The sequence below is a fragment of the Strongylocentrotus purpuratus genome, unplaced genomic scaffold, assembly GCF_000002235.5.
Source record: "Strongylocentrotus purpuratus isolate Spur 01 unplaced genomic scaffold, Spur_5.0 spur5_scaffold_10, whole genome shotgun sequence".
Taxonomy (NCBI): Eukaryota; Metazoa; Echinodermata; class Echinoidea; order Camarodonta; family Strongylocentrotidae; genus Strongylocentrotus; species Strongylocentrotus purpuratus.
The window spans coordinates 11,016,172-11,222,336 of NW_022145595.1; the positions used below are offsets into that span (position 1 = coordinate 11,016,172).

Consider the following 206,165-nt stretch of genomic DNA (forward strand, 5'->3'; position numbering starts at 1 on the left):
AATGTTCATACAAATGTACATTTGAATAGTTCGGAAAAAGCGGAAGCTGAACATTCAGAAATTCATTTACATTGAGATGCAAATGCCCATCGCACTTTTTTTTCCGGCTGGGTAATTTCGTGTCTTCTGCCGTGGTGGGATCGGCAAAGCTATTTATTCATGCAGTGCAACATGGAATATTGGACAAAAGTAAATATTAATTGTGTGAACTCGTGCACGGTCTGTCCTATTGTGTTTTTATGGAACGGCAGGGTGAGCATTATTGGGTTAAAGTTTTAAAGAGACATGTTATGCTTCAAGGAGACAAAACGGAATGTTCAGTCGCACCATAAGTTACCTAGGCCTATAACGAATTATGATGCCTACTTGCTTGATCTGGAAAATACTTCACAATCTAAGATGCATTAGTATGACGATGGTGAGCGGGTGATAAGCCTAAGGCTACGAAATAAACAAATATAAGGAGTGCGTGTGTATGAGAGAGAGAGAGAGAGAGAGAGAGAGAGAGAGGGGGGGGGGTGGAGAAGGGGGACACTCACTACCTCCACACCTCTCTATAAACGAGCGATATTGCTAGAGAATTAATGATATACCAAATATAACATTGATGATACTTTTTTTCGGGGTAAATTTAATGATTTAAGAGTTCCGTGCCAGGTTTGGAATTGCTGATAGAAAAAAGGTTGACCTTTAAAAAAAGTTCCGGGGTAAAGATCAGTCGTCGTTTATTTGACTATACCTCAAGTCTTTTCTATACATGCTATTCATTTTATTTTTTTCCTTTGTAACAATCCTGTATGCGTTTATATTTGAAGCATAATGACATCATCTGTGAACAATTTGATTGACGAAAAATTGTAAGCCCTCAAAGGTTTATTTTCAGAAGTATATTTCGTTAAAACGTCAATCGTATAATCAGCAAAATAAATCGTAACAATTCAAAATTTGGAGAGTCGTTATAGGGTTGACTTGGTTTAGGGGTACAAAACCACTCTCAAAAGAGAAACTCAGTCTTTACTACTTCGGAGTAAATCAAGCTACATGAGAAGAGGATTCAACTCCAAACAAAGTTATTCTGCCTAAAAGAGCGGATTAATCTATAGCAGTTCTGAATTGTTTTTTTTTTCTTCTAAATTAATCATTTTTCTCTCCTCAAATTGGCAGTAATTAATCTCATTTTACATTCCTTCATATAGTTTGAAGAATAAATAAGTTTATTGAATGAATCAATGTGAAAGAGATTGCAAAATTTTATCCAAAAGAGTTCCAATTTGTACATGAAAATAGTGATTTATTTTACACCGCGTTGCCAATTTAGGAGCTTTAAAAATTTCTTGCTATTAAATATTATTGTACAACAGTACAACATAGTTACGGCTGAAGAAGTAGAAAAAAAAAATGTGTTGCTTTTTTTTAAACTCATGTATAATGTGTCATTCCTAGTATTCTGAATGGAAAGATAATAAAACAAAAACGTCACTAATAGATTTTGTTTTCCTTCTTGAAACTTGTTGACATAATTTGCGACTTACCCGTTCTCGTCTCTGCTTTCAACGTTGGACGCGGTCGTGTCTGCCAGGTCTGAGAGAAAATCATTTTCAACCACCTTCTCACTCTCGTAGTCGTTGACCTCGTTGCCCGTACAAACATGTATATCCAAGTCGAAGAGGCATTTTAGGAAATCGTCAATTACCATTTCGTAATCGTTGTTCCAAGGGAAATGCATCGTGGTGTAAACAAAAAGTAAACTAAGATGTGGTCTCGATAAACCTAAGTTTGATTCCAAAACTTTCAAATGTTTAAAAGTATAAGGATTAGCCAACATTTGTCCTTCCATGCAATTCAAAAGAATTGAAACTTGAAAATGTTACCTTTCTTAACATTGTTGTTATGTGTGTTTGTTATTTTCAGAAAATTAAAATGGAAAAATTAAGTGATATCATTTTTAAATTATTTCATCTCGATCTATAATAGAAGAAATAAGTCTATCACAATTTGACGTCACGAAAACACAACAACTTTGTTCACGGAGCAGACGATGCCAATGTGAATTCGTTGCGATATCAATTTTATATTGTGTATATGCCCGATACTGGTTTTCTCTATTTATCAAGGAGATTAATTCCCAACCTTTGCTACGAATGTGACGTCATGACATAATATCTATAACAGTTTCTATTTGGACGTTCTGTTCTAAAAGCTGTTCACGTGCCGTGTGATGTCATATCAAAATATCTCGTCATATGCATTGTCAAGTCATATAAATAGCACGTGGTTTAAAGCAACCAATCAAGATCAAGATCGAATAGAAAGCTGCCTTTGCTTAAAAAGGTTCGATAAAAGGTTGTAAAGGCGAGCACGATTGGTGGATGGTGCTTTGTTGCGAGAAAAATAACAACCAATCTATTGTATTTTAATTCTCGTTGCAATCCAGATTGAAATTATTACCATCTTATCTTGCATTTCATCTATTTGTAATATAAAAGTATTCTTAAATTCCTATGTAAAGTTAGGATTGATTAAAGAACATACGATAAGTCGTAACGTTTTTATGGTACATGGGCCAAAAAGAAGAGAAAGAGAGGGAGAGAGAGAGAGAGAGAGAGAAGCGGGAGAGTTGATAAACCATTCCCAGCTCATTTTTTTTAGGTCAAATTATTATATCATTTTCACATGTTATAATATTTACAAACAACAACAACAACAAAAGTGATTCAAAATTTAAGTAAAAAGTGTTTTAAAAAACTCCTCTAGAAAGGAAAGTTAGGCTTTCCTTCCTGTCATCATATAAAAATAACTTTCTATAATTGTTCTCTTTTGGTATCAATAGAAGACGAACTTTGTACCAGAAGAGGAGGGACTGCCTTCCTCCGATCGGAAGCCTATACGTCATTGTGATCACAAATTAATGTGAATTCCCGGGCTTTGCGTTTTTCCTTTCATGAACTTACCATTTTTCTTCAATACTGGTATAGTTATGATGAAGTCGCTGCAAATAGTACCAAATCATTGAAGAAGACAAAATAATGATATGAATAGAAATTTCTTCATGAATGGATCACAGTTTTATTATTGGTGAATCCATAAAGTTAAGACATTTTAACAACTTTTTGGACAAAAAAATTATTCACAAGCGTATCAGGACAATTACTCGTTTGAAAATCACCAGTCGGAAAATTGATTGTCCTCGGGGTTGGTTGTCCTTGGGGGTAATTTTCCGGGGGGTTATTGTCCCGCTGGTTATTAGCCGGGGGCGGGGGGTGATTGTCCAGGGGGTAATCGTCCTAAAACTGTTCACAAGATAGAGCGGAATTTATGTTGGCTGTCGCTGTAATTTGGTCAGCTCCACGTACCCCTGGTCACCCTTTATTTGCTCCCGGTGGCCTTAAAAGACAATTGAGAATCTGAACGTTCCCTCTTTCCTTTTGCTCTTCATTGCTTGCGTGCTTGCTTGCTTGTCATATAAGTCAGACTTTTGTCACGATGTGCAAAACTTTCCCCGCAAACTTCTTTGCAAATTTTGGTTCAGTCATTAAGCCCCCACCACATTCAAAATCGTGCGATGTTGCCTCCAATGAACTGCTTTTGATTAGCTTCTTTGGCAAATTCTGTCATCTTTCTTTCCTTTGTCTTTCTTTATATTACTTCTTTCTTTCCTTATTTTCTTCTCCTTCTTCTCATCCTCCTCCTTCTTCTTCTTCTTCTTCTGCTGCTTCTTCTTCTGCTTCTTCTGCTTCTTCTTCATTTGTCTTCTTTCGCACCCGGGAAACTTTTGGTAGGTAAACTTCTCGGCAAATTATTGGCCTCACCCACTGGAATCTGTGTGTAGTGTTTTTTTATTATTTACTTCTATGCGATTATTATATTTTATTATTGAGTTAAGCACCTGTAAATGAAAAATAAAAGCACATCTTTTCATTTAAATTGATGTCCTGGATTTTAAGCATGTCAGGAGCTCTTTCAGAGCTGCAGAATATATTTGCACATTCGCGCTTCATAAAATTATCAACAGTAGAAAAGTGTTTTGTTATTATCTTATGACTATTAAAAATCAATATTATTACTTTTAAAAAACATTTCCGTGTGATGTGTCCCTGACTTAGAGTGAACTTGTTTTAGTCGTGACTGGTACTAGAATAAACAATAACTTGATCGAATGGAAATGAAATCGAAACTTGCTCATGTGAGATGAGGTGAAGTGAGGTTCATGATGTAATCATGGACTTACTAGACATGGACCTAGTAAGTCCATGATGTAATCAAGGTTTATTTTGTATGTGTGTGTGGAAGGAGGGTGGGTTGGGTGTGTGTTTTCGTGCGTATGCGTGTGTGGGCGTGTGTGTGTGCGTGTGTGGTGCGTGTGTGCGTGTGTGTGTATGTGCGTGAGTATGTGATGGTGTGTGCGGGTGTGGGTGTGTGTATTTGCCTGTATGTAAGTGAGGCAGTATGCGCGCGCGTATGTCGTGTGTGCGCGTGGGTTTGTATACAAGAACCAAGACGTGTGAAACGGGGATAATCATATGCATACATAACTTCCAAGTGGGGATACACTGGCAACTGTGGATATCCCCAGTTGATAACTTTCTTATTTTTTGCTAAGTTTGGTAAAAGTGACCCGAGAGTAGTCTACTACCCATTGCCTGCAAGAGTTCCAAGACGTCCACATTTTCATAATAAGACGCCACATTTTCGAACGCTACTTTGTGTATCATCAGTTCTGAGATGTTAATTCTGATAAATGAACAGCGCCTAGTAAGCTCTTACATAAAAACAGGAGGCTTAATTCTTGTTATTCTTTGACAAAATGTAATTTTATTCATTTATCTGGCCGCCAGATAAATGAATGGAATTTGTCAAAGAAAAAAAATCTTTATAAAACACCTTAAATTCCAATATCCCCAATATCATAGTTAAAGATAGTTAAAGATAAATATTCCCAGTTGGCATGTTTTACCTGTACGCGTGTGCGTGTGTGTGTTTGATTGATTATTTTCTTTGGGTTTGTTTGTCTTTGTTTTTTTCTTTTGTTAATTTGTTTGTTTACAACTTTTCAATTCATCATCTAAAACGGGTAGGCAGTGATAACCGAGTGCAATTTATCGAGAAATTTAATAAACCGTGTCAAGGCAGCGAATCCGTTTATAAGACAATGAATTACGCTACGGACAATAATATTGACCCCGGGTAAATATCTCCCCGCCTATATAGGACAGGTACCGCCATCGAGCGCCGGTGTTCTAATTAATCTTCCTTGTTATGCACTGTAGACACAGAATTATCTCTTGCAGAATATAATGTTGATTAGTTAATGTCTGACAGTACTGTTGTCGCAGATGTTCAAGATAATCTCACTCTGATTTTGCTTGTTATTTCTCAAACTCAAGCTCCGACAAAGGAGGAGTGGAGGGGGCTAACAATGACAATAGTTCTTGGGCTTCACGAACATAATTTTCAAATAAAAAAATATCATTATTGCAGTTTGTTTCGAAAATTCGTCTTCTTACCGGAATTTTCTCAAACTTGCTCTGACCGCTTTCATTCGTTTGTCTGCATTTGCTAAATTCAAATTGAACTCCGGGCGGACTCCTCTTACAAGGATAGAATATGAGGCGATTTTGTCAGGTGCTTCATTTATTTCCTGTTCTCGAAAGTCATGTGTGTATAGTCTGTTCATTAGTCACATGATCGACGGAACACTACCCCGGATGATGACGCCCCTTTAGGGCTCACACACCTAATTCGGGCTCCAATTCACCCGCGTAATATTTTATATCTTTAAATCATAATATTTGGAGAACCTTTCGGTGGAATACGTTTTGATAATAACAATAATAATATTCGGTTCTTGTATAGCGCATATCACATTATATAACGTCCCTATGCGCTTCCAAAAAGCTTTGGAAATTATTACCATAGCTTTAGCTCCGGCAGCCGTTATCAGCGCACAGTGCATTTCAAAGAATAATCCTACCAGGTACCCATTTAATTACCTGGGTCGAGTGTGGCAAATGTAGATTAGTGGCAAAATATAAAAAATCTCCTGAATAAGGTTCCTTATTTGGGCATTTACCCAGCTCAAACAAAATTGATGAGACCTATAATTCGGCTAAAGAAACCGATTTACATACTCAAACTGTGGAAATACACTGACATGAAAGACCCTTTCCAATTACACCGACAAGCTTAATTCACCCTCGCGGTACAATCGAGAAGCCTATGACATAATTTACATTCTTAGAATTTACGGAGGAGAGTTGGTAGATTTAATATGAATTTCTTTAATCAACCAATATCATATCAACTTTGTTCCGCCAATCCAGCGTGCATTGGGAGCGGATGAATTATTCGTGAGCGCCCCTGACGCTTGGAGCTCCCATGAATGGCTGATCCGTGAAGCGTTATGTTTTCGGCGGCACAGATTGGGGTTAGGTGCGTGTTGAGCCTATGGGAAAGTTTAGGGTTAGGGTTAGGGTTAGGGTTAGGGTTAAATCAAGACCTCTTTTTTTTTAAAGCCCCAATCTGTGCCGCAGAAAAAATGACGCATCACGCATCCGGGCAGCGGCGAACGCAAATCTCGTATTAAAAGTCGATATAGTCAAATCAAATTAAAATACTTATCATACTGTTCACAGTTTAATTACTATCATCAAAAATTAATTGAAAATGAAGAAATACAAAAGTAAAACAGATAATGGTATGAAAAAAGAATATATTAAAGTGTGCAATGTGTATGGCCATGTGTATGGCATGAGAGCGAGGGTAGGGATTTGGGCAAAGTGCATATTATGATGAAATGTTCACAAAATGGCGTAATTGTATGGGACGGGCGGGGAATCCCCTCCACATTTAATTTTCTCTCTCTCTCTCTTTCTCTCGTCCGTCTCATGACAATGAGGATTTAGGGCAAAGTGCATATTTTCATGAAACTTTCACCTCTGATGGCGCGATGGCGTATTGTCATTTCGCATTCCCCAGATATGACGGAATGGCGGGAAATCCCCTCCACATTCTCTCTCTCTCTCTCTCTCTCTCTCTTTCATCTCATCAGATTGAGAGCTTGGGGACAAAGTGCATATTTTCATGAAACTTTCACCACTGATGGCGAAATAATGTATTGTCATTTTGCATTCCCCAAATTTGACGGATTGGTGGGAAATCTACATTTATTCTCTCCTCCCTCCCTCCCCCTTTTACACTCCCTTGTTGATGTTGATGGTGACGATGATAATAATGATGGTGACGATGATAATAATGATGATGATGAAGATGATGATGATAATGACACTACTACTAATGTTGCTGATACTACTACTATTACTACTACTACTACCACCTACTACTATTTATAATAATACATTTTTGCCAATAAATTTTGATGAATCTTTATGTCTCTTCAGATTGACCAAAAGAATTCTAAGAAGAGATAAACTGTATCTATGACGAAGAAATCACAATTGTCAAAATTATTTCATGACTAAGGTACAAAATAATTTTCAACTTTAAATGGACAACAGGACGTTTTTGAAAACATTTTAAGTGCGCTATATCAATTTTGATTATTGATTTTACTTAATTTAATGCAAAAGAAAAGTATAAAAGAAATAATGATAGTTTGGAGTTTCCATGGGGAGTAGAGTTAATTCACCAAACTTCAAACAATTTCTGAGTATCAGGTGAAGTTATAAGTACTTATTTTCCCCATTATGATGTCACACGAAAATGATGCATTGTCAGATTTACATCTAGCTGGTTTGAATGTCGGGGAAACGCTGTCGATTCTCTTACAATAACAGAATCTCTCTCTCTCTCTCTCTCTCTCTCTGTATCCCCTATTGATCTACCTTCCCCCTTACCTCTTTTACATCTCTCTTTCCCTCTCTAATGTTCTCTGTAAATATTTCATCATAATTTATTTATTATATATTTTTTTCTACCCCTCAACGTGATTCAAGAACACCTACCCCCAGGACATCCGTCCCCAGATAATCACCCCATTCAAACACCCCCTAGAACAACTAGCCCATAGGGCAACCACCCTCTAGGACTACTATCCCCTGGAACAACTATCCCCGGACAACTACCCCCAGTCAACTACCACCTAGGACAACTACCGCCTAGGACAAGTACCCCCCGGACAACTACCCCCGGACAACTACTCCCGGACAACTTCCCCTAGGACAGCAACCCCTGGACAACTACCACCCGGACAACTACCCCTACAACAACCATCCTCTAGGACAACTACCCCCGGACAACTATCCTAGGGGGTAGTTGTCTGGGGGTAGTTTTCCGGGGGTAGTTGTCCCGTGGGTAGTCGTCCTAGAGGGTGGTTGCCCTAGGGGGTAGTTGTCCTAGGGGGTAGTTGATTGGGGGTGGTTATCCGGGGGGTGGATGTCCAGGGGGTAGGTGTCCGGATACGCTCAACGTCTCCCTTTCTTTCTCCCTCCCCCCTTTGATCTAAATTCCCCTTACCTCTTTTCTCTCTCCCTCTCTCTCTCTCTCTCTCTCTCTCTCTCTCTTTTCTCTTAATTTCTGTTTTTATATATCATTACTATTTAAAGAGAGAAAAAAAATAAACAAGAAAAGTAATATATGCGGATAATGACTGTGTATGTAGCCTTGGGCTTACTCTTTTTATAGGAGTTTTAGTAGGGATCAATAAATTCGTTCGTGAGTGGAAATCCACGCTATAAATAGAATCCACTCCCGAGGAATAAGTAAAACTTCTATGGAATGGATTCCACTGTAATATTGAGTGGATTTAACTCCAAAATGATATAACTCCTAACAAGTGGATTTCTTTCCTCTGCATCAAGAGAGAAGCTGGTTATAGAAATCTGGAAGCTCCTCACGTGCAGTTTTCGACAACCAAACTGTCTATAATAATGATCTGTCCATCGATAATGGTATAATGAAGATAATTATTAGTGATAATTTTACCAAACTATCTCTCTCTCTCTCTCTCTCTCTCTTTCTTTCTTTTAAGTTTGGCTAACACCAATTCTCACAGCCATGAGAAACGGATTACTTAAAAATCCTCGTTCTCGTGCATCTTATCGATATTATGACCCCCTCTCTTGTGATTTTGTATAAATATTAAAATTTGTATCATGATATCCTTGTATACTAATGTTGGTGATAAGACTTTGTACAATCTTATATTCGATCCTCCTTAATAACTAAAAACAATACCACTTTTACAGTATAATAATCCTAGTCCAAACATGTACAGGTTTACAAACTACAGTATATAGGTTATGAAATCATGAAAAAGAAGAAAAGGGTTCCAATGTCTCCTTATTAAGGCAAAAAGTTATGAGTTGATAATAATACAGCTTTTTGAATAGCGATATGTTGTAGCTAAAGATCATTCGAAGATTACAACGAAGTCGTCTCACTTTCTAGACATGTATTCAGAGCTAGCAGCTGCAAAAACAATCCAAGTGAAATCAAATTAATCAACAAATCTTTCTCCAATAATATTGTCATTTGTCAAGGGCAATATAGTCAAATTTAATAACTTTTACGAGCACTGTGCTAATTTCTAGTTTCACATTAATAGGCCTAATCTGTTTTACTTTTGCAGTTCATTTGAGTTTACTTTATTAATTCATGATTAATTTCATTTCATTTGTTTATGATATCATTAAAAAATCATCAAAAGAAATGCAATAAAATCAAGAGGGGTAATAAATGTTTGTTTATAGGAAATTATGTTATCCAAATTGTTCTTATTTTAGTTAATGGAACACTTATTTCTGTTCTAACTCCTAACTTACATGATAGTTCTTTTACTTTCGTTACAGCAGCTGTGTAATGTGTAATAATGAATGATAATGATTGTGGAGCATTCATAACGTGCCATTTCAATGGCGCTAATTGCTCATGGCACTGACAAAAATACATGGAAATGTTATAAAATAATGCAGCCATAATTGTGTTGATTCTATTGACTCTCTTTATAGACACACATTAACTAAAGTCTTTTGTTCATCTGTATTAATAGTAATATCGGTAATAGAGCCTTGTATATAGCGCTCATATCTGGCAATTTTAAATTATATTCTGTTAACATTTGTTATATTATATTTGAATCGGCGGTTCTTCATCTAATAAGAAACCGTTTCTTAAAAATGTGGTGTCATTTCTTTACAAGCCACGGGAATACGAAGGATTGAAGCCAAAAAAGTTTCAGAACAAAAATAGAAATAATGACAATCATGGTTTCTTGTATATAACACAAATTTATGCTCTCTGCATCCCAATGTTAGTGTACCCCTCTTATTAACGAGATATAGCGACATTCATGTCAGGAACCCATTGACACTTGGGTGAAGAGCGGCAAGTGTAGATTAATGTCTTGCCAAACTGAGGCGTTCACGGAACAAGTCGTGTATAATCTATATGCGCGGCCAGTATGAAGCGCCGTGTGAAGTCTATCAGATATTCCACCACTCCCCCCCCCCCCCCTGGGTTGAGAGTGGCAAATGTAAATAAAATGCCTTGCCAAACTCGAAAGGACATTTTTAACGAAATAAGTATTGTACATAATAATAACCTGCTTGAGATTAAACAGATAGTCATTCACGTGGACATGATGTGAAATGTTCGACTAAACCTTTGGCACGACAATTATTATTCAAAACTATTAATCAAGAGATGATAGCTCACACAAAAGATAATACAAGACTTGAGCAAACATTATAATGTACGTCATATTTTATGATGGTTGTTAAGTGTATTTCAAGAGCTATTTCATGATAAGATGGTTAGCGAATCCAGTAATCTCTTGCAAGGGGCAAGCACGTAGCCAGAGTTTGATGTTTGGGGGGGGGGGGCACATACATGTAATCGATCGAGGTAAAAAAAAAGGGGTCTAAAAAATTTCAACCGATCTTGGAAATTTTAGGGGGGCATGTGGTGCCCCCCCCCCCCCGTGGCATCGTGCCTGGCAAGGGGGGAGGCACACGTCTGAAAATTTCGTGACAAATAAGAGAAAATCATTTTCTGTTTTTCCTTTTCTCTTTCTTCAATTTCTCCTTTTTTAAACTCTTTTTCCCCCTTTTCCTTTTCTTTCCTTTTCCTTCCTCCCATCCCCTTTTTTGTGTCAGTGGCAGGGGCTCCCTGTGCGCCTTTGATCTGCTATCTAATAGTGTCATGTGATGTTATCTGCAGATCAATCACGTTTAGTCAATTGTAGATCTATAGATATAGCTAAGATTAGATCGATAAATTGATCAATAAAATTTTTCACGTGTGAAGTGTCAAATGAAAGAGCGATGTGACGTAAAAAGGAGTTATGACAATGGTAGTCTAGATCCGAACTGTGTAAATAATTGGATGGTTGGAAGATCAGTAAAACTGGGATAACGAAACGAAAATACTGGTTATTAAAGTTCCAATGATCCCTTTTCATCTTGAGCTCTGGTATGGGAATCGTATGTCGAGAGTACATGGCTCTAATTCATTCTGGATTGGTTACCCTTCAGTAGATTGATTATAAGAACCAGTAAACTTTAACAAAACTCACAAAAACTTGCTGGAAATCATCTTCAATAAAAAAAACTAAAAAAAACTCTCATTTGCACATACATAGTGTCGGGCCTATACTTACTTTGATTTCCTTATCTTTCTATGCTCGTTACTCAGCTCCTATAATTATGTTCTACCGAAAATCTTTTGGGCACGTGTCATTTATTTGTAATCCTGAACACTCAGTGTAAGTTTTGTTTGATTCTGTGAGAATTTATTTTCTATCATTACCAGAAGTGAACTCAATCTTATCTTTAATATGATTCCGCAGGTGACCGCTATGGACAGGTGGCCTTCATAAAGAGGCGGACACTAAGACAAGTGTGACTGTACTTCAAACACACCACGTATAAGTCTGACCGGTGATCACACATTTTCAAGTAGCTTTATTTAAAGAGATGATCAATTATCTTTTTAATGACGGGTGTAAACATGATCGAAGTGTATCCGGAAGCTGATCAGATAAGGATAAAATGGACACCGGAATTAAAACTGTGAAGAACTTTTTGAAGAACTCGTTCCATCAAATTATACATTCATAGCAAAAAGAAGTCTTTGGTCGTCTAGGATATTTTCTCTCTCTGCTAGCTCTTAATTTTCTTATTATTTTTCATTTTTCATTTTGAAAAAAAGGAATTTTGTATCATTTAAATCATTGGTTATCCATTGAAAAATGTCGGTCACAGAGCGAAAAGAAGAATTTGTAAAGATGAAAATTGAAAATATTGGCGTAGTTGGCAGGCGATTATTTGGGGCTAGTGATGATGATGATTGTGGTGGTGATGGTAGTAGTCGTTGTTCATGTGATTATAGGGGTGGTGGTGACGGGGTGGTGGTGGTGATGGTGGTTGTGATGGTGGTGATGATGATGGTGGTAATGGTGATGGTGATGGTGATAGTGATGTTGGTAATGATAATGATAATGTTGATTGTGGTGGTGGTGGTGGTGATGGTGGTGGTGGTGGTGGTAGTGGTGGTGGTGGTGGTGATGATGATGATGGTAATGGTGATGATGGCTATGATGATGATGATGATGACGATGATGATGATGATAATGACGGTGGTGGTCAGGGTGGTTGTGATAGCGGTGGTGACTGAAATGATGATGGTGGTGTGGTGTGGTGGTAGTGGTAGTGGCAGTGGTGGTGGTGATGACCGTGGTAGTGATTGTAATGACGGTGATAACCATGTTAACGATGGTGGTGGTGGTGATAATGATTATGATGATGACAGTATTGTAATGATGATGATGGTAATGAATGTAATGATGATGGTGGTTATAATGGTGGTATCGGTAGTAGTGGGGGCGATAAGTCGTGTTAAATTAAATTGTGATAAAGATAATGAAGATGGTGGTGACAGTGGTAGTGCATGGTAGTCGAATGGCCACAGTGGTGGGAAAGTTGATGGTAGTGTTGATAGGGTTGATAAATAGATGGTTATAGCTAACACTAGTGCATTGTGGTGTTAATAATGTGCATTCTGTGACAATGGGGATAGTGCAAATGTTGGAAATAAAATCGTGCAATCCCACAAATCTATCACTGTGTGCTAACAGTAATGACACTGACACCTCAAGTACCCACCACATTAAACAAACGACCTTGGCGCTCAACTCATAATTCTTAAGGAAAGGCAATGGAACAGTGAGAAATCATTACCACAAACCAATCAAAAATGAGACATTCCGTGTTTGCGATAAATTGCTGCCCTATTGTGTCTTTAATGTCAACCATTTCTTTGTATACCCTCGCCACGTTTGAAATGCTAATATTTGAATACATGGTTTGTATAGCCGGGTTTTTTCAAATGCAAGCGAGCAATGCAAACAGTGAACGGGATCGAAGTCCATCCGGAAGCTACAAGAGAAGAGAAAGACAAATCGAGATCTGCAGCAGACCTCACAGGTAGGGAGGAGATAGAGAGAGAGAGAGAGAGAGAGAGAATGATGTATATAATACTTGCAGAAAGAACTTGTATGATTACTACATACATGTTTTTATATTTTGCAAGTTGAATATTTTCTCTCCTTTTGATTTAAGATTCGTTGTTTTCAATCTATACAATCTTTCCTTATTTCTGATAGGATGTAGGTAGCACTGGATGGTTACATTCAAATGCCAGATATCTTATCTTAATGACTGGTTTTGTCCATGACGGAAATCCTCATTCTTTTATTTTTGTATATGCTACTTAAACAATTGTATAGTACATGCTATTCGAGTCAACGTTCCAAGTGCCCATACTGATGCAGTGATTCCATATTACATGGTCGTTGTATTCTTTGCCACCGTATGTTTATCCAGCTTTTATTTGTAAATGTATAAGTATGTGTATTATTTTCCGCACTGTACTGTCCTGTCTATTCAAGCTTGACTATTTCTTTTTACACGCCTTTTGCTGTTTTGCTATTCAATAAATAAAACATGTGACAATAACAAAAAAGATAGATAGAAAGAGAGAGAGAGAGAGAGAGAGAGAGGGGAGAGAGAGATGGAGAGAGAGAGAGAAAGAGAGGATAAGAGAGAGAGAGAGAGAGAGAGAGTGGGAGAGATAGAGAGATAAATAAATAAAGGGGAGGAGTGACAGAGACAGAGATTGAGAGGAGAGTCCAAACTTCAATATTCCATTCATAATTTTCATTCACTTTTTTCTTCAACGCAGTCGTTATGGTGGGAAAAGGACCATTGATAATGTTATCAAACATTTAATCTATCACCACACAATGACTGAGACCGTTCAAATATATCATTTCCTGTCATATCTTTTGCATAGTCCACAAATTAAACAAATAAAACCCGTGCCTGCATCGGCAAAATAATAGTCCACCGCCTGGACTAAACTAGCCATACATTTATGTACAACAGAACAGAATTACGCGCGAGTACAGAGGACGGTGTAGGTGATTACTGTCAAATACCCTTTTACCTCACCTGGGTCGAGTCCCCCCCCCCCCCCCCCCCCCCCCACTCCGAGAACGGACGGACCCATGCGTGTTACCAAAATGTCCGGTAAAGGGGTACTTTTCGTGCGACAAAGTCCGGCCCGAGAATTGTAAAAAAAAAAAAGGGGTGTATTAACTTTTCACGCGGAGATTTCTTTAAAAAGGGGGTGTTTTTTCTTTTTTTTCTCTCATCTCTTTGGACTCCTGAGGAATTATTCCGAATTTAGGGGGGTACATTGAGCATTTTTCATGATTTAGGGGGGTCTCCAAGGCAGGAAAAGCCCGCGAAAAGCCCGCCAAAGGGGGATGCGGAAATGTTGGCAGTCCTCAGATAGGGGGTGCTTTCAAAAAGAGGGAACAAGCATATGCGTACCCTAAATAACACTGAGTGGGGGGGGGGGGGCGGGGGTGGGGGTCGGGGGTCGAGTCTAGCAATTGTAGATTAATGACTCGAACCGCGAACCATGTGATCCACAGTCCGGTGATGGTGACGTAACGCATCAACTAGAGCACGATACTTCCACAATTATAATTCCAAATTACTCTAGTAATTCTGATATGTTACTGGGAAGGATAAACAAGAAGTAAGAAGATAAAACATACTCATTTTTTTCTTACCAACATTTACATGGCCTCTGTCATGACTGTGTTATATGGAAAAGAGGTCATTGACCCCGTCATTGACACGCTTAATAAGAAACTCAGTTAACTTTTGTTTTCATTTGTGGTCAAATTGTGGATGTGGACGTCCACTTAGTGGGAATTAATAATGGCTTAATTAATGATATATATCACATTTGAAACATACCATTGTGTCCTTCCTTCGTGAAAGCACTGTGGTATCATAGTGAAGGCGCTTGACTCTCACGCAAGAGGTCATGGGGTCGATCCTTGCTCGGTGCTTTCACCCTTGGCAAGGTATCATGTTTACCAATATTTTTTCCTCTATAATAAAATTAATAATAATAATACTCAGCTTTTATATACCACGAATTAGTCTCTAAGCGCTTTCAAACTTGGAGATTATTACACCGGCTATAGCTGTGCCGCCATTACAGGAATTAATTCCTGCCAGGTACCCATTTACATCACCTGATCCAGGCATTGACACTTTGAAATGCTATAGCGTAATGATAATTGCAGGGCCTTCAGGAAATCACAATTAATACTGGTGATTCTGCCCTGGCTAATTAAGTCTATTGTTATGATTGTCGTTATTATTACTTTTCCTTGCATTTTCCATTTGCTCCGATTCTCAAATCTGAACTCTGCTGTCCTCATTATCTTCTTCATTATCATTATCATCATCATCACTTTCCTTATCACCATCACTTTCATTATCATCATTATCATCATCATCATCATCATCATCACCATCACTATCATTATCATCATCATCATCATAATTATCATCATCATCACCATCATTGTAAAGAAGAGCATGCATCATCTTCATTATTACATTTTTGCGTCAACTTCATTACAAACAAAAACAGTAATCTTATATCATTATTCACTCTTGTTTCTTCTAAACGTCGATGCCTTCTTCCTCTTCTTATTGCTGTTGTTTTTCTTCTTGTTGTTGTTGTTCGTCTTGTTCTTCTTGTTCGTATCTACTTCATCTTTTTATTCTTCATCTTCTTAATAATAATAATAATAATAATAATAATAATAGCTAGTTCATATACAGCGCTTTTGAGGACCGATGACCCTCTCAAAGCGCTTTACAGATATAGATATTATTACCCCGGTCATCGGATTCAGGCTTACCCGCACACAATCATCACAATGTATGTACATTCTCCACTCCCTGGGGAGCATTCCAGCCAGGCGTCATTTTTACAAGTGCACACTTGCTAATCTAAGCACATTAGATTTTGCATCCTACCGGGTATACCCATTTAACACCTGGGTGGAGAGTGGCAAATGTAGATCAATGTCTTGCCAAAGGACATTAGTGCTGCGGTGGGACTTAAACTGCGGACCTTGTTATCCACAGTCCGGTGACAATTTTATCCACTCGTCTACGACACCTCTACCTTTTCATCTTCATCATCATCATCTTCTTCTTCTTCTTCTTCTTCTTCTTGTGCCTCTTTTTGTATTCTGATCTTCTTTTTGTATGGTTTCCTCTCATTCTTTGATTAATAATGAGAAGGAACCATCTTTTAATACCAATAGTTATATGTTCGTCTTCATCGCAAAACGCAAAGCCGTTTTATCTAGTACGTTTTACATCCGCGGACGTAGGGTACATGTATAAGGGGGGTGTCAAGATTTATACATGTAGTTGGAAATTTTACCCAGATCATTAACACTATCGCATTCCTTCACCAGACTTGATGAGATTACAATTCCGTAGACTTTGGCCTTTCGACATTAAAACATCACGTGCAAGAATAGGCTTATCACCAAGAGATTGTGGTGTAAAGAGAATAAGAAAATGTTTAATCTGTCAACATTTCTGAGAATCAATGATAATCAGCAGCTCAATTTACCTTGCTAATGTACATTATTACTAAAGTATAATATTATATATTTTAAAAAATCTTATCAGTTTTCAGGAACAAGGGGATGACCCAAATCCGTAGAAAACATTGTCTCTTTTTCAAATAAGACGATTATGTCTTGCCATAACAAAATATGTTTGCTAATACCGTTGTTGAAAAAAGATGTAACTTGCTAGATAAAAATCCGTCTGCTTGGACTTATTTTGTCTTTTGGCACTCTCCTCCGTAAAGCCAAACGTAGTCTCCCCGAACGAAATAGACTGATTTGTCATAATGTGAAGCTACAGCTCCAGAGATTGACAGACCACGACACAAACAGTCCTCTATATATATTCCGCCATTTTCTATCTTTCCTTATGACCTTGTCTTTCTTTGCCTTGTCGGTCTCATGGGCTGTCGGTTTTGTGGTCTGTCGGTTTAGTGGTCATTCGGTCTAGTAAACTGTCGGTCTCGTGGGCTGTCGTTTTCTTGTTCAGTCGGTCTCGTAAACTATAGGTGTTGTGGTATGTCGGTTTCGTGAACATTCGGTCTCGTAAATTGTTGGTCTCGCGGTCTGTCGGTCTCACTTTATCTTCTTTAGGAAAATATGACACGAAATTTGGCGTAAATGTATATATTCCTCTTGTTCAAAAAGGCATTAAATTGTTCTGAACAGTTTCGGAAATGTTGCAGAATATGATTTTTCTGTAACGTAGAATGTGAAAATTTCCAACATTAATTTGATCGAAAAAAGAGTACTTGAGTTAGCAAATTGAACGCAATTGGAAACTTGTTATTTAGGGGCGGGGAAAAACATTTAGTCGGTTTCTTGTTCTTCTTACTGATTGATATATTGTGCCCTTTTCAGGATAAAATCACTTCAAAAGGTAAAACAGAAATAGTCTGTAAAGTCAATACTTGAAACTCTGATACACCTAACTCTACTCGTTTAAGAATATATATGATAAATCTGCAAACATGAATGAGAAACAATGTGAAAATGTGTGTGACGTCAAGAATATGCAAAGCAAAAGTGAACTTAATATCATCGTCATTGATCATGGTATTCGTGAGAATTCACACAAACCATACGGATCCAGTTATCGGTATAGTTTCCGCAAAGGGAAATCAAATGATGACGACAATCCGACCAAAAGAAATGATTTGAAACTTACCATGGCCTGATTACACCGAATTGTTGTTAAAAAAAAAGAGATAGGATTTTAAAATAAATGAAATGAAATATGAAAAGTGGTTTATACCAGGGTCGCTTTAGTGGTTATATGAAAAATACCCGGACTAGGGGCACTTTGTACAATTATTATCTTCTTCTTCTTTTATTAATTATTAGTATAATTAGAAAGTGCAAAACTCTTAACCTTTTCAAAATGAAATAAAACAATTAATGTTAAACAAGTATAATAATAAATAAAATAGCATTGGCAACTATACACTTTTGTAAAGTAAATTTATTACACTCACTTGTTATTGGTTTTTTACTCTGATTGTCCATGATAGTATGTTATTATTTTCTTCGTTTCTTGTCTTTTCCCCTGTATGTGTGTGTTGAGGCTTTGGCTTTTATATAAGGAATCCCTCCTTTCTGCCTATCCCGAATGCTTTCATAAATTGCCATTGTAGTTGTTATCACTGTCTTGTTTTTTAATTTTGTTATCATTCCATTCTGTATTGGTGTGTTTTTAATTTTTTTTATGAAGAGTGTTGAATATAGGCTACTTAAAATTTGAATTGAATTGAATAATTATGTATACGTATAATTTTCATTACCTTCTCTCTCGCACGAACGCATTCATTTTCCATTCACCTCTCTCCCTTACTCTCTCTGTCTCTCTGTCTCTCTCTCTGTCTCTCTCTCTCTCTATCTACCTCTCTATAATAACTCTCTTTCTCTTCTCCCCTTCTTAACTCTCTCTCCCTGTGTCTCCCTCTCTGTCTCTGTGCCTGTCTATCTGCATGTCCCTCTCTCTCTCTCTCTCTCTCTCTCTCTCTCTCTCTCTCTCTCTAACTCTAACTCTCTTTCTCTTCTCCCCACCTTCTCTCTCTCTCTCTCTCTCTCTCTCTGTCTCTATGTCTGTCTCTTTGTCAATCTGTCTCTCTCTCTGACTCTCCCTCTCTGTCTCTCTCTCTCTCTCTAACTCTCCTTTTTTCTCACCTCCTTCTCACTCAATATTGCTCTTTCTCTCCCCTTCCCACCCCCACTACATCCTTCCTTGTTTTATCTTTCTATCCCCTTCTTCTTCAGTTATTGATGTCTGATTTCCTTAATTCTTCCTTTTTTCCCATTTATTGTCATTATCCAAACCGAAACTAATCCCAAATAACCCAAATTGTGCATTTCCAAGTTTTTATCCTGGAAAGGTGGAATTCCCAGACGACAGAAAAACTTATTGACCTCGAATCGAACAATAGGTTCGGCTACTTCCGGAAACCAAGCTGCTGTTCGGGTTCGACACGTAGTATAATACTGTAACGTTTTGTTTTTGTTTTATGCGGCGAGGGGGTTCCCCTTTACAGCATAGGCTCATTACAGCCGTCGCTTTTAAACAGAAAAATATTTTATGCGCTGATCTTTGTCAGAACGGTATTTTATACAGTTGAAGAGGTCCGTCGGGATAATAAAATGTTAAAATCATGTTCAGGCAACCGTACTTTTAACATGAGAGCGCAAAGAGGAATAAAAATCTCTTCTTTGGAGAAATAGAAGAATAAGCAAAGCCACGATCAAGACTAGTGGTGAAATCCCCTTCCATTTTCAGACGAATCGGAAGACGTGAGAATGTGTGAACCATGGAATATGTTTTGCATTTAGTAATGAAAAGAGATTAAGTCTCTAAATAGGTATTCGATGTCAATTTGCTGACCCTATGAACAATAAATATCCTTGCTTATTCCTCATTTGTTACTGTTGACAAGTGTTTCACAAAGATCGTAAGTTGAACTTAACACTAAGTTGGACTTAAAAATCATGGAAAGCCGTTAGCATCTTTGAAAAAAATTTGTTAAAGTTATTTTAAAAGGCATAAAATGCTGATTCAAATCATTCTTATATTCTAATATCAAGGAGATTTCATGTTCTTGTTGTGGAATTTATGAAAAGTCTAAAATACTTCAATTTTCGTTTTTGAATATATTCTATTTTAAGGCTACAAATGGCTCTCCATAATGTTTTAGTCCAACTTAGTGTTAAGTTCAACTTACAGTCAATCTTGAGAGCCTATGGCAGGCTGTTCATGCCACTGTTTGCTCTCACCATTTACTGGCATTCGTCTCTCAAGGGACGTACACAAATTAATCATGGTCACAAAAGAAACAAAATTTACAATTTTGATAATTCATTATAGAAGGAAAAAATGTTATCTAAGATCGTAATGGTGAGAGCAAACAGTGACATGAACGGCCTGCCATAGTTAAGTCCAACTTAAAGTCAATCTTAGTCTTTGTGAAACACCCCCCCCCCCCCACCCTGGTCTCGCACTGTGGGCCGGAGAGGTTCATGGGCTGTAAGGGAGGTAGTTAGACCAGTGACTTTCTTTTCTACAGCAAGTAATAATCATTTCCTCATCACTGATTAGTCGAGAGAACATTATATCATCTACAATTTGTTTACATTTCAAGAATTTTCTTTATATGTGTGTATAGAATGTCTGTGTATTCATTGACCCACAGTTCCGCCGCAATTACGTATTTTTTTCTCAGTATGTCCTACCTCTTTACTCTCAGTTCCTTCTCTCACTCTCCGACTCCATATCATTCTGTGTCCAACACAAATAAATTGCCTTCTTCCCCGAATCATACTGCCGTGGTTTGAATAATAATAATTTTCCTGTACTCTGTATATTATTGTTGTTTTGTAAAAAGTTGAATTATATTAGAACTATGGAATGAAGTGAATATCAGATTACTCCTAAAATTACATTGTACGCGTAGATCTGTTCGAATATTATTTACTCAAAAAAAATCATTTCTCAGAAAACAACACGGGGGAAAGATTAAAAATATTTTGGCAGGCCAGTTCAACACGAGATTTTCAGAAATACTAGGGATCCGAACAAAAACAGAAATTGGCACCAAAGCATTACTGGAAATTTCATTGAAGTTCCGCTGTGAGCACAACTCAACAGTTCGGTGACCCCATTTGGGTAAATTCTAAATTCTTTTCTAGTCTATTCATGTCATTGTGTTTTTCATGATCATCCATCGGTGAGTTTGAAAATAGAGAAAGGCTAAGGGGAAATTCCCCTCGGATGTGATCCATCATAAAGGGTCCGCAGCTCGTTCACGTACACCTGGCACATGTTTAAAATACAATAAAATTAAATCAGCACTTTGCCTATTTTGTAGAATTTCCCAGTGATTTATTACCACCTATAGGAAGTAATAACTGCTACTGCAAAGTCCGTTATGATGGAAAGTTTTTTTTTTTTTTTTTTTTTTTAATGCTTAGATAATAGGAAGACAGTATAGTCCACCAATTGAGGGGGGGGCATGGGCACTTGGGGTGTTGCACCTGTCTCACTATATAAATGAATTACGAATTCACGAGGCTACTGCTATAGCGAAAGAGTGCCGGAAAATGGTCAAGGCGTCTTCTGTTCTCGTTCCTTAAATATCTCTCGTTTTCTGGTTTCTGTTGCTTTTTATTTGTTCACCACTCAATGGGGGGGGGGGCACGTGCCCCCGTGTCCATGTATCTGCTCCATTATAAGAGAAGGATAACAAAAATAGGCGTACCGTAATGAAATTTAACTTTCACCTTAGTCATTCTGAGCATGACTCGGTCAAAATAAAATTATTTGATTAAAGATAAAAGGAAACGACGATTAATCATTAAATATGTTATGCATACAGGGATATTGGAACTCTAGAACCTTTAGAATTTGGAAAACGGTTGGGGCTACCCCCCAAAAAAGACTATTAATTTAATGATTGCAATCAATAAACTAATTGTCGTTATTTTCCAACTTAAAGACATTTTCTAAATTAGTATTATCTTTCAAATGCCGTTGGAATTTAACCTTTTCATTTTTGGGAGCCTGCAAATGGGACACAGTACCTTCTAGCATTTTCGTTTTATGAGGCCGCATTGCAGCTGAGCAGAAAATAATTCATGATTTTTAAGAGAAATTTGGTGATTGCTTTACCTTCCAATAATTTCTGGCTGAACTGAAAAGTCAGATAATATTTTTCTTTCTTGGTCGGAAAGTTGTCAGGAGAGGTGCAAACTGCCCCCTTGTCCCTTTTAAATATACGCTAGATACTACAACATCAACTTTTCAGGCCTGCGATTATCGTTGAGTATTGGCTGAAGGAGACAATTCACCTCTCAGGGAGGGAGCCGAACTTATCTGCAAATATTTTTTGAAAAAACAAATTCACCCGTTTTTGTAATTTTCATGTTTAATCTTTTTGATTGATTGTCAATGACATAGCTTAAAAAACATATTAATGATGATGATGATGATAGTGGGTTCATGTATAGCGCTCATGTCAGTCAGATTTGACCCTCCTGGCGCTCCCGATTATTACCCTGGCTTTAGCACGGCTGCCATACGGCGCTCTAGCATTTCAAGGAATAAATTCCTACCAGGTACCCATGTACGTGGAAGATCTTTCTATTACTAGACCCGTCAGAGATTTTTCTAATAAATAATATGGTGAACAGTTTGCTAATAATTAATTATTATCAACATTAATTATTAATCATTTCGCACATAGTAATCGAGTTTCTGGTTTTCATCCTTTCACTAATTTTTTCACTATAAGAAAGATTATTGAGGTATATTGATTTTTACCGTAGAGGGCATTGATTTTCACTGAAGTGTTTATTCTCGTCTCCTTCAATAATTTTGATGTCAGGTAAACTTGGGCAGTACAGAAACGGATGGAAGCAAACGATAGTGCTTTTAACATAATATCCTGTGTGATAAGAAGTGTTTATGTTGTCACACAATAATGTTCGTTTAATAAAGAAAATCCCCCTATTGGTACTTTCCAATTGAAAATGATCCCAAATCTACTTTTTAAAATCCCCTTTATCATGTTATCGTAGGAAAAAACCAAAGTGCTCAGATTTCTTGGAAGTGATTGTAAATTTCACGTCCAAGCCAGAAAAAAAAATGTTAAAGACATTCTTATTAGGGGTATTCCCCTCCGATGTTAATCTTAAAAGCCCTAGATTAAGAGAAAGCAGAGTTTAAACAATTAGAAGAAGAATGAGTTAAGGGCAAATGGGTGAAATTCTGTATTGTCATTAAAATGAGGAGATTCTCCAGGTTTTAAATCAAGCAGCTTTTTAACAGGTTTGATTTTTTTTTTAGCCGTGTTACTATTCTTCGAAAAAAGTTAATGAAATACATGTCATGCTACAAAATCTCTGTTACTGAATTCGGGGAAGGGATAGTAAATAGAGAGAGAGAGAGAGATAGAGAGAGAGAGAGAGAGAGAGAGAGAGAGAGAGGGGGAGTAGTATGAGAATAATGGAACAGCTGGAACTGGGAAGACATGGAGAAGAGGAATGATGATGAAAGTAAGACGACAAAGTGAAAGCGATTATAAATTACAGAGTAAACTTTAAATATGACTTGTAAAGAGATAGAATGTACATGTGAACATGTAAATAAGAGAGAGATTCACTAGTTAGTCAATTAAAACACAGTTTTATCCATTCATTAAAATGTGGATTACTTGCACTAATCTTTATAACTTGATTAGTATGTAAGAACAGTACCACGAAAGCAAGAGAATATATAGATAGATAGCGAGAATCAACGGGGAATTCCACTACATTCTAACACCTGGATGAAATTAAACTGACAATGCACTGTTATTATGTGACATCATATTTAGGGAAAGTATATACAAAATTTCGAGAAAAAAATTACCCTACATTATTTTAAGGAGGATCTTCATTTTTGTTAGGAAAAGTTCGTACCTTTTATATGAAATAATATTTCTGTTGTAATACAAAGATAATCAAGTCCCCAAAATACATTATCAAGAGGATTAAAGTATATAATATAGATAGAGCAACGTCGATCTGGCGCTGCTCAGTGGCTGCCGGGCTCACGATATTGGGCAAAAAGAATTTCCGTTTCGGTTTAATAAAATTTGGAGTGGACTATTAGGCTATTATTATTATTATTATTATTATTATTATAATAATATTTGTATTCATTTCTCAAAACATATGTGAAGTAGTATTGAGGATGTATTTTACATTAAAAAAACTACTTCAGCTTCAATATTCAGATACTTTTAGATGGGAGATGTGAGTTTTCTCCCTGCTTGAAGAATGGACCCTATGTTGTCAAGTACTTCTATAATCATTTTCCTGCTATTGGCCAATTTTCCTTATAATTTTTGTTCCAAATTGAATTTATTAAAGAAGATGCGTAATGTCACCGCAGGTCTGACATGTTTAACGTCATTTGAAGAGATACATATCATTGCTATATTTGGCATGGATAAATTATTTATATATTTAAATCACTGGCCGAGATCATGAGATGGCGCTCTTTCGGATGCGAGCGAACTGGATTCAATTACAACAGCCCGTGACGAGAATGAATCCCATCATTCCCATGTATGCATGAAATACATCGTCCACCTTCCCAAATAAAATTACTTCTCACCCAATCACCATATACACAGGCGAAGGGTTGGGGGGGGGGGGGGGGGGAGGGAGGGGGAGGGGGGAGGGAGGGGAGGGGGGATTGCGTCTTTGAGATAGAAATTTGAGATTCCCTATGTTCGGGGAGCTGCCACTTAAAGGGATAGTTGAGTTCTGTTTTAAGACCGCAAATGCCTTCAAAGTGCATGGTTATTGCCCTTTTTCTTATCTATGACATTTATAGTGCCCTTTTAGAACCTAAAATTGCTATGAAGGTAGTTTTAGACCCCAAAATGTGTGAAATTTAGCCAATCATGACGATCATACCAATTCAGCTCCACTTTAAAAAAAACACGGTGACCGTTAATTAATTATTTAATTAAAAATAACAATACATAAGCCGGCTAACTGTGGGTAATATAAGCAACACGAAAATGCTAACAAAAAGCCAACACAGGCATTGGCTGAAATACGACGTAAAAGGCGTTATTTCGTGTTTTTTTTCAACGTTTTTTTTCAATTTTTTTCAAAATATCTAATTTGTGGTGGTACACAAGTATTAGAAATCGTTATATTTCAGCCGTCTATGACCCGATTTTGATCAAACAAAGATGATTTTGTCATTTAAATGTTATGTTCTTTCAAATTTGACACTCAGTTTTCATTATCTCACAAAAAAATTATTTTGTGTAGCGCCCTCTGCAGCAGAACTCAACTATCCCTTTAATAGTTTGCAGTGATGTGGTCATTCTGTATTATCATAATCTTCATCCTATATCTTTTCTTTTCAACTTTCATAATTATCTTGATAATGAAATCATATTTCACAGTAATCCTGCTGTAATATATTGATTATATAAAACGGAGAGCTAATATGAGACCCTCCCCTCCCCCTCCCCCACAACGGAAAAAACTATTCTGCTTAGATATACAAACTTCTTTTCATCGTTTCATTTTTCATTCAGAAAATTGTGCTTTTAGTTCAATTAAATGTAAATTACGGACAGGGGCGGCCGAGCGACTTCCAAAATGGGGGGGGGGGGGGGCACCAACAAAAAAGGGCACTTTCTGGAAAAAAAAAGGGCACCTACAGTGGGAAATCTCAAAGCGAAAATATACAATTTTTTAGACATTGGTATATACCCCTACATTGTGATTACATTATCAGGGATGATTTCAATATTTGTTTCTCTTCATACATCATACAAGATATCGTTTAAGCATCATACTTTACAGTTGGATGTGATGTCTGAATATGCATTTACGAGCGAGCGAAGCGAGCGAGAAAAATTTTAAAGATCTGTGAGGTCGCAGTGTGAAAAATTACATCTTATAGAGAGGAAAAAAGCCAATCGTGATGGGATTATAAGCACATTCTCATAACGGAAGACTGAAAAGACCTTTGATAAGTAACATAATTATATCATCTTTAAATGCGAGCGAGCGCAGCGAGCGAACTTTGGGGGAAATTGCTCTTAGTCGCTTTAAATAAGGGGCACGTTTAATGATTACATGAAAAGGGGACAATTATCGAAAGGGATAAGACACTTATTAGAAAAGAAAAGGAGCACGTGTCAAAGTACAAAGGATAATTATAAGGGTGAAAATGAGGCATTTTTTTCACCTGAAAAGAGGCACTCACCAATGATGAAAAAGAGGCGTTTACGAAAATGGGAAATAGGCATTTGTTGACGGAAAAGGGACACCCATCAGATTTTGATAGGGGCATTTATAAGAGGTGAAAAGGGGATAGGTCCCTTATTAGAAAGGAAAAGGGGCACGTATCATTATTAAAAGGGGAATTATCAGAGTTGAAAGGGGCACTGACCAGATATGAAAAGGGACACTTATGAAAATGTAAAAGGGGCACTTATAATAAAGGAAAATGTGCATTTGGTGAATGAAAAGGGGGCACTGTTCAGATTTTTAAAAGGGGCAGTTATGAGAAGGGGAAGGAGCTCTTTCTTTTTAATGGGGGCACTTATCATAAGGAAAAGGGACACTTATTAGAAAGGGAAAGGGGTAGTTGTGAGAAGGGGAAGGAGTTCTCTCTTTTTAATGGGGGCACTTATCATAAGGAAAAGGGGCACTTATTCGAAAATAAGAGGGGCACATGTTAAAATGAAAGGTGCGCTCATCCGAGTTTAAAAAAGGGGTAGTTATTAAAAGGAGAAGGGGCACTTCTTACAAAGGAAAAAAGGGGAAGTTGTCAAAGTAAAAGGAGCACCTCTCAGTTTTGAATAAGGCAATAATCAGAGGTGAAGGGGGCACTTATTAAAAGTGAAAAGGGGCACTTCTCGTACCTGAAAAGAGGCACTTACTAGAGATTAAAAAGGGCACTTATTCAAGATAATTTCAAGATTGATGAGAATGGAAAATGGACACTTATTGCAAAGGAAAATGGGAACATGTCGAAGGAAAAAGGGCACGTGTCAAAAATAAAAAGGGCACTCGTCAGAGGTGAAAAGGGGGAAGGGGCACTTTTACTAAGTAATAGGGGCACTTGTCAAAGTAAAAGGGGCACCTTTCCTATGTAAAAGGGGCACTTCTTACAAAATAAAAGGGGCACTTTTCCTATCTAAAAAGGGGCACTTTTGGAGTATCTGAAAAAGTGGGGGGCACTGTGCCCCCCCCGGGAGGGCCACCTCTGATTACGGACATATCACACTTGTAATTGATCAACAAATTAAAACAGAAATCGGACAGATAGAGAAACTGTACAGGATAATCGATTCGACAGTGCATGGAGTAAAGTCTTCTGTTTATAAATGTGTAAAAGGACTCTACATTGAAAAACACATGAGCGCCATCTATTGACAATCATCATCTTGCACTGACACTGTTTATCTTTATAGTTGCAATTTCCGGTATCAAAACATTCTAATAAGATATTCTGCATTGGATTTAATTCATCAAAATATACATTGATCACTTAAGAGTACTGGAAGAAACAATATTTTATCTTGATAATACAGGGATACAGGATTACCACTAGAAAATGGGCTAGACAACCGACAACGGTAGCCTAATAAGGAACTTTGTAGAGAACTTGAACAAAACAAAACTCATAGACTTGACAGTTTGGTATGTAGGCCTATAAAATGCTTGATTTTATTTTAGTCATTTTTTCCAGGTCGATTATGTGCTTCATATATTTGACCAAGTTTTCACCCTCTACTCAATCCTCAGGTGATCCATGGAAATGTTCAAGCTCCGGTCGTCCCCCTAAATGAGGATTGATTTGATGCTGCCTTACCACGTTAAACAACAAACCAAAAATCAGAAGGTTTTATGTCTAATCAATGTGCTCACAGATATATATTTCCAAACTGCAAAGTTCACTAGCGGTATTATTTTCGATACAAAGTTCATATTTAATGCAGAGTTTTACACTTACAGTACAAATAAAAAAAACAAAAATCATATTCGAGGAGGGGGGAGTAGGGCTACCTTTACAAATAATTTATAGCTTGGTCACTAAGCTTTCTTGAATGCCCCCCCCCCCCCCCCTTCACCCCGCTGCATGTGGTTCATGACAAGAAATCGCCGCTCACCGAAACCAAACAGTGGTCAAAGATCAATCAGAATTGTCCACTGAATTTATTGGTAACATGGTTTCATAAATTGCTTTTCAGAATTCAACCAATACCACAAAGCAATAGGGCATATTCATCTATGGTGTGTACGAGATTGGTGCTTTTCTTTATTTACAAAGCTTCAGCGCATTTAGGGGAAATCCCGTTTTAGACCGCCGATTGAATGGCGCTACTGGTATACTACAGCTACAAAAGCTAGTTGCATACCATCTTTATAAATTAATGAGAGACCTGTTGACTCTAAACCAACTCCTTCTTACTTCTGAGTGTATCATTACAAGTTTCTTAGGGACACTTGTTGGAAGGCGGTGGTCTTTAAAAAGGTTAACAATGACTCAAATCTTTGCATAAATTATGTTTTTCCGTGCCGATTTGACCCCAATATTTGACCCCGAACTGAACCAGGAAGCAAGTAGTCAAAATTTGAGCTGTGACTCAAAACACGATTCGTGCACTCCTGTATTGTACGCAACCCGTATACTGTGCATGTGTGTACAATAAATGCAGCCGGAGTTCCGCCGAGTTTTAGGAAGTTAAAAACTAGTTATCTCTCTCGGAAATGCGAAGGATTTCATCGCCATTTTGCGTGTTTTCAAACTGGATAAAATGATATAATGTGACGAACTGTTGCTTTCGATTGTAGATCTGTGCAAGAAAATGGAGGATAGCTCCCATAATGGAATTTTAATCGTAAAGTTGCAGAAATTAAAACACCGGAATATCATGGACCCTGCTCAGACTTCTTCATAAAGTTTAGTATCCGGTAAACTACTGTGTGTCGTGCACAACAAACACACGTTCAAGTGAGTTCGGTTTGCATCATTTTGACAATTTTTACCGTGTTTTTTGTTTAGTTGTTGTTTAGCATGATGTTAACTTTGAGACTTAATAAGAACTGTTAGTGTTAGAGCTGAAAATGTAATTTTGATTGAAATGCCAACATCTGGTTGAAGTGAATTTTATTCTACAATGATTCATGATTCACTTCATTCAATTCAAAGTTGCTGACCGATGCCAAGAATGTTAATTGAAGGCCAAGACAAGTGGCAGCATAACTTGAATTGTTTTGATTGTTGAGTATGCAGTTGGTCAAATGTGTATAAGTTGGAATTTAGTTAATTTAATAGTGTTTGAAGCTTTGAATAAGAAATGACATGTTAAAAACCATCAGTCAAAGAAATATACTTCTTTAATAATTAAAGAGACCTATCGTCCCCTTATAACCGCCCCCCCTTATAACCCCCACCCCTGCCAATAATTTGGGGTCTATTGATATAATGGGGTAGCATATGGTTCAATGCATTGAGGGATCACTGGCATCATGGGCCGGGGAGGGGGAAGGGTTGCAGGCGCGTAGCCAGGGGGGGGGGGGCGGTGGAGGCAGTCGCCCCCCAAAAAAAATGCCGGCCAAAAAAAGAAAGAGAGAAAAAGAGAAGGAAAAAAGGAAGAGGGCGTAGGAAGAAAGGGGGAAATTGAGTTCAAATTAAGGATTAAGAGTCGAGAACGGAACAACGAATCGTCTTCTTTCTCTAATAATTTAATGAAACGTCAAAGCTTCCGCGCTTCGAAAGAGGGGGACTGAATACAGATAAGGATTGAGGGTCGGGAAATGTACAACGAATCATCTTCTTTGTCTAATAATACGTCAAAGCTTCCGCGCTTCGCGCAGGAGGAGGGGGTGGGGGGGCTGAATTCAGACAAAGATTAAGAGTCGAGAATGGTACTTCGAGTCGTCTTCTTTCTCTAATAATTTAATGAAACTCCAAAGTTTCCGCGCTTTGCGCGGGAGGGGAGGAAACTGAATTCAGATAAGGATTAAGAGTCGAGAACGGTACATCAAATCGTTTTCTTTCTCTAATAAATTGATGAAATGTCAAAACTTCCACGCTTTACGCGGGGGGGGGGGGGGGGGGACTGAATACAGATAAGGATTAAGGGTCGAGAAAGGTACAACGAGTCGTCTTCTTTGTCAAATAATACGTCAAGGCTTCCGTGCTATGCGCAGGAGGGGCGGACTGATTACATGCAGATAAGGATTAAGGGTCAGGAAAGATACAACGAATCGTCTTCTTTGTCTAATAATACGTCAAGGCTTTCGTGCTATGCGCAGGAAGGGTGGACTGAATTCAGACAAGGATTATGAGTCGAGAAAGGTACAACGAATCGTCTTCTTTCAATGCTTCTGCGCTTCGCGCGGGAGGGGGGAGACTCCCCCTCCCTGCACCCACCCCCCTAGGGAGCGTGCTATGCGCGCTCTTTAAGTGATTCGCATGCTTTGCGTACTCACTTCCGCCCCCCTAAAATGAAATCCTGGCTACGCGCTTGGTTTTTGTTTTAGTTTTAGGCCAGATTCATTCAATTATGAATAATGTTGTTTTATTTTTATTTGTGTGTATCATTCATTTATGAAGTAACGTTACGTTTTTTTATTTTTTATTGGTGTGTATCATTCATTTATGAATATTAGGGCTGCAGCAACAGTCTTACTCAAGTCTCAACAAATATGAATTAATCATAAATAAGAGAAGGGGTGTATACATGTACGTACATGTAGGAATGGTTTTTTTTCACATGACCCACCCCCCCCCCCCTCTCTCTCTCTATTTCCCTCTCTTTGTATTTTAGGAATAATGAACCCAGCTTGTACTTTTTTCCTCAAATTTATTGGATTAATTCAAAATTTAAGAACATTTTGATTGACAAATTTCAGAATAGACCTGTTTACTCATTTTGTGCATTCTTTTTGAGGAAAAAAGTTTTTCATTTCTCTTTTCTATATTTAAATAGCTTGCCATTGGCTTGCCAACATAGTGATAACTAGTTTATGAAAAATGGATTCTATCCATAGACAATAGAGATGCTATTATTCATAACTCGGTGAATCGCTGATAAAACTAAAAAATAACCAAGGATGTTTTTAGGAGGAGAATAATTCGTAATATGAAATATATTATTAGTACACAAAACAGGTTTATTCAGACCCTTTCTAAAAGGAGCTGTAACCAAACTGATGATCATATAAAACAACATTATGTGGCATTAACTACTGAGCTTGGATTAGACAGCCCTGTATATGTAATGTATACATATAAATTACAGCGGATAAATCTGCCAAAGGAAACGTTTTGTTACAAATATGACATTGATGTACATGTATTGTTGGCTAGCCACAGTGTCATGGAGCTAAACCACAAGAGCATGATAACTTGATTTGACTATGAATGTTTATATCGATCATGTTGTGAAACTGAATAAAACAAGACAAAGCAATTTGATAAATGGGCTGGCAGATTATCATATTGCAAAGGCAGGAGTGGGTAACCCAAAGTGAAAAGAAAATGATGCAACCGAATCCCTCCCCCTCAACCCCCCTCCATACTCTCCTCCTACCAGATTGTCTTGTTCTCTTTAATACTTGTTATCATTTTCATACGACAGGTGCATCCTAATAACAACATCCCTCCCTCTCCCCCCTTCCCCTCCCCTCCTCTTCCCCCTTCCCCCTCCTCTTCCCCCTTCCCCCTCCCTTACAAAAAAATGTTCAATGGTATACCAATGGTATACCAATGGTATACCATTCGGAAGTACCACTGAAAAAACCATACAGATACCATTCACAAACACCATTTAAATACCATTCGGATACCATTGAGATTACGCTCGCTACGCTTGAATGGGCACCTTTCATCTACATGTACCAGTGAAATACCATTCAACCTAATAACAATTTTCCCCCTTCCCCTCCCCTTCCCCCTTCCCCTCCCCTTCCCCCTTCCCCTCCCCTTCCCCCTTCCCCTTTCCCCTTCCCCTCCCCTTCCCCTTTCCCCTCTCCCTACCCCTTTCCCCTCTCCCTACCCCTCTCCCTTCCCCTTCCCCTCCCCCTCCCCCATTCCCTTCCCCCTCCCCCTCCCCCTTCCCCCTTCCCCCTTCCCCTTAGTGACTGTACGCGCACTATGCCACTGATAATGGTATAATGTTCATAACTAATTGACTAGTTATCCTAACCTTTTACCATTTCTCTGTTTGATTTTTCAGCTGTAGCCATAGAGACAACAGAACCTCAAGATGGCTGTACCAGGCGCAGGTAAGGCTAAGAAGTTTACTGACGGAATCCTGTTACTTAGAAAAGTGGAAATTTGGTGGGCCTAGATTGGTACTGGCCTTCTACAAAACAAAGTTAAATTTATCGAAATAAATCCACAAGTTTGCATTATCATCAATATTCGATGCACATAAAAGAAGTATAAATACAATTTTCAGTTTAAATTCATCAAGTATACAAGTAGGCCTACTGGTATTACAAAAGGAGAATTAAATCCATGATTTGGGGAGTATCATCAATGTACATGTACTTGGATTTGATTTGTAACCTAAAGCCCACTTATAACCCTACAGTACCTCAACCTTACATGTGTCAAAGGTTGCGTTTATCGACCAGATTTTTGGCTAGAATTAGGTTTCTCAAACCTTTTTCAAACGTCTTTAGATATGGGCATATCTAAAGACGCAAAAAGGTGTGTTTTGAATGTGACATACAGCCAGAATCACGTTTCTGAGAGATCGATAAACGCAAAGCTGTTTTGAACCTCACATACAAATAGGACCACCCAGGTGTTGTGTACAAGCATGTATGTGAAGTTGACCTCCGAGAAACCGTCTGCTTCCCGGGTCAAAACAGCTGGGCAGACACAAGGCCTTTACTTTGAATCGTGAAGGGACGATAAACGCGACATCCCGCAAATCACGATCATACACTGTATAGTGGGGTTCGATAGTGGGGTTTGATAGTGGGGTACGATATGTACATATCTAGTGGCAAGCCCTGATAAACGCGCCCTTTGACAAACTAAAGCCTGTTCACCACCTGAGCAAAAAGAAAACAGTGCTGTAAACGTGCCAATCCTGGGGTATCACAATATTTTAAGTTCTGGTCATGCGATTGCATTGTGAAAGAAACGTTGTGGAATCGATCAGAAAAGGTTGATCATCTAGCATATAATAAGTATTGGTGTGTACTGCAAGGTTCTGGAATCATCAAAATGATAAGAAATTTGGCCCAGTCTTGGTAAAGTTACTAGCACTGTACACAGAAAGATGTATACATGGGACTACCCTATATCTATACAGTCCAGATAGATAAAATAATTTACCAAATATATCAATTAGTAGGCGGTTTCCCGGCAAATTTATATCATCACGTATTAGTCAAAACATATTCTTTCACATGATTGGTAATAAGAGCTTTCATTTCATTTTTTGAGAGGGGGGCGTTTCCAAAACTGATCTTTACCTTTAAGCCTGTCTCCCCTCTGCATGATTACCTCTTTACGCTCAGATAATTATATTCATGTTAAAGGGAAAGACCAGTATTGGAAATGCCCCAATTTCAAAAAATGAAATGGAAGCTCTTATTATCAATTATGTGAAAGAATATGTTTTTACTAATACATGATGATAAAAATTTTGCCGGGAAACCACCTACTAATTGATATATTTGGTAAATTAGTTTAGCTACATGGTCTGTGAGAGATAAATGCACATGTCGCGCACGTGTGCGTAGTCCCATATACATCTTTCTGTGTACAGTGCTTGTAACTTTACGAAGACCGGGCCAAATTTCTTATCATTTTGATGATTCCAGAACCTTGCAGTTCACCCCAATACTTATATGCTAGATGATCAACCTTTTCTGATCGATTCCACAACGTTTCTTTCACAATGCAATCGTATGACCATTACTGGTCTCTACCTTTAAATATGTTAAAATCAAAATGTGAAACATTGTCTAGAACATTGTTGGTAGAGTAGGCAGTGGAAATTTCCCCTTTCACCTACATTTGTGTAAAATATACCTCCAAATGTACTTGGAGGATAGGGGAAGTGCCATGTTATAATTACAAGTGAATTTTTTGGCATCATCTTTTCCTCCAATGCAATTTTAAAAGTAAATAAATAAAGTAAGGCCCTTGAACTTTCAGGTTGATTGCCATCCAATTTGGGTTTATTCCCAAATCTGAGTTTAATACAAACATCCTGAAATGATGAAAAAAATAAGAATTTAGAGCTCTATAGATGAATTCAATAGAGTACCGAAGCTGTAACATCATAAAAAGCTATTTTTAGAATTTCTCAATTTTTTCTTCATTTTCCGAAAGATCATAAAAAATAATGTCCAAATGTCGAAAACCAATTAAATATGTTAAGTATTGGCTGAGATATGATGCACCACGCGTTACCCCGGGGTACCGCGTTGTGTAGCGCCATCTCGCGTCCACTGTAGTACAATGTATGGAGTGCGTGTACATAGTTCCGTGGTATCTCTATGGTGTATACTATGCATGGTGTGCATGCATGCACTGCTCGCGCTATAGCGCTCGCTCACGATCACAAGCGCACTACGGTGGCTATCGCACACTATAGTGCTAGCTAGCTCCGGCGTCCGGTCCCGACCAGGGTAACCCAGGGTACAGCCTTAAAAAAAAAATAATAATTCAACAAAATGGCCAATTTTTTTTTGGTACCCCAGGGTACCATTTATGTCATCATATGGCCATCTGAATAAAAAGATTTCCTATAGGATCTCACTGTTATTTTGCTCTGGTTCGTAAAGTTATGAACCAGAGCAAAATAACACTGAGTTCCTATAGGAAAAAAAGAAAGCATTTTGAGGCCTGTGGAATTAAAAATGTTGAAATTAGACATTTCTTAATAGTTGTTTTTTAAAAAAAATGAATACATGTATGTGTCGCTATAATAAAGATGTACACTTTGTGTTGGTTGCATGTTTTGCTTTTATCAGAATCGTGCAGACATCGAGTAGCCTATAGCTATGACAAGGTGAGTTAATATGACAGCCGGCCGATCATAAGTGCTCGGTCTTTCTTAGACCTACCCAGTTGTACAATATTTTTGTATGACGCGATTTTCAGACTAGAACCGAATGCTGATTCTTTATCGAGTTTAGGTTTGAAAAGACGTTGCGTTATGCAACGTTTCTTTACACAATGTTCAGAGTACTTCAGACTCTAAAAATATTTTAATTACTTGTCGTATAGCTAAAGATACAATTCTTGTATTGCTATACGATGTAGTCCGAACGCAGTTTTGATGTAGTGTAGCAGCAGTACATGACCATGGGTACATTGACTACATGTAGGCTAGTTTTGATCAGGTCCTAGTTCTAGGGTTCCTCTAGCAACAGCATTAGAGGAAGTGAGTGTCTGCCTCTCATGTATAGTCTTAATTGAGACCCCCAAATCCATCTATGCCGGTTAGTGCAGCACAGGGAAAATAATATTCCAAAAATTGGGGGGGGGGGGGGGGGAGGGGCTACTTTTCATGCTCGCTTGCATGAAAATAACACTTTTTAATTTGTTTTGCATTGAACTCTATGCAAATTTTTTTTTGGGGGGGAGGCTCTTTTTGGCATTTTGGGGGCGAATTTGCCCTGAGCCCCCATATATATTTTCCCCTGGTGCAGCAATACGTAGCCAGTGTGTGTGATGGGTTCTCATCAGGACATCAAAGGCCTGTCGTCATTGGACCAGGGATGTCTCTGAAGTGTTTGAAATATGTTGCCTGTTTGGTTCTGATTCAGAGAAATTAACCTGACCACAACTACATGCCAGAGGGCTACATTGCGCACAAGAAAATGGGATCTTCGCTTGAGCTACAGACATGTATTATCCCAAGAAAACTACGGCTTCAGAAATAGCCAGCTCTTTGGCAAAATCATGGACAAATTAGCTGCTGAAGATGCTCAGTACGGACATGGACCATACTTGTTGTGTAGCTAGAGCTATCCCATTTATAGGATCTCTATGATGAATCCAAATGAGCAACTTAAAAACCGTCCTTCACCAGGCGTAAAAATTTGAGACTTCTCACCATCTTCTGCAAAGACTAGTGAAGAAGCACCTCCTTGTATTTTTAATGCCTCTAACTCTGGAGACGTTCCAAAATCGCTTGTCATTTGGTGAAATTAAATGACACATTTGTGTGATCACTTCCATATCCACACAGCTAGAGGAGGGTATTACTTTTGCTTTGTTTAAAGGAATTCCCCTGATTTTTAGGCCAAGAAAAGTTGAAGCGTAGTTACTAGTTTCTCGTCAGGATTTTTCGCAAATGACAAGGGGGGGGGGGGGGGTTCAGTGTACATTTGATATTTGATATTTTTCTCTTGATAGAAATTCTATTGGGTCAATTTCAACCCAAATTTGGATAACTCGAATTTAATTTTTACCATAGAGGGATAAAAACAAGGTGAAATTGCATGATATTAATAATTTTTGCTATTTGCTAAACCCATTGTCAAGATTCCCTCAGATTGTTCATTATTTAATTTCAGATAATTATCAAATAACAAAGCATTGAGGCAGGCCCCCAAAAAGGAAGGAGGAAGAGATGAAAAATTATTATTATTACTGGTACATCTTTTTCTCTTATACATGAAGTTATAAAATCATAACTGACTTAAACTGAGGTGTAGTTAACGATTCTGTTGGAATAGTGGAATACCAACATTTATTGAACTATCGATCTACATTTACTTAATATATTGTTGGGAAATTGGGAAATTGAGGTCTGCAAACGATACCAAATGCAAAAGAAAGATATGTTATACTTTTCGCAGTGCAAATGTTAATCTGAATTTTGGAAATCTTCATTTTACAAACTCTCTCAAGCCAAGGCCTGTTGTATAGACTATCTAAGGATTTATCATTGCCTAATAAACACTTGCACACATACATGTACATGTACATAACTTGCGATCATAGACTTAAAGGGCAATCCAATCCTTGTAATAAGTAGATTTGTATGAAAGCAGAAAAATAACAGACACAGAATGGCAAAAGTTTGAAATGAATCGGACAAATACATGTAGTATTAAAGGTGAAATTCAAAGAAAGTCACAAATATGTCAACTAATGTACACGTACATGTATCACTAGAAACTGGTAAGCTAACAGATGGCCATCATACAAGTTTTATGTCAACTACATATTGGGTGATTTATAAAAAATAAAAATACAATCACCTCCATAGCAGCTGGGATATACGAGAGATTCGCCAGAAAAATAACGATGTTTTAATGACGTCACTATATGGACCAATACTGCCCGAGCAGACGACATCCCATAAAGAATGAACATAATTGCAAAGCTATTATTTGTCAAATTATAATGGGTTTAGTGTATATAAATGTAATGGCATGTCAAACCATTCAAAAGGGGATATGACCCGATTCTGATGACTGAAATCGTTTGCTTGTAAATACACAGGATAGGCCAATAGGGGTTAATTAACAATCAAAGAAACCAGACTTTCAAATTGAAAAGCCCCCAGAATGATATTAAGGACGGCATTTGTTCCCTCTTGAAATGCCGAACATACCGCGGTGTGTGCAGCTGAATATACAATGGCGTCTTATTTTGTTTACAAGCGACAGATTCCTTTATTTTTGTATCGCTGCATTTGTCATCAAAATAAAACCTTGCGCGGGGTTTAGAGTGAGGCAATGGATTATACATTTAGCCTGACGGAAGTGAAGTAAGAGAAAGAACTCAAGAGAAGATGAAAACACAGGCACTGAAAATGTGTGAGATGTCATGGGACATCGTCTGCTTGTGCAAATTATGTCCATACTGTGATCTCACACATCTCAGCAGCGTTCGGAGAGCTCTTCAGGTGCTATGCCGGGGCTGTATTTAAGCATTTTGTAATGTATAATAATCATTACTTCGAACATTTCCAAGCATTGAATTTTGATAACCTTGTCGAATCAAAGTTTCAACTTCTGTTTTTCTCGAAAGTTCCTTCTCCTTAGGGGCACTACTCAAAATATATTATACCGGTAGATAGCATTTTATTATATGTCCTCTAAAAAGAATAGACCCTCCTGAGCCATGAATTTTTGAAAAATTCACATTTTAGTCATTCTACATGTACATGTACATGTATATGTTGGAACAGATGGGAAAGTAGTCCGGCAATACCGTTTCAGCCAATTTTAAGTGCCCATAGGTATAGTGATTAAAACTTTCAAAAATTCATAACTTTGGTAAATTTAGGGCGTGTTTATGCTCAACTTTTTCTGGCCAGAAACAGGCGTCTGTTACGCGTTTAGTTTAAAACACGGTTGCGTCCTTTCTCACTTTTGTAGAATCACCGAAAAACGGCGATCATGATCGCCGATCGTAAACTCACAAAAAGATGCGTTTACAATTTGTAAACGCATTTAAATGGGGTCGACGCACTGACCTCTAGTGGGTCTACGTAGCATGCACAGTGCAGACCTGTTTGCGAATCCAGCTGCAAGACCAATTAGGGCCACACAGCAAGAATTGCCTGGAGGAGCCAGAGAAGTAAGCATAAACAGTACACCGTGGAACTGCGATTACGATGAGCGTTTCATATCGCTCATTCTGCCTTCAAAATTGAGCTTAAACGCAGCCTTAGTCAGATTTAATTGAAACTTTCCTCTGAGTTTTTTGCTTTTGTTTTAGGGTAGTTGTCTATTTGGGTTGGATTTCCCTTTAAAGAGAAGGTTGAGTTCTGGGAAGAGTAGAAAAATAATTTGTGAGCTTTATCATTGTTATCACGCAACTGTGGAAGAACACCAGATAACAAATGTTCCCTGAAAAGCATGGCTCTTCAAATGCCTTAATATTATAAAGATGGCATGTAACAGCATAAAAATTGGGACAGATTTTTATGCCACATGTTCGTGTAGTCCCATATTCATCTTTCTGTGTATAGTGCCTGTAACTTTACCAAAACTGGGTCAAATTTCTTATCATTTTGATGATTCTGGAACCTTGCAGTACACACCAATACTTATGCTACATGATCAACCTGTCTGATCGATTCCACAACGTTTTCTTCACAATGCAATCGCATGACCAGAACTGGTCTTTACCTTTAAGGATTGAAACTTTGCCTATTTCAAAAACAAGCAAGTTCTTGTCACGGTGCAAAGGGAAGTCTTATGAGTAGAAGCGAAGAAACCTATGACTAGAAGCGAAGAAACCTATGACTGATGTGTGAGTCACCCTAGTGTTATAAACTTCCACTGGCTGTCAGAAGCCATCAAACATTAAGCGTGTCTGTCAAGTAGTAGTTTGGCTTCCAGCCTAATATAGGCATTTTCTTTTCAATCTCTCACAAGAATGCTGGATTATATTAATGTTTTGAAGATAAGTGAATACTGCCATATTGAAAGAAATAGAATAATCAATATTGCTGTTGTTAAGTGATACTGCTTTTGAACATTATTTGCATTATAAATGAGTGGGTTTTAATGAAGGAAATAAACCGTTAGGCCAATTAAAATAATTCCTAGTTTCTTGTCCTTTCCTTCCTTTTTTCGGCCCACGTCCATTTTGTTGTTATTCAACTTTCTTGCACTGAAATGAAATAAATAAATATCCAAGGGCATGTAGCTAGCCAATGAGATGACACGAATCATTAAAGGGGAAGTCCACCCTGATTTTAAGTTTGTTTTAATAGAAGCAGAAAATAGGAGAAACTATTCAGTGAAGGTTTGAGCAAAATCAAATTAAAAATTAGAAAGTTATTAATTTTTAAAGTTGTCATCAGTGAATTAAGACAAATTGGCAACAACATGACGTATCTTGCGAGGTCCTCTTCCATTTGCTCTGTAGTCCAATGCCTGGGCTGTTTCCATATATGTCCAAACCGCTGAGCAAATAACACACCCTCAACACTGAAACAGAGATACAGTGTATATATATCCTTCATTCATTATTCGATGGGTGTATTTTATGGGGATCACAATTTGGAGACATTTCATTCTGTCTGGGATGCATGTTAGGGAGGGGGAAAAATGATGATTGAAGATTATTTTTTTGATTATTAAAAACGGACAGAATCTTGACTAGTATGTCTGTTAGATGGATTCATTTGAATGCGCCTTTGAATTAGGCCAAATAACAAAAAAGATGTGTTTCTCGTCCCCGCCCGGCTCCTTTTTGGCAGCCGCCTCCTTTTTATTACTATTTACTATTCAGAAGAAAAAAAGCCCCCCCCCCAAAAAAAAAAAAAGAAAAAAGTCTGTGATATATACATTTTGTTTAAATAGCTTCTAAAGTGATACAAATCATAGGTCATACATTGCATCTCATTGTATACTCCTATAGCACAATATCTGTGAATAAATAGGCTGGGCCAGCTATAATTAGCATGGAAGCCATCTTGAAAAATAGTTGCAAAAAATTGCAAAATAGTATTAAAAAGTAATGCCCTGCCACCTCCTTTTTTTTTTAAAGTCCAGATGATAAACATGTTATTTTCCTTATTGTTGAATTGTTCTATGTATTAGATTAGAAACCATGAGGAAGTAGTTCTCCAAGGTGTTTGGGACATCAAGATTATTAATAAAAACAAACACCGGTTGGAAATATATGATTATTCAGATAAAGTTGGCAGTTTTTGCCAAGTACTGTTTTGACAGAACCTTTCAGATAACAAAGAATTCAACAACAAATAATGCAGCGTACATCAATATTAATTTGTATACTTTATCCTGAACGTTCCCGATGGAGTCGTGGGTGGGTATTCTGTATTGACAAATTTTGCTTGAAAACAAGAAATGAGGAAAGCAGCAGACCTTCTTTTTAAATGTTATTTATAGGACCTTTATTCATTGCCCTAGATGACCAATATAGTGCTGGTCAAGGGTGTTTTTTTAAAGAAAAATGTCCTACTAAGCACTGCATCTAATAATAATATTAATAATAATGCAATATCTATAGAGCGCATTAAAAAGTTTCTCTATGTGCTGTACCAGCATTTGGATTATGCTCAACTTTTTAAAAGAAATATTCCTTGTTTGATGAAAAAAATGATCCCATGGAAAGAAAAGCATGAATTGTGTTCATATATGAGTACATGATAACTTTTACAAATTTACAAAGACTCAATGATTAAATAATTGTGGTTATGTTCTGATGTTCCCACATACATGTAGAGATAGAATATCTTTACGTTCAGACATTGCTAAAAAAAGGGAACCTTTTCGTTCAACTTTCCACACCATTTAAGGAATTTACTTATTAATACAGCATTTGCATGACAGTGTAAACATTTTTTTTAAAAACTTTCCTTTGTCTTGAAGCAACATGGTGGGAAATAGTCTAAAGGTATTATAGCCATATAATATAAAATGAGGTAATAAATCGGACAAGGATATAAAATTGATGATCTGTTATTGTAAAGATGGCATAAGTATCCTGTTACAAGATATGATTATGATGAGCTTGTTTTAACAATAGCCAAAGGGGAAGGAAAAGCCGTTGTTAGTATTGGAACCTCTCATAGTTGATACCTAATGCTCTGGACTTCATTGCGCTTGCTTGTGTGTATGGTACAGTCTCATGGTGCAGTCGTCGAGGATTGTATGATCGAAGCAACATGAGTTGCCATTTTGCTGCTCCGAAAGGGCTAAGGAGGAAGATGTCGCGAATAGAATCGGGAGAAGAATTCCAGAATTTTGTAGGAAAACCAAAGGGTAAATTTTGTAAACATTTATTGTGAAGTTAGAATGAAATTTGTATAAGATATTTAATTAAAATGTACATGTACATGTATACCGGTACTAATCGTAAATGACAAGTGTTGGTGTAGATTGCATACTATACATTGGTATGCAGTTTGAAAGTGAGTTCATTATTCACAGGCCGTGAGATCGGCAGGTCACACGGCCGATAGTGTTGGTCTTCTAAAAGTTAGAATGAAATTTGTATAAGATATTTAATTAAAATGTACATGTACATGTACATGTATACCAGTACTAAATGACAAGTGTTGGTGTAGATTGCATACTATACATTGGTATGCAGTTTGAAAGTGAGTTCATTATTCACAGGCCGTGAGACCGGCAGGTCACACGACCGATAGTGTTGGTCTTCTAAAAGTTAGAATGAAATTTGTATAAGATATTTAATTAAAATGTACATATATACCGTAACTAATTGTAAGTAACAGGTGTTGGTGTAGATTGCATACTATACATTGGTATGCAGTTTGAAAGTGAGTTCATTATTCACAGGCCGTGAGATCGGCAGGTCACACGACCGATAGTGTTGGTCTTCTAAAAGTTACCAGAGCATTCATGAAACTGTTGGCCATGAGACGATAGCCCACAAGACATGTCAGTCTCTTTTGCATTTTTATGGGATAGGGTCTTTAAACCTAAATCTCACTTACAACCCTTAGCTAGCTAGCTAGCACATCAACTTGGTTTCAAACCCAGGACCTCCTTTTCACACTGGTTTTGCTTAACCCCGTACTTTGCTTAGCCCCGTACTATCCTTAACCCCGGACTATTTTTTTTGCCTTTTCACACACGCTGTTTTTAGTCCCGTACTAGCGCCTATTCCGGAATAAGAAAAGTCACGCTGTTCTCACTGCAATTCGTTAACCCCGGATATAGTGAATGTTATGATTGGACATACTTCGCATCTGGCCAGCTGCGATACGCTCCATTGCGTAGTACCGGACTATTTTTCGTTTATGTTCTCATTCATTTGCTTGGCACCGCAATTGCGGGGTTAGCAGAAGTTAGCACCACAATTGCGGAGTTAGCCCTGCTATTTTGCAGGGTTAGTTAACCCCGTACTATAGGTGGGGTTAGCCAACTTTAGCCCACTTTGGTAAAAGCCAGTCTGAACAGAAAGTGGAATAGGCTTAACCCCGTACTATAGGTGGGGCTAAGACCCCCCCCCCTTAACCCCACCTATAGTACGGGGTTAAGCAAAATATTGCCAGTGTGAAAACAGTACTAGTTATGAAACCACTGCTAGAGGGCCTGTCCTCATCAGCTCGAGTTTGCCAGTAACCCGCTATTTTCATTCTCATTATCCAGTAGCTCATTATTGCATCTTCACCATAGTTAAAAAAAGCAGGTATTTTGGCAAACTCAAGCTGATGAAAACAGGCCTCATGAACTTCCAGGTTATGCCAAATTGTAGTTTAATAAAGTGACTGCTTGCCCGGCTTGTTTAAAGCTTTGAATACTTGTTTTTTTAGTCCCGTGTGAATTCTCCTCATTGTTAGTGGATTGTTGTTTAAAACAAGGTTTTGCAAGACCCGTGTGAACAGAGCTAATGTTTTTTAAATGTGAATGGGGCAGTGTGCCTGCAAGGCCTATAGTTCAATTTGATACTGGTGTTGCATATTAGACAGTCTTGATCCTAATATCGTGCTGCAGCATGAGTTGGAACATGAAACTGATTGAGTCACTGTTATGTATACCCTAGACACAGGATGGATACTGTACATGTAAATGCTGTTATTTTCACGTGATTAATTTTTTGCTCTGAGCGACCCCGAAACATATTCGCGGGTTCTTAATTCGCGCTGCACGCAATTCAGCCCGTTCAAAACAAGCATAAGAAGCCATGCTTATAATATTCGCGGACACCGACTTTAGCGCGAAATCCACGAAAATTAAAACACAGCGAATATTACCATGTTTACAGTAGCTGGAGCTGAAAAATCACTTTCGCCTCTTCCTCAGATCGAGATTGATCTGCAGGCCGAATTAAGCTCAGGTTTGGCGCACGCGCATATTTCAACCAGATGGATGGAGTGCGTGGTTTCAATTGCTTGCCTGCGCTCTATCATAGTAAAATCTTTGGAAAGACGTACATGACAAGCCATGCTCCAGTCACACGGGGAGGACCGAAAGCTCCACACAAGGAAGAATGCGTAATGCGCTCATGCAGCTGATCGAGAATGTTTCAAAAAAGCAGATATTCACCTATTTTATGCCTTCGCTCATCCCGAACCATGAGAAATTGAATATTTACTGCATGGTTATCTGGGAGTTTTTCACATACAGTGCCAGTAGGCCTGTCCTCATCAGCTCGAGTTTGCCAAATAACCTGCTATTTTCAGACTCAGGGTATTTTCCTGAAGCTCAAAATTGCGTTTTCACCAGAACGATATACTCATCACAAAGTTGCTCGGACGGGCGCAAATTAGCCCCCTATTTCCCAAATAGCAGGATATTTTGGAAACATGATCAAGATTTCTCGGAATATTTTCTTGACCAAATATCCCGCTTATTGTAACTGCGGACTGATGAAGATGCAAATTATCCGGCTAATTTGCGATCAGGATAGTTAAAATAGCGGGTTATGTGGCAAACTTGAGCTGATAAAGACAGGCCTCATTAAATATTGAAAATTTACTGCACATTCATCTTGATACTTTTTCCTCAAAGCACAAGATATGCTGATTTTTCTCCTGTTGGCTCACAACCCGGCCTTTATACGAATCGTAACATATACATGTACATGTAGTGAGTAGGAACTTACAACTGATCAAACAAAAATGTTCAGTCGGTATGAATAGGGTAGAGTGTGACTAGTTCCGTGGAGTTGTTATTGCCAACTTGCCAAGTGCATTTAATCTCTGGCGCTTTAATGATTTGTCATGAAAAGTGGATGTCAATCTGGCTCAGAGTCATCTGCACAGGTGCAATTGCCGAAAACCTAACAAACCTGTGATCCCTGCATTACAGGGCAATTAAATGTATAATTTTTCCTATATTTCCCTGCCTTTTGATACAATATATACCAGTACTGTATATACATTTAGGTACATTTCATATAAAGTCCTGTCAGGAGAAACACGCTAGTAATGATAACTCAACATGTTAGTTTGCCATAAATGTTTCCACGGCTTGAATTGGATCTTAATATGTTTCTGTGACTTAGAAATATTAGGACTGAAATATATGTTTCATACTTATTATTGAGTTCTGTGGAACTATTCACAACAGTAAGTTTGATCTTTTGTGATACCACAACCTTCTTAGGTTTTGAAGTTTGAACTAAAGGTCATATGGCCTTGGAACAAGGACATAATTATGAAACTTGATTTCAGGGGACATGTTACAGTTGAAAGTCGCATTAAAAGGCCAGGTATTGATTAACGCTTCACTATCTTTGTGCAAATGTCACTACTATTAACTGACTGTATTCTGATACTTCCTCCTCTAATTCCCGAACCTTGTTTGTCGTTTCAGATACCGTGTATGATCTGACCATCTTGTACATGTCAGACGTCACCAACTGGTGCGAGTACCTCTTCGATATCTTCAACCCCTTTGAGGTCTACCAGCAGTCGGAGGAGATCACCACGTTCCCCACTCACGAAAGCACCATCCACCACATCAAGAGCTCCCGCGTTCAAGTCCTCATCATCTCCCCCAAGTTCATCGAGACCGCGACCGCCCAGATCAGGGAGATCACCGGAAAGAACTCCGTGGTGGGACTCCTGTGCGGCGTGGAGAAGGAGGAGCTGGTCAAGCTCCAGGACAGGATACCAGACTATGTGAGCTGGCACCTCGTGGATGCTAAGGATGGACCGCGGTGCATCACGGGCACGACATTGGACATTGTGGATGAAATGATCAAACTTGCAGATCAGCAAGCCCCTCCGGACATGAACGTAACGGATGAGGTTTATTTAACAATGACGGGGAATACATGTAGAGAGCAAGAACCGCAGAGCAATTACATGCAAATGGGAAGAGGATTACATCATGGTACCGGTAAGTGTTTGTTCGTTGCCAAGCTGAGGATCAAGGATCAAACGTGTTCAGTCAACTATGTTATGGAAAACTTCCCCTATTTATAAGTCCATGATCGTTCCAGAAGAAATACTTTAGGAATACCACCCCATATCCCTCATTTTTTTAATTGCTCTTTGTCAAAATGCTGCAAATTTTTTCGTTTAGTATTGGGCGACCAGCACAAAGCAGATTCAGAGTATCGCACCATATTCCAACTGACGATTCAGTTTGTAACAGTAGAAAATTGCTTTTTAAATACGATATACTTTTTAATAGAGCTGAAGACAAAGTGAAGTTAGCATGTAGGCAGTTCGCTAGCTCGGTTACTATGGCTCTGGCCCGGCCGAGACCGGACGGCTCGAACACGTACACAGATGCGTGAAATGGACCTGAAGTGTCAAAGGCACCAAGCTATCTCAGAGTGCATTTGAAATCGGGACATTAAATTTACATTGAGACATTTTGGGTATTGGTGATAGCGAGTATCACATGTTTATTTGTTTTTTTCCACCTTGTACGATAATTTGGTCGCCAATGATCCTCTTTTTCTTATGTTAATTGAGAGCTGCTTTGATGAGAAAACCACCAGTCAGTGACCCTGCAGGTAGGTCTGACCAAACTAGTGCAGATGGGCTTTAAGACTCCTTTAAAATAAATGGCAGAGAAGTGTGAGACTCTTTTTAAACTGGCTTTGCAATCATCTCCTCTTTTCTGCAGGTCCTGCAGACAAGCAAGATGATCTGTACCAATTAATGAGTGGTAAGAACAAACATTTTCATGAATTTCATTTACATCGTAACAGTTAATTTGCTTGTTTTTATTCAAATTTTTAAAGGAAAAAAGGGTGATTGGTTGTTTTTCCTAGGAGCTGTACAGTATTTGGCTACAAGTATTTGGCTACAACCATCAAAACTGACAGCCCATAAGACATACACCTGTAGTCCCAATATCTTTGGGTCCCATGAGTGCACAAACCGACATTGTCTGTAGACCGTGAGACGATCATTTTCAGTTTTGTGTGCTGACCTTCTTGCAACTGTTCATAGGGTTAGCTAGAGTGACAATCCATGAGATCAACACTTTCTTATCTTTTTTTGTTGTTGCATATTTGTTTTGCAGTCTGGTGGACTGTCCTTGTGAGCATTTTGGAACTTTCTTATTCTAGAACTATTATCTTATAAATGTATTAATAAAGATTGATTATGTACTAGGTCTGATTTTTGTTTTGTTTTTGTTCCCCCCCCCCCCCCCCTCTATTTATGTTTTTAAAATATTTTTTAAATCACTTTCTCAAACAACAATATAATACTGTATTATACTTTATTACTGTTTTGGTGGCAGCACCAATAAAGCCGTAATTTGGCTTTCCTAGCTGTCTCCACATTCATATATATTTTTGTTGTTGTATTGTATTGTACATGTTTCTCTTTAACTTGTACGCTATGTTTTGTATTTTATATGTTTGTTATGATGTTTTTATGGTGATAAAGTTCAATTCAATATTATATTTGTTTTGTTGGTCCCATGGGCTTTCAGTCTAGCGTGCACCTTTTGGAATGGTCACCTGTCGGTCTACTTCGATGACCTCTATGAAGTCACACTGGGCTTGTCCTCATCAGCTCCAGTTTGCCACATAACCCGCTATTTTAACAATCCGATATTAAGCCAGTTAATTTGCATCTTCATGAGCACACAGAACATTTAGGGGGATATCAGGTCAAAAAATATCCAGAGAAATATTGGTCTTGTTTCCAAAATATCCCGCTAATTGGGATATAGCAGGCTTATTTGCGCCTGTCCGAGCTAGTTTGTGATGAGCGTATCGGTCTAGTGAAGACGCAATTTCGAGCTTTGGGATCATATCCCAAGTCTGAAAATGGCAAGCTATTTGGCAATTTCGAGCTGATGAAGACATACCTATAATTAATACACCTCTTTGAGTTGAAGTTTAATGACCTCTAATGATAATTTGTTCTTGCTTCTCTTTTAACACCCATCATCACCCCCTCCATGCCCCCCTCATGCACCTTACTGCATGCACCTACCCCCTCTATTGCACGCAGAAGGAAAGGCAGTCCAGGAAGAGGAGTCACATTACTTAGAAATGAATGGTACAGTTTCTATTCTTCTCTTTCTAGCCCTTTTACTTACATACAATATTTTCTATTTCCAACTTTAAATATCTCTATATATGTCTTTTCTTTGAATGTCAGTGTCGTTTGTTTCCATTTTATTATTCAATTTTCTTGAGATTCCTATCAGAGGACAATTTTTTAATTTTTATATTTGTGTACATGTGTGTTAAGATATAGCAAGAGTTTAAAAAATTTATGTTAATTAGTCTGCAGGTGTAACGTCAAATGATTCTTTATTTTAGAGAGACAGAGACAGAGAGACAGACAGAGAGAGGGAAGAGAGAGAGAGATGTTTGTGATTTTTATTTTCTAATCTCAAATTTCTCAACAGAGTATATTACGTGCACACGTCATTGTCATTTTAAGTTTATGTCAGCAAAGCCTCACAATTTTAAATGATGGCCCACCGACAACAACCCAGGTTCTTAATAACTTAATATTTGACAGACTACACATGCACTTTGTAAATATATTTATACTAATTTAAATGAATTTGAATTGATTGGAATTGAATTATTTCAGTTCAAGAGGAGGATCTTTATTTGGATCTGGAGTTACCTCCAGGTGAGAATTTGTCCGTTTGGATAATTTGAAGCCGAAAAGGACGCTGCATGACTTGTATTATTTTTTTCATCTTATAATCATTTTTTCCATCTTATATAATCATTTTTTTCATCTCATATCTTCTTTTTTTTTACAGCTTACATGTATGGCTCAAAGCAGACAATTTATTCAAAGTTGAATCGAAAAGATTTTGAAAAAAAATTCTCTAGATATGTTTATGCTGTCATGTTATGTTTCTTTACTTGTTTCAGAATGTTCAATTCATGATATTGAATATTATCACATATAATATATATTGTGGTAAATAAACTATCTGTTTAAAGGAATAGCAAAAATCCTTGTCAGTAACTCACTAAAGCAGATTAAAACCTAATTTTCCCCACACCTTCAAATTACGGGTCAACAGGGGTCAGATTTGCTGCAGTTACAGTGACGACGTAACCAAGGACCAGATCAGCTCGCCTATACAGCTGAGGGGTTGAACTGTGCTCCCAAAGTGCAAAGTTATTGTGAATATATGCATACTCCACATCAGATGATATCATGAAGTTGATAGTTAGTTTTTAGTTTGACAACTTCCAATTTTCAAACTTTTAGATTTTGAGTTTTCACAGAGCTGTTAAACCTCTGACAGACACTAAAATAGCATGTAATTGATAAAATTGATAAAATTGACTGTAATCTATGGCTCATAAGCTTTTTGTTGATATAAAATTCATCTTTTTCATTTCTCACTTATGGCAGGATCGTTAATGTTAGGTGTAGGGTTGAAGTTCAGCATTTATTTTGGTAGTGTAGGAAAGTGGTGCAGAGAAATTGTTACCAGAGCATATGCTCATTTGTATACAACTTTTCTTTTATTTGTCTGTTTTGTTTTTGTTTTATATATATATATATATATATATATATATATACCAGTATATATCTTTTTGTTTTGCTCTGGAGATCGCCTCCTAACAAGCCCTGAGGCTTTTTTCGGGACACCCTTTTCTTTCATTTCTTTGTTTTTATTTGTATTACTACATATAGCTCATATGTATATATTTATGGTTATGGTTATGGTTATTTTACCTGACTGCTAAGAAAGCATACATGCTTGTAAGTAAGCAACCAGATGGCCGACGGCTTTAGGTCTTCTCCGAGGGACCTGGTAATGAGGATTTAATACTCTGTTATCAAATATATTGATGTTAACATGAAATTATGCATGACATACTGTTAAATTGTTTGTTTTTTAATTGTAAATATTGGAAGAAATAAATGAGAGCTATATATGCTCTTTCAAGCAAGCAATCATAGAACCTTAAAGGTAAAGACCAGTTTTGGAAATGCACCAATTTCAAAAAATGAAATGGAAGCTCTTTATTACCAATCATGTGAAAGAATATGTTTTGACTAATACATGGTGATAACAAATTTGCCGGGAAACTGCCTACTAATTGATATATTTGGGAAATTAGTTTATCTATTGGACTGTGAGAGATAAATGCATGTGTCGCACACGTGTGCGTAGTCCCATATACATCTTTCTGTGTACAGTGCTTAAACTGTACGAAGACTGGGCCAAATTTCTTATCATTTTGATGATTCCAGAACCTTGCAGTACACACCAATACTGATGATCAGATACTAGATGATCAACCTTTTCTGATTGATTCCACAATGTTTCTTTCACAATGCAATCGCATGACCAGAACTGGTCTTTACCTTTAATTTGAATTAAAAATTAAATAAAATATTAATTGGGCTTTGGCTTCTTTTAGCTCCACCAGCGGATGATGAGCTCTACTTGGATATGGGTTCGCCCCCAGGTAAGAATAAGGAAGAGGGGGAGGAGAATTAACAAATTTGTGAACAAGCTGTAGATAAATTTAGTTTAATTGGTTTCTAGGACTTACACATGTAGAAGAAGAATTTAAAAAAAATTGTGTGTACAAGCCATAGATAAATTTAGTTTGCTTGGTATCTAGAACTTTAGACACATGTAGTGTAAATTTTGTTTAATTGGTATAATAGTTTTCATAAATTTAATTAAATTGGTTTCTAGGACTTACACATGTAGGAGAAGAATTAAAAAAATTGTGTGTACAAGAAGTAGATAAATTTAGTTGGATTGGTATCTAGAACTTTAGACACATGTAGTGTAAATTTTGTTTAATTGGTATAAAATTTTTAATCAATTTAGTTTAATTGGTATCTAGGGCTTACACATGTAGCATGTAGAACTTGTCCAGGGATTCTGGTATATGACCGTGTTCAAACCTGAAGGAAATAGAAGATTAAAAATCTCATTTTCTTATTTCTGATAATGTTATTTAGTGGCTTGTAAAGAAAATGCTTTATGCAAGTTATAGCTATTATTGGCAGTTTTTCAGCCATTATTGCAGGAGAAAAAAGGGGATCAAGCAATTCTTTGTCCTTTTACAATCATAATGAAATGAGATTGCAATTGTTATCATCACTGATTGTACAGCAGTCTCTGCATAACAGGGTAAATGTGACAGGGCTACTTCTGTTAATGGGTTGGATTAGAAAAAATCTTTTATTTGTTTCATAAAAACTTTCCCCAATTAATGGGGGTACTGCACTTAGGTGAAAAGTGCTTTATCCATCCTTATCAATTGAATAGGGCGTAGAATTTGTTACAAAAATGATTCAACCAGTTTGAATAACCGTATGTGTCTGTTTAAAGTTTTAATCTAAAACCGAAGATAAAAAAGTATAGGTCCAACTGATGATACTTGTGGAACAATATTAAATTGCCTACAAAGCCTACACGTTTCCAGATAGGCCCTTGATGGTGAAATTACCTAATTGAAAGGTCATTTATGAGTATGAATTTCATACCTAAAAGAAATGTTGCAAAATAACTGATTTAATTGTATCATTTACAATAATTTACAACTCCTGTATGCATAGCACAACAGCAGAAAGACGAGGAAATTTATTTGGAAATGGATGGTAAGATGCAATTTAGTGACAGATTAGTACTCTAACATGTCATTCACAATATTTAAAAAAAATGCTGCTCCTGCTGTGTATGCAAAAACTTAAACTATATTTATCCATAAAAGCATGCAAACATATTGGTACTTAAAAATAAGCTTCATCAGAAGAAACTACTGCATTATTTTGTTTGTATGGTATGAGCAATGCAGAAATGTAGTACAAAAATGGTGGTATAAAGGAAAAACTGCATGTGATTTATTTATTGAATTCAATTTTAATCGAAGTTTCAACAATCAATTAACTGCAGGATAAACCATCCAGAATGAATTATAGCCATGTCCTTTCAACATACGATTCCCATATCAGAGCTCGAGATTAGCTTTAAAGCCTATCTGCACTAGTTTGGCCAGGAGCGATTAGACCTGCCTGCATGGTCACTGACAGGTGATATTCTCATCATATCACCTCTCAATTAACATAAGTAAAAGGGGACCATGGGAGACCAATGGTCACCCCTTAGGCATTGTTTGTTATATAGAGGGCGCAAGTAGCTATAAATAATGCAGTTGGGCTTTAAGGTGATTGGTTCAAGGTTTAAGGTGATTGGTTCAAGGTTCAAGGTGATTGGTTCAAGGTTTAAGGTGATTGGTTCAAGGTTCATTCGTTGTACAAGACTCACACAGGAATCACAAAGACATGTAGGGGAAAAATATAATATAGAATGCATCCAAATGTCTTTTATTATTGATATCCATTTTTATCTCCAAACTCTAGAAAAAAGAGAACAAATTGGCAGTGTTGTAGGAGTGATAATGTCATGCTATTAGTCAACTAAGAATAAGACCTAAAGATTTTAATATTCACAAAGGCATGCAAGGCTTCATGGGCTTAAACAAGGAATGGTCTATTTGTCATGTTAGTAGCCAATTTCTTATAATTAATTCATTTTTGTTTAGTTATGTTCATTTTTGTTTTGCGTACCTTCTTAAAATCGAACATACTAACTGTACTATATAACTTTGAAAATACTTTTTAAAAAGCCTGCAATATTATTGAAAAAGTGACAATGATATGAAATGATATGCTATGAATCATCGTCATCATTAAAATCATAATATATACATCATCAGGAAAATAATAATAACAGTTTAATACAAACCAATGTAGGCCCTATTTCATTAACATAATTATCTCTCAAAAGTTTCCATAAGTAGAATACATGTAAATGCATGTGTGAACTGATGTTGGGTCGTGAGCCCAATGCTCAACCCTCGTCAACCCTAAGTTGATGTGAACAAGTTTTTTATTAAGATAAGTTTTTTTTTTTTTACCCGACTATAAGAAAGCAGTTTGATTCAAGGATGTGCGATTTTGTTGTTGTTGTCCATCAACGTATTTTTACCAAAGTGGGATCCTTGCTTTCATAGACATTATATTATTACATCTAGCTGTCTCCTTTAGTTAACTAGGGTGTAAAAATAGAACATGTGATATGTTTAACATAAATAATGTAAAGTTAGAACTTGTATATCACTGTAAAGTCGAGGGATGTCAAATTTAGTTGGAGTAAGTTTTATGAAATCTCTTCAATACTCTTATTATAATACGATACATTGAATTTGTACTAAGATTTCTAATGAAATGAGGCTATAAAAATGTACCATGATTGTCATTTTCAATTACAATTTTGGTACTCGTGATTAATAATTACTGACTTAATATTATAGCATTGATTTGTCCAAAACTTCTTCAAAAATTAAAATAACTTTCTTAACAAAAATAAGCCTATTTGAGAGATAGAATAAACTTACACCAAATATATTGATCTCCTTATTAAACTTAACATGGCAAATTTTATTCTGACACATCTTTCAATTCTTTTCACAATAATGAAAGAGGAGTAATAAGGCAATATGAATATTTATATTTTATCATATTTTTCCATCAATTGGGCATGCCATCTTGTAATATCAAGTATTTAGGTTGCTGTATTAGAGGTGAAATTGATTTCCATTATGTCGTATAGAACGAAATTATCATTTGTCTGCATGGGGATTTTTTTTACTATTTTTTAAAAATTACAGCCAGCCTTTCCATTTCTTTATGGGCAACTCAATATATCTTTCATTCCAAAAATGTTTCTCTTCATTATAGGTATATTTTAACAGCAAAGAAAGTTGAATGATACGATGTCATGTAAGCTTTATTGTAGATGGTATTATAACGTGGTATTGTATTTGTTTTAGATATAAATTGGTTATATCGCTTAAAATAGGGTTTTGTTGTTAACTTTGTATATAGATACATGAAAGCTTATGCATGGAAAGGTATACTACTTTTACAAAAAATAACCAGCTAATTTTTAAAAAGCAACTGCTTTCGCAGCTAGAACTACATGTAATAATAATGGTTGTATTTTCATGTGCATAATATTACTTCACATTCAATCTGTGGTACAAATGGAAAATGATCTTTTGGTTAATAGTATATTTGCTTTATTACTTTTGTCCTTTTTTCAGGGTACATGGCTTTCAGTCTATGTGTTATCATATCATAAAATCATTATATATATATATATATATATATCATATATCATATATATATATATATATATATATATATATATATATATATATATAATAAAAGAAGTCAAATATTGCTTATGATGCTATTGGTATTATTATCATGTCATTATTATTTTGTTTCATTTTTTTTGAGGGGAGGGGTCTGAATCTGAATCTGTTCTGTTCCTAGTCCTCGAAGTGGGATATCATTGACCAATAAGAGCGTTAGAGAGAGAGAGAGAGAGTGTGTAGTGTATTTAGTACGTTCTGGAGTTGAGTCCCATCACTTTTCAATTGCAGAGAGGGGCTATTGCCCCTTCGGATTGCATCTCAGAATCTGGTATTTGTTTCTTTTTTTCTTATTGTGATGTTATGCATTTGAAGAGAGCCTTATAAAAAAAATCAATATCTTTTGTTTGCTAACAAGCTTCTTTACGCCTTTTGAAATATAATATATTGTTATTGTTATTATTATTGCAACTGTTGATATCAAATACTCTGTGCATGACAAGCTGGTTCCCAAATAATACCTCTTGCTTGAGGTGTGAATACCATACTTATGATTACCAGTATTTACTTAAACCAACATCGTAATTTTTTTTTTTTCAATACTTCTTTATTGTTTTTCAGCTCAAGGATCTAGCATGTATAAAACATTTATATGATGTACTAATCGATTGAAACATTTTTTCTCTTTATTTTATTTATTCTATGTTTAACTATAGGCGGTGTCACACACAGGCCAAAATTCTGGATTTTAGTTATCCAGATTTTAGTTATCCTCTTAATTGCTGTCTGTTACCAATTATCCCATTGAAAATCCTCTAACGAAGCAAGAAAATTCTTCCTTGAAAGGATTTTCAAGGGATTTTTTAAGGGATTTTTCTGTGTGACACCACCTTATATATACTGTCCTTTGAATATTTTTAAACACATATGGCGCCATACAAATGCTGTGAATCATCATCATCATCATCATCCTGTGTGTGAGATGTGAATGTATTGTTTCTAATGGTTTAATTATGTGTTATCTGCATTAATGGAGACCTAGACAATATTTGTTATTCTCTTTCTCAAAATGAAATGTGAGAAATGTGGGAAAGAAGTATGAACGGGAACTCGATTTGTGTGTGGGTGTGTTTGTGGGAGAAAGAGGGGGCGGGGGATAACGGTGGATTGTGCCCCCACCGGCAAGCTGCGACGGGACAATTTATCAGCTTGGTATCTTTTAGATAATGATAATAATAATTCTGCATTTATATAGCGTCATTGGATTCAATACTTGCCCGCACACATTGTGTGCACAATCTCCACTCCCTGGGGAGCATTCCAGTCAGGCGTTACTTATAGCTCAAAAACTGTTTGACCAACAACGATGGTCGCATCCTACAGCGCAACAAAAGAGAAGGACAAGGAGGAGAAAGAAGAAGAAGAAGAATAGCAGAAGAAGGAGGAGGAGAAGGAGGAGGAGGAGGAGGAGGAGGAGGAGGAGGAGGAGGAGGAGGAGGAGAAGGAGAAGTTGAAGTTGAAGTTGAAGTTGAAGTTGAAGTTGAAGTTGAAGTTGAAGGAGAAGGAGAAGGAGAAGGAGAAGGAGAAGGAGAAGGAGAAGAAGAAGAAGAAGAAGAAGAAAAAGAAGGAGAAGAAGAAGAAGAAGAAGAAGAAGAAGAAGAAGAAAGGAAGGAGGAGCATAAGTAGAGTGCTTACAAAGAAGAGAAAGGAAATGGAAGGGAAGAAGTGGAATGGAGAGAAAAGCAAACAGCAGGAGAAAGACGGGTAGATGCTAACATTTATTTTGTGCAGAATTCATTGCTTCGGTGGTAGACTCCAAATAAGAAACATAAACATACATTTTGCATGTATTTTTTTTGACAATTTATGATTTTTGCATGTTATTTCTTTGAAATAGATTCCCAATTGCACAATGATGATACCTATGACTGCCCAGGTGAGCATGACTAAATTTCTTTTCAGAGATGAAATATATTATTTATATCTATTTTTATGAAATTCATAATTAATTCTCAATTACTTTAAAATTTCATTCTAAAATGACATTGTCACATAAAGCACCACATTTAAAATGCAAGTTGTGTACATACCTAGTTTGTATGTATGGGCTCTATTTTGACACGTAACGTAATTTCAAAAAGTCTTAAAGAGGAAGTCCACCCTGATATTTAGCTGATATTAATGAAAGCAGAAAAATAAGCAAAACACATGGGTGAAAGTTTGAGCGGTTTCCGATTACAAATAGGAAAGCTATGAAATTTTGAAGTTGTCCTCAGGAAAACACAAGTTGGCAAGACTTTGACATATCTTGGGAGGTCCTCTCCAACTTGCGAGAGAAAGAGAGAGAGAGAGGGCAGGGCAGGGGGGAAGAGAAAGGCAGAGATGGAAAGGGGAAAAAGAATGTGTGAAAAAGTTGGCAAAACTCCTTTTCTAGACCCATCATCAGCATAAGTTTCGCCCCTCTCCCACACTTCCACCCACACTTCTTCCACCTACATTTAGTAAAACCATTTTAATCATCATTTTCATATGAATATGTATTTTTTCAACTTTTGCTTCTAAATAATTTCTATGTCTGTGTTCACTTCACTTTATTTTATTTTGATTCATGTTTTACTTCCTTGTTTTGTTAACCCGCATGTTTATGATTTTGTTTTGTTCTGTATTTTCTTAAACTTAAATGCAGTTTCAGATTTTGGTTCACAGGACACGTATGATTTCACAGATATTGGTAAGCTTATATTGAGTGCTCGGACTCTCAAATGTATGACATTTATCCTATAACCATACACTGTATATAAATATACATATTATTGTATTCTTGTAATTTATTGTTGTTTCCATTAAAGATAGACAATATATACCATATCAAATCCATATTTCCTTTCTCCACGGCCTGTTGTCTTTCATGTAGTAAAATTGTATCAATATATTTATTGTTGTGCCCCACCCTACCAGTGACTGTCATCTCTACACTGTACCTGTGCGACCATTACCCTTTGTACAGTCAAACCTTTCTTTAATAGTGGCCGCCTCTCTAAAAAGCCCATCTCTCTATAGTGACCGTGCTGGCATTTTGTCTCCCTGGAGAAAGAAATGTGTGTTGTAGAACCTGCCTACAAAGGCTACCTGTCTACACCGGTCACGCATATTATATCCCTTAAGAAAGAAAGGTATGTTGTAAAACCTGTCTAGAAAGGCCACCTGTCTACAGTGGCCGTCGTCTATTTCCCTTGGGTGGCCTTGGAAGATAGGTTTGACTGTACTAGTTCAGAATCTGGCCTATTTAATTTCAACAATCTCCACCAAAGCAACATGATCTTGCTCAAGTTTGCTTCATTTTGTGTTCCTTTTTTGTTAACCCGCACGTTTATGATTTTGTTTTGTTTTGTATTTAAACAAAATTAAATGCAATTCTCGATTTAGGTCGACAGGATACGTACGAGTGCACAGAAATCGGTGAGCTTTAAATATCGAGTGCCCGGACTCTCAAATGTGCAACATTTCTCTTATAGCCTGTCTAAGAAACCTGTCTAAAAAAGGCTACCTGTCTTTAGTGGCCATGTATGTATTTTGTCTCCCTTTAGAAAAAAATGTGTGTTGCAGAACCTGTCTAGAAAGGCCCCCTGTCTATAGTGGCCATGCAGTTGATATCCCTCAAGAAAGTAATGTGTGTTACAGAACCTGTCTAGAAAGGCCCTCTGTCTATAGTGGCCATGCAGTTGATATCCCTCAAGAAAGTAATGTGTGTTGCAGAACCTGTCTAGAAAGGCCCTCTGTCTATAGTGGCCATGCAGTTGATATCCCTCAAGAAAGTAATGTGTGTTGCAGAACCTGTCTAGAAAGGCCCTCTGTCTATAGTGGCCATGCAGTTGATATCCCTCAAGAAAGTAATGTGTGTTGCAGAACCTGTCTAGAAAGGCCCCCTGTCTATAGTGGCCATGCAGTTGATATCCCTCAAGAAAGTAATGTGTGTTGCAGAACCTGTCTAGAAAGGCCCCCTGTCTATAGTGGCCATGCAGTTGATATCCCTCAAGAAAGTAATGTGTGTTGCAGAACCTGTCTAGAAAGGCCCCCTGTCTATAGTGGCCATGCAGTTGATATCCCTCAAGAAAGTAATGTGTGTTGCAGAACCTGTCTAGAAAGGCCCCCTGTCTATAGTGGCCATGCAGTTGATATCCCTCAAGAAAGAAATGTGTGTTGCAGAACCTGTCTAGAAAGGCCCCCTGTCTATAGTGGCTGCTGTCTTTTTCCCTTAGGTTTGACTGCACTAGTTTAGAATCTGGCCAATTTAATTTTAACAATCTCCACCAATGCAACCCAAACTCCCCCTACTTGCTCTAGCCCGGGCATTTTTTCCAGAGTAAACAATTCTAGTTTAATATTCTTCCTAACTGACATACAGAGAATTGAAAGCTCATAAATTTCTTTTCATCTTTACAAGAACACAACTTTCTCTTTAAAGGGAAAGTCCACCCTGATATTAAGTTGGATTTAGTGGAAGCAGAAAAATGAGAGAAACTTGTTGGTGAAAGTTTGAGCAAAATCTGATGAAAAACAGGAAAGTAATGAATTGTTGAAGTTGTGATAAATTAAACACAAATGGGCAACTCTGTGATGTATCTAGCAAGCTCCTCTCGAATTCACCATGTGCAGAAAATTTCATAAACTTTCATTTTTTTAGGTTTTGATGAAGGAATAGAGTTGCTTCTGACAGAGATTGTATAAAAACATATTTGCAACAATTATATTTAGGGTGAATGTACATGTGCCATGTACAGAAAATTTCATAAACTTTAATTTTCTTAGGTATTGATGAAGGAACAGAGTTGCTTTTGACAGGGGTTGTATAAAAACATATTTGCAACAATTATATTTAGGGTGAATGTATGATTGAAAATTTTCTTCAGGGAAAGTATGATTTTGTAAAGATTTTTTTTTTAGTACAGTGCAAATAGGAGGGGAGCTCAGAAGATACGTCACATAGTTGCCAATTTGTGTTTGATTGATGGCACCTTCAAAAATTTGTAACTTTCTTTTTTATAATCTGTTTTTGCTCAAACTTTCACCGACCTGTTAAAGCCCCACTGCACTACTTATAGCTACTTGCACCCTCTATATAGCAAACAATGCCTAAGAAGTGACCGTTGGTCCCCCATGGTCCTCTTTTTCTTATGTTAATTGAGAGCTGATTTGATGAGATAACCACCTGTCAGTGACCATGCAGGGAGGTCTAATCCCTCCTGGCCAAACTAGTGCAGATGGGCTTTAATCTCATTTTTTCTGCTTCCATTGAAAACCAACTGGATATCAGGGTGGATCTCCCCTTTAAACAACAACATCCAAAGTGCTCTTAACTAGCACTTCTAACATCTTTGCATCTTGAAAAATGGCATATCCGGTTTATTGTTGACACTCATGCAGGTCCGCCATTGATCAAAATGCTCATTCCAAAACGAAACTAAAACAAACCTTAAGAATTCATCGTTTCTTAAGCTATAAAGCATTGTGTGAAAGCTCATAGCATTCATTCATGAATACAACTGGACAACGAACAGGTGCACCTACTATCTTCTGTGATCGACATCGTACTTTTGAAAACATAATTTGTGCTGCTGCTGTGTTCATGTGTAATTGTTGAACTATGGCTTTGGAAAAAATCTTGGAATGTATTTCTAACTGTGAACGTGAGGAAAAGGGTAAGAAATCTTAGCAGTTGAAAAAGGCAGCTAATTAGATGAGTCGAAATTTTCTTTTCCAAGGCATGTATTTTGTTAGTATTACATCCTCTGCCTCTGTCTGTAATCTTCAACAAAAAAAAGTATTTTATTATGGCTACTCCTTTCTCGCTATATCTACTATTTCTTGCATAATTATTATTATTACATGTATATCCTTGTGGTTGTACTCTTTTGTTTCTGATTATAAATTATTTATATTCATTTTCTTTTTTAAATTTTTATAGAACCATATTGTTAGGATATGGCATTGGTAAAAGCATATACCACTTTGATGAGTGTCAATGTTAAATAAACTTTCAGTCTGATATGTAAAAAAAAGAAGTTTTTAATTAACAAATATCACTAACTATTATGCATTTTGCACTCTGGAATCGTCTTTTCAGTTGTGCCATTATATATTCTCTCAGTTTCATTAACCCAAATTCCAAAAACTTTAATTACTGAAAGTTGCTATAACTACTAATTATTTCTTTTCAGAATGTTAGCAAGAAGCAGTCGACGTGAAATCAAGTGTCAGTTTTTGTTCCCCTCCCCCTCCCCCCACAGAAATATGTGTTTAAAGCTTGTCAGATCATACAGTGTTTGGTGGGCGTACCGTAAGCCTTTTTTCTTCTTCTTCCATGCTTGCTCTCTCTCTCTCTCGCTCTCTCTCTATCTCTATCCCTCTCCCTCTCCCTCTCCCTCTCTCCCCCTTGTCTCTCTCCCTCCCCCTTGTCTCTCTCCCTCCCTCCCTCCTTCCCACCCTCTCTCTCTCTCTCTCTCTCTTGCTATGCATACCCATGCTGTTCAGACTTGTGTAATGCTTCTTTACTTGGGATGACTGCATCACTACATTCATTATAATTTATTTTTTCTTCAATTTTTGAGCCCTCCACAGGCTATTTATTAATAATCTTCACACAAATAAACAAAACAAATATATGTGCATGTTTAAACACATTCAAAATAATCTTTCTATGCAAACAACAATTGAAGCAACTGCCACTTTACAGCAAAATGTGTTTCCATTCCATACAGACATATAACATATTTCTCATCTGTATGATAATGTAAATCATTATAATAATGGTTTCCATCCTTTCTCTTCTTTTTAAAAATTTGTTTCAGGAACATTACCTACGAGAGGTTCACAAGTTACTGTTGTACCAGATAAAGTGAGAGCAGGGGTAAGAGTCGTTTCCATTCCTACTCTGTATTTAATATTGTGGAGTTGTTGTGGTAAAGAGTGGTAAAGTGTGATGTCATCAAAAATCTATTTTTAGAATTTCTCAATTTTTTCTTCATTTTCCGAAAGAGCATCAAAAATAATGTCCAAATGTCGAAAACCAATTTAATATGTTAAGTATTGGCTGAGATATAACCATCTGAATAAATTTACCGGTATGTCCTATGGGAACTCAGTGTTATATGCTCTGGCTCCTAATGGTTAGGACATTTGGACATTATTTTTGATGCTCTTTCGAAAAATGAAGAAAAAATTGAGAAATTCTAAAAATAGATTTTTATGACGTCGCAGCTTCGGTACTCTATAGTGGTTCATTCACTTGACTCTCGATCCAAGGGTTGAGGGTTCAAATCCCAACGAGAGAGAGGTTCACAAGCTACTATTGTACCAGATAAAGTGAGAGCCAGGGTAAGAGTCGTTTCCTACTTTGTAATATTGTGGAGGTGTCGTGGTACAGTGGTTCATTCACTTGACTCTAAATCCAAGGGTTGAGGGTTCAAATCCCAGCCTGGCACTCGCGTCACTCTCAATCCACATTTGCCACTCTCCACCCAGGTGTTAAATGGGCACCTGGCTGAATCTATTCCTTGAATGCCCTGTGGGCTGATGATTACGTCTGCCAGAGCTAAAGCCTGGGTGATAATATCCAAACTTCTTTGGAAAAGAATTGAAACGTTTTATCTTTAATGTGATATGAGCTATACAAGAATTGTTATTGCTTATGAATATAAATTTTGTCATTCATGTGTGGCTGGTATTGGAATTTTTGTATTTTGCCTTTACTCGCTTGTGTTACAAAGGCGAGATAATGAATAATTTTACTTTATCTTTGCCAGTACAGTCCTATATATTTGTTTATGTTAATTACAGTTATTTCATGAATAGTAAGATGCAGGCCTATGACTACGTATGACTGAAGATAAAATGTACAGTCTTAGATTCCAAGTTATATTCATTTATTATAAAGCTCTATATGCAGTGTACTTGTGCCCTGTACATATATTGTCCTGGGGGGAGGGTTCACAAAGATCCTTTTATACAAATAAGAACTGTTTTATAGTTTAGAAAATTAATTCCTTTTTGTTTCTTCCACAGGTATCTGAAAAAGTGGTAGTAATATTCACATCCAGCAACATGGTACAGAACTTTGATGGGTCGTATAAAATCCACATCGCGTTCGATCAAAAGAAAGCTGAAGTGGTTGCTAGGGTTCTCAATCCGCATACACTGAGATTTGATTCACCTGCAGGTCAGTATAATTATTATTCAAATCTTTCCTTTCAATCCTCTTTTTTCATTTGCACATCTATGAAGTAATCTTAAAGATAAAGACCAGTTCTGGTCATGTGATTGCATTGTGAAAGAAATGTTGTGGAACCGATCAGAAAAGGTTGATCATCTAGCATATAAGTATTGGTGTTTACTGCAAGGTTCTGGAAACATCAAAATGATAAGAAATTTGGCCCAGTCTTCGTAAAGTTACAAGAACTGTACACAGAAAGATGTATATGGGACTACGCACACATGCGCGACACATGCGTTTATCTCTCACACACCAATAGATAAACTAATTTACCAAATATATCAATTAGTAGGCGGTTTTCCGGCAAATTTGTTATCATCATGTATTAGTCAAAACATATTCTTTCACATGATTGGTAATAAGAGCTTCCATTTCATTTTTTGAAATTGGGGCGTTTCCAATACTGGTCTTTACCTTTAATACCGTAGACCAGTTCACTGTTAGCAAATGTCCCAAATGACCCGGAATATCCACAGATCTACAAAACATGAAGAGGTCCCACTCACTCTTACAGCAATGGAGGTGCTACGTAAAATAGCCTTTGTTTCCTCATTTCAAAGAATACTTCCACCTGTGTATCATGGAGTGCATTGCTTGTACATAAATGAATAATTATAATTTTCATGAGCACGTATCCAGTATTTTGTCTCCGTGTATTTCACACTTTGGTCTGCAATGACCTTTATTTATCCGCACATGCTCGAACTGCAACTAGGAACTGGATTATTATCTATATGTACACATTTATCCAGCCAACTGTTCGATGTTCTATCCATCCTTCCTTCTATGAATCTATTGAAAGTCAGTATAGTACTGTGGTTATGCATGTTTATATTCCACATACTAAGAATCTTGCTCTACGATTGGTCAAAAGTAAATCATGTGATGAAAGATAGTTCGCCCATCATTGATGGGAGAAGAAAAGTTCGTTGCACTGTGTAGATAGTAGTTCTATCTACACAGTGCAACACACTTTCTTGTAATACGCTGTGTATTGCTCTCCTCTTTAAGCGCTTTTAGTGTTAGTACGCGAACTTTGGTGGCGCGCGAACTATGGTCACACCTCCATACTGCATGCACTGTACGTATCGTACACCGTTTGCTAGCTGTTAATTGATGACTTGTTGCTCTAAAATGACGGAAGAAGTTAAATGTTTCCGATGTGGAATATAAAGCAAATAATCACCTTTAGGTTTCAGGTGATGGCCAACTATCACTTCCTCGGCGATCTGAATGAATACGCTAACTTTCCTCAGCTTCGCTTCGGAAAGATAGCTTCATCCAGAACGCCTCGGAAGTGATAGTTTGCCCCATCACCTTCACCAACGGTAGTTATTTGCTTACTATCCTTTCAATCCTCCTTCTTCCGACTATCCATCTTTTGAAAGTCAGTATAGTACTGTGGTTATGCATGTCTATCCTTTCAATCCTCTTCTTTCATTTTTACTTTCAATTTCTGTCATCCTTTGTAACTTCACTGTACATGTATCTCTCCTCTCTTCCATCTACGATGTATCTATCCAGCTTCCTCTCCCTCTATTTATTTATTCTTCAAATATTCTTTTCTTGCAATTCTTTCAATGTCAAAATGGTACTCTAATATCTGGGCATAGGAAAGGGCAAAATATCATGGCAATTCATGGAAAGTCATGGAATTTGGTTCTCAAATTAAGGAGTATTATATTTTGAACAACACTCTTTTTCTCCGTCTTTCTCGTAACACACAGATTTGCCTGGAGGCATGTACAAATGCACCCTGACCCACAACGGTAGCCGCAAGGCCACCTTCAAGTTGGGTATCCTGAGTCCATCGGCCATCCTATCGGATATTCTCAGCAAGAGCGTCAACCCACTCAATTACCTCTGCGAGGTCCTGGACGTATCGCCGGCCAACAGCAACCAACTCGACAACGAGCTCCACGAACAGTGCAAGAAATACATGCCTCAAGGAGGGTTTAGGGACCTTTTGCCGGTGAAACAGCCAAGCAGTAAGTTGCAAAGAATCTTTTTTAAGACCTTGCTTTATATTGAACAGTAGGAGGCACGATAGCTCAGTGGTAGAGCAGTGGTCTAGTAACAGGGAGGTCCCAGGTTCGAAACCAAAACGATGCGCTAGTGCCCTTTGGTTAGGCATTAATTCTCATTACCAAGATCTCAGAGAGGACTTACAGCCGCCGGTCCCCTGGTTGTTTACTTACAAGCATAAACTTGCTTTCTTTGCATTTGGGTAAAACAAACAAACAAAAAATACAAACAATACAGTATAAGGAGGGTTTTTTGTGAGTGAGTTAAGACATCAAGCAGTAAATGTATATTTCCTTATGATCACACTGACAAACTGACTTCCCTTCAGATTCCCTTCAGGTGCAGCCAAGCAATGAAAATTACAGAAAGTCTGTTAATCGATCTCTACTTGTAGATATAAAATGTGAAAAGATTATTATGAATCTAAATAATCACTGCTGACAACCCTTTTGATTTATGGCGCTATGCCTGGCAATGTCTCCCAGCTCAGTAATCAGTTTGTTGACTCACCACTTGGAAACTAGAATAACACTCAAATTTGTCTGTCATCTTGGTTTGAAAATAATTTTTCTAATAGATCTCAATATGTACACTGTAGCTTATAATAATAATTCCTCCAGTTTTGCTTTGGCGTACCACAAGGTTTTATCCTAGCTACTCTACTGCTTTTAATTTACATTAATGATCTTACACATTCTTCTAAAAACGACATTGTTACTTTTATTTGTGACAAGTTCACAAGCACAAATCGGCACCCTCAACTGCACCTCGATGTTTAATGAAAGCCCTTCCCCGCGCATGTTTTCGTTTCGGCAACAAAAACAAAAAACAAAACTTTTTTTTTTGTCTTCAAAATAGGGGTGTGCCTTATACACAGAGATTTACGGTATTTGTTCTGTTTTTTTTGCTATGAAAACGGCACTATGTTTTTTAATTTTATCATTTTTTAAATTTTATTTGCGTTTTTCTTAATTTCCGATCATGGGCTTTGTGTTGTAAGTGTATTATGCACCTACCGGTATGTCTTCAAACGATGCACGCAGGCGGTGATACGGGCCCAAACAGCGCACATTGCAAACAACTCACGCGTACTGTATACACGTCATGTTCCGATCTGGGTTTGTATACATGTACGTGGCACTGCTGTTTTTTGTAAGCTGCTTGATTGGGCGATATGTTAGGGTGAGAGATTTTTTCAAAAATAATGTTTTTTGCTCTTAATTAAGAATACTTTTGTTGTTGATGAAGGTTGGCATCTCTGGACATCCGTCTGAATAATTTTTATGTCTTTGACAGGTGGCATGCAGAGCACGCTGTTCCCCACGGCGCTGCACTTTGCCGCCAAGTTCGGGCTTCCCTGCGTATGCGCCATGCTCTGTGAGTGGCCAGGAGCTGACCAAGCGCTCAGGATGAAGAACATTGACGGGAAGACACCCGATCAGATGACGATGGATGAAGGAGTGAAGAGCTTTCTCCTTGGAAATAAGGTAAGGATCAGGATCATGTTATCTCTGTGTGGGTATGTGTGGGTTGGTGTGTGTGTGTATGTCAGAGTGTGTGTATAGGTGCGTGGGTAGGTGGGTGCGTGGGTGGGTGCGTGGGTGTATATTTGGGTGCGTGGGTAGAGGTGTGAGTGTGGGTGCATGGGATTGGTACTTGGGACACTCATTAGAACCGTACCTTTACTTCGCCGACCACTCGCAAAAGAGGCCCTCCTCAGTTCGAGAACCCTGTATTAAACATTGAAATTTAATGTTCTATGGTTGCCAATTAGTGACTGGCACAGCAGCCCCTGTATTGCCGATTGGCTACTTTGACAGCTTAGATTTACATGGAGTTGAAGATGCACATGTACGTTTATTGAATTATCCTGTTTTATATGTCATTTTTCCATCTAGATAAGTCTTTGATTCATAACCTATTACCCTATAATAATTGAGAGACCTTGTGCAAAGATTTAGCAAATGTTGCTTTTTGCTATTGAATTAAAATAGATGGCCTCTAGCCAATAATATTCTCTCTCAGCAATCTTCATGAAAAACAAGAGATAATACATTCAGGAAATTTTGCGAGAAACTTAAGAAAAATCAGCCACCCACCTCAATAATAAATGTTTATTCATGCACAATCAGCTAGTCTGTCGATATTGTGAAATGGGAATCGTCAATAGATAATGAATGTTTGCACGCAACATTTCTTTCTGATGATTTCTAGTCTGCATGAGTATTCTATTTTTGAGAAACGCAGTCATGTTCACTTGCACATGTTCTTGTGAGCTTGAGCAGGAAACACTTAATCGTGTCGGCTTACAGGAAAAGGAAGGAGTGGGACCATTATCAAGGATAAACGAAGAGGGTTTAAAAAAAAAAATGTGTGTTAAGGTTTTCATTACGATACATTTAATATTAATGAGTAATGAGTACTCCTAATCAGATAACATGTCTCATAATATGACAGATCTAGAAGGAAACTTTAAGTATGTTTGGCGAATCATTTTGAAATGTTTATGGATGTATCATTAGTATCAAAAGTAGTCAGCATTGTAGACCTAAGTTTTCTAGCAAATATGTTACAAAGAGCTACGACAAGGATATGTAATCATTACTCAGAAGAAAAAGAGAGAGAGAGAGAGAGAGAGAGAGAGAGGGGAGGGAGAGAGAGAAAGAGAAAGAGAGAAAGGGGACTGATAGAGGGTGGGGGATAGAAATATTTTGGAGCACATCGGCAATACGGCAAACATACAATAATATTGCACATTCATTTCATCTCATTGAATGCATGCATTCATGACCATGTCCGTGGTAATTCAATTAGCCACGATTGCTAAGTCCCTAGCTGGCAAGTCATTCTTTGATTGTACATGATTCACATGTATTAAAGGAGAACTAACCCCAAAGAATAATGATTTATTTTCATGTTGTTTTCATATGTACTGATTTTCATCTGACTATTGAACTATAACTGAAAGAAAATCTAAACAGATCAGATCAAATACTGTATATATTATTTCATAAAGGATCAGCTACAATTTGTTAGGATATGCTCTTTTACTTGACATTTCCTCAAATAAACTTAACCTTTGAAAATTCTCTCACATTTCTAGCAAATAGTATGAAGGCTTTGTATCAGAAATAGGCCAGCAATTCAGGACTTTATAGGTTTTTACACTGAATGAGGAAGTTTACAGAGGATTGTATTGTTCATTTAAAAGTTAGCTAGAGTTCATCCACACACACATGAAAGTGATGCGGCTGTTTGATTGTGTTGTTTGGCAATGTCAACCAAGTAAATATATAGATGCGGATATTGACATGTGAAGTCCTGTTTTTAACTTTTGATCCAGGTGGTTGCGTGTATTAAAAAAAAAAATGTGTTAGTAATGAGCCTGATAAACTTTGAAATATATATACTGCCATCATTTCATTCTTCACATTCTACTTGGAGTGAGGAAAGGCTTGCATGTGATCTCACTGAAATTGTAAAATTCCCTTATGTCAACGAAACTGTTACAAGCTGGTCATCGTCCCATTGAAACGCTTGTCTCAAAGTTTACGTGCGTTTTAGTCACATATCAGCAAACGTTTACTATGTAGGGCAATTCATGCCACTGTTTGCTCTCACCGTTGGTCTTTGTGAAAACACCCCATGTACTTATAACGTTCCTTATTAAGCGATGCTCAGGCTATCAGTAGATGATTCACTTTTAGCTCATATTCCACATGCAGACTGTTTGTAAAGTCAATCAAAATAGCATCAGTGGTAGTACATGATATCATGCTGAATTTGCAGCTTTGAACCCACAAAATGTTGACCAGGGAGGTGTTTCACAAAGATTCTAAGTTGAACTTATCTCTAAGTTGGACTGAAATATCATGGAGAGCCATTTGTAGACTTAAAATGAAATATATTCAAAAACAAAAATTCAAGTATTTTAGACTTTTCATAAATTCTACATCAAGATCATGAAATCTCCCATGATAATAGAAAATATGAATGATTTAAATCAACATTTTATGCCTTTTTTCATATGATATTTCAATATTTTCAATGATGCTAATTGCTTTCCATAATTTTTAAGTCCAACTTAGAGATAAGTTCAAATTAAAATCTTTTTGAAACACCCCCCAGTATGTTAAAAGTTTGCAGAGAAATGTGACAGGAGACAAGGGTCTAGGTCCTTGTTCAGAGAGATTTTGAGTGTTTATCATTGACAACATGAATTATGTGTATAAATCACACTTTTTAGCCTAGGGGTGTGGTGAGAAATCTGTTAGTGAATTATAAAATTGTTGTAATGACATCTTGAAAATAGTTGTGAAAATGGTCTGTCAATTTGTGTTTTTAATTTCCTCATTTGATGTTAGACATTCCCCTTTCGATGAGTAAGAGGATTTTGTCACGCATACAAGTATTTCCATGTATCCTGACATTTTCCTTGAAAAGGAAGTCGCATAACAGGGAAGTAAATTTCAGAAATTCTTTGTGAAATTCCCCTTTTGTGTCAGTATGACATACAGTGTAGATATCCATAACTGTCTTCACAAATCCTATATATCAGAGTCACAGTACATAGAGGTGCCTGGGGACAACTACCCCTTAGACAATTATCCTCTAGACAACTAGCCCAAGAACAACTACCTCCAGGAAAACTGCCTCCTAGGACAACTACCACTCAGACAATTATCCTCTAGAACAACTGCCCCCAGGACAACTATCCCTAGGACAACTACCACCTGGGACAACTTCCACCTGGGACAACTGCCCCTAGGAGAACTACCCCTTGGAAAATTACCCCTTGGGCAACCATCCCTCAGACAACAACCCCCAAGACAACTACCCCCTGGGACAATGACCACCTGGTACAACTACCCCTTAGAGGCTTTATAGACAGCTACCCCTGGACAACAGCCCCTAGGACAACTATCCCCCAGGACAAATACTCCCAAGATAACTACCCACTAGGAGACTACACCTTGGACAACTACCCCTTAGAGGCTTTATAGACAACTACCCCCAGGACAACCGCCCCTAGGAGTACTACCCCTTAGAAAACTACCCCCTGGACAACCGCCCCCAGGACAATTACTCCCTAGGACAGCTATTACCTGGGACAAGTACCTTGAGGACAAATACTCACAAGATAATTCCCCTCCTAGGAAAACTCCCCCTCGGACAACTACCCCTCAGACAACTACCCCCTGGATAACGAACCCCTGGACAACTACCCCTTAGACAACTACCCCCTGGACACCTAACCCTAAGCCAACTACCCCATGGGACAACTAGCCCTTAGCCAACTACCCCATGGGACAACTAACCCTTAGCCAACTACCCTTACATGGGGACATTAACCCCTGGGTGACTACCCACTTAGTGTAATAACCCACATGCACCTGTTGTCTGAGGGTAATTTTTGTTATCTTTCAACAGTAAGCTGTCCAATGGCAGTATGTCTCAGGGGTGATAGTACCGGTACTTGAAGATCTATCATCCTAGTTACCTCTTAACCCCCGTAACAAATTATGATTTAACATGGATGATTTAACTTTTTTCTTCTTCTTCTCTCACTCATTGCAGGAACGATCGGTTGCACAACAGCAAGGACATGGTGATATCGGCTATGTGACAATGACTCAAAAAGAGCAGCAGCAGCGGAAAGCTATGATTGGTGGTGAGTCATCGGTAGCAGAACCAAGGGTGGGGGGGGGGGGGGGGGGGGGGGGGAGGGGAGGGGGAGGGGAGGGAGGGAGGGAGGGGGAGGGGGAAGGTGCCCAAATACTCGAGTATTTTCTTCCTACTGGGTAGAAATTCACCCGGATGGATTCTTCTTTTTTATGTGCCATGTCCTGAGACGTTGGGAACCATGGAATGCCACAACTCTCTGTCCCATATTCTATGAAGTAATTCATTCTCCCCAAGATCAATTCCACTTTCAGAAATCCCACTCCTTAAGCTACTCATCCACAGAATCCTCCTCCTACCCCTTCTCGTCCTCCCCTCTATTCTTCCAGTCAGTGCAAGATTTTCCAAACCATTCTTTCGAATAACATGACCCAAGAAGCTCAGCTGTCGACCTCTTATATTATTCAGAAGCTTTCGTCTTGTTCCTGCCATGGCATATACCTCATTATCAGAAACTCTTTCTGTCCATGAAATTCTAAGCATCCTTCTGAGGAACCAAACTTCACAACTTTCCAGTCGCTTTCTTAGGTCTGATGTCAGGGTCCAATTCACTCGGATGGATAGTGGCAAATTTAAATGAATGCAGCTGCAATGTAGTAACTCTGCTTCCATTTCATTGTTATGATTATTGTATTAACTTTATTGAACCATATACATGATGTAAAAGCAAAACATACAAACATTACCAAACTGAATAGTCCCCTCCTGCTTCTGAATTATTAAATTCTCTTCCTACCAGGTATTATTTACTTCACCTGGGTGGAGAGTTGCAAATGTTGATGATTGCAGCTCATAAAACTATATTCATTCCATTGTTATGATTATTGAATTAACTTTATCGAACCATATACATGATGTAAAAGCAAAACATACAATCAGTACCAAGCTGAATAGCCCCCTCTGTCATTTACTTCACCTGGGTGGAGAGTGGCAAATATTATTAATTGCAGTTCTTAACACTGTATTCATTCCATTGTTTCCATTACATTCTCTTCTTACCAGTACCATTTACTTCACCTGGATGGAGAGTGGCAAATGTTGATGAATGCAGCTCATACATATATAAACTCTATTATCATTCCATTGTTTTGCTTGCAGGACCTCTTGGCCCCCCTGACCAAGATAACCCCCAGAACAGACCTGCGTACGACTTTCCTTTCCCAGTGGCGATCCCCGTCAGCAAAGAAGCTGACATCCATAGATTAATAAGTGGTGAGTCTGCACACTGGGGGTGGTTGTACAACAATAAGCGAGTTCCTGATTAGGATTTGCGCATGGGCAGATAAAGGTCATATGTTCCCAAATAGCAAAACTAGCGAGAGGAATGTTGGTATCGTGCTCATGAAAGTTATGTTATCAGTACTCTCTTATGCACCGACAGTACATTTATCTGATACACAGGTGGAAGTATTCTTCTCAAGAGATAAACAAAAGGTATTCATGAAGCACCTCCATTACTTTGGCAGTGATTATTCTAAAATGCACAAGTGGGACGTTTGCAGATGTAAAAGATCTGTGGGTATTTGGGGGTCATGCGTTCCTAAGCTATTTACGAACTGGCTTATTGTGTACTGCTGTTTGGTCTTCAACCAGTTCTTCTACTATGCAATTGGTCTATTCCCATATGCTCTACTCAGAGCCCATCCACTATCCATTGAATCATAATAATAATAATCATCAAATGATTATTAGACCTTATGGATATATACGAAATGGGCATTAGACAAACTTGAAATTAGCGTCAATGGTCATTAAACCAAATGATAAGTAGTAGACAAAATGATTATTAGGCCATGTGGATAGTAGACGAGTTGGGTTAAGACCATATGGGAAAGACTAATTGGGTGGTAGAAAAACTGGTTGTAGTAAAATAAGCTTTTAAACCCTTAAAATGGCAACACGTTGGGAGGTTCAAATTCATTGTATTTCAATAAAAAATATTGGCAATAGTTTGAAACTTTTCCTCTAAGTTCCTAATCATGTACTAAAGGTACTAAGGGTTAACCAAAGACCTCGGAATATGTTAGAGACCTCAAGAACACCTTACTCTTCAAAAGCACATCAAAACATGTCTGCAAATCTGCATCTTGGGGCATCTACAAAATTGAAAAGATCAGGCGACTGCTTGACAAAGCCTCCATTGAAAGACTTGTCCACGCCTTCGTCTCCTCCCATCTGGACTATGGCAACCCCCTCCTTCCGGCCTCCCAATTTCTCATAAATCTCCTCTCCAGCGCATCCAAAATTCAGCAGCTAGATTGATCACATTAAGTAGGAAATATGACCATATATCACCTGTTCTTCGCTCACTATATTGGCTACCGGTCCATTCTCGCATTACTTTCAAAATCCTACTTCTTTCATACAAAATAACACATAACCTTGCCCCTAAATATCTTCTTGACCTAGTCTCCCTTTGATCCTCCTCTTCTGCCAGATCCCTCTGTTTATCTTCCTCCATGGAATTAATTCAAGGCCCACAAACAAAAACCTGTTATGGTGACCGTACCTTTTCACCGATTGCCCCCGCCCTCTAGAAAAAACTCCCACCCCATATTAATAAATGCCCTATCCATTGAATCATTCAAAACCAACCTTTTAAATCAGTTATAGTATACTGGAGGCGCACACAAGTAGTTAATTCCATTCAACTGAATTGTATTGTATTAGGAATATATTTTATTTTATTTTGCTGCTTTTAAAGGGAGTGAGTCATGACTAGACTATGTGTCTTTCCCGTGGGCCTACTCGGGGCCAATCGGGTATAGTACGACTATGAACGATGCGCTGCAGCATTCACTTGCGTGCAACATACGCGAAACCGAAGCATGAGGAGAACTTCGGTCTGTTTCGCTAGCATGCGCTAACCCATTTAATCAAGTCCATGCGTTTATGTGCAGTTGACCAAAAGAAAACGTAGATGGCGTAAACCAGTATTTACCATGATACACTCCCTTTAAACTATTGAACATGTTGAATGACTATACTCAGTTAGACAGTACCACCTGTGCGCTTAGAAACGCCTGTATGAAGCACCCTATAAATGTATAAATATATTATTATTATGTATTTATTTTCAGAGACTTTACACTTTATTACAATACTGTAGCAATAAAAGACAAATAGTTTTGTTGCCAATTTGAAGAAGAACATGTGATGAATTTAGCCCTATAAATGTTTCCAGTTCTGAAAGGACCAAGGATGCGTTAAAGCGATTTTCGAAGCTAGAATCACAAATATGAATCAGAATCAAAACGCCGTTAAAAAACATGGTTACTGCGGAAGAGCGCTCTCGCTCATTTCGTGCACAGCCACTGCTCATCACACTGTGCAGTTTGACCCAGGAAGTATAGATCAACTTCGCCGCGTGCTTTCTGTCTGTGTTTACTGTCGTCTCTCGGTCAAACAAGAAGCAGGCCACGATAATCTCGTCATAGAATCATGATTGAGATCTCCGTTCGTTCAAGCGAATTTTAGTGACTGTGAATCTTGATAGAAAACGCATCTTTTTCCGCGTATTGTGTTTTTAAACACGTTTATATTTTATGACTGACAAAAAATCTCTTCGTCAACGCAACTGTGTTTGAAACTAAATGTCTTGAAAACCGTCATTCTAGGGTGAAAAAGTGTTGATTGAACGCACCCTATTTCATCTCCTCTGTATTCCTTTCTAGGTGATCCTGATGATATTTATAACTACTACGACAGCTGGGAGAGATCTGATACAGGCACTATGGAGAGAGATGGAGATGATGATGACGACGATGATACACAGGTAGGTGTTTGGTAATGCATCTAGATCATGCGTAAGCAGATATTGCCTCCCCCCCCCCCCCCCCCCCCAACAAAAAAAAAGAAAAATGAGGAAAACAATGAACAATGAAGAAAAAAATGAAGAAAAAAAATAGAGAAAACAAGTTAAAAATTGAACTTTAGAAAGGTTTGAAAAATATAAAAATGAGAAAAGAAGAAGAAGAAGAAGATATGTGTGGAGGTGTTGGTGTTGCAGATTAATCCACCTTTTTCTTCCACTTTTCCAAAAAATGTAAAAAAAACTGAAAACACACAAATTGTAAATATACTGTACATACATGTTCACTACATCAGAAGCCAGCAAAAGCCCTGTTAACTCCTGTTTTAAACACTTTGAAATCATTAGAAAAAGAACAGTTGTTAAATTTTGTCCCATTCATTGTAATGTAAAAAATGCTTGATAGATAGAACACAATATACATGTATATTCCCATTACACTAACTCTTTAACAGAGTAGGTCCTCTGCTCCTATTTAACATGCATGTGTTCAACAGACAATAACATTCACTCTTAAAAACTTGCAGCACACACAATTTTAGTCATTAGATGTGCTTTTCTGTTTTGCTGATCTAACAAATTTTGCCTACCGGTAATTGGGGGATGGAGCTTAATGATTATGTGAAATATTCCTCATAGCTTTTCTAAATCTGTGCTTTTTCAAATGCTATAGGATAGAGATGTACATGTATATATTTAGAATTAGTGTCTTCTAACCCCCTTTTTTAACCAATATTGATATATGGTTTATAGATTAACTCATACACTACGCACGTATCTTTAGTTATACTTTGTGGATTGAAACTAAGAATTGAAGATTTCTAACTAAGAACTGACATTTCTAACTAAGAAATGAAGATTCCTGACTAAGAAATGAAGATTCCTGACTAAGAAATGAAGTTTCCTGACTAAGAAATGAAGATTCCTGACTAAGAATAAAAGATTCCTGACTAAGAATTGAAGATTCCTGACTAAGAAATGAAGATTCCTGACTAAGAAATGAAGATTCCTGACTAAGAATAAAAGATTCCTGACTAAGAATTGAAGATTCCTGACTAAGAAATGAAGATTCCTGACTAAGAAATGAAGATTCCTGACTATTAATTGACATTTCTAACTTAAAGCTGTAGATTTATAACTAAGAATTAAAGATTCCTGACTAAGAATAAAAGATTCCTGACTAAGAATTGAAGATTCCTGACTAAGAAATGAAGATTCCTGACTAAGAATAAAAGATTCCTGACTAAGAATTGAAGATTCCTGACTAAGAAATGAAGATTCCTGACTAAGAAATGAAGATTCCTGGCTAAGAATTGAAGATTCCTGACTAAGAAATGAAGATTCCTGACTAAGAATTGACATTTCTAACTACGAACTGTAGATTTATAACTAAGAATTAAAGATTTCTGACTTAGAATTGAATATTCCTGACTAAGAATAGAAGATTCCTGACTAAGAATTGAAGATTCCTGACTAAGAAATGAAGATTCCTGAATAAGAAATGAAGTTTCATGACTAAGAATTGAACATTGATAAAAGATAAAATCTGCTTCACTGGGCTACACCTTTGTCTTACATAAACATTTAGTTTTCAATCTGTATTCATGTAATACTAGCATGTAAAGTTGTGATAATGGTTGTTCAGTAGCCTTAAAGTGTACCAAACACCATAACATGTTTTACACTTAATGTAAGGGGTTCCAAGTGGCTGTACTGTATTTTTGTTAAATAGCTTCAAATAGTAGTCCTGCAAAAAATTTATTGCAATTTAAATAATTCTCAGTGCATGGTTAAATGTCTTGTCTATTAGACTAGTTAATGCATGCGTACACACTTGCAAAGAATAGGGCTCACACAGAACCTGGGTAAGTACAGTCAAACCTGCTTTAGCGACCACTTGTATAGAAAGACCCCATTTTTTGTTTCCCTCGAAAATTGTTTCTCGTTGAAACATGTACTAAAGGAACCTGTACCTAAAGATCGCCTGCCTATAAAGACCACTTTTCTTGTCTCCCTTGTGTGGTCTTTGTAGACAGGTTTCACTGTATTTAATTTGAATCAAAAGAAATAAATGTTTACTGTAAGTTGTAGTCATACATGTACATGTACATGTACATGTAGATAATACATGTAGATGTAGATTATACATTTCCATCTACGCTTGTATATGTATGTCACCAAAATATACAATATAAATAAACAAACCCAGACAATGCACTCTCCCCCCCCCCCCCCCCAAATTCAAAACATCACTGTAGAATATAGATCTTTCTGTAAAAGACAGCTCTTTTAATCTGTTGAATGCAGTATACCTCTGTATAGCACATTTTTTTGTCATAGGCCTGTTCGCCTACAAGACATAGTGTGCAGTGTACATGTACAACCCTCGCAAAAAAAAGTTCTGCAATCGAAGTTTGAGCATTGATATCTCTCTTGTCACTATGTTATCATACTTGACATTGATATCATTGAAAAGCCTGTTTATTGCTCTATACAATGATGCCACATTTATACTGATTATGTAAAGATGGACTGTGCAGTACATCTGAATATGGGTCTAGGTCAAAAGTGAAATGTTGCAAAATGCATTGTTTTTCCTTCAAAACACAACCCATCCTTCAAACAAATGAAGAATTCACCATTGCATTACATTACACCATTGCACTTTTGACTTTGCCCAACTTTAAGGTGTACTGCAAGGCTCATGAGTATGAAATCAAGATAAATGATAATCGTTACAAATTGGGTATTGTTGTAAAGGGGAATTAACAGGCTTTCCCATGATACCCACATCAGATAATAATAATCATTTAAAGTCCACTCCAAATTTTATTAAACTGAAAATGGAAATTCTTTTTGCTTAATTGATCATGAGCCCGGCAGCCACTGAGCAGCGCCAGATCGACGTTGCTCTATTCCCTTATTGTTGAATGCCAAACGAGGTAGCAGCAACTCCCGTCTTTTAACGTCTTTTGGTATGACACGGCCGGGGTTCGAACCCACGACCTCCCGGTTGTGAGGCGGACGCTCTACTGACTGAGCCAACACATAATATACTAAGAAGAGAGATATCAAACTTAAATTGCAGAAATTCTTTTGAGGAGATCATTTTTAAGCACAATGCAGGTTTAGGTTATCATGAGGAGATATTCTGCAAAAATGAGTACCTGACTGAGGAACTAATGCAGGTTTCTGGGCAATGTTGTTTGTAGAATGAGGAGCTCGATCTCCTCAAAAATTTATGATAAATGTGATTTATTTTTCAGGATTTACCTCCACCTCCGCCAATACCACGGCCGATAGCACGGCCGATTCCACGAGATACATACTCTGGGCCTACTTCGGTAACAATGACTCAATTTGTGGAAAATAGTGCTTTGTTTAATACTACTTATACAAAGCATATTATATCTTCCTGCAAAATAAAAAAGCAAAAAGCATTTACTACTGAGTAGTACTTAATAAGTGCCATTCATGCAACAAATCTGTGAATTTTTTGCTGTGAAATAACAAAACTGTTTTTGTGATGTGTAAAATGGTATTAGATTCATCATGTTCTGTTCCATTGTGTGCAAATTATTTCCAATACTAACACTCCTCTGACTGATTTGTTGTTAATTTAGACCAAACATGTAGTTGTAAGTTTCAAATTTTCCCTAACTGATGTTTGCTACTTTTTTTTAAAGGGGGGTTCGCAAAGAACTTGGGTGGAATTTTTATTTCTGTTCCTGCGTGTTCATGTTTGTTTTATTTTTTAAAAATTGTTTAATAAAGAATCTTGTGTGTCATTCTTCGTTCTCTTTTCTTCTGACACCCTCTCTCCGGTACTTTGTTACCTTTCTTCAGTATGTAATATTAATACATATTATAGAGTAAAAAATTTCATGCGTCCGGTAATTTTTGTTTTGTTTTGTTTTTTGTTTTTAAATTATAGTCCATTCTATAAAACAGACGATACGCAGTTTGATTTTGTGGGTCGGTTGAATTGTGTGCCCGCATTAACTTAAGGCAGGTCTAAAACACACTCGACTACGCCTTGTGTGTTTAAACCATGCCCAAAGTTACCTTGTGCACACAATTCCTACCGACCCGCTCATAGTGTGCATCATTTGTAAGCAAGTTAGAAATGCATCCTACCATACATATTACTTACCAATGTACAATCTTTTTTCCATCTATTATCATCCTACTGTAGGGTATTATTTATGACTTTGCCATTTATGACTAGTAGTAGTACATGTAGAAGTAGTAGATGAAATAAAGTTGCTGTAAAATTCTAAATACCCACATATTTCATATTACAGACCTGCCAACCAGTACGATTTAGTCGTAATTTGTACGATTTTAAGAAGCAAATACGACAGTACGATTTTCCTCAATAAGATACAATTTTTTTTTTCTTTCTTTTTTTCTTTTTTTAATAATTTTTATATTTTATTGTTGTTTTTTGTTCAGTATAAGAAATCAATACTTTTAGCAATCATTATATTGATTAATGATTAATTAACTATATCAAATAATCGTAAAATAACACATATTAGCGAAAATATTTAATTAGTTAAATATGTTCTCACCATTTTTCTAATTTTCATATTCATACACTTTCAAATAATAGCTTATCATTTTTTAACCTAATTAACATTTATTTTTAGAATCATATTTCTATATGATTGTCCTAGTGATAAACAATCATATATCCACATGTATGTAGCCCATTAACCCCGCGTCCACACACAACAAATTCATTGTATATACAGTGTACATGTAGTTATACAACGAAATTGTGTGTGTGTACGCTTAGTGACGATACGTCGTATAACCAAACGTTGTATAACGAAACGTGGGTCTGGGCATCGTTTCGAACTAGAACTCGATAACGAATCACGGAATGTGTTGTGTGTGGACGTAACTAGAACGGTATAACTGGGCGGGGCTTAACGTGACCACGCGGGAAAGGAGACCTGACCTCTCATTTCCGCTTCCGTTTCGTGACCACAGTAGCAAACTGCACACCTATACGATGTTTCGCTGTAGAGTTTCGGGGTTACATTCTTGTGTGTGTGGACACCCTGGCATTTATACGATGAGTCTTTATACAACGTTTCTTGTGTGTGGACGCCTTGGAATTTATATGATGATTCCTTAGACACGGTTTTTTTATACAGTTTCGGGAATAAAAATTTGTGTGTGGACACGCTGTAACATAGTGAACTATAGTGGTGTGGGTGTACATATTATCTTTTGTATCTGCATATATACGTTATATTCTGTTTGATATTGATATGTACGTGTACATATACACTTTATTCAAAATCTTCCTTTGTCTTTTGCTATTACTTCTTTTATCATGATATAATCACGGCCCTCTAGGCTGTATCTTGCATGGCAGTGTATTTAAACACACTGCATCTGTATACTTCATATTCCGTTTAACATTATGTGACTCTACCCTATGTTTTTTTTTACGTTAACATGCAAATTAATTTTCATATTTTTAATATCCCAATGGATAATCTTCTTTTTCATCATGCTATTTGCAAAGTCTTTTCATTCTTTGGCAGTTAAATAGGAGGTCTTGATTTGTTTTGTTGTCGCAAAAGCTTTAACCTCTTTCAAGAAATTTGGATTTTTATCACTTATTTTTTTTCATTATTAAAAAGTTATACCGTATATCTCTGTGTATAAGATGCACTTTTTCCCTCCAAATTTTTTTTTGAAAGTCGGGGGTGCATCTTATACACGGGTACCAAAAAAAAAAAAAAAAAAATAAAAGATTTTTTAAAGTTTCGATTCATGCCCTCCACCTGGCACTGTGCCTGACAATGTCCTCCAGCTCAGTCATACCACTCGGAAACTAGAACAACACTACCTGAATGTCTGGATTTCTGTTTGGACTTAGAGAAAAATTTGCCTGTCATCTTTAGTTTTAAAAACTAATTATCGGAATAATGAACATTGAAATGTTCATTATTGTGATAACTTCATTATTACTAAATGTTCATTATTGTGATAATTTCTCTTTTACTAAATGTTCATTATTGTGATAACTTCATTTTTACTAAATGTTCATTATTGTGATACATGTAACTTCATTGTTACTATTATTTGTTACAAGTTCATTATTCTGATATTTAACTTCATTGTTACTATTATTTGTGACAAGTTCACAAGCAAAATTTGGCGCCTCCAAATGCACCTCGCAGTAAAATGAAGGTCCTTTCCCGCATAGGTTTTTGAACACGGACCTGGCTTGCTGCATGGCTACGGAGTTGGGGAAAAAAATAAAAATACATAAAAAATAGGGTTGCGTCTTATACACAGAGATTTACGGTATTTCAATATTGTCCTTGTCATTCTGTGTTTGTCAGAGTCTCACCCGGTAATCATTTGTATTGTCCATAAATGAGAAAAAATGCTTTCAAATTGATGTGTTGATAGCTTTTGTGCAATGCGATTGCAGAATAGACGGGTTTACTAATAAACAAAGGTTGTTCTTGACAGCGTGAAAGCTTGCCTGACATAGCAACAATTAACATAAGGGGATTCGGTACACAGAGTACCAAAGTGCTAACATCATTTTCGCTCGTCATCCAGCTTTGAATAGTGGATCCAAACAACCCAGCCTGTGCATGAGGTTCACTTTGAAATCATTCAAGCAACGGGCGGGAGCAGGGCAAATTCAGTGTTTGGGGCTGGTGTGATTACCATGGCATTGTTCAGCATAAAATGTTTGAAACCAGCAACCTTGACTTTGCCAGTATGCATCACACTTAGGTGCTCTATTGGATGTCATTATGTATCTCAGATGAGTTAAGTACATGTAGATGGTACATGAAACTAGGCCTTCTGCCAGTGGAGAGAAACATGCACAGATGGAAATACATTTGTAAATATGGTAGGGTTTCACGAAAACCATTATCAGTACGAGTTCGCTAACAACCCATTGAAACTTGTGTATTAGATTTAGAACTCAATTCAATAGGATCTCAGTGAACTTATACTTATGATGGTTTTGTGAAAGGATGCATTGCGGATGCATGGCAGGGCCATAATCAGGAAGAGCAATTAACACTGATTAAGCTTTTCATCTGTATTTATAAGACCTCGTATTAATTGCAATTTTTCTCCTTCTAATTGTAGGATTATGAGACACTGGACAGCGAAGCCCCCTCTGTACCACACCATGACATGCCCCCATCCCTCCCCGTCAGTGCGCCCGATGAACGACCCGAACCGCCAGCAGCAAGCAGAAAACCAGTCCCACCGATCCAACCACAAAGCGACAGTAAGATTTTTTTTTATTTTTTGTTTACAGCATCCAAATCAAATTAATACATCTGTAGACAAAAAAGTAGTTAAAAAGTAGACCTAAAGAAGGATTTAATTCCATCTAAAGCTGAGTTTAAGATAGTAGTCAGGTACTTTCTATCTAATAGCCACTGACTTATTGTTAGCTTTCGTATCAGAACGCTTACCCCCTGGACAATGACCCTAAACAGGTCCCCCAAATCTAGGTCCGGGGATCGAAAAATTAAAAGAAAAAAATTGCATAGGGCTCTTAATGTACATACCCCTCCCTAAAATGTGAGTGTGAAGCCCTGCATACTGGATGTTGTAAATGTTTGCTTTTTCTTGAAATAAATGTCTCATATTTTTTCTCACAATGTCAATGCTTCCAGACAAAGATGGTCAAAGAGATCCAGATGCGAAACTCCAGAGCCTGATCGACATCCAGAATCGTGTCAAGGATAATGAGATCAGTATGGACGAGGCTGTCAATCTTTTCAGGGAGTGGGAAGAGAGCCACAATCATACACAGTCTATGAGTGCAGTGAGTAAAGCTTGTTCACATTGAAGGATATTCTTGATCTGAAATTTGATTAACGCAGTTTTAGGAAGTGGGAACAGAATCACAATCATACACAGTCTATGAGTGCAGTGAGTAAAGCTTGTTCACATTGAAGGATATTCTTGATCTGAAATTTGATTAACGCAATTTTAGGAAGTGGGAACAGAATCACAATCTTACACAGTCTATGAGTGCAGTGAGTAAAGCTTGTTCACATTGAAGGATATTCTTGATCTGAAATTTGATTAACGCAATTTAGGGAGTGGGAACAGAATCACAGTTTTACACAGTCAATGAGTGCAGTGAGTACATACCTTGTTCACATTGGAGCATATTCTTGATCTGAAGTTTGATTAATGTAATTTTAGGGAGTGGGAATAGAATCACAATCATACCATACACAAAGATCCCCCCCCCCCTAAAAAAAAATTTAAAAATAAAAAAGTGTTTGAAGACAAATATTGACACAAAAATATATAATTTGGTTTTTCTGTTGTATGCAAAACACCTCAATTTTGTATTCTTTCATCAATCTTCGACTTCAAACACATTTGTTTGAAAATCCTTGCAGAAATGTGTCTTAATAAATGACATCCTCTTTCACATTATGATACAATTTTAGTGAAATTTAGCCATGAAATTTTTGGGGCTCCCAACATTACAGGGGCTTTAAAGGTACTATGTCCCATTTAAAGGCCCAAAAAATGAAAGGGTTATATTCCAATGGCATTTGAAAGATAATACTAATTTAGAACTCCCCTAAAAAAAAAGGGGGCTTGAAAATGTCTTTAAGTGGGAAAATAACGACTATTAGTTGTCAAATCGACTTAGGAGCTATAGAGCCAATAAGTAATAGTCTTGATTTTCAGACCATTTTGTACCGCATGATCGTACGTTTTATGCTGCGCAAAGATTCAATCAGTTTAATTTTGGCCATTAGAAGAAGTGGGTTATTGATGTAGACAAATGCTCATGTACCCTTTACAGCTCATTTTATGTATGTTATTACCAAAGAAGAAAAAAAGCCAGTCAGTCACTCAATAGTGTCCGACAGTGAAGTCTAGCAAGTAAACAGGTTTCCTTGCATCATTTGAATATTAGGACACTGCTAACGTTTAAATTTCACAGATAGGATATACATGACATATTTATGATTCCTGCAAAATTCTACAGAATTTGAGGTTGGCTGCAAAAGGGACATAGTATCTTTAATGCCTGAGTGGCTCCAAACAAATGGGGAAAAAGATGATGTTATTGAGGGGTTCGTTATGGAATGTGTCCAGCGACAAAAAGAAATTCCATCTTTCTTTTCTTTTTACAGAGACGAGGTACAGAAAGGGAGAGTCAGAGCAGCCTACAGAAATTATTCAAAAGGAAACAAGGGCGTCCCTCTACTGGTATGTATCATACAGACTCCCCCAACGACTCCAGGGGGGTGTTTCACAGAGATCCTAAGTTGAACTTATCTCTTAGTTGGACTTAACAATTATGGAAAGCCGTTAGCATCATTGAAAATATTTTGTAAAAGTTATTTTAAAGGGCATAAAATGTTGATTCAAATCATTCATATTGTCTATTATCAAGGTGATTTCATGTTCTTGATGTGAAATTTATGAAAAGTCTAAAATATTTGAATTTTTGCTTTTGAATATATTTTATTTTGAGGCTACAGATGGCTCTCCATAATATTTAAGTCCAACTTAGAGTTAAGTTCGACTTGGGATCTTTGTGAAGCACCCCCCTGGCCTAATATCTAGAACATGATTTCTCTGTCAGAACTTTAAGTGTACCAATCACCGCAACAAGTTATGCTCTTGATGTATAAAGAGGTTCCATGTTACTGTTCTTTAGTCAAATTATGAGCTTCAAATATTAACTAAACAAATTATTTGTTGAGGTGGTTGGTACACTTTAAAACCCCTTAAGTGTTGGGAGCCCAAATAATTTGATGGCAAAATTTCAATTAGATTGTATTATAATGTAAAAAAGGATGTCATTTAAGACACATTTCTGCAAGGATTTTCAAAACATATGTGTTTGAAGACGAATCTTGATGAAAGAATACAAAATTAAGGTTCTCTGTGTACAACAGAATTTGGGGCTCCCAACACTTAAGAAGGGCTTTAAGATTATTGTTGATATTATGACTGAAAGCATGCCCTCTAGTGGTCCCCTATTGCAGCCCATGTCCAGATTGTATAATGTCCCAAATGACTCGCGAAGCCATCATTCTTGCGTTTTACTCCCTGGTGTATGATGTGCATCGTTGGCTGTCCGCAAAAAGGTCATAAGAGTAATGTCATGGCAGTAAGGGCCTTCTTGCAGGCAGTCGATGACATTTATGTTTTTGTGTGCATTCTATAACGTGCTAAAAAGTACCCCTTCCCCCAACTCTAATATGCCCCTGTGAAATGCCCCTCTCACTAAAAGCTCTCTTCAAACTTCACCTATATTCGCTGAAAGCGTTTTGTACTTTTCAAGATTCTTCTAAAAGGGTTCTGAGTTATTCTTCTGATTTTGTCTATATATCTATTTTCATATTCTCTAAATTTGGCCTCTAAAATTGATACATTGGACATTTCAGCAATCTTGTTCACATATTTATCTCAGCGCTAACAATATTTAAAGTTAGTGTTAATACTCCTACCATGGGTAAATTAAAGCAAATTTATTTTTATTTTTATTTTTTAGAAACAACGTGCAGATTAACCATTCATAGAGGCACCTCTATTACCTCCCCCTCCTCCCTCCCCAAAACAATAGGATACACCCACATTTGGAGGCACCTATTTGATAAATCCGTTGCCCCCTTTTTAATATAGTAGTGAGTTTGGAGGGCCTTTCTAAAAGGTCATTTACAGAAATTTTGATTTAGGAGGGTTGCTGTAATGGCAATGAAAACTTGTATAGGCTTGGGTCGAATGGATCGCTTTTATTGTTCTGTTTGAGATTTTTTATACTCAAACATTACAATTCTTTATCCTAGCTGGAATTATAAATAACTTAGATCATGCCTTAAGTTCGTAATAGTCTGTATGGCCCCATCCAAGATTGAACACTTGACAGTTGTCCTAACCTTAGAATCTTTAAACTTCACTTGATTAAGATGATGAGAGTGATGCCGGTCAGAGAGGTAGGCAAAGGGAGCCCCCACCTCCCCCCGTATTTGTTTCGTCCGAGAATAAAATGGGTAAGTTCCCGTCAATAACTGGGTCGTCAGGGGTATTTCATCATCACTTCCATGTAACACCATGATCTTATACATACTGTATTTGTTTATAACAGCCCATGACATATGTTGACTATTTTCTGTTTGGTGTATTAACCTTCCATCTGGGTACGACATCTTGGTACTCCATGGGTATCATTCAATTATCAACACTCACCACGGACATGGATGGTTGTACCTCTTCACTCAATGGTGCCCACACATTAATACTTGCATTCAATCTCTGTAGTTTCATAATGGTCGAGAGATCAGCGAACTCAACAAGACTCTACATCTACTATGCATCAATTAATTGTACCTCAGTGTAGTTTTAAAATTGTTCAGGTATCAGCAAAAATTCAATAATTGTACATCTATCTTGCAATAACTCATTGTAGTTTCAGAATACATTTGGGATCAGCGAAATCAGTATACTGTACATGTACCCTTGCATTGACTCATTGTAGTTTCAGAATCTGTCAGGGACCAGCGAAGTCAATCTACATTCTATAGACCCACCCTAGGCAATTCGCGTTCTGTTCCTCATGCTTCCTCCTCCACGGCTAATAGCAATTTTAAGGGGGCTTTTGGTATAACCACCTTCCTTTTTGCATCTCTTCCTGCACTCTGAATGGATTGTTGGTCGATTGCATGCCATGTTCTGTGTTCTGCATTGGTATTTATGTTTCATTGGTTTCTAAAGGATATTTTTATCTTGATTCTTGCCTGTCCCGTCGTCTGAGCAATAAACTTCCAAGAAAGAATAATTTAGTTTTTTTAGAGTCCAACAAACTTGTTTTAAGTTCTTTATCTCATTCTGTGTGTATTTTTATTGATTGAAATCATCTTCATTAGGAAACAAACTTTTCAGATTATTGTCCCTTGTCTGCTTTGTGAATCAAATATAGTTTTTTGCATGAAGGTAGATTTTATCAAGAATTTCATCTCGTAGGCCATTTTCGTAATGTAATCAAATTGAATGCACAAATCTGTTACAAATAAGTGTGTTTTCAATAGTCAAAATGCAAATGGTATACATTTCGTTAAGTTTTGTTAAGTAGGACAAGGTCATATTGTTTGACCTACCTAGCAACAATAAATGAATGCATTTTGCATTCTGACTTTGGAAATACAGTCAAACCTGCTTTAGTGACCACCTGTCTACAAAGACCACCTGTCAACAAGGACCATATTTTATGTTTTCCTTGAAAATGGTTTCTCATTGAAACATGTACTTAAGGAACCTGTCTACAAAGACCACCTGTCTACAAAGGCCACTTTCTGTGTTTCCCTTGGGCGGTCGCTATAGACAGGTTTGACTGTACAATTATTTGTAACAAGTGAATGAAATAATATGTAACGAGGCACTTAAAAAAAGATTTATGCATTCAATTTGATTACATAACGAAAAAGGTCTATTAGAAGCATGAGAAACACCTGTATCATCATGGTTCTTGCACCCCTTTCATTTTTTCTTGCCTGGATGCCTTTCTCACCTGCAACCCTTAACACTGCATCCATGTAACCCCATGTCAGTCAGGGGTGGATCCAGGATTCTATTAAAGGGGTGGTCAGGGACAGGGGGGGGGGGGTTCAATAAGCCCCCCTCCCAATTCATATGGGGATAGGGGGTGGGGGTCAGACTCCCATTACCTCCTGGATCCACCCCTGTTTATTCATTACTTTGGTTTATCTGGAATCTCTTATTTCTGATAAATATCCTTTTTTTTTAATGATAATGTCACGTTTCATCTTTATTCAATTACTTAGGATTGTTTTGTCTTGCTCTGTCTAAAATCAAGGTTTATTGTAAATGTTTATTATAAATCAGTTAAATGCCTCATGATTGTGTACGGAATGAAATTGGAATCAGCATGATCTGATTAACTTTGTTAGTTTAGTATAAAGTCAGCATTGAACAGAATACTCAGCTGAAAGAGAAGACTATTTATGTAAACCTGTACATACAGGCATGTATTGCAAATATCTCTGAAAGCTTATCTACTATTTTGGTAACAAACGGTTGTGACATTTATAGAAAGGTGATATTTCATTGACTCTAAGTTGATGCCTTAATACCAAAATTCCTAAAGCCTTGAACAGAGTCATAAGTTGACACTTTACCAAAATTCCTAAAGCCTTGAACAGAGTCATAAGTTGACACTTTACCATAATTTCTAAACCCTTGAGCAGAGCCTAGATCTGCCAGTTTCTGGCTGTGTCAGTAGAGAGCCTATTGTAGTCTCACGGTGCAGACACTGTTACGTACAAAGACTGACAAGGGATGTGCCTGCCCACTAGGAAACCATGATATTGGCCTTTACAGACAGGTGGTCTTTTCATACAGGTGTTTGCTTCTGCAGATTTGAATGTACATGTAGCATATGTGTGGACATGAGTTGCATGCCTGCATATACAGGGATTGTTTCAATAGTAATTTGGAGGTTTGATTAAATGATTGATTGATTGATTGATTGATTGATTGATTGATTGATTGATTGATTGATTCACCAATAACAGTAACAAAATGTGTACAAAATATGTCTTTACGATAGTAAAGAAATGTTACAGAATCAAAATATATGCTAAAGGATGGTATTGAATGGGACCACAAAGTAGCACATGCGTGAGCCAGCCTGGCTTCTCTACATTTAAATTCACAAAATACAAGACGTTCAATTTGAAATCACAAAACACATAATAAAACAATCACTACTCAGTTACACAGAGTTATAAACAGAGCAATATACCATCAGTTATTGAAATTATTGACACAATGTATGATTTTTAAGTGAGTTGAAACTGCTTCTAGATGTTTTTAATTTAACATCACTTGGTATTCTATTATAAAATCAAATCCTAAAGCAGTTCTCGTTCTTTTACCCCATAAATCATTAAAAACAGCATCACAGCAGGGTGGGCGTCGTCTTCGAGCTCGATCAGAACCGGTGGCAACGGGTTTCACGTCGCTAAGTAAATCTCTTCGTGAGAATCGCACGTTCCTATTGTATCATGAATATCACTGTGTGTTGTGCATCTTGAATTTTATGGCCATTTAACAACTATACCCAGGAATGTTTGATAGTTACCTCTCCCTCATACCCCCTAACGCCTCGATGTGTGTTTTCCATTATCTCTCTCTTCTCTTTTCTTCTCTCTATTCCTCAGAGATGTCACAAAATTTGCTACACCGTAAATTATTTCTATATTTCAATGTTTCTTTGGTGAGATCAAAGTTTAATTTACCCTCTTTCTGTGAGAATACTTTGTTTTTTCTTCATATCTTTGCCCAAATGGGCAATTTTTATTGTAATAACAAACAAAAATCATGTTTACATTTTATAAAAACAATATGAAAACATTATTTGTATTCATCATTTATCTTCTGCAAGAATATTGCCTCTTTTTGTTCTTTCCTCTTTTTGTTCTTTCCTCTTTTTATTCTTTCCTCTTTTTATTCTTCCCTGTCCTAAAAACTAAAAAATTAATATTTTGTCCCCTTCAGAACAAAATAAGATTTCCCCCTTTTCTTTGGACATAACAATTTCTTTTTTTAATCATCCCCCATCTCCCCATCGATGAAGTTACATCCTTCTAATATCTTCTTTTTTTAAAAATTGGATTTGCCAATGTTTTTTCCTGACTTGCTCGTGACTTTGTGAATCCTCGTCATATTGTTGTATCCACCTTGTGTTGAAGATGATTTTGTGTTCATTTTTACCCTTGTCCTTTCAACTATAATTCCTCCCTCCCTCTCTTGTATTCACTACCTGTATGTTATTCCTCCCATCCCCCCCCCCCCTGCATTTTTAACCTCATTGTACCTTTGTTTGAATTTGAATATACCTTTCATGGATTTTTCAATGTGTGATTGTCACTGTAATCTTGAATGTGCATGAGAATGACATTTGCGGTATATAACAAGTCTAACATTGACAAATATGTGAGTCAGGATTGTGAATTCCACTCTCAATTACGCATCTTTATTAGTGTATAATAGTATTCAGATGGTGTCTACATGTAAGTCCCCAAAAGAGCCTAAGATAAGAGCTTGAGAGTTCAAATCCTTACCCAATCTAGAGCTGCCTCTCTCAACCAAGGTGTAGAAAACAGGAATTGTTAGCATTATTCAAATCCTTACGCAATCTACAGCTGCGTCTCTCCACCCAGGTGTACAAAATGGGAGCCGTTACTATTTATTCCATGTACTGTACTACATGTATGCGGCCATAATCGCAACAGGAGCTAAAGCTAGAGTTACACTTTCTAAAGATCATAACAATGTTGTTTCATCTTAGGTGTTATACTTAAATAAATTGTTATTTTTTTATATTATTATTGATAGTATGAATGATATTTAATACTCCATGACATTGTAACTATTGATTTTCTTGTTATTATTGTTATTATGAATAATAATAATAGCAGTAGTAGTAGTATTTTTTCAATTTTTTTTAATTATTATTATTATTATTATCATCATCATCATCATTATTATTATTGATAGTGTTGTTATCATCATTAACATCCTCATTGGTGTCTTTTATCACTATTATTGTTGTTTTTAATTATTTTTAATGATATTCAAAATTTGATATGTGCATATTTTCTAGCATCGAATCTCACCCAGGGCTCGACTTCCAAAGTGCCCATCACACAGTACCCCAACCCTGGGTACATGCGCGGATGTGATATACACGGTCTAGGTATACCTCAAACTCTGCTGGAATTCCGCATATATCACACCCCCACTCAAAGGCTTGTACACTTAAACTTGCTCCAATTTAGTAATGCAGCCACGAAAGCTAACTTTGAACTGCATAAAGAAATATAAACAATATATTATGATCAAACCTGTGTGCACTATTTACATTTGTGTTCTAATCTGTGCTTAATAGACCTATTTACTTATTCCATGCAAAATACTTTTTGAACAAGTCTTTCTCTTGACAACTGTATGCTAGCCAGAAGCTTGCCCGACATTGTTTGGTGTCTGTCATTATATTATCGTATCTCCTTTGTCTATGTTGCATTCATTATCAATGCTGTGTATTAAACATAATGTAGGGGCTACGTGTTTGCCAGATGGACCCAAAGAAGTTACTTATTTACCCACAGAATTGTATTCAATGAAATGGACCGGGTATGGCAATTCTCAAATTTATTTCATTTTCGATGTGTTTCGCTTGATTTCATATAATTTGAAATGGAATAAGGAGCAGCCTATCAAGGTCTTCATTTCCACCTGGCAAGAAATTGCACTTCTCTGGTTCTCAAAAGACATGTTGTCGGAAGTAACGCAAAAAATTTCCCCCGATTTTGCAGTGGTTTTGTTTGCCCAGTTATTGCACAATGCTAAATTACCAGATGCAAACAATTACATGTAGTAGCTATTTTTAATGTTCATTGAAATCCCGCACATTAGGCATTCTGCACATTTTGATTTTCATATTTTGCATCAAATGAGCTACGTACTCCACATCACTGTAGACGTTTTCCACAAAAATTTAAGTGCTTAAAAAACAGATATAGCAATCACAAAAAATATGTCACATATTTATATCAGTGTTATACTCTATGCACTCATATGTACCATTTTCAATGAATCTATTCCATGAGACAGATGATGACCTCACTATTTCAGATATACAGTAGTTTAATTTTGTATATGGTTTTGTAGATACATAAGTTATGAAGTATAACAAAACATACATTTAGTTAGATTACTTTGCATGAAATTAAGATTTAAGGAATGAGGCTCTTCTTTTCGTAAAGTTTGTTTTAAATATCAGGATTAAGAAAGTTAGAGAGAAACTTACAGATATCCTGCAGATAATATACCTTTTTTCTATTGAGTTGATAGTTTTGTGTACAGCCCTTATTTGTTTTCTTTTTTTGTTTATAACTTTATATTGTGCAACTGTGAACAAAAGACAGTTGAAGTATAAACAGGTAATTGTTGCCGGCTGGTTAATACACAAGTAGTCCCTGTATTAAAGGCACACTGTCCTACTTGTAGATACTTGCTCCCTCTATATAGAAAACTTCCCCAATCGGTGCCTGTTTGTCCCCCATGATCCTCTTTTTCTTATGTTAAATGAGAGCTGAGTTAATGAGATAGCCACCTGTCACAGTGACGTCGCTGGCTCGCTTTATGGTCTAATCCCTTCTGGCTGAAGTAGTAATGCCTGCCTTTAAAGGAGAGCCCCAAATAGACCAATCAAATTGTTTCACAGCTGCTTTATGATGTTGTGTAATCTCTAATCTATTAAAAACAAAAGAAACTGAACATCTCTAACACATGTAACTTGAAAAAATTTTGGAACACACAAAGTTAAGTAATAGTATGGAAGTTTTAATACACTTATATCAGAGATAGCTGACATTGCATGACACAAAGCAACTTGATCTAAAAGCAAGCCTGACCCCAGCAGAATAACAAATTTAAGAATAAGTCAATTTACAAAAAGTTACTGTAATTGGTTTTAAGGTATACCATTTAGTTTCAATTCTTTATGTCATTAATTAAGCCTGTCATTAACTAACTGAACAAAACATTGTATTCCCTTTGAGTTAGACACCACTTTATGAGTATATTCCTTCTCATAATTAGTCCAAATGATTCAATATCACTTTCAAACTCTCAGGGAAATGCACTATATCGTTAGTATGTGAAGGAGTTGATAATGATATTAACAGGGTAATTAATTTTCCTTTTATTCTGAGTGTCATAATTAGGCCTGTCATTTATTATCATAACCCCTTTGAGCTCATAGACAGTCCACTTCAAATTCTGAATTAGACATCACTTTATGAAAACAATATTTATTGCACAGAGTTAAACCTCGAAAGGCCAATGGCCTATGCAACACCCCATTCCACATGTCATTTTCTTCTCTATCCCTTTTGAGGGGAGAATATAATGTACGGTAGTATAATGATATGATACTTACGGTAATTGCATCTTTATGCCAGTTTTTGTAATGTCTTGCTGATATTTGTCATATTTAACGGAATGTGGAGAAGTAAAGTTTAAGTTCAAGTTCAAGATTGATTTACCGGTAATCGACCTTTCTAACTGTCTAGATCATGCCTTGCCTGGTATGTGAACAAGCAAATACATGCACATTAACAGGTTTTTTATTTTTATTGTGTTAAAGTCTCTACCTAACAATGGCATGGATTCTATGATGTGAGTTTTGATGTCTTGCAAAAATGTCAACAGTTTAGATTATTGCAACAGATTGCATGCAGTTCAAATGTTGTGATTGGAAGTGATGAACATTTATTTTATTTATTGTATTTATTTTTCTGCATGAAGTGCATGTTTGTTTGTTTCTCTGTTTGTTTGATTGAAACATTACCTTGCTTTTCAAGTACAGATATGTATGTGTACATGTATTTCTATCTTTCTTTTACACATCGATATGCATGTGAGCAAAACAAACATTAATTTTCTCATTATCATTAGTGTGTACAGGGGCGGGATACAAAAACGTTCTGAGTAAAAATTGACAATGTGTAATTATATATATACTGGTAAAATGACACATTGTTTTAGTAAAATTTTCTTTTTATAGGTTCTTTATTGAATGTGTTTATATCTGTCTGATAAACCAAGAAACAAGAAACCAAGAATCTACATGTACATTACAGTTATTAAAATTCTTTGAATCGTTTTAGCCAAAGTTTGTTTGACTGTATGACTCCTTTTCAAATTGAGTTTAGTTTATCGTTCAGGAATATTTCAAACATCAAACATACTATTCCACTTTGCACTCAAGATTAATTAACTTAATGAATATCAACAAATTTCAGTTGGAGTACGTCTTTTTTGTTTACTCTTATTGATAACAGTTTAAAGATAAACTTGAGTTCTGGTAAAAAAAGAAAATGAATTCTCACAGAATCTAACGAAACTTACACTGAATGTTCAAGATTACAAATAAATGTCATGTGCCAAACAATTTTGGAAGAAAATGTATACTGGCTGAGTAATGAGCATAGAAAGATAAGGAAATCAGGGTAGTACTAGCCCCGACACCATGTGTGTTGTCCCATATACATCTATCTGTGTAAGTGATTGTTACTTTACCAAGACTCTGCCAAATTGATGATGATTTTGATGACTCTAGAACCTTGCATTACACAACATTACTTACATGCTATATGATCAACTTTTCTGATCTATTCCACACCTTTTCTTTCACAATGCAATCGCATTACCAGTACTCAAGTTTATCTTTAAAGATGCTTAGTGTTTTTTCATATTCATGCAAATGTTCATCTGTCCCTTTTTCGTACTTTAATTAGGCGGTATCATCTGTCAAGCATTCAAACTTTGCTTCATAATTTACCTTGTATTTATATCCATGTATCCGCTTATAATCATTTTAGCATCCAAACATCACAAGGAAGCGGCCTTGCGGTCGGTGTCGGCCAATTCTTATGGTATTTCATCCTTTCTCAGCTTGAATATTAGTTTGCCATGTGTTTTTGTGTTTTCCCGCTTGCCTCCTAGATGTTCTTTAACGTGTACATTACAGTGCTTTGATGTTTGTTGTAGACATTTTGCTGATTGACCTATTCCATTTGACTCTTTATGTCTGTTCCTGTCTCCATATCTCTTTCTCTCTCTTTCCCTCTCTCCCTTTCTCTCTCTTTCCCTCTCTCCCTCTCTCTCTTTCCCTCTCTCCATTTCTCTCACTTGTTCTCTTGCTGTTTCTTTGTCTTTCTTAGTGTCTCTCATTTTGTCTCTTTCTCTGCCTCCTGTCTCTTCCTCTGTTTGTTTTTCTGCCTATTTCTCAGTTTTTCTCTCTGTCTGCCTACCTTTCTTTTTTATTCTGGCTGTCTGTCTGTTTGTTGCTCTTAGTTTGTCTCTCTGTTTCACCCCCCCCCCCTCTCTCTCTCTCTCACTCTCTCTCTCTCTCTTTGCCTCTCTCTTTGCCTCCTCCTTTTCTCTATCTACATGTATGCATCATTTGAGTTATATTAACTTGTGTTTTGTTCAGAATTTAGATCAGCACTTTACACCCCCCCCCCTCCTCCCCTAACATATATGCTCATATCTGCATCATACTCACCCCTAATACGGAGTTACTGTTACAGTACTTCCTCTAATATTTTCTATTCTTTTTTTTTCCTTCTAGATGTTGCTTTATGATTTGTTTGTGATTTTATTTCCTGGTTTGATCACTGTTGCCCGCACATGTAGCAGACGTTATCCTGTACTGTAATTATCATTGAAAAAAATTACCTGAATAAATTTGTTGTGAAAAGATTTGAGTTGACTTTATTAGATGTTAGGGGAATTCTTAAAGCACGACATGTACATTCACATGTATGTTGTTTACATTATATCCTATTACTCGTGCTGCTCTAGTTTGTTTTGCACTTACGAAAAGATGAACATGTTGTAATTAATCTCATACTCCTGCACTTAAAGCCATCCTGTACAAGAAGCATTGCCTCAATATCCCCTCTAGCGCCCTCTCAGGTCAGCTGTAGCAGTATGGTCCCGTAACTCGCTGCTGCCCTAGCTGCCGTGTTGGGTCTCGCGTTGAGTTATGCACCGTTGGCAAGTTGACCATGAGATGGAGCTGTGCAATAAACAGCACTTAAGTGCAGAAATTTTATCCGTGCAGTATCGCTTTAAGCTGCTTAGTGTGCTCTTTCTGTGTAGTGACAATAAATTAATTGGTAAAATTTCTTGTCAGCTGAGTACTGAGTTATCCTGTGTACACCAAGTGCCCATATTGTTCTCAGTCATAATCATCTCAAAGCTTTGATAAAGTCGGAAAATGAAAACTAAAGATGTCTTTCTTTGAGTTAGAATGTAATACTGTAAAAGTAGAAATATTTGGGGTACATTCATTTTCGCGGATTTTGCGCTAAGATTGCCAATCGCAAATTTTAGAACTCACGAAAATATAAGCATGATTTCTTATGCGTGTTTTGAGCTGGCTGAATTGCACTTTCCGTGCACCGAAAACAATGGAGCAAATTTAAGAACCCGCGAATATGTTTTAGGGTCCCAACACAACAAATCACACAAATCACGACAGCAACAAATCACAGCTTTGAAACACTTTCTCCTCACAGCATTTGTGTTTGTTTCCTTTTTCAAGGTAGAATTATTTTGAGCGAATAGAAGGTTTAACTATCATATTCAAATGTATGGATGTCTCTTTCCTGTGAACCTATAGTGACGAGTTATTCCATTAACCTGTCATTTTTTATTTATTTGACTTCAATACTTAGAATCCAGTCTACATACATTACTTGGACAACTCTCAGGTTGTCAAGAACTAGCTTTGTTAGTAAATTATGCACAGAATTGTGTCAATTGTGTTTGGTTAAAAAAAGTTTTGTTTATGTGTACAGCTGCCTTGTGATGTGTTTGTGAATGTCTCTTTTTTTATACCTATTTATTAATTTTATGTATACTTCATAAACAACAGTTTCTAGTAACAACTCAAAACCTTGCATGGGCTTTGCCAGACATAGCAACAACCATACCATTACACACAGTACTGTAAATTGAATAGTCAGAATTAAACCAGGGATTCTGAGAAACATGCATATATTGAAATACATTACACAGATTGATTGTCATATATCATTCATTATGTTGTAAACCTTGCAAGGGCTTGCCAGACAGCAACAACCATACCATTACACACAGCACTGAATTGAATAGTCAGAATTAAACCAGGGGTTCTGAGAAACATACATAATATGAAATACATTACACAGGTTGATTCTCATGTATCATTCCTTATGTTGTAAACCTTGTAAGGGGCTTGCCAGACATAGCAACAACCATACCATTATACACAGCACTGTGAATTTCATAGTCAAAACTAAACCAGGGGTTCTGAGAACCATCCATAAATTGAAATACATTAAAACAGGTTGATTCTCATGTATCATTCATCATGTAATGTTGTATGTCGCTATGTCATGTCATAGAACACTACCGTTATTAAAAATTATTCACTATACTAAAAAATTGACATTACTTGTTCTTATTATATATAGTTTCTCATATATATATTACATAATTTTACAATGTGTGACCAAAACAAATTTCCATGTATTCTTGTGAACTCGGATGAATAAAAGAATTGAATAGATTGACTGATACTGTGATGATAATATCTTTCCCTTTTTTTCCTCAGGAATAGCACCCAGCACAGCTAGAGGGGGCAGAGGGGCTGATATATCTGTAAGTTGACCCTTTTTTATCAAAAAAACTTTCTTCTTCTTTTTCTTGCCATTTGCATCTAATTCTACATCTCGTTTTTAACAAGGGTTGCAGAGTGCAATTGAATATTCAGTTGTTTCCAGACTGGTTTTCCTTTTTTATTTCGCTTTACTTCCTCATAAATCAAGATCATTCTTTTATTATTTCATTCTACTTTTGTTTTTGTTCTATACCAGGAGAGGCCAGAGAGGTCCCCAACAAGTCTAGGTAAGTTGACGATTATAGAAGTAGTAGAAGTAGTAATGTAGCAGGAGTGTTGAATTTAAGATGGGAAAAATTCTGTCATAGTAGTTGAAGTACAGTAGCAGGGAGCATTTTAGTATTGGTAAGAGTAGAATTTGTGTGTTTTTAATGCTGAGAACTAGAGGAGAGTTCAACAAAAGATAGGAGGAAACTCGAAACTGTCCAGAAACAAGCTACTAGGTTAACCTTTGCCCTCTGATAGCTGTATCGTACTACTCCCTGGTTAGCTCTACAACGCATGTCTTCAAAATTCTAAATCATATGACACCTGAATTTTTATATTTAGTCAGATTTAATTGAAACTTTCATCAGTTTGCTTCTCTGATTATTCTGCTTTCTTTTAGAGTAGTTTTCTATTTGGGTTGGATTAAGCTCATCATATATTTCTGTATCACCTAACCAGGTTCTTCCAGACTAAATGCAATGAACGGCTCCTCAGAGAATTCAAATGGGCCTTCCAGTGATACGAATAGGGTAAGTGATTGACATGCATACATATGTACATACAAAGTAGTGGTGCTGTGGTCTAGTGGTTATGCGACAACACTCTGGATAGCCTGATTTGAGGTTCAAGTCATAGTCCCGGCACTAACAACTGTTGGCAAGGCGTACAAAAGAATTCCTGAAATGCTTGCAACGCCATAGAGGCTTAGAGCAACTTGCTAAAAGCTAGGGTAATTTGTAGGCGCCTAGAGTACCTCTTGAGTTGGATTTGTGTGATGTAAATGTACATTATCTCTTGCAATTATTGTATGACTGTCTACAGTTTGGTTTTCATCAATGGTTTGGAACGGTCTGATATTCTAGGAAACACATTTAGAACAATGATGGTCCAGCAACTCACTGCTCTTAGTCGGACACTGCTTGTACCTTTAGCTGCTTTCAGAATTGTTTCATTGTCTTTATTTTTATTTATTATCTGGGACAGAATGAGAATGGATCCAAAGCAAGTCCAATGGAACCACCCCCTCCCAGGTCTCCCAGACCACATAAAGCAAGAGATCCGGTAGGTTTCTATCGTTGTCATTATTATCAATAAAATCTTCATGATCATGGTCATTAACATCATTATCATCTTCTTCATCAGTAGTAGTAGCATTATCATTATCATCAACACTCATCATCATTTATCATCATCAATATCATCATCATCATCGACTCTTATCATTCTCATTCTCCTTCTTCTCCACCTCCTCCTCCTTCCCCTCCTTTTCCTCCTGCTTCTTCTTCACCTTTTCTTTTTTCTCCACATTCTCCTTCTCCTTTTCCTACTTCTCCACCTTTTCTTCCACCTTATCCTTCTCCTCCTCCTTCTCCTCCTCCTTCTCTTCCTCATCTGCCTCCTCTCCCTGCTCTCCCTCTTCCTCTTCGTCTTCGTCTTCTTCCCCCTCATCATCATCATCATTCTCATCCTCTCACTTGTACAATCTCAAAATGATTTTTTTTCTTTTCATCGTAACTTTTTTTCTGTTTTTGAACATCTGTGAAAATTGCTAAAATTTTGACCGTAGATGAAGTTGTCATACATATGTAATGCCATTATTTAATTTCCCCTACCCACATCCTCAGGCAAAGCGTGTCTCGTACACCGGGCGAAACCAGGGCAACTTCAGCCAGGATTACATTGACCGCCCCATCCCCCCGATCCCGCCCCGGAACACCTCGGCAGCCCCCAGCAACTACTCTCGCCTGCCCGGAGCCCGCCCCGTCTTCGCCCCCGACCAGAAGGGTAGGACCCCCTTGCCTGGCATGGTAACGGGCGTCGGTGGTGGAGTAGGAGCAGGTGTTGGGGGAGGAGGAGGAGGAGGAGCAAGGGGCGTAGATCTGGTGGAGAGCGATGCCATACCGGAGCATTCGGAGCACACGGCGCCCCCGACCCATGAGGGAATACCTGAGAGGATGGCCCCCCTTCCACCGCGGAGGAGGTAAGATGAGGGCTACTGACAAGGGCAGGCTGGGGGAGGGGGGGGGTGAAGTGAAATTACAACGGGGGCCCTCATGGGGGCACTCATGTGGGGGGGGGGGGGGGTGTTTAAATCAATCGTTTTCAATAGTGAGGGGAATTTTAGTATTCTACAGGAGTACTAATTGGGAGCTGTGGGTCCTTCATAGGAACTACTGAGAGTGACAGCTAGTGTGTATGAGATAGTTGTGGATTAATGCTGGGGATCAAAATGGGTTCTTAAAAGGGAAACTGAAGAGGGCAATTTATTGTTTGTTTGGGTTTAATGAAGGGGATGGAGATGGCAGGGTAAAGTGGGCCATCACAAAGAAATCATGAAGAGCATACAAAATTGAAATTGAATTATTTATTTATTTATTTATTTTTTAACATTTTTTTAACATTTTTTTAAAAAACATTAAAAAAAAAAAAATAAATAAAATAAAATAAAATTGTTATTATTATTATTTTTTTTTTTTTTTTTTTTATTTATTTATTTATTTATTTATTTTTTTTTTTTTGGGGGGGGGGGAGGGGAGGGGGGGGGAAGCACGGGAAGGCTATCAATCGAAGCACTGAAAAGGCATTCAAGATGTAGAGGTGGGCTGAAAAGGGGAGGGGGGTGGTTGATAGAGGGAGGGGGAGGGATGCTCGTGCTATCATGGAGGTATATGAGAAAGATACAAAGTGATGGAGAAATGAGTGTTAACAGAAACAGTAAAACCACTGCCCTCATCCAACAAAGACGGAATTTCATGTTCATTATCCCTGAAATCCATAACTATTCTAATACTTTAATTTCAACAAATTATGGCTGAAACCCTACCCCATCTAACATTAAAGATTAAAACCATTGCTTCTTACCCGTCACCTCGCCATAACCTCAACTTCTTTCTTAAAGTCAAATGCTAAAAATTGATTGGATCAGAAAAAGTGTTGTATTTTTAACTCTGAAGTGTGCATGAAATTTGCATTTCCTTTCCTTTTTTGGATTGACTTGGCCTTTCCTTGAACTGAAAGAAATACCAACTAACAAATTAACAATCTTTTACTAATTTTGAGGTTTCTTTCCCTTCTAGAACCCCAAATTGAAAAAAGACTTGTGCAAGCTAGACCTCATTGTGTTCTTATATTATTACTAACTTGAAAGGTTCTAAATCTATCCCCATTTACATATATGTAAAACTACATAAGAAAAATTTATATCAATTATTATCGGGGTGGTTGAGAATTTTTTTCATAAGACATTCATTTTAAACTAGTTCTTTGCATTATCATGTCATTTTATATAACATTTTAAAGTTTGCCAAATATCTATGGTTGAAATGTGCATTTAACTTTTCTAAAATGTGGAAACAGAATATAACTGGCAGTTTGCAATCATAACATTCATTATGCCTTATTTCAAAGGAAAAAAGGAAAACATATTTTTAGGGTTTTTCTGTCATTATTTTGTTGGTACAATTGTATTTATTTCATGATCGACTCTTTTCTATATATATATATATATATAAAAGTACATTTGCAACCTTTTACTTGATAATTTACCATCAGAGAATTCCTTGCTCATGTCATGACAGATAAAAATGTATATGTTTATGATTGGATATCCATGGAATGTTATTTATATCATCTTTCTATGTCCCAAAATATATTTCCAAAGATTATAATTTGGTATTACATGCATTTGCCAATGTTCAGTTGACCAGAGAAATGATTTTCTCCCAAATTCTTGCTGTTTATCACATACAATTTTTAGAGACAGTATTTCTATTATTTTTTCCAAGCCGGGTTTAAATGGTTCATTAGAGCCAAAATTAAAGAGGTTATGAAAACATCCCAATAGTAAAATGTTTGCCATTTTTTTTGTGGGTGTGTGGCACAGACATACTAAACTTTAAAAAATATCTATAGACAAACACAAAAAAAAGTTTTTTTTCCTTTCTTTTCTTTTCTTTTAGCTTGTTGAATACTTGAAAGTACATGTATGATAACTTAAGATGGGAGAATTTAGAATTGAATCATAAACATAAACATTAAATAAATCTATTACCTTTTTTAGAGTTGGAACAACTGAATTTCAAACACTATCATGAAGACGGACCCTGTACATTCACATTTTCAATTCTACTGCACTTTTAGTTATTTTTAGTTACAAGAGTAAAACGGCTAGATCGGACAAACATTTTTTTTAAGGAACTATTCATTTTTAGAGTTGCTCTTTATAAAAGTATCAAAAATTTTATTTTCCCTCTCCTAGTTGTACATGTTTAGGTCTTAATATGTGAAATTGTTTGGTTAATTAAGAAAAAAAAATATTTGAAATTGCACAAAGCATAACTGTTGTAAGGATATGAATCATTGTCTATTACTCCTTCGCAATCTCTCTCTTTATTTAGGGTCAAAATTGACGGCCGGCATTAAAGAGATTTTACAGTGTCCCCCAAAGTTGCCAATTTGCAAACCCAGGTAAACCACTTGAAAGAAATACATGCATCCTGGCCTAGTATCAAATTGGCAATGCAAAGATGAATGGAGCACAGGTTGTTGTTATGTATTTATAGTGCACTATCTTCAGCTTTCTTGTGTTTTACTTTGTTGAGCTCATTTAGATCTCTGCAGATTAAAATTCCACCAAGTTATATGAACATACATGTACAAAAAGTAGATGCTTAAATTGTTTTTCTTTTTTCTTGTTGCATTCTGTAAATTTGTGTGTTCTTTGTATTTTTTAGATGATTATGCCACATTACACTGTTTTAGCCAGCTTTGATATAATAATTAAATACCCATAGCAAATATATTCTTGACTAGATACATATATTATTTAGGATTTATCTAGATAAGGTATTGCATTACTGCTATGCACCTGAATACAGACCCCTCCCAATTTCTTAAAATTGTCTTTGGGTCAATAAATAATCCAAAAACTCTTAATTTTATACAGTCTTTCTGAAAATATGGTCCACAAGGTATAACAGCAACTTAAAGCCCATCTGCAATAGTTTGGCCAGGAGGTATTAGACCTCCCTGCAAGGTCACTGACAGGTGGTTATCTCATCAAATTAGCTCTCAATTAACATAAGAAAAAGGGAATCATGGGGGATCAATGGTCACCGATTAGACAAAATTTGATATATAGAGGATGCATTTAGCTTTAAGTAGTGCAGTGGGGCGTTAAAGATTGTGAAAATATAGTTTTTCCTGGTAAATTACAAATTTCCTTTTATTTTATTTTTCTTGATTTTTTTCTTCAGGGAGGGAGGAGGGGGGGGGGGTCGAACTTTCAATACATTTAACACATTCTTACTGAAATATATGCAGAGCTAACCGTACATATTACTAACGTGCATTCTCGTAACGTGCAGCTTGCCTTATCATCTGATCTTGCTTCTGTTCATGCATGTAAAATGCTTATAATGTTTCATTTATATTTTTACCATGCATTAACTGGTATTCATAACTCTTGTTATACTACATATAACAGTGAAAATGGCTCAAGTGACCACCTGTATAGATACATCACCTATCTATAAAGACCTTGTTTCTCTTAAAAAATATTTTGTCATTGAAACCTATGGTATGCTAAAACAACCTGTTCATAAAGACCACCTGCCTATATTTTATTTTTAAAATTCTTGTCTTTGTGTACAGGTTTCACTTTAAATTGTTCATGGAAGCGAGTTAGATTGATAAGTTTTCTCTCAAGTTCGACAGGAACATGTTTCTTTGAAATAGTTTTATTTCATTTATCTAGATCACTTTAATACATGTATAGATTTGACAGTGAAAATATTCAGTAGCGTGCAGTAGAAATATCTTAGGTAATGTGTGGATGAACCGTAATCGTCTCTCAGTTTTAAACACTGAAGGTGTAAAAATAGATTGAATCAAATGATATTTGTCATGAGGTATCAAACAGAATTACAGTAACATGGACTCCATTTTTAAAGAAAATAAGAATATAAATGCAAACTTTGATGAAAGAAATGTGTGTCTACTCAAAAATATCAAATATGGTAAAGCATTTTTTTAAAAAATTACTTAAAAATGCCATGGCAAATAAACTTCTTGAAAAATGTATGCTATCATTATTGATGATATATTATTTTTTTCAGCAAAGAAATTACTATAAGAAATGTGACAAAATCATCAAACTACAGAAAGTATAAATCAAGCTTGTGGCTCATTTTAAATTCTTTTAATGTCCATTTTTCTTGCTTTTTGAAGAGTAGTGTGGATTTTATGGAAGTTGCATTTTGAGCATGAATTTACTTTGCATTTTAATCGTTTGTCTGCTGAAAACCATGATTGTGAAATCCTTTGATAGCGTTTGTATCATGTGAAGTTTGTCGTAGGTTTAAAAAAAAAACATTTTGTTGTCTGTTTTAATATCAAATATGTTATTAAGAAGAAATATTCATGTAAATCAACTAAAACATTTCTTCAATATAATGTTTAGTAACTTAAAACTGTAGATAAAGAGTTAAAGACCCTATGACTATTAAACTAGTTTACATATAACAGTATCTATAATCCTTTTGGTTTTATTAGTCAATATATGTTTAAGATTATTTTGTGTCATGTGTGATAAGTCACAAAATAAGCTTTATATTATTTTTAGTAAAAAGAAATGCTGCTTCACATTTTATTTAAAACAAATATTGCATTCTTGTTTATCACCCAACCTACATTCTGTCTGCTTTAATAGAGCATGAAGGATGTTAATTCATGTCGTTAATTACAAAGTTAGCGCCCTTCTGTCTCTTAACCTATACATAACAAGTGTAATGTACAGCTTCATCCCATTTGATGGGTCACCCGTTGCCATAGCAACTGTGTAAATTCATTAAGGTGAAAGAATAAAAGCACACAATGTTTTTTATGAGATCATGAAAGAATTTTTTAAATGTTGATTGAGAGAGAAAAGTGAAACCGCTCAGGCACGCAAGTTTGGACATTTTTTTTGCCACTGAGAAATAAGCTGAGCTGAGAAAGAAAAACATTTTTTTAATGTTGATTGAGAAACAAAAGGAAAACTGCTCAGGCAGTCAAGTTTGGAAAGTTTTGCCACTGGGAAATAAGATGTTTTATTTGTTGGTCTTTTACTGTCAAGGAGCGACCAATCCTTATTTTGTTGACACCCTCTATGGCAAGACCACTTGCTATTAAAAGAGGGCAACCAAATATTATGTTGTGAAAAACATTGATAGGAAGACCAGCTACACTAAGATAAATAATAAGTTTGCCATTAAGTGGTCGTGCACTTACTGAAAAACTTGGGTGAGTGGTTTTTAGAATGTACATGTGCATGTTTATCTACATGTCTTCCGGTAAAGAGAAATACCCTCGCCAAAGAAAATAAAGAATATTACATGTAGAGAAAGAGAGGAATTTAAAACAGACAATAGTGATATGTGGTATATATTTAGATTAAACTTAATTTTCAAATAATGAAAAATGTAAAAATTGTTTTTGCTTTGGAAATTATGACACATTATGTATTTATTATTACCAATAGCTTGCAACCAGCCACTTTATTTTTGTTTCTATGGCAACATGTAACACACTGCAAATTCTTGCTCTATTAAAGCTACATGTATGATTTTGACAAAACCATGGTATAACCATTAATTAACCTTCCCCTAATCATGTTCATTGCTTCAAGCATCTCCCGTTCACAATCACCCCTACGCCACAGCCTGCGACCAATTTTGCTGGGACACAAGTTTGTAACCTCCATGCGTGCCGGCCGATCATCCACATTCTCCTCCTCCACTGACAGGTTAGGATATTTTGCACCCCTCCCTTTCCTCATCCCCATCTTCCGTTTGCCCCGCCCTTTCCTCATCCCTATCTTCTGTTTGCCCAACCATTTCCTCATCCCCATCTCCCGTTTGCCCCGCCCTTTCCTCATCCTCCTCTCCTGTTTGCCCCGCCCTTTCCTCATCCCCATCTTCCGTTTGCCCCGCCCTTTCCTCATCCCTATCTCCTGTTTGCCCCGCCCTTTCCTCATCCCCATCTTCCGTTTGCCCCGCCCTTTCCTCATCCCTATCTCCTGTTTGCCCCGCCCTTTCCTCATCCCTATCTCCTGTTTGCCCCGCCCTTTCCTCATCCCCATCTCCCGTTTGCCCCTCCCTTTCCTCATCCTCCTCTCCTGTTTGCCCGACCCTTTCCTCATTCCCATCTCCCATTTCCCCGCCCATCTTCTGTTTGCTGCGGAAGGATGCATCGCCATAGACGATTCCTTTGCATGGATGGTTTGTTTTTATTTCCAGTTGTGATACCACTGTGAAAACCAATCACAGGTCAAGATATGTTGCACCCCTCCCTTACCTCATCCTCGTCTCCTGTTATTGTTTCCGCCACCCCCCTTCCCGGCCCTTCCCTCGGCAGGGTTGGTCTACTTTCATGAACAATCCTTTTGCATGAATTATTTGTTTTCAGTTGAAGTTCTGATACCGATTAGGATATTTCATACCCCTACCCCCTATCCTCTTACCCTTTACTCCACCCCCTTCCTACTTTATCAGGATTCTTCTGGATAACCAACACCAACAATCTTGCATGAGCTGATTCCCCTATGCTTTTGACATCAGTTCTTTTATGTCTCCTGTCACCTACCACCTGTAGATTAAGATATTTTGCACCCCTACCCCTGTCATGTAACCCTTTACTCCCCCTCTGACATCACCAGGATCCCTCTGGATACCTTGTACCAATCCTCTTGCATGAGTTGATACCCCTTTGCTTTTGGCTTCAGTTATTCATGTCTTCTACCACCCTACATTGTTAGTTTAAAACATTTTGTACCCCCTTTCTCTCCCCGTCTCTTGTTATCTTTTGCCCTGCCTCCTGTCATGGGTCCATCTTGATGCCCGGTCTCAGTTCTCCTGCATGAGCTGCTTACTCTTATTAAGTTTGCTTTTGGCTCCAGGCGTATTATGTTCTGACTTGTACCCAATCCAATTCCTCTCTCTCAAATAATTTGTATCCCAAAGTTCTCCAGAACCCGTTTGGATGCTCATGCCTTGCATGAATGGACTTTTGTTGCATCCCATTGAAGTCCAATTCGAGTACTACTCGCACTCTAAAAACTACAATGTTAATTCACCATTTAAAGGGCTAAGGATCGAGTAATCAATTTTTTTCAATTGACTAAGTAAGCATGCTAGATTCAACCTATATTGTGTTAGATCCAGCATGTTAAAAGTGAAAGTGTTTATCTACCATTTTGAAAAAGTGTTCACTCTTTTAAAATGGTGATTTTTAAATTTCAGAGTGTAGCTTCAGCTGTTATGATCCTTCATGTACATGTGTGTTGTCATGGTCTAATCTATGATGTATCCTGCTTTTTTTCCTTCCAACTAGCAGACTAATCCGACCTCTTTTCAATTATAATCAGCAATTTGTATTCATGATGCAAAATGAAATGTCGTGCCAAATATATATTATTTCTCCAGCTAATGCTTATGCCAGTTTAATCATTTGCTTAAAGCATTTCAAGAGCATTTTTTAATTACCTAACTCATACTTAATCATACTGCAATTGTACAATGAATAACTTTGGGGGAAAAATAACTATTTATTAATAGAAATATGTGGAAATTAACCACTAACTTGACTTTCAGCCTATGTATTTTTGATATTTTTCAAGACTTTGAGTTGCGTTTTTAATTGCATTTTTTTAAAAATATACCAGTATACTGGAGGTCTGAGGTCTTTATCTACTGAGTGTTTCATGATCACTGATGTACTTGACTTTTGTATGTTTTGTATGTTTTGTATATTTTTATGATTTACATAAGGAGTTCTAAGGATGTCAGGCTTATCACATGCGGCAAAGTACAATATACATGTACAATGAACATGCACATTAAGGATGACTTGATACAGTACATAAGGAAGGGGCAACAGAGACCCCTTATGCATACCGGTATGCCATTCAGGCAAACTTCTGTATCATCATATAGAACCACTGTCTCTGTGTCCTTCAGATGACAAAGAAATTTTGCCTGTTTTTGGCCTTGGCATACATGTAGATGAGCAGAGAGTAGATATTCAAAAATGACTGCTCCTAGCCTCTCTCACTTTTTTTGTTGGCACCTGAATAATTTCATCATTCCCCCAGCTTTTTAGGGCTCCTTTTAGCAGGAGATGGACACCTAGAAACGCCCTGCTTTATTAAAAGCAGAAACTGCTTCACCCTTTTAATAGTCCGGCAGCCAAACCTGGATTTGGGGCTTAACCTTGTTTTGGTGAAATAAGTTTTTTTTTTAATGGATTCTGATTGTCTAGGTATCCACTATGAACAAGCAAAAAACTGGAGCTCCGTCAGCCTTGAGCAATTTGAGATATAAGCAAAAACAAAATGGCCGCCAAAATGGCGTTTTCTGCTCTAAAAATATGTGAAAATGTATACTTTGTCATGTTTTATTTCTGCATTTAGAACCCTTTTCTGAATTTTTTACCAGATATGATATATGTGATACATATTTTGATAATTCTAAATATTATTTTAGATGGCAGAGCCCAATTTATACATTATTTATACAGGGTGATTCATAAAAAAAAGTGTACAAGAGATTGGCTGTTTGCAATTTCTACTTCGATAACAAGCAATCAATGTATACACACTCTGGCAACATATTTTGTGATATATATAAGCTGCATTTTAATTGAAGCTAATTGATGTCGCCTTTAGCAATTTGTGATTATAAGCAAAAACAAAATGGCCGCCAAAATGACGTTTTCTGCTTTAAGAATATGTGAAAATGTATACTTTGTCATGTTTTATTGCTGCATTAAGAACGCTTTTCTGATTTTATTTAACCAGATATGATATATATATGATATATATTTTGATAATTCTAAACGTGGTTTTAGATGGCAGAGCAATTTATATATTTATACAGGGCGATTCATAAAAAAGTGTACAAGAGATTGGCTGTTTGCGATTTCTACTTCGATAACAAGCAATCAATGTATACACATATACGCTGCATTTTAATTAAAGCTAATTGATTTAGCCTATCATCTCAAAGCAAATGTATTTGTAGAGATACCCTGTTGAACATACACACATCTATGATGAACTGCTACGATTCAAGAAGTGTGCAGCTGTAGAGGCAGGGAAAAACACTGAACTGACAGCATTATCAAGTGCTGAAGATGGTCTTGTTCAGATCATAGTTGACAACTTCCCTTGCAGTTCTCATGACCCAGCCAGATACAAGCATGCACCATGATGATCAGCAAGAGATTTCACAACTGAAGAAGGCTGAGATGTCTAGAGATATTGACTACAAGCTTGACATCATGAGATACAATAGTCCAAGAAAACCAGATATGCCACCTGTCAAGAACCAAGTTCCACCACTTAGTGTTCTCGCTCATATAGTTTCTCGACAGAGACGTAATGAATGTGACCTCAGGTTCTTGGCAGATGTTGTGCAGCGTGATAACTGTCCTGAATTCAATGGATAATATACGCATTTGTGTCGCAATCAAGGAGAAGCCACACAACCAAAAACTAAAGCAGTGTATCTATCGTTGATTGATATGCCACCAGCACATCCAGACACAATAATGACAGCCATGAGCAAATCACAGCAGTTAAACAGAGAAAACTGGTCAATGTTTCACTGTCTTCACTGCAGATCATTAACTGTTCAGGGTTGCAGTAGAGGTACAACCTGATCAAACCAGTACTGATAATGATGCTCTATGTACGGGCTGAACAAGAATTAAAGTGATTGGCTTCTACACCTGGATGCAGTGAGGCTTATGATGCCCTGCTTCTTTGTGTCGGGACATGTAAACTACGCGCGATATCGGTTATTCTACCTTCGACGCATGGAAGCCCTACCAGGAGATGCACTCCAGTATTCCATGAAAGGGTCTCATGTGATGAGACACACTCAAGGCTTATGGAATGGCATATGGAGCGACATGGGCATGGTAAAGCTGGTGTGATTGGCATCACTCTAAAGCCAGAAACTCTCAAGACCTGCATGGGCCCTTAGCTTGCACATAATTATGTATCAGATTTGTGGAAGACGTTCCAACTATGAGAGACAAGTCGGCTAGTTCTAAAACAGTGCACAAAGAAGAGGCTCCAGCAAGGATATCTGCAGACCAAGGTGATAGAGACTGGTTGCACAGAAAACTGGATGTGAGCATCGATCCAATGGACCCAAAGAAGCACCCAGCGAACATTGTCAATGTGGTCAATGGACAGATCGCTCCTGAATCAGTAAATGTTGACAGAGTAGTTGAAACTGGTGCTCAGCAAATGGGTGAATTTGAACGGAAATTGCCTGGAGGTTTCTACGACACAATTTCGAAGAAAGTTCAAACCATGGCTGTCATGAAGAAATCGATTTTCAGAATTGACGTAGGCGATTCCAAGGTATACGATACCAAGTTGATATACTCTCGCGTGATAGGTCTACAAGCAAGTTCCAGAGATGTCGAATTTCATGATGTAATCTCATGCGAGCTGTCGCCAATTCCTACAGCTCTGTTTGATGAGTATGGAGATATGGACATCTCGAAGTCCAAGGCCGCTTTGAAGAACCAGAGACAAAGGTTGAAGTATCAGCTAGACACACGACACTTGAAGAAACGTGTAGAGTGATCGATGGATGTGCTCTCCTTTGGATTCCTAATTGACCTTCATCATCACCAACACGACAACCAACAGTGATGGACTTTGTATCGAAATTCAAAGGCAAGATTGAAGAGAGACTTGGTCTTTGAAAGGTCAATGATTACAGTACCAAGTGTACAACCATGATATCGAGAGGCAATGATGGTTGCAGAGTTTTCCAACTGAGTCCAACTTCACCCCTTCCGTCTCAGAAACTGACTCTGACAGTCACAGAGAACAAGAAACAGTTGATTAACATCATTTGTCAACATCTGCAAGGTGATGCAGGTTTCATCATAAAACACAAGCTTGTGATCACCAGCCAAGATGGCACTCCTGTTCAACTAGGTCCAGGTGGTGTTCCAATCCAACGGCACGATATGGCCACATCTCATGAGGAGGCTGATGTGATTATTGTGCAGCAGGCTATTATCCTTGCAGATGAAGGACGATCCATCAGGGTGCTTGCAGACGACACAGATGTCTATGTTCTTCTGCTTCATATTTCTACCAAAAGCAAGGCCTTCAGTCACCCTTGATAATGGAGTCGCCCATCAGAGACAGATCTGTAATCGATATACATGCCACAGTGGACAGACACAGAGACATCATCCCTTTTATGTTAGCAGGTCACCCATTGACAGGTTGTGATACTGTTGGTGCACATTTTGGAGTTGGCAAAGGAACTTTGCTAAAGGTGCTGCGGCAGAAAAATGGGTTCCCATCCCCATCGATTGGAGACATACATGCAGATATGGCCGACGTGATGAAAGATGCAACAGCGCTCATAACATCATGATATGGACAACCCAATGCTACGACACTGTCAGATGCCCGACTGAATGTGTGGACTACACGGGTCGGGAAAGCAGGAGCTACCACACTCCAAATCTTGCTGCAATGCCACCAACAGCTGTAGCTTTCAAAGATAATGTTGAGCGTGCCCATCTTCAAACATGGATTTGGAAGAGTGCTTCGGAATTGAATCCATGGACATTGGATCCCACTGCATTTGGTTACATGAAAGACGAAGCAACAAAGTCACTCATCCCGGTAACCATTCCACCAAAATGTAAAACTTGCACCTGCAAACATACTGAGACTTTTACGTTGCAATTGTGCAAGTGACAACCAATGCAAATCTTCAGGATGTGGATGCAACAAAGCCAAATTAGCTTGCACAATGTTCTGTGCGTGCCATGCATCCGTGCGATGTCTAAATGATCAGACTCTGGCAGCAAAAAAATGTAAATAAAAATGACAGTGATGCATGAGCTCAGTTCAGCAAAGGAAGAAAAGGCGTATCCTTAAAAGAATTGCGTACAAGATAAATTGTGAAGGTAAAATTCCTCATATCGCTATAAAATGGTAACACATTCATGAAAGAAGAGTGATCAAATTAGCATTTTTCACGAAATGGTATTTTCGGAATTCAAACCTATTGTTAAAACAAATGTTTATTATTATAGACTATTGATAGAAATTGTGTGATAAACTAACATTACCGCCATTTTAAATATGTAAATGAGCAAACATACAACAGCCTAAAGTCAAATATCCAAATCAATTCATCTCTGATTCATGAAGTACCAGTATACTACTCTGCCAATTTCCGTAATGTATAATACTTATGGAAAATTTTGCTTAAAATTTATCATTTTGGTGGCCATTTTGTTTTTTCCCATTATCTAAATTAGTAATTATTGACAAATGAGTATGACATAAGTATTTGGTACACTTGGGTATTCTAAGAATTAAAAACATAAGATAGAAAGAAATGAGTATAATACTATTTTATTGTGATTCTAAACTTAACAGTTGGCATTTATCCGCCATTTTGAATATGCAAATTAGCAACAATTACAATGGAAAATATGCTAATTAGGTCATATATGGTCATCTATGTTCATGTATGGTCACCAGGAATGTGTTGACAATGGTCTTCATGAATTATAAGCACACCATTCTGCCAATATTTTGTAATGTATTATGAAATAATTCAAAATTTACTGAAAATAGGCTATTTTGGCGGCCATTTTGTTTTTGGCCATATCTTAAATTGCTCAACACTGACAAAGCTCCAGTTTTCTGTTTGGTCATCTGCAATGTCTAAGGAAACAGAATCCATCAAGAAAAAAACTTATTTCAACAAAACAAGGTGTAGCTCAGTGGCTGCCGGACTATAAATCTCACTTTCGCATACAATCTAATGCTCTTCTGGCTCCAAACAGACGATAGGCTGTACAATCCATAATCCTTCAATTCATTCCTTGTGTCTTTCACCCTGCAGTAGCAACGACCCCGCCCGTAGCACCCTCGTCGAGCCCCTCCGCCGACAAAGCGAGCCTTCGGTCCCCTCCGGCAACGACGGAGGGGGTGAACCCACCTCCCCATCCAGCGAGCGAGACGCCTCCGGAAAACCCAAGAGACCCGTGCCCAGACCTCGGGCCCCTCGACCAAGATAGTCAAGAAACCCTGCCTGCTCTTTCCATCATCTCCCTTTCAATGTCGTGCCACTTGATGAATGGTTACTGGAGTTTGCTGCACCTAATGCAATATGACATAAGTCTTCCAATCTCCCAGAGTTATCTTTTTATATTTTCCCAAATATGCTACAGTATATACATATACATGTATCTTGTTGAATATATATCTTACTAAAAACTGATCATTACTGGAGCTTTGCTGTCCCATATGCCCAGTATATTGTCTTCCAATCCTAATATGCTATTTTTATACTTGGCCAATATAATACATGTTTGTATATTGTAAACTTATAGATACTGGAATCTTCTTATGCCAAATGCCATGTGATACAACCAGTGTAAAGTCTTCCAATCGCACAGAGTAATAGTCCATTTGAAAATATTTTGCAAAATACATGTACGGTCAAGCCTGTCTATTAAGGTCACCCAAGGGAAACAGGAAGACTGGCCACTGTAGACAGGTGGCCTTAATAGAGAAGTGACCACTTAGACATGCTCGACTGTATACATGTACATGGATCAATTGTTGATAAAGATTTTTGTTTAAAGATCATTCATAAAATGAACAAATTATGCTACTCTGCATTAAAAAACATGGTTACTGTTGTGATTGGGTCAAGAAATCATATATGGCACATTGATTTAGTTTGTTAATGTTTTTTCTTTTTCTTTAAGTAATTCTTGCCCTTTATGTGCCATACAATGATTGGATATAATGAATGTTGCTTTGTTAAATGCTGTTTGTGTATGGTCTAAAAAAACAGTTCATGTATTAAAATTTCATGCCCTAAACAGGAATCATATATCTGATTGTAGTAGCATATTCTGGTGATGAATTCATTTTTTGTTGTTGTAAACATGGGGATGCAACTTTAATAGCCTCTTACCAATTTACAATGGTAAACTTTCTATTGTATGAAACATTATATTATGCTCCTTGTGAAAAACAAAATAGCTTTTTCTTTCTTTTGGTTGAAGATATCATGAAAGGATAAAATAATTTGTTCAATTGCTCATCTTCATTTGTTTTTAAAAGAGAAAAAAATTAATTACATTTATAAGCTTACACTTGTAATTTATATCCTTGTATTTGATGAAGTTGACGATTTGAGACAGCTCTTACCAGAAAGTGTAGTAGACCATATATGTTGTTGCCTTGATTTGAATTTGTGTAATAGGATTCTAGTCATTTGAATGTAAATAATGATTTTACTTTATTATTACTAATGTTGAGAAAATGGTATTTAAGAAGAACATGGACTCATGTTTCTATCATTTTTCATGTTCAGATCTAAAGAAGTATATTAGGCAATCTGTTTCATTGTATCATAGGCAAAAGACAGTCATACAAATGACAGAGGGGTGAGAGAGAGATTTTGCTGCAAACACATTTTCATTTAAGTCTATATTTTTCTCAAACTCATATTCCTTTTTGTTAGTTTTGTGTATTGTGTTTCAATAAATTTGAAATATGTTATGGGCACAAATATTCTAATCAGTTCATATACGTATTGATGTTTTTGTAAATTTATATTTATCCCCTAATTTTCGTTTTGCCAAAGAGTACAAATCTCTGGTAACTCCTTAGTTTAGCTGTCAAGTAAGAAGTACATAAAGAATAAAGAAGTATATTTTCTCATTGAGTGTTTGAATAGTAAGTTGGAAGTAATAACAATAATTTTGAACAGTGACAATTACATGTATGTGAAATCTTGAAGATGAATAGATTTATTCTGTTTTTATTCAAACTCATAGACCTTCCATGACAAAGCCTCAATTTTTATATTGAAAATATCAAATTGTTTTTTAACACAATGAAAGGTAACATCAGCAGCTATAGTGTACATACATGTGATATTTAAACAATATTCATGAATTGGCATGATTTTGTCGCATTTTGACAATTTTCAAATTTGATTACATTTAAGGGTATCTTCAAAACTATTAAAGAGAGAAGAAAAAAAATCTCTTACCTTTTTTTTTAAATATACGTGTAGAACTATTCATGTAGAGTGCAATGAAAAATTGTGAAAAGAAATTCTTTCAAAAAAGATACCTCAGGATATTTTGTTTTAAATTTCCTTACATAGAAATCTCGTAATAAAATAAGATGTTTTGTACTTAATAGTGTAGCCTTTCATTTCTGAATTGTTATTGATTGCACAAATTTTGTGTTGAAATTCTTAGTTTAGAAGAATTAAGAAAAAAAAATTTGTTCTTTGATCTATTAAGATTGTATAAAAACATAAAACTGGACTGTCTGTAAAGAATTTGTTTCAACTGAGCTGGTAAAAAAATGTTCATGACCATCTACTTAAAAATGGAGGTACCAAAGTTTTCACTGTGTATAAAATTATTGTGAAGTTAGTATTTCCAGTTCACAGTCATTCTTAACTTGCATGACATTCCTTCATTGTTTGCGAATATGTTATAGCTCGCTAAATTTCAAATGGATTCCTTCAGAGTGGAAGATTGTATCATTCGTCCTGTATAGGCATTGAGCACAAAGATTGAAGTATTTCTACCTTAAAATTGTATTTTTTTTTTAATTCCTTGTCGTGAATGACAAATTATTGTGTTTGAGATGAAGATTCCAAAATCATTAGAATTAAATATAGAAAATATAAATTTGAATCTACATGTAAAACGTATTAATTACACTTTTTAAAAAGAAGAAATTGTAAATATTATGGAGAAAGCAACACTATTTCCTTTCAAAAACCCCGATTGTTTGAGAACAGCGCAGGTTTTGATTTTGATAAGAAACGAGAATATTATAATAATGTAATGCTTTGACTTGTAAAATATGTAATTTTACAAAGAATTTCATTATTTGTTGTTATTTTATTCCTCCCCCCCCCCCCTACTCAGAATAATGCCTTGCCCGAATGACTGTGTAATGAAAGTATAAATAATTGTTTTAATAATTGTACATTTTATTTTTCGGAAAGACAAATTTGTTTGACGGTATTAAAGATTCTGATGATATTCAGCCATTGATGTACATTTCCAATAGATATTCTATGAATAGTTTATATTGCACATAGTTTACATGTAGATGCAGCATTTAAAGGCAGTGATTTCAAGGGAGAATTCAAACCATGATTTGTTTGATAATGTATAATACATTTATATTCTTTACTTAAAGGACTTGCAGCTTTAGAAGAGAAGGGGGAAAAAAACCTTCCACTTTTTATGGGCTTATATAACAACAAAGATATATATTTATTGTCATGTCTTGAATTTTAAGTAGATAGGTACAATGTACAGCAACTTATTGTTTTAATATGTGCTATAAGTAATTTACTTTTTACAGTTGTAAAGTCAAACATTCTTTAACAAATGTTCAAACAATTCAAATACTTTTCATAACCAGCTCAAATTGTAAAATAGTGTTGTTAAGAGTTGCTAATGTGACAAACAAGTCCAATGAATTGTTTGAGTCGCTGATATGAGATGAAGAAATCTTGTTGACCAAATATTTTGATGTTATAGGTTACGTGCATTTTGTTTTTTGCAATTCAACAATTATGATATGGTTTGGTGTATAGTGTATGATTTGAGAGTAAATCTACTTTTTTACATGGAGTTAGTGTCGAGACTTAAAAAATAAAAAATCATGTTTTGAAATGTGGCGTTTTATTTCACTACTTCATTTAAATCATTTTATAATTATAGTCATCTGTACCATAGTTTTTATTTTTCTAAATTTATACCCTTCTTGTTAACAACTAGTCTTTGACTTTTAAATATAATAATTTGTATGGCAGATACACTTACGTTACAATAAAAATACATGTGTTGAAAACCTGAAATGTTTTGTGCTGTAAGAACTACTATTGGCCAAAATTTGTGACCAAGTAAGCATATTGATGTAGTAGTTTTTCAGGTATCATTTAAAACATAGACTTTAGATCGAGATGTGTATAAAAGCTGATGCATAAAAGCTAAATATTGAATTATGATTTTTTTATCTGTCCCATTACGCATTTTTTATGTGTGTATGCTGTTTTGTTTTACCATGTACAAGTATGTGTTTAACTGTTCAATAGTTGTAACAAGACACACAATAGTCTTTCAATTAAATGTCAAAATGTTGTTAGCAGTAAGAAGAAATCATGAACAGAATAATAATTGTCAAATAGTCAAGAGTTATGTACAGTAGTTATTTACATGGAAACATCATGGAAATTGTGTACTTTGCCTGTAAATATATTGTGCAGGGTTGGAAAAATATCTCTATTGTTGATGACTTTCAGAACACAGAAATAAATAAATATGAAATGCTTGATATGAAAACGGTGTTTGTGTTGGACTCTTCCTCCCTCTCAATCCTTCTCTCCTCTCCTCTCATATTCACCATCTACTACATTTGTAGCTACCTACCATTCTCCCTCCCTTTTCTCCTCTCTCCTCTCTCCCATTTCTCATCTCACACACTCCTGCTTCCCTTTTCTTCTCTCCCTCTCTTTCTCCTCCTCTGCTCTCTCTCCTCCTCCTATCTCTCTCTCCTCCTATCTCTCTTTCCTCCTCTCTCTCTTTCTCTCATCCTCTCTCTCTCTCTCCTCCTCTCTCTCTCTCTTTCCTCCTCTCTCTCTCTCTCTCCTCCTTTCTTCCTCTCTCTCTCTCTCTCTCTCTCTCTCTCTCCTTTCTCTCTCTCTCTCTCTCCTCTCTCTCCTCTCCTATCTCTCTCTCTCCTCCTCTCTCTCCTCTCTCTCTCCTCTCCTATCTCTCTCCTATCTCTCTCTCCTCTCTCTCTCTCCTCCTCTCTCTCTCTCTCCTATCTCTCTCTCCTCTCTCTCTCTCTCTCCTCCTCTCTCTCTCTCCTCCTCTCTCTCCTCTCTCTCTCCTCTCCTATCTCTCTCCTATCTCTCTCTCCTCCTCTTTCCTATCTCTCTCTCTCTCTCCTATTTCTTTCCTCTCTCTCCTCTCTCTCCTCCTCTCTCTCTCTCTCTCTCCACCCCCTCCCTTTCCTCCATCCTCAGCCTTCGTTGAACTTGATTCCATTGGCATCTATGAAAACCCCTAGATCAGAGATGAAGTCGGTTCAGTCAGTCATTGTCTCGTGTGTTCATCTAAACAGTTCATATTTGCTCTTTTTAATATCCAGATTTACACTATTCAATATAATTTTGTACATACATCTGATATACACATTTCATGACCTCTACCCTAAACATCACATAAAAACAAAAAATCAGATAAGGGGGTGAAATAGCAATACCTACAAGGGCTAATTAGCCCTGAAATCAAGTCAAAGAGGGGGCAAAGAGGCCCTACTACTGGCAGATAATATCTGGCAGATAATATATATATGTATAAAAGGAATAGATAGGGTGTGAGGTTTTCATTAAGCATGACCCTGTAAAAATAAGAGTAAAATAAATTCAAAGTTGTTTCATACGAATGGCAGATGCACCAACTTCCTTATCCTTCATGGCAAAATGGGTGCAATATTTCCACTGGAGCACAGGATTGGGTACAGGTTAAAAACGTGGCCCCATAACAATCTTGCTAGTGAGAACCAATATCTGTCTTGACAAACATATCATAGTATATATATTATAATATGGCAATCTCCTTAACAGACTTGAAAGATAAAATGCCCACAGTACATTGTGCAATGTTGAGCATTTTGATGCAATTTAAACTCTGGACAATATTTTTTCTACAGGATCAAAGTTGTTCTCCAGGTATAAAGATATATGTGTTCATACAGTGGTAGTTCACTAACGTACATGTTTGGTAAAATGATACCAATTTTTCAAGGGTTTCATACTATTAAACATGGAAAAATATCTTAAAGTCATCTAAATCAATCATTGATTAACAATAGCATGCAATAGAGTCGTACAGTTTCTGTACTCCCTGTGCAAAATCATAGTCACACACACATTTATATAAAACACAATTTTCTTACTATAAAACAATTCTTTCAAGTTGGTTTAAGGTTTTAAAAATAGCTATATATATGCGCTACTTGTACCAACAAGTTATAGGGTCATATTCGGTAGATGTACAGGCAGCTATATTTTTTTAAACCTTTTTTCTAGTACATGTTGCAAAGGATAATATAAATCATTGTATGTTAATATATTTTGTAAATGGCATCCCCTCCAATTCATAAAACAAATTCTGCTTTGGAACATGTTATTAGTAATCTAAAAACAGTCAAATATTTAAATACTTTTATCTTATCCTACAATCCACATGCCTTTAGAATGCCTGAATTGTAAAACAAATTGATGCTATCCATGGGGGCAGTGTATGAACCAATATAAATACATGTGCATGTATAATGCACACAACAATAAACAAAAATATTTTTATCATAAAACCCTACAAACATGTTTCTGGATGTATGCATGGTCCATCTTTCATTGAAAGTTACCTATATAAAATTCTTCTCTACAAGTAGTACTTAAGGTATATGTAAGTTTATTCTTTATTACATACATGTATTTAAATTCAGTTCCTCTAAATATTAATATCATACTTTTTAAATCGCATCAAACTAGATTTTCATACAGTACTTGTAAAAACACCCCAGCTATGCAATTTCGGACCCATATGGTCGGCTTTACTAGTAATTTTGTTTTTCCCCCATTTTTTGTATGCATGGCAAGTTCAGGTATCCATATTTTACAAAGAGTGGTTTTTAAATTTTCAATATATTGTATTTAATGAATATTTAATATGTGGCATATAGGTTATGCATGTATTCAAATACCCAGTATTCCATGTACGGTACTTTTCTGAAATAACACTATGAAAATGGAAAATATGAAAGCTAATATATGTTAAGGAAAAATACTTAAAGTACATACTCAAGAAAACAATAAAATAATTTCTTTATCTTTATATCTTAATCTTGCAATCTTGTCATAAATATTCCTCTAAAGTAGTGCAATGCCACATTGCTATTTTTTGTACAATAAATATTACTTTTTAACAAGCGTTTCTGAAGAAATGACAAGTGGTTACTCAAGGAGAAAAGTAAGCGTGTTATCTATCTACAAATTTGGCTCAATATATCTAAAATGGGAGATTTTATCACAACTCTTTTCTTCAAGCAGTTTTTTTAATCTTAACTGTCCATTTAGCAAGCAAGCGTTAGCACACGCAGTCCTAACTTACACAAATTCCTTGCATTCAATCATTTATACATTGTCATTCAATAAGTGCCTTCTTTTAAAAGTGCTGCTAAACAAAATTTGTCAAATGTTTACTTTCCACAAATTGCACAAAATAAATAACTAACATTAAATGCTAAAGTAAGACGAGCATAACATTTTCATTTACATGTACATATTCATTAATTTATTCTAAAAGACATGAATGATGTATTCTGAATGTAGCGAGATCGTTAATTTTTCAATTGAATCACAACATGACGTAGAGTATTGCATTGTCATAATGATCTAGGGTGGATGAAATAAATTAAAATAACTGTTTGTCAGTCAAGGAATTCATGTTATGAAAATCGATGCAACTACATTCGATTGACGAGCAAGGTCTAACGTCTTATACTAGCCCGTAAGTATCATTTTCAAATATCAATTTAGAAATTATAAAGCTAAAAAGCACTACTTAACTTATTTTGCAAGTGTGTTGCAAACTTCATTAAATGTCTCTAATATAATTGGCATGCACCATTAACTTAAAAATACACTACATGTAAATAAATTCATAGGTGATCAGAATTTTGAGACAATACTACAGAAAAAAGAAGAAGATAATTTCAATTTAAGCAGTACTTTATATTGCTAAATAGCTTTAAGATAAAATCTTTGGGGTTTAGACAAGTGCATTTCATCCACATCAAAATCAGATATCACCTGCAACATATCACAGTGGCATTGCAATATATGATACAGTAGACATTTACAATGGTATTCTATGCACAGTTTACTCAACTATTCAAAAATATCTTTCATCTGTCATGTACATTATTTAATCTCTCTACATTACACTCGCATAACCCTAGTTTGTACAATATACATGTATCTAGAATATAGATTTCCAACTGTTCATGAAAGATTTACATTTACTCCGAAAGAGTTAATGTGCGATTAGAAAAGCAATGTTCCAGGAAAATCTCATCAGTTGATCATATTAATTGAGCACTTATATATCAGTGTGTTAAAATGCACAAACCTTCAAGTTGGAAGGAGATAGGAGGTATAGTATGAGGCCCAAACTGAATCCCATGTATCCTACATGAGGCTGAATTGACCTCCACATGCGGTCCAATGTTAGGCATGTCACAAGCACAACAATATTTGACTTTCTACAAAATTTCCTAATCTGGTATCAGTCACACCTGACAGAAGTAGTAGTTTCAAGTTCTAGGGATATATGAGATTGAGAAAATCATTTTTGTTTGTGGTACCAAGCACTCTCTCAACGTATAACATACAGAGCTTGCCGTTAACAGGTGCCCAGGATACATTTAGGTCCTGACTCCCAAAGAATTTCAAAACTTTGATATGGACATACCCTAAAAAATTTGATCCAGATTGGTATGGAAAAAATTAGTAGGGAGCCCACGTAACATGCACCTCCATCTTGTTACATGCTGCTTCATTAAACGCTTGTATCTTTAGGAGCTCCCTGTTGTTGCGGTCTGGGACTGTGACACTGCTATGAACGGCACCGGTGACCCCTGAAGCACGCTGGGGTCCAGCAATATGGGGATGGTCCCTCCGATCTCTTTACCCGTCCCTGGGGGCATGAGGTGGGGGAGGGGTGGCTGAAGGATTATGTTGGATTGCACGGTGTCTGGGGTAGCGGGCGTGGTCTGTGGTGGTGGTGGTGGTGGTGGAGAGGGGCTGGAGGCCAGTGGTGGAGGCGTGGCATCGGTAGACTGGGTGGCTGGGGAGGGGGAGGGGGTCCCAGAGCGGGGAGATGGTTGCTGGGCAGTGGCTGGCATATCTGGATCTGAAATGTGAAGAGCAAAGACAAGGAATATCAAATCAGGACACATGTGTGTATGGTGTGTATTGGGGTTTACACACGTGTTTCAATCAGATATGATTATTTACGCCTGGGGATAGACCTTTAAACGTCACCATCCGAAAGACGTAACTCAGTTTTGAACCTGTGTCCTCGGCTGAATCAGTTTGTAACTTCCATTGTTAGCTGGATTACGGGCGCACGCCACAACGCCCGATACCTACATGTACATGTAGTCTGCATTAAGACTATGGGGTACCAGAAATTCAGATGCAATACTTAAAATGGCATGCAATGGCCAATGACAGCACATACAGAATAATAGTAGATACAATCCAACCCTGCCATGGGAGATTAAACCTCCCTGCAAGGTCACTGACAGGTGGTTATCTCATCAAGTCGTCTCTCAATTAACATAAGAAAAGGGGGATCATGAGGGACCAACATACACCAATTAGGCATTGTTTGCTATATACAGTGTGTCTCTAAAAAAAGTAAACCCAACTTCAACGGCAAATTTTCAGAAAACTATAAAATATTTACACATTATTTTTTATGGTTAGATAGTCCAATAAGTCCTCTGTCCAATGATACCACGTAGGTTATGTAACTCTCATGCATGACTGAGCATGATTCAACTTAGTGAATGGGTGTGAAATCATCACTGTGGCAAGTTAGAATTGCACTGGAAGTTCATCAATCAAATGACATAGGAAATGTCTGATTTCTTACAAGCATAGCTTAGGGATGTGTACCCTCGACATGACCGCCATTCCTTTCCATGCAAAGCTCGCAACGCCTCCTCATGTCCCTGACAGCACGCCTGATCATTCCCTGATCTTGTCGTAATCGGTTCACTTCACCTGTTATCTGTTGCCTCAGCTCCTGAATTGTGGCCGGTGGGGTTTGGAACACTTTTCCTTTAAGATACCCCCAAAGAAAGAAATCGCATGGTGTCAGATCTGGTGAACGTGCAGGCCACTCAACTGGGAAATGAAGAGCAATGATGCGATTGCCAAAGAGTTCAGTCAAACGATTCCTCACAGCAATAAGTCTGTGGGCTGGGGCCCCATCCTGAGCCCACCAGGCCCTGCGGAATGCTCCACGTCGTTGTCGGGGGAAGATCTGTTCCATCTCAGGCACAATAAAATTGTTCAGCATGTCAAGGTACGCCCTGCCATTGATGTTGCCTTCAAAAAAGTAAGGTCCCACCAATGAACCATTGCCACAAAGACCAATCCAGACACTCACTTTCTCCCTGCTCATGTTCTTATTAAAAGCATATCCCGGTGGATGATGGAGTTCAGCATACTCGTGCTCATTGTGGGTGTTTACCATTCCATCCATGGAAAACGTTGCTTCATCCCCGATGGTAAAAAACTGGAGGAACTGTCGATCTCGGTTGCACCGGTTCACAAACCATTGTGAAAATTGAAGTCGTCTGGGAAAATCAGCTGGTAGAAGTTGGTGCTGAACATGAACATGATATGGATGGAGATGCAAATCCAGTCTTGCTATTCTGTTAAAAGTTGCGCGTGGTATTCCAGTATCATTTCTCCTGGTGCTTATGCGTGGGTTGGCTTGGATAGCCTCTCTTACCACTTGGATGTTTTCAGCAGACCTCCCAGTTCGTCTGTGGCCAGAGTGTCCTTTATTCCTGTTCAAACTGGTTCCGTGATCAGCATACTTTCTCACATTGTACCAGATGGCTCTTTTTGTTGGAGGCTGCCTCTCGGGGAACTGCACCCGAAAAGCATCTTGAACTTCCACGAAACTTCTTGTTTCCTGGTATCGAGTTACCAGGAATACTCTCTGCTCAATTGTCAACTGTACCATGTTTGGAAAGCATGTGAAGTGTGCCTGTGTTAGGAACAACCTTTGCTGAAGTTGTTATGTAATCATAGGCCTAACATGTGACAAAGATTTAACTTCAAATAGGCCCTGAATGCATGACAATAGCAAGAAATAACTTGCCACAGTGATGATTTGACACCAGTTCACTAAGTTGAATCATGCTCAGTCATGCATGAGCGTCAGATAACCTAAGTGATATAATTGGACAGAGGACTGTAGAGGGCACAAGTAGCTGTAAGTAGTTCAGTGGGGCTTTAATAATGCAGCATTTAAAAATTCCCTCACATATATATTGTATGTGAGAGGGAACTATTTGTGGCTCCATGAATTGACCTTTGAATGCATACAGGTGTGTGTGTCCCAACTATCTCTGTAATTATGCTATGGTTATGTCTGGAGATTCTTACTGTCGGGGGCTGCTTGAGAAGGTCCATTCTGAATGGGACTCACGGCTCCATCTCTGGGGATGACATCTGGCTTCGGAACGTTGGCTTCAGACTTGGGCTTGGAAACGGGAGCTGAGCCAAGAAAAACAAAGTAAACAGAACGGTCTGAAATTTATAGATGGAACGAAATATGTGTTTGATAGTACAGTATACAAATGATGCACAGGTTTGAGTGCGTCGGTAGGAATTGTGTGCACAAGGTACTTTTTAATAATTTTAGACCAAATTTGAAGGTACCGCATGCACACAATTCCACCGACCCACTAATTAAACCTGTGCATCATCTGTTTTATAGAATGGGGCCCAAAAAATCATCAAAAATCTTTTTATTTTACAGATTTACTGGGTGCATGGCAAAATCATGCTTTCCGGTAATTACCGGACGCATGATTTTGCCATAGCCATGTATGCATTTATTACCGGAAAGCATGATTTCATGCATCTTGTCATGAAACCCCTACCCCTAGCCCATACTCTTACATGTGTTCGTCTATCAGACCAATTACAGGCCTTTCAGATCAGGTTCAACAATCAATAAATACCAGTACATTCTTGATGGGTGAAGACCTGATTCCTGAGGCCCGGAAAGAAGCAGTTGATCCTCATTCAAGTGTTCATCCATATTTGAAGGGAAGTGAAAGCCCAACTTACGATACTTGGACTCGAAACTAAGGTTATACAGTAGGCTTACGGTTGCACCATGTGAGAGAGGGGGGAGAATTGGGGAGTCCTGAAAAGGACTGTCTGTAATCTTTCTTTCTTGAGTGTGTGTGTGTATAGTCCTGAAAAGGACCGTTGGTAATCTTTCCTGAGCCTATAGTTCTAAAGAGAACTATAGTGCCGGTTGGAGAGGTGCAACATGGTGCAACCGTAAGCCTACTGTATATCTACATCGCCATGCAAACCGATACTTCTAAGCAGCATCTAAAACTAAGGTTACTGTCCATAAGGCTTAATCTTCTATCTACATGTATAACTATCAAGGGCCATTCTGGACAGGTTTAGCTAATGGTACTGACCAGTTTCTTGAGGGGTGAAGACCTGATTCCTGAGGCCCGGGAGGAAGCAATCGATCCTCTCCCAGGTGTTGATCCAGAGCTGATGGCTTTGGGAACCCGGCTCTGGATACCCAAACACTCCGGCAGTGTCCATGACAAGCAACATGTTCTTCAGAGATTCAGGGATAGCTTCAAACTGCAGGGAACAAAACAAATTCGGATAAACTGCATGAAGAACAGATTCCATGACCAGATGCCAACATGTATATCAAAGATTGCTTTACATCTCATAAACCATCTCGGCCTAATCTTTGCTCTTCTCGAGACCCATTTCTGCTTACTGTTCCCCAAGACAAGTAACAAACCTGGTTATTGCAAATTTACCGTTATCCAAAGAATGGAATAATATCCCCTCTTTTCTTTAAAACATACTTTTTCTTTTCCCTATTCATTATAAACATTGTGTTTGTACCTATTTTGATGAAATTCAGTTGTATATTATGTATGATTATTTTGTGTAAACTCTGTGAAATAGTTTACTATGGAGAGCATACTAAATACTAGATATTACTATCATTAAGACCAAATATACTCACAAAATTCTGCAGTCAAGGTCTACAAAATACCAACTCTACCAAATAGATTGACAATTACATTTCTATGTCACAAGAATCTACCTTGAGCATATAAGACTTTGTTTGTAATGTCTCTTATAGAGAATTAATTTAAAACAGACTCAGACTAAATGTAACACTTGACATAAATCCTGTCCTGAAAGGAGATTTTATGAAAGAATGCAGTAATTGACTTACCAAGAGGTCACTCTTGTCCGAGTGCATGTACTTGTCCATAAAGTCCAGTATAGTCAGCCAGAGAGCAGTGAAGGTGGACAGGGAGAGCAGTGGTGTCAGGTGCTGAAGAAACACCTATATTGAATCAAGCAAAGGAATGAATAATCCTAGCTAAATACTCCTAATTGTCTTGAAATATGTCATTAAAATACAAATAAAAGCAATAAATCTGTGTAATATTTCATTACAGACTGAGACCCTAAGATTGCCAAATTGCATTAAGTATACAGTGTACATTCCTACACATTGTATGTGTGAATGCAATCCATTGTTGTGTGTTCAACAAGTCAAAGTAAGCACACAAAGAGTTAAAATAATGAAAAATGAGAATCAACCACAATACAGAAATGAGAATCAACCACGATACAGAAATGAGATAATTTTTTTTGTTTTGTGTTGTTGTTGGAAATACCAATGAATATTCTTCTGATGTTATAGGGGGTGTAGCATGACGAGACTCTGTGTTTTTCGGGTGGCCAATCGAGTATAATAAGACTACAGATGACGTGACCGCAGTATTCACGCGCGTGCAACATACGCGAAACTGAAGCGCGAGGAGAACTTCGATCTGTTTCGCGAACGCTAGTGCACTGACCTTTATAATCAAGTCCTTTCGTTTATGTGCAGTTGTCCAAAAGAAGTCGTAGATGACGTTAACCAGTATTTGCCATGCTACACCCCCTTTAAAAAAATTTGTTAACTTACCTTGCACAGCAGAGTAGCAGCTCTCATCCTCGTCTCCTCCATCCCGACGGGATCGTGCGTATCCTCCAGCAGAAGAGTGAGGAGAGGGAACAGAACCTTGTTGAAGCACGACTCCCACTCCACCGCCGACAGGGTCTGGAGGTCATGGACCAACAGCGCCCTCTGGAGGTACGTCAGGGCCTGCATGCGCACCTGGCGTCTGGTGTCGCAGCACAGCCTGGCAATGCCTGCAAGAGAGTGGAATAAGGAAATTTAGGGATTGAATCATTTTTTCCCTTTTTGTTAATTGAAAGATAAGATTATCTTAAGTAACTTTTTTTAATCTTGTGGTACCACACAGCATAGCAATGATTCAAAAATAAACATAAGTATGTACAAGCAAATATCAGAGATATATCAGGACATCTTTAACTAAGGATAGATTAGAGCACATCTCATATTTTTACAATTTGTGATATTTTTATATCATAAAAAGGGGTTAAATAGAAACAACAGTTTTGTGTCCTTCTGTTCAACATGGATAAAGAGAGTGGGGAAATATTTGGCATTAAATTCTAACATCATTATTATCAATAAATGGCTAGCACAAGAAACAACAGGGGACAAAAAAAGACTAAAAGTAGTCACCTGAAGAAAATTCACAACTGATAATCATGGTCAAATTATATATGGACGGAAAGATATTCTCTTGAAAAATACCAACAATTTGCTGAAAAATCATATAGATATCATGGTAAGGCTTAAAATGCAATTTTGTGGCTAGCTGTGTCTCGCATGTGACGTCACAAATCTTGACGCTCTACGGAGGACCGGTGAAGGCAGAAAATTTGGATCTCAAAATTAACATTTTTGAGAGACGATTACTGCGGGCCCCAAACATATTTTAAAGAGGGAAGTTGTTATATTTGATCAGTAAGGCTTCCCCTTCGCAATGATATGGATTTTGCAATTCAAAACACTTTTGATTCCTCGGGTGACTCCTTTAACAGAATATCAACAAGATAGAAGAAAGTAGAGAAATACCTTGTAAGAGTGGACACCAGCACTTAACCCACAATGCACTAGCTCCAGCATCGATGGTGACCTGCTGGCCCTCTCGCTCCTCCTCTTCAGCCCACGAACTGAAGATGGATGCTGCTCTCGTGTGCAGGGTATGCATCAGATCAAGGAGCTGCGAAGAAAGAGTAAAGGAAACAAAACAATCAATTAATGCACACCATCTCCATTTCCCCCAAAATTGTACAGGTTATAACTTGTGTTCTCTCTCTCTCTCTCTCTCTCTCTCTCTCTCTCTCTCTCTCTCTAAGTGCCATATCAATTGACTTTGGCGATCATGCTGTTGCACAACCCTCGGCTCCTAGCCTTCTCTAATAGAACCACTTCCAGTTCTTTCACTCCTCTCTCTTCTAACAATTTCAGCAGACTGTCCATCCAAAGTATCCTCCCTCTTCCCCTACTCCTACTTGTGTTACATGTAAGATTGGAAGGGATTATTCACTACTTGACAGACTTCTGTGAGGAGGTAAGAGGACCTTGATTCGAAGAAAAGGTGATAGGGAAAGGGAGGTTTTCCTTTCTTTTATTCGTCTGTAGCAATGGTGAATAAGGGGGCACAAATGAGCGGGGAAAAGGGAATCAAGAAATGGAGAAGATGTTGGAGGGGGCAGGGGCATATTGGCATGTTGCCTTCATCTCCCCTTTCCACCTCTTTCCTCATTTCTTACTCTATTGGGTATCCAATAAGGGGGGGGGGGAGAGGGAGTACATGTAGGTGCAAAAGAACAAGGCAATCACGTGAGAGGAAGATGTGGGAGGGGGTCACATAAACTTGTTGCATCCCCTCTCCCTTTCTATTCTTTTTTGCCATCCCATGGGAAGAAATAGGGGCATGTGCCCATTTTGCTACACCACTATTTTTTTTCAAACTCGCTACTAACCTGCCTAGACAGAGCTTGAATAAGGTTGACGGTAGGGATTCAGTCAGTGCAACAGATATGAGTAGTGGTGGTTGTTTTACCTGACTGCTAAGAAAGCATAAATGCTTGCTAGTAAGCTACCAGAGGACCAACGGCTTAAGGTCCTCTTAGAGAGACCTGGCAATGAGGATAAATGCCTTACCAAAGGGCACTAGCACATCGCGCATGTTTCATAAAACACTTTCTTCCATTCGATGGGAAGAGGGGGACATGTTCCCCCTCCTTCGCTGCGCCACTGCACCTGCACCATTGTTACTCACCTGTATGGACAGTGCTTGGTAGCCGCCTGGTGGACCATCATCCTCACCCTCATCTCCTTCACCACCCATCATCTGAGACATCTTGTCCGGCACCGACCTCGTCTTGGACATGTCGCGACCTTTGACCCTGGCACTGCCCTTGTGGCTCTTGCCGGACTTCCGCTCTTTAGGGTGCTTTCGATGCTCATGCCTCAGTTTTCCTGTGAGATGAAATTAGAGACAATCATTTCTTGTTTATTCTGGTTAAAAAATTGCTCTTTCTAATAAAAATGAACAGTTCATGCAATATATAAAATCACAATATCACTACTAAATTCTCCCTTTTCACATTGACATACCAGTCCGTTTGGCAATTTATCAAATATTTGCTTCACTTCGATCTTGAATGACAGCATTTAAGGTTTTAAACCATAATAGCCCACACTGCTTTACAGTGGTGCTCCTACATGCCTCATACTGGTATATCCGATGAACCAATGTTATCACGGCATTAGCCTGTATACCATTACCATATCTTGCCCTTTGGTAAAAACATTGATCAGGGGGGTGTTTCACAAAGATCCTAAGTCCAACTTAACTCTAAGTTGGACTTAAGAATTATGGAGAGCCATTTGTAGCCTTAAAATACATCATATTCAAAAGCGAAGATTCAAGTATTTCAGACTTTTAATAAATTCCACATCAAGAACATGAAATCTCCTTGATGATAGAAAATATGAATGATTTGAATCAACATTTTATGCCTTTTGAATTAAATTTTACAAAATATTTTCATAGATGATAACGGCTTTCCATAATTGTTAAGTCCAACTTAGGATCTTTGTGAAACACCCCCCTGTAATTACACTGTCCCTCTGATAGAACTTACAAACAACACACAGGGTTCTTACAGAAAATTGAGAACCAATTTCCATGACTCTTAATGACTTTCCATAACCCACTTTTGCCTTTTTCCATGAATATATTGCTCTCGCTAAGACAATATCAGACTCGTCTTTGCCTCGTCCAATATTGTCATAGCTCGAGCAATATATTCTTGTATCACAATCAAAGCCAATCAATATTATGTAGATATCAACAAAACATCAGCAAAAATTCAGCAACGTTACAATCATTTTCAGAATGTTATTATGTTTGTGACGATGTACATTTGCTATTATTGTATTATGTATTTCTACTTGTATTATGTACATGTACAATGACTGTAAAACCAGCGAAAAAAGAATTTCCTGAAAGGGCCAATGAATGGCAATTCAATTCAATTCTATTTAATTCAACGCTCAGCTGTAACCTCACCCCCGTTCACTGTGGCCTCCACAAACATCCTGATGGCATGGACGCAGGACTCAAAGTTGGCCGGAGTGACGTGGGCGGCGTCCCTGACCAGGAACGCAAGGGATTCGCAGCACTTGGTCAGGGACTTGGTGTCGTGATGGCAGATGTCCATCTCCAGGGCAATCTGGAACTGGTTGACCAGTGGCCTGCTTGACTCCTCACTAGAATTCTTTACCTAGACAAAGTAAGAAGACATTGAATTTTCTTTAGAATTTTCAAGCCTGTCTATAGTGACCACCCAAGGGAAACACAAAGAGTGGTCTCTGTAGACAGGTGGTCTTTGTAGACAGGTTACTTTAGTACATGTTTCAATGAGAAACTATTTTCAAGGGAAACAAAAAATGTGGTCTTTGTAGACAGGTGGTCACTAAAGCAGGTTTGACTGTATACCTTTAAGTTTTATTAATTAATTGATAAAATAGCAGAATGTTGCTGAAGTGGAGCGTCATGTTTTAATGCGTTTACCTTGGAGCAAAAATGACCAACTTATACCAATTATCACTGTACAGTGTAAATTTGATGACATTCACTTGTTTTGTGAGATAAGGGACTCTTAGCCTTTATTTCACTCTACTTTGTACCCAGGTGTAAATGGAAAACTGATAATTAATTGCAGGGCAATCAGTAAGGACAGCATTCTTGCTGATGAAGCTTCCCTGGGTAAACAAAATTCTTATATCATTATTATCACAACATACCTGCCTGCCAACTCCAATAAAAGCAGTCTACAAGACTTGATAAGAAACCTTGCCCTGATAACAGAATCAGTTTGAGCCGAGCTTAAGCCTGTCTGCACTCGTTTGGCCAGGAGGGATTAGACCTCCCTGCGTGGTCACTGGCAGGAGGTTATCTCATCAAAAAAGCTCTCAATTAACATAAGAAAAAGGGGACCATGGGGGATCAATGGGTACCGCTTAGGCATTGTTTGCCAAATAGAGGACGCAAGTAGCTTCAAGTAGTGCAGTCCCGCTCTAAGGTACTACAGCAGAATATGACATGCACTGCAAAAGTCAACTAAGCAGCTGTCACAAGAAAAAGAAAAAATAGTCAACTTACAACGAGCCAGCTGCTGGTGGTGCTTCCCTCGGACTCACTGCCACTCCGTCTAGACTTCCGATAGAGCTCACTGTCCGAGGTGTACCCATGGTCAGAGGCAAGGGTCTCCCGGCTGGCCGATAGCTCACTGTCGGACTGGGCATCTACACAGGAAGATTCAGGAACATATTAATATAGTCAGTATTATACATATTCTTAATAATAATAATAATAAAGAGCTCCTGATATGCTTAGATTTACAGTTAATTGAAAAGATATGCTTTCAGTTTTGATTTAAAGATATTCACAGATGTTGATTTCCTGACTTCCAATGGTAAGTTATTCCAGAGTTTTGGGGCTGCACAAGCAAAATTAATGCTCGATCACCTAGCATTATTTTTGTTCTTGATAGATGGGATCTGCGGCAACAAAGTATCTTGGGAACTGCGCAAGTTGCGATTGTGTTGATTAAGCTTGAAATTCAACAGTTCTTTGATATAAGTGGGAGCTTGACCAAGAAGTGCTAAGATAAATTTGAGTTCTGAGAAAGGGTGAAAATATGTTTTGTGGACCTTTCATTCTTTTTATGTTTATGTATTTGCCATGATACAGATCAGCTTGACCTGACTGTATCATAGAAAAGAAATTTTCCTTGAAAAGGACGGCTCTACAGTAGTGCTTAGAACATCGACCCTACCTGGTTCGCCTAGTGACCTCTGATCAATCTCTCCTGACCCGCTATCCTCCATGGGATTGGTCTGCTGCACCAAGGGGCGCAGCGCTGCACCCGCACCAACACACTCCAGCAGAGAGAACAGGGTGAACCAGTCCTGAGAGGAGTGGATGTTTGCAGCGTTGGTCCTCAGCAGGTCAAAGAGACCGAACGCAATCTGACGACAGTTAGCAAAGATGACGGTTTGCTTCATCATGAGCAGCATGCGTAGGGAGGTCAGTACCTGATTTTTAAAAAAGAGAGGAAGTTGTCACTGAAAAGGTTTTGCATTATGTTGTCACAATTATTCTCCTGTCACACTTCTAAACTAAGTCCAAAATAACTGATAACCAACAAATCTGTGCCATTTATATCTACTTTACTCACCTATCCAAAGAACTCAACTAAACTCAACTAAATGAGCTACATGTCCATTGTATACTCAACTCTACTGAACTCAACTTAATTCAACTTGACTCAACTGAACTCAATTTGACTCAACTCAATTCTTTAAAACTGGAGTCAACTTGATTCAAATCAATTCGACTGAGGTCATTTTGACTCAAATCAATTCTAATGAACTCAACTTGACTCAAATGAACACAAATGAACTCAACTCAAGTCAACTCCATTCCGTTCAACTCACCTGCCCTGAGAACTCCTCCCTCCTAAGGAGTCGTATTGCTAGTCGCAGCAGACCAACGATGGCGCGCTCCACCAGGTAGCTGGGGGTGGAGATGGTCACCACCAGGGTGTAGAAATGATCCCTTACAGCGGTCCAGAAAGCACTCACTCGATCTCTGTTCAAGGAAACAAAAAAAGAGCCAAGGGAGAAAATGAACATTGGATTCAATAATAACACCTGAAGTTACTTAGTATACAGAATTGAAAATTTAGTGCCCTTCCTACAGTACCTAGAATTGGAAAGGTGTAACTGATCACATAATTTTCATACTTCCTAGAAATCCATATGACGAGTGCAAGAAATATTTCAGGAGTTAATATGTAATAAGAAATATATTTTGCAATGATACCATGCACAATATTCATTTTTTATATCAGTACTTGAAATTCACTACATTAAATTTGAAAGGAATAGAAACAAATAAGATATTTAGATCCTGGTCCATTTTCACTGCATTTTGACTTAACATTCCACTTAATTTTTATTCTGAATATTAGTTCCAAGTCTTACAAGCTTTAATGTGAATATATTGTACCTGTCGACATGGTTTCTATAAAAATCTGTCCAGAGCCAGAGAGGCATTTAACACATAATATTATACAGAGGTAAATATTTGTTGCCTCCAAAAAGAAGGCATGTAAAAACAGGCTTATTCATAAATGCCAGTTGGGTTTTATGTTTTACCCCATTAGCCAGAAGAGAGTCTACAGCAAGATAGAGCACCGAATACTCTGAACAATGTAAAGTTTTTGTTTTTTCAGGCAAAAAAACAAACAAACAGACGATGAGGTGCCAGGGTCTGAAAGCTGGCAACACTGTTGGTCCTCACCTGTTTTCTAGGATGACCCTTAGGAGCAGCTCCAGATTGAAGATGGCCGCCTCCTCGTCAAAGACCAGGCCTAGGGCGTCGACGGCCTCTGGACCCTGAGAAGCACAGACCAGGGCCTTGACCAGCTCCTGGAGCGATTCCAGACGAAGGAACTTGCTCTCCGTTATCAGGTGCTCCGGGTGGCAATCCTAAAAAAAATCATAAAAATACAGTGATTAATAGGCGATCCTTTAAATGCTATGGCAAAATTTGCATCAGGCTCTGTTGCATTAAAGATAAAGGGTTAGGATGAAGGAATTTGCTCTTGTTCATCAGGTAATCCGGACGGCAATCCTATGAGAATACACAATATTCAGTAATAAGAAGCAAAGAAGCCTCATTAAATATGAATGCATGAGAAATAATCATTGGACCAATTCTATTCAATGAGTGCTCTAAATATAGATCCTTTTTGCAAAAGAATAAAAGGACTCATGACATAAAAACTACATCAGTAAATTCAGTCATATGTGCAGTGGGAGGTATTTTAGAAACTCTCTCATCCTACAAAGGGCCCAGGCCCTGTCTTACAAAGAGTTACGATCAATCCAAATCAATGGTAAGTTTGCAGTCTCCTATCTCTTATGTACATAGTTACGATTTATATCAATCACAAATAAGTTGCGATTGACATCAACTCCTTGTTAGACGAGGCCCAGTGGTCTTAAAAATTATCTGAGAAAAATGAAACACCATAGTGTTTTGAATATAAAACACCGGCATGGAACCCCAAACAAACAAGACAAAAACAATTGCTAATGAGTCTTCTTACATACCGTAGTAGATTGATTGATCGGTGCCTTACCTCAACACAGTTACTGGCTTCTTCTATTGCTTCTTGGTCTTCAGGGGTGGGACCCTTGGGGGCGGACGAATCAGGAGAGAAGTAGGAGTAGAAGGAACCCAAGAGAGACATATCAGACCTAAACAAAACAAATGAAACTAGATGGAATTCGACTGCGCGCAGTCGAAAATGATGCCTCCGTCATAGAGCAATTTTACAAACCAAAACAGAAGAAATTTTTCAAATTCAAGTTCAATTGTAATCCATTAACAGGTTCTCAGAATATCGTGATTACAAACAATTTCTCATATACATATATGACCCTTTGAACTTTGACCTCATGATCCTAATATCTACTCAGCTCATTGGCTCTGCAAGATATCCAGAGTTAAATAGTAATCCATCTGTCAGTTCTAATGAGAATGCGTTCACAAGCTATTTTTGCATACATAATGAGCCCATGACCTTGGACCTTATGAACCAAGAATCTACACAGTTCATTGGCTCTGCAAGATACATAAATGATCTAAGTTTGGCAGGAATCCATCAATCTGTTCTAATGATAACGCGATCACAAGCTGTTTTTGCATACATAATGGGCGCTGTGACCTTTGACCTCGTTACCCAAAATCTAATAAGTTCATCGGCTCTGCAAGTAACATACATGACCTAAGTTTGGCAGGAATCCATCAATCGGTTCTTGAGATAACGCAATCACAAGCTGTTTTTGCATACATAATGAGCCCTGTGACCTTTGACCTTTGACCTCGTGACCCCAAAATCTAATCAGTTCATTGGCTCTGCAAGATACATACATGACCAAAGTTTGGCAGGAATCCATCTATCGGTTCTTCAGATAACGCGATCACGAGCCGTTTTGCATACATAATGAGCCCTGTGACCTTTGACCTTTGACCTCGTGACCCCAAAATCTAATCAGTTCATCGACTCTACAAGATACATACATGACCAAAGTTTGGCAGGAATCCATCTATCGGTTCTTCAGATAACGCGATCACGAGCTGTTTTTGCATACATAATGAGCCCTGTGACCTTTGACCTTTGACCTCGTGACCCCAAAATCTAATCAGTTCATCGACTTTGCTAGATACATATATGACCAAAGTTTGGTAGGAATCCATTGATCCGTTCTTCAGATAACGTGATCACGAGAACGGGACGTACGTACAGACGTACGTACAGACGTACGGACGGACGGACGGACGGACGGACGGACGGACAACCCGAAAACATAATGCCTCCGGCTACTTCGTAACGGAGGCATAAAAAGAGCAACACTGTTAAGATTACTGTACTTCAATGCCGCACAAGCCAGAACCAACAATGATAAACTTGCTCGGAGGATCTAGATCGATTGATATCAGGGCTTTGGGTATAGTATTTTTTATCAACAGTTGTTAGTGAGCGCCTCTAAACAGAGACCGAAGAGCATCATAAGTCGTAGTACGAGGGAGGCTACGCAATGCAGTCTGTGTGAGATTGCCGATATCATCGCATGCAGTAGCTTCATGAAACTGGACAGATAAGCTAAAGTTAAGTCCTTACAAATGCATTGTTAAGATTATAATTACAGGAAGAATAGATCTACCCTATTCAGATCTTAGATCTCTACATCAGTTTTGTCAATTTGACAATGGTAAATAAAGAAAAACTGGAGACAAAGTTTGGCTAGGTTGTGGCCGAAATGGCCAATCTTGTTTTGGCAGCTTGTCACACTATCTGGTTTGGGGAGGTTGACAAATGTCAGTTTTCCTAAAGAATTTCCCATACCAGATGGTTATTTCTATCGAGGGCAACAGTAACTTACTTGACAGTAGGCATCTCTTCCCTGATGAGCGATATCCTTCCAGAGGGATCCACAAAATCCATCACCTCCACCATCTCGCTCGGCAGGAGTTTGGCACGGAACAGCTGGAGCATGCAGTCTAGGAGGTTCTTCCAGCCCTCAGCCAGGATGTCCCCATGACGATGCGCAAGGCTGAACACGGTCTTGGCCGCGACCTGGGCTTTCATGTTAGACCCAAATGCAATGGCTGTCGCCTCGGGTGTCTACGAAGTAGGAAAACAAAACATAGATCAACATCACATGTATATGGCACTACACATTTCTTGAGCACTAAGCAACGATTTAGCCATGACAATGGGCTATAGATGCAATGGCTGTGGACTCCAGTGTCTATGAAATAGGAAAACAAAACATAGATCAATATTATATGGAACACATTTCTTGAGCACTAAGCAACGAGTTAGCAATGACGATGGGCTATAGATGCAATGGCTGTGGACTCCGGTGTCTATGAAGTAGGAAAACAAAACATAGATCAACATTATATGGGACAACACATTTCTTGAGCACTAAGCAACGATTTAGCCATGACGATGGGTATAGTATAGATGATGTCTTGGCTGCAACGACTTTTCCTACCTCTCCGCCAAAGATGTTGCCAGGATAATGCGCTAGATTGAACCTGGGCTTTTCTGTCAGTCGCGAAAGGCACTGGCTATCAACATGTCTATGGACCGGGTTCATGCAATAGGAATTTTTACCTTAATTTTGTTTAATTAGCCTTAACACATTTGTTAATGTAATACCCACTCTTCCTTTTCTCTTTACTAAGTATAATTATCTGCGGCCATTGGAGCCCAGCCTTTGAAAGGCCAATGGCCTCTGCTGGCTCCTCCATATTCTTTGTATTGTTTATAGATTTTCTTATATGTATTATATATTGTTGAATGTATTTTTTACGAGAATTAGAAACAAAACGAATGAATGAATGAATGAATAGGTCAGGCAGGCTTTTCCTATCTATTTTCATATCCTCATAATGAATATGAGGTTAAAAAAATGAATGTGCCAGACTGAGAGAAAAGACCATTTCTTACCTCTAGTGAGTTCAGAAGTGTAGTAAACTTGCAGAGGGATATGACTAAGTTATCAAAGACATCGGTTAGGCCGTAGTGGGCGGAAATCATTGCACATTTTCTGCAGAGGAGAATACAAAAGCAAAATGGATTAGCAGAAACACATTACTATGCTCAGTTAGAAAAAATAAAGAATAACGAAAAAATAATTTACCAATCTTCTATAGATATATTGTTAGCTGGTTCGTTTCTGAAAACTGGATACATTGATTAATGCTTAGTATATCTGTAAAGCACTTAGAGACGTCCGAGATGTATTAAGTGCTATATAAAAGCTGAATATTATTATTATTATTAGACATTCTGGCTTTTCATATAGTAAAAATAAAATCCATGTGTCCAATTAAAGTGATTTGGTGATTCTTTTACAAAGGTGAATTTCTTTAAAAATTTGAATTTTACCTGAATCCAGCAAGAGCCTTCTGTGTAATGGAGTCATCCATGCTCTTATCAAAGACAAAGGAGAGCGCTGCAACGGTCGGACCCCAGGCAAGGAGGAACAGGTCCTTGTCCAGATGACCGTCGTCTATGTGGAGGAACTCACTGCCCGGCTTCTGACCACGCTTGAGGAGGACCTTCCAGAGATAGTTCTCTTTGACCTGACCGCTCTGTTCGGCAGGCATGACAATCTCTTCATTTCTAAGTACGGACAAAGAGAAAGAGAGGCAGGATTTGTAAAGGGAGTTTAGGAAGTTTTCATTGTGCAATCTAACATTTTGTATGACATGATGCAAAATCACTTCAATAATTAAATCGTGGTATGCATTACATGAGGTAGAGATGTCGTGGTCGAGTGGATATATCATCAGACTGTGGATCACTAGGTGCGCGGTTCGAGTCCCGCCGCGGCACTAATGTCCTCTGGCAAGACATTAATCTACATTTGCCACACACGACCCAGGTGAGGTAAATGGGTACCTGGCAGCTAGGTTAAAGCCGGGGTAATAATTTCTAAATTTGGAAGCACATAGAATTGTTTAAATGTGATATGCGCTATACAAGAACCGAATATTATTATTATTATTATGACTGAACTTTCCAACGTCTTTCCAAACATATCACACATAAAAATGGTAGAACTGTTAAAGGGATTTCAGAAAAATGGAATGAAGAAGTTGTTTCAGGGACTTATGAAATTACATGATGCAAAATCACTTTAATAAAATGGGGTCATGGGCTGCATGACTGAATTTTCTAATGTTTTTCCAAACATATCACAGGTAGAACAGATTGAAGCATATTATTCTAGACATTCACACCTAAGTATTTTTACCTTCAAATGCAAAAATGTAAATCAATGTACCATGAAAAATAAACTTGTGTCATTACTCACAAAATTAAGCTCAGTATTGCAACATGAAATGTAAATAACATTAAAAGTTATAAGAATGTATCTTGACTGTGAGAAACAACTTTTTTTTGTTTTTTATTTCACACAGCTACTAATATTTTGAAGCACCTATGGCCTCTAACTTACTTGATTGCATTATATATCTCGCCTAACATATCTTGATCAAAATCATTCCCTCCGTTCACTTTGGATACATTCTTCTTGAAATTCTGAAAAGAGAAAAAGAAAACATAAGTTTGACACCACTTGAAGTATTGAGGCATGTATGACATGATAATACCAAAGGAGATGATGATACTGTAATGCTGTATTGACAAGAGTATAAAGTTTTGAAATAAAGGAAAACTTGTAAATCAAATGGTACATCTATATTTTCCAACAACCGTCTTCCAGGAGAACTGTGAAGACCAGGATTGAGCTAGTTTCCATCAAACTTTGAAACATTGTTTTAAGAATACAAACACTCTTTAATTACAATAATGATAATAGGCATTTATATAGCGCCGTCTATTTAGACGACTCTATTCCGAGGCGTAAAGGTATTGTTAAAAAAGATGAGATTCCAGCTTGGATTTAAAGGTCTCTTTGCTATTATTATCCTGGTGTACATGTAACTAGGCAAGCTCTTGATTTCAAAGAGATACATTATATCTTGTAGTTGTTAAATGTAACTGATCAGGCATTTGCAGGTTCCAGCATGGACTACAAGGAGAACATGATGTGAGGTAGCATTGTTTGAACATGGAGACTTTAACTCTTAAGCTGCCCCCATGCAATGCATCCCGTGCTACAGTGCTAATCCCTCTTGTGCCAGCCACAAATCCCCCCTGTGCCAAGTTTATTTTAGGGTTGGTTCAAGTGCGTGCATTCTAAATCTTTACTGACATATTTGATGATAAAATATCACAATTTTCTCTGGAAAATCCAATGTAACTGTATAAGTGAAGCACGCAAAATCGAAACGATAATTAATGCTTTACACAAATACAATAAGCTGCCATGTGTGCACACAATGTGCATCGCACAATAGGCATAAACAATTAGCATGTGTACTTTTGTACGAAAATGTGTACCTGGCACGCGAGCAAAAGAGAGATTTTGTGTGCATGGTAAGCGACCGGAAACCCAATTATGTGAGCGTGGCATGTCAGTGCGTTCACAGAATGGTGTTTTTGGCACGATATGAGTTAAGAGAGAACCAGAGAGAGAGAGAGAGAGAGAGAGAAAGAGAGCTTTATTAAATATATGTACGTAAACTTAAGAGAGCTCTACTTACAGCTAACGTCATGGGAATGTTCTGTTTCTTGGCGTTGTCGTTGTGCTGATCCACGTTGAGCATGATGATAGCATAGGCAAGTGTGAACGCAGCGTCATGGTTGGCAAACGGGTGGCCATTGCAAGTCTGAAATGGAATAGTTGGGAAATAATAAGGTGAGAAATGCACTTCAAAAGTAACTACATTCAAACCTGCTCTAGTGACCACCTGTCTACAAAGGCCACATTTGTGGTTTCCCTTCAAAATGATTTCTCATTGAATCATGTACTAAAGGAACCTGTCTACAAAGGCCACTTTTTGTGTTTCCCTTGGGTGGTCGCTATAGACAGGTTTGACTGTATCATATTCATATTTGAGGATGTTTGGATATGAAAAATGTTAGAAAAAAGAATATATGTATTCATTTCCTAAACATTCAGTGAGTAAATATTGCAAAGGCCTGGGACCGTTTCATAAAACTTTATATCAATAACGAATGCTAAATATCTATGACAAATCTGCTCTCAGCCAACCAAATGCCAGGATTTCAGTAGCTTATAACAGTTATTGTAACTTGTTATTGATAACAAGTTTTATGAAACAGGGCCTTGGTTGCCAAATCAGACAAGAATGAAACAATGTTTTTTTTTCATGCAGTCATAATCTGTCACATTCTATCATGTGGTGCTAGTACTGGAATATAAATACTTCATACTCATTTCCACTAAATGAGTGTACTGCCCTTCAAAAAACTTGAAGTTAAAAATGATGCATGATACATCCATGGAAACATCAACATTTTACTTCATCATGGCTTACGCTCAACGTAGCTATTACTTATATTAAAGAAGAAAAAAATGTACATATAATAATTATCAGTCTTTTTTTTGTATACAACGAATACATCAATAATGCAGTATTTTCAACACACAAGGTATATTCATACTCGTACTCAGAAAGGGGCCATTGAAATTGCCATTAGACATGATGGTCACACTTACATGCCACTTATCAGCAAAGCATTCCAGAAGATGTTGAATGACCGGTGCTTCTCCCGGTAACCTGAACGCCTCCAAGAGCATCCTCAAGGCTTCATCGACCCTGGTGTTTGCAAAGCCAAACAAGCTGAAAGAAAGGAATGGTAAAAGGGATTAGAATAGCTGGTACAAACAGGAGGAATAATAATATACCGTACTTATATAGCGCTGGGGAATAATCCCGAAGGGGAAATGTGGCACTAAATATAAACCACTTGGAGAAAGTTCCCTGATCATACTATCACAATCTTCATTATCTTCTTCCTCATTACCACTATTATCATTATTATTGTAATCATCATCATCATCAATATCATTATCAACTCCACCAATATCATTACTATCATCATTAATATCTCCACCAATGTCATCATCACCACCAGCATCATCATCATCGCCATCAAAACCATCATCCTCAACACCAGCATTACCAGAGCTGCTAACCTTGTGCGACCAAAAAAAGGAATCATGATGGCCAAAAAACAGGAATTTCAAGCAAAAAAAAGGAATTCATAGAAAATGAAACTTACAACCACACTCAACACACTTCCGATACAGAAATGTTCATTCCTCATCCTGTTTTTTCCATACAAGCAGGTATTTTTTCTTTGGTTATTTTGGTATTATCGGCATTTCATTCTTTTTGAGAATATGTTTCTCTTCAAGTATGTTTTCAAGTATTTTTAAAAATTAGTTTTTTATTGAATTTGTGATCAAATCGCCATTATAAGGCAGTTGTTTGATGTGTGGTATGTAAACAAAATTAAAAATAAATAAATAAATATAAAAAAAACTAGATGGAATTTTGACTGCGCGCAGTCGAAAATGATGCCTCCGCCATAGAGCAATTTAAACAAGTTTGGAGTTTAAATCTCCAGTGGTTCTTGAGATATCATGATAACAATCTCAATGTATGGAATTTCATAAGTTGACCTCTGTGACCCTTGACCTTTGACCTACGTGCTCCAAAATCTAATCAGATTGTCTTCCTATGGTGATACACACTATCATTAAGTTTGAAGTTTAAATCTCCAGTGGTTCTTGAGATATTATGATATGGTGATACATACTATCATTAAGTTTGAAGTTTAAATCTCCAGTGGTTCTTGAGATATTATGATAACAATCTCAATGTATGGAATTTCATAAGTTGACCTCTGTGACCCTTGACCTTTGACCTACGTGCTCCAAAATCTAATCAGATCGTCTTCCTATGGTGATACATACTATCCTTAAGTTTGAAGTTTTTACATCTCCAGTGGTTCTTGAGATATCATAACAATCTCAATGTATGGAATTTCATAAGTTGACCTCTATGACCAGAGCTGCCAACCTCTGAAACCAAAATCAGTAATCTGAAAGCTAAAAATCAGTAATTTTGGATGGAAATCAGTAATTTCAAGCGCGGCGCTTTCAACATCAAGAAGACTGCATTTGCACGTACATTGTAGAGCTGCACACAACACCACAACACAAACTACTAGTACCATGGTAATAGCATCACTCTGAATGACAGGACTTGAAGTAAAAACAAGAACATTCTGTTTATAACATCATTTTAAGTGCTATAAAAAAAACAATGGTTATTAGAGGATTGATGTATCATTACCCTGTTTCACTTACGTGTGTATATTCACTTCAGGTTTTTACAATTAACATAGAGGCATTTTTGACAAGTTGTGAAAGGTGGTCTGCTGCTGAAAACGCGATGTTGTGCTCTATCAAAAATTGAGTAAACTTCACTTCGGCGTTCGTGACAGAATTGTCCTTTGCGACGAAAAACTGGGCGATGTCATGACTGCGGGAATTGGAACTTGCCTCCGCCGCTGCAGTCCGGTGCTTCACCGACTTCAGATGTACCTGGATATCGTTCGAACCGCCATGACCAATTCCAAAATCGGATGAGCAATGTGTACAACAGGCACTGTTTGTATTCCTTTTCGACGGAACAATGCATGACCATTTCTTGGTGTAATCACCTGAGAAGGTTTGCAGTTTTTTAGAACGCTTCTTCGATGAAGTTGAAGTCATTTTTCTCCGTCGGTTACTCGAAGTTTGACGCGACCACGGCCGACCTGCTGCACATGCGGTAGTGTAACACTCGGCCAATGCATATTTCGCCCAGATAAATATCGTGCCACTTGTTTCAGCACATCCACCATGCATGCGCTTTCGTATCGGTCAAAACTTTGTGTGTCAGCTCATTCAAAATTTATTCGTGTATCATATTTTGTTATCAACAATGAAATGGGGTATATGAATAAAATGAAATGAATAAACATGATCCAACAAATAATGTGAAATAAAACACAATGACAATAATTGTTGAATATAAATTCAAGTTTAATCAAGGAAGTACATTCATTTTCCTCATGACAATTATCATCATCATCATCATCATCATCATCATCATCATCTTCATCATTAGTCGAGTCGTACTTTTATTATCATAACAATGAGAACCCATCACTAAGGGGAAAAAAATTGTAGACCTGCTATAAACTACACATGGACATGGTACCGTACGGGTTGGTTTGCAAGGTGGCTAAATGGACTTGGGACGAGTTTGCCGTCTCCCCGATATATATTGCATGCTGAAAGCTAGCACACGCAGCCCATATAGGCAGGGCGGTGTGCATATCTTTCGATGGTACATGTAGCTACATGTGTGTGCAGTGGTCGTGGCTGAGGCGCGGATGATATTTCCGTGCGCTCAAAAGTTAACCACCGGGCCGAGGCCCGGGAAGTATCGCGATCATTACCGCTAAAACACTCGCATATGCATAATGCATGTGTTAATACATAGGCATGTCCAGAAATCGGGGAATCCGTAATTTTTGAAGGGGTTTCCGTGCTTCCGTAATTGCCGTTGATTTCCGTACCAATTACGGAAAATCCGTACTAGTTGGCAGCTCTGTATGACCCTTGACCTTTGACCTACGTGCTCCAAAATGTAATCAGATTGTTTTCCTATAGAGATACACACTATCACTAAGTTTGAAGTTTAAATCTCCAGTGGTTCTTGAGATATCATGATAACAATCTCAATGTATGGAATTTCATAAGTTGACCTCTGTGACCCTTGACCTTTGACATACGTGCTCCAAAATCTAATCAGATCGTCTTCCTATGGTGATACATACTATCCTTAAGTTTGAAGTTTAAATCTCAAATGGTTCTTGAGATATCGCGCTAACAAACTCAATACAAGGAATTTCATAAGTTGACCTCTGTGACCTGTGACCTTTGACCTACATACTCCAAAATCTAATCAGATCGTCTTCCTATGGTGATAAATACTATTCCCGAGTCTTAAGTTTAAATCTTAAATGGTTCTTGAGATATTGTGATAACGGTCAAACGGGACGGACGGACAACCCGAAAACATGATGCCTCCGGCACCACCTTCGGTGGCGGAGGCATAAAAATTAAAAATCAAAAATTAAAAAAACATATTTTATGAAGAAAAAACGTAATACCGTAATTTGGAGGAAAAAACGGAGTAATTTCGGCAAAAAATGGAATGGTTGGCAGCTCTGCATTACCATCATCGTTATCTCCGATATCATCATGATCATCATCACTACCACCACCGCTACCACCACCACCACCAGAACCATCTACACCACCAACATCACCATCAATATCGTTCCTTGGCATATTTTCTTTCAACTTACTCTAGGTAAGGGTCCAGGATCTTGGCATTCTTCTTGGCGCTGATGTATTCACCAATTTGCTTCTTATCCACGTGGGGGTTGTCCTTGATGAACGCTGCAATGGCCTGAGGGTCCGAGGGGTTCGGAAGGAGGCCATTCTCCTGCAGGAATGCTATCCCCTTCGAGGGTTTTTGGTTGAACAGCTCTGTACCACCATTCAAGAGCTAATATATCAAACAAAAAGATTCATGACATTTAATACATAACCCTTCATAACACTTCATAATAATAATAATAATAATAGGCATTTCTATAGCGCCGTCTATCTAGAAATTCTATTCCGAGGCGCATTTATTATTACCCCGGCTTTAGCGTAACTGCCATTACAGCGCTGCAGCATTTCAAGGAATTAATTCACCAAAGGACATTAGTGCCGTGTCGGGGATCGAACCACGACCTCTCAGTTTCAAGTCAAGTGCTAAAACCACTCCACTACGACACTTTATAGTAGACTGGTGCAAATAGACTCTTGTCCACACGGGGGTTGTCCATGATGAATGTTGCAATGGCCTGAAGCTGTTCTCCTGTAGGAATGAAATTCCTTTTGATGGTTTCCGATTGAACAGCTTGGGAAGAGCATTCAAATGTTAACATGGACAACAGAGAAGATATGGAAGATTAAGTGCACTAAGAACATATCCAGTGTTCCAGACGCAACTAATTGCTACTTGAATCCAAATTATTACCCCTCCTTCTCCCCCTCCCCCACAAGTACCCCAGCAAGACAATTAGATGTAGACATACCCTGACCCTTGACTGCCTACATGTACAATCCCCGGTGAAAACTAGCATCCTTGGAAAATAGTGTCCCCTTTAACTATTCCTGCTCATAGCATTTTCCTCCTTGTTGGGACTCGAGTCCAATTCTTAAGCTTCGCACACTCAGCATCGAGTCCTAGCGCGTAACAGGTGGCAAGCTGTTTATACTACAGTGAAACCTGTATGTAGAGACCACTCAAGGGAAACACGACAAGTGGTCTTTATAGACAGGTGGTTTGGAGCAAGCATTTTTTAAAGTATTGTGGACTCGGCCTGGAGCAGAAAACTGATACAGTCAAACCTTTCTACAACGACCACCCAAGGGAAACACAAAAAGTGGTCTTTGTAGACGGGTTTCTTTAGTACAATGTTCAATGAGAAACCATTTTCAAGGGAAAACAAAAACGTGGTCTTTGTAGACAGGTTGTCACTAGAGCAGGTTTGACTGTAGTATACATACCTTCTTCCTGTGTTTGAGCTGAGCCAGCTCCTCCTGAGTAGGTAGGTTAGGTGAAGACGAAAACCGGCTCTGTTTTCTGCTTGGGGTCGTCTTGGGTTTGTCCGCTGCATGTTCTTTACCTTGATTCATAGGATAAAAAGAAATGGAAAATATGATGTGACATTTGTAAACTACCAGATTTAACCATTTTGATTTTTTGATCGTTTGTTTGTTTTCTTAAAATGAAGTTAGATGTTTGTTCATGAACAAGTGTTGTTCCAAGTGCAGTCTTCAAAGACAAGGGTATCTACCACTTAGACTACCTGAGACTCTTTTTCAAAGGAGGTTTACCAACAATCCATTTCTACAATACTTTGTTTTCCAGTGCAGTCTTCAACGACCAGGAGGAGTGTTATACAAAGATCCTAGGTTGAACTTATCTCTAAGTTGGACTTGGACTTCAATTATGGAAAGCCCTTAGCATCTATGAAAATATTTTGTAAAAGTTATTTTAAAAGACATCAAATATTGATTCAAATCATTCATATTTTCTATTATCAAGGAAATTTCATGTTCTTGATGAGGAATTTATGAAAAGTCTAAAATATTTTAATTTTAGCTTTTGAACATATTTTATTTTAAGGCTACAAATGGCTCTCCATAATATTTAGGTCCAACTTAAAGGTAGATTTGATTTAGGATCTTTGTGAAACACCCCCCTGAAAAGCCACGTACCTGGTGACCCTTCCAGTTCCTTCTCCTTGAGTGCATGTGCCATGATCTGTCCCATAGCGTAACCAGTGGTTGGAGGACCCACGTTGGCATAGTGGTCACTGCGGGTCGACTCCGAATCCGATGTTTCGTGATGCGATGGGCTCTCAGATCCGTTCTCTTCATTAGGCTGTATGTACAAGAAGGATGTAATAACATAGTCAACAGGGTTATAAAAAGTGAATCGCAAAAGCGAAACACTAACTTAAAACTTTCCATTCTGTCTACTAAAAGAAGAACGATCACTTTTTGAGAAGAATGTAATAACATAGTCAACAGGGATATAGAAGGTTAATCAAACCTGTCTATAAAGGCCACCTGTCTACAGTCGCCACTATTTGTGTTTCCCTTGAAGCATGTTCTGCAAGTGAACAAGTTACATCCATCAGGGACTGCATTAGACAGTTTAGACAACAATCAAACCTGTCTGTAAAGGCCACCTGCGTACAGAAATGGACAGGTATAACTGTACGTCAAAGTTGATGCATTATGCTTACCTCCTGGACCTGTATCATGACACCCGAATCAGGGACGGTGGTGGCAAACCTCTCGGTAGCGTCCGATGTCACCGAGGACATTGTTGAGAGTATCCTCTGCTGGCAGCTAGCCTCGATGCTGTCCACGACGGCCAGTAGGGCATCCAAAGAGAGCAGATGGGTGGTGTACAACGATCCTGATACTGGAAACGCATTCTGGATAGACGATTCAAAATATGGAGTAATGTTACAGCAACCACATGTATTAAAGAGAAGGTTGAGTTCTGGGAAGAGGTGAAAAATAATTTGTGAGCATTACTCATTCTTATTATGCAAGTGTGGAAGAACATCAATTAAGACATGTTCCCTGAAAAGCATGGCTCTTCAAATGCCTTCATATTCTAAATATGCATGTAACATCGTAAAAATCGGGGGGGGGGGGGGGCCGGCTTTTTACGCCACGTGTTCGTGTAGTCCCATATACATCTTTCTGTGTACAGTGTCTGTAACTTTACCAAGACTTGTCCAAATTTCTTATCATTTTGATGATTCCAGAACCTTGCAATACACACAAATTATATGCTAGATGATCAACCTTTTCTGGTCGGTTCCACACCGTTTCTTTCACAATGCAATCGCATGACCAGAACTCAACTTCATCTTTAAACCCTGCTGCACTACTTGTAGCTACTTGCACCCTCTATATAGCAAACAATGCCTAAGCGGGGACCATTGGTCCCCCATGGTCCCCTTTTTCTTATGTTAATTGAGAGCTGATTTGATGAGATAACCACCAGTCAGTGACCATGCAGGAAGTTCTTATCCCTCCTGGTCAAACTAGTGCAGATAGGCTTAGTTTAAATAAACCATCAATCAATCAATCTATCAATCTATCAATCAAACATAACACATCATACCTTTGAAAGGAGATTGGTAAGGTTGTCAAACAGGTTACTGCAGTAGAGATCGCAGTCATAGTTGAGGTACAGTTCTGATACGAGGGACGGTATCTTCCACAACTGTTAAAAAACAAGGAAAAAAAAAATCAGTGATTAAAAACAAACAATAACTATTGTACACAAAATACTCAGCACCATGTAAAATTGTACTAAATTATAATTTCATGCCTAAAAGACAATATCCAAAAGACCAAACACTAACTTTTGTCAAGTCTGGATTTTGCACCCTCTCACAATGTCAATTTATAATGTTACAAATTTACTTGAAGAGTGCCCAGTGCCATTTCCTTGAGACGATGATGTCCATGAACTTATAGTTTTTAACCCACAATCCCCAAGTTTCCACATCAAATGAAACTCCCCAAACTTCAAAACTCCCAAACGTTTTGTGTCACTCTTATAGTGTTGCCAATTTACCTGAACAAGGGTGTCCAGTGCCATTTCCTTCTGTTCGTAAGGGATGCGTTGAGACTCCGAGACGATGATACCTGTAAGTTTCTGGATAAACATCTCCAGCTGTAGCTTGAGATGGGTCCTCATCGACTCGAAGAGGAAGAAACAAACTCGGAGGGATGCGGCAAAGATGGACAACCTTTCCGTCTGGAGAAGCTAAGAGTTAAAGCGATAAATCAATTATTTTAGGATTTACAAGTTTACACACAAAAAAGGAAACAAACTCAAGAAAGATTGTCTTTCAAAGCTCACTTCTTCTACATGTAATACGAACTCAAGAATGTGATACCATCAAAAAAAACTTGTCTAAAGTTAGATAAATGTTCTGCATATTGTCAAATATCATGAAAGACACAAACTGTCTGCATCATAACTTTGCTAAAACATAAAACAGGAAAGGAAGTCTTAAAAAATTCTCACAAATAATCCCTGATATAACTCAGACATACATATAGTTTTAAAAAAACATTCATTTGGAAATCTCTACCAAGTGCTCTTTGTTCTCAAAATAACCCTGAGCTCTTCAAGAAACATCTCAAAACATATCTTTTCAATGATGCATTTAATTAATTCATGTTTCGTAGATTTATTTCAGATCATTATTTTTCTTGTTTAATATTGTTTTTTATCTTAAGTGTAGAATAAGATATTGATATCGTTTTGTATTTTTAAGTGTAGAATAAGGTATTACCTTGGATGTAAAGCGCATTGAGAGTTCTGTCAGTTCTGAAATGCGCTATATAAAAATGTATTATCATTATCATCTCTGGAAAAAGGAAATACTCTATCTGTACTTACTGCAAAGAGGTTTTTGCACATCTCATCTTTGATAAGAGCGATGAGGGTGGAGAAGGAGGGAATGTGATCGCATCCCGTTTCTACGGCGATGGTAAGGAGGCTTAGACCCATATGCATCATCAGATCAGTGTTGTGCCTAGGATACAAAAAAGATATCAATTCATTAATCAGAGATGTTCATACGTCGGTATATAATCGTCATGAAGTAGGGAACTTGGCGATCACCCCTGATCACTACATAACACTGAGCCAATGGGTATTACACTCCCGTGTATATGTCCGTGTGCTGCCTTCTATATACCCATGCTTAAGCGACTTTAAAGTCCATCATCTGTTCCTAGGGTGGTATTCTGAAATGGTTTTACCTTTTATGTTAGTCAAACAATGTTAAAGCCAGTGGGTCAGCAGTTTTGATGTCCTGAAGGTCAAAGTTTACTGAGGCCAGACTTGATGGAAACACCATTAATGGGTGTACACGTCAGCTCACAGCAGACCCGTAGGCAAATCAAGAAATACCCCCTCGTCTCTCAGAGAGTCTTTAGGTGATGCAAATGTTAGATAAGGACTTAACCATTTGAGGAACAGACAGAGCATTACATAAAGCTTGTTGGTCATAAAACAATAGGCTAATCCTGGTGATTGACAACACCTGTTATTGGGTAAACACACAAACAGTGTCAAATTTCCCATGAGAGCCCACTTTTAATTGTCAGAATAAATCAAAATTAGGACAGGACATCGATTAATGTCTGCACAAAGCTCGTTGCCTTTGGGTAATGTTAAAAGACAAATCTGTGCAAGCACCAATGGTAAGTGTTTGTTCCATGCAATTTCAGTTTGATGTGACAATTAAAATAATACATAAATATACTCTACTAAAAGCGAGGTATCCCTTTGCATAGATCAAAATGGTCAGGACTGCAATCAATAGTTTGACTTTGCAAAATTCAACTTAGGAAGTGTAAATAAGACATGTTTTGCATACTTTGGTCATAAAAAACTATTTGACTTTTGCATACTAATTATCTTATCTTAGGGACGTTGCGCTTCCAACATTTTTGTTTATTAAATGCACTGTTCCTACTACATGTATGTATTATATCACAACGTAACCCACTGAATTTTATTATCTGTAAACAATTATTTTGGTGCATAAATAAAACAAACAAACAAATAATAATTATCAGCTATGTTATCTTAGGGACGTTGCGCTTCAATCATTTTTTGTTTATGCACTGTTCCTACTTTGTATCATATCTCGATGCAACCCACTGAATTTTGTTATCTATAAACATTTATTTTACATGGTGAATAATAAAACAAACAATCAAACAAAAATAACAATAACAAAAAAAAATTAACAAACATCTAGTTATGCAGAATTGAGTGTACTTACCTGTCATGGGGGTTGATAAGGGAGATGAGAAACCTGAGAAGCTCCCTTACACACGGCAGGCCATACGGGATCGGTGGTCCTGCTCCTAGTTGGGAAAGAATATAATAAAATTAATAATGATCTGGATCTATATAGCTCTTAATACGGAATACCATCTTTAAGTGCTTTACAGATATTATTACCCCAGTCATCGGATTCATTCACGCACAATGTGCACCATCTCCACTGTCTTGGGAGTATTTCTACCATAAGGTCACCGTGAGGGCATGGGCAATTACTAAGGCGCCACGGATTTATTCAACTGGCATTCGGAATGCATTCGGAATGTCCTTGTTAATCTTTCTGGAATGTATCTGGAATGACCCCATTCTAGCCACATTCTCAAAAAATCGATGCGACCTGCGCCTATTGTCTAGAGAACAAAGGGGCATTCCAGAATGCGCACATTCTGGAATGCATTCTGGAATGCGCCTTTGTTCTCTAGACAAAAGGCGCAATTCGCATCGACTTTTTGAGAATTGGGCGATTAAAAAGCATGCCCGAGACGCTGGCGATTAATCAGAATTGCGTGATTTCAAATGCCTGCCAAAGTGACTACAGCGCGGCGCACAACAGGCTATAACATTCGTTCTCTCAACTTCTGATTTTCTGAAGTTGATAACAGCGGAAATACGTTGTCTCCTATTTGAAGGGAAAAAATATCTTGGAATTACGTTTCCATTTTCCAATAAAAAAAAAGTTGCGGCCGCTTTATTTCTTAACCGTTAAAATGAATTTTGACGCTACGAGCTTGTTTTAATACAAGTATTTTCCTGCTCGAAAAAAGATTGCATTTATATAAAATAAATTGTTTGTGTTTTCAAATTTCTGCCGAAATAGTGTTGGAATATGAATAAGTATCATAATAGACAGCGCGGAGCACTTTTAGAAGGAGTAAGAGCTATTTTTATTTATCTTTTTAAACAAGGTATAACATTCGTTCTCTCAACTTCTGATTTTCTGAAATTGATAACAACGGAAACACGTTGTCTCCTAATTGAAGGAAAAAATTATCTTGTTATTACGTTTCCATTTTCCCATAAAAAAGTTGCGGCCGCTTTATTTCTTCCCCGGTAAAATGAATTTTGACGCTACGAACGAGTTCTAATACAAGTATTTTCCCGCTCGAAAAAGATTACATTTATATAAAATAACTTGTTTGTCTGTTCAAATTTCTGCCGACATAGTGTTGGAATATAGACAGCGCGGAGCACTTTTAGAAGGAGTAAGAGCTATTTTTATTTATCTTTTTAAACAAGGTATAACATTCGTTCTCTCAACTTCTGATTTTCTGAAGTTGATAACAGCGGAAACACGATGTCTCCTAATTGAAGGAAAAAATTATCTTGGTATTACGTTTCCATTTTCCCATAAAAAAGTTGCGGCCGCTTTATTTCTTCCCCGGTAAAATGAATTTTGACGCTACGAACAAGTTCTAATACAAGTATTTTCCCGCTCGAAAAAGATTACATTTATATAAAATAACATGTTTGTCTTTTCAAATTTCTGCCGACATAGTGTTGGAATGTGAATAAGTATCAGTTTATATAGACAGCGCGGAGCACTTTTAAAAGGAGTAAGAGCTATTTTTATTTATCTTTTTAAACAAGGTATAACATTCGTTCTCTCAACTTCTGATTTTCTGAAGTTGATAACAACGGAAACACGTTGTCTCCTAATTGAAGGAAAAAATTATCTTGGTATTACGTTTCCATTTTCCCATAAAAAAGTTGCGGCCCCTTTATTTCTTCCCCGGTAAAATGAATTTTGACGCTACGAACGAGTTCTAATACAAGTATTTTCCCGCTCGAAAAAGATTACATTTATATAAAATAAATTGTTTGTATTTTCAAATTTCTGCCGACATAGTGTTGGAATATAGACAGCGCGGAGCACTTTTAGAAGGAGTAAGAGCTATTTTTATTTATCTTTTTAAACAAGGTATAACATTCGTTCTCTCAACTTCTGATTTTCTGAAGTTGATAACAGCGGAAACACGATGTCTCCTAATTGAAGGAAAAAATTATCTTGGTATTACGTTTCCATTTTCCCATAAAAAAGTTGCGGCCGCTTTATTTCATCCCCGGTAAAATGAATTTTGACGCTACGAACGAGTTCTAATACAAGTATTTTCCCGCTCGAAAAAGATTACATTTATATAAAATAACTTGTTTGTCTTTTCAAATTTCTGCCGACATAGTGTTGGAATATATATAAGTATCAGTTTATATAGACAGCGCGGAGCACTTTTAGAAGGAGTAAGAGCTATTTTTATTTATCTTTTTGAACAAGGTATAACATTCGTTCTCTCAACTTCTGATTTTCTGAAGTTGATAACAGCGGAAACACGTTGTCTCCTAATTGAAGCAAAAAATTATCTTGGTATTACGTTTCCATTTTCCCATAAAAAAGTTGCGGCCGCTTTATTTCTTCCCCGGTAAAATGAATTTTGACGCTACGAACGAGTTCTAATACAAGTATTTTCCCGCTCGAAAAAGATTACATTTATATAAAATAACATGTTTGTCTTTTCAAATTTCTGCCGACATAGTGTTGGAATGTGAATAAGTATCAGTTTATATAGACAGCGTGGAGCACTTTTAAAAGGAGTAAGAGCTATTTTTATTTATCTTTTTGAACAAGGTATAACATTCGTTCTCTCAACTTCTGATTTTCTGAAGTTGATAACAGCGGAAACACGTTGTCTCCTAATTGAAGCAAAAAATTATCTTGGTATTACGTTTCCATTTTCCCATAAAAAAGTTGCGGCCGCTTTATTTCTTCCCCGGTAAAATGAATTTTGACGCTACGAACGAGTTCTAATACAAGTATTTTCCCGCTCGAAAAAGATTACATTTATATAAAATAACATGTTTGTCTTTTCAAATTTCTGCCGACATAGTGTTGGAATGTGAATAAGTATCAGTTTATATAGACAGCGCGGAGCACTTTTAAAAGGAGTAAGAGCTATTTTTATTTATCTTTTTAAACAAGGTATAACATTCGTTCTCTCAACTTCTGATTTTCTGAAGTTGATAACAACGGAAACACGTTGTCTCCTAATTGAAGGAAAAAATTATCTTGGTATTACGTTTCCATTTTCCCATAAAAAAGTTGCGGCCCCTTTATTTCTTCCCCGGTAAAATGAATTTTGACGCTACGAACGAGTTCTAATACAAGTATTTTCCCGCTCGAAAAAGATTACATTTATATAAAATAACATGTTTGTCTTTTCAAATTTCTGCCGACATAGTGTTGGAATGTGAATAAGTATCAGTTTATATAGACAGCGCGGAGCACTTTTAAAAGGAGTAAGAGCTATTTTTATTTATCTTTTTGAACAAGGTATAACATTCGTTCTCTCAACTTCTGATTTTCTGAAGTTGATAACAGCGGAAACACGTTGTCTCCTAATTGAAGCAAAAAATTATCTTGGTATTACGTTTCCATTTTCCCATAAAAAAGTTGCGGCCGCTTTATTTCTTCCCCGGTAAAATGAATTTTGACGCTACGAACGAGTTCTAATACAAGTATTTTCCCGCTCGAAAAAGATTACATTTATATAAAATAACATGTTTGTCTTTTCAAATTTCTGCCGACATAGTGTTGGAATGTGAATAAGTATCAGTTTATATAGACAGCGCGGAGCACTTTTAAAAGGAGTAAGAGCTATTTTTATTTATCTTTTTAAACAAGGTATAACATTCGTTCTCTCAACTTCTGATTTTCTGAAGTTGATAACAACGGAAACACGTTGTCTCCTAATTGAAGGAAAAAATTATCTTGGTATTACGTTTCCATTTTCCCATAAAAAAGTTGCGGCCCCTTTATTTCTTCCCCGGTAAAATGAATTTTGACGCTACGAACGAGTTCTAATACAAGTATTTTCCCGCTCGAAAAAGATTACATTTATATAAAATAAATTGTTTGTATTTTCAAATTCTTTAAACTCGGTCAAACTATCATCAATCTCTTTCTCTCTCTTTTGTTGTTGTTGCCATTTTGCTTTCGTTCAAATCAACTGCGTGTCAAGTAAATTACACTACCCGTTCAATAAATGCAAGGGAAAAGATTTAACGGTGGAGGCAAAGGACGTATTTTACTCAGTGGGAACATCATAATTATTCTGTATTAACATCGACTTCCATTACGACTGGTTCCTAGGAAACCAAAAAATATCGATGGACGATGCTCCACCCCCCCCCCCCTTCCCCGAAAGATTGAATGGAATATGAAACATCTGAGACTTGGCATTTATAAATTGTACTTAATTAAAATAAATGGGCAATCCAACCCTGTGGTGGAAATTTGCTTTAAAGGAAAGCAAAACAAATCAGGGGAAAACATTCATAAAAGTTTGAAAAACGATCCGATAAACAAGATCAGATAACAAAACAAAGGCCTTTGCGGGTTGTGAAAACAGCCATTAAATAACCGACCCCTGACTTGGTAATTCTTCTCCCCTGTAATTACCAGTGTCGGAACTCTGACAATACAGTTTTCATGTTATCAACTTGATCAGTTTAGCGAATCATTCATGTATGGACCTCCTCTATTATGAAACGCTTATCTCAGCTGCCTGGACCGGATCCCACAATAAGAGGAACAAACGAATGTAAAGGTGTAACTACTCTGGAAGATTACCGTGTTGAAAGAAGAGGATGTAGGCCCAAACGTAGGTCAAGCTACATGACAATACAAACAACCACTCTTTATGTACCTTTACGAGGGCATGTAACCATTTTAGAGCAGGTTTGAGTTATAGGTATAGCCACGAATATGAGAATTTTCCTGGGCAAATATGCTACCATTGTTAAAGGGGGAAAAAAAGCAAGGCAACATAAAAAAAAAAACAAGTTTTCTGGCAATAAAGAAAAGCGAGTGCAAGATGAAGAAATTAATGTCTATTATCATTACTATTCTATTACAATATTGTAAGCATCATCATCGCCATCATCATCATCATTTCATGTATACATGCCATCTACAGAACTGATCATGAAACGAAGATTAACAAAGTTTTATTGACAGGATAGGTTGAACGAGAACACAGATGGAGACGAAGACAAATAAATTGAATTCTCACGAGGGATAACCAAAACAAGTCTAGCTGTTCAATGGTTATCCTGATAAATGGGGTTTGTGTGTCATTTTATTCCATAAAATATATCTAGGCAATAGTGGTAAGATTGTAATATGGTAAGGCACACGACAAATGAATATTTCTAATTATGAGAAACAAAGTCGAAAGTATTCAAAGTAAATATTATTTTTGTTTTCGAGAATAAAACAATGTTCATTTCAAAATGCATAAGTTCCCCAAATAGTCCTTTATTTGATTTGCACATTTAAAAGAAAGGGCATTTAGTGTAGATCATGGCATAATGTTGGTCAGAATATAGTTACAAAATGTGTCGAAAACCCGTGTAAAACGAAGGCTTAGGCCTATTATTTATGGCTCGGTTGATAATCGGCCGAGCTTTAGCACACGACAATCATAGACAATGGGGGAATGAATGGAGGTATCGACCGATCTTACGCAATTTGTATCGTGAGTGTATTGAAAAGGAAAGACGTGAAGCTTCAGCAAAATAAGACGGCAATTTCCCTCAAAAAATAACGGACCTTATTTTTCGTATTGATGAACATTACTTATATCTTTAGAAATAAAAAAAAGTCTGAACTTTCATTTTTATATTTACAAAAAGAATCACGAAATTGACTGAATGAGGCGCAATGAAAGTAGAAAGCACCGCCAAATTTTCCATTACTTGCGATCTAACCGAAATCGCTCGAGAACCCCGTATTTCTTTATAGGGGCACATTACGGTGCGGGATCAGTCTAAAGGCCGATATTTTGTTATGCTATTAATATTATGTGCCATTTTTAGATACATGTATTCTTATTACCGGACGTCTCGTAGTTTCACGGTTCAGACCTAGTGTTATCCATTACGACTGTCAATTTAAGTTCACGAGATAGGAACCAAACAAATATCAATGGATGATGCTCTTACCCCCCCCCCCCCACCTCCCCACCTCCCACCTCCCCACCTCCCCACCTCCTTCCCCCGACCACGAAAGATTGGTGGGGATTTGAAAGTTGGATTGATGACTGTATCTTAGAAATGTTGTAATCAACACCCAAGTTCGAACACCGTCTCCTTCTTATCTAATATGAGGCGTCATGTCAATCAACACCAAAGTTTAAAACGCGCGTATATTTGACATTGTTAAGCGCCTTTGTTCTGAGAGCGCCGACATGCTTATGGCGGGAATGTCAAAATCTGTCATTATTGGTATGTGGTTGTTGCGCACGTGTCATGTTGTTGTCCACATGCCATGTTGGCGTGAGATAACATTGTTAAATTATTAGAGCATACGGACTATTTAGATTGGAAATAAGAAATAAGAAATCTTTTTACTTCCCATATATATAAAAAAAAAAGACTAAAATCAGATTTCACCACCTCATATGTCAACATTCACCATCTCTTGCATCCTCTTTCTTTCCCTCGTTCTCTCCAATTCCCCTCTCACTCAGTTATCATCTCTCCCCCACTCTCTACTGATCTATATATGACCTTCTCTTTTTTTTTTTTTTGGAATGAATAAGCACACCCTCTACAATTTTTATGAAATTCCGTAAAGAAATATGATATAAGTCATATTTTATTTATTATTGAAGAAGAAAAAAAAGAGATAGAATTAAAAAATTAGAGAGGGAAGATGAGGGAGGTGATGAAAAAAAAGGGGGGGGGGGGTAGGATAGTGTGCGCTAAACAAACAAATGATACGCAACATATAAGCACAGACCACAAACAAAATTATGTCCGTCTCGGTTTGGGAATAAGATTATTCGAAACAACATACTTCATAGGTTTACATTAAAGCATGTGCTTTCCTTCATGCGCAGACTCGTGGAGGGGGGGGGGGGGGAGCAACGGGGCCAGGCCGCTTCCTCCCTGGCCACCAAAAAAAGACGGACCGCCCCATCCCTGCCCCCCAAAAAGTTTAAAAATAAGATGGTAACCACAAATATCCACTCTCGCTTTTTATCTATAACAAGGATAACATGATAACGGAATAGGGGCAGTGATGAGAGAGAGAGAGAGAAGCGAAAGCAATTAAATATCGAGATTCTGATATGTCTATTGATCTTTTTGTGGGTACGATGAAAAGGCACGAATGAAGTAGAAAGTTGGATTGATGACTGTATCTTGGAAATGTTGTAATCAACACACAAGTTCCAACAGACCGCGATATTTACGATTGTTACGCCTCTGTTCTGAAAGCGCCGACATGTGGAGGGAATGTCATAATAAATCTGTCATTATTTGAATGTCGTTGTTGCAACCGTGGTCAATGGTGAGGAGCACTTATTTCCGATGACAAAAACATTTGTGTATTACAACATAATCCAACATTTTAGAATTGTTATAGGCACACAGCCAATTTACACCTGTAATCTCTCTCTCTCTCGATAATAATAATAAATCCAGATCTCGAATGAACACTGTCTCCTTCTTATCTAAAATGAGGGGTCATGTCAATCAACACCAAAGTTTAAAACACGCGTACATTGTTACGCGTCTATATTCTGAGAGCGCCGACATAGTAGTGGCGGGAATGTCATAATAAATCTGTCATTATTTTATTTATAAATAAGCACACCCTCTACAATTTTATGAAATTCCGTAAGTCGTATTTTATTTATAATTGAAGAAAAAAAAAACACACACACACAAAAATCATTATTTATAAGAGAAGGAATTTAAAAAATAGAGAGGGTAGATGAGGTAAGTGATGTAACAAATTAAAAAAAATGATACGCAACATAAGTACAGACCACAAAGAAAATTATGTCTGTCTCGGTTTAGGAATAAGATTATATGAAACAGCATACTTCATAGGTTTTCATTAAAGAATGTGCTTTCCTTCATGCGCAGACTCATGGAGGGGGGGGGGGGGCAACGGGGCCAGGCTGCTTCCTCCCTGGCCAAAAAAAAAAAAAGACGGACCCCCCCCCCCCCCCCATCCCTGCCCCCAAAAAAGTTTTAAAATAAGATGGTAATCACCACAAATATCCACTCTCGCTTTTTATCTAAATGTATCATTTCATTAGTCCTCCGATCTTTCAACACCCACCATCTCTTGCATCCTCTTTCTTCCTCTCATTTTGATCATTAAGATTCATCCGCATTTTCATGCAAAATATTTTCTTCATTTTTTTCTCAATCTTTCTTCTACTCTTTTTACCATCTTTAATGAGGCATCGTGTCAATCAACACCAACGTTTCAAAACACCGCGTATATTTGACACTGTTACGCGCCTTTGTTCTGAGAGCGCCGACTCAGGACATATTTGTGGCGGCCTGGCGGGAATGTCATAATAAATCTGTCTTCATTCTTTCTCAATCTTTCTTCTACTCTTTTCACCATCTTTAATAAGCTGAAGAAAAGAAAGAAAATCAATTACAATATCACCGACGCTTGAGAAATAAATAGTGAGAGAAAGACAGCTAGAAGCGAAAACAATTAAATATCGCTGATGTTACCGGAGTTTATGACAAAAATTAAGCCGTCGGAAAGAAATCAAAGTAAGTCCATTATCACCTGCGCTCGAGAAATGCAAAGAGCGACCGATCGCGGGAGAGACAGAAGCGAAACCAATTAAATATCTGTTGATTTCTATCAATTCTTATGGTGCATTCTATATCGAAACTCTTCCGGCACGCAATATCAAGAAGGTAGTTGCTGCCGATCGATCTCGCCTTTGTTTGGATGGCCTATTCATGGAGCATTCCAGAATGCACCCACAATGCGCCAATTAAGTCGTTAAGTACCGCATTCTAGGTACATTCTAGGTACATTCTGGAATGCGGATTAACAGAACAATAGATTCTGAATAGGGCATTCTACATGCATTCCGAATGCCAGTTGAATAAATCCGTGGCGCCTAACACAAATGTTTTCGTCATCCTACCCGGTCTCCATTTCTCTCTTGGGGATTGATTGGCAAATGTAGAGTAATGCCGTGCCAAAGGACATTAGTGCCGTGTCGGGGATCGAACCACAACCTTTGACTTTCAATATACATTCAAGCCATCTTGAATCATAAATCTACAAACAAATGGTAATCATTACAACATGTTTCATTCTCGATGTATGGGGTTCAATGTGTATTTTCAAATTACTGATGAACCTTGTTTTTTTATGTCATATATATATATATGAGATTGAAAATATGTTTAAAATAAATTTGACCCAGGTAAGTTAAATGGGAATCTTGCTGGAATTAATTCCTTAAAATGCGAGAGTTCCATAATGACAGTCATGAGAACTATACAAGAACCCACTATGATTATTATACATTAAATATTAAATTCATTGAGAAATAACATGCATTGTATGCTATTTAAATGGTTTTTGAAATTTCGAATTTCAATCATAAATATCTTGATAAACAGGTTTATAATCATGATTGCAGCATGAGTTAAATCCAAGATTTTGTTTAGAATCTAAGACAAAGACACCCAATCTCTTTAATTCACATGGCAGAGCTGAAAAAGATGGAAACAAATAAATTGAATTGAAATGCATGGTGGTAACCCTTACCGTGTTTTTGTTTCTGTTGCGGCGTGAAGCGGATGCCCTGCGGATTGACGTACTCTGATTCGTGTAAAGAAGCAGAGTCCGTGTTGGACTCGGTGTCTTCTGCACCATCCACACCGGAATCCGCCATCTCTTGGTCCGCTGAAGAAAGTTTGCCATCTTCAGTCTGGGCGTGCAGAGGTTGATAAGGGTTATGAAAAGTCAAGTTTTAGTTACATTTTCATAATATGAGAATCAAGATCATGATTTATATTTCACATTTTCTCTGAAGAAAGTTTGCCATCTTCAGTCTTGACATGAAGAGGCAGATAAGGGTTATGAAAAGTCGAGTTTCAGTTACATTTTCATAACTTGGCAATCAAGATCATTTTTTTTTTCACTCAAGAAATAAGATTGGTCATTCATTAACTTCTTTCGTACAAATTTTTTCTAAAATTGTGTTTTTCTTGCATTTAAAGCCTTATTTTGTGTCTTTTTTGACTGATGTAATGAAAAGAATCCCATTGGTTAGAATTGGAAATGTTTAATCATGTTAACAGGACATTGATGAAAAACAGCTTTGCTGATTCGATGGTTTCTTTTTTATCCTGTATAAATATGTCAAATAACAATCTTTAAAAAGGTCATCATATATATTTTAAACTTTGAAGGCCAAGGCAGTCTCATCTGATATTTGACTCACAAGGGCTTGTCTTTTGCCAAGAAGTTAAAGGTAAAGACCAGTAATGGTCATGCGATTGCATTGTGAAAGAAACGTTGTGGAATCGATCAGAAAAGGTTGATCATCTAGCATCTAGCATCTGCAAGGTTCTGGAATCATCAAAATGATAAGAAATTTGGCCCATTCTTCGTAAATTAACAAGCACTATACACAGAAAGATGTATATGGGACTACCCTATCTCTCTCACACGACCATGAGAGAAATAAATTTACCAATTTTACCAAATATATGAATTAGTAGGCGGTTTCCCGGCAAATTTTGTATCATCATGTATTAGTCAAAACATATTCTTTCACATGATTGGTAATGAGAGCTTCCATTTCATTTTTTGAAATTGGGGCGTTACCAATACTGGTCTTTACCTTTAAACACTGGCTGATTAATATCAACTGTGATACTATCAAACACTGTTTACATCACAATAATAATGAATAAATGGACCACAAATAAAAGCTTTAGTCTATAAATTCTAGTTCAGATACATGTTTGCAACCTTAGTGGCACCAAAAAGGGGTTAAGATAAGTTGCTTAAGTTCAGTTTTACATAGGCTAGCAAATGTGGACATTGAAGCATTCTTAGAAAAAACAAGTATATTCCTTCTGATGGAATTTCAAGCAGATTGCACTATCATATTGAAAATCCTTAATAAGTCTCTCATATAAAGGAATGTCTCCACTCGTAATTCTCAGAATTCTATTTACTTTAGATCTTAAAAGTCATCTTCTCGGATGACCATGTATTGTCAAAACACTGAATCAGTTATATAATCAAGTGGGGGGGTTTCACAAAGATTTTAAGTTGAATTTATCTCTAAGTTTCCAGGTCTCAGAGTGCTGGATGTGATCCATTCAAAATGTGCACACATTGTGAATAATTGAATTGTGCTATGCTCTACTGAATTCAACAAAGCTAATCTTTTAATCTGACAGCATTATCTCTAGGGTGGGAGCACTATTGTGTACTTACAATAGTATGGAAAGAGGTAATGGTCTATTAAAGTCAATTACTGGCAAAAAGCTTTCTGGATACTGTCCAACAAACTGTGGGTGCCCGGGCACTCTTTGACTCACCCTGGGGCCTGTCTTACAAAGAGTTGCGACTTATCCAAATCAATCACAAATCCTCCAATCAATCGCAAGTTTGCAGTCTCCTATCTCTTATGTACATACTTGCGATTGATATCAACTCTCTGTAATATGGGGCCCAGGCCTACACAGGCAGCATTAATTCATTTAGTCTCTGCTTCCTAGAGACCAATATAACCCCATCCATCTATGGTGTCTCACACTCCCTGATATAGGCGCACCCTTTTCATATTCTCCTTCATCTACATATACTTTTCGTATAAAAATTGTGTATCCTACCTTGCTTTCATCCAGTCGCTGCTCGCCTGAAACAATTATGACCCCACCCATTTGTGTTAAATCGCTCTCTGAAATTGAGGCATCCTTTTACTATTTCCCTCCATCTCATATACATTTATATTTATACTTCAACATTTATTAAAATTGTGTTTCCTACCTTGCTTTCATCCAGTCGCTGCTCGCCTGAGACTGATATGACCCCGCCCATCTGCGGTGTCTCGCATTCTGATGCAGAGGCATCCTTCCCATCTACCCCTCCTTCTCCCGTTTCTGGTATTGCTAGGGATGAGGGTCTGTCCAGGTCCTGAGCTGACTGGGATTCATCTCCGCTATCTGTATTCAGACAAAGCAGATACTCAAAAGAATTAGATACTAATTGATGTAGGTTTCAAATTCTAAGCTCTGGTGGGTGTTTCATAAAGCTGTGCGTAAAGTTACAAATGACCTTACAAATGATTTTAATATGAAATGCCAAATAGGATGCCCCCAAAAAATTCCTGACATTTTAACAAAGTGTGACTGTATTCCCATAATCTCAATTAAATTGTAGCCAAAAATACACTTTGCATTAAAATGTTTTGTTAATAATGATAAGCTTGGTCTACATCTTCAGAGTGCAATGAATTAATCTGGACTTCATCTCCACCATAATACTTCATTATCAATGAATACTGAATCTCTATCTACATACCTCTTTCTGAACTTTCCTCTGGTATACTCTCGGCGACGCCCAAAGACTGTACCGAGCCCGTCTCTCCCTGAGCCTGGGAGGCGGGACCTGAGGACTGAGGACTAACCACTGTAGCAGCAGCAGCGGAAGGGGAGGGCCCATTGGAGGGTGCAGAAAGGGAGGGGGAGGTTTCCTCGATAGGGGTGGTGGAGAGGCGGTTCTTTCCCTGCCGGACCTTGGGGGACTGGCGGGACCTCCGCCTCCTTGAGGAGTCTCCGATGCCACCTGCCCGCATCTTCAACTGGAATCGGAAGAATAATTGAAATTCACTTTTACTGATATAAAGTCAAGATATGTGGCGACAATATGGCTACACAGAAGGCATATCCTACCGTTGATAATTAACATGTTGATTACTCATAATTTATTCCATCAGAAATTTGTTTTAAAGCCCCACTGCACTACTTATAGCTACATGCGCCCTATATACAGCCAACAATGCCTTAGCGGTACCCGTTGGTCCCCCATGATCCCTTTTTTCTAATGTCTATTGAGAGCTGATTTGATGAGATAGCCACCTGTCAGTGACCATGCTGGGATGTCTAATCCCTCTTGGCCAAACAAGTGCAGACAGGCATTAAGTGAAATTAAAATCAACCATTAAAAAAAAATTGGTAATGATGTGCATTACATATATCACTTTGCCAATTCATACCCATGCAATATACTGAATGTAAGGAGATATTAACTTATATGTTTGTATCTTAAATATTTCTGGATACATTGCTAAATTCCTGTCAGGAAAACCCATGATAATTTAGAGAAAGCAAGGAGTCTTGACAAAATAGTAGCAACACAAAATCTGAATCACTTTGTCATAAGTTTCCCTTTATTCATTTAAAATCTTGTTACATTGAACTTTACTCATGACGCCTTTGAAAGAAATACATATGTAGAATGATTGGCATGGCCACATGGGCGATGTTTTTTAGAGATATATTTACCTTTCTGACTCCAGAGAGCTTCTCTTCCTTGAATTGAGGTAGTCTTGAAAACAACAATTGGACCATATCATTCAGCGTGTGCTCAGCCGACTTCCGTAACAGTTCTAGAAGCATACAAAGAATGAAAAGAATGTTTACCCTTTTCTCCAACAATAATATAGTAGTTATCATGATAACATATCTAAAAAATAATAATAATATACAATATTTACATTTATAGTAGCACATTGCAAATATACTGCAATGTTGTTTACAATGTTATTAATTTCAAAGGTTGTCACACCCACACACAAGTATGATAGGTTTATTGCAACATATCTCTGTATTCCAGTACATTTATCTACTAATTTTATATATTAATGTGCATATAGAATTTATACTACTTATTTTCATTAATGATAGATTTAGTAGTGATTAAAGGCATCCTTAAACAATGTTAAATCTGAGATGCATGGCCCTATGTGTTATCAGTGTCTGTGATATGGTGTTATATTGAAGCCCTAACAAAATTGCACCTCGAAATGATCATGAAGTGCCTCAAAAAAGTAAAAATCTTTGAGTGACCGGTTTTACCATACTCATTTCCAATCATAAATATCTTGATAATCAGACAGGCGATCAGCTTGTAAAAGTCATGGGATTCCTGACTGACCTAAAGGTTTATAATTATGATTGCAGCATGAGCTAAATCCATTTTGTTTCAGAATCTGGGGCAATGTAACCGAGTCAATTTAAGTTTGATATGATTAGAAGTCAACATACCACTGAGTCTAAGCTCAAAGCAGATGCGGAAACACGATGGCATGATCTCACAGACAGCTTCATTGGACAGTAACATTCCCACCGGTGTCAGCAGCAACGTTCTCAGAACCTAGACAAAAAATATAATAGCAATACAGAACATCTTCATTTAAGAACAAGGTTTACCAATAGCAGGAGAGTGCAGTCCCTTTTGTAACAATCATTCCATATTTTGTTGTTTGACTCAATAACTTTTGATTTAGAGCACTAAAAAGTATGCCAGATGCATGATTACACAAGTAAAACTCACTACACACTAATGTCTACTGAGCCTGATCACAAAGACTTTGGAGAAATCAATTCGGGCAATTTTTATACCCTATGGTATGTCACAATATATTACAATAGCTGGTAGAAGGCTACTTAAATTGCCACAGGTCTATCTTTCTTAATTTATTTTTCAATTCATTTATTTCCACAATCTCATATAATATTCAAAATACATATGAGATATCTGAAGTGGGAGGATCATGAAAAGCACATAAATGAATTACCAATATTACCAAAAAAAAGGAAAGATAAAAGAAAATAGAGGAAAGAAGGAGGAAACATTGCATTAAACATAAGTTATTAGAATTTTTCAAAAATGTTGAGATATATACGGTTTCCACCGATAGATGATTTACCTGGAGGATCTTCATGAGGACGACTTCATCAGAGCTAGGATCGGTCCCGACGAACCTGGTGTGTGTTACAGCATCAGCTATGTTCTCAATGCCTTGTGCTGCTCCTCCTATACTGGGATCTACATGTAGGGGGGGGGGTAAATAAAAGAGGGGGCGTGATGATTTGGTGGAAATGCAAAGGTCTTGAAACCTGTTTCAAACAATGTTTATGCATTAATGCCGTTTGGTAAGGCTCCTTGAAAATGAAAGATAAACAAGGAGGAATTATGGCTTGGCTCAGTAGCAGAGTAGTGGTATCTAGCAACTATTTGTTTCTATTCATCTTGTCCAAACAACAAATCCACTGCCTACAATGTAATTAACAGAGCAGAACTTTTTTAGGCAAGTCTTTCTTACAATGCAAGTGTCTCATCAGATCTCAATATTAGATTTATATGTACATTTAACCATCATCTGCATAACAAAGATAATTATTTTAGTCTGCATCATAATTCTCTATTCTCATCATAAATTCTCTAGGCACGTTTGTTTTAGTTTATTCTGTATAAAAGCCCAAATTAGTTATACCTCTTATGAGTTAAAACCATTAGTAAACTTGAGTTAATACAGCTTAGAAATTACAGTATTGTAGATTGTGAGTCTTACCTAAAAGGCCATACGAGAGAAATTTGTTGACCGAGGAAAGGGCCAAACCGGTGATAGGTCCAGTCGTGTCATCTGAGCGTATCACATCAAGGAACGGGCCTAGAAATACATTAGGCTCAATGGCGCCGAGTTCTATAAAAAAGGTGAAACAAAATCATGTTAACGTAATTACAATTATTACAATGTCTTTCTTTACTGGCATATTGTTCATGTTTTGAACGAGCAAACAGCTTATGTTTCATGATTTCTTGCGCATCTTAGTTTTCAATTCAAGATGCATGAACAACTGTGCTGATTCAGTCATTCTTTCTTTGCTTTAAACTTTAATCACTACTCCATTAACCCACCTCTGTTGAAAAATAATTTTGTGAGGAGCAAAAACTATTAATAATTATAATAATAAAAATGGTGCTTATAAAGAGCTTACCACCTAAGTCTCTAAGCGCTATAACAAACAAATACAATGATAAACAACTACATATTAAACAAAACAAAAAGAAAATGCAAATAAACGTGCAAATTACAATACACATCAATGTGAACAGAGTAAGTTAATCATCAAAAGCAATTTTGAATAAATGTGTCTTAAAACGAGTTTTGAATTGGTTAACAGTCTGACAGAAAACCAGAGGTATACAACCCAAGTATGATGATAATGGGTTTTATATTCAGAGCACACCTCTCAAACAGGAAGACTCAGTCTTTCATCAAATACTCTCCTTGAAACTCATGTGCAAATATAATGCAATCTACTCCCACATGAAGTGTTCCGCACCATTAACTTCTGATTAGTCTCTCTCACCTTAATGCCCTATTCTTGTCGATCTCTTTCTCAGGGTAATAACTCTGAAGTGCTCTAGTTGATGAATCGACTACATACTACACACTGTTTGCCTTGCCCCCCCCCCTTTTTTTTAAAAATTGATTCATGACACATTTCTACAGCAGATTTGCATGAGCATGAGGTAATTACATGAGTATTTATCCGTAGGGGAGATATTTAATCAAAATGCCCACAACTAAACTCACACAATGTAGCTGATAGTATACTGTATTCTCATATTCTAAAAAAAAGATTATGGACATGACATGAACTACCTTTCAATTCTACCTCTACTTTCACTGCTTTTAGAATGCCGGAATAATTAATGCATACAGCGACTACAGCCCGATATAACAGCATATGTTTTTATCATTCTGGCATTGATTGACAATTATCACTATACAAGCTGTGCAAGCAATTACATGTAGCATTTGGCATACTGGCATAGGTATTCAATCTTGACTGTTTTTGTGGGTTAATGTTTACATATTTGTTTGCACATGATGTTGGCACCATGGCGCTAATATTAGCTACAATATACTATCTTTGTCACGTACTGTATATGAATGCAATAAAAAAACTTATACATTAGTCTCCCTTCCATGCAAAGTCTTTTCATTTTTTATTGTGGTTCTAAAATAATTTAGTAAATAAATAAATTTATTTAGTAAATCTTTTTTTAATGAAGTGCTCTTTGGACATTCCCAAGCTGCTGCTCCATTGGAGTTTTAACAGACAATACAATATATTCCTTTCACAAAAACAGCAGATCTAGATGGATAAAAATAGCACCAGCATGCCTGAAAACAAGGCTAACATCCCTCTGGTAATGACAAGTCTTTTCTAATGCATATACCAGGTGAAATACTATTACATGGCCATGAACAGCACTGCAGATGACACCGTGTACCGTGTGTAGTATAAGGCAGTAGTTGCAATGGCTTTTTAACACTTCAAACCATTTAAGTACCAAAGTAGTTGTTGTTACTTGTTTATGTCAACCAATTCCTGCTCTTACATAATTACTGAAAGAGAAGGTTGAGTTCTGGGAAAGGTAAAAGATAATCTGTAAGCTTTTTCATTATTCTTATGTTAGTGTGGAAGAGTATCATATTAAAAAAACTTCCACTAAAAAGGATGGCTCTTCAAATGGCCTCATATTCGAAATATAACAAGTAACAGCTCAAGGTTGTGGACATCAACTTTCATGCCACATGTTATGTTTGTGTCGTCCCATATACACATTTCTGTGTACAGTGTATGGGACTCTGTGCAAGACTGAGCCAACTTCCTATCAAACCTCACAGTACCGTATACACCAGGGGGGCGTTTCTCAAAATTTATTATCAGTGACAAATGACAATTTTTGTTATAAGCTACTGAAATCCTTGCTTCTGATTGGTTATCAGCAGATTTGTCACTGATTTTTGTTATTTGTCATTAAAAATATGCTTTGTGAAACGGGTCCCAGATATACCAACCTTTACATTCACCATTCAGGGAAAATTCATTCAGAAATCAGGGAGGTTTCTATCGATTGCATACAGCATAATAGGAATAATTTTCTCAAAAAATCAGAGAGGCATTACAATTTGTGTGGAGTGACGTATACAAATTAAAAATATTCAGGGAGCCTCCCTGAAAATACGGGAGGGTCCGGTTGGCATAGATCTCTGTATGCTACATGATCAAGCTTTCCAATTGCTTCCACACAGTATTGCTTAACCAGAACTTGACTTTATCTTTAAACGACTTCAGTTATCTTTATACATGTATACAACATCCCTTTCAAATACTAAAAGAGATTTCATTTCCTTGTCTCATTATTGACTCGTGTCATTTGATCTCATCATTGCTCTAAATGAAAGCATTACTTCTTTCACTTCAATTATTTTATACATGACATACAACTTGCATCTGAATCATGAATACTGTTGGAAGAATTAAAGGGGGTGTAGCCTGACGAGACTACATGTCTTTGCCGTGGCCTGACTCGGGGCCAATCGGGTATAATACGACTATGAACGACACGACTGCAGTATTCACGTGCGTGCAACATACATGTACGCGAAATGTGCAGTTGTCCAAAAGAAGTCGTAGATGGCGTTAACCAGTTTTTGCCATGCTACACCCCCTGTAAAATAAGGGGGAAATGTCAACATACCTGCAATACTGTTAAGGATTGCTTTCAACCTTGAGAAGTTTACCAAGAATGGATCCTGCTCTTCCTCCTGTAGGTAAAACAAAAGAAACAAGACACAGGTTTAACGAGAACAACAAAGAGGGAGTAAAACACTGTGACAGAATAAAAACTGTGTAAGGATCTTGCCATCCAATTAGTTTTCTACTTTAATAACTATACATGTAAGTGATAACATTCTAAAATTTCTCTCCAGTTGCATTCATTTGAAGGATAACAAATATCATACAGATAGAAAAATAGGCTAGATTTTCACAAGTCATTTCAACTAAAATTGGCAGCACAAGTAGTTATTGAATCTGACACTACCAGGTTCCTGAATATCAATATCTATACATGACAAATGTACACCATACTACATCCCTATAAACAATCTGGGGGGGGGGGGTTTGTCTGCTTCATCTAATTCTAAATTGATTAGCATTGTCTCTTCACTTATTTACTAAAATTGCTAAACATTTCAATAATTTTTCTTCAAGACCAATCTACTACATTCACCCACCTGGGGAAGATGGGTCGTCCATCTTGAACTCCGTCTCATCGCCGTGACAACCAATTGCATCTCTCCTTGGACGACATAGATGCCATTCTTTGGTGGGGCGATCTTAAACGCTGCCATTTTTGCTGAAGACGCCTTCTTTCAGCTGGAGCTAATGAGGACCAGGATTTGGTTTTCTGGTCCTCTAGTAATCAGTGATAGGGGTAACTTGGTAACTAAATTGGGTCAAAGGTTAGGTCAAAGGTGAGGACAGAGAGAGAAATAGAGCACTACACAGTGCAATGACCCGTTACATCCTTGGAGCTTCTCTGTTGATCTGAATTTAGGAAGAGAAAAGAGAGAGAAGAAAGAGAGTAAATATCTGCACAATGGCTCATTGAGAAAAAAAAATGTTTATTGAATGTTTGAGAGAGTGACTCTCATTCATGTCTGTCTTTTGTTTTGGCAATGTACTATTCTATTTTAAACAGAAATTTAGTAATTTTTATAATCAGCTATATTCGAGGGAAGGGGCAACAAGAAAATAATAGATCTCTAAAATTACTATTTTCAATCAGTAACTGAATAAGAAATGAGTAAAGGTTTACCATTTGGCATTTTTCATCCGTTTCTTTTTCTTTCTCTTTTTGTGAGTCAGCTATTAAACTACAAGTTAAATAATATTATTAATAATAATATTATTACATGGTCATTTTGCAACTTTTTTTTTCAGATTTAGAAATTATAAACAATAAACTACAGCCACAATGGAAAGTGGAAAGATGAACGATCATGAATTTGATGAAAATGATGAACAGGTCGTTTAGAGCACTAGAATTTATTTTGAAAATAAATGGTGCCAAAATAAATAGCTCTGGTAGAGGTCTATAAAACGATGCTTCAAATATAATGCTTTCCATTTTAATGATTTTACCATCTTAGCAAGCATAGAAAGAATAAAAGAAAAAGAAAAAAAGAACTCTCCCGTTTCTGTGTCATGCAAAACAGGAACACTGAATCACTCAAAGCTCCTATCAAAAACTTTCTTGTAGAACCTTGTCAGTCAAGGCGCATGGCCTTTACGGGAGACTATTTCCTATTTCAGAGACCGTCTCTAATAAAAGACTTTTGTAAATTTCCCATTTGATATACCAATTAATTACTTTAATCACTACAAAGGGATCACCTAGGCTCAAAATAATATGAGCAGATTCCTCATGACATAATACCGTCTCATCCATCTACTTTACACATTCACTGTCTACATTTGTTTTCATAAAAAAAAAAATTGTTATGATTCACATACAAAGACAATGAGCTAATGACCTTGGAAAGGTGAAATTTTGGCTAGGAAAAATAGCCTTCTACATGTAGGTACATGTTGATTGATTCTTTTGTTCTTTGGTAAGCTAAAGGTCAAATATGGCTATGCACCTCTGATGTATACTGCTTGTCTCTCAGCTTGCATATGTATGGTAGAGTGACCATAATTTGTGCATGACCCAAGTTCCTGCACAGTTCCATATCTTTAAATATTAAACAGCAAGATTTCAAAAATCTGATACCATGCACCCATGGAAAGAGAAACTTAAAATTACCAAGTGATGTTTTCTTTAAAACTGGGTGAGAAATTAAGAAAATGTTAAGAATATGTTAAAAAAATTAACAAAAGATCACCAATTTTTGCAGCATTTTGCGTCCGTGCTACAACAAAAATGAACTTACCAACAAGGGTCTGGAAATCTTCATTTCAAGAGAAGATGTCATCGCAAATTGTGATTAAAAAGTGATACCAACTGATTGTATATTTTATCTTCCACTTCAAGTAATTATTTTACTTTGTTGGATCTGCTCTGCTGGAGAAATCAGATGGAAACTTTTGTGGAGTGTGGACGACGATCGGACATCAAATTCCGAGATAACGATATTGCTGGAATTGATGATCGCTGCAAAGTGAAATGACACACTGAACAAAACACCATTTGTAGTCTTAAATATTGCTATCCATTTGGCAGGAGTCTTCTATTGATCCAAATAAATTTGTGTAGAATTTGAGAAATATAGATCGAATATCACATTCCTATTCATTTTATTTTTTTGTAAGTGTGCGAACTTTGGACATCCCATTCATCCTATTTCTAATCCTACCTCGTTCGTATGAGTGACAAGTTTGATGACAAAACCATGAAAACTATGTTCAACTTCACGACTTTTATTTTTGGCCCAAACAAATTCTCTCATTCCCAGTTCCACACAATCATAAATGACATACTAATGACATGTTGTTATGTCTGACGTGTATTTCCACAATGCTTATGTCATGTCAGCTAGCGCCAGTGGCAGTGCGATGTGCATACAGTACTAGTTACTACATTGACGAAACGGCAGCCAATCATACCATACAGACAGTGTCAATCACCAAGTCGGTCACACACTCCTCAAAACGATTATCGTTTCACAGTTCTTTCAAAACAGTTTTCTGAAAGCTTAACACTTATTTAAGTCAACCACAGTGTAACGAATATAACTGTAATTTATTTCACAAATTCATACTCACCAGCTCTCATAAAACAGCAAAATATGGTGAAAATACGATTCTACATTGACATCCACAGTGCGAACGAATACCGGCGGCGATTTCGCATAGCATTATCGAGTGTACTAAATTATCAATCGCCTTTCCGAAAATGACGTGGTGCGCATGTGTACAATATGGCTGACGTAGCGAGGAGACTGGTGCAGAAACATAGTTCAATGACAATAGTGCGTGTCCTAGCCACGAAGCCGAGTTTCAAGCTATGCGAAAGATGGGTTTTATTTTGTATTGACAGAATGATCTTTGAGTAGTGAGGGGGAGGCATGGATGGGAGTGTCTTGGTAGTTTTGGGGTAATACCACCACGCACTTCCCTCCGAAAAGGATTCCCCCAAAAACAATATTTGGAGAGATGACCCAACCACCCATGTCAATAATTCAATTTATGTTATTAAATTCGTTTCATCTGTATAAAACAGAAATTGCACGATTAAGTTTCCAAAAATTCCCTATTTCAATCAATCAGGAATATATTTCCATGATATTCCTATGGGTTTTGTTCATCGATAAACATGTATCAAGCTGCTGTATATAGATGAGGTGGTGTTTTTTTTGTATCTTGGTATATTTACCCGAGGCATTAATCTGCCCCTAACCGGTACTAGATAAAAAGTTTGTCAGATTTTCAATTTTGAATTTGATATACTTTCTTAGAAGTTAGGCCTCTTATTTTTGTTTAAAGGTAATACAAAGTTTTGGTAATTAATATTTCAACAACTTTGAAAATAATTGGGCTCTAAAACGCTAAGGATTTCGAGAAATTAAAATATCAAATTTATCGGTGCTCCCGATAAATTTCAAATAGCGCCTATGCCGTCATATAATGGTACATTCGACCATGAAAATCTCTGAATATGCAGTTCTGATATAAATTTCCAAACAGGAAAAGAAAATCGATCTTAGTCAAGAAACATTGTTTTGAAGCTAAAGTAATATCAATCTTGAGAGCCTGAAGCTATACAACATGGGATTTTTTTCTCACAACTTCATCACTGTATACCCGATTTCAACGATCAATAAATATTGCAGGAGCGCATCTATAATGCTTCCAATATCATGATGTTCGTTTGAACCAAATTCATGACCCCATACCAAAACTTTGTATCACCTTTGTAATATTACAATGCAAGTTCTGTATCGCATAATATTAGGCTACCATCTTGTAATTCAAGAACACGAAATATCTGATGATTGCAAATTTGGAATGCAAAACTAGGTTGTTGTCTGACCAGGTGAGAGCGAATCCGACGCATTTAAACACTCAGTATTGATTAACGTGGAAACCTTTGGACACCAACCTTCATTCTTTCATGACTGCTCGTCCCGGGCCCATCACAAAATGTAGGCCTACATATTTTTACTCTCTATATAATTCTCTGGATTGATTATGTCTCCCGTGTTTTGTCATTGCCTGTATGCTTTCTTTTTATGTCTTATAGTTCTGCCCCATAACTTTATATTGTCATATATATGCTCAAATTGAGAAGAGAAGAAATATATAAAAATGAAGAAATGGTTATAAATTGGAAAGGAGGCATAAAAAGAAGAAAAGACGACTTCCTTCTTCACCCGCCTCACCCTCCCTTATAGTTGCCTTGGTCATTCATATTTTATTCAGTGAATAAGATGCCCCCCCCCCCCTCGATTATACGTGCATATAATGCAGAAAGGGAGGAAGGGTGAGTGAGAGAAAGAGAGAGAGACAGAGAGGGGAAAAGAGAGACAGACAGAAAGAGAGGGAGAGAGAGAGACAGAGAGAGACAGACAGACGGACAGCCAGAGGAACAAACAGACAGAGATAGAGACAGAGAGACGGGTGGAGGGAGATAGAGAGTATAATAAATAAAAATAAACATCTCAATTAAAGGCATACTTCTTTATTGTGGATACTTTCACAGAATTCTATTCAAGAATAGAATATTCAATTCAGGGTGTATATCTTTACTCTAAATACTTCAATTCTTTACACATCCATATACAGTAAATAGAATTTAAATATATTCCAATTCTAGGCCTACATCAGTCTGACTACTTTCTTTACATTTCCAAATAAATTGAACATTCATTTCAGTTCAAGGCGCATATCTTCTTTCACTTACAAAATTATTCAGAATTTGGTATCCTGAAAGTATAACATGTTGACATTATAATTTTATGATAAATGAACAGGAATGGACGGATAATTAGAAATGTCACTCATAATTATTGTGGCATGGGAGAATCAATAATTCCCAAGTATCATAAGATATTCTTTTCTTTACAACAATGTTATTCATGAAAGATATCAGAAACAATTTCGACAGGCATAGTATAGTCATACCAACTTCAATTTCTTATAATATTGACAGGCATAGTATTAGTAGTCATACCAACTTCAATTTCTTATAATACTTTATTAATAAAATATACCGATAAGTTTGAAAATCGCTAAAGCAACAATGAAATTATGCTTTCACAAGATATATATTTGTTACTTTCCAACGCTTATAATGATAAATTGGGTTATCATCAGTATTCAAAAGTTCTAAACACTGAACTTCTTGTGGAAAAGAAAAATATAAAAATGTCAACAATTTCGATATAATTCTTCTAGATATGAGGTATGGATTACGTTACAAATTTTGTGAGGTCTGTGTTTACTATCTGACCAGATTCTGCTACTGGAGGAAGGAAAATAAATTTGCATATTTTTAGAATTGCAATGACGTTTTAAATAGAACTGTAAAGTTAAATTAAAAATAGATGCATAGGGCCATAGCTAGTAGAGAGAGACAGCTGTGCCATGCTCGGACCCACATATGCCAGGTCAAAGGTCACTTCACGGAGATAAAAAAAGTTCTCTCTCACCATATTATCTATATAACCTATGCCAAGCATTAACAGGATGTTAAGACGGGGGGGGGGGGGAAGAATTGTGTGATAGCAATTTAAGGCCATTTAAAAGATAAGTTTAAAAGAACTAAATTTTAAAGACAAAGCAGAGGGGGGCCAGATGCGCCATGTAGGTGAAATTCTTTTAGAACTCACTCTCCACCTTTTTTTAAAACATTTTCAATACACAACTTTATAGAAAATAGACAATTTTACAAAAATGATGTACACAAAATTTATTTACATAATAAACAACTTTTAATCTTAAATTACAGGTATAATATTACATAAAATGCTCTTGGGATGTCCTTGTTGACTTGCATGATGTAATAATGTTTCATCACGTCCTCAATGATTTTCAAACTGAGTAGAGTGGGGGAGTACGAGTAAAGCTCACATTTCCCGGAGAAGAGCACATGATTTCCATCACAAAATGAGGTCCATTTACGATTTTTTTAAATAAATATTTTCCTCTGGTATTTAGTAGGCTTTCTGAACTGCTTCCAGGGCTTTGTGGCAGTGATCATCTAGCTTTCCGTCTCCTCCTGCATAAGACAGAGATTAAAAAGGGGATACAAATGTAAAATGCAACATTTAAAGTAGTCACCCTAAGCAAATCATGACAACTGATATTTATGGACAAATTATATATGGGTTGAAAGATTTTCTCTTGAAAAACACGAATAATTTGCTGAAAAAACATGGAAAGGCGTAAAATGCAATTTTGTGGCTAGCTGTGTCTTGCATGTGACGTCACAAATCTTGATGTCTATGGAGGACCGCTGAAGCCTGATTACTGCAGGCCCTAAACATATTTTGAAGAGGAAAGTTGTTATATTGGATCAGTAAGGCTTCCCCTTTGCAATGATATGAATTTATCATCAATCCAAAACACTTTTGATTTTTCAGGTGACTATTCTTTCAGAGGTCGGGGCTATGGTCTTGAAAAATGAGGGCCCTTGGTTCAATACCAACAATCTAATTGTACTGCATTATTGTTTCCAAGAATAGCAGGTAAAAATGAACATCTTGCATCACTGGATGAATAATTAAACGATTGCTATCGACTTGGAAGTAACAACCACATCAATGACTGATTACGATTATGATAATGAAAATGACGATTCAACAAAATCAATTCAACATTCAACAACAAGGAATAAAGGTGTTAGAAGGTTAAAATGTGGATAATCTCTTTACTTTTTCTTTGGTTTCCCCCTATCTTTTCCTTTTTTTTTTTTTGTTGGACTAATTTAAACGTACAATAAGGTTTCTAAAAGTATGAAGGTTTTTTTCTAGATATGGATTTAGTCTTCCTATTCCTCATTTTTCTATCTTTTTACAATCAAATAAGTTTTTTTTAAAGGAGACTGCTCTTCTTTCAGGACTACAAACGTAAACTCATTTAATAACATTATTCTTAGAATATACACTATGATAGAGGGATATTGAGAGACATTTACCATAATCAAGTTCCAGGATATCACAATTGTAAACCTGTTCTCCATTCACGATTAACTCAATAACATTCCAGTCTTTGATCTCTTCCAACTCCACAGTGTGACCGTTCTCCTCAAGAAGGGCTAGAGTGATATACAACAAAAAAGTTCAAGATTAATTTGATTTGGTTCGATTTGATATGTTTTATTATAAAAAGAACATACTGTTTTTCAAAATAGCAGCCATAAGTCTGAAACAAATTAGATTTAAAACTTAAGAGAATATGGTGTATTAAAAGTTGATTTGATAAGATACAACAATGCACACTCAAAAAGTGCAATTGAATAACAACATCGACACAGAAATGAAAGCGACAGATCAGACAAAAGTAAATATAGAGACCACAGTAGATGTAAACAACTAAATTCAGGATTGAGATTTCTCTTTTATCATTTTATTCCAGCCAGTACATGTAGGTCATGATAATCTTGTCCTATTGTTTTAATTCTAGTAGACAATCTAGACCTTTTTAAATGAAAACAAAAAGTTGATGGCTTCCTGAAAAATACAGGGTGGCAGAGCCACTACTCTTGGCATTGAGAGACTGTCTCTATTTTTGACAGATATTTTTGTCAATATTTAATTAAAGGAGAAAGTCTCCCAATAACTTATATTTATTTAAATAAGGATCCCATTTAAAGATTAAAGGATTTGCTTGTACTTGAATCAACTTCAAGTTGAAAATGTGATTATTCTAATTTATGCTACGGTCTCAAAGGTTTGTGCGAACGATGATTTCGTACGAATCTCTGTTTTTCCATTGTCTTCCCGAATTTCCATTGTCTGAAAATCGTTCGTACAGCGTTCATAGCAGCTCGTAATGGCATTTGTGACCGAGGCTTAAATAAAGCCCGTAATTAATTAGATCTATTACTAGATTACCAACAAAATCACTTATACGTGTAGACCTACAAGGTTATTGGAAATGCCACAACTTTGTGTTTTAATAAAAAAAAATTGTGTGTGACAAAAATAAAATAACAACAAAGTAATAAAAAAAATATTTAAAAAATTGGCAAAAACAAAAAAGGCAAAACTCCAAAAGGCAAAACCAAATAACAAAAACTAGATCTAGAGTCTAGGGTCTAGATCTAGACCTGTAAACAAAATCAAAACAAAATGAGGCCTCTAAAATTCCCAAGTTATTACGATTTTTAGAATTGAATAGGCAACAAATTAGAAGAATAAGAAAGAAAATGCGATTAACTAATTTGAAACTAAATTGAAATGTGAGGGACAGATAACTAACAATATTTTGAACGTATGGGACTGGGTAAAAAAAGAATTACCTCGTAAACCACTCAGTCTTTGTGCTCTGTGAGCTGTTACTCCACAAGCGTGATATGGCCCATACCTAACCGTCACAACAGTGTTTTCAGGCATTTTAATAGCACAAAATCCAAAGTTTTTCTTCTTTATTTACAGCTAGCTGTGAAGTTTCCCAATATTTTTTCTTTCTCGGCGTTGTTGTTGTCAACGGTGACGGTCAGATCAAAATTCTATATAGCGCCATCTGATGGCGTAAATAAGCACGTCTTTCACTGAGTAGCTCTATACGTGGGTCATCGGATACAAACTAATTGCAAATTAATTTTAAAACATGTGCATGGTTGATCCAGGACTTTGTAGCTGGGCAATATCAGAGGCGGCGCTCCCGGGGGGGGGGGGCAGGGGGTACAGTGCCCTCCCACTTTTTCAAGTACCCCAAAAGTGCCCCTTTTTACATAGGAAAAGTGCCCCTTTAACTTTGTAAGAAGTGCCCCTTTTTACATAGGAAAAGTGCCCCTTTTACTTTGACAAGTGCCCCTATTCATTTATGAAGATACCTCTTCCCCTTTCCACCTCTGATAAGTGCCTGTTTTAATCTCTAGTAAGTTCCCCTTTTCAGGTACGAGAAGCGCCCCTTTTCATTTTTGATAAGCACCCCCTTCACCTATGATAATTGTCCTATTCAAATCTAAGTGGCTCCCCTTTTGCTTTGACAAGTTCCCCTCTTCCTTTGTAAAAAGTGCACTTCCTCTTTTAATTACTACCCCTTTTTAACTTAGATAAGTGCACCTTATATTTTCACATGTGCCCCGTTTCCCTTCTCATAAATGCCTCTTTTCATTAATGAAAATAATTCCTTTTTCATTCTCATAAGTGCCTCTGATAATTACCCTTTTATCAATGACATGTGCCCCTTTTTCCTTTCTAATAACGGGAACCTATCTCTTTTTCATAATTGCCCCTTTTCAATTCTTATACATGCCCCTATCAAAATCTGATGGGTGCCTTTTTTCCGTCGACAAATGCCCATTTCCCATTCTCATAATATCCCTTTTCATCCCTGGTGCATACCTTTTTTTTTAGGTGTAAGAAGTGCCCCATTTTCACCTCTGATAATTAGCCTTTCTACTTTGACACGTGCTCCTTTTCTTTTCTGATAAGTGTATTAACCCTTTCGATAAGTGTCCCCGTTTCCTCTCATCATGTCCCTAATTTCAAGCGAATAGGAGCAATTTCCACCAAAGCTCGCTCGCTCGTAGTTATATATGTTATAATTATGTAACTTATCAAAGGTCTTTTCAGTCTTCCGTTAAGAGAATGTGCATATTACCCCATTGTCTAATTAGAAATCTCTCACCTCCATGCACCCCTCCCCTCCCCTTACAATATTGTGGTTTCACATTTCAGTGTAACATTAAAAAACATAGCATGATACTTCTGCATACCCCGGCCGCACAGACGATACGACCATCAGACCTTACGTCTATGATCAGACCGACACTAAATGGAAAGAGAGAGGCCAAGAAGTAAAGAACATTTATAGCCCCTCCCTCCCCCGCCGGTCCGTAGTCGGCCCGGCGGGGCATAACGCATGATATAATCTGACCTAATTACAAATTATAATGATAGGGTTAAACGCCGATGATCGCTTGAGCGTGACAACTTGAAACCGTTGACCTCCGGCTTTGATGTCCCATCATTAAAACTTGATTTTTATAATAGAGTATTCCTCCCTGGAGATTAATAGTAGTTAATTACAGTCAAACATAGGGTTTGTTTGACTGATGTCAACTCGATTCGTTCTTAAAATAAAAGGCCGAAAATGTTAATGCCTGGCTTGACAATTTACTCAGCTGGAAAATATACACAAAAGTAAAAATTCGTTGAACCCACCTGGTAATAAAGATACAGAGTAAATTGAGAAGAATAAGATGGGGGAACCAGTGAGACAGTGAATGTAAACTAATTGCTTTTAAACTGTATCAGAAAAACTACTGGTATGTTTTTTTTTCTTACGCCTGTTTCACTTTTAACTGATCGTCTTCTTCAATCTATGCTACATTCATTACACTCAAGTTTTCCCATCAAAATAATTGTTATTCCATCATACAATATTCTCATTTTAGAATTTGGACAAGATACACAAAGGATCAGTGGCGTACACAAGATTTTTTCAAGGGGGGGGGGGGGGTTCCCAAAATTTGAAAATTTGACCGATTGGCATTCCGTTTCGTTGGGGGGGGGGGGGAGGTCATCTTTTTTGGGTCATCCATTACGATTTTTTGTTTTAAATAAAAATTAAAAAAATTAGTTTAAAAAAAAAGAAAACAAATTCAACACTCAATAGGGGGGGGGGGGGTTTCCCCAAAAAACAAACACATCCAAAAAACTCAAGGGGGAATTAACCCCCCCCCCCCCCTGCGTACGCGCCTGCAAAGGATCATGGCGTCAATGCATGAGATATGTTTTTTAAAGCTTATTTAAGTAGATAAGCTTCTATACAAAATAGTTTGGTTTACAATTTTAAAGATTGCAGTGAAAGAAAATCAATCAGGTCTATTTTAATTATTGTTTAATTAATTCATAATAACCTCGTTCACGTTTTTTTTAAAGCCATTACATGGTACTGTAAGTTTTACCGTTTATAATGAGAGGTTCATTTGTATAAAAATTCCAATAAACAATATCTGTCAGGCGCGGATCTACGGGGGGGGGGGGGGTTTAGGGGGTTTAAACCCCCCCCCCCCCTTGGGCGGCCCAAAAAAAAAAAAAAAAAAAAAAAAAAAAGGGAGAAAAAGAAAGAAAAAAAGAAAAAAAGAAAGAAAAAAGAACGCACGCTGGAGAGAAACCCTTTCAAGTGCAAATATTGTGAGAAGATATTCAACTCATCTGGTAACTTAACCAAACACATGATAACTCTGGATATAACTGTGTATTAAACTGTTACTTGATTTAAAAAGACGTTATCATGCACTGCTTTTTATGGTCTCCATTGTGTTAATAGATGCCAGGAAAACATCACTTACGGGGTTCAAATAAACACCCCCAAAAAAATCGGCTCGCCGCTTCGCGGCTCGTGGACGATGCTCCGCATCGTCATTATTTTGGTCAACCCCCCCCCCCCTTAGCAAAAAGCTAGATCCGCCCCTGTCTGTGGAATGATATCTGGTTCACCCCAAAAAGAAGGAAATGTGATTTTTCCCCTCATTTGCACACAACATAAGTGCAATGTAACTCCATTTTGGGCTGACATTATGGTCACAAAATGTCATGTGACTTTGGGGATGACATGTGGTCACAAACTTGGTAAGTAGAACATTTTATAGAAATTCTTAACTGTGATAAAATAAGCAAATACAATTGTATCAATACAAGAAGAAGTAGAAGAAGAAGAAGAAGAAGAAGAAGAAGAAGAAGAAGAAGAAGAAGAAGAAGAAGAAGAAGAAGGAGAAGAAGAAGAAGAAGGAGAAGAAGAAGAAGGAGAAGAAGAAGAAGAAGAAGAGGAGGAAGAAGAAGAAGAAGAAGGTGACGTGTTGATAAATATGGTCATATTTAACCACTTATTTAAGAAAATAGCGGGGTAAGAAGACTCACATTACCGATTTGCTTGGCTGCTATTCTGACATAACTAATGAAAGGTATAATGTATCTACCATGACCACAATGCTAATTACAAAAAAAAACAGAGAAGAAATTTCTTATAAATTGAGGAGGTTTCTTCCATTGTAATCAAACCACTTGGCATTCCAGAAGAGAACCGAGATCAGAGGTTAAAACTAACAGACCATCCTTCAGGTAAGATGAAGCTTACATATCGTCGCTGTTTTCACGAAGTGACGGTAGTGAGAAAAAAATTGCATTCACTTTGCGTGACGATTTTCCTCACTACCGTCACTTCGTGAAAACAAGGACGATATTTTGCATGATCTTTATGACTTGAGTGTGAAGTTTTCTTCATTGCTAATGTAATAGGGCATCACTGGCATCATTTAACTCGTGTTTAGAATTGCACGAATGACAAAAGCTTTGTTGATTATTTTTAATCTTTAAATCATAAAGTTTGATTTTCCATTGTAATGGTTTGTAATACTTTGACAAAGGGATAATAAACACCGGAATCAACAACAGAGAGAAGGATTTTATTTTCTTATGAACCATTTTCTCACGCTTAAGGATGATTTGTGGAATTTTAAATTAATTTTATTTTATTCCCAACTTTCTTCTACAAGCTAGTCTGCGAGAAGAAAAAAACCTGTGTGCTGAACTGAAAACAAAATTGGATCCCTCTTTTGGAATTTGTTAATGGTGCACAAAATGGTTATTGAAGGGCTTGGACATAATTGTATTAGTTTGTCTACTGACTCTTGTAGAATGATACTGTATTTAAATACGACGAATGTCAAATACTTTATCATCGTATGCTTGTTTTTGTTTTCAGACGCTAACAACAACAATGGCATCAAAAGTTCTAATCGTTTTCCTGGCCATGATCGTAGTCACAACGGCCATGCTGGAGTTCGAAGACGACTTCGGAGACGAGCAGATAGCAGCCGACATGGAGTTCATCAAGCGCGATCCATTCATGCAAGATTTCTTCTTAGCTGAGAAGCGGGGCAGGACCATGAAGAAGTTCAGACGTGAGTATAATACTACCACGCTCACATATGTTCTGCCTGTCCCTGCTAGAAAGAACACACTCATTCACAGTGTGGATCACAGTGTGAAATCACAGTTCAGACTGTGAACACAGTGTGATTCACACTGTGAATGAGTGTGAATGAGTGTGTTCTTTACTTTTCCGGTTATCCACACTGTGAACCACAGTGTGAAACGAATCGACCACAATGTGAAACGCCCCAATTTAACATTGTGGAGCACACTGTGATTCACATTGTGAATGAGTGTGTTCTTTCCTTTTCCGATTATCCACACTGTGAACCACAGTGTGAAACGAATCGACCACAATGTGAAAACGCCCCAATTTAACATTGTGTGTGGAGCAGTGTGATTCACAGTGTGAAACACAGTGTGATTCACACTGTGAATGAGTCCAATCTTGCTTTAAGTTTTACTATTCATTTTTGGATACTTCTTCATTTAGGAGGAATCCACATAATAGTTATAAAGGACCCTTTTACTTTTATACCCATCCCTTAGAGAAGTTTAATGAACTTTCAATTTTCGTCTCTCGGGGAATCACCATGGTCGTACTGTTTCCGTTAAAATATTAATTTTTGAGAAAATGTGACGATGTCAGCGTTAATGATGGTTACAAAGGGATTTGTGAATCTTCCCATATTTACGCTCGTGTCATTCATAACATATTATACAAATATACCAAGCTGTGAGAAAGAAAAGTGGCAATTATTTATCTGAGGAAGGACTGGCAAAGTACTATTTTTTTCCGAGGGGCGAAGCGCAATTACTTTTGACTGAACATGATGTGATGTCACAATGCTTTTCTACCTGAAAATCTCATAGAGCATGCGCAGTTCTGCCCATGAAAAAATAGTGAAAATATTTGGAGCTCTGGCAGAGCTTTGTTTCTAATAGTGAAATTATATTTTATCACGTGACCACCAATTGACCAATCATGTATTTAGAAAAGTCATGAATATTCATAGAAGGGAAATAAACGAGGATATATTGTTGTTGGAATGTTATTTACACAAACAGTAAAGCACATACTATATTGACTTTGGATTCCTTTCTTCTTCTTTTACGATTTACATGACTGTGTGATAGCAATAATACTGTAGTGATAAACACATAATGTGGATTATCTTTCAAACAAAATTATTATTGATTTTTTTTCTCATTAAAACAACGCAAATAAGATTCATATTGCATGGAAATTAAAAACGAATTTTATCATTAAAAAATTTACCAACAAATTCAATTTTGCAAAGCTTGTCATAATACATGATTCATAATACTACATTCGAAAACAAAATACAGGAATCAAGTCAATTATATTGTTCATAAGTAACATAGATCAAGAGAGAATAGTTTTGAAATCGACAGTGCCGGTAGTGCAGTAGGCATACGTTTGCATCAGTGAAAAATGATGATAACAAATCGATATGTAGAATAGTTTTCATAACAGTCATTTTCAAGCTATTGCTTGTTATATCTTTATTTATAAACTTTCATTATATGTATTTATTTTATTTACAGTTTGCCCTACCCAGGCCAATCCTACCCAGGAATGTTGGTGCACAAGAAGAAAGAACAAGTTCCTCTTCTGCACAGGTAATTTCTCATTTATCATATAGTATAATTATCAACATACGTTGCAAGAGATAGAGAACAATTACCGTCTATACTATAATGTTTTATTAAGATATTATAAATATGCAACAATGTTTTTTGAACGACAAGGCAAAGCATAACAAAACCAACAAACCATACATTAATCACGAGGATACCAAATACCTTATACATAATGTTTAAATATGTTCTTACTTATTCTTCGTTGCTGTTATGAGTTCATGTTCATGATTTTGTTATCATTGTTTTTTTTTTTTTTTTTAATGTTACTCATTATGTTTAACTGGGCCTCGTGGAAGACCACCATTATTGGTCATAGTGAGTCAGCCTTTCTAAATATTAGAAATAAATAAATAAATCAATCAATCAATCAATCCGCACTCGGGTTGAGGCTACACGTACACGTACACGTACAAAGCCGCCAGGCTGAGTACGATAGATTCATGAACAAACTCAATAAGAGTGGATAGATCGTTTTATAAGCGAATGAAAACATGCATCATTTCTTTTATACGCCACTCCTAGAACCTTGTTATTTAATGTATAAATAATTAATTTAATATTGTTTTGTGTCATCATCGCTGCAAAAAAAAAACAGAGACATGTGCACTTAGCGTACATAGAGATCAGTGAATAGACTGATATACTTCAAACTATTGCACGCTTTTGAGAAAAAAATGGAATAGTCTCAGTAAATGTGACACGTGACCGCGTCACGATGAGGTGAGGATGTAAGAGTGAGTTGCATAACAGATGCTAATTAAGGTTGTTGACCTTGACAGTTTCTTCAAATGTTACTTCAAATCATTCTGTAATCATGTTAAAGGATACGAATGGATGTCCTTTCTTTCTCAACAGAAGTCATTTTGTATCCTTTTATCCCATTTATTTCACAGAACAAGGCAAGGGATTTATCTAAATCATAGGAACAGAACGAGAACCCCAAGACGTGCTGCGTGTAAAAGAAAGTTGAATTGCCATCCATGTTTAACGACCTACACTTGTGTTCTGATTATGATTTAATTGTAGAATAAATTTCATTAAATTTCTTCATCTGCAGATGATTTGTAAAAGAATACAGGATGCAAGTCTGATATTTTTCATGTGTCTGTTAGCAAACTTAAAGATGAATATGTTAAAAGCCACTTTAGAAATAATGAGGACTTGATAACAAATGCTCTGGTGACATTTGTTTCTAGGTCAATTCCACTTACCTTTAGTGAAACACCTAAATTAAACCCTAAACCAAATCCCAACCGCAAACAATAAATTAACCAAACTCACAACCAAAGCTATAATTTACGAAATGGGCAATAATTCACGTCACATTGGCAGATATAAATGAGGACAAGAGAAAAGAAAAAGAAACAGATAAATTGAGGGGGAAATGACATTAGAACACGGTCATACAGACTTTCGAGTAATCGCCCATCACATTCCATAGAAACCGTTTTCGCAATATGCGATACGTCATTGTTCGAGCAAGGCTATTTATATCACCTTATGCTGATTTTTTCGAAAGTCTTTGAGATCGTGTTTTTAAGTGAGGTCATAGTGAAATAGTATTTGATGAGTATGTTATGATATGAAAAGAAGTGACATGGAATTAAGAGAACGAAAACATCGGAGAGCGTGAGTGAGAATGGGGCGAGAGTTTGGGCAGATGTGTGTATGTGTGTGTGCGTGTGTGTGAGGGTGTGTGTGTGTGTGCGTGTGCGTGCGTGCGTGTGTGTGTGTGTGAGAGTATTTGTATGTTCTATATTCTGTAGCTTAGTATTTTCATCCATTGTATAATCATACGTAACATTCTTTTTACTGTAAATGTATGTATTTTGTTGACTATAGGGCCCCGCTCACAAGCTTAGCTTCTAAAGGGATCCTAAAACCATTCAGTTCATGTTAGAATATGTTGATTGATGTAATATTATTACCAGTCTCATTTTTATGTAACAGATTATATAATGCGTTGTGTGGTTTTTAATAAAATGAACTGAACTGAACTGAACTGAACATACCAAAAGAAAATAAGAAAAAGCAAAAAAAAAAAATTAAAGATTTTTTTCCCTTCCACAGGGTTCTTTATTTTCAAAACAAATTCCATCATATACAGTATATCCATATATCATATACAAATAATTAAAGAAATAATTTTCCATACATAATGGCTTGACACAGATAATAATCATCACGGCCGAAAACTTTTGTGGCAGATAAAAACAAACATTTATGACAAAATTAGTACTTTAAATATATAATAAAAAAGTACCAAACATAAAAAAGCAACAACAATGATGAATAATAATGATAGTAATGACGATTATAACAATAATAATAATAATAATAATAATAAATAAAATATATAAAAATGAGTAATGTAAAATTCCCAACATGAATATCCAAAATTTCGAGGGGGTTTAATAAAGAAGTGAACATCGGAAGCTGTACTCAACAGAATTACGTATTTTACAAAATACTCTTTTTTTAAATCCTTTATTTTGGACCAGCTCACATGATAGTTTACGTATAGATTATTGAAAATAGAGGCTTGTGTAGGTATGTTATATACATATTGTGTCGATGTGTATATATAGATATCACAAATAATCTGAAATTTGTCATGAAAAAGAAACTATTGAACATTTTATAATTCGTTGTAAGAAATTAAGAGTTTTCTGGAAAATTATCTCAAGAATTATATATTTCATTTTTAAAATAGAAATTGAAATTGATATGAAAATGTTATTGATTGGATATAAAATAGATAACAGAAAATTTACTTTACTTAATTTTTTGATAAATTATGCTCAACTGGTTATATACAAAGACTATGTAAAGCGGAACTTTGGGGAAGTACCAACCAATCCAAAGAGGTTAATAAATTATTTTATTTTAACATTAAAATATTATTTGAAATACAAAAAAAATATAAGATACTTCGATAATGAAGAAGTTAAGAAAGTATTAAAAATGTTAAAATGATTATTTTAAGAAATTATATTGATCTTGTATATAATTCATATGTTTCAGATGATTTGTTTTGTAAATAATATATATGTATCAGGCGCGGATCCAGGATTTCTTAGGGGAGGGGGCCCAACTTTTTTTTTTTTTGCTCCCGAAAATTTGAAAATCGCGCCGGCCGAAAAGTCGGTCAGTGGGGGGGGGGGGGGGGGGGGGGGGGTAGTGAGCACATTTTTTTTTTTTTTTTTTGATCCTCAAAAAAAAAAATCAATTTTGCACCCCCCCCCCCTTGAGCGTCAGGGGGGGGGGGGGCCAAACCCCCCAAAAAGGTAAAAATCACGTGATTTTACATGATTTTTTTTTTCTCAAGGGGGGGGGGGGGGGGGGGGTGGGGGGATGTAGAGCCAACCGATTACCGACAAAACTAGCCACCAATTTGCTATGTGAAACTGAGTGGGGAAGTGTGGTCAATTTGGTGAGTTGCACAAAACTGCTACGAATTTTGTTGATATTATCTTAAAAGAAAGATAGATAAATATAAAACGAAAAATAAATAAATAATAATAATACAAAAATGAGAGATATAATCACGACGTAAAGTATTTTGGCGACAATAGTCACAACTAACTGACTAATCGCAAATTAGCTAAACGGAAGAAGAAGGAGGCTGCTTGGTCGGTCGCGGGTCGGTCGTCACAAAAATAAAGGTAATATTTGATTGTCCTATGAAATATTACTATAATTTTTGTTTAAACGAAGTCATATAGTATTTAGACCAAGACATGAATGATTCATGTGTATTTCAAATGATTATTTATCCACAGAATTTATGCAACAGCACCTAAACTTTTCATGGAAAATTATACCACAGTCCCACATGCTTTATTTCATGTCAGCTTGTCAGTGCTATTTGAAATGGAGGATTAAAAAGGAAAGGCCAAGGGTTTTTGTTTAAAATGTGTTTTCACGAAATAAGTAAGATTTATAAACGTTAGGTATATCTGTAAATAAATTATTGGCACAGAGACCATGCTGGAAACTAGTGTTGCATTTTTTGTCAATGATGTTGTTGATGAAAGAAATGTTAAAACTAAACAATTTTCTTTTTGTCAAAGATCTAGACTACTCCACACATAGGTGCATAACTATTCTGGCTGTGTATTAAAAACTGTGCTATTGATTCTCAACATTTCAACACCACTGTACAAAAACTAAACTGATTTCACTCAAAATCGGTACTTTAGTGACAATTAATGACACTGAAATAGCAGTAAAATACAATTTTTTCAACTTTCCAATGTTAGAAAGAATAATTTGAAAATTCAAATTGTGAGTCCACTGTCAAACTTGCCAATCAGCCATATCGGCATGATTGTGTGCATCTGTGTGTTAGGAGTGTAGTGACTTTTCATGTATTCAAATGCTGCCTATTAATAGGGAGGCCAATGCCCGGGCGTAAGGCTTCTACACCTACGATTTGTGCGCTCGTCGCCCACTTCAAAAAATTAGCAAAGGGAAAAAAAATGATGTAAAAATAAAAATTGAAGAAAATAAGAAAAGAAAATACAATTATACATTTCACAACATACCTATAATCACGGATCTGTAACAGTCTTTCACCATTTGTTGACAATCTTGCAGATTTTGACGTTTTTTAATCCAATAATTGTGGTTGCAGACGACCTTGACGCACTCGCACCACCGACTAAGAAAATCCTAGAGGGCGTAGAGGTTTGCTCACTAAAAACCTTCTCATTGGCAGAAGGTAGACCCTAAAAATATGGGATCCGTTTTGAGTAAAGAACTTTTGATAGAGATCAACATTTCAGATGTTCACAATTGCCACTTCTAACAACTAGAAAATATAAAGAAAAAAGATTATATCTTTTTAAATACAGATTTTTACAAAATGAACATTCGAAAGTAGATAGAGTACGATGTTTCTGTCAATCTTGCGTTGGTTTGAGCCCTATAGCTACATCCATCTCAAAATGAGAAGGAAAACAGTGAACAGTGACGTCATTGTTCGCGCCAAAAATAAAGGGTATTGCGACATAATCTGAGCTCCGGTCAGATCGTGCGCAAAGCGTAGTCTTATTTATAGACCCTAGTACCTTATTCTCACTGCACTAGATACGAGTGTCGTGCAGTAATGTATGAGAAGTGTTAAAAAAGATATTTCAGTAAAAAAAAAAGTCTACGTGAGCAGTCTATACTCCAATTGAGAATTGAAATGAAAGCCATGATTTGATGGTGTGTGTTGTATGATACATGGTTAGTGAGTGTGTATGTTACGTATAGCGAAAGGGAGAGAGAGAGAGAGAGAGAGTGAGAGAAATACGTACGTTGTATGCATGGTGCGCTATGATTGTGTTCGCTGCAAGATGGATGTTAATTGGACCTCGTAACTTCTCGATCGTTGATAATAAGGAATACTCATGAGGAAATCAAATTATTGGAATACACATCTAAGGTAAATATCAATGAATTATATATATTTATTTCCTGCCAATTTTCATTTTTGAACCATCGTCTTCGGCTCGTAGTAGTAGAAGATGTAGTCGTTCGCACATTGATGGCTGGACTTCAGCCTGCATCGGGGCTTGCGCCTGTGTCGGTGGAGGGATCAACTAAGAAGAAGAAGGTGTGTACGTGTGCGACCGATTCAAGGCTAGCCGCTGTTGAGTGATTGCACTTTCGCGCGAAGTTTTAAACTTCATCATGAACTTTGTCCCTCGGGCCTGTCTAATTATGAACGTAACTTTGCGACATGAAATATAATTGTTTCAAGGCTCTTACGTACGGAAAGGCGTAGAAGGAAGCTGGATAAAAAGAGCTGGATATCTCCTATTTGATGGAACTTCTGGAGTCGGCAGATGGGTGGATTTTCTTAGTGAAAGTAAATGCTTTCTTTTAATCTTAGTTTTAGTATAAACAAATTAGTAATTAAAAAGTTAGATTTGGGCATTGGCCTCCCTACTATTAACACGTAGTGCAGTGCTAGAGGTCAATACACTACGAGTAGTCCACTCCAGCAAAGCATAGAGAGTCGTAGCGAGAGAGGAGGGGGGGGGGGCTTGAAGAAGAAGATCGAGAAGAAAACAAAGGGAAGAGGAGGAGGAGGTAAAAAAAAAAAAGGAGAACAAAAACAACAAGAAGACTAAAAGAAAAACTAGACCCCTACAAAGAAAATGATGACAAATTTGGAAAGATTAAGAAGAGGAGAAAAGGGACATCAAAATCAAGGAGATTGAAAGAAGAGGATTAAATAGACAAGAGAATTAGAAAAATAAAAAGAGGAGGAAATTAAAGGAAAAGTGAAGAAGTTACATGTTAGAGAAAATTATTCCTCTATTTTCTCAGATTTTTTTAAGGCCGAAAATTAAGGCCTGCATGCCAGGAATTGGAAACTGAAAAGGGCTAGGAATGAGGAATCAATTGTATTGGACCAATGCGGAAGCATTAAATTAGCCAATGGAAGGTATTATTATCCTATCATGAATATCTGATTTGTGGTTGTGACTGAGGGAAATTGAAGTAAGTGACCTTTTACCAAACAAAGCAAAGTTATTTCTGTGAAAGTCTGCATACCCAATGTAATAGATATGTGATTATTCTCTCTAACCCGTTTTATTATTGTTATTATCAATTCAGGTCAAGAGTGAAATCAAGAGCAGAAGGAACATGTATCACCCCGCCTTTAGGCCTGCCTCTTTGGCTCGTTTCCAGAGAGGGCTTCACAGTGCCATCTTCAACCCAAAGACCTCTCTGCATCAAGGGGCCAGCTGCTCTTCTCATCTCCATGAGGTAGTCTCGGACAGACAGCATATGGACTCTAGGAAACATGTCATTGGATGTGTACCAGTGCCATGTTGGGATGCAAATTGTCAGTCTCTACACAATCCAATGTGTGCCACGTCATCATCATCACCATCTTCATCACCATCTTCATCACCATCTTCATCACCATCTTCATTACCAAACTTTACTAGGAAAGGATTAAAAACTAATGAATTGTCCTGCTGGAAAAAGACAAATCAAACATTTTATCAGCATCAGAATCATTTACCAGGAGCTCGGTTCTCTTCCTACCTCTCTCCATCATTACTATCAAGGCAATCTGCAACTCCTTTTCTGCAGCCTTTAGGTGTACCCTCAACAAGGCAATGGGTTCGCCACTCTTCAACTGAGCCTACAACTGCCTACGAGACACTGCTGAACTCCCAACCCGTCCATTTCGCAGAAAGTATCTTCCAATACGTCCACTCTGCAACTGGTTTACCTTGGTGGGCCACCGTCGTAGCCACAACATTCACTCTGCGATTTTCGTTGACCCTTCCACTGGCCATCTACTCTCAGAACATTCGAGTGAGAGTCGAGAACCTTCAGCCGGAGGTCATTGCTCTGGCAAAGAGGTCGTTTGTGGAGAGGTTCGCAGCCAGGGCGAAGCAGGAGAAGTGGTCTGAAAAGAGAGCCCAGCGTGCCTTTGTGGGACTTGTGAGTTTCCATCCGTTGTCAGTTTTGTAGGAATGAGGCCATATGAAGGTTATTCGTTTAAATATGAATATGTTCGGCAGGTCGTCGCACATTTGTGGATAACTCTGCTTCGAAAGATGACTACTCATTTATATGTACCTGTAGACAGGATGCTTAGATGCATTAAGTAGGTAAAACATTTCACCAAAATGAATGATCAAGGGGGCAGGAAATTAGATAGTAAAATTGAAAAAAATGATAATCTTTTTCTGCTACGGTAAATGAATACTGAAGCTCTTTAGTCCTGGGGGTGTTTCATGAAGATTCTACGTTGAACTTATCTCAAGTAGGACTTAACGATTATTGAAAGCCGTTGGCATCCTTGAAAATATTTTGTAAAAGTTACTTTAAAAGGCTTAAAATGTTGATTTAATTCATTTATATTTTCTATTATCATGGGAGATTTCATGTTCTTGACGTGGAATTTATAAAAAGTCTAAAATACTTGAATTTTCACTTTTGAATATATTCCATTATAATGGCTCTCCATAATATTTAGGTCCAACTTCGACTAAGAATCTTTGTGAAACACCCCCCCCCCCCCAAGCTACATGTAACTTTAATGGGTTTTCTTGAGGACTTCATTAAAAAAAACAGAGGGGAGTTGTTAGGATGAGCCTTCAAGTATTATTACATAATTTATGTTCTAATGATGTATTTTTGGCTGCTTCCTTTTGACCTCCGATTTTGACAGGTTAGACGATACTCTAAGGAGCTTTACGTTAGGGACAACTGCCACCCTGCGAAAAGTTCCATACTGTTCCTGGTCCAGCTTCCAATGTGGATCTTTCTCTCCCTGGCTCTACGTAACATGACAGGAGCCTTGTCAGAAAGGATGTATGTTGGTGAGTCCTTTAATAATAACAGAAATGGAGTCTTATATCGTTCGTGTCTGACACACTTCCATTCCAATTATTACCCCAGCTATAGCAACTTATAAATACAATTCTCAGTGACATAGCAACGTAAAAAACTAAAGAGCACATCAAATTATCATATCATATTTTATCAAACTTAAAGGTACTATGTCCCATTTGCAGGCCCAAAAACTGAAAAGGTTAATTTCCAACGGCATTTGAAAGACAATAGTTATTTAGAACTGACCTCAAAACAAAAGGGCTTGAAAATGGCTTTTAGTGGGAGAACAACGACCATTAGTTGTCAAATCAACTTAAGTGATTGCAATCACCTAAGTAATAATAAGCAAATTGCTTGAAAAAATGACAGCACAATGGATGTGGAGCAGCTACAGTATATGCATGTGTGATTCTACAGTCCTGAATAGATCAAAGTTTCAGACCTTTGTTATATGTATGTCATCATGACAAGGGGCTGTGCCTCCGAATAAAGTTTATGTGTCTACAGTAGCCTTGTATGGATGTGTTGTTCCAGATGTACTGTATACCTGTTATGTGAATACTGGGTGAAAAAGCATCTTATCCACAAATATGAAGATGATAGAGAGATATGTATGGATGTTATTTCTCAAGACTAGATTAATGCCATTGCAACAATACTCCTCCCCTCCAAAAGTATGTATTTCAAATGAAACTCATCATCATACTTTGAAATAACAAGGATCACCATACTCAATTCAAAATAGTTTTGAAAAAATGAAGAGAATCAAAACACTTCTACTTGATTAAAATAGTACCAGTAATCAAAATATGAGGTCAATACTTCATTCTAAATTTCTAACCATTAACTTATGAGTAGTTCATCTTCTATTCATATACTGTGACAGAAATAAATTTTGTGATTATCATTCACAGACCCAGCCAGCATAGTGCCTGACCTAGCAACAGGAGGGACTCTGTGGTTTCCTAGTCTCATAGTTCCAGACCCAACCTTCATCTTGCCAGTCCTTGTGGGCGTTCTCAACCTGAGCAACATTGAGATGCATGCACTGCACAAGGGCAGAGTGACGAGAGTGCAGCGATATGTGAACAACTCCCTGAGGACGCTGTCTGTAGTCATGATTCCCATTGCAGCTTACATGCCCTCGGTGAGTTATTACGGCCTTTAATAATTTATTGTATTTTATTTCATGTCATTTCCAGGAACATAAAGAAGTATAACTGGAATACAAGAAAACTCCTTAACCATTTCTATACAATGCCAGGTACCCGTAATGTTTCTCAATGAGATTTTATACATTCTAGGTCTACAAAAATGATTGGTACACTTTAAAGGTATTAGTTTACTGAGTTCTGAACTTCTTTGGGAATTTTTTAAGGAATCAGAAAAAACTCAGGCTGAGTGTTCTATACAACAAATAGATGATCGTTTCTATTTATTGCAGAAGAACATGTAATAGCTAAGCAAGTAGAATTAAGGGGGAAATGAAGGGGAAAAAATTGCACTGTGGGCATATGAGCCTAACATGCAGTGTCTATGTGAAAATGAGACTTACCATTGCCTTCTGATAAATAGGACTCCCAGAACTATATTTGTTTATAACTTGGTAGTAAAACAGCCCATAGACTGCATGATACATTTAGAATGAAATCAATTTTCTCTAGAAATACACTTACATTGCAGAATTTCAAGAATTGCTTTAAAAGAGACAACGTGATGGAAAGTTTATTTCTGAGAAGGTTTAAAGGGATCGTTTAACAATGTTAAATCTGAGATACGTGTTACCAGTGTCTGTGATATGGTGTAATATTGAAGCCCTAAAAAAAAAATCGCGCTTCAAAATGATCAAGAAGTGCCTCAAAAAAGTAAAAATCTTTGAGTGACCGGTTTTACCATACTCGTTTTCCCCAATAGACTGTAGTGTTATGAAAATTGTTCGGCGAACGGTTTTCAAAATTTGTAATTCCAATCATTAATATCTTGATAATCAGACAGGCGATCGGCTTGTAAAAGTCAGGGAGTTCCTGACTGACCTAAAAGTTTATAATTATCATTGCAGCATGAGCTAAATCAAGGATTATTTCTAAAGGATCTAAGACAAAGTTACCGGATCCCTTTAACACAAAAATCCTAATTGTTGGTAATAAATTGCTTACCTGTCACGTCTACGTTGATTGCAATCTTGGGAAGTCTTGGAAAGTGATTATATTTCACGTGGAATGGGTTCAGGAAACCAAGAAACTTCCCTTGAGGAAACGAGTTGAGAGACATTTGTGCGGTAAATGAGGACAGTCACATCGTTAAAAACGATTCTGGAACTAGGTTAGATGTATTGTTCTTGATTGCTTAAAGTGTGCCAATCACCTAAACAATTATTTGTGTATCTAAAGATAGAATGTATACTGAAAAGTAACCTGGAAAGACATTACCTGGAGTTTTGTAGGTTAAAAATTGAAGAGTATGAAGAAAATAAAGGACAACATACAACCCTAAAAATAAAACAAAGTCGGACTTGAGTGCATGGAACCCATGTCCAACTCAGTTCTGTGTGCGCCCAATTCTATGCTGATGCATACAGGAGCATCGACCAGTCTCTACTCTACAAGTCATTTCAATATATACTGAGAGTTCATGTTAAGTTAAATAAGTGATATTCAAAGCTTATATTTTGAAAACAGTTAAGCGACATGAAACCCATTACATTAAGGGCAATACATGTTTTGACGATTGGTACTCTTTAAAGTCAAACAAATTATAGTCTGTTAAGAACTACTTATACATTTCTGCTAAATCAGTGACTTTGGTAGGATATTACTGCTGAGTAATAATGAAGAATGAATACTAAGAAAAGAAAGTAAACATCGTCATTCCAAATTTCCAACCCACATGAATGACACATAGTTTCACTTATGAGTTGTACTTTCAAGTGGTTGTGATTTTCAGCAATTATTTATTTGCTTGCGATTTTGCTTGTCTAAACAACCCGCTTACTGCAAGTCAGAATTTCTTCATCCTAGTTTCTCCCCAAATTCACTTTCACCATGGAAAGGGCACAAAAAGCAGTAGTAGGAAAGAAGAAGTCTAAAAGGACCATTTGTCTGTCACAGGTGAACATCAGCAAGTAGCTTCTAAAGTCTAAATTAAAATTTACTAAAAATTCATATTGTGTTTTTACTTGTGTGAGATGGATGTATTACATGATGATTGTTTCCCTTTGAATTTGATGATTTCAGCATAGAAGTTCAGCAAAAGATAAATTTCTTCCTCTCCTATGGTTGGCAATTGGAAATATGTAAATGTATCAGCTTAGTCTGGTTTTATGGTCATACCCCGGTCCCTCACCAGTAAATCTAGATTTTGTGTCTTTTTATCTACCGGTAGGCGATGGCCCTCTACTGGTCTGTTTCTGCATTCTACGGCCTGGGACAGAACATCCTTCTCAAGATACCCTCGGCTAGACGAGCTCTCGGTATGCGCTCGTCAAAAAGCGACACCGATACGCCGTTCTTGGACATGAGAGATGAATTTCTGGTGCGATACCTGGCAAAGGATGGAGGGAAGGAGAAGAAGAAGAATGAACAGTTGGATGAATTGAGGGATGGAGAGATAGTGAAATCAAAGAAGACAGATTTATGACATATTTCGGGGTGATTTTCAAGTCATGTGGATTTTATCATGCCTTTATTGTGAATGTATCTAAGTCTGTTCTTATTATTGGGTTTTCTTTTTCTTATTCCATGGAATATCTTCGATTCAGAAAGTAAAGTGCCTTATTAAAGAGTAATAATAGAAAAAATGATAGGAATTATATCACCCAAATTTAACTCTTTTATGGTAACAGAATACTGGTAGGTTAATTGATTGGAGGTGAAAGGCCTTAAGTTTTTGTTTTTAAACCCACTTAAGTATAGACAAGATCTGTATTTTAATCACTCATGTTTTTAATAAACCTTGTATTAAATTGAATTGAATGAAAGTGTACAACTCTGTAGTAGGCTCATACCATGAAAATAAAAGGAATTGTACGAATGCTCAAAGGCTGATTCAGATGTATGTATGGTAACAGTCTGAAGCAATTCCTAATTTTCAATTACAAACAAGCAAAGTGTTCATGAAGTTCATATTCTTAAGGTGAAAACAGTGAAAATAACTTTTAAAGATTCACCCAGATGTACTTTGATGTTCCCAGCATGCATTGTAATATCCATGGTTAAAAGTACAAATGTATATCCTTCCCAAAGTATTGCTTAGAAAATGTGTTATTCAACAAGTGAGCTTATAATCAGAAAAGCATATCTAATATCAGGATACATTACAGGGAAAACATATTTTTGGAAAACATGGTTATTTTAGTCATCAATGCGTGTCTGAGGTCGAGATGTAATGAGGTTACTTTACAAATTGAAAGCAAACCTCTACTAATGACAAAAACAGATCTAGCAAAACATGAATGTGATTTTCAGGATGATTTGGGAGAGAATGGCATAAATCTAGCCTGGGGGTGGGGGTGGGGAGGGCACCCCTCCTCCTCCTCCTCCCCTGAAAGACATTATTGGGACGCAATTAATTGTGATTGCCGTCAGACATTGTTAGTCACTCATCTTTTATGGGAGCTGCTTGGTACTATTTCTGTTGCATTGTACTAATTAGAAACATATTTCATGTACCCCAACATGCATTATAATTCCTGATATACAAACGTAACCAAAGTGTAAACACTCCCATTATTTCTGTTGTGTAAAGGAAGTGAAATGTGGTTGAGTAAAGAAAGAGGTATGAAAACTTTAATGACCTTTTGATTTTGATACGATGAGTTTTGTTGTTACTGTACATACACTTACTTGCTGCTGAACCTGTCTACTTTAAAAAAATTTGATAGACAGGATTGAGGAATAAGTGGATTTGAAAAGTTCAATTAAGTTCAGGCAACATATCACACAGAGTATGTCATGGAAAAAAAAAATCAAAAAGGGAGGGAGGGAGAGAGAGAGAGAGAGAGAGAGAGAGAGAGAGAGAAATAGGGTGTGAGAGAGGGAAATTGATAAACAGATGAGAGTGAGAGAGATATAAAAATGATATAGAAAGTGACAGAGAGAGGGAGAGAGAGAGAGAGAGGGGGGGGGGGGGAGGAAGGCAGGATGGAAGCTCTTGTAGATGATCCTACTGTAAGTTTATTTAAAGTCATGATAGTCAATAAAAATCAAGAAATGATTATATCTGTATCTCTTTCTGTTTATCTCTGTTTTTCTGTCTAATCTGTTTCTCTCTCTCTCTATCTATTTATCTCTCCTTCTGTTTCTCTGTCTCCATTTATCTCTTTCTGTTTGTCTATATCTTTCTCCCTCTCTCTACTTCTCTCTCTCTCTCTCTCTCTCTGTGCCATTGTCTCCCTCTCTGTTTTTATCTGCCTGTCTATCATTCTCTTCCCCTCTGTTCGTCTGCGTTCTCTGTCCCTATTTATCTGGAATAATCCCCCCCCCCTTTCTTCCTCTCATCCCTCTATCCCAGTTCCCTCGGTCTTCGTCTTTTGTTAAACGGTATTAAAAACGCTATTACATTTTTTTTTAAAGACAACTGGGTCGTTTTCATAAACCGTCGATTAATTGTACAGTGTCCTGATGGAATCCTGATCTTAATTTGTCACGTCTGGAAATCATAATTTTCTTGAACACGTCAAACGGAAAGAATTACAGGTTTTATAGTAGGAAGCCAGAGAGGAAGAAAGAGGGATATTACAGATTGGATAGATATTGTAGATGAGAGTGAGAGAGATAGAAAGATGATAAAGAAAGTTACAGTGAGAGAGAGAGAGAGAGAGAGAGAGGGGGGGGGAGGGTGGGAGGAAGGCAGGATTGAAGCTCTCGTAGATTTTCCTATACTGTAAGTTTTTTGAAAGTCAGTGCTATCGTCAATAAAAATCAAGAAATGATAATATCTGTATTTCTATCTGTTTATCTCTGTTTTTCTGTTTATATTTATCTCTCTATCTGTTTCTTTCCATCTCTCTCTGTCTCTATTTATCTCTCTCTATCTATTTCTCTCTCTGTTTCTCTGTCTCTATTTATCTCTCTATCTGTTTTTCCATATCTCTCTCCCTCTCTCTATCATTCTCTCTCCCTCTCTCTCTCTCTCTCTCTCTCTCAGCCATTGTCTCACTCCACTGTCCATTCACTTTCTTTGCCCCCATTACTCTGGAATACTTCCCCCTCTCTCTCTCTATTCCTCTAATCCCTCTATCCCAGTCCCCTCGGTCTTCGTCTTTTCTTGGACGAAAATAAAAACACCAATAATTTTGTGTATAAAGACAACTGGGTCGTCACCTTAAACCGATGATCAATTGTACAGTGTCGTGTTGGAATCCTGATGTTACTTTGTCACGTCTGGAAATCATCATTTTCTAGTAAAAGCCAAACGGAAAGAATTACAGGTTTTATAGTAGGAAGTCAGAAAGGAAGGAAGAGGGATATTACACCCTAAAGAGTGGAAGTCATTGTTTGTTAGCCGTACCCCCCCCCCCTACATCAGTGATGATTTCCAGAATATTTACCTTTCCATGGCATTTTTTATACAAGGTTGAGTTTTTAAAAGGGTTAAAATAATTTGTAAACTTTTTCATTCCTTTTTTTTTAGTGGAAAAGTATCAAAGTAAAAAAATTGTCCTCTGAAAAAGATGTCTTAATTTCCAATTGTCCTCTTATCGTTTTCACAATATGACACGTGACAATGTCGTGGGCCACATTTTCATGACACATATGTTTGTGTACTCCCATATATACATTTCGCAAGATTGGGCCAATTTCGTATCATTCTGATTGTTCCTAACCTCACAGTATACACCTAAACTTATGTGCTTTAGGTTCAATCTTTTCCAATCGCTTCCACAGAGATTCTTTCACAATTCAAATGCAAAGTGCAAACGCTTGGCCAGAACTCAAATTTATCTTTAAAAGGCAAATTATGGTATGGTCCTCTAAAATTTGTTGCTAAAATATCCCGTTAAAATATCAAGATATTACAGCAATGCTAAGTTGCTTTAAAGTTAAGCCCTTTTCTCTTTCTCTCACTAAACAAAATGAGAGTTAAATACATCCTGAGCGAGGATTGAAATGGAATAGTACACAGATACATTTGAAACGTTCCATGAAGGGAGGAGCTGCATCGGTATTACTAATTACACGAATAAATAACTTTTCTGCTTTTTTTCTCTCTTTTAGTTTTCTTTGTCATGTTTTGTTCTTCAAATGAAACACTGATAGACGTTTAATTTTATACGTCCATCTCTTATTCCGAACCATGAAATTACATTCTCTCCTGCAATTGCTTTGTGCTAAAATGTACTGCCCGTTTTTATAATATATTTTATCATAAAGTTCTTTGCACTTTGGAGTATAAGCTAGCCCGATTTGTTTTGTACTTTTATCAGAGTAAAACAGCTTGATAAATGACGTCCAGTTAAGATGTCACATATTACTCTCTTATCATTTAATTGAGCCTGAATGCATGGGTTTATTGTGAGATTATTACCATGTTTACTTGATTTGCATACAGTCAGGGGCGGCGATCCCGGGGGGACGGGGGGGACACGTCCCCCCTCAATTTTTTTTTGGGGTCGTCCCCCCCTGGAAATTTGAAAAAGTGCAAAACAAATTGTATAGCATATACTGAATAATGACTGCAACACACTTTTAGGCTCCGGAAGGCCCAAGAGTGCAGCGTTTAGACTAATAAAATTGCAAAAAAAAATCTCGCTCCCTCGCATAACATCCTTGTAAAAAATTTCGCATTTCGTCCCCCCCCCCCCCGATCATTAACAGAAATCGCCGCCCCTGAATACAGTTAGTACTTTTCCATTCATGTTGATCTCTAATTACAGCTAAAGGGTGATATACTTTATTACAATTACAAAGCCTGAAAAGAAAGGGGAGCAAAGAAATGTATAGTTCATTAAATTATTCTCAATTTTCTGTTACGCTCTATTCTCTTGTTTTATCTCCAATTAGAATCTTTGTATATTACATTCACCCTTCTCTGATCTTCAGTCTCTCTCTGTCTATGTCCCTTCTGTCTTTATTCATATATCTCCCTTTCTCTATCCTCCACCCTCCCCCTCCCCTACCTCTCTCTCTCTCTCTCTCTCTCTCTCTCTCCCTCTCTCTCTCTCTTTACTTACCTCCCTTTCACTCTTTCAATTGCTCACCAACCACGAGGTATAATCAGGACGCACAGCTGAAATTAAGAACTTTATTGGAAAATCTAAAAAACAAGGTCATTGACTTTAAAAAGATCGAACTTTACCACAGACTAGAAATATCCGGGTACTTTTAAGTACTTCAAGCTTTATATTGGCAAATTACCAACAGGTGCATTTTGGTGTTTGGGCTCCAATCATCGCATAATGGCTATTAAAAAAAATGCAAACGAACCCGAAATTCTTTCGATAGCATGAACAAGGATCTGAATTTACATTCGCTTATGATGAGTACAATAGTTTGTTCCATGTTCTTCACGAGTTTAGATGAAGTTTTCCTTGGGTATAAATCATTATTTTTATATTTTAAAAAATATTGGCAAAAAGCTCTTTTATCAAAATAGAAAAGATTTCATTGTCCACTCAGGGAGCTGATACTTGTTAAGAATCAAGTTCTACATTTTCATTAGAGAGTGACTCATAACTAATAAATGACGAAACATTTCGAAGGCGATTTATATGATGTCGAAACTATTATGCAATCAAAGCTTCTGAATCTCGCCTTCCATCATAATTATCCATAAAAGGACACGTTAAAATTTGTGATGCAATTCGGAGTCGATGAGAGACACAACGAAAATAGAAGTTGAATTCGGGCCGGGGTTCGTGAGCACTAAATTTGTTTTCTTCATTTTGCCTCCCCGAAATTTGAAGAAAGTGCCGACCAATATTTCGGGGGGGGGGGGGGGGGACTGAATTCAGACAAGGATTAAGAATAGAGAACGGTACAATGAATCGATTTCTTTCTCTAATAATTAAATGAAACGTGAAGGGGGGAACTGAATCCAGACAAGGATTAAGAGTCGGGAACAGTACAACGAATCGTCTTCTTTCTCTAATAATTTAATAGAAAGTCAAAGCTTCCGCGCTTCGCGCGGGAGGGGGGAGGGGGGCGAACTGAAAATAATTTAGCTCCAGGTCACGGGTTTATATAGGGTTTAGACATTGGGACATTGGCATTAATATATTTGTCGGTAATTGGTGGCCAGTTTTGTCGGTAATCGATGGCCTCTATACCCCCCCCCCCCACTAAAAAAAGGTCTAGCGACGCCCCTGATTACGAGAACTGGACTGCCATGATTATGTAGAAAGTATATGGGAATGGGGAAATAAGAAGGCTTGACCATCGGAAGCTGGACATCATACGTGATTTTCCTCGTTATCTAATCCACCGTCCCGGTATACCTTGAGATAATGTTTTGAGTATTTTCCATGCGCATCTTTTCGTAGAAAACAGGTTAAAATTCATCACTAGGATATGAGGAAATAGAGAAGAGTACTTCCCGGTTGGACGGATGGAGTGGGGTGTCAAGCACTTGTGTGGGAGAGGGACGGTCGGTGATGAGTGAGTGAGAGAGAGAGAGAGAGAGAGGGAAAGAAAGAGAGACAAAGAGGCAGAGAGAGGCAGAGAGAGAGAGAGAGAGAGAGAGGGTGGGGTTAAGGGATAAATATGTACACTAGATACAGAAAGGAAAAAGTTGTAATTTCATCACAAAAACACTTCGGATATGGAGGGAATCGAGTAATTAACAAAATAATTACAGAATACTAAGAGAGAGAGAGAGAGAGAGAGAGAGGGGGGGGGGTAAAAGGAAAAAATCAAGAAAATCAAGGACAAATTGTAAATTGACAGGACAGAATACTAAGAGAGAGAAAAAAGAGGGGGAGAGACACACACAGAAACAGAGAGAGAAAGTAAAATAGAGAGAGCTGACACAGAAATAGAGAGACTACGAAGAGAAAGAGGGGAGAGAGAGAGAGAGAGTGCATGCTAGAGTGGAGAGATGGACAGCTATAGAAAGAAAAATGTATTTTGTGGTTATTAATCATTGACAGGGCAACGTGCGTGATATTGGTACGAGTTGTGGCAACCTCAAAACTATTTTGTTTATCAATCCTTGAATGTCCGGTCATCCTCTTTCGATTTCCTCGATTTCCTCGTGGTTACCGCTTCAACTACTGATTAATACATATACCCTACTAAACCTAACTAATCACCACGTTACCCACTTTCTAAATCACACCAGGACTCACCACCAGCTTTTGAACAGGGGCGTCAACAGACCATTTGAAATGGACTGTGGGGGGAGAGGGGAGTGGGGGGGGGGGGTAATTTAACCTGTTTAACCAAATTTTCCCGAAAAGTAAGCCAAAAACAACAACAAAACAAAAACAACAACAAAGAGAGGAGACTAAAACGAGGCGGGCTCAGATTTTAAATTTTATTGACGATTTTTAAATCAGTCGTCAGATTTTTTACATTTGGTTTTAACAGATGTTCCATATTTTTTCGACGAGAAAGAAAAGACAAATGAAAGAGTAGGAGGAGAAATATAATAATGATGATGATGATGATACAAGGAATAAGAGAGAAGAAGAAGAAGAAGAAGTAGATGATGATGATGATGATGAAGAAGAAGGAGAAGAAGAAGAAGAAGAAGAAGAAGAAGAAGAAGACAAGGACATCGAATTTTTGCAATTAGCTGACAAATTTCTAGAACTTTGAAGAAAAATCTGACAGAAAATGTTGAATGAGGATGGCTGTTACCCCCCCCCCCTCTAACAACGCCCCTGCTTTACACACTTATTCTATAATTATTATAAAGGACCCCACTTGTAAATTAAAACACAGACGTTTGAACTTAATGCTCCGCCTACGCGCACGTTGTGCTTTTGTGGTATTCTGGTTTTGCACTCCTCCTGAAAAAGCTCATTTCCCTTCAGACAACTCTCTCATAGTCACGTACTTTCTGCAACCAACAAAAACCAGCCGCAGACGACAGAAAAACTTGAAGTTTCTGTACTGCTTTACTCATTTTATCTTTGGAATCCTTTGCGTCAAGACGAGAGTCAGCTAGAGCTCTGTATTTGTTTGAAGTGACATCGTTTGTACCTTTTTGAGAAAGATACTTTTGCTCCGTCATAACGCTAATAATTATAAGAAATATCAAATGCTAACTCCATCGACTTCTTGATCTAGAACGCTTTGTCTGCTCCTCGCCAATTAAAAAAAATATATGAATAAGAGCTCCATTCATGTCGGGAACATCGCTGTTTTCAGCAAGAGATCTACACATTTTGTTATTGTAATTGTTAAATTGTATTATATCAGGATTCCTTTGTTAAAATTTATTGAACAATTACACTAGTTTGCAGCAATGGATTTGTACGCGAGTCTCTGCTCCAGTTTACTATTCCTTGTCAGTCTCATGTCAGTTGCCGAATGCTACAGAATGCCTTTAGTTGGTAAGTCTTCACTTTCATTCATTTTCCACAAAGAATTAATCAGAGGCCCGACCAGAGGTTGATGATGGCAGATACGCATTTTTATTCATGTTATTAAATATCGTTGTAGTTTCCATGTTTTAAAATAATATCCCGTTTGTGTAACAAAACGCCAATGTTGCTGAATGCATTTTCAAGTCTTATGATCAAGTTGGATAAAACCGACTGTTCTTTCCTCAATCGATGACCGGGTGTGTATGTGTGTGCGTGTTTGGGGAGGGGGGAGGGGGGGGGGGGGCTGCACACATCTCTCACAAAATAAAATGTCTAAATGTCTTATTCAATTTACACGGAGAAACAAACTTCGAACTGAGAAAATATTGCAATGCATCTAAATATGCATATCTTATAATACGACGGTAACCCTAAAAATAAAAATGTTAAATCACAATTAAAAGGGTCGAGGAGTGACAACTTTGTTTAAATGTTAGACTGACACTTTTAGAATGCTAGATCCGACCTCGATAGTGTTGGACCCAGCATGATCAAAGTGTTCATCAATATATATCATTTTGAAAGAAAAAAAAAGTTGTCACTCTTCTTCCCCAAATGGTGATTTCAAATGAGTTTAGTTTTTGAGTGTACCAAATATCAATAGTCATCATTCGATTTCGTCTGTTTAAAAATATTTATTTGTAATAATTTTTGTAGTTCGTTGAACCTTTTTCAGTTTAGGGGGGGGGGGGGGTGACCAGTAAGAGTATTTCCAATATTTACCAGATTTAGAATCAATTTCTAAAACCCGAAAGTGAACAAGATTTTAAGAATGAAATTCTACAAAAATAGACAAAATTATTTACGCAGACTACGCCTTTGAAAAGAGGACTGGAGATGCAAAATACAACTGTACTTTTGCCCAGCATGTAAGTTAATGTTTTACCTCTCGACACGCCCCTTTTACTGACAGGTAGAACCCCCCCCCCCCCCCCCCCCCTCTAAAGCAGTGTCCAATCAACAACGACTTCGCCGTCCGTCTCTGCTTATTGGTCTGTCAATCATTTACTTGTTAAACCCTTACCCCGTCCTTTGACTCACAGGTAGAACCCGCCCACAACAGCAGTGTCCAATCAACAACGACCTTACCTTCCAGCACTGCATGTCAGCCTGCCAATCACACACGTGTGAAGACGTCATCAACGAACCTCCTTCTGGCTCGTGGCCTTGTATCCGAATGTGTGTGAGCGGGTGGGCGTGTCCCCGTGGCCAGGTGCGATTGGATGGCTACACGGACGTGTGCACAGCGAGGGACATGTGCACAACCAATGAGACGAGCTGTAACCATAACAACGAAGTAGTTCGGGTAAGGACACACCTTCTTCAATTTAAGTTTTTTAAAGGCGGGCCCAGGATTGTCAAAAAAAGGGGAGGGGCAACAAGTTTCTGAAAACCGCGAAAGACACCCACCCATGAATAGCTCTTTGTGCCCCCTTGATCCGCCATTATGGGCAGCGCAATGTTACAATATTTTTTTCTTCAAATAATGGGGAGGGGCTTTTAATTTTTTTCCTGAAACGATCCACCAATGAAAAGTATAGTTAACATCGTCTGGTTTTACGTAAACCTCCCAAACATTTTATTCGTCAGATGTAAAAAAAAAAAAAAAAAAAAAACGACTAGAAAATGTAGTCCCAAGTAAAGAATCGTCCCTACATGGTCGTGATAATTATGCTTTACATATCATTTTGAATTCATATACTGGTTTGTAACTCGATCCTGTCAAAAACATAACGTTAATCAGCGGATTTGCAATAAACATCTTTCGAATCTTATGACGATTACATCATATTCAATATCGCTGTGAACATTGGTACTGCTCTCAATGGTCTTTCATCGGCGTAATGATCTGTTTGACAAAAGCCTTGAGTTGAACGAAAATTTAAAAAACAGGTTACATCTATAAAGGTCACGCTAACCATATGGAAAATTAATTACATCTACATGGATATATAAATGGCACTTCCATAAACAAATTATCATTGGCGATGTGGGTATAAACACAAGGATATTTTGACAAGGTTACCTGAGCTGTACATGGACCCTGGAAATTGTCGGCTTATCGGCCTTTCTTTTTTGGGGGGGGGGGGGGGGAATAGGAATAATGAAGAAAAAAAGGAAATGAAATTAAGTTCCCTTTCTTTTTTCTCTGCTTATCTCTCATTCTCTTTTCCTTTTAAATTGTACTATGATTATAATTTTTATTATCATTAATATCATTATTAATATGGCGTAGATCTGTAATTGATACATATTTGGTCGGGGAGGGGGGGGGGGAGGTGATCTTGGGGTGATCTATTCATTCATCCCCTGAACAATAGGTACTTAGTTAGGATCACTGATCATTAATAATTGTATAACTATTATTATTTATTTATGTATTCATGTTTTCTGTTGTTCGAGGGAGGCGAGCACGTACCCTCTCTCCTTCACCACTGAATGTAACATAATTATCAGCATTCTATTGGATAGTTGTGTACCTAGCGCTTTACCCTGGATAAAATTAAAAGCGATTAAAGACCTGCCATTCCAATCAGCCAAAAGTTTACAAAAAGGACGTCGAAAGCGATAAACAAACATTTCCGAAAGAAACGGGAAACAGATCGAAATCATTGTGTAATAATAATCTTTGCAGACGAAAGTACGGTGGCCTGTAAGTTCGATCTAGAAAGTGAGACCAGGTCAGATCAGCGACACAAAACGGAGGTCCAGTCATTGAGGGGCCCACGAGGGGGGGGGGGGGGGGGGGGGGAAGGAGGGGGAGAGGGGAAGGGGAGAGGGGGAGGGGTCAGCGGTCTTATGAGACAGATACAATAGGAGAAAGTAATAGTACTGAGGTCACAGAATGAGGGGAGGGTGTCGTAACACTTCTTTTCCCCATATCATTGTCTTTTCTCTCATTTCCCTCTCCCTTTCTGTTGTGGTTACCACTCTTTTATTTTTTTATTTATTTATTTATTTTTTTTTTTGGGGGGGGGGGGTTGAGTTGGGTGTATCCCCGAAGTACGCCATTGCCCTTACACATTCAATTATGTTGTCATTTTCGTTTTTTTTTTTAATGGAGTCAAAGTGCACAGCCCAAATGAGGTAGACTTCAATGTGCAACCTGAATTAATCCTGTAATTCAGGTTTCTCGATCGGAGATACCACAGCCATCTATACGCAGAGTTTGGCCAACTTTGTTTCACTGGGTCACAACATGGCGTATATTATTTTGTTTTGTGCTTGACCTAACAAAGCAGTAGTCGCCATATTGTGATTTGTGTCCAACTCGAACCAGGTTGGCCAAACTCTGTGTAGATGGCTCTGGGAGATACGTGTATATTGCTCCATCTGTAGACGAGAACCGTGTGGTTGTATACAGACTTTCTAGAGAAAGCTATTCTAGAAGAAAATATCTATAAATTTATCAATAGTCAAAGCATTACTCAACTTTCACCCTTTCTCTCAATCTCCACAGGTCAACACCAATTTCTTCGACGGTGACCTGACATGTCGCTGCTTCGTCGACGGGATCGTACGAT

The 206,165-nt window shown here is 37.3% G+C and overlaps 5 protein-coding genes across 12 annotated transcripts in view; 3 read left to right on the top strand and 2 right to left on the bottom strand.

Annotated features, from left to right (window-relative positions):
- Nucleotides 1-28,462: 28,462 nt before the first annotated feature.
- LOC100891634 (phosphoinositide 3-kinase adapter protein 1) lies at nt 28,463-111,909 on the top strand. Of its 7 annotated transcripts, XM_030979472.1 has the most exons (32): nt 28,463-28,994; nt 32,227-32,275; nt 45,248-45,775; nt 46,514-46,555; nt 47,860-47,907; nt 48,454-48,495; nt 50,259-50,306; nt 51,415-51,456; nt 55,915-55,953; nt 56,704-56,748; nt 57,444-57,476; nt 60,866-60,924; nt 62,079-62,232; nt 64,014-64,274; nt 65,608-65,798; nt 69,889-69,982; nt 71,092-71,205; nt 73,668-73,768; nt 77,071-77,148; nt 80,945-81,089; nt 81,484-81,635; nt 82,975-83,050; nt 84,760-84,843; nt 87,766-87,834; nt 93,259-93,312; nt 96,042-96,088; nt 96,304-96,334; nt 96,774-96,844; nt 97,299-97,376; nt 97,940-98,295; nt 103,981-104,097; nt 111,254-111,909. In XM_030979472.1, exons 2-32 carry the CDS (start codon nt 32,257-32,259, stop codon nt 111,426-111,428), a joined length of 3,393 nt encoding a protein of 1,130 aa, XP_030835332.1. In that variant the 5' UTR covers nt 28,463-28,994; nt 32,227-32,256; the 3' UTR covers nt 111,429-111,909. The 7 variants fall into 7 exon arrangements, with proteins under 7 accessions (XP_030835332.1, XP_030835333.1, XP_030835335.1 ...); XM_030979473.1 differs by lacking the exons at nt 51,415-51,456; nt 57,444-57,476; nt 84,760-84,843 and adding an exon at nt 85,329-85,451 and having other exon boundaries at nt 28,464-28,994; nt 87,766-87,846; XM_030979475.1 differs by lacking the exons at nt 51,415-51,456; nt 56,704-56,748; nt 57,444-57,476; nt 84,760-84,843 and adding an exon at nt 85,329-85,451 and having other exon boundaries at nt 28,465-28,994; nt 87,766-87,846.
- A 4,601-nt stretch (nt 111,910-116,510) lies between these two features.
- On the bottom strand, nt 116,511-170,927 carry LOC755271 (Golgi-specific brefeldin A-resistance guanine nucleotide exchange factor 1). Of its 2 annotated transcripts, XM_030979480.1 has the most exons (37): nt 170,812-170,927; nt 168,279-168,591; nt 167,741-167,807; nt 164,754-164,885; nt 164,109-164,227; nt 163,444-163,552; nt 162,682-162,785; nt 161,699-161,978; nt 161,165-161,340; nt 158,924-159,086; nt 149,267-149,351; nt 147,871-148,006; nt 147,037-147,228; nt 146,578-146,679; nt 145,682-145,876; nt 145,149-145,314; nt 144,435-144,553; nt 143,177-143,379; nt 139,464-139,587; nt 138,484-138,609; nt 137,334-137,416; nt 136,259-136,495; nt 135,818-135,917; nt 134,742-134,983; nt 132,935-133,052; nt 132,091-132,278; nt 131,223-131,376; nt 130,562-130,820; nt 129,886-130,028; nt 128,791-129,004; nt 127,495-127,694; nt 126,282-126,429; nt 125,259-125,485; nt 124,515-124,628; nt 123,724-123,898; nt 122,666-122,776; nt 116,511-120,389 (listed from the first exon to the last, which is right to left on the bottom strand). In XM_030979480.1, exons 2-37 carry the CDS (start codon nt 168,393-168,395, stop codon nt 120,052-120,054), a joined length of 5,766 nt encoding a protein of 1,921 aa, XP_030835340.1. In that variant the 5' UTR covers nt 168,396-168,591; nt 170,812-170,927; the 3' UTR covers nt 116,511-120,051. The 2 variants fall into 2 exon arrangements, with proteins under 2 accessions (XP_030835340.1, XP_030835341.1); XM_030979481.1 differs by lacking the exons at nt 161,165-161,340; nt 161,699-161,978; nt 162,682-162,785; ... (4 more) ...; nt 168,279-168,591; nt 170,812-170,927 and adding an exon at nt 161,008-161,073.
- A 2,295-nt stretch (nt 170,928-173,222) lies between these two features.
- LOC115921674 (UPF0728 protein-like) lies at nt 173,223-176,725 on the bottom strand. Its single transcript, XM_030979482.1, has 3 exons — nt 176,510-176,725; nt 175,184-175,303; nt 173,223-174,265 (listed from the first exon to the last, which is right to left on the bottom strand). Exons 1-3 carry the CDS (start codon nt 176,601-176,603, stop codon nt 174,201-174,203), a joined length of 279 nt encoding a protein of 92 aa, XP_030835342.1. The 5' UTR covers nt 176,604-176,725; the 3' UTR covers nt 173,223-174,200.
- A 9,666-nt stretch (nt 176,726-186,391) lies between these two features.
- On the top strand, nt 186,392-195,902 carry LOC579523 (cytochrome c oxidase assembly protein COX18, mitochondrial). The gene is made up of 5 exons (XM_030979484.1): nt 186,392-186,427; nt 189,375-190,217; nt 190,951-191,101; nt 192,029-192,261; nt 194,496-195,902. The coding sequence occupies exons 2-5, from the start codon at nt 189,405-189,407 to the stop codon at nt 194,748-194,750; spliced, it is 1,452 nt and encodes a 483-aa protein (XP_030835344.1). The 5' UTR covers nt 186,392-186,427; nt 189,375-189,404; the 3' UTR covers nt 194,751-195,902.
- Nucleotides 195,903-202,111: 6,209 nt separating this feature from the next.
- The window catches only part of LOC105436850, a 4,714-nt gene continuing 660 nt past the window's right edge, over nt 202,112-206,165 (top strand). The window contains exons 1-3 of the mRNA XM_011662863.2: nt 202,112-202,608; nt 203,685-203,947; nt 206,102-206,165. The exon at nt 206,102-206,165 is cut by the window's right edge and continues 660 nt beyond it. Coding sequence (XP_011661165.1) covers nt 202,521-202,608; nt 203,685-203,947; nt 206,102-206,165 — 415 coding nt within the window. The 5' untranslated portion in view covers nt 202,112-202,520. The remainder of the gene's footprint in view (nt 202,609-203,684; nt 203,948-206,101) is intronic.

Coding starts and splice junctions, on each gene's coding strand:
- LOC579523 (XM_030979484.1), top strand. CDS start 189,405: ATGTATCACCCCGCCTTTAGGCCTGCCTCTTTGGCTCGTTTCCAGAGA. Junction 191,102..192,028: donor GTCAGAAAGGATGTATGTTG/GTGAGTCCTTTA, acceptor TATCATTCACAG/ACCCAGCCAGCATAGTGCCT. Junction 192,262..194,495: donor TTGCAGCTTACATGCCCTCG/GTGAGTTATTAC, acceptor ATCTACCGGTAG/GCGATGGCCCTCTACTGGTC.
- LOC115921674 (XM_030979482.1), bottom strand. CDS start 176,603: ATGCCTGAAAACACTGTTGTGACGGTTAGGTATGGGCCATATCACGCT. Junction 175,304..176,509: donor AAGACTGAGTGGTTTACGAG/GTAATTCTTTTT, acceptor ATATCACTCTAG/CCCTTCTTGAGGAGAACGGT. Junction 174,266..175,183: donor TATCCTGGAACTTGATTATG/GTAAATGTCTCT, acceptor TGTCTTATGCAG/GAGGAGACGGAAAGCTAGAT.
- LOC755271 (XM_030979480.1), bottom strand. CDS start 168,395: ATGGCAGCGTTTAAGATCGCCCCACCAAAGAATGGCATCTATGTCGTC. Junction 144,554..145,148: donor GGAACTGGAAGGGTCACCAG/GTACGTGGCTTT, acceptor CTATGAATCAAG/GTAAAGAACATGCAGCGGAC. Junction 126,430..127,494: donor ACCAAGCACTGTCCATACAG/GTGAGTAACAAT, acceptor CTTTCTTCGCAG/CTCCTTGATCTGATGCATAC.
- LOC100891634 (XM_030979472.1), top strand. Junction 65,799..69,888: donor GCTTTCTCCTTGGAAATAAG/GTAAGGATCAGG, acceptor CACTCATTGCAG/GAACGATCGGTTGCACAACA. Junction 73,769..77,070: donor ATGACGACGATGATACACAG/GTAGGTGTTTGG, acceptor TTTATTTTTCAG/GATTTACCTCCACCTCCGCC.